At 38.1% G+C, this 281,249-nt stretch overlaps 27 protein-coding genes, 2 long non-coding RNA genes and 1 other non-coding gene across 46 annotated transcripts; 12 read left to right on the forward strand and 18 right to left on the reverse strand.

Annotated features, from left to right (window-relative positions):
* Positions 1-221: 221 nt before the first annotated feature.
* On the forward strand, positions 222-22,544 carry LOC103713229 (protein TOM THREE HOMOLOG 1-like). Of its 4 annotated transcripts, XR_605044.4 has the most exons (14): positions 233-763; positions 2,254-2,304; positions 3,833-3,866; positions 6,072-6,158; positions 6,274-6,325; positions 11,206-11,383; positions 11,588-11,683; positions 14,113-14,173; positions 17,212-17,276; positions 17,960-18,034; positions 18,127-18,208; positions 21,220-21,386; positions 21,465-21,601; positions 22,053-22,544. XR_605044.4 is itself a non-coding variant. In XM_008800084.4 (13 exons), exons 1-13 carry the CDS (start codon positions 638-640, stop codon positions 22,074-22,076), a joined length of 1,098 nt encoding a protein of 365 aa, XP_008798306.1. In that variant the 5' UTR covers positions 240-637; the 3' UTR covers positions 22,077-22,544. The 4 variants fall into 4 exon arrangements, 1 of the variants encoding a protein (XP_008798306.1); XR_605043.4 differs by having other exon boundaries at positions 229-763; positions 21,220-21,601; XM_008800084.4 differs by lacking the exon at positions 21,465-21,601 and having other exon boundaries at positions 240-763.
* A 2,893-nt stretch (positions 22,545-25,437) lies between these two features.
* Positions 25,438-28,179, reverse strand: LOC108511516. The gene is made up of 2 exons (XR_001879802.3): positions 27,899-28,179; positions 25,438-26,772 (listed from the first exon to the last, which is right to left on the reverse strand). It is a non-coding gene; the product is annotated as an uncharacterized LOC108511516 (long non-coding RNA).
* Positions 28,180-28,277: 98 nt separating this feature from the next.
* On the forward strand, positions 28,278-35,356 carry LOC103713228 (uncharacterized protein ycf23-like). Its single transcript, XM_008800083.4, has 9 exons — positions 28,278-28,560; positions 29,602-29,667; positions 31,608-31,682; positions 32,553-32,615; positions 32,704-32,763; positions 32,851-32,940; positions 33,035-33,142; positions 33,971-34,093; positions 34,907-35,356. The coding sequence occupies exons 1-9, from the start codon at positions 28,330-28,332 to the stop codon at positions 35,033-35,035; spliced, it is 945 nt and encodes a 314-aa protein (XP_008798305.2). The 5' UTR covers positions 28,278-28,329; the 3' UTR covers positions 35,036-35,356.
* A 4,811-nt stretch (positions 35,357-40,167) lies between these two features.
* Positions 40,168-46,269, reverse strand: LOC103713227 (high mobility group B protein 14). Its single transcript, XM_008800082.4, has 5 exons — positions 45,916-46,269; positions 44,883-44,940; positions 44,748-44,792; positions 40,475-40,555; positions 40,168-40,362 (listed from the first exon to the last, which is right to left on the reverse strand). Exons 1-5 carry the CDS (start codon positions 46,068-46,070, stop codon positions 40,318-40,320), a joined length of 384 nt encoding a protein of 127 aa, XP_008798304.1. The 5' UTR covers positions 46,071-46,269; the 3' UTR covers positions 40,168-40,317.
* Positions 46,270-48,726: 2,457 nt separating this feature from the next.
* On the forward strand, positions 48,727-48,799 carry TRNAR-ACG. The gene has a single exon. It is a non-coding gene; the product is annotated as a tRNA-Arg (tRNA).
* Positions 48,800-50,511: 1,712 nt separating this feature from the next.
* On the reverse strand, positions 50,512-54,815 carry LOC120103965 (GDSL esterase/lipase At4g10955-like). The gene is made up of 2 exons (XM_039131597.1): positions 54,519-54,815; positions 50,512-51,724 (listed from the first exon to the last, which is right to left on the reverse strand). Exons 1-2 carry the CDS (start codon positions 54,755-54,757, stop codon positions 50,734-50,736), a joined length of 1,230 nt encoding a protein of 409 aa, XP_038987525.1. The 5' UTR covers positions 54,758-54,815; the 3' UTR covers positions 50,512-50,733.
* A 2,063-nt stretch (positions 54,816-56,878) lies between these two features.
* Positions 56,879-61,791, reverse strand: LOC103713225 (GDSL esterase/lipase At4g10955-like). The gene is made up of 2 exons (XM_026807009.2): positions 61,268-61,791; positions 56,879-58,154 (listed from the first exon to the last, which is right to left on the reverse strand). The coding sequence occupies exons 1-2, from the start codon at positions 61,498-61,500 to the stop codon at positions 57,161-57,163; spliced, it is 1,227 nt and encodes a 408-aa protein (XP_026662810.2). The 5' UTR covers positions 61,501-61,791; the 3' UTR covers positions 56,879-57,160.
* Positions 61,792-63,263: 1,472 nt separating this feature from the next.
* Positions 63,264-67,256, reverse strand: LOC113463110 (uncharacterized protein At4g18257-like). Its single transcript, XM_026807008.2, has 3 exons — positions 66,803-67,256; positions 64,409-64,726; positions 63,264-63,608 (listed from the first exon to the last, which is right to left on the reverse strand). Exons 1-3 carry the CDS (start codon positions 67,075-67,077, stop codon positions 63,404-63,406), a joined length of 798 nt encoding a protein of 265 aa, XP_026662809.1. The 5' UTR covers positions 67,078-67,256; the 3' UTR covers positions 63,264-63,403.
* Positions 67,257-68,346: 1,090 nt separating this feature from the next.
* Positions 68,347-70,087, forward strand: LOC103713226. Its single transcript, XM_008800081.3, has 3 exons — positions 68,347-68,575; positions 69,577-69,645; positions 69,755-70,087. Exons 1-3 carry the CDS (start codon positions 68,395-68,397, stop codon positions 70,045-70,047), a joined length of 543 nt encoding a protein of 180 aa, XP_008798303.1. The 5' UTR covers positions 68,347-68,394; the 3' UTR covers positions 70,048-70,087.
* A 2-nt stretch (positions 70,088-70,089) lies between these two features.
* On the reverse strand, positions 70,090-72,405 carry LOC113463111 (pentatricopeptide repeat-containing protein At2g13600-like). The gene has a single exon (XM_026807015.2). It carries the CDS (start codon positions 72,403-72,405, stop codon positions 70,090-70,092), a length of 2,316 nt encoding a protein of 771 aa, XP_026662816.2.
* A 1,357-nt stretch (positions 72,406-73,762) lies between these two features.
* Positions 73,763-76,209, reverse strand: LOC113463109 (cytochrome b561 domain-containing protein At2g30890-like). The gene is made up of 4 exons (XM_039131598.1): positions 75,509-76,209; positions 75,025-75,186; positions 74,567-74,715; positions 73,763-74,446 (listed from the first exon to the last, which is right to left on the reverse strand). The coding sequence occupies exons 1-4, from the start codon at positions 75,647-75,649 to the stop codon at positions 74,155-74,157; spliced, it is 744 nt and encodes a 247-aa protein (XP_038987526.1). The 5' UTR covers positions 75,650-76,209; the 3' UTR covers positions 73,763-74,154.
* A 4,695-nt stretch (positions 76,210-80,904) lies between these two features.
* On the reverse strand, positions 80,905-86,374 carry LOC103713224 (thioredoxin-like protein CITRX, chloroplastic). Its single transcript, XM_008800076.3, has 4 exons — positions 86,072-86,374; positions 85,851-85,973; positions 81,591-81,671; positions 80,905-81,472 (listed from the first exon to the last, which is right to left on the reverse strand). Exons 1-4 carry the CDS (start codon positions 86,288-86,290, stop codon positions 81,356-81,358), a joined length of 540 nt encoding a protein of 179 aa, XP_008798298.2. The 5' UTR covers positions 86,291-86,374; the 3' UTR covers positions 80,905-81,355.
* A 2,982-nt stretch (positions 86,375-89,356) lies between these two features.
* LOC103713223 (3-hydroxyisobutyryl-CoA hydrolase-like protein 5) lies at positions 89,357-95,049 on the reverse strand. Its single transcript, XM_008800075.4, is given in 16 exon segments — positions 89,357-89,644; positions 89,764-89,870; positions 90,050-90,091; positions 90,218-90,319; positions 90,726-90,824; positions 92,650-92,710; positions 92,798-92,834; positions 92,837-92,918; positions 93,189-93,274; positions 93,584-93,668; positions 93,853-93,936; positions 94,034-94,107; positions 94,254-94,314; positions 94,420-94,488; positions 94,576-94,659; positions 94,792-95,049. Coding segments are annotated over 16 exon segments (1,152 nt in total). The 5' UTR covers positions 94,816-95,049; the 3' UTR covers positions 89,357-89,589.
* Positions 95,050-100,050: 5,001 nt separating this feature from the next.
* Positions 100,051-102,294, reverse strand: LOC103713222 (60S ribosomal protein L18a). The gene is made up of 4 exons (XM_008800074.4): positions 102,148-102,294; positions 101,883-101,998; positions 101,718-101,781; positions 100,051-100,559 (listed from the first exon to the last, which is right to left on the reverse strand). The coding sequence occupies exons 1-4, from the start codon at positions 102,160-102,162 to the stop codon at positions 100,218-100,220; spliced, it is 537 nt and encodes a 178-aa protein (XP_008798296.1). The 5' UTR covers positions 102,163-102,294; the 3' UTR covers positions 100,051-100,217.
* A 1,734-nt stretch (positions 102,295-104,028) lies between these two features.
* On the reverse strand, positions 104,029-112,199 carry LOC103713221 (60S ribosomal protein L18a-like protein). Of its 2 annotated transcripts, none has more exons than XM_039131600.1 (4): positions 111,714-112,199; positions 108,702-108,780; positions 108,375-108,489; positions 104,029-104,411 (listed from the first exon to the last, which is right to left on the reverse strand). In XM_039131600.1, exons 1-4 carry the CDS (start codon positions 111,949-111,951, stop codon positions 104,406-104,408), a joined length of 438 nt encoding a protein of 145 aa, XP_038987528.1. In that variant the 5' UTR covers positions 111,952-112,199; the 3' UTR covers positions 104,029-104,405. The 2 variants fall into 2 exon arrangements, with proteins under 2 accessions (XP_038987528.1, XP_038987527.1); XM_039131599.1 differs by having other exon boundaries at positions 104,029-104,391; positions 111,714-112,191.
* Positions 112,200-118,902: 6,703 nt separating this feature from the next.
* Positions 118,903-120,770, forward strand: LOC103713254 (scopoletin glucosyltransferase-like). The gene has a single exon (XM_039131601.1). The coding sequence runs from the start codon at positions 119,109-119,111 to the stop codon at positions 120,579-120,581; it is 1,473 nt and encodes a 490-aa protein (XP_038987529.1). The 5' UTR covers positions 118,903-119,108; the 3' UTR covers positions 120,582-120,770.
* Positions 120,771-121,664: 894 nt separating this feature from the next.
* LOC103713253 (scopoletin glucosyltransferase-like) lies at positions 121,665-128,525 on the forward strand. The gene is made up of 2 exons (XM_039132099.1): positions 121,665-123,081; positions 127,966-128,525. The coding sequence occupies exons 1-2, from the start codon at positions 121,773-121,775 to the stop codon at positions 128,154-128,156; spliced, it is 1,500 nt and encodes a 499-aa protein (XP_038988027.1). The 5' UTR covers positions 121,665-121,772; the 3' UTR covers positions 128,157-128,525.
* A 3,548-nt stretch (positions 128,526-132,073) lies between these two features.
* Positions 132,074-140,703, reverse strand: LOC103713219 (glucosidase 2 subunit beta). Of its 4 annotated transcripts, none has more exons than XR_005513889.1 (6): positions 140,548-140,698; positions 140,306-140,425; positions 138,390-138,485; positions 138,030-138,212; positions 132,868-137,945; positions 132,074-132,751 (listed from the first exon to the last, which is right to left on the reverse strand). XR_005513889.1 is itself a non-coding variant. In XM_039131602.1 (5 exons), exons 1-5 carry the CDS (start codon positions 140,642-140,644, stop codon positions 135,230-135,232), a joined length of 501 nt encoding a protein of 166 aa, XP_038987530.1. In that variant the 5' UTR covers positions 140,645-140,703; the 3' UTR covers positions 132,831-135,229. The 4 variants fall into 4 exon arrangements, 1 of the variants encoding a protein (XP_038987530.1); XR_005513888.1 differs by having other exon boundaries at positions 132,074-132,758; XR_005513890.1 differs by lacking the exon at positions 132,074-132,751 and having other exon boundaries at positions 132,831-133,396; positions 133,474-137,945.
* LOC103713220 (ethylene-response factor C3) lies at positions 133,040-134,243 on the forward strand. The gene has a single exon (XM_008800071.4). The coding sequence runs from the start codon at positions 133,086-133,088 to the stop codon at positions 133,902-133,904; it is 819 nt and encodes a 272-aa protein (XP_008798293.2). The 5' UTR covers positions 133,040-133,085; the 3' UTR covers positions 133,905-134,243.
* A 2,389-nt stretch (positions 140,704-143,092) lies between the features above and the next one.
* On the reverse strand, positions 143,093-144,607 carry LOC103713218 (pathogenesis-related genes transcriptional activator PTI5-like). The gene has a single exon (XM_008800067.4). The coding sequence runs from the start codon at positions 144,136-144,138 to the stop codon at positions 143,518-143,520; it is 621 nt and encodes a 206-aa protein (XP_008798289.4). The 5' UTR covers positions 144,139-144,607; the 3' UTR covers positions 143,093-143,517.
* A 4,930-nt stretch (positions 144,608-149,537) lies between these two features.
* LOC103713217 (50S ribosomal subunit assembly factor BipA) lies at positions 149,538-173,729 on the forward strand. Of its 2 annotated transcripts, XM_008800066.4 has the most exons (19): positions 149,539-149,941; positions 150,202-150,276; positions 150,382-150,532; positions 154,804-154,872; positions 154,983-155,155; positions 155,822-155,959; positions 156,080-156,205; positions 156,916-157,014; positions 158,650-158,773; positions 158,986-159,049; positions 162,877-162,931; positions 163,013-163,137; positions 165,066-165,139; positions 166,555-166,604; positions 169,886-169,972; positions 170,066-170,116; positions 170,212-170,295; positions 173,199-173,249; positions 173,331-173,726. In XM_008800066.4, exons 1-19 carry the CDS (start codon positions 149,600-149,602, stop codon positions 173,412-173,414), a joined length of 2,022 nt encoding a protein of 673 aa, XP_008798288.2. In that variant the 5' UTR covers positions 149,539-149,599; the 3' UTR covers positions 173,415-173,726. The 2 variants fall into 2 exon arrangements, with proteins under 2 accessions (XP_026662806.2, XP_008798288.2); XM_026807005.2 differs by having other exon boundaries at positions 149,538-149,941; positions 173,199-173,729.
* A 7,347-nt stretch (positions 173,730-181,076) lies between these two features.
* Positions 181,077-184,393, forward strand: LOC103713252 (WUSCHEL-related homeobox 9-like). Of its 2 annotated transcripts, none has more exons than XM_039132173.1 (4): positions 181,077-181,629; positions 182,211-183,002; positions 183,807-184,012; positions 184,180-184,393. In XM_039132173.1, exons 1-4 carry the CDS (start codon positions 181,497-181,499, stop codon positions 184,183-184,185), a joined length of 1,137 nt encoding a protein of 378 aa, XP_038988101.1. In that variant the 5' UTR covers positions 181,077-181,496; the 3' UTR covers positions 184,186-184,393. The 2 variants fall into 2 exon arrangements, with proteins under 2 accessions (XP_038988101.1, XP_038988102.1); XM_039132174.1 differs by having other exon boundaries at positions 182,217-183,002.
* A 5,422-nt stretch (positions 184,394-189,815) lies between these two features.
* LOC103713216 (ras-related protein RABA1f) lies at positions 189,816-193,944 on the forward strand. Its single transcript, XM_008800065.4, has 2 exons — positions 189,816-190,235; positions 193,246-193,944. The coding sequence occupies exons 1-2, from the start codon at positions 190,018-190,020 to the stop codon at positions 193,676-193,678; spliced, it is 651 nt and encodes a 216-aa protein (XP_008798287.2). The 5' UTR covers positions 189,816-190,017; the 3' UTR covers positions 193,679-193,944.
* Positions 193,945-195,690: 1,746 nt separating this feature from the next.
* Positions 195,691-203,167, reverse strand: LOC103713214 (probable E3 ubiquitin-protein ligase ZFP1). Of its 3 annotated transcripts, XM_017844317.3 has the most exons (7): positions 202,978-203,167; positions 199,967-200,614; positions 199,679-199,801; positions 198,844-199,199; positions 197,669-197,767; positions 197,238-197,402; positions 195,691-196,032 (listed from the first exon to the last, which is right to left on the reverse strand). In XM_017844317.3, the coding sequence occupies exons 2-7, from the start codon at positions 200,541-200,543 to the stop codon at positions 195,886-195,888; spliced, it is 1,467 nt and encodes a 488-aa protein (XP_017699806.2). In that variant the 5' UTR covers positions 200,544-200,614; positions 202,978-203,167; the 3' UTR covers positions 195,691-195,885. The 3 variants fall into 3 exon arrangements, with proteins under 3 accessions (XP_017699806.2, XP_008798284.2, XP_038987531.1); XM_008800062.4 differs by having other exon boundaries at positions 199,679-200,614; XM_039131603.1 differs by having other exon boundaries at positions 199,679-200,614; positions 203,061-203,164.
* Positions 203,168-206,508: 3,341 nt separating this feature from the next.
* LOC103713213 (28 kDa heat- and acid-stable phosphoprotein) lies at positions 206,509-221,867 on the reverse strand. Its single transcript, XM_008800061.4, has 8 exons — positions 221,565-221,867; positions 217,384-217,421; positions 214,847-214,915; positions 214,619-214,702; positions 212,785-212,819; positions 209,882-209,967; positions 207,708-207,773; positions 206,509-206,797 (listed from the first exon to the last, which is right to left on the reverse strand). The coding sequence occupies exons 1-8, from the start codon at positions 221,629-221,631 to the stop codon at positions 206,763-206,765; spliced, it is 480 nt and encodes a 159-aa protein (XP_008798283.1). The 5' UTR covers positions 221,632-221,867; the 3' UTR covers positions 206,509-206,762.
* A 2,553-nt stretch (positions 221,868-224,420) lies between these two features.
* On the reverse strand, positions 224,421-228,313 carry LOC103713212 (transcription factor VOZ1). 4 transcript variants are annotated; one of them, XM_008800060.4, is made up of 5 exons: positions 227,652-228,312; positions 227,369-227,557; positions 225,664-226,189; positions 224,962-225,498; positions 224,421-224,709 (listed from the first exon to the last, which is right to left on the reverse strand). In XM_008800060.4, exons 1-5 carry the CDS (start codon positions 227,874-227,876, stop codon positions 224,675-224,677), a joined length of 1,512 nt encoding a protein of 503 aa, XP_008798282.2. In that variant the 5' UTR covers positions 227,877-228,312; the 3' UTR covers positions 224,421-224,674. The 4 variants fall into 4 exon arrangements, with proteins under 4 accessions (XP_008798282.2, XP_008798281.2, XP_008798280.2 ...); XM_008800059.4 differs by having other exon boundaries at positions 224,421-224,718; XM_008800058.4 differs by lacking the exon at positions 224,421-224,709 and having other exon boundaries at positions 224,730-225,498; positions 225,664-226,171; positions 227,652-228,313.
* Positions 228,314-230,329: 2,016 nt separating this feature from the next.
* On the forward strand, positions 230,330-244,478 carry LOC103713211 (reticulon-4-interacting protein 1, mitochondrial-like). Of its 3 annotated transcripts, XM_026807004.2 has the most exons (8): positions 230,330-230,793; positions 232,505-232,732; positions 234,912-234,985; positions 237,321-237,480; positions 239,837-239,956; positions 240,064-240,172; positions 240,313-240,356; positions 243,908-244,478. In XM_026807004.2, exons 1-8 carry the CDS (start codon positions 230,578-230,580, stop codon positions 243,926-243,928), a joined length of 972 nt encoding a protein of 323 aa, XP_026662805.2. In that variant the 5' UTR covers positions 230,330-230,577; the 3' UTR covers positions 243,929-244,478. The 3 variants fall into 3 exon arrangements, with proteins under 3 accessions (XP_026662805.2, XP_008798278.2, XP_008798276.2); XM_008800056.4 differs by lacking the exon at positions 240,313-240,356 and having other exon boundaries at positions 230,386-230,793; positions 232,625-232,732; XM_008800054.4 differs by lacking the exon at positions 240,313-240,356 and having other exon boundaries at positions 230,389-230,793.
* A 5,680-nt stretch (positions 244,479-250,158) lies between these two features.
* LOC103713210 (zinc finger protein NUTCRACKER-like) lies at positions 250,159-253,237 on the reverse strand. The gene is made up of 3 exons (XM_008800053.3): positions 252,559-253,237; positions 252,059-252,455; positions 250,159-251,501 (listed from the first exon to the last, which is right to left on the reverse strand). Exons 1-3 carry the CDS (start codon positions 252,656-252,658, stop codon positions 250,625-250,627), a joined length of 1,374 nt encoding a protein of 457 aa, XP_008798275.2. The 5' UTR covers positions 252,659-253,237; the 3' UTR covers positions 250,159-250,624.
* Positions 253,238-260,024: 6,787 nt separating this feature from the next.
* Positions 260,025-272,130, forward strand: LOC103713209. Its single transcript, XR_005513891.1, has 3 exons — positions 260,025-260,655; positions 265,504-265,628; positions 269,176-272,130. It is a non-coding gene; the product is annotated as an uncharacterized LOC103713209 (long non-coding RNA).
* A 1,101-nt stretch (positions 272,131-273,231) lies between these two features.
* On the reverse strand, positions 273,232-274,034 carry LOC103713208 (monothiol glutaredoxin-S9-like). Its single transcript, XM_008800049.4, has one exon. It carries the CDS (start codon positions 273,984-273,986, stop codon positions 273,507-273,509), a length of 480 nt encoding a protein of 159 aa, XP_008798271.1. The 5' UTR covers positions 273,987-274,034; the 3' UTR covers positions 273,232-273,506.
* Between the last annotated feature and the right edge of the window lie 7,215 nt (positions 274,035-281,249).

Raw genomic sequence — 281,249 nt, forward strand, 5'->3', positions numbered from 1 at the left:
TTATTTTCTAATTTTATTAGATGTATTTGTACTCATAATGTATGAAACACCTGTTATATATATAAAAAAAAGGAAGCACAATTCACTCTCCTTAAATGGTATGGATAACAAATACATTGCTTTATTGTGCACAGCTCTCTCCCTCCCCCCCCCCCCCCCCCCCCCCTCCTCTCTCTCTCTCTCTCTCTCTCTCTCTCTCTAATTAGTATTGATAATAAAAAATTGCAAACTTTCAATTGAATGGTTTATAGTATTATAAAAACTTGGTTGCTATATGATTATCGCGTTGTTTGGGTCAAAACCGCAGATCCGCCAACCGCCAAGGCCGCATCCGACATCTCCCCCCACCCCTCCACTCGTTGACTCAGGCTTCCTCCTCCTCCTCCCCCCCCTCCTCCTCCGCAATCCTCCTCATCCTTCTCTCCGCTACTCTCAAAACTATAATCCAAACACACCGCCATCCGAAGAAACCCTAATAGGAGCGCCACGGCTCGGCGACTCAACGGGCTTCGAAAGTTTCGATTTTTAGGTCGAAATCGATACCTTCTGGTTGTCGGAGTACAAGATTACTTCTAGAAAAGGGCGTTCTTGGTGATCCTTTTATGCCCCTTTTCTTCTCCCTGGGTTGGAAGAGGAGATGCTGCGGGGCGGGGGAGCCAAGGGCGGGCTGGGTGGTGGGAGATGCCTGCCGCTGGCAATCGTGGCGGTCGACGCTGTTCTTGCTATCGTTGATGGGGCCATCGCAATCGTGGCCTTCTTGCAGGTTGACCCCTTTCTGGTTGATTCTTGCTTCTTTTAATTGTTTTCTTGATTTGTTTGCGATGCAGAGCAAGAACTCGTTAAATTTATCCTCCTTGTTTTCCGCCATGGTGTTTTCTTGTTCTTTCTAATCTGGGAAATTGTGGGGAACGGCAGTAATCATGAATTGAATGTTATTAAAGTGATTATCTTGTTAAGTTTCCAAAGTGCAGAGCAATTAAATTAGTAATCGCCAACCAAAATAATGGTTCTTCTGCTCTATTGAATTGCCGAACTCCTAAGTTGCAGTCTGCCGACCACTTATAACCGAAAGAAAAATAAGAAAAGGAGAAAAGAACGTAAAGAAATTTAAATACGAGGAAGAGGTATTGGAGATTTTTTTTTTCACAAGCACATTCAATAAGAAAGATTCATATTACCAGAAACTAACCTTTTTCAGCTTGTACCAATGCCAATATTTTCCACCTGAGCTGTTATTTGACAGCAACTTCCCTGTTTGTTTCTTATTGGTTTTCACAATAGTGTCTACTATAGAATTTAATAACCATATGGATAAGATCATTAATGGCTGCCTACTTTTGGTACAATCTTGGCTTATCTATTGTCTCTTCCATTTCAGTTAGTGTTCCACAGGGAGTGTGTTTAACTAGCAAAGCACTTGGATCGAGGATAGATTTTGTGAGAGCACTGTGTGTCTACTCCTTGCAATACCCACCTATGCCAAAACATTCATGGATTCTAAAGGATTTTTTTCAGTCCTTTCTATTTTCCTTCCATAACTAGTATAGCAGTTTAAACAGGCATTTGGATTCCCTTAATGCTTTAGTTCAGTAATTTGCACTTTGGCTGATTTTTTTGTAGGATTCCTCTGTAAGTTTGCACTTTCACAATGTCTATAGAAAGTTAGGATTCATAAACACAATCCTTTCTCTACTCCACAATGGCTATAGTAATCTTTTGTGGTATGCTTATTGTAAGAAAAGATAGGGAAGTCTTGCTAGGGGTTCTATATGGGGAGAGGTACTTTTTCTATCACTTTGTATATCCCAGAAGTAGATCTTCATAGGCTACAAAATTAAAGGTGTTTGTGATTTTTCAGGTTGTGGTTTTGACAAGAACCATTGATTGTGATGTTTGTAGAGCTGAAGTAAGATAAAATCAGCGGTGCTGGTTTGTATGTCAATTGGATGCTTATACAGTGCTTTGAGTTTATCATTAGTTATATGTTCTATATGAGCCCAGTATATATGTCTAATGAACAGCCTTTTGTGCTTAAATGAATCTCAGTGCATTAAAGATCATTTGCTGAAACCTGATGCAGTTGTTTAAGTGATGTGAAATATGGAATAGATATGTCTAATGCATCTTTTCTTACTTCTATTACATTCTAATGTAAGTACTCAATGTAAAAAGTGGAATTTTTGGTGTCCTATTACAATTATATGTTTGCTCATTATGAATTAGTTATACTAATGTATTTATTGTTTATGCTAGTTATTAAGAATCCACTTACGCAATCAACAACTTGGCTGGACTCGCCAAAAGGTAAGTGAAACATTGTCTTGAGGCACATATCATCCAACTCTGTCGTTTAAGTTTTATGTTACTTAATGTTTAGATGGAGCAATCATCATACTTTGCTATATTAGTAGAATCTGATATATAGAAATAGGTTAACTTATTTTGATTCAATCATTTTTCACTGCCTTTCTAAATGATCATTTCTACTTGTAGTTGGTTGAACCAAAGATGTGTTTTTCCTTGTGACTTGGCAGGATATACTCATGTTAGAGCTATATGAATTGCCGTTTTCACCAAAAAAATAAAAAAAGATGTGTTTTAAGTTTCCATTGTTGTTAAGTGGCCGATCAAATTTAAAGCAGTGTGGTGGGGACACAGACCACCGTTTCCAGCATGTATATAGGCGTCGCCGGCGTGCATAGCACTTCGGCCACCCTAGTTTTATTTTCTTGTGTATTTTCATTTATTTATTATGTATTTTCGTCTTTTATTAGTTGCTGGCTTGTATGACTGTATTTGGCTAGTGTAGTGACCCATGATGTTGTTGGATCATGGGTAGTTACATGATCATTTGTGGGGATCATGGGTAGTTGCATAGGGGGCTATATATGGCACCCCCATATCTACTGTTTGAGTTAGAGTATTTTGGAATGAAAACTTTGTCTTGACATCAGGTGGACTCCTGAACTTCCCTCCCTTCTCCTTTCTATTCATATTTTCTACTCTAAATCATCTGTACCGCATCACAGTGACTTTGGCAGTTTATAGTACTCAAACACTTCTGACTTTAGTATCTGCTTATATGTTTGAGCAGATCCTAAATTGCTTGTCTCAGTAATTCATTTTCTCCTTATAATTTGAGTAAAATTCTGTAGATTGTGCTTGTAGAAATCACAAGAGAGAATATCTGGCTATATAATCAGTGCTTAATGTTCTTCTGGTGTAATGTTTGTGGTTTTGAACTCTGAAGAACAGTAAACATAAAAAATGACACATAGATGTTTTAGTCCTTTTTGTATTTCTTTCTTTGTCATGTTATTTAATCAGTTTGTGTAGGTTCACGATCGAGAAGTACTTATTGAATCCATGATAAGTTGATGCTTGATTTTGGTCTTGTTGTTATAGTAAGATCCGAAATTGCAGTGAAACATGCCATCTTGATACCTTGTGACAATGAAAGATTTGGCCAATCAAATTTATATGGTTTCCTGGATATGCAAGCCATGTTCCAGCCAACTACTTGATTTTAAAAAAAGCATGTAGAAAGATGGTGTTATTTAAAAAAAATATGTACTTAAAAACATGTACATTGTCTGATATATTATAAGTCTTATTTACTATAGCCAAGAACATGTATACTTTTGAGTTTTCTTCCTTTTTTAATAAAAAGGAAAATCTTTGACACATCGATCTACTTTCCATATGATGGCAGTATAGATTTTTGTACATTCACCATTGTATGTTGAATGTGCTGTTGTTTCTTTTATGCATTCCGCTGCATTGATAAATTCTGTCTTTTAATCTTTAACGGAAACTGCTTGCTGTGTTGCAGATTTTCCATCTCATGATTGGGTCATACAACTTAGGTGAGACAAGTATTAAGATGTATAGAATGCTATTTTCCTGATGTTCAGGAATCTTGTGCTTTATATATTATTTACATGCTAACTATGATATCATTCTTTCAACAGCACTAGCTTCATATAAGATTGTTCAAAAGTTCTTAACACGGTCACATATTTTACTTTTAATAGTAAACTCATCCCTAGTATATTCCACCAATCTCGCAACAGCTTAATGTATTTTTTGTCGCTTCGTTTCTGTAGTCTCATGTGAAGTTGCAATTTTTAAAATATCTGATGACTTTTGTGATGTCAACTTAATTTGTTTTTGTCTAATTTTTGTAAAATTGTTTCCATTCTATTCTTAGTCCATCTAATAGATGATTCCAGATATTCTTTCTGCATGAAGCTATACAAGACAGTATCACGAGTTGCTGCAACCTTGAAGATGCTCATGTCATAGCTTTCTGAAAAATCAGTCTCTTTATAAAGCTATATATAGACTGCCTATATTTTTTCATAGCTGCATTCTAGAATCTGGTGAAATATGATTTATTGCATCTTGACAATTATCAGCTGAATTTATGGCCCACCTAGAGTGTGTGGGAGTGTAGATGCTAACAATTTGAAAACAAATAATTTGCAACAGTATAAGGATTTGACTGTAATTTATAAGGTTTATTGGAATTGCTTGTGACATAAATAAATATGTTAGTTCTCTTAATATTATAAATAATAAAGCTTAATAATATTTTTGATATTTTTCTCCATGGAAGTTGCTACTGCTCTTGTAATTTTAATTTTTATATTGATGCAGTGTTTGATTAACAATCTCATAATAGGCACTACTACGATAGTGATAGCTGAAAGATGCGAATCTCATTAGTATATGTAGTACATTTTTTTCTTTTTACAATTAACATGAACATTTTGCTTTTTTTTCCTCGCTCCAGTTAACATATGCATTTTACTATTACACTTAATCAAATATGGATCACTGGACATCTATGGTGAGTTATGTTTTATTAAATAATATATGCCAAATAGTTCCAGTGCAAAGTTTAAATCATATAACAATTGAGTTCTAAAATTGTAACTAGGTATTAGGTTTTTAATATTGATGGCTGATGAAACTATGGTTCAATTGAGAGAGTTTAAATTGGCTTCATTATGACTCTTAGGCCCACTAAAAGGTGCATGTCAGTCAGCATGTGCATTTGGATGTGCTACAAATTGCAAATACCTTAAAATGAAAGCTTTAGGATTATATTAACTAAAGTCACAAGTTGGTTGAGCAAGTTTGTTGTTTGTTAATAGTTGGGTTACTCATTTTGATATTATTGCAGCAGAAGCAATACAGGCTAATAATTCTTAATGAATGTACACTAATGGATTTTTCTTTTTCAAAAAAAGCTCCATCAACCTATGTAAACAACATGGTTCCTAGTTAACTATGTTAAAATTATTTTAGCATCTCTATTTCGAAACATGTATATTCGTTGGGAGTGTAAGAACGCATTTAAAGCTGTTCTATCACACCACCAGGAAATGACAATATGTTTCATTGCTGGGGAAAGGCAGCAAGGAAGAATGAACAGGGGAAGATCTTAGTATAAATTTCCTAAAGAAGAAGAAACAACTTATTGATTTATAATTTTGATGGAATATGTTACTTTGAACTTAGTTTCTTTGTTACTTACCATGAGAACTTCAGAGAAAAACTAACGTTCCATCAACAACAACCAAACCAAAACTGTAGAAACTAAGGAGCTGGCTTCTGTTGTCTTGAAAATAAATATTGATCTGACCATCATGTTCACTCTCTATAGATACAATACCCATAAACCTTGTGCGGGACAGTATGCTGCTAGATAAAGAGTATGTACAATGCTATTGCATTTACCAGCATGCGGACTGCTCATCTGGCATATCTCTTTTTGGATTTTTTTCAGTTGTCCTTGTAACTTTTAATGACCTCAATATGCTTTTAATTTGGTAGTAAACACAACATTACTTTATTTTCTTTAGAAGGGAAGATTATTTTATAAAATACATCTTTGCTATTTTGCCTTTGTTTGCTTTATACTAGAATTTTTTGAAAGTCTATTTGATAGTACCAGCTGATAGCTTCCAGGCTATTCGGAATTCATTGGTCTAGTTATACATTGTCAGTGATACCCACCTTTATTACACCATATGTTCTAATAGCATCTGCTAATTCTGTAACAGGTTACTTGACATATTTCATCTTTACTCCTTTTGCTACTTGTGGGGATTGGCCGTGCTGGTCACGCGGTTGTGGGTTTTTCTTGATGGGTATGCCATCTCAGTGCTTTAGTGATTTCTTTCTGGGCTTGCTCCACAAACTCCCGTAAACTTATGCATTCAAGAACACATCAACAATCTAATTAGTAATATTATTACTTTGCAGCTTGTCCTGAAATTTTGTTTCTAGCTGCATTCCTTCTGCTCTTGTCATTTTGGTAAGTTCTCACCGTGTTTCTTTATGTAGTAATTTTTACTAGATGTTATTATATATTTTTTAGTTGCATGCATGGATTGAAGTACAGTACTATCCAGTAAGGTAGTGGTAGCATTGTGTCCCTTGATACCTACTGTACAGGTACGGTACAATATCTGAATTTTGTTACCAGCACCAACAGTTGTACCATGTGTTGGTACGGTACCAAACTACCAATACCACACCAATTAAGGTACCAGTGTACGTGCTGGTATTGAGACTGTAGACTTGGTTGTAAATCCATGTCTTTCACTTTTCTGATCCATTTTCTTGAACCTTCTGTCAATAACATTAGCTTCCATCATACTGTATTTGTACATTACATTCTATTTTGCTTGTAAAAATGTAATCTAACTGAATATAACCCAATCTTGCAGCCTAGGAGAATGATAGGGACTTCTTTCCTCAGGCAGCTTATGTATCTATGCATCTAAACTATCAAACATAAACAATGAGGACTACAAAGCTATTCAATATGTAGTTCATATTCTTTGTAGGAATATTAGTGTGTTGTGACGAGCTGTGCATATGCTCCCCTTCATCCACAATTTCCCCTATGGTATTTTAAGGAAACAGGAAAGAAGAGAATGGAAAATAAAGATGATGGGGAACAAAAGAAAGAAAATAATATCAGGAAATATACAACTTCGAGAGGGATGAGGAGGGCACCACATTTATTCACATTAGGAAGAGGGGGTTGCATCGAGGCAACTTCCGGAAAAGAAAAAGTGAGTGAAACTAGAAAGTAGTTGGTTCTTATCTCCCCATTAATGCCTGTTATAAGATAGGATGCTAACATAGACATAGGAGTAACTTGAAAATCTGCTATCTCTAAGTCAGAGTTGAAAGCAATGCAAAGAATGGAAAAAATGATAAGAAGGAAAAGAATGGAAAGAGATAAAAATTATCTGTACTATCTCTTTTTTTTGATATATTTTCCCATTTCCTATTTATACATTCTATTTTATCTCCCATTAATCCATTTCCTTTTTTTACCATTATCCAAAATATCAGCACTTTGAATTACCTCCAAATATCTAAACCATCTTCCTTCGCCAGCAAAAGTCCATTTTCACCTTGATCTTGATATCTTTTCACGTTATAAAAGCCATCCTCATTGTCATGCAACCATCTCAATTATTCTTGGAATCCACTTGGAATATTCATGGAGCCACCTCCACAATTAGTAAAAAACTTGTTTGCCTTTCATATTAATATAGAAAACTTACTCCTTGCATTTTTTAAAAAAATATCCACCATTCATGCTCGTTTGTCAAAGGTGTATCTCCATCACGCCTAGGAATGATGCACAGGCGAAGCCCACCCGAAGTGCCTCGCTTGTAGTGAGGTGAAGCCCCTTTAAAGAGGCACACAAAAAGCCTCAAAGGCATTCATCTCATTGAGGCTTTAAGGTGCAAAAAAGGCATGCCTTCTCAAATAAAGCTTAATCTCCTGATTAGATCTGCAAGAATAATCTCAGCCATTAATCAAAGCTCTACAATTAAAAAACCAAGAGAAATTAATGAAGTGGTTGGTTTGGTAAGGGACAAGGGAGTAAAGAGGAACTCCAAAAGGTTTAAAAGAGCTCTAAAGTTTGGTATGCCAGGCTTCCCCTCTTACCTGTGCGACAGCATCAAAGCCATCTAGCCATCTACCAGTTCTTCTTCTTCACATGGCATCTGCGCCCCTAAAAAAGAAAAAGATCACCCCTACTTCATTAGCATTTCCAATAAATTTTTATTCTTTTTTATTTGTGTGTTGTGCTGATAAGATAAATTTTAGCTTCTCTGGAAAAACAGGGGGCGCTGCTGTTGTGTGAACTTTTTCTTCTTTCTCTTGTTCCTATTCTTTGGACGGGGCGTCCCTGCTTCTGTGTGAAACAGGGGACCTTGCTTCTGTGTGAAATAGGTGACTGAAGTCCCATTTTTTGACTGTTGTTCTTCGTTTTCTCCTCCTCTTCCTCCTCCTCCTTGTCCTCCTCCTCTGCTGTTGGTGCTGGTGTTGGTCCTGCTCTTCCTCTTCCTTTTCCACCTCCTCCTCCTCTTTTTCAGCTGCTGCTGCAGCTGCAGCACTGAACATGCCATGTCCTTCGTATTTGTATAAATCTGAATCCCAGTACTTTTTTTTTGTATTGTGTTCATAAAATGATACTTCATTGTTAAATATATTTAGAATCATGTATGCATTATTATTTATATGCATATCTATAATTTTGCCCATGCATCTAGGCTCTAAGAGATGTTGGCGCCTTACTTCACCTGGAACCTTTGACAGCTTTGCATTCATGAATTCCATGGTGCTATTCAAGAAATCTTATTTCACAATTTATGAGTCTCATTGTTTCATTATTTATAGGCTAATTGTTATCATTGATAGAACTTGTTTCCATTATATATGAATCTCACACCCATAACTTTAGTTATAATAACATCCTTTAATCTACAAAGGAATATTTATTTCCATTAGTTATCTTGCCAATCCTTTCTTTGAATTGCCTGCCATCAATTTCTTTGTCTTTCCATAGGAAATAGTGATCACTTGCTTTCTATTTCAGTTTTCATATCAATTTACTTTGATGGAGAGAGGGCATGCGAAAACAAAGGAGAATACAATTGAATTGTAAAAGTAGAAAAGAAGGAAAGATAGCAAAGAATTATCAGGAAGTTTTGTTAGTTGCCTTTGGATACCATCCAACTTTCGAAGCAAAAATTTAAGAATTAGTCGGTTCTCTTGAAAACTAATGATCAAGATCTAAGAGAAGCTAATTCTTTGAGTCACATAGACTCGTAGAATTTCAAATATGAAGGCCTATTGTGACTGGGTTCCTTTAGATCCTGCCCAATCCTTAGAACATTTTCTGGTCTTTTCTTTCGCTTTCGAACGAATCCATGAAGTAGGACATAGATTTATCCGGCAGCTGCTTGGAGTAAGAAAGAACAGGGTCACCCCACTTATTTCTAATGATACCGCCAATGCCAGAGCAACTTCTGGATGTAAAGCCGTCAGTGTAAAGTTTAAGCCATTGAGGAGGGAGCTTTTCCCATAATTGTATACAAGGGCATGACTGGTTGTATTCCTTTAGGCCCACCGAAACTTTTAGAATCTAGAGACGAAAACCCCAAAATGCTTGAATTCTCTAAAACCCAACCAATCTCTCCTAAAAACAAACATGTAAATTCCTGTTAAGAACCTAAATATTAGACGCTAAGCATAAAAACTTGGTTCACGGAACTGGTGCATATTGCCCCATATCAGGTGTATCATACCATATGCCCGTACTAGTACTAAACCGAGATTCGGCATGGGAGATGTGCCGAGAATCAGTATGCCATATCGATGCCCATACCATATGTATTGATGCTGCACCAGCATGGTCCCTGTACAGGCCCGATACCGAGATTGGGAAACTTGGATAAGAATCTTGCATTGGATAGATTCGTTGTAGACCCCACATGTAGGAGAAATTATTGTAGACCTAATAGTGTGATTGTAGCTTTCTCTTCAACATGACCTTAAAAAATACAGACTAATGTACAAGGTTTTCTTGCTAGTTTGCCCTAGATATTACAGAGAATCCCTAGTAATCTTAAGAATGAGTTCATGGAACCCTCTTGATCATCTCTGTTAAGTTTCTGTTAATGCAACCATCTCTAGAACCTTTATTGGCATTGGTGAAGTCACAAAATCGTCATCTCTTGAAAATTGGCTAGTCTGCTTTTTTCCGTCCTCTTTTGAATTTATGCAGTAAAACTCCTTTTAACAACTAACTAATATGAATGGAAAACCCTAATTCGCATGTCCCTCTATTGAGTTCTGCAATTGGGTTGTCGCAGTCAAAAACTTTTAGCTAACCTGAAATTTTTAGCTAACCTTGTGTTAGTTTTCTCAGATTCATACATGCTTTATACAAGCTGGAAAACAAACTCTAGCAGGTGAGAAATGAAATAAATAGGACTCTTTTTACATATCAAAGATTTGAGGCCCCATTCCATTTGACATCATCTAAGCAGTCATATAATTGATTACTGGAAATGATATATTACATAGAGATTTGATTATTGATGTCACCCTCCCAAAGTTTTACTTTGGCCTTGCCTGGATTCTTCATTTATCTATATATCCTTTGTTGCTGAAAGATAAATGGAAAAACTTGTCTCACATATTCAAGATTTGAGTCCATGTTTCAATTTTTATCTTTCATCATTGCAAGCTAACTCCTCATCCCCTCTTTCTTCTTTTTCATTTGTCATTTCATTTTCTGCTAAATCTGTTACCTTTTGATAAATAATTGAATAATAAGAGGAATATAACTCTTGGAATCTCATGCCCTTTGACGAGAGATTAAATAGCAATAGAAATATGATATGATCAGGTAAATTTAACTAGATAATCCTAGTAACTAGAAAAACGATAAGTCACTGTCCTTTCATGGTATCAAAACTATAGCAGTTGTTAAGAAGGTAGACCTCACCCATTATGCCAACATGGAAGTGATTGCCTAGCCTTTTAACAAATGTTAAATTTTATTGACATTCGATGCAGTCCATATTAATTTGAATATTAACTATTATCAAATCATATCACATTGCCAGCTTTCACATTGTCTGCATCAGAAATCATCTGCAATAACGTGGGCACTGGTGTTGCCTGACTGAGAAGCAGTTAAACTTCTTGATTTCTTTACAAATTGTGAACTGGTAGAATTCAAGATTGCACTGTTATATTTATATTACGAACCAAACATTAATTTTATGTGCACCATAAGCAGAATGCTGCCCAAGTCTCTGCAAACATATAAAGAAAGCACTCTGCTATATGTTTATCAGAGAAATGCTTTTACAGGGTCGATCTGTGCCACCAGGCAAATGATGAAGACGAAGAAGATGATGAAAGTAGCTATAATGAAGCTTTGTTGGAAAAGTCAAAGACGAAGATAAGTTCATTACACACAGATGGTCGGAGGAGATGTTGTTCTTTCGGGACTATGCATGTTGGAAGCCGACAGAAATTTGTGATCTTGGTAATCATAAAATAATCACAGTTACCATATTTCTTGGGGTTCTGTTGCTTAATTTTACATATCTTCACTGTATCAAATCTATGTTGGGTGTTATTTTTGAAGAATCTTTTGTGAACAACTTATATGAGAATAAACATACTGATGCTTCTCTAGCTTAGTGTCATAATGTACAAGTGCAAATTAATTTCCACTTTTGTTTTGTAGGTGATTGCACTGACATTTGTTTTTATGATTGCATTTGCTCTCCTCATTTGGGTTGGTAGAGCCAACAATCCTATTGATTCTTCACTCGTGGCTAGGGTATGGACTTGGCTTTTTACCAGTTCTTGTACTAGATATATTTTTTGGTTGTTGTGTACTTTGTACTTGCCCTCATTTTGACACAACTTTGCTTTTTCCATATTAACTAAATTGCACAAGTAGCATGTTTTGTGTTTCTCCTGATTAAGCATGTTTGTCGCAACAAATGATTTGAACTAAAAAGTGCATCTAGCACCTTACCTCTAAGCAGAATGTTGTACATTGATTTTCCTAAACATCCATCTGAAGAAAGCTTTCTTTAATAAGGCTAATGGTCATGCTTATTTTATTCATTTACTTTCTATGGAACATCTTCTAATGAAATCATGGTGCATACCTTGTTGATGCTTCCATCTTGTTGAATGCAATCTCTTTTACCAATTTTGAACTTGGTGGAATCAGTGCTTAAATGTGAGTTGGCTGGTAAAACAGCCCTTTTTTAGAACAAGGAAAAAGGTATCTGCACCATGTTGAGTGAAAGTGGATGAAGAAGTTACTTCATTGGAAGAATTCATTGTTGCCACTTATACAGTGTAAATATTTCACAAATAAGAGTCTGATAGTGTATGCATTGTGGAGAAGAAATCATAGTTCTTTTTCCCCACTTTTTGATAGGCTGTTAAATGCAACTGCTAGGATAGGGTAATTATATTGGGGTGTGAAGTTGTGATGGATAAATCGTAAGTGAAAGCAGTGAACTGTGGGCTGCTAATAAATTGGCACGACTATATACTGCTATTGGTGCCTCTGCACCATAACATTTTGATTCCTAAAAGTTATTAATTTTTTGAAGTCTTATGTTGTTTATTCTCTCATATGCACCATAAAGTTATTAATCTCAATACATATCTGCTCCATATATGGTTCGTAACTCCAGTCATTCAAAGAACAGCTAATTTTTGAGTCATTTATCATTGATACAAGTAACTGTGATCTAGAATTTGATTTCCAAGTTATATTGGAGGGTGTAGAATTGTATATGCTGATTTTTTTCTCTCAAAATAGGCAACTTGGGCATCTAGGAATCAAATTCTTTCAACTTCAAATTAATAGTGGGACTTCATGCTAAACAATATGTAATATGATCCTGCCAACTACGGCTGCTCAGTTAGCAAAAACAACCAACAAATCAAGCTTCGACTTTATAATTAATAATATGTCAGCATGCACAACAGACAATTGTTTTTTTTTACTGTAGTTGAATTATATACCAACACTTCACTGATTTTTGGCTCGATTGTAAAAATAGAATCTGCCTGGCAATGATTTTTTAATCTCTCACCAAAAGAATATCAATAGAAGAATAAATATTATAAATCTCTCTATGAGATGAATCAATTTGCCTTACAAAGGCTTCTTGTCTCCTTATTTAAAGTGTTCATCCTAGCTAGCTTAGTATAGGAAAGCTTGGCCTTGGTGTTTAAATAATAAATTTTATAAGCAAGTCAGAAGTGACAATTATAATATTTTTGACCCTCATTGTGCTCCATGATGAAAGAGACTATGACCATTGGAAACTAAATGTTTTTTGGCTAGCATTTTGTCAATTCAGAGATTAAGTAAAACAGGATTCTAAATTAATCCTATTCAAAATAGAACAATCATAAAATAGAACAATAATAAAGCATGAGATAACTATTCCCAAGTATATTGGAGTTAAGGTGCGCCTAATAATCTCGCTAGATTTTGATTAAAAGTATCTTACCACTTACCACCAAACGCATCTTACACCAGTTATTAGCATATAGAATCTTGTTCATGCTTATCTTGTAATGCATTGTTAAATGAATTCCTGCAATCCAAAATGTATTATATATGGACGACTAGTGGGATAAGAATCTAATGAAGATTAATGTTGTCTGGATATAGTGATTTGTTTCCTTTGTATGCCTTGCTGGGGAAAGTTCTTCCATCCTTACTGTTTTTTGTGGTCATGCCATAGATTTTTCTCTGGAGTTTGGACTTGTTACAATTCTTGGCTGTATATGCTTGTGCTACTAAAATTTTGCTCACAAGAAGTGTCCAGCTAAAAGGCAAGAAATCTAGACAACTTGTTAATTAGTGAGAAAGAACAGACACATTTGTAGACGTGTGATAGACACATTTGTAGACATTTGTGTATTTCATGTTAGTAAGGGAGACAGGGAGACATGTATTAGTTGGGCAATGTTATGCCACCAAACTTTCATTTCAAATATATTTTAGATATAATATATTCACGAACAGAAAGCTGTAGATCAACTTACTGCTTGAAATGTCTTTCCCAAGCTTCAGATTTTGAGTGGTCTGCTTTCAAGTGTAGCACTGACTATGAATAGTATGCCCTAGATAGTTGTTTCTTCTGGAACTCTTTTATTATTTCCTTACACTCTCAGCTAGGAAAGAAACATATCGTCATTCCTGATTAATTTAACATTATTGTATTGCAGGTCTATTTTTTCATCTCTTCTGTGGCCATCCTTCTACTAGGTTGTGCTTTGGCGTGCTATGGTGAGCGGCTTTGTAGTCAAAACAGTTACCTATATGATTTTTCTTTTTGGTTAGAGGTGGCACCTGTATATTTGACCAGTATTCGCTAATGACTACTTCAAAAGAATCATATTACATGCAATTTATGTTATTTTTTTGGTAATATTTCATTTAGATATTAGTTTCTAAACAATTAGATGAACAGGTCTTGTGAAAATTGCTTCTTCACTCGAGCATTATAGTATTAAGTTAGAACCACTCAAGATAGGAAGGTGTCTTGGAATGAATGCCTATATGCAAGTGATTACAATGATCACTCTAAAAGCAAGAAACTCACATAAAGCACATATGGATATCCCGTAGTTTGCTTGGGTGTGTTGATCCTTAAGAAAGAAAGGATACACGTGTGGACAACTTGCTAACATATATGCTTATGGTATGTACATAAAGTACATTGCTATACTTTCTCTAACATGTTTCGTTAAATACTGAAAAAAAGTACAGAGCATGGACATGAAAATGCGAACCAACTACAAGTTGTATATTTGGGGGATGGGGGGAGAAATATAACCAGTACTAAATGACTATGTTTATTTTAAAAAAAGACAAATTTCTTGCTGATTAAAGAAATTGTCAAAGTTTTAAGTGACATCACTAAATGAAGTCATAACAACATTTTTATGTATTGCAAGTTAGAATATACCAAAAAGCTTTTTTTTTTCCCGATTGGGTGTTTCACCATCTTCATTCAGCATCAGCGACTAAAAAAAGCAAATTTTTAGGTTGAAAGAACTTAAAAATGAAGATCAAGGGCCGAGTTGACCGAAGATTTATGACCATACAAAGTTACAATTACATCATAAAAAAAATATTATAACTAATGCAGAATTCTGTGAGACCCTTCATACAAAATTATGCAAAAACAATTTAACCCTTAATATCTCAATTTTAGCTGAATATATTAACACGGGTACATAGGTAGTTCATGGTTTTTGAACCGTAATGAGGATACACCAAAGAAACGAAAAAGAATACACCTCACCAATGGAGACACAACAACATGTAGCATCATTAATTTGTCATTTGTGAATGTTTCTTGAGTTAACTTTAGTCATTCATTAATAAATGTAAAATATGTGAATAATTCATGAATAGCTTAATATTTTTGTTAATAAATTTTGTGAGAATAATTTGGGACCTTTTAATAATTTGGAACATTTTGTTACTTTGGTAAAGCAGAATATTTCTGATTTAGGTAGACAATGAATGATCCAGATTATAAGTTATGATGGACATTCCATGAAGCGTAGATTTGAAGCCAATGCATAATCTCAAACTTCCTCTCTTTGGGAAAAGAGCATCTTTCAAATGGATGACATTTTACCTGTAGGCCAGCTATGAAATTAACTTTTTATTTTCTGAAACTTATAGCTAATAGGTACTGTGGTTATAATCCAATGGCCCATCATATTATTGAAAAAATTGAATAAGGTTGTATTATATTGACTCCTCACATCTAATCCTCTGAGATGTGACTGAAGATAACTGTAGCTATGAAATTAACTTTTTATTTTCTGAAACTTATAGCTAATAGGTACTGTGGTTATAATCCAATGGCCCATCATATTATTGAAAAAATTGAATAAGGTTGTATTATATTGACTCCTCACATCTAATCCTCTGAGATGTGACTGAAGATAACTGTACCACTGCCTAAAGTTCTCTTTGGTAAGATGAGAGTAACTTCTTGTTGGACTTGAAAAAAACTACTCTACCCACCTGAGCAACAAAAATTCATAAGCTTTTCTTTTTTTTCCTAGTACAATCCAGTGTTCTATTGCGAATTAGATTTCAGTTGGATAAGTTTATTTGATTAGGTTAAATTGAGAATCCTTTTCTTATAAAAAAGGGCACGTATGGATACATAAGTCCAACATCTGGAACCATGTCAAAGTATTGTATACTCTTTGCCGGAAACCTAACAAAGGTGCTTTAAAGCCTATGGCTCTCTTTTGGTGCTGAGAAAGTTAAAGGGAAATAATGAAAATGAGAAAATGATAATTAACCATGCTATGTTTGGCACATATATAGCCACCATTTTCTTTTTTCTTCACTTTTCTAGAAACGAAGTTTAATTTAATTGTTGTGTTGCTTTCACCTAACAGGAATGTACTTGATATCTAAATATCGGCCATCATAATTTCTTTTTTTTTTTTTTTGCTACAACAGATGATTTTTTTTAATTTCTTTACTAACCAATCTATTGGCATGAAGCGTTATGACATAGCTTCACATGTCATATTAGCATACGCCAAATGAATATCTTTTATTTCTTAATAAGATACTTGTCACTCATGTTGCTAACAAATTCATGCATTCCTGTAATAACTTGGGGTACTAAATCAGAATGTAACATCGTCGACAAGGGTGGAGAAGCACACTTGTTTGGCAGATTTCCATTATTCAATAAATTTTTGCTGGTCAAGCAAGTGGACAAAATCTGTGGACTGGCTATGACCACCAGTTCATTGTTTTCAGATGGCATATGGTGCAAGCATCCACCATATTTCAGTTTTTATCTTGATTACACATGCATTATCTGTTGACTTCAGAAGAACAAACTTATCTACATTAGATCCAATGAAGAGTAATTGCTGTCTTGACTACAAACTGATAGTGAAGACATTACCTGCCAAGGATGATACCCTAACAACCCACTATCACTATTAGACCCAGCTGATTTTCTACGTCAAAAGTTAATCCGTGAAGTTATTGTTTCACACTTTAGCTTCTGTCTTGGTTCATGATTTGATCAAGTTTTTATTTGTTTTTCACTAACTATTTCATAGGTGAATGATTGAACATCCAATCTCCAGGAGTCAATATAATGATAGATAATAATCTATGCATTTGCTGATTATAAGACATGGTTTTCACCTTATGATGCTTTTCTCTTTTTATGATAATTCTCTAAACACAGGTGGTTGATATCATTTTTTAGTGATTTAAGCTTCTAACACCTCATTATGTGTCTTTTTTTGTTTCTTGGTCATGTTAAGGACTACTGCTATTCTCCAAAATGAGCAAAATACGATCCGAGATGGCCTCAACTGAAATGTGGAAGGTGCTTATTCTCAAGTTTAACTTTATTTTCTTTCACATTGAGTCTATTTCTATGCTGTTTAATGAATTGTCAAATCGCTCTGAAGACACTAGGCTGCATGTAAAATCAGTGCATTGGTAACTATATAAGCATCTTTAGTCAATACTGATTAGTAAGAATATCTTATTAACTTTCTTATATTGGCTGTCTTGCATGTGAGACAGGCTTGGAATTCGATTCTGACATGTCATGGAAAGTAGAATTTGTCAAGGATTAAAAAAAGTAGGGTCACAAGGGTTCCGTTACAAAGAAATTTAATTACAGTTTAAAATATCATCATCTAAACTGTTAATAATTATTACTACCCAAAAAATAAGTATTAATTTTTTAAAGAAAAGAGGTAACCTTGTAGGTTATTTTTTAACTAATAATATTGTTTCTCTCTTTGCATTTTTAATAGCCATACTGTCTTCACTGTGCATGTCAGTAATAGATTATGTCTAGCAAATTTTACGTTATGAATTCCTTACACTTGAATCCTGACATGTTTCAAGCAGTCAATGTGTGTTACTTTTTTTTTTAAATGGGCTCAAAAATAACTCATACAGTTGGCTTTGCAAATGCGTTGCATGTTTCATGCACGAGTTCTTATGTCATTGACTTGTAGCATTTAATTTTCTTGCATATTTTGGTATTATGTGCAGGTTGCAAGTCTGGCAGCTATCACTCTCATATGTTTCACATCATCTGCTGTACTAGCCCTTGTTACTAATATTCCGGTATGTTCTTATGGTTTTGTACGTTTTTCTAGATCCTAGACAACACCAGAGGTCAACAATTGCTGAATTTTGAGCCTCTGTATTGCTTTCAGTTGCAGCTGCTTTCTTATTGGCACTCAGCACGTATGGACAGCATAAGCAGTTCAATTCTAATATTTCTTTATTACTTTATAGGTAACACTTTCTCTTGCATTTTTTTTGTATAAGCATAATTTAAACAATTATTGTTAGTTATCGAACACATGCATCATACAAACATGCATACTTAATGCTGATATGAAAATGCTTAATAATAAATTCTATTATTTGACATTATGAGTGTCACAAGGTGCCAAATTGTAATTTTTTCTGAGATACCTCAAGTACATCATAACGTAAATATTTTTCTCATTAAAAGGACAAAGTATCAAAATATTAAGCACAATCGAGATAATTTTGAGATATATATAAGCCATTTTACATGTCATGGATTCTTGCTCCCGTATTAGAACTCAGATTTAGGTTCAGCTTTAGCTTTCTGGGAGGTTAGCATCTGTAACCTAGTCCAAACGGTCATGGCAATTGGATTTGTATAACCTTTCAAATTCTTAATCATGAGAGGTTTAAATCCCATATTTGTCATGGTATCACACAACTATTAGTTGGTGAGCCAGGATCAGTTTTGGACATATGGATAATTAAAAAAGTTGAAATCAACAAATTAAGAAGAAATAGCAATAAATTGAGGATAAAATAAAGTTTTTATTTAAGGTGTTGTAATATTGTATGTAGCAAATACCAACTTTAGCAATTCTACCAGTAGGTACGATTGAACTGGCTTGTGTTGCTCAAAGCATCCTGTACCAGCTTAGACTGGCCAAAACTATTTTTAAAAATGCCAGCCTGGTTGGTTAGTTGTCCTTGTCAACTCTTGAAAGAATTGTTAGCATGTGCCTTTGTTGATACCTGTACAAATTAGCATCTGTTGGTATTGCTGATGTTTTTGGGTGTTATAGCATGCACCATGTCGATTTAGGTTATCATGCAACTTTGGCAGGTTATTTTGGGTCAGTAGACAACTAGATCCAACTAACAAACACTTTCCAGACATGAGACCATTCGAACCAACTCGACAATTAACCAAACTACCAATCCTGAACCTGACCTACATAAGAAAAAATTCAACCTGTACACGAATTAGGCCATGGTGGGTTGGGCTGCATCTCAGCAGAATTTTGTTATCAGGTTGCCATTGTGATTTGTGTTCATCTAGGTTTGCATTTGTTTGAAGATATGTTATACATACAGGTACATATGCGTATGCAGTCCCCTGAGCATATTGTATGGAAATATGGAATATTTTGTCTTTGAACAACATATGAAATGAAAATATGGAATATTTTGTGTAGCTCCTATATGTGGTTCGATGGCATATGGAATGAAAGTATAGTTTGCTTAGCACTTTGAAAACACATATGTAGCAGGATTAACATAGTATGACTGCATATGTAGCATAATTATCACTGTGACTGCATATATAGGCCTTTTAACATTGTGCAACTATATGTTTGTCCAATCTTATGCAAGCCTATGCGGACAAGACAAGTTCAAGCTAATGGTTGACAAGTTCAAGCTAATGGTTGGGTTCGCTTTGGGTTTCACATAGGCCAGATACATGTATATTAATAATATCAATATATTAATTATGCTATCACTAATACTACCTCAAATAATTGCTCAAAATATTAATAGATGTTATTCTTGTTAATTTGCTATTATGCATAAAAACTATTGCTACTATTATTTGATGTATTTTATTTTTTAAATATTTAAAATACTAGCTGCATATATACCCGCATATGCAGTTGCATAATACATATGCACTTTGCAGTTCCTTGACCACCCACATACCACAACTGTCTTTTAAAAAATTGATAGCCTAGTTTCAGCTTCGGTGCAAAAGTGTCTGGTTGGATTGGGCCAGGCTACATATACAACCTTAACCATTCTTGGTTTGACCCAATACTAGGTTGAAAATTGTTGGTGATCCAACCAAAACGAGGGAACCCATGAAATACTCCACTTGCACGACCCAACCCTGCCCCATCTCATCTTGGCCCCACCAGCCTACCTGATATGACCCTTTTTTTGATCTGACACCATGGTCAATTACCTATAACAAAGGCAAGGGCACGAAATTCTCATTCCCTTTTAATTGGTTCTTCATCAAACATGGGTATAAACTCACTAAGCAAGGAAGATGAATGTTGCACCAGGATCAAACTACTTGAAAGATGGAGGAGAGATAGATATGGGACGGGGTGAAAGGATGTCATGGTGGATATGGTGGTAGAAGGGCGGGCGTAAGTTGTGGGGGTGAGTCTCAAAGTTGTAGAAGAAAGAGAGAGGAGGGCGTCAGAAGGAAGAGAGGGAAGTCCAGGGGATGGTTCTCATGATGATAGAAGAAAGAGAAGGGAGCACGTGAGGTGGGATTCATGGTGGAAGAGAAAAAGAGTGAGATGTGGCATGGGATCATGGGTCCAGAGGATTCTATCTTTCTTGTTTTGTTAAAATTTAAATGCACATGGAAATCCCATCATATTTGCAATTTTTTCAAGGATAATTATTACAGAAGAATCCAACTTCTTGTAAAGACTGAGTTAAAAGGACATGGTTTGGTTGGTAAAGTCATTTTACCTTTGGATCATGAAACTACTCTGGTATTCATGCTTCTGTGGTGGAGCCCTTGTTATTCCATTGTATTTATATGGCTGTCTTTTTGGCTTCATCAGTTCATTGTCAAGTATATCGAGCTTGCAACTTCACTAAATGTATCATTATGCCTGAAACATTTTAATTTGAGGCATGAAGCATGCTGTAGTGAGATCGATTTCGCTTTTTTTTTTTTTCCGAGTTGTGGAATAGCTTCATCAAAACACTACTTTTCTACCATCTATGATTGTTATATTACTTTAAAGCCAAAACATTGTATAGTTTTTGTACTTCATCTCGTAATTGCAATTAAACTTGCTGAAAATCTGTCTACTTTTCAGTTTATGGAATGTGCTCATGTTACATGTGGACTGTATTCCTTAAAAAATGGCCTTGTTACTTTCTTGAAGTATAGTTTTCAAAAGATGTACGAAGATCTTAACTTTTGTTTTTACAACAATGCTGCCAAACCTCACCTTTTAACTTTCTTGCAGGTTCATCAGTGCCATCAGGTTTTGTATTGTGGGTCATGAGAGAACTGCCTCCTCAGCCAGCAGCTGATAGACCAGAAGAATCAAGAGTAGTAACATTTATGAGGGAAAGTCCAATAGATACCCATAATCTTCAGTGGAGGACTGCTGTCACATCATCACAGAATAAGGTACGCCCACAATCTCCTGGGCAAATTTCCTCTTTTCGCCTATTCAGTGGATTGGCTACCTATTTACATCAGATGCAGAGTTCTTGGTGAATCTTGGGCAATATGAAAATTCAATGGCTGATATTCTGCCTTGAGGACCATCAAGTTGATTTCCCTTAACATATAGCTTCTTATTGAATTCAACAAATGCAGCCCCGAGGTCTGAGAGGAATCAGGTTGATCATTTCATAGATTATTTGATGACGAGACATTGGTGCCTTAAATACTTTCTTTTCAAAAAGCAAATATATTGAAGTGATTAATATTTTCATGTATTTTAAGTAATCTAATTGCATCTGAACAGACATGATATAACTTTCTCTGTGAATGCATTTTCTTTATGCAGTGCTTTTTTAGTTTTAAGACTGATCAAGATGATGATTTATTCACATTTTTCAGTTGCTGCTCTAAATATTCCCCAAAATGACTCTCATGCTGCCTTTTCCTTAACTTCCCTGCCATTGTATTTCAGTTGTACATCTTTATATATCAAAGTTATCCTTACTAGATGTGAAAAATGTATATTTAGTAACAATTCAGTCGAGTCAATAATTGTTAAGTTTTGATGATCTATATAATTTGATTCCTAGTGTCACCAGACTTTTGACTGTAATATGGCAACTGCAGGCTCTCAAAGCAAGCCCCATATAGCAACCTTGTGATCTCGTAATTCTTAAGCTGATTTACATGCAAACAGAGCATTTCAATTGAAGCTGCCACTATCCGAACCAACAGAGCAAGGGTGCTGATTTAGGCATCACACCATTGCTCACTGCTTCTATGGGGATTGATCACAAGGATACGGTAACAGGAGGGCAGATGGAAGCATTCTACTCCTTACAAGTCGGAATGCAAATAACTGTAATATGTTGGCAGGCCCTGGAGGCAGGTTCTTGGTCATCAATTAACCAAGAACTTTTTTGGCGGATGTTATGTTTAACATAAGTTAATAATGTATTTGATCAATGGCTCTTATCGCCAATTTTTTGATGTGATCTGATGTGCTAATTTCAGTATCTTACTCTGTTGACAATGTCTCGAGTTCACCGACTTACAGACTGCTTGATTTGAGCCTGTGATGTAATACAGACCTAGTCCGAAGCTATCTAACTTTAAAAATATTTGTTTCAGCTTGTTAAGAATTATAATATCCTTAAACATCTATCTAGAGATGATGGTGGGATATTATTAAGAGGATATTTGTAGAATCCGAGTCCTATTTTGATGAAAAAGTTTGTTATAGGGAATTGAACCTTTTTCTGCTTAGGAATACAAAATGTTGTGGAAAAGGACTCGAAGGCAAGATGATCGATCCCCACCTGCCACGAGCCACATGCTTCCATTAAGGGAGCCTGGGAACTAATAGCAACGCTTGAACCTGCCTATTTTCAGAGTGGCTTCTCCTAATCCTGTTTTGCTCGTGGCTTTGGAACAACTGGGATAGAGTTACAACTGCCTGCACTTTTGTGAGACATTTTTTTTTATATCATAGGATTAGCATAAACTTGCACTATGGAATGTGTATATGCTGCCATGATGCAACTATATTTTCAAAGTTCACAAATACATCAAGAGATAATCCATTTTTTTTATCAAACATTAATGCCATTATCAAGAATATAACACTGTTCTGTTCCTCCTTCCAAGAGTCATGCAGGTGTTAGAGAAGCCTCAAAATTGTTGTTTATTGTAAATAACTTTTTGTAAGATCTTGACCATAGATGAAACTTCTAGTAAAAGATTGTTAATCTATCAAATATGAGGATGATGGCTAATTAAAGATATAGAATTAGACCCAAAATATAGCAGCATTTCTCTCAAACACATGGTTTATTTCTAAGAGTACATTACAAAAGTTTAGTTAAAATTACGGGTAAAATTTCAATAGTATGAAAAACCAACAATTGCTCTATTGAAGTTTATTTTTATCCTATACTTTACTTCATAACTTAACAAAATGTTAGTCAATTCTTTTACTTTAAATTAGACCCAAATGTCATATCAAATTTTTTAAAAAAATAACTAAAATAACCTTATGTGATATAACAACCATCCAAGAATATAAGAAAATGTATATATCTCTCTTCTCATTTAGAAAAAAATTTAACTTTTTACCTGAGGTAAATGGATCACTAACGCCGCTAATTTAAATGCGTATAAGTGTAGGTTTTATAAATTATTGGGTGTAAGTATAATAAACGTAAATCTCAGAGAGATTTTTGTAACATATTCTATTTCTAATACGTACAAACAAAGCCCTAAAAAAATAAGTTTTACATTGATTTAGCAGAAAGCTAAACCATTATGCTCCAAAAAAAAAAAAACAATAAAATTGTAACATTAATCACAGAATTTAGAAAATCAGTAAAATGTCTACCGAGTGTACATTACTTATTAATAATCTGGTCATGCAAAAACAAGAATGCTAATGAATGGTGACAATGTGAATTAAGTCTTAGAAATGATTCAGCAACTCAAATGATATGGTGACTTTCTCGTTGCTCCTTCTGAACTAAGAGAAAGCTCTACCTTCGTTGAGTGATACTTTGGAGCGAGATTTTTGAATTATGTTAGTACTATTCCGATAGATTAGTTGGGCCAGTAACACAGTGGACATTAGAGCTACGGCGTCACCCTATATTACGCAATTCATTGACATGGTGTGGTTGGTTTACTAATGGCTTAACATGTTCGACATCATTTGTACCAAAAAGAAAAAGAAAAAGAAAAAGGGAAACGACCGTTCATCATCATACTGCCGGCCATTTACGATACTCTCAGGAAATCCAAGATCTATATAGATCTGCGCTGTCTTCCCTCAAACACGAACATCACGATAACACGAGTATAGGCCATAATTTGACCGTGCTGGTTGTTGTCTAAAGATGAGAGAGCTGGGAGTCTGCCCTCTAAGACTCCACTCAAGGGAGAGGTTCCTAATTGGCTCACCCAATGGGACCTACTTCATTTTCAGGTGGGACTTGGAGCATGTAGCCAGATTTGCTAGATGTGTCACAATGTGAGTCACTCATTACCAACTTTTGATGGTATGAGGCATTTAGCTTAACCAATCCTTGTGACAATAGTGAAAGAGCTGCCTAGCCCACTTCCACCACCCCATTGGGATAATGGCAAAGATGGCCATTTTTTTACACTGAATTCCATGCAACCATCATGAGGTTACCCCAAGCCTCTCGCCTTCAACAAAATACCAACCCCGGTTCTTATATCAACCAAACAAGCAGTGAGCTAACTCTCCTTCACACCCCTGAAAGGCTACTAATTACCACATGGAGACCGGCCCATCTCCATGGCGCTCAGCATGCTTCTCAGGCTGCATGGCCTCTCCATCGTGGTTCCCGGTGCGTAGAAATTCCCCTCGCTTCCGCCTCCTCGGCCACGAGGCCACCGATAGGAGCCGGAGATGGCGAGAGCTCCTCAAGAGATTGTTGAAGGAAGGGAAGAGCATATGCTGCTCCAAACCTCTCGCATTTGGTTATGATGCAGTCAGCTACTCTAAAAACTTCGATGATGGTTGCTGGAATGAGAGATCCGGTTAGTGTTTCAAGGATGCGAGCTTCTTAGAGCTTGTTGTAGATGTTTCTGATTTTATTCGAAGGTTTGTATGGTCTTTGGATGATGTTGGTGTTACTCTTTTATATTAGATGGTGGTGTTGGTGTTTAAAATGTTGCAAATTAATATTGCTTGTCATGCATAGTTTTGAACAACAAATAATGTGTGAATTAAACCATTTTTAAACAAAGAAAAATGGTAGGACTGATTAAAATAAAAAATCTAGAGAATTTTGGGCGTTTATATAGCAACTCAATGACATAAACAACTAAAGCAACCCAAAGAGTATCAACCTGAGAAGCCAATGCACTGAAACCTATTATATGCTCTTTACATTTTAAATTGCAAGTTCATGAACCCTTAACAAGTTTGAGTAATTAACACAGAATAGTATTTTCAATATCCATTATCTAAGACGGCAGTACAGAGAAAAACCAGTTAAAAGAACATTGCAGTTTAAAGTATAGAATTCTATTACCATCAATCACTAAAAGTTGTGATTCACAAGAATCTGTCAGTTTTTCTGATTTATCAGTGCAAGATCTGAAAATGACAAGCATTATAACATTATAACAAAGGAGTTTAACATCAGAAAAAGAGTTCAAGGATCACACCGAAGCTCTTCCAGATAACCGGTGGCTCAAGGTCCATCAAGAGGATCCTTTTTACAACGCTGTCATGCTTTTTGCTGCCTTTAAGAAGCTTATGAACTGATATTGAGTCATTATAAAGCACGGGCTAAATTCCTTGATCTTGGAACCTCAAATTATCAAGCTTTGTTTTTGAACAATGTCAAAATCAAATTGAAAAGAGATGGTGAATAATTACTTTCCTAACCCATTATGTATCATTGCAAGGCCTTGAAATAGTGAGGCTAGCAGAGACGGTCAAGAGCATGAATCAGCTTCCTTCTTTGCCCAACTGCATGGGCTCCCATGTCTTTGAGCTTGCTCATTCTGAGATCAACCAACTGATACACACCTAGCTTTTCCCTCTCAAAATTTTTTTGTGAATCAATCAAGACCCTGAGACACCAGCCAATTCCTCAGTCAACCAAAGCCTTTGGCTCCCTCTCAAGGTTCGATGCTCGCATTCGCTGATTCACAACATTTAATGCACCAACGGGCAGCCTTGGGGCACCTCCAATTGTTCCTGAGGGTCTAATTGTTCTTGTTCTGTTGGGGACTGCAGCATGTCCATCACTGGGAAAATGAATTAAAGATACCTGTTGCAATAATGAGTTTCCAGAAACATCAGCAGAACCATTAACCAGGCTTCGATTTTCAAGCAGAGCAACAAGGTTGTTAACAGTTTTTTGAGGTTTTATTCCGACACCAGCATTCTGAATTCTCTTCTCAGAAGGTGTTCCAGCAGCTTTATTGTACTCACCATCAGCTGGAACCTCGGTCTCAATAGGGGTCGGGTCACAGCTGATTTCTTGGGTCTATCTTTGGACCGCTTCCAACAGTTTTTCTTTTGAATATTTAAGCTTCTCCTAATGTTGCTCCTTGACTTGGTTTGGGTATGATTACTTTCTGGCATTTCAGTTTGAGGCTGTTCGGGTGATAGAGGAGGAACTAGAATGGTGATTCTTTGTTTATTAACAACCACCCAATCATCATATTCTTCCACTGGATCATGGTCAATCATGGAATAAGATAAGTCAATTGAGGCAGCTTCCATCATTCTTTTCAGCTGACATGGCTAGAAGTCTGTGCTCTGCCTTTTCTTTATAAAACTGGACATCATCAAACCGCTAGGCAAGTTGAAGTCCTGAAAATTTGAAGTCACAAGTTCACCAAAAAAGTCTATTGAAGTTACCAGGAAGTAAAGTGTGCATTATGGAATGGCAGACAGTTGCATGAGATTTTACTTTTTTATTATTTGCGGGTATTTTAAACACAATATATTAAAACTACAAGTAACAAACTACGGTTGAATTGGGATTGTATGAGCATATTTCAGTTTATAATGTCCAACCAATTGAGAATCATCTCATTGAGTAATTCAAAAAAAAAAAAAAAATCATCGAATGAAGTTCCAAACGAAAAATTTGCATAAACAATATCAAGAACCTTAGTTGCTAAAATCAGGAGTGGATGTGGGTGCAGTGCTGGTCTGGGAAAGCAGGTACTTAGACAACACTTAAAAGTGAGGAATCGCTCAAGAAGAGGTTGTCGGTTTGAGTTTCCACAGATTTTCCAGAGCTGGTAAGTCACCCAAGGTATAAATTCCCAATTACTAGGCGAGAAGAAAACCAATAACATCACTGTTAACTAATGATTTGTTAAAAGATGAAGCATAACTTTATAACATATGATAAACTATGGAAGCAAAATAATAGATTATGAACAGTCAAGAAGAAGAAACTGAACAATAAGACACTACAGCTCTAAAATTGGAGTTTTTTTTGCAAAACACCACAAACCCATTGCTGTCAAACTCACCAATACTAATGTATAAGATGGATTCCTCCTTTATAGCTCGTAAAATAGGAGAGAACTGACAAAATAATGACACACCAAAAACCTAAACCAGATAATGGAACAACAAGAATTCTTCTAGGTCAAATGATCACAAAAAGTCCAGGAATTGTTCCTCAGAAAGTAATGAAGACAGCATGATTCTTCTTCTTAGTAGTTAGTCATGAAAAATTCAACGCATCATGTGCACAACAAACTATTAGATCATAAGGGAAACTTGGTGCACACTAAGCACTCCTCTTTATTCTTGCATCACAGAGGGGTTTGATCAGCAAATTAAGAGCTAAACTTTATAACAGAAGATTTAGGGCTCATAAAAAGAATGAGGATTCTAAAACTCAAAACTTATGAGAGATTAGAAAGAGAACGGTTAAGTATCAGGATCTATCTAAGAAGGGGTTACCAATTTGGCTTACCGGCTATTCAGATTCGCCTCCAAGAAAGAGGCCGGAGACGCCGCGGGGGGGTTTCCGACGAAGGACGCAACTCGCGAGATCGATAAACGGCGCTCCCCGGCGGTGGCAGCAAGCTACGGGTCCCGTCCGGCGGGCACAATACCGTAATTAACTCTACGGCGAGGGGTGGCGGCCCGGCCGAGAGACCGAGGGAGAGGTGGGGTTGAAGGTGGTGAGGGGTTTCGTATTTATTTGGGGGAAGGAAGCCGTTGAGCTCAATATTTTAAACGGCCGGAAGGTACTCGCGAATAAAACAAAAATATCGCGCTAATAACCCGAATAATTCGTAGATTCTCGAATAGTTGGGCGTTATATGGCGGAGCCACTCCTTTATGAAGGCCTCGATCTTATCCCCTCTTCCCTCCTTTCCACGGGAGGAGAGCGCGAGCGATATGGCGCATGGAGCAGTGACCGGAGCTCTTCCAATTCCGTACTGTTCTACTGCTCATCGAGGCGCTTCTCCTTTCCTTCGAAGCAATCCCGGCTCAGCTTTTCGTCTCTGGACGGCGGTTGGTGACCGGCGATTGGCAAGAAAATGGCCGGCTTCGTTCACGACGAGAGCATCGGTTTCAACCACAAAGGCGGCCGTGCTCGGAGATTTTCGTGATAAAAGAGCTCTAAAGGTCTCTTCTGTGATCTTTTCTTGCTTTAATCTGAATGCCGTTGCATTTCTTTTCATGATTCCACTTCCAGATGCTTCTAGTGCGATCGTTTCTTTTCTCTCTCTTGCAATTCCTTCTTGATTTAGCTTCGTATTTGTATGGATGAATTCAGAATGCGACCTTTTCTATGTGTTGATTAAATTAACTTGGGCCTCCTTTGAAAAACAAATAACTTAAGCAAAGAAGAAAAAAGAAGAGGCATCTGCTTTCAAATTGCTGTGCGATGATCAATACCAGCAAGATTTGATGTTTAAATATGTGCCTTAAGGCTTGGAGTCTTGTGTGTTGAGATACTAAAAATAAAGAGCAATTCTATATATTCTATGAGAATTGAAAACATGAGAATGTAATGGTAGATGTACAGTAACATGTGAAATGATAAAACTGGATATAACAAAAATAAAGATTAAAGTGATAGACAAGCGATTTATATTGCACTACCATTTAATAAATACCTTTGGGTACTCTTTGCCTATTGCTTCCTTTTGAGAAAACAAGAAAAAGTGCTGTCGTTTGCAGTGGAGAATTATTCGAGGCCCTTATAAAGAGAGAATCACTTTTTAAATGAAGAAACTGATTGATGAAGCCAAAAAAAAAGTTGGTGGGAAGTTATTAAAGAAGTTCTTATGAAGCTTGCATGAAGTAAAAGTTCTTCTTTGCTAGTAGCGGACAGCGAAGAAGATGTTTATTGTTATGATTGTATAATTTTACATATTTTTAATGATGGAACCTTGGATCAAATTTAACTGCATTAAATGCACAGGTACATCTTAATATTAGCCGTGAGATTTTCTGGTATAATCATGTCCAACCATTAAATTTGTTACATGAAAAGTTACTTAAACTGGTTGTTTCTTCCTTATGAACTACACAGCTCTCTTTAGGTATAAGAAGTCTTCTGCCTACTATATCTGCCAATACTCTTGCAGTGGATCTATGATTAGCTCATGATATGCTCCATAATTTTCTCCTTTCCACTTAGAATGTTGCTTTCTTTTACAGATCATCTCAGGACTTCAAAATTTTGACAAGGACAGTGTTGCATCTGTTGTTATCGCTGCAGAGAAGGTCCGTATATCCTCATCATCCTGGTTTGTGCTATTTCCTGTACTAGTCAGCATTTCAGTTATACTACTTTAAAAGTAATAATATCTTGTGTATTTTGTGAAAAGATAGCTTATGCATGTCAGGTTTATGTTGCTTGATTTTTATTATTTATAAGATCCATTGATGAATTCAAAACCACTTAGTCTGATGGTTTCTACTTTGGCAAACTTAGCAAAGTCCAATACTTTATACAAATACAACCTCATTGCCAGACTAGCTGGGACAAGGCTCGTGGACTTTGTTTTTCCAATAATCTGAACATACCTTCATTGTCTTTGGTTTATTTCTTAGTTGATGTAAGAAACTTTTCTTGGATATGTCTGCTTTTTGGATGATCTTTCCTTGCCATGCTATGTTTTTGACTGTTATAGTTTGTGTTTCTAGTCATTTGAAGATGGACAATAATTACTACTTATTGGTCAAAGGTTGCAAATCTTAATTTCTTATCATTTGTCGGTGATGGTAAAGTGGGATTTAGTCATGTCAATGAAGTTATGTTTCCACTGGATGTACTAAAACAAGTTTAAAAGAAAAGGAGTTAGACTCCGTAGTCTGCATATCAATGAAACAGTTTTAGTCAAATCTCGAATTAATTGTTTTTAAACTAAAGACAACCATTTATAAATATTTGATTTTTCTAAAATATATTTATATGCATCTTTGCAGAATTTAAAGAAATTTTCAATTCCCAAAACAAATGTTAATACTCTCCTTCATCTAAGAAGTTCGAATTGGCTAATTTTCTCGTCTGGTCAAAGTCCCTGATTACACCTAAATAAGCGCTTATCTAATCATAATGTTGGCCATTTCAAACACATTTTAACAGATTATTTTCTCACAGAAACTTTGTTGATGGTGGTGACACTATTTTTGACAAGCTAAGGATATTAAACTCATGATGGAGACTGCTTTTTTAGACAGAGATAGACCTGAAACAAGGATTAATTCAAGTGAAGTTGACCCTGTCCCAGATACCACACTATAAACAAGAAGCAGCTTTTCATATTATGTCTAAATTGTTACAATAAAATAACATAATATAACTTCTTCATAGGAGGAATTCTATTAGTAAGAGAAATTGGGATCTAAATATGGACAGATATAGGAACTATAGAAAAGAGTTTATAATCAGCAATAGTGAGCCTTAAATCTAGATTAAAGGGATAAATAAGAGTAAGGTGAAATGGAGAAAATTTTACTTGGAAACTCTAGTGGATAAGGTGAATGATGCATTTTAGTTTGAAGAAGACCCTTACTATGGTGAATGTCATGGGCTGTACTATGGCTGACCTTTATAGAAGATTAACTAGTATTTATGCTTTCCATAATATCTCATTGAAGTTTATGAATACTGTCAAACTATTCATTTATAATGCATATAACCTTTTGGCAAGATGACGTAATCCTGCACAATTATTGGTTTCAACTTGCAAAGGCCATGTTGACGGTTTGAAACCAGCGTTGCCCTTCAGCCATCATGACATAGCCCTGCACGTTTACTGTTTCATCTCACAATGGCATTCCTTTTTGAAAAATACTATGGAGCGGTAAATAACCTGGGATAAACATTTTATGCATTGCTCATAAATGACAATTTACTGGCGGCTCATAGAATTCAGTATAAATATTCCTTTTACGGGGAAAGTAACAAGTGTCTTTGTTTTTTTTTTTTTGTTTTTTTTTTGTTTTTGTTTTTTTTTGTTGACTAACTTAGCATAGCTTGCAGTTAGAAAAATTGAGAAAAAATCAGTTATTTATGTTCATTGAAAGATTAAGTTCCTTTCCCCTCTTTACTTTACTTTTATCATTCCACCTGATCTATCCACATGGGTCTTTTATTCTCCATATTTTTCCTTTAGATTTCTCATGCTTGTTTATTTTATATTACACATGGACAACAGGGTGGTGCCACTCATGTTGATATAGCTTGTGATCCGGAGTTAGTAAAGCTGGCTTTGAACTTAACCTCTCTTCCGGTAAATACCCGACTTCATAAAACAAATCCTGCAGCTTATTTGGATGTGACTGTTATAGGTCTATTTTATATCATTTGAATTATAGGACAATTTTCTAAGATTTGAAAGTTCACTATCAAATAATAGAAAATATTTGTTAATATGAACGTTTGAGATGCAACTCTTCTGGATATCCATGTTTATAATGATACTGCTACACAAATGATTTTAGAGATATGCATACATATATCCATATTCATATCATTGTAGCTTGTTTTTGGTAAGTTAATGTATCATACATCCATATCGATGTTTCCATGTTGCATCCATTACCATATTGGTAGCACTAGCTCATTTTTCGTAAGTTAATGTATCATATATCTATATCAATGTTGCCACGTTGCAACCATTACCATATGGACAACACTTTATGTTGATGACATACATATCATGCATGACTATTTATCTCAGTGTTGTAATATCTTGTATACAATTTCAATTGATATCCTCATATTTTTCCAGCTACTAGCTGTGTTCTTGCAGCAACCACTGCCTCCCCAACCATATAGAAGGAAAGAATTTACTCAATGCAATCTTAAGTAGACAAGAATGTCCCCATTTTTAACTCTTGTTTAATCATCATGACAGCATATAAGATATAAATGTCAATGATGCTATAATTTATTCATTTTCAGAAGGTAGCCAGAGAAGAATTGGCATTCAGCATGTAGCATACCATAACTTTGTTAACATCAAATTTATATTGATTTTCTCTGAAGATTGGGTGTTTGCCTGATTGTAAATAAAATATTGCATACAATGATTCTGGCTCTTATAAATTGCCATTAGTTGTTCCAGTTCTTCTTGTTAAGATAGTTGCATATTTGGCAGATTTGTGTCTCTTCAGTAGATCCCGTGGCATTCCCCGCTGCAGTGGAAGCAGGTGCTCAAATGGTTAGACTCACGAACCTAATAACCTGAAAGTCGACTTGTCCATGTGTCACAATGAATATAGTTGAGAACAAGCTTTTGGCATATACAGGTGGAAATTGGAAATTATGATTGCTTCTATGAGATGGGTATCCAATTTTCTTCAGACCAGGTGCCTGGTATCAGCATGGGAACCATTATTCTCCATTGTACATCAATAATTAATTTTTTCTCACTAGCTTCTCTAGTGAATTTTCAGATACTAAAGCTAACTCGGGAAACAAAGAAGATTCTTCCATCTATCACACTTTCTGTAACTGTGCCTCACACCCTAAGTCTCCCTGATCAGGTAAATTATAATTGAGTGGCTACATAAGAAACCATAGATTCTTTTAGAGTTATCAGTACAGTTTGTCTCACAATTTTTTCAAGTTGCATAATAGGTGAAGCTGGCAGAGTTACTAGAACAGGAGGGTGCTGATATCATCCAAACTGAAGGGGGGAAATGCTCCAATCCCTCAAAACCTGGCATTCTTGGCTTGATTGAGAAGGTATAGCATTGCATTTTGCAAATAAGAAGCAGTTCTTTTGGTTGGAAGAACTACTTTTTGTGTAAAAGCAAAGGTTAGAAATTTAGAATAACTACTTGATGTTTTAGTTTTAATATATCATTTTGGACTTCTAACATAGTTAGATCGCAAAAAAGTTTATCATTGAATTGTCTCTTCTCAAATTTTAATAATCTAATTTTCAATATTTAAGTTCAATATATGTGTTAATGTTCAATTTACAGACATGATTATTTGTACTTAACTACTTACCTCTTGCAGTGAGATGCTCTTCCCCTTGACAAGTTTTTATTTAGCTGATTTTTTTGCAATGAGAATTTGTTGTTGCACCTGCTTGTCTTTTTCTTTTTCATCAAACTAGTTTAGTACTTAATAAATAGCAATGATTACAAATAACCTAGAAGCAAATAGTGTCTGTCTTTTGGTCCACAAATCCTTTTCCCTTGCTTGCTGCTTCAAATTTCCCTTTTCATTCTATATGGAAGTAATAGTTTCCTCTTTCAATCTGATAATTTCCTTTGTGATCAATTTGCAATCATCTTGTACCATTTTGTCACATATGGTTTTCCTTTTAAATCTGGATACATTTTTATTAGTGCAGTGATAAACCATTTTCTTGAATTACGATACTGAGTTGCAATCAGCTGTGATAATAAACAAATGCACCTTCCATACAATACATACTTAAGAAGTATGACTCTGGCTGCCTCAAGGCAGTATATCAATATTATATAGCAGCTGACGATGTATCTGAAAAAGTTAATAGCGCTAGTTGAAATATGGATACTCATTTTGTGTTGATTTATATAGGCAGCACCAACACTAGCAGCTGCATATTCTATCTCACGAGCAGTCAAAATTCCAGTTATGTGTTCATCTGGACTAAGCGCAGTTACAGCACCAATGGCCATAACAGCCGGAGCAGCTGGCGTGGTATGTGCTTTATTTCTTCCTTTTGAAGATAGCCCCTTGAACTTACTACTGTTACATCTCTGTTCTCCATTAGAACCAACAAGAGGGGGATAGTCAATGCTCCTTTCAATTGGCTGGATAAGTTGGCCCTCGACGAGTTTCACATGTTTTGAGGGTTCAGTTGATGGACATACACATATATAAGTCGAACTATTATGAGGGCATGGTATTAATTTACACTGGGCATGACCCCCTTAAAATGCCCTATTACGAAAAGAACACCAGGTGAACCAATTTGTTGTCCCATTTTCGTCGCATCATATTTATCGTAGAACACACAGACCAAAATGCAAGTTTGGATACTTTCCATCGTTAGGAGAATATCATCTGTTATTGGAAATGCATTCATTAAGGACTATTTGATGCACAGGTAACAACTCCCCAAAACATCTAGGTTTGTTCCAAAAAATTCTCCATTATGTACATGATAAGCATCGTGGATCATTGACTTAGATGCTTTACTATGTATTTTGGCAGCAGGATGTGATTACAATGATTATATCCTGATAGGAGTTTTAGCTTGATCCTTGCAAAAGCGTAGGGACTCATTTGAGTTTTGAGTTCGCTTGGTTCATGAAACTCAGCCCGACAGCTACTGCCTTGCTTTCTGAATTCTTACATTATAATGGCATCTTCTATATCTGATGCACCAGAAGACCAAAAATGTGTAGAACCTCAAACAGCACTAGAATGCACAAAATTCATGGATCAAGTTGAATGCTCATTCCTGTTAAACGCTGATGGTTATGATTGATGGCTCTTTTCTGGATGCAGGGCGTTGGTTCAGCTGTGAATAAACTCAATGATGTGATCGCAATGATTGCAGAGGTCAAAAGCATAGCTGACTCATTAGGTCTATCAACCAGATGTGTGTCTGAAGAATTTAGAATTCTCCAGCCTTAGCTCCATTTCTGCATTTTGAAACATGTACATCTATAAATTTATATCCATAAATTGTAAGCAGGCCGCAAATCTGGTGATTTGCATTCAGCTGCTATATCAGTTGCTTCACAGTTCGCTCATGGTTACCTTTGCAACACCAAGGCACCTTCACTGCAAATTGAAAAGGGAAAAAAAATCCTTGATACAAGGTAATATGTATCAACTTTGATTAGCCTAAGTTGATGGTACTTTGTTTTTAGCCTTCGCTACAGGGCAGTTCCAAGGCCATTCTTTTTGTTGGAGACTAAACAAAGTAGCAGATTATTCTTGTCTTTTTGAGAAGGAAACGGGCAAGGTCCATCAAAATTCATTCAAAGTCATGAATTGTGCTGTATAATGCTGCTTTTTGCTTGTCCAGCATGATCATAAATTTCTGATGAAATACAGCATGACACCAAAACTAAACTTGGAACTCTCCCAAGCAGCATGCACGCACATGATAATTTCCCCAGAAAACTACTGTATCAAAATGGCAACGCCCAGGATTTGTCTTACAAATGTAGGGTCTATCACAAAACACCATGGAAGAGGGGGCTCCCCTGGAAGGATAAAATTTTCAATGGTTGTTTTTTTTTTTTTTTTTTTTTTTTTTTTTTTTTTTTTTTCGCTTGAAACGGGTTGTTCAGACAGCGCGTGTCCGAATACACCCAAGAACATCAAAATACAAAATCTCGCGTAGTGCCAATGGCAACTCCCGCTCTCCTGCCCACAAGGCATATCCCGAATGGTGTGCTGCATATGCAGCAACCCAGTCGGCCGCTCCGTTGGCCTCCCTGAATACATGCTTGGCCTCAAAGGCCACAACGTCCCTCATCATCATCCTAATATCCCGGATCAGAGGATGGTCAATGCTCTCCCGCCGAATCCACCCAATAACAGTGGATGAGTCGCCCTCCAAGATGATCGAGCTAGCCCGCAGTACCCGCCGCGCATGGCAGAGGCCGGCCCAGGCAGCTCGCAACTCCGCCGCTGGCACTGATGTGTCGAAAAGCCGGCAGCCGCCCGCTGCCACTACCCGAGAGTGAGGGTCTCGTATGACGAAGCCGGCACCGCCTCGTGTACCACTGTCCAGTACTGAGCCATCAAAATTGACCTTGAGGAAACTCGGGGGTGGGGGCTCCCAGGTGAAGAACACCGTCCGAAGAGCTGCCTGAGCAGAGAAAGAACCCCAGGTGTCCCGAGCTATCAAGGTCGTATCTGAAGGGCTGGCAGGTCTGAACTCCATCGCCAATGCTCGAGCGGACTCCGCAACAAACCTCGGCGACATCCGACGCTCGCCAAAGGTGCGAGCGTTCCTTGCCAACCAGATCTGGTGGGCGGTGCAAATCGCTCGGATGGCCTCCTGACATGTCCGCGGACTAGTCAGCCACTGACGTATCATCTGCAAAAACAGTCTCCTCTCCCGCCAAACCTCCTCTGGGATACCCGTCCACTGCCATGTCTGCCGCGCCCACAAGCATCCAAATAGTACATGATCAACTGACTCATCCGCACCGCAGGCCCCACACTCCGCAGGGATCCCCAGACCACGTCGGCTCAGCACAGCTCTCGTCGGAAGGCGGTCCCACATCACCTTCCATAGGAAAAGTGCTGCTCTCGGGTGGAGCCTAGACCTCCAAATCCAGGCACCGTCCCATCCACTCTCATGCTCGCGCTGAATCACCCGGGCCAGATCACCCAGCCTCACGCTGGCCCTGCACGAAGTGCTCCAAACCCTGACATCTGGGCCCTCGCATCCTGGTACTGGCATGGCAAGTATCCTCTCAGCTAGATGTGCCCCGAACAACTGGTAGAGTCTGTCCACGTCCCACTCTGCCCTCCCTGGTGCTAGGAGGTCGCACACCCGGAGCCCTACTGCTGCCTCGAAATCCACCGTCGTCGGCCAATATCTCAAGGGAATGGTATCTACCCACGGGTCATCAGTCACAACAATGGTCCGGCCATCGCCCATCAGCCACCTGGTATGAGCTAACACGGTCGGCAGGTACCGCCCAATCTCCCGCCACATGAAAGAGATGCGGCGACCGCGCCGTGCCGCCTCGAGGCTCCCTCGGCCATATCTGGCTGCCATCACCCGACTCCAAAGCCCATGTGGCTCCAACAAGAAACGAGCTGCGTGCCGTGCAATGAGTGTCTCACGCCGCTCCAGAAGGGACTGAACTCCCAGACCACCCTCACTGGTGGGCCGACATACCCGCTCCCAGGCCACCAAATGTACCCCACGACCCCCACCATGGGACCCCCAGAGGAAGCTCCGGAGAAGACGTTCAATCTTCAACAGAGTCGTCTTAGGGACCACAGTGTTGGCCATGAGATATACCGGCATGGACCCAAGCACCGATCTGACAAGGGTCAGCCTCCCCATCATGGATAGTGAAGATGCCCTCCATCCCTCCAGCCTGCTCTCGACCCGCTGCACCAACCCCGAGCACTCCGCCACTCGTAGCCTCCGGCCCGTGATGGGAACTCCCAGGTAAACCAGAGTCCCCTCCTGCTCGGGCATCTGCAAGATACTCCTGATCTCCTGTCGGACTCTGCTCTCTGTGCTGGGGCTGAACTGGATAGCCGACTTCGTGAAGTTGATTCTCTGTCCGGATGCCGCACAGTAAGCTGCCAACACTCTGCGAAGTACACGTGCCTCCGAAACCCGCGCTCTGGACAAAAGAAGACAATCGTCAGCAAAAAGTAGGTGAGAGACAGGTCCCGCCCCCGGTGTTGGAACATAGGACTCCAGCTCCCGGCTTGCACACGCCCTCTGGAGGGCACGGGACAATATATCAGAGCAAATGATAAATAAATAAGGGGATAAGGGACATCCCTGTCGCAGCCCCATGGTGGACTCAAAAAATACCGAAGGTGTGCCGTTGACTAAAATAGAGAACTTAGGCCCCTGGACACACCCTAGGATCCATCCAATCCATCGCCTGTGGAAGCCATAAGCCTCCAGTACCCTCCGGAGAAAACTCCATCTGATCCTGTCATAAGCCCTCTCCATATCCAGCTTGACAGCCATCAAACTGCCCCGCTTCGATGCCCGCTGGAGATCCCACATCATCTCCTGAGCCAGCATGACATTGTGGGAAATGTTCCTTCCCGCAATGAAAGCCCCCTGCTCTTGGCTGATAATGCTTGGCAGTAGGGGCTTCATCCTGCCCACCATGATTCTCGCCACAACCTTGTACAAGGTTGTGCATAGACTGATGGGTCTAAAGTGACCCGGCTCCACTGCCTCTTGGCGTTTCGGGATGAGCGTAATGAAAGTGGCCTTCCAATCCTCAGGCATGGCTGCCTGGGTGAAGAAACACTGGACAGCCTCGATCACAGCTTCCCGAATGATACCCCAATATCTGCGGAAGAAAATAGGGGGGAACCCATCTGGTCCTGGAGCTTTGTCCGCTGCTAGCGCCCAGACTGCCTCCTGCACCTCCTCCGCCGACACCGGCCGAACCAGGGTCATATTCTCATCATCAGTAATACCTACATCAGCCCGCGGAAGGTGGTCATCAGCACCAGGGCCTTCATCCTCAGTCCATCTGGCGCGGAAAAAGTCGAGTAGAACCTGTCCAACGGCAGGCTCACCCTCCACTCGGCGGCCAGACCCATCACGCAGTGAGTGGATCATACTCCGCTGACGCCGAATAACCGTCGTCCGATGAAAAAACCTAGTGTTGCGATCACCCTCGTTAACCCATTGGACCCGAGATTTCTGTCGCCAGAAAATCTCATGCTGTCGTAGCAGTGAGTGGTGCGTCGCAAGAAGCCCCCGAAGATGAGACATGTCATCCTCCGGGAGTGCACCCCGTAGGTCTTCTCTCTCCTGTAGTGTCGTAATCTCCTCCTCCACCCCCTCCAATCTCCGAAAAATATCACCCACTACCTCGCGATTCCAACGGCGGAGCCGCCGTTTGGTCAACTCGAGTTTGCGTGAGACTCGCCGCATCGCGTCCCCCCGCACCGGAACACGCCACGCCTCTCGAACAATGTCCCAGGACTGGGGGTACGACAGCCAAATCTTCTCAAAACGAAAAGGACTATGGTGACCCGATACCGACGAGGTCGAGATCAACAAGGGGCAATGGTCCGATGCAATCCGGGGTAAGTGGCTAACTCGGCAAGTAGGGAAGCGAAGGATCCAGTCTGGGGAAGCAAAGGCTCTATCTAGCCGCTCCCACACCCTAGCACCGCCAGGCTGATTATTGCACCAGGTGAACCGTGGCCCCGAGAAGCCTAAGTCCACCAAGCCATTTAGCTGCACAAAGTCGCGACCTCTCACCTGGTGCCAAAAACAAATAAAATCCTACGCGGACCTCTCACCCAGACAAAAGCATGCCGCCTTATCTTTTCCTTGCATTCGTTCCACGGTCTCAGTGCACCAGTGGAAAGGAAAAACCGCATCCTTGGGTTCTCTCACAGAGTAATTTTCAATGGAATCATCGCTGTACGTGCAACAAAGTTGAATCACAGCTCAAGTGCAACAATATTGCCTTCAATAGCTTTCTTTTGCGATAACTAGTCTTAGGCTATGACCATCAATTATGAGTACTTACAGTACATTTGAGAAATATACTTTCAATAGAAAAAGAAAAGAGAAGAAAATAACATGAAGAGTTTTCTTTAAGAACAAGGATGCATTCAAAAGGGAAGTGAAACATGGCCTCGCATGCAAATGCTCAACCTGGCTCTGCATATGCTTTATATATAATAAAAGATAACATGCAACAGATAAAGAATTTCCGTGGTCTCACCAGGGCTAATCGATTGAAAAAGCACTAAGAGAAAACCTATACTAAGATCATAGAATTTAAAGTTACTGATAATGTAAAAATGCGGTTGTGGGATGCAACAGCTTAGAGATACTGCTTGAGAGTTTGTAAAACAGTAGCTATAACTGCAATATCTATCCTAGCTTTCTGAGGTCCAGAGAATAAATATTAGCATTTGATCATTATATAAGCTCATCCTGTATATATGTTCTTGAAAATTTTCGAGATCTATGTCAAGCACTTCATTGATGATGGCACTTCAAATTTCTTGAAAAAAAAAAGAAAAAGAAAAAAGAGCGTTCATAGACAGAGAGGAAAGCAAGAGCAAGAGGAACAGAAAGGTGCCCATTAGAACTATGCAACATGGAAAAGATGAATTTGGCATCCCATTTAATAAAATGGATTCATCAGTATCATGTACAAGAGATTGGTTTCTGCATTGGTCCCTCAATTTCTCATCAACTATATTCCCCATCCCAGTCACTCATACTCATCATCAGGCTCCTCAGATAACTCACCACTTTCCTGCAAGAAAATAGTGACGATAATATGCAATTGTACAGGAACAAAAAAAGGAACACAAGACCATAAAGAGAAGGCAAGTGTAACAAAAAGTCTCCACTAACAAATCATTTACCTTTTTCTTCATGTATTCTGCCATGGCCTTCTCAAACTCAGCTCGTTTTTCAGTAGCTTTATCATAATATTGCACCTTTTCCTATCAAACAAGTTGACAGCAAATGATTGGCAAAAGTGTATCATAGTAGCATCCGCTATAATTTAATTTCCCAAATCCAAAAACTAGCACAACCGGGTATCACTTAAAACTTCTAAGAGGAAAAAAGTGACCTTATAACCGTCATATGTTATGCTTTTTCTTTCATTTTGTTCACCAAATGTTTTCTATAGAACAAAAACAAAACAGGCTCTTTACATAATCTATTCCTGGTGCACATAGATATTTTTCTTATAACCTGCTTATTGCTTTTGTGGAGCCTTCTTGATAGATCTCTTTACATGTTCCTTGTGCACATAGAGATTTTCCTTATATCCTGCTTGCTGTTTTTGTGGAGCCTTCTTGATAAAAGTTACAGTTGCACCCCATATTTGCAATGGATGAGGCTTCGCGTTGTTTAACAAGTTACAGTGGAGCCTTTTTTAACAAGAAAAGCAATCAGTTTTTTTTTTGATGTATAGGATCTACTCCTGTAAGGTTATAGATTGTAGATGTAGAAGGACAAGACAATACCTTTAAATAAATTGTGATGAATATTTGGTGGGATTAAGGGATAATTAACATCAGGAAAACCTAGTTAACTGAATAATCCCCATTAATGAGGATTGAAGCTATTTTCCACATGATTCTATGTTACTGAGTTCTGCATGCTTTCTTCCCACCATTTCTTATTATTTATTTCCAATGCCATCTTAATTTTATTCAGTTAACCTAGATATATACCAAGTCTACCCTTCTTTGTCCAACCGTTCAGATCTTTTCCTACATATTTTTATGCCACCAAACGTGTCAAAAGTATCCCACTGTCACCACCAACCAGCAACTATCAGTAGCTGTACCATTTCCTTCCACCATCATGTCTACACTTGTGTTCCTATATGGGGCAAGACGATGGTGGCATAGAGAAGCAGTAGACTTCTTGTATTTGATTAGCAAACATCTCTCATATATTTAAGACACTCGAGGAGAGACTGAAGGATCTCATATTTATGGGAATGGTTACAGTGATAAAAAATAAGTAATAGGTGCATTTGTGAAGATGCCAGAAAGAGACACTTTTCCCTCTGCCCAACAAAAATTGATGACAATCAAGTACAAAGGGAAAGTTCATATGAGAAGCTCCTAAATTCAAGAACACCTACCCCATCAGAGAAATTTTGGTGGATAAAACATTTACCTAGAGATCTAAGTCAAAAGGATGAACATAAGTATAGATAAGCATAGACATAAAATTTTAAATATATTATTAGTTTACATATGTCTCCCTATGTTGCCAGTCTACTCTGGTATACATTTATAATCCTGTTCAAATCACAAATATCAACTTTTTCCTTGACCATTCTACCACAAAATGCATTTCTAACTGAGATCCTTCCAATGATCTTATCTTCCTTTCCTTCCTACCGCCATATAATATGCTGTGATGCTGCACCTTCCTTGGTGTAACAAGTGATGTCATTATTCCATCCATGTAACAACCTCACATCCGCACTCTCCATAGTCCAAACTAAAATAATCCTGAAAGGAAATATGATGCAGTTTCAAATCCTTTCACCAAGATCCATAAGATCTATATATCTCTTATGGTTCATGCTAATAACTTATCTATGAAGTACAGATATATGCTACACTCAGAATGGTTATTACCATGTCAGTTCAAATGCCTACAAATAAATAATACCAACAAAAGTGAGATTTCCGCTTTGAATTTTCTTTATTTAATTTATTCGAATTATAGGTTATAAAAGTCAAAGTCTTCTTCCTCATGGTAGTTTTATTCGGATGGCACTTTCATCATCCACAAACAAGTGCCCTTATTCCATATAAATAGCTCTACTTAAAAACTCCTCCAAAACATCTTTCTAGAGAAGATTGACTATTTGTGGTCTATTACGATAACCAAACAAGACCTACTCCACTTATAAATCTTTCTTTGTGCTTTATTATTGTCAAGTAATAATCCACAATAATCAAGAGCTTGCAAATATTTCTTCACAGCTTCTTTTAAGGTTTCTTAGGCTCCCCTCAACTCCCTTTTGACTCATCCATTCAAATAAAATGCTCATAGTGGATCCTCTCTCGGTGTGATTTTGTCATCTTCAACTCCACACTTCCCAACCTGACCATCTAATTATCATCTGTACCAAACTCATGTGTTTGCGCATTCTTCAAGTAACTTCCAGATCCAAACAGCATCCTGAGCCTTATCATGCCTGCCTCTTGTCTTCCTTGGAATGCAGATGTTGGAAGACATCGGCAATGGAGTTCAATCCATCTACGTATTCAAATATTCTGGAGTCTTTGTGCTTCTAAAAATGATATGAAATAACAAAACTAATCACTTCGAAGGATCTTTTGGTCTTCTCTAATCAATTTTCCTAGGTGATGGAATATCCAATCATCGATGATTGTATTCATTCATCCAAGACGTTGCACTTAATATTTTCAATTCCCCTTTTCAGTTCTCCTTCGCAATTTTGTCCCAACCTTGTTACTTCCAAAAGTAGTTTATTGTGCTCTGACCACCTTTAACCACTTAAGACATATTCCCTCTCCCTGGGCCAGCCAATAATGTACTCTTATCTCTCAAAGGCACTCCACATATTTCTCTTATTTACCATAGCCCAATGCATGTTATGCGTCCAATCTTTAGTCTCTTAGAATTATTCTTATTCTTGCATAAAACATCAATCTTAGGCTAGTTTGCTATAGTTTTCATAAACAGACAGCATTTTTGGGGCAAGAAGGTCCACTTGAATAACCTTAAGTACTCTGAGTGAAGGATGTAGGTGCTGATTCACACCATATAGTAACTACAGTATGTACAACTGTAGTAGGTTGTCAGCATAACATAGGGCACAAACTTATCTATTGCTGTAGTGGTCTATATTACTCCGTCAATGTCTACTGAAAGAATAGACATCTGCATAAACCAATATGTAGTGGTACAGGCCCGTATCCTCCCTGACTTTCCTGAACATTTTTTTCTTTCTATTTTGGAAGGTCTGAAATCCTTCTCATAGAACTGCAGTTAAATTAGCTTCCCATGATACTATCTCTAAATAAGCTTTCCATGGTAACAGCAGTATGTCTAGAGCATCTACAATGTCCTGTAATGTGTAAATATACTACGTGCCTCACTTTCTTCAGTCATTAATGTAAGCATAATTATGTTTGTGTATATAATAAACAGTGATCAGAAGAGATATCTTATGATTCAAAAAAATTCAATGGATGCTCAGTGCATTCTATAGATTATGTAGAAGAGTTAAATTTACCCTATGTTACAAGGAAAAATGAATAAAATAGCATACCACAGCATGCTAGTTGTGAATCTTCCATAGATTCTGCATCATTCAATGTCAGTGCATGCAAGTGTCACCATGGTATCACATGAGATAAGCGTACCATGCTCCAACCGACACAGTCATGACATGCAATTTTTTTCTTTCTTGCTCTAGATGAATATTGCACCTTTATACGACATAGCTATAAGCTTTGTTAATTCTTACAACACCTCGACTCTGAAAAGATTTTAAAAATGGTGATACCATTCCTATGGAACAAAAAATTATTCATGTCAAGATATTCTTGATAAGAAAGACCAGGAAAAAAAAATTTACTGCAGTTAATGGGTCATGGACCACTCATAATCTCAAACTTTTCTTGATCAACCATTTTGAAGTGATAAGATGAGCCATATTCAAACATTTGATAGATGTGATTTTCAAAAGTTTGTATATGATGCAACCATTTTGGAATGACAAAATGTAGCCCACCGTAGTAGACTCTTTTAGCCAAAAAAAAGAGAAAAATCCTTGACAAATATATTTGTGCAACCATCTCAACCCATGACACCTACGTCACAGTAGAGCAGCCTTACCATTATGCCAAGACTCAACTTCTAGAAGGCACATGGCATAAAACTTTTTTGTTGTATTTTTAACCTTGTCACTTATAGATGTCCCACTCCAACATTGACATGTTGTCTCCCTCTTCTCTCAAGATTTATGTTAGCTCCATCACTTTCGCAATTATAAATAATCTTGGTATATGAGAAGGAAAAGGTTATGCTTCTCTTTTTAGGCTCACTATAAGTAATTGACAAGTCAAATAAATAACAAAGTTAAAGCTTATGCATAATTGAAAGGGTAAAGGAATAATAGATTCAAACCTCAAATGACATTGTTTTCCACTTCTCCCCGCATGCCTTTCCTATCTGAAATACAAGCAACACTTACATCATGCAACCGAAAACGAATTAAGAAAACGCAGTTTGAACATCAAGTAGAGGGTACCCGTAGCATACATCACGCATTGATTTGACACCTGGATTTTCTTGTTGGAAAGTCTTCCGAAAATCTTCCCTTCAAAACAAAAACAAAGTTTCAGTACACAATTTTTTTAAAGAAAAAAAAGTAATCTTTCCATTAGTATAAACTACTGTAAAGAAAATAACATATGAAGGAAACCTAAACTAACTGAGAATGGTACATAAATGAAAACTGGAAGAAAGAAACGGAGAAAAGAAAAGAAATCATGTAAAAATGGATAGTATGAATGAACTATATAATTTGAGTCAATAATAACAATTATTCATGAATTATATGCATATTCTGATAGAATTGTTTGTGAAAGGGTAAATTTCCTTTTGTTAGTCAAAGAGTGTCATAGTGTAACTATGGTCCAGTATTAGGTGCAAGATTTTTCCTCTTTGGCTTATAACCTAAAGAAATGCTACCATGACTCCACCTATATCACATACATGGAACCAAAACCCACTCTTCATTGGAGCTCTTCCAAATCCAGAGCCTACAATTTCCCCTGGCTCTCATCATTTTGCGGGAACCACAGCTAATCCATCTCAGTTTAAAATTTATGCCTGCTTCCAGTTGATTCAATTCTACATATATACATTTTCACTGGTGGAAAATTCGGCCCATGACCCAGTTTGTTCAACTCCCCATCGCTATTTTACAGAAGATTACAGTACGAGGTCATTGACAAATCTTTGCAGTAATAATAATCATTCATCGACTGCATCTGGAATTGGCATACATCCTTTCGATATTTTAAGTTATGCGATAAATACATCACATCCTCATGGTAATCAGCACCATGGTCCAAAAAAAAAAAACAGATTCAGCAAACATTTCTCAACCTAGCCAGAAATAAAGACTTCAAACGACATCAAGATCATTAATAGCTCACCGGAAAACTTCAAATCAAACTAAAAACCGAAAAGGATGGAGATAAAAGAAGCGATGAACCGAGTTAGTTAGGGTAGAAGGGGTACAAAAAAAAAAAAAAAAACCGAGCGGAGAGAGAGGGCGAGGGCGTACAGGTAGTAGAAGAAAGCCGTGGGGGGCTTCTTGGGCTTGCGGGCGTCGTCCTTGACCGGTCTCTTCTTTGCCTTGGGCTTCGTCGGCTTCATGGCGGGCGCTTTGGGCTTCGCCGGCTTCTTGGTGGGTTTGGCTTGCTTCGCTCTCGTCTTCATCTACTCGGGGCGACGGAGAAAAGAAGACGGCGAATGGAGGCTGGGGGAAGAAAAAGGCGACGATTGAGGCGAAGAGGATTTGCTCTGCTTCTGGCTTCAGCGCTTCCGCTTGTCGGCCTCTAATGAAACCGGTGATTGTAGGAAAGGCGCCTCGCCCCGGCCATCTTATTGGTACGGCCTCTTGGCTGGCTCCTCGGTCCGAGGTCGCCTTCTCAAACTTGGACCGGAACTGGTCGAACTTGGGAGAGGAAGACAGGCTCGACCCAAAGAAGTCGCTCGGCTCCAATGCCTCCTTTGCATTAATAGGGGTGTAAAATGGTCAAACTCGACTGAAATCCAGCATGATGGAACCATGCCGTAAAGCTAATCTGGTTCGGATTTGGGTTCTTTTTGTGCGAATTGGTTTGGTTTGGATTCATGATTAGATGCTGATTGCTCACTGTTATGGTATCATTTTTAAAGCTTTCTTCCCATCTTTGTTCAAAATTAGATTAATACTTTAGTATCATTTTATGACTTCTGTTGGTCTCCACCGAGCAAAAACCAATGGCTACTGCCTTTCGCATCAGTACTTACATTAAATTTCGTATTTTCTGAATAAGTCCAAATAACAGAATCCATAAAAATCAATAGGTAGGATTATTTGAACCAAGTGGAATGAGTTCATGGAACCTAATATTAAGCCTCAAAACGAATGATCTTTTATCGTGAGGGTTAAGTCATCAAATTGTGTGGTTTCACTGAATAACCCTATTTGCAAAAGATAACTATTGTCCTTGAATTTGAAGACATTAATTTTTTTTCATTGCATGATATATTTGCATTACAAGGATATAGGTTTGGATATTTTGCCTTATGGCCATATTTGAACTTGGTACAATGAGTTTACTATACCCAACTTTAAAATTCAAAATCAGTTATACATTGTCTGGAGGGATTAGTTAATAATTAGCACCCTATTCGTAGAATATAATGATCACCCTTTAATTTGAATACCACCACACATACATGCGCATGCACAGATGTCAAAAGATATGCATTAACTTATCAAACGATGTGCATGCCACTCCTCCTATGGTATTATGATATTATGATTAAAAAAAAGTTTTCAACATTTATTGGCCATGAAATAGTCATAAATTTGTATTGTATTATCTTCATGTCCCTTCTTCAACAATCACATCTATCCAATTCAATTCTCCATCTCCACGAGAGAATAAAAAAGAAAAATACATGAATTTTAGATAAATTTACATTCATCAATATATTTAGATTATGAAATTATCGCCGCTTCTCCTCCATCCATGCATGTTGCATGCTTGCACTAGTTACCATTAATTATCACTAACAAGTATAGACTACATAATCACGGTGAAATTATTTCAATTGGTGTTTGATGGAAAATATTAAAATGACAAATATCTCTTTTTTGTCAAAAAAATGACAGGCATCTCTTTTTTTCTAAAAAAAAATAAAAAGAAGCAAACATCTCTGACAAGCCATCATAGGAAAATAGCAACAAGGCCTAATAGATGAGTGCTAATTCAACAACAATTAAGGCAAATAATCTAAAAATTCAACATCAGCACCCTCGAAAAAGTCTATCTATAAGAATGAAGGACTATGGCTCTTCGCCCTAATCAAAATTAAGTATAATTATAAATAGATCCTAGCATAAACTTCTCAAGGTTGTTAGCCAAAAAAGTGCATATTACATGCATAATATCTAGGAGTGAAGAGCCACATGCCTTGGTTGTGAAAATTGCTGGAGGTAAAAATTTTAGGATGCTAACTTTGATTTCCAAGGGCAACTAACAGAGGCATTTGGATTGATAGCTTAGGAAACAATAGATAACATCCAATATGAATAGTAGTGCTGGACATTATTATGTACATGCAATCGCTCCCAATTAGAACATGACATGCATGCCAATCCCACCAAGGCACCACTTATTTAGATCTGTTCTTCGATTTATTTTGCTTTTGATAAGATTTCAATAATATCAATATCCGTAAAAATGAGTCTCCTCTGTTATTTTTGGCCAACATAAATTACAGCAAGTATTTGTTATTTCAGCCTTTTATTATGTTTCTCCGGAAACAAACTGATAATTTTCAGGACTGGTGGAATGAAATATAGTGAGCAATTCTACTTTTGGCGGAAAAGGAGCACGGTCCATATTTTGAAGAGGGAGAAGGAATACAGAGGATCCTCCTAGCCCTCACAACAAAGGTAGCACCATTCAAAGAGAATAGCGGCAAGCAAGAGGATGACCGAATCAGCCATTCTCCATACTCTCCAAGTTGTCACTAAGCGAGGCAGCCGCCACCACATCTCCTCCAAAGAGGTGGAGGCACCTCTTTTCCTCCCGTTCTCGGCTATTTGTCATAAAAGTTAATCATATTTAGCACAATCAATAGTGAAATTTGGCAAGGCTGACTAAGTTTGGCATAATCAATCAATCAATAAATTTTAACACCTTGCCTATTCTCCTAGTTATGACTTTATCGGCATCAATGTTTGGCTCGACATGCTCTACCTCGTCAAGGAGAAATCGTCGCACGCAGCATAGGCAATAATTTCCCCAGCCTTGGTAACAAAATCCTGGTTCATTTTGAAACAGATATAAAATCGTTTGATCAATCTGCACCCAACGACTCCGTGGCCCAATGGATAAGGCGCTGGTCTACGGAACCAGAGATTCTGGGTTCGATCCCCAGCGGAGTCGCTTCCTGGCCGCGCTTAATTTTTTAAATACAGCTATGATGCTGTTTGATGCAATTTGCTAAGCTACAGTCATCAGACGGGCTTTCTCTATCACTTTATCTTGGTGTCTGGAACTTGAAAGCAAAAGAATGTTTTAAGCTCCATTCCAGTTATCAGATTTTATGCCACAATTTCAAGGGGTTTAGTACGAACCCGTGAGGCCAACATTATTATGATTCGAAATCAGAGCTTGCACTTATGTATAATCACTGCTGGCTTCTATTTGGAACAGTACTTTGGCTTGACAATTCTAAATTTCTGGTTGGTTAGGTTGAGCAAGTACTTTCAATTTGATCCTGAAACAATCAGAAAACCATTGCAAACTAGAAAACTAGTAATCATCAACCCAAAAGTCCAGTAAAATTCAGATACTAGGAATGAGATCTCTACAACATGAGTTGAATCAGAATGAGATTTCGGTGAGGCATAGAACATGGTAGAGCAGACATAGTGGCCGATGCTAAACATGTCCTACAAAGTACAAACTACGACTACAAGACTCATAAAATGTAAAGAAAACAAAATGAAGTGGTTCAAGGACTATACAGAACATAGAATTCAAGATTTTCAGAGATTAGATTGCATGTCAAATTAGTCATGCCGAACTCTTACTGTCTGCACATTGAGAGATCTCTGCATATTATAAATTGTATTTACTACCTAAAATAGAAATCCAACATTTGAACATTTATGACAAAAATTCTACTCAGGTATCTCACTCTGCATTCTTTCTCCAGGATTACAAAAAGCTAACTGTCCAAATAATTACATCCTTATAGTGCTAAAAGTTATTTGCAGTGGTTAAAAACCAATCCAAGTTTACTTCTTTTCTTTTACGCATTTTTGTCATTCTTAATCAAGACTTTTTTTTCTCAACTACAGCATCCCACTATGCAATTTAGTGCTTGGATTACAGGCCCAATGGCTTGTTATATTCTTATTGATTGTCTGCTCATATTTTTGGACAGAAAGCAAATTTGATATGGTGGAACATTATTAGTATTTTCTAGCTCCTTGTCCATTTTATTGTCTTTTCATAATTTATCGAAATTTCCAAATGAACCTTGCACCATAGCTCCTTGATCACAGTTCAAAATGTCTAAACTTACAATCCTTACAATGCTAAAAGTAATGTTACTGATTCAAAAATAATTTAGATGCCATCCCTGCACTCAGTAGTCTAACTACTGCTCTATGGTGAGAATATCTTATTCATTGTAACCTCAGATGTATTTGTTTCACAGACCATTCAACCATTTCAAGTTTTATGAACTTCAATATAAATTATTGTAACCCATTAACAATGTCAATTTCAATACATAGGATGCAATCTTATGTTGCGTATTCAGATGTGCCAGCATTCCCCCATGAATGTTCCTCTTCTGGCAATTTCACAATTTCCGTGATTATTCCAACATAACATCATTTTCAAACAACATTTCTTCTATCAAACACAAGTTTGAGGCAATATAATTTATAGATGCTTAAGAGTAGAGTGCCAAAAGTAAAATGGTATCTAACAATGGTGAAAAAAAGTAAATTTTTGGGCAACCTTACCGGTAACTTAACAAGCGAAACCTCCTCTTGGAATCCAAAAAAAGAGGCTTTCCCTCCCTTTTTCTTTAAAAAGAAAATTGTTATGTTATTCATTGCTTTCTTGAAAGCTAATAAAAGTCATGGAGGAAAAATCCTTCCCATTAACTTGCACCAGACCGAGTACATTGATTTCTAGCATCTAATTAAAAGAGTAGATAACAAGTGAATGCTGATGTTTATGAAAGATAAAAGGGTATAAACTGCAAGTTACTTGAACCATACTCAAGAAGAGCATAACATACTGCGAGAACTGGATGAGTGAGGAGAAGAAAATTATAGATATCCTGGCAGTAGCTCCAACTATGACTTCCCAGGAGGTAGGGTTGGTGGTGTTGTATAAGACCTTAGCTGCCTGTTTATGAGCTTGCTGTGTTCGAGGGCTAGTTGGAGTTCCATATCATCAGCCCACCATTGCTCCAACCCATGAGCTTCAAGAAATTTCTTTGGTCCCTTGGACATCACATAAAGCTTTGCTGCTATATCTCCATTCCCACCATTTGTATATGTCTTGTTTGAACCCCCACTGGTAGCAACAGCAGTGCCAGCAGAATCAATGTAATAACAACAAATGTAATCACTATTATTTATATATAAATTCGGTACCCATTTCTTTATCTCTGCATGTAATTTATTTTCTTCATTTCCAGAAGCCGCCTCCTCGCTCTCGGGCAAAACTTCATGTTTCGAAGGCAACCTTGCCTTAATTTTCTTCCAGAGAAAGCCAGCCTTCTCACTGATAATTCTCACACTTGTGGCCAGTGAAACAGAAGGTGGGTTAAACAAATGGCACTCCACAAACACCCCTTGATTGGCCAGTGCTTTGCCTACTTGGAGAGCAAAACCAGCCCCCAAGGAATGGCCACCGATGCAAACATTGTTGCTGCCAAACCTGTCAGCGACCGTTTTCAGTGCTTCCAAAGCCCCATGAAACCTAACTGAACCTTTCAAGCTTTCCCAGGCCAAGAAGCGAAGATCATCCTCTAGATCTCTTCTAATGGTTGGGCTCTTCAGTAGTGTTCCCCTGAGCACAAGGACAGCCTTTGGTGCCCCACTTGGTCGCAGAAATATGAAATCAGATAAAGCAGCAGAGCGGTCCCACTCTAGAACAGCGCCATAAACAGAACCATCCCTCTCATCCACTAAGGCCTTTGTCAGCTTGTATTTGAAGGGCTTCCACCATTTTGGAGCAAGACCATTCTCTTCGGTTCTTCTTTCTTGTCTGTCTAGTTCTAGCAAGTAGACTGCATGTATAAAACATGCTATCACAGTCCTCCTGTAATTTGGATCCCTCCTGAAACCCCAACAGAGAGTCGTGTTTTACATGTCGCAAACAGTTTAGTCTAAAACAGCAAAACCAGAACCAACAGAAGTGTAAACTGAGTAGTAACCTCTTATATCCTCAACCAAATCGACAGCCTAGATATTCTCAATAAATCTCAAATGGACAAAAGAGACAATAGAAATTGATGAGCACAAGTCTGCAAATGTAATTTAGAATATCGAACATCATTTCAAATTATTTAATCACTAAACATTTGATTTATACTTAGACTTAAGAATATGAACATTTTATTGTACCTGTTTATTGATTTCATCAAATGAACAAGAAGTTTGTGCATGTACTGCAAACAAAGATGATGGTCATTTGCAAGTACAAGGTACTTCATCTCATTGACTTTCGTCTCTACATTCATTCATTATATAAAATCCATCCAATTTCTCCTGCTAGTGGTTGAAATTATTACATTGGGAGAAAAGATAAACAATAAAGAAATAACATAGGATACTTATGTGATCCTTCTCAGATATTTAATGTTTCTACTACGACATGTACCTAAAGGAAATTGGAACTTCTAGTTTTCATTCCTCTTGCTTAAAAGGAGTATACAAGAATACTATAGCAACTGTGTTGCCTGCCTTAGTTTAATGCAACTAAAAGAAAGAAAGGGCAGGGTGAGGTTATCATGAGCATGACAGATGTAGGGTTAGCCAGGATTGTTAATATGGTGGTAAACTGGATCTAAGAGGTTTGTAAATTTTGATTATCAAAAGTATATATCCATTAGTTATTTGTTAAGTAGTATCAGTTCCAAAAATCAAAACAAGGATGGTATTTTAAAAAACGAAACAAGACCATCTAATCAAAACAGGTTTAACAACTTGTGATTATTTCAATTGTGTAGATGAGAAGTGGATAGGTTTTCAAGTTGCACTAGTTCAAACAACTCAAATTAAATGGGTAGAAGTGAATCAACAGAGTAAATATATTCTGAGTTAGATTGCTCATAAAAAGCAACATTTCAGAAGTCAGAGTTGTAAGACAGGATGATTTGGTACTCAGTGAGGTGGGGCATGAGCATCGAGGCTAAGACAAACTCCATAAACTTTCCTTCGTATAGTAGAAAAGCTTAAAAATCAAGAAATACCATGCGAAAACTTATGGATTTTGATATTATTGTTCAATCTGCACTCATTTATGTTACAAACTTTAATAAGAAGACTCCATGTATGAAGACCTTGAAGGAAATATATCAAAAAGTCACCTGCCAAGTTATAATTACGGTAAGTGCATAGCTTAAAATGTGTGATGCCTACTACACCCAAGTTTGAGAGATTTTAATCTAGACAAAACTAATGCTACAATAAACACAAGATCATCCCTTTTATTCCATTGTCAATGGAAATAATCAAATATTAATGTATTCTCATCATATAACAGACAAAAAAAAAAAACCAGAGTGAGAGAGGTTTTGCCTTGCATGAGCCGCTCTAGCAAAACACAAGCCTTTGTTTATACAGTCAAACATCTAAGCTTCAAGGCATTTCTGGAAGGCCTCACATAACAGGGAGTGAGACAATGCTTAAGAAATATTTTCAAATGATAACAAAATGTATTAGCTGCTATCAGAATTTGTTACACCGGAGTTGTGAGTATTGTCCTCTCATCACACCAGTCATTGTGCTTGTTAAAAGTTGATATCTGATGATACAAAACCTAAAGAACAACCCCTAACTCTAAAGAAATTTGGCTTGTTTGGCTCAATGAAACATCTAACCGAACTACTTTGGTTTGGAACAGCCACTTCTCTGGATAAGTCCATGTGGGCGCATCCTTCTCTTATTTGGGTCGTGCTTGAAAATCAATTTAAGTCATATATATACCAGAATGAATAATTCAAAATTTTAGTCCTAATCACCAGAGCTAGAATTGACTATAATCAAGTTGATGTCAACCATAACAATGTTAAATTCTTCCAGATGCTTTGACTAAATTTCACTAACAGGAGTGTATTCATCTGAAACCTAATAGCACAGAGATTTATAAGTTTGCATATGTAGTATGCATACATCTGATGAACATTCGAGATCATAATCTCCTTATGCATTGATATCTGAAACAACTTTACCAAAAAGAAAATATTTACCTTACTTTGCCATTTAGTTTCATCAAAAATGAGAAATAGTCTGCATGAATGTGCCAAAAAGAAAATCTAATAACTTATTTAGTAACTAGTAAGGATAAGATTTTTATCCTATCCTATAGCTCTCTTTCCTCAACTATGGTCACCCCTTTTTGTTTCCTGGAAATATAATGCTTGCCCAATAACGTAGGTAAAATTTCAATTTCTGCAGCTAGTGACTTGGATTCCAGAGAATACACAGAAACAGATGCACATAGGGCATTAATCTAAGATGTTTATCAAAAGATTCAAAACTTTCTAACAAACCCTGTAAAGACCTAGACCTTGGTAATTCTCTGCTCATCTTTTCTCAGTAAGAACCCACAAGAAGATTTCCAAGAAATAGATACTGTACGCCCTTAGTCCCGAAAATATCAAACATAACAAAATAAACAGACCGTCATTATAAAAAAAAAAGTTTCTAACTCCATCAACCATAAAGTTTCAGAGAATAAAACCCCGAAAACTACATAGAAAACTCCTCATCACGGAAGTCTTGATAGGGTTTTCGCCAAAACCCTGTCAGCCACTAGAACATTCATTGAATCAAAGAGAGAAACAAGACAAAAGACAAAAAGGTTTGATACATGTCGAAAGAGAGAGAGAGAGAGAAGAAAAACGAACCAGCTGGAGCGGATGACATCTCTCCAGTTGGGAGAGGAGATATTGCGAGGGCCCGACACATGGAAATCGTGCGGATGGCCCGCCACCACCTCCAAAACCTTTCTCTTCTTCCCTTCTCCTTCTCCTCCTCCATTTTCTTCCAGAGAACCCTTCGGCATCAAACCGAACCCTCCTGTCTTCCCTTCTCCTCCTCCTCCTCCTCCTCCTTCGCCTGCTCTTCTCTCTACCGCTCCTTGCATGACTTTCTAGAAAAATAGGGGATAAAAAGCAGAGCAAAGAGCAGAGAATAAAGCGTTAGAGAGAGAGGGAGAACAACGAATGGAATATAAAAAGAGGAGAATCAGAGAAAAGGCCCCTTTTTTTCACTTTGGCGTACAGCAAGTTGGGTTATGCCAATGCCGCGGTCTCACACAGAATGTGATTATTTCCTGTGAAAAGCGACTCGCATTCTTTGAATGCTGTGGCGGATAGCGCTCCCAACGGTCAAATTTGGAAGGGGAGCGTCCGGATTACGCGGGGAGTGAATTGGGTTGAGGCAACATGGCATGAAAAAATAAATTTCATACCAAATATTATATTTGATATTAAAAAATAAAAATAATAATAAAATAATTAATTAATTTTATATTTATGGTACTAAAAAAGAATATAAAATAAATATCATTATACGAATAATTTTTTTCTCATGCTAGATTACCGAGTGGAAGGTAGTTTGAAATTGTCTACGAGAAATACACCCACTTATATTATATTAATATTATATATTTATTAGATCTATTAATTGTAATATATATTAATATACATTTATTATAAATTAATATAAGTTATATTCATATTATATAATTAATATATATTAATATATTATATATATTTATTAATATAGTACAGTTATGTAGTTATATTAATTTATTTATATTGATTATTACAATTAATATAAATTTATATTTATTATTTATATTAATAATTAATATATTAACAAATTTATTGGTCATTAATTTGTTAATCAAAATTCGAAATCAATAAATATTTAATTATATATTATTTCTTATTTATTATTAATATGTATATTAACTATTTACAATAATTAATATAATCAATTAGTTTATTATAGTAAGAAATATATTTTCTAAAACATGTAAAATTAATTTAAAAATATTTACTAAATCATATAAATATATTTCAATATTCAAAAATGATCCAGACTAACAGCCTTCGTCTAAGCGAGCCATAAAAAATCTATAAATATCATTCGTTGAATTGTTTATTCAAGGTTATTATTAAAAATTTGGCAATATTCTCATATAATGTTACCTCCAACTAAACATAGTAATTTTTTTTCAGTTCTATTTTATAAAGTAATTTTTCCACCAACTAAATATGGTCATTTTTTTTTACTTTATAATTATATGTCTAGATAAATAATTTTCAGAAATAATCAGATTGCCCGATAATTTGACATAAAAACGAATTCTCAAATCATTACACCAAGCAACTATTTGGCTTTACCATATAGCAACTCCCTAATGTGAGCTCTTAATTTAGGGATGGCGAGCATCCAGTGGATCGCATGGATCAGGAGGTTTTGATGTGATTCGTGGAAGCTGTTGGATGTGTTTTATGATCTCATCTTATTTGCAAGTTTTCAGGAACGTGGCAGCCAAGTCAATCTCATCTTGTTTGCAAGTTTTCAAGAATGTGGCAGCCAAGTGAAGGTAAGTTCTCTGAAGTCAGAACATTGAGATTAGTTCATCTCCAGCTCTCATCTTATTTGCAAAACATGGCAGCCAAGTGAAGCTAAGTTATCTGAAGTAACAACGCTGAGATTAGTTCATCCCCAGTTCTAGTTTCAAACCTCGATGTGGCCACACAGATCAGGAGGTTTTCATATGATTCGTGGAAGCCGTTCGATGTGTTTTCTGATCACATCTTATTTGCAGGTTTTCAAGAACGTAGCAGCAAGTACAGCTAAGTTCACTGAAAACAGAACATTGAGATCGGTTCAGCCCTTGCACTAGTTTCAAGCCCCACTGCTGTTCTGGCGCATCTACAAGCGTCAATACATAGGATGCTATCTTATGTTTCCCTATTCAGATGTGCCAGCATTCCCCCATGAATGTTCCTCTTCTGGCAATTTCACAATTTTGTTGGTTATTCAAACATAACATCATTTTCTAACAACATTTCTTCTATCAAAGACAAGTTTGAGGCAATATAATTTATAGATGCTTAAGAGTAGAGTGCCAAAAGTAAAATGGTATCTAACAATGGTGAAAAAAAGAGTAAATTTTTGGGCAAGCTTACCAGTAACTTAACAAGCGAAACCACCTCTTGGAATCCAAAAAAAGAGGCTTTCACTCCCATTTTTCTTCAAAAGAAAATTGTTATTTTATTCATTGCTTTCTTGAAAGCTAATAAAAGTCAGATGGAGGAAAAATCCTTCCCATTAACTTGCACCAGACCGAGTACATTGATTTCTAGCATCTAATTAAAAGAGTAGATAACAAGTGAATGCTTATGCTTATGAAAGATAAAAGGGTATAAACTGCAAGTTACTTGAACCATACTCAAGAAGAGCATGACATACTGCGAGAACTGGATAAGTGAGGAGAAGAAAATTCTAGAGATCCTGGCAGTAGCTCCAACTATGATTTCCCAGGAGGTAGGGTTGGTGGTGTTGTATATAAAGACCTTAGCTGCCTATTTATGAGCTTGCTGTTTTGGAGGGCTAGTTGGAGTTCCATATCATCAGCCCACCATTGCTCCAACCCATGAGCTTCAAGAAATTTCTTTGGCCCCTTGGACATCACAAAAAGCTTTGCTGCTATATCTCCATTCCCACCATTTGTATATGTCTTGTTTGAACCCCCACTGGTAGCAACAGCAGTGCCAGCAGAATCAATGTAATAACAACAAATGTAATCACTATTATTTACATATAAATTCGGTACCCATTTCTTTATCTCTGCCTGTAATTTATTTTCTTCATTTCCAGAAGCCTCCTCCTCGCTCTCGCGCAAAACTTCATGTTTCGAAGGCAACCTTGCCTTAATTTTCTTCCAGAGAAAGCCAGCCTTCTCGCTGATAATTCTCACACTCATGGCCATTGAAACAGAGGGTGGATTAAACACATGGCACTCCACAAACACCCCTTGCTTGGCCAGTGCTTTGCCTACTTGGAGAGCAAAACCAGCCCCCAAGGAATGGCCACCGATGCACACATTGTTGCTGCCAAACCTGTCAGCGACCGTTTTCAGTGCTTCCAAAGCCCCATGAAACCTAACTGAACCTTTCAAGCTTTCCCAGGCCAAGAAGCGAAGATCATCCTCTATATCTCTTCTAATGGTTGGGCTCTTCAGTAGTGTTCCCCTGAGTGCAAGGACAGCCTTTGGTGCCCCATTTGGTCGCAGCAATATCAAATCAGATAAAGCAGCAGAGCGCTCCCGCTCTAGAACAGCGCCATAAACAGAGCCATCCCTCCCATCCACTAAGGTCTTTGTCAGCTTGTATTTGAAGGGCTTCCACCATTGTGGAGCAAGACCATTCTCTTTGGTTCTTCTTTCTTGTCTGTCTAGTTCTAGCAAGTAGACTGCCTGTATAAAACATGCCATCACAGTCCTCCTGTAATTTGGATCCCTCCTGAAACCCCAACAGAGAGTCGTGTTTTACATGTCGCAAACAGTTTACACTAAAACAGCAAAACCAGAACCAACTGAAGTGTAAATTGAGTAACCTCTTATATCCTCAACCAAATCGACAGCCTAGATATTCTCAAAATATCTCAAATGGACAAAGGAAGAATAGAAATTGATGAGCACAAGTCTGCAAATGTAGGTTAGAATATCGAACATCATTTCAAATTATTTAATCACTAAACATTTGATTTATACTTAGACTTAAAAATATGAACATTTTATTGTACCTGTTTATTGATTTCATCAAATGAACAGGAAGTTTGTGCATGTACTGTAAACAAAGATGATGGTCATTTGCAAGTATAAGGTACTTTATCTCATTGACTTTCGTCTCTACATTCATTCATTATTATAAAATCCATCCAATTTTTCCTGCTAGTGGTTGAAATTATTACGCTGGGAGAAAAAATAAACAATAAAGAAATAACATAGCATACTTATGTGATCCTTCTCAGATATTTAATGTTTCTACTATGACATGTACCTGAAGAAAATTAGAACTTCTACTTTTCATTCCTCTTGCTTAAAAGGACTATACAAGAATACTGTAGCAAATGTGTTGCCTGCCTTAGTTTAATGTAACTAAAAGAAAGAAAGGGCAGGGTGAGATCATCATGAGCATGACAGATGTATTCCCACTTGGAAGCAATATTTTCACCATTTAGGGTTAGCCAGGATTGTTAATATGGTGGTAAACTGGATCTAAGATGTTTTAATTTTGATTATCAAAAGTATATATTCATTAGTTATTTGTTAAGTAGTATCAGTTCAAAAAATCAAAACAAGGATGGTATTTTAAAAAATGAAACAAGACCATCAAATCAAAACAGGTTTAACAACTTGTGATTATTTCAATTGTGTGGATGAGAAGTGGCCAGGTTTTCAAGTTGCACTAGTTCAAACCACTCAAATTAAATGGGTAGAAGTGAATCAACAGAGTAAATATATTCCGAGTTAGATTGCTCATAAAAAGCAACATTTCAGAAGATGGAGTTGTAAGACAGGATGATTTGGTACTCAGTGAGGTGGGGCATGAGCCTCAAAGCTAAGACAAACTCCATAAACTTTCCTTTGTATAGGAGAAAAACTTAAAATTCAAGAAATATCATGAGAAAACTTAAGGATTTTGATATTATTGTTCAATCCGCACTCATTTATGTAACAAACTTTAATAAGAAGACTCCATGTATGAATACATTGAAGGAAATATATAAAAAGTCTGCTGCCAAGTTCCAACTACTGTAAGTGCATAGCTTAAAATGTGTGATGCCTACTACACCCAAGTTTGAGAGATTTTAATTAGGCAAAAGTCATGCTACAATAAACACAAGATCATCCCTTTTATTCCATTGTTAATGGAAATAATCAAATATTAATGTATTCTCATCATATAATAGACAAAAAAAAAAAAAAAATAGAGTGAGAGGTTTTGCCCAAGTTTCGCCGTACCGGTACCGGACTCCGTACCGGTGCCACACTATCATAGTGTTGGTACGGTACGGTACGGTACGTGGTACGCCTGACATACCGACACTTGGCACATCATCGGTACCGATACTCGGTACGCCACCGGTACCGGTATCAGTATCGGACTGGTACGGTATGTCCAGTACCGTCTGGTATGGTACGCCCAATACCGTCTGGTATGATACGGTACAACATACCATTATTTTCCCTTGCATGAGCCACTCTAGCAAAACACATGCCTTTGTTTATACAGTCAAACATCTAAGCTTCAAGGCATTTCTGGAAAGCATCGCATAACAGGGAGTGAGACAATTCTTAACAAATATTTTCAAATGATAACAAAATGTATTAGCTGCTATCAGAATTTGTTACACCGGAGTTGTGAGTATTGTCCTCTCATCGCACCAGTCATTGTGCTTGTTAAAAGTTGATATCTAATGATACAAAACTTAAAGAACAACCCCTAACTCTAAAGAAATTTGGCTTGTTTGGCTAAATTAAACATCTAGCTGAACTACTTTGGTCTGGAACAGCCACTTCTCTGGATAAGTTCATATGGGTGCATCCATTTCTTATTTGGGTCGCACTTGAAAATCAATTTAAGTCATATATATATATATATATATATATATATATATATACACACACACACACACACACACACCAGAATGAATAATTCAAAATTTTAGTCCTAATCACCAGAGTTAGAATTGATTATAATCAAGTTGATTTCAACCATAACAATGTTAAATTCTTCCAGATGCTTTGACTAAATTTCACTAACATGAGTGTATTCATCTGAAACCTAATAGCACAGAGATTTATAAGTTTGCATATGTAGTATGCATACATCTGATGAACATTCGGGATTATAATCTCCTTATACATTGATATCTGAAACAACTTTACCAAAAAGAAAATATTTACCTTACTTTGCCATTTAGTTTCATCAAAAATGAACAATAGTCTGCATGAATGTGCCAAAAAGAAAATCTAATAACTTAATTAGTAACTAGTAAGGATAAGATTTTTATCCTATCTTATAGCTCTGTTTCCTCAACTATGGTCACCCCTTTTTGTTTCCTGGAAATATAATGCTCGCCCAATAACGTAGGTAAAATTTCAAATTCTGCAGCTAGTGACTTGGATTCCAGAGAATACACAGAAACAGATGCACATAGGGCATTAATCTAAGATGTTTATCAAAAGATTCAAAACTTTCTAACAAACTCTGTAAAGACCTAGACCTTGGTAATTCTCTGCTCATCTTTTCTCAGTAAGAACCCACAAGAAGATTTCCAAGAAATAGATACTGTACGCCCTTAGTCCCGAAAATATCAAACATAACAAAATAAACAGACCGTCATTATAAAAAAAAAAGTTTCTAACTCCATCAACCATAAAAAAGTTTCGGAGAATAAAACCCCTAAAACTACATAGAAAACTCCTCATCACGGAAGTCTTGATAGGGTTTTCGCCAAAACCCTGTCAGCCACTAGAACATTCATGGAATCAAAGAGAGAAGCAAGACAAAAGACAAAAAGGTTTGATACATGTCGAGAGAGAGAGAGAGAGAGAAGAAAAACGAACCAGCTGGAGCGCATGAGATCTCTCCAGTTGGGAGAGGAGATATTGCGAGGGCCCGACACATGGAAATCGTACGGATGGCCCGCCACCACCTCCAAAACCTCACTCTTCTTCCCTTCTCCTTCTCCTCCTCCATTTTCTTCCAGAGAACCCTTCGGCATCAAACCGAACCCTCCTGTCTTCCCTCCTCCTCCTCCTCCTCCTTCGCCTGCTCTTCCCTCTACCACTCCTTGCATGAATTTCTAGAAAAATAGGGGATAAAAAGCAGAGCAAATAGCAGAGAATAAAGCATTAGGGAGAGTGGGAGAACAACGGATGGAATATAAAAAGAGGAGAATCAGAGAAAAGGCTCGTTTTTTTCCTCTGGTATACAACTCGTTGGGTTACGCCAATGCCGCCGGTCTCACCCGGGATGTGATTTATTTCCAGTGAAAAGCGACTCGCGTGCATTGAATGCTGTGGCGGATAGCGCTCCCAACGGTCAAATTTGGAAGGGGAGCGTCCGGAATACGCGGGGAGTGAACTGGGTTGAGGTAACGTGGCATGAAAAAATAAATTTCATACCAAATATTATATTTGATCTACAAAGTAAAAATAAAAAAATAATTAATTATTTTTATATTTATTTTACTAAAAGAGAAGATAAAATTAAGTGAAGGTAGGTTCTCTGAAGTCAGAACATTGAGATTAGTTCATCTCCAGCTCTCATGTTATTTGCAAGTTTTCAAGAACATGGCAGCCAAGTGAAGCCAAGTTCTCTGAAGTAAGAACATTGAGATTAGTTCATCCCCAGTTCTAGTTTCAAGCCTCGATGTGTTTTCTGATCACATCTTATTTGCAAGTTTTCAAGAACATGGCAGCAAGTAAAATTAAGTTCGCTGAAGACACAACATTGAGATCGGTTCCGCCCTTGCACTAGTTTCAAGCCTAAGCCCACTGCTGTTCTGGCGCATCTACAAGAAACACGCCTCTTAAAGCCTTTTTTAGGCTACTCTATCAGCAAGGTGGTGTAAGGCAAAGCAAGATCAAGCATAGGCTTGTGCGGATTCAGAATGTGAAGCAGAGCATTAGACTTGTATGTGTGTGTCTTCCATATTTTTATTTTGCAATATTATTTATGAATTCTGGGAAGAGATTCATTGCAACCAACCTAATTAGAGATTGCTGAATCATTTAACATTAACCTAGTGAATATAGTCTCCATATTCACTCTGATTATATTTATATTCATGCAGGTACATACACACGTACGTGTGTGTGTGTGTGTGTGTGTGTGTGTGTGTGTGTGTGTGTGTGTGTGTGTGTGTGTGTGTGTGTGTGTGTGTATCTTATGTGCTTTTATTTTTTAATATTATTTATAAATTCTGGGAAGAGATTCATTTCAACCAACTTAATTGGAAATTGCTGAATCATTTAACATTAACCTAGTGAACATAGTCTCAGCATACATTTGATTATGTTTATACGGACTAAAATCCAATCGATTAGATTTGATGTTGAATTCCATCAATTTTGATTGGATGATAAAGGTTTGACATCGATGATCCAAGCAGTTGAATATAACCTGCTGCCTTTAAACTATTTATAGACCAAAAATCACTAACCCTAAACAATATATCAAATAATCAAAAAAGATATTTTTAATAACATGAAATAACATATATTTTTTAATCACTCAAAGCATTGATTAAAGATTTTCAGATTATATGATTTTTTTTATGTATAAACATTAACAATATTTTTATGTATAAGCAGTTTAACAATAGTAGATCGCCTGGATCATCGGTATCCAAACTCTCTCTCTCTCTCTCTCTCTCTCTCTCTCTCTCTCTCTCTCTACATACATGCATACATATATACAGCCTTAAAGCATGTCTCAGGACTCCAATGCCAAACATTAGACATACCAACATGTAAATCCATTTGAATGAATTATCATTTGGGATGTGCTCGTCTCAGGACTAGAAGGAAAATATCATCCTAATGGTCATAGTTGGTGTGGATAATATGTTGGTATGTTGAATGATAGATTATTGCTAATAATTGTTGCACATAGATCATGTCGCTCAAATGAACTCAAAATTTTCATAGAGCGTCCCTTCTACATGGACACTTTGGAGAAAATGACACACGTAACAATTATTTTAGTGCAACACCCTCTGGATCTACAACCGGTGAGCAGTTGTCAGCTGAACTGGTTTGTTTTGCAGAAGTCAATTTCTCTAGCTGTTTTCTGAGATAAGCCTGCCTAAGTTTCTCCCTGCGAGCAACCTCTTGTTCCTGCCTGCGCAACTTGAGTGTCGTTGCCTTTTGCCTTGCCTGATTGACCTCCTCATGAACTTCCCTGATGACAGATATTTACATCAATTGAAAATCAGAGGAGTTGATCTATACAAGCATTTCATTCATGCAAAAACATATGGGAGGAATGACTTGTCCATCTGAAAAATGTAAACCCATACATGGATGTTCTACTCCTACCAGAAATAGAAAGACATCAGATAACCAATCAAACTGGATCATAGAAGACTAGATATTTTAGCACTCCATGGTGATTAAACTAAAGCAACTACATAAGTGAATCAACTCAGCGCGACAGAAAATGGTCCACACCATGTGCACTTTCTTTCTATATACCTTCTGAAAATGAGAAGTTCAAGAGTAAGAAAATGTCTGATGTTGTAGCTTAACTTCAGCTTGGCAATTTCTGAATAAGTTGGAGCCTTCAAATTTGAACTATTCGAAAAAATAATATTTAACAAGAAGCACAACATATTTTCAGGGACTGGTAGCAAAATTCTGGTGTGGAGCATGAATTTTTTTTTTTTGGGTTTTTTTTTTTTTGGGGGGGGGGGGGGGGAATTATATCATTTTACACATTTAAGTTTCTAAAAAAACTCCATATCACTGGCAGCATCATTTATAGTAATATAGAGGCCCTGATCTGATATTGTTCACCACTTCAGCTGCACAAAATCATCACACTGCTATGCATTTTTCACATACTATAATTTTATTCAGATTCACAGAAATGAGGGACCAGGAATCTTAAAAAACAACTCAATGTATACATACTATGTAAAAGGACATGTACCACTATAGGATCTTTACAAAGCTACAAGGACTATATTTAGCAAATCATACCTTACGAAACGTTTATGCTCGTCATTGTCTACCGTGGCACTTGTACGACCAGGACCAATCGGTTTTGCATTTAAAGGTGCGACATCAGCATCATCATCTTCATTTTCTGGTGGTACAAAATGATTACCGTCATGGCCTTCTGGCTGCTCTGGTTCATCTTGCTCAAGACTCTTGCTGAAGAAATCCACACAGTATTTCTCTTTGTCTTCTTCATCTGGAAGTTGACCTCGAGCTAGTTTCTCATATAGCTCGGCTTTCCTCTCTAAAGCTGCATAACTAGCTGAGCCATCATTTACAGCTTTCATCTCCAGCTTGTCTCTGGATTATTAGAATAACCAAAAGTATAAATGATACGCATTTTTTTTTAAACAAAAACAGTAAGCAATATCCTCCTTGGGATGCAAGCTAGAAAATAAAGGTAAATAAATGCAACAGAATACATACAACTGAATTGTGAGAAAGTATTCTATGTTATTAGCTGAGCAATATTCATTAGCACACAGGAAAAGAACACAGTTATAACTAAACGGTTGAGCTTTAGAAACCATACACAGAAAAATATCTCAGAACAATGCTTCTTGTCTTCTAAAGAAATTCGGGATCATGATTATATACTAACAAGATATCAGCCACTAAGCCCAAAGAATTTTCAAAGCCACAAATGGACGTTAAGAATTTGTTTTACCATTCTCTACCTTCGTCAATCATTTATTTTATCAAAAACTAGCCATCTGTCATTCTATTACTATAACTATGATATCCAAACCTTGACCACTGTTCGCAATCAGCCTTATGAATTGTTACTCAACAGTCATCCCTACTCATCAATAGTTTGAATTTCAATCATATATAATAACCGGTTTACATAAACTTACAATTTATTAAGTTGGTAAGTTGAATCAATTTATTGTAATATTCAACCATCCCATAAGAAAAGACAAGAACTACTTGTCCTAAGTAATTTAAGTCCGGATTTAATAATCAGCTTCAAACATTTATTCCCTAATCAAAGTCATATGATAAAGATTGATCAAACTAGAGATCACACAAATCTATCAAATTTTGATGAGAATCCCAGCTCATATATTATGGAATAGGTGGCACAATGTTAGGTCAGTTCTATGATTAGATTAATGTAATTTAGTTAATTTCATTAGACTTAAAAATTAATTTTAACTCAAAATCATAGCTAAGGATCCAATTTTTCATATGGTCAGGATTAAAGTTATTTGTATTCTCCCCCTTTTCTACGCCTTGAGTTTTAGTGAAGGGATAGGACAGCTTATTAGATCAGATAAAGGAAAATTACAATATAAGTCATCTGTAAGCTGAATTGTGGCAAGATAGGAATGCTAAATTGCCAGACGATTTAGCCCTGATTAAATTTTTGTGTGGGTGCATATGCGTGTGCATGCGCATGTATGTATGTATGTATGTATGTATGTGTGTATGTATGTATTTATGTGTGTGTATCTGTATACTAGACAGTCATGACAGATTCTGTTTAATCTTTGGTTGGGTAACAAATAGATCCAAGGATCAATGATACTTACTGCAGAAAGATGATGACATTACTCAAAGTGATACAGTCAAATGCACCCTTTTTGGGATCAAAGAAGAGAAACCTAACTCTCTCTACCATGCCTAAGAACTTGCCTTTCTACTGAGGGATGCCTATGTTTGGAATTTTCAATCCTCCTATAGTGTTTCTGAAAACATGAAGCAATGTGCCTCTCTGCCTGTGTATTTTTGCATGTCTGTGTTGGGTTTTTTTTTTTCCAAAAAGTTACTCTCTTTTTTGTTTTTGTTTTTGTTTTTGTGGTTGCTCAGAGGTATAAAATATAAAAGTATATTGCAAGCAAGACTAACTAGGAAACATGTGCAGGAGCAGACCGAGATTCAGAAGCTGGTGCAGGAACCGCAAGTTAAAATTTAATAGCTAAGGTATGAATAGGTGATCAACATTCAAAAAATTATTGCGTGAATGATAGTGCATACTACTCATGTTAGCCGCCATTGCTAACATGTTCTCTAGATTATCAAAAAGGAATACTACGGCGAAATGCACACCACATAGTCATCAGCCATACCAACTTAACAACTATCTTTTCTCATGCCACAAAACTAATGAGAATTCTTCGGAGCATGAACCTGTGAAGTTGACTATTATAATGACCACGAGACATTCATGATATTTGCGAGATAACATAAGCAATTAGGTTTTGCAGGTCTCATGGCTACAAAGACATCATTTTCAGATGGTGGTGTTTCGCAAGAATCATCAAAATACCATTTTGCAAGCAAAATCAAATCTTGCCCTAGGTTATAGTCCCAAATTAGGGACAACAGTCGCTAATAAAACAAATTTCGAAGAGAAAAAGATCGTGGTCGTACTTTTTAGCGCGGGAATCGACGCCGGAGTTCTTCTGGGAGAAGAGGTCGGAAGCAAGGGCCTTCTTCTTGGCGCGGAGGAACTCGGAAGAGGAATCAGGGGCGGACTCCTTGGCCTTGCGGGCCTGCTCCTGGGTGCGGTAGAGCTGCGCCTTGAGCTCCACGATGGAGGATGCGCCGACGCCCTCGATGGCCTTGCGCTTCTTTGGCATCACCGACGACTCCGTCAGCCATCCCAGCGATTCCACTCTCTTCCTCCTCTCCTCCTCCCCCGCCATCTCGCGCCCCCCCTTCCCTATGTTCCTCTCTTTCTCCCTCAAATTGGAACCGAATCGAGAAAGGATAACTACAGAGAGAAACCAAAGGGCAAAAACCAGGCTTTGATCGCGACGACGAAGCTCTCGGAGCGGACGCGCAGGGGGGAAGAAGAGAGAAGGGATCAAGTTCGGGTATTCGGGAACCGGTTATCACGTGCCAATGAAGCGGCGTGATGAGTCGGGGACTTTGATCTGGACCTCACCCGGTAAGGCGGTAACCAAGCTATAGGCTCCATGTCTTTGTTCCGCACCAACTAATAAATTATTATCCTATAGATTTATAAACCTAGACCGGTCCTACGGTCCAGTTCAAATTTTTGGAACACCAAATCCGGGATATCTAAGCTCCAATATCCATCACATATAAGCCCCTCAAATTTGTGATTTGTATGCAATTTGTATGGCCTCTTCAAATCACAAATATGTACATGAATGTCTTTTCACTAATCTATATGAGTAGTTTTCCATAAGTATGATGAAAATGTTATGCTTGTATGCGATAGCAAACTTGATTCATTCCAACCATAATTTATGCTAATATGATTGTTATTTCTAGTGCATTTCAAATTTGAATTAAAATTTTGAACATTGACAGAAGATTTGTTTCATGCGCTCATTAGATATACCAACATAATTGTGACTAGGCTGAACCAAGTTTGCTATCCCATGGTAAGGTAATGGAGATAACATATAAATGAATTATAACGCCACATATTATATAAATGAGTTGCAACGCCACATATTGTGGTTTTCCACATTAATTATTCCATATGGGGTATTATAAATGATAAACAAGATCACTTGCCAAGTTTATTGTATGTAGTTTCTGTTGCATCAAATCATGTTTTTTGTGGCTAAAGCTATTGTGACAGTATGATGGCAACGACCTGAGCAATTTTTCACATTACATCTCCCGAAAAGAGGATTGAATGTAATGCACAAGGGATCATTCGATGGTCTTATGCAGCATAAGTTATTGGATTTGCATTAAGACCCATGTAAAGCACGAGTTTTGACGTGATGCTTACATGCATCGCATGCGACTACACGAATCCTGATGAGAAACCAAGTCCGTGCCGCATTGGACCATTCGAATGTCTGATAAGCGTCCCAGAACATATTCCAGAAGCTTTAAACTGAGCTCTCACAAATACAAACATGTGGTGCTCCGTTTCTTCTGTTTCTGTGGTTGATACCCAAACATGATATAATGGCATGGAATTGCTCTCAAAAAAAATATAACCTCATGAACTTGTCCAACCTTTCTTAGAGAAATCCATGGCCTGGAATTTTGCCCCTTCCTCCTCTCTCCCAACGGCTCCTCCTAGGATTCAGGGTTCAGAGAGGTTTCCAATAAAGAAGCTCACTGTCTTCGTGAAGCCCACAAGCTCAGAGAAGAGTGTATCTCCCTGCAAAGTAGCACAATCAGAAGGTGTTACAGAAGAACACGGTCTATCAGGTACAGTCCCTTCCCTTTGGTTTCATTGTGAACAAAGAAATCACGTAGATATCTAGTCTAACACATAGAAGAATGCTTGCATGGCCCTTAGAAGTCTGAATCATGAGGCAATTGCATCTTCATCGCGTAGAAGCATCTAGTTTACAGCATAGCTGAACTTTTAGTTCAAAGAACAAGCTGAGATGGATCAGTAGCTTTCAAGTGAAGAGATTTAGCAAGCGCCAATAGAATATAAAAAGGTCCTCTAGGCCTTAGGAAACTTGCTCAGGCTGGATTCATGAATTAGCCATAACCAAACCACTAGCAACTGTCCAGTTTTGCTTTCTTCCTTCGCAGTTTATTGCAATCACTAGTTACATCCTATGTTGATTTTAAAAAAAAAAAACGAAAATCGAATGTTGTACCACTTTTTTCTTTCTCCCTTGCAGAGGCTTCTCTTCCCTCCGCTGCACGTCCTAATCATCATGTCGGTTCTTTATCACTTAATTGTTATGAAATCATTAACTTTCTTATTCCTGTTCTCAGTTTTTATGTCAAAGTTTAGGCATTTCTTTATTTTTAAAAAAATATTTAATCATGTACAACACTGATGGTAGAAAATAAAAGGAAAGCTAATTAAATAACAGAATGATTACTCACTTTCAAATGTTATGATAATGATATGATATGCCAGTAAATACTGATGGATCAATAGCCCTTCGACTTCAATTATTAGAATCCATCATCGACTTTGATGAATACATCATTACAATGATCACGACTTCTAAACTCAGAAGTCCAAGCAATTGGTCAACAAGGTTGTTGTCATGTTTGAGAGCTGGAATTGGAGATTGGCCAGGCTATATTGTTTAATGGCTCTTCAGTTTATCTAGCAATGCAAAATACAGATCATGTCTTTCCATCTGAGAAAAAGTAGTTCACTGCATTTCCTCTTTCATATTTTTGGAGCCTTATCTTGTCAATAAATTAATTACTCATGCCTGTGTGCTCGATTCTAATAGGGTCTTCTGCCCGCACTCAGTTGGATCTCTTGGAACAACTGACTTCTTCTTCCACCTTCCCTGGCAGCGGTATGTACATGTTATCTAGAGATTGCTTGGCAGATCTTTTCTCAACATCATATACATTCACAAAACCAACACTTTGTTCCAATATAACTGATGCGGACTTCCCTAACAGGATATGAGAGTGATGGTGACGCTCACAAGCCCACAATTCGTGAACAACTTTCTGAACTGGTAGGGGACAGAGAAGGTGATTTCAGCCTTCCATTAGGTAAAAAGCTGAAAGCAAGTCGGAATTCCTTAACCATTTCACAGAGAAGAAACATCAAGCGACAGACCTATCTGAATGAAGTTGCTCGCAGAAATGATTCCATTTTCTTTGCAACAATTGGAGCATTCGTGATTCTCCCACCAGTAGCCATATTATCTATTGCTATATTGACTGGTTATGTCCAGCTTTTTCCATGAAGTAAAAGTGCATGTTTTTGCTATCATTTTCTGTTGATCATACTATACCAAAACCAAGAGGTCAGAATCTAGTACATAACTTTCTTCAATCATGCTACTGTAAAGGCCATAGAGTGTTGCATAGATGGAATCCTTTTGCTGGTGGCAGGAGTCACCAGATAAAAACATGTGCTTTTGGTTCCTTATCTCAATCCAGCTGCATCCAGGTTCCTTTAGAAGCCTTTTTTCCTTCATTACTGCTCTCAAATTTGCCACATCTTCCCACAATCTGGCTGCTGCAAAAGTCTCAGCTAGTGCAATATAAGCAGAAGAATTATTTGGTTCCAAATGAAAGAATTGATCTGCTGCTCTTCTACCAATCACAGTATCTCCATATATTTTGCAAGCTCCAAGCAATGCTCCCCAAACAGCCGCATCCGGTTCTATTGGCATGTTTACGATAATAGATTCAGCATCTTTAAGATGGCCAGCTCGGCCAAGAAGATCTACCATACAAGCATAGTGCTCCTTGGTAGGACTGATACTATGTTCTTTCTCCATAGCATAAAAGAATTGCTGACCTTTCACAACCTCTCCCAAATAACTGCAAGCTGTGAGTAAGCTTATAAATGTGACATGATTTGGCTGAACTCCTGAATTTTGCATTTTCTCATAGAAATCTAGGACTTCACTTCCTCGTCCATTCTGTGAATATCCTGTTAACAAGGCATTCCAAGATATCATGTCAGGGTTGGTCATGGTGTGAAAGATCATTTCTGCTTCATTAAGAGCTCCACATTTCCCATATACAGTAATTAATGCATTCCCCACTCCTAAATCTGTTATTAACCCTCTTTTGATAGCTCTGCAATGGATTGCTCTGGCCTGTTCCAGAGCACCAATGGCGGCACAGGCACTTAGAGCACAATTATAAGAGAACTGGTCAGGTTTCAACTCTGATTGCTCCATCTCATAAAAGAATGATAGTGCATCCAGGTTGGTCATCCCAGTTACAGTGTTGGTTTCGATGTGTTTGCTATTCTGAAGGTAGCCAAACATCATGGTGTTCCAAGATATCAGGTTCTTCTGTGGCATCTGATCAAAAACATTTCGAGCTTCAGCTACATCATTATTAGAAGTATAAGCAGCCACAATTGCTGTGCACGAGATCACATCATACTGAGGCATCGTGTCAAAGACTAAACGGGCATATCCAACATTTCCTTGCTCGCCATACATAGTGATCAAAGAATTTCCTATTGAAATATTTGACTGTAAGCCCACTTTCATCACATATCCATGAAATTTTTTGCCACTTCTCGTAAATTTAGAACTTGAGCACCCACTAAGGAGGATTGTAAGGGTGAAGCAGTTTGGTCTCACATCATCCTTGATCATATCAATAAAAAGACCAAATGCTCTATCTAGCATCCCATTCTGCACATAGCCAGCAATCATAACATTCCAAGAGATCACATTTCTCTCCAACAATCCACTAAAAATCCTCTCAGCCTCCTCAATTTTCCCATTCTGAGCATATCCTGCCACCAAGATGGACCGCGACACTACGTTATGCTCTGAAATCTCATTAAAAACTCTCTGAACATCTAAAAGCTCACCACATTTGACGTACATATCCATTAATGTACATCTGATATCGACATTCTTTATCCATGCCAATTTCACTAGGCAACAATGAACACCCTGACCAGTCTCCAATAAGTGCTGGCTTGCACATGCCTTCAAAACTGCAAGAAATGTCGGCTTATTAGGAGCCTCGCCTTGTTCCCTCATTTTATAGAACAAGTCCAGGGCCATCTCATCATATCCTTCACTCTGATATGCACTGATCATTGAGTTCCAAGAAACCGTGTTTCTGCATGGCATCTTATTGAACGAATCCATGGCCTTCTCCAAACTACCACTCATTGCAAAGCCCGAAACCATGACCGTCCACGTATAAACATCTCTCTCTGGCATGCAGCTAAAAACCATCTCAGCATCACCCACACTTTTGCACTTGAAATAAAGATTGATCAGGGAATTATTCACCGCAACGTCTACGGCCAGATTCTTTTTCACTATGAGATTATGTATTTGTTTTCCTTCATCCAATGCATTGAGGTTGGCAGAGATGGAAAGCATACGTGAGAGCGTGAACTCATCTGGATCAAAACCGGATGTCTGGAACTTCCTGAAAAGTTGCAGACCGTCTGAGTCACAGCCATTAAGGGCGTACCCAGCAATCATGGCATTCAAACAATCAGGGGTCCGTTGGTTTTTGATGCCATCAAAGACCTCCCGTGCTTTGGCAACTTGACCTGCTCTACAGAGTGCAGTAATCACGGCCCTCGCGGTGGACGGGTTTGTGTGGGGCATTTCATCGAGAAGGTCTACGGCGTTGGCCGGAGCAAAGTCTGAATGCTGGAGCAAGCGCCGAGGGAGGTCTTGACGAGGTTGGAGTGGAGTGTGCTGATGCCTTCAAGCAGCAGAGCTTGAACTGATGACTCCGAGGTTACTCCATGCTTCATCACTATTGTAGGTGGGCACGTTATGCCCAAGATTGTTGTCGCGAAAAGAATGTTAGCTTTGTAGTGGTTGACCCTGACAGCTGGAATGTCGGCTGACTCCACACAAGTCAAGAGGTTGACCTACCCAGATCAACAGGACGAACGGATTTCCGAGATTTGAGATCTGGGGTCATTTGATCTAGCTCGACACATGTACTCTACCTGCTTACGCAACCATAGCACAAGGCTTCACCATTTAACCTTATCGTTGCTATATAATTAATTAGAGACTACAATTCGGAATAAAATAAGGATAATGTATTGACAAAAATATTAGACCATAAATAAATTATCATATCTCATTTAAGTTGGCCATCTTGTTTCTTGGATTCCGTACCTTAGGCTTTTATATTTGTTACAGTGATATGCCCGGTTTTGATATTTCAGAAAAATAAATCTCGATCGAATCTATATATATTTGAGTCGGATGAGCCGACCTGGTTGACCTGCATGGATCTAAAATGTTTGTCCTGATTGTTGATGTTTGAGATGCTTTATGAATTTTTCTCATGCAACTCTCTTTCACAAGTGGTGCACAAGCCCCACATCAAGCAAACACTTCCTTTGTGCTCCCCTTTCCTGCAATTTTTAATAATAGTTTCTATACTCTTGCATCTAGATCTCCTACCTGGTGCAGCTATAGATGAATCATAGGCAACTAATGACTTGTAACTTTAAATAACAAGGAGGACATTGATTGAAGGGAAAAGTAAGTAATCGACTTTGGGGATTTCAATATGAAGTTGTTGTGATTGGATTAGGATATTTAAGTAGAGAAAGAAACTACTTTAGGGATTTTCTGCACAAATTAGTTTTATGTTGTATGCCAACTTGGAAGAATAAATAGACATCAATGTGGCCACTGCTCACAATCAATAGTCTTGATTGACTAAGTTGTTTTATGAAACACCTTTTCATCTCTCAAATAAATTTTGATCTCCAGGTAAATTAGCAGTGATCGTTTAACTAGTAATTTTACCTGCAGAGACATTCTATCAAGTTTTGTATGAAAGAGAGAAGAATTAATGAAGGCTTATAAATTTGGAAAGCACGCAGCTATAGCACAAGTTTTGCAAAAGAAACCCTTTAGGATCAGGAAAGAAGGACATGAGATTATAGGCTGGCTTATTGTCCTAGACAATTCATTGCATCACTTGGAATAAAAATATGTTCAAATGCTGTATTATTTCAGAAGATGAAACAAAAAATTATAATTACAGAAAGGAGAAGTCTTGAATTGCAACTAATCCTATTTGATCATTGTACACAGATGCTTAAATTTATATTACACAATGGATCTCAATTCTAAGCAGCAGACTACATCTCAAAAAATTTCTAAGCAGCAAAGCCCCCACTATACCATACTTCTCATACATAACATCCTTTTCTAATTCCAATACTTCCATTCCATTGACAGTTTCCAACACTTTCACCATGTTGCTAAAAGAATGCACTGACAGAAGAACAAAAGAGTTTGAGCCAATGCTAGAGCTAAAATAGTTCATGAGCACATGAAAACAAGCCCTTGGGACCTTGGCTCTCCACTAGGTAATTGATACTAACTCTTTCTGGCTGGTACTTGGACAGTTATATGGTCAGTGGGTCTGATCTGCTCATCACCTAGGATCACTCCCTGCTTCATCATATAATCCCTCCTGTCTTGGAAAAGATAGATGAAAGCAATGATCACAATCTCTGCAGTGAAGAGAACAGTCCACAACCTTACACTTCTGGAGGTCCTCTCATGGTAGGTGTGCAGGCCAATGTAAATGTTTATGATCCCCAAAATAGGAATTCCAATTCCAAGTAGCCAATGCACAAAGTACCATATGCTCCTTAGTTTCACTCCCCTGAGAAAAAATAAAACAAGAAATGAACACTCAATGTTAGCTCTTGATGAAAAGAGCATTAAAAAAGAGCAAGCAATACACACATCTTCTTCTTTTAATGCATAAAAATGTGTTACATGCCTGCGAGGCCTGAGAAAGCCAATCAAAGGTTGAATCCATATCAATGCATGAAGTGCCAACCCTGTCCTCTGATGAGTGTTACTGAAGGAATTCTCAAAGTTCATTATAGCCAGAACTGCCCCAGCAGTAGCAAGCAGGGTAGCTATCATCTGTCAACTCAAAATGAAAGAAAATATGGTAATGTGTGTGGAAGGTTGCATGGCAAAATGTTATGAGGAGACTTAGTGGAGTAAAATCATGCTTGTTTTTTTAAAAATGCCCTTCAAATCACCAATAACAGGTTACCAAGTACAAAACCTAGTACTTCTGATGTTGCTGGTTGCTCAAAAAGTACGAGGGTGGAAGCAAAATATGTAAATGGCCAGAAAGAGACAAGAGACCACCATCCAATAGATAAATTAAATACAGTTCTGTGCACTGCAAATGCTGTGGATGATGTAACATGTGATAGAGCTTACCTGCACAATGACATGGGAGTAGAAGAGAACCTTGAGCTTTTTGCCACATTCAACTCTGTTTGATATCCTAATTATGATTATCCCAATAGGCATCAAGAAACCAATGGAAGCCCAGAGAAGGAATGCGTGGAGTGTGATTTGAAATGAGAGTTCAGGAGTCAGCTGCAGATAGCATCACAAAGAAGTCAAAACAGAGGGCTTTTCAAATTATGTATCTACAGTGTACACCAACACATAACTCAGTTAACATGACAAAGAGAAAAGGTTAGGCTACATTACCCAATTCCCACCTCAACCAACAAGAGAAAGATAAGAGGGAAAGGAACAATTCTAATTCAAGTTTAATAGTTATCACTTTCAGGCAATTTGTAATCAGACCTAAATTAGAAAATTCAGCAAATGACCATGGAGATGTAATCCTTTTAAAAGTTCCTTGCGCTGCTAAATTTCAAACAATTACAAAGTCTGAAGCAGAATGAACTACCTTCAGTTGGTTTTGTTGTCTGGTCTTGTGGCTTTGACTTGGTTTATGGGGGTCTCGGGATGAATTCACCAATGGTGTGAGAAGAATAAGAATCAGAAGGCTTGCTAATCCCAAGAAAACTCCTCTTTCCAAAGCGAGCATTCTTTCAAGCTGGAGAAGCTTTCTTTCCACACAAAAAGAGAACCAAAAAATATCGAAAAGAAAAAGAGAACTAAAACTCAAAACTCAAGTGCAGTTACTGCCTGTACTACTCCTCAGCCTTGTTGGAGTCTAAGCAACCTAAATTCTATACAATGACCAAGCAAAACAATAACCTCTTCCAATACTACAGATCGCTCGGAATATATTTATTAGAGCTATTCCTCGAGCTTAACCCAGTGCAGCAAGCAAAGCCTTTCCTATATTTTCTTCCTCTGGTCTCAGTAGCAAACCAATGTGCATTTGAAGATCAATAAAAAGCAGACAGATGATACGTACCCCCTGAAAAAAAAAAAGAAGAAATCCCTCCCTTCCAAAGTATGCTCGGATCACAGTAGTAACCTTTCAAGCATATAAACAATGCCGAAACAGACACTTGAATTCCTTCACCACCTCTCCACAAGCAACTATATTATGTGAAGAATCCCAAGCTAGCTTGAAGGCCAATAAAGGAATCCCAAAAGCAACCAACCTGCCGAGGGAAACCTCTAAATAGACTAGAGGCCTTGGATGGTTTGGCTGTGAATAGATTTTAAATATATTAAGAATCTCTACGTGGGGACTGGAATGCGAGGCTTTAGCTCCAGCTTTCTCAACTTTTTGGTATGATGGTGAGGTTTGTGGAGTAGCAGGGAGCACAAAGAAAAGGTGGCCATACTTTCAAACAGTAATACATTTGTAAACAAGTGGAACGTGGTCGGTGGGGTGCAGGGAGATGGAATTGTGCTCTGTTATCCTCCGGTATTTCCCCACCAGGGCCACAATAAGAAGCAGTGCTCCTTTTAGACAATCTTTTTAAATAGTTACCGTACAAGAGACCAAGGTCTTGGTGATGTCATGATTTCATCTAGGCTTTGCAATAACTGGTTGGGTTGGATAACAAGAATGCATCTAAGGAACTCCTGAGATCAAGCCATTAGAGGAGAATCCATGTGCCATACTCCCCCACAGTCCTTTGTGGGGAGCGCCTAAGAAGTAATCGCCGCTTTTCAAAGATTGCTATCAAAGTCGGCGTATCTACGACAATTGACCACGCTGAGAGGTTGGTGGGGACTTTTAGTTGTGACTTAGGTCAAAATTATAAACCAGGTTAGATGGAGTATAAGTCCTTGTTCAGCATGGTGCCAATTCGAGAACCCATGTTGATAGAAACCTGGGCCCCAACTAAGGATAATGATCTATCCCAATATTAGATTTTAATTGGCTGCTAATTTTGATAATGAGTTTTACGTAGATGCTTTCGATGCATGAACATGGATGGAAAAGTCTAAATGCACATTTGCGTTACCATATAGAAATCCAGAGTTATGGTCATAGACTCTATCATGCATGTAGTGTTCAATTTTCTTTGGAGATTAATGCACCTAGATTCACTTATTTGCAGGTCTTAAGAGCATGTTATATTTTGCTTGGTTCATGATTTTAGTGAATCAAAAGCAGAAAATTATTTAGCCTTCGACCGTTGTGAATTTGTGATCGCTTTTTATCTGCTAGAAATGAATCCAATAAAGTATGCTTATGAGATACAAAATAAGTCTAATTGTATGATACGGTGGGTTAGCTAAATCAATCGAATCCACTAAATGGGACCGGCCGAATTTGATCGGAGACACAAATGTTCGTTAGAATTCTATATCATTGATACTTTACAACCTTCTCCTTTTCCTTGTAGCTTTTAAAATCATTGTATCGGCCACAATTGTTACTTTGTTTATAAAAGACTAATTATAACTTAGGAAGAAGTTAACAATGGCCATCTGGTACAGCTAAACTCTCTTACATGATAATATAATTTAACATGACAAAGGATGGCAGGATAAAAAAAAGGGAGTTTTGTTAGTCAGTGCAGGATTTGCCCATAGGGCCTCACTAACATACTCATTAGACTTTGGACCACCCACATAATCTAGAAGCCTAATGATGCCAAAGTGACAAAGCAAGCTACAAATCCACCTCATCACTCTAAGACAAAGGCCCCACTAAACCTTTATCCATGTTGTGGTTGACACTTCACATCAAAAAACAAGAGATTTCACATGCTTTACTTTGACCGTATGACCATGACCCTCAAAGGAACAAAACCATGGGCTGATGTAATTGGTTTTCTTCTCCTATCAATAGGTTAAGATGGTGAGAATAACGAATTTGATTATGAAATCGAGACCTTTTGCCCATTATCCATTATGGGCTCATGACAGATGGGAGAGTTCATTTAAAGCATAATCATGGATGAGGTTTCTTTCTTAACCTAACTGGGGGCAAGATTAAAGGATCGCATGTGGGTCTCCCAAAATGAATTATTGGGGCAAAGGGAATTCTATTAATTGTGGTCTTGCAACATCCATGTTCTTATGGTCCTGAACTTTGCTCTTCGTTGGGAAAAACATGGGGGTCGTATCTTGTTTTTTTTATTTTATTAATGAAAGTTTTGCCACCTAGCTGAGGCATCCCTTTGTGGGGAGAATGTTTTGTCAACTTGGTTGTCCCTTTTCAATAATGGGGATTTCAGGAACAAAATCTTTTAGGAGGCATTGACATTTAACATATATTTATGAATACATATACTCAATTGGGATGCAAGTTGTTAGAATAAAGGGATTGCTAAGATAAGACCTATCATTGATATTGTACTTTACATCTTACAAAGAATATAACCAAAGATAATTTTTAACTGCTACTTAATGCTACACCAAATTTCAGCAAAATTAGATTGTATTACTATGTAAAAAAGTTTTTCTCATCTCTCTTTAAAAAAAAAAGGGCATTTCAGGTATATGTTGTATCAATTTTGTAAGTAGCCTTTGATGGAGCATCTTTAACGTTATTTTTCATCCTTCGGTGACTCTTTTCAAGAAACACTATTACTAAACGCTTGAACAATTTAAAGCCATGCTACAAAATTCTTTCTAGTAAGAGACATGAGAAAAGATGATAAGGATAAGAGTAAATTATAAAAAAATTTCTGAAATTTACATTTGTTACATTTGCATCCAATAATTTGTAAAATATATACTTACATCTAGTTAAATTAACGGCATTAATGAAACCTTTTACCCCATATGAAAAATCAAAACCATCTTTAAATAGAAAAGAGGATACATATCTTATATCATTTAAAATTATTTTAATCATTTTTTATTTTTTTTGATATGACATTTGGGTTCCATTTAAAGTAATGAGTTAGCTAACATTTATTAAGTAATGGATCCAAATAAATTTCAGAAGGATAAGCATAAATTTTTCTAACTATTGTATGTAAGTATAATTTACTTCTAATCTCAGAAGAATTTTTGTAATATACCCTAGAATCAAAAGGTTGTGGAGTGGATCAAAATAGAATGAATATTGCAGTTTGCATGTAAAAAACATCACTCAAAATTTTAGATAAATAATTTATTTGAGATGCAACCCCAACTAAAATTTGATATTAAGGAGAATGACAAAAAAAAATCCATTTTTAATACTTGAAATTTCCTTAGTGTTCCCTTGAAGCGCAGTTTCTCTTTTTTCTAGTCAATGTTATAAAAAACCTTTTTAATTTTGACTTTGCTCATTCGAGCTTGTCTTTTAACTATTAATTGGACCACATCCGCTGAAACCCAAGCAATTATACGCTGGTGCCCAGCAACAAAGGAACAAAAATGCTTCTTTTTGCAAGTCTAAAGATGCTGCTGGCCATGAGAGAGGTTCTGCCCACAACGTTTTGTTTGGTAGCCCTTCTTTTTAGGTGGCAATGGAGCTACCGTATTACTTTGGTGGTTTGAGTGCTTATTAGAAGGTCCAGAGAAAAATAAATGATTCACTAGGAGATTTTCTCAGCCCATCCAACCCAAATTTTTTTAAAAAAATCCAAAATAAGGTTATAGGTTCTTTTTCTTTCATTTATTTAACAATGAAACTGATTAAATCCCTCTATTTATACTGCTCTTACAAAATCCAAGCTGAATTTTTCTTCTAGTTGAAAGAAAAAATAATCATAAAAACAACTAAAATACTTCAGAACTATGTAATGATTTTTATATCAACTTTATCTCCAATCGCTGTCATCCGATTTGAGGATTAAAAAACTTTACTTTCACTAGCCTATTTAAAGATCCAAACATCATTATATGGCCCCAACTGCTGCGTGCATAGAACCCTTTAGGGATGGACACAGCATTGTAGATGATGAAAAGTTCTCTACATTGCTTTTTTTAAAAAAATGCTTCTCAATCAAACACGGTGGGAGAAAGTTCTACCCTCCGTAAGTTTTGATGCGCAATTCAGCTTCTTTTGTAGCAGATTTTGCTCCCAAACTCTATCTAAACCTACCCGACACGACAAGAATAATCCACAGCAGATCTGATGATCGAAACTAAAACCACGTTTTACAGGCCCAAAGATGGCCCGAGAAATCACAAGCACACCAAAAAGTAGTTTGCCATGGGCTACCATACCCCTTTGGTCACCGACAGGTCTTTTAGTAGCGGCCAAAGTCATGGAGATCAAAGAAGCTGCCTTAATGCGTCTAAAGATGCACCACAACTTGGTGTTCCTTCCTTATTTCAGATGCTCACGGGCCATTCTTTGTCCGTAGGGGAGAGAGAGAAAAAAAAATTTCAATAAAGAAAAAGAGTTTCTCTATTGGGTAGAGGAAGGGGGGAATGTAGCTTTAGAGGATTCCTCCACGAGGGTTGCTGCAACCACTTTGATAGCATCATCTTTCTCACGGGAGCATGAGAAAGATGATGCTATCAAAGTGGTTGCAGCAACCCTCGTGGAGGAATCCTCTAAAGCTACATTCCCCCCTTCCTCTACCCAATAGAGAAAAAGAAAGCTACAACTCCTCTCTTCTTTGCTGCATTTCTTGTATTAGATAACTGGTATCTTATTCAGAATTTGAACTATATATAATTGAATCCAACAAATGACTCCTATATTATCTCTAACAAGCCATGGGATTTTATGGAAGCCAAATTATTTATATTATTTAGCCTTGCTTATAGCTAATCAATAATTTGCAAGAACAGATGCTGTAGACAAACATAAGAATGATTGGATTTAACAGAAGTTGACTCTAAAATCTAAAGGACTATCATGGTGAAGCCCGAATCAGCATTATATGTATGACAATACGTCAGCTGTTTCATATCTTCAAGAAAAAGCCAACAGAAAGAGACAGCTAAATACAACAGAACATGCAGAATACTCTAGTCAAAGGAGAAAACCTGCATCTTGCATCCATGCCCATTACAATGGCTTTATCAATTGAGCCATTAGAGAATGGCTTCGCAGTACTGCTAAGCTGCAATGGGTTCTGCCACATATTTTATTTACCATTTCACTTTGCTATAATTAAAAGAAAGAAAAAAAATCTTAAAAGAACATGCTTACTGATCTATTGTATTGTTCTACATTCTACGTGTATTGGGACTGTTCCGTCATCATCATCAATCCTAGCTATGAACCAGCTTACCTTCAAATCACAAAAGTAGAGTTTTGGAGTTGCACCAACTATGTCACTAGAATTGCATGCGAATGACCTTTAACAGAAACAGGGAGCGGATGACTGTGGTACAATTTGATGCTGATAAGTGATGTTCTAGCAGAATACGAGCAAAACTGCAATGCTGAAAACAGCTACAACACCAAACCTTCAAGATATTATTCTCACATTTCATTATCAATGATGTTTTTAATCATTTCAGATGGGACAAGCCCCTCAGTTCGAATAGCATCCTTGTTTGGATCTGGGCTGATAAAATACAATGTTGGTAGTCCACGAACCTGTGATGGTTTATATTTTCAAAAACAAAGGGCAGAAAATAGTGAGACGATGTTAAGATTCAACAGTCTCTGGAATGTAAAATCTCAGCTATTATTTTCACAGTTCATTGTTGAATACCTGCATATCTCGTGAAAATTCATATTCATCATCAGTGTCCACCTTGACAAACAGTGCATTGCTCTCATACTCCACAGCAAGCTGCAAAGTAGTTGCTGTCGATATCAGCCCATAAGAATTTTATTACTATTGCATTACCTATAAAATTGTGTTCCTCGGATTAGAAGCAAAATTGCCAAAACCATGCTTAATATAGCGAAATGAGTTAGATCCATGCCCCTTTTAATATTCAATAAAATGGTTTACAAATTGTTATGTTAGACTTAATAATTTTCCAACAGAAGTGCTAAATGCAAACACATAATGATGATGGCATGGTGACTTTTTGGTAATGAAGTGTCAAGGAGTGTCATGGAATGTTCCAAGTGTCCAACACATTAAAAGACCCAAAATTTGCTTTGTCCAGTAAATTGATAGAAATGCAGCACCAACAGAAAGCTTTTTCTCCAAAAAAGTTCCAGCAGCCAGCTAGTCAAGATACTATTAGACTTTGTGCGCATAATGCAGAGAACTGGATATCATGAAAAAAAAATATTAAAACCATCAGAGAAATGGCTGGCATGGTTTACAGCAGATGTTAATAGAACACCTATCAGCATGCAGTCAGAACTGAATGACAGCTCCAGAAAGCTTGGTGAGGAGGAAAACATGATACCAAATGAAAACAACAGATCCAAAATTGATATTCCTACAGATGCAGAATGCTAAAATGTCATAGATAGGGAACTCTCTAAAGTTTCACAAATGCAGTGTATTTGCTAAAAAGAACTCCACAAATACTGGCATATGCTTGCACGTTCATGAGCAAGCTAACACATTTGCAAACCTGTTCACCTGAAGAACATAGATAATTGGTATAATATTTACTCATTCGAAAGAGTTGCAGGAAAAATGGTTCATCAAAAGTGGCATTATGCATCTCTGCTTTTTGAGTAAGCATTACGCATCTCATTATGGGCATAATCAGCATGCAGCAGTTGTTTTTATATTTTACTATTGAACCTTTCCTAAATCATAGAGAAATTGTTCCTAGGAACTGCAAAGCTTGCATTAGTAGCAGTGGGGGCCAAATGCATGTGAAAATAGGAAAGAGGTGTTTGAGAGAAAGGTAGAAAGCAGATATACTGCATAATTGTCTTAGCAAAGCAATATGGTGGTTAAATTTTAACGAACACAGTAGCTGACTGAAACAAGACAAGACAATACAAGACAATACGAGTTATAAATTGAGTAAAATTAATGCTGGTGGATTAAAGATGTGGATAAGATGCGTGAGCAGGAGCAAGAGTGAGATAACACTCACAGCAAATGCAAAATCTTCAATAAGATACTAATTTAGGGGTGTCCATGTGTGGGATCGGGTCTAGGCCCAAAACAAGCCAAGATTATAAGCCTCAAGCCCAAAGCCTGGCCTGAAGGTACCAGGCCTCAGCCCAATCTGACTCGGTATATTTTTGGGCTGGACGGCACTCAAAACAGGCCCATATTCATTTTTTCTGCCAAAACCCCAGCCTGAGCCAGGCTAAAATTAACCAGACTTCCTAAAAATTGGTTGAATTGGGCTTTTGGCTTATAAAATGTTTAGCCTGATCTCTGTTTTTTCAAGGTCAGATCTTCAGGCCACTCAGACTGGCCCGACCATTAACAGCCTATCCTAATTATATGTTTGTGGATGGATGATCGATATATTTTTCACTGTGAATTTTTCCCTGTAAAGGATTCAGCTTGGTTTACCCCGTCAACTAAAATCCTTGTCAATCAACAACAACTAAAACTTTTAGCGCCCATATGTTTCAACCACTAATGATCGACCAGTAGCAGGATTACAAAGAAATAAAGGACCATGAAAGTTCTTGCTTTCTACTTGCTACAGCCATGGAGAGGAGATGGGACAGCAATTGGACAACTCCTCTCAGCTGTAAGATTCGTGTTGCTCACGCTCTCCACTTTGAGTGAAAGAACAAGAAGCAGCATATATTAAATGGAACAACATATTGTTGCAAGACTACAGTTTGCCTCTTCTCTTACAGCAGAATCAACATTGAATCATCCTCCACGGAGTAAAGGTGGCTCACCATGAGACAATCATTCCGTAATTTTTATACCACCCTGCAAGTGTTTTGGAAATCCATGTAGATTCCTTAAGAAAAGAGTTCGCCATCTATGAATTTCTTTTTCCCCAATGTAAAGGATTCCCTCTGCACATAGAAGTAGTTGATTAGATTCCTTTTATTTTTTTGGTGAGCGAAGGACCATCTTCTAATATTGCTTCGAGTGAAAGTTCTGCAGTCGCTAGAGTTTGTTTTAAACAAGTTATGGTGTCTAGTGTCTTCCTATACGAAGCTTCATGGGAATCAGTCCTTTGATTTTTTTGTCAGTTAAAAGGGTTAGTGTCTTCCATATTTCTGTTCTCAGTTCTTGGTGCCAAGGACTTCAATTACTATTCATGGGAACCACTATTTTGCAACCATCTATTCACACTACAGATGTTCAGCCACATATTTTCAAAACAGAAGGAATTTTATCTCTCTGACTTTTAAGTAACATGCAGGAGTCATGATACATGAGTAGAAATACGTTAAGAGATTGTGGAGGACAGTGAGTGGGAAAAAATTTTCCAAACTCAGAGACAAGCTTTGGCTTACTGGCCAACAAGAAGAACTGGAACATGGTTGTGCATATATCCTCAATGAATCCTCAAAGTGACAAATGGTAGAGAGCTTCAGAGCATGCATCAGCACCTTTCAAAAAGTAAGATGAATTGATTTAAAAGAGAGCATGCAGTTCCCAATTTTCTATCCGGAGGTTCTACATGTGTTGCTTGATATAATACAGACATTGCATTTGTTTCTCTTTCATGAATCCTTTTCATGACTTAATATATATCTTGGTCAGTGAATGATTTTTCTTTGGTGTTCCAAAAAACAGATAACTTAAGGCACTTAACATAGAGGGAAGAAGTTCATCAGGTAATATTTCCAAAAGAGTTCCAAATGGATCCACCGATTCACCAATCAATGGAAGTTCTAAATTGCTTAGCCCACATAAGATACAAGAGTGTCTATAATTACTATAAGTAGTACTTTTTGGAGTAGTTAATATGTTCTAATGACAAAAGTCAAAATTTTGTAATGGCAATTGGAATGACATTTTCTCCTAGTTTTGTATTATTATGTATACAACTTATCCAATGGTAAATTTTAGAAATTGATCTATAACCATTCAAACATATTAGATTTTTGAAATATTATTAATTTATTAATGACCTAGCAATATTATGAACCAATATCTTTAACTCAAATCAAATTTTCTTCAAAATTATTTTTCTATTAAGAAGCTAAAAGAATAAATTAAAATGTCATGGCTGGTTTTATGTTATGAGACCGGAGTTGCATCTGACTGACTGTTAGATTTGATAAGTAAGTGTTCATTTCATCCTAAGTAACTTGCAGAATTTCAGAATGACTTCAAATTAATTATACTAGACTTACCTAATGGTTTCTTGTCTTTGGATTCCTGTTCCTCTACATTGTTTTATGAATAAATGTCCTTACTCGAACAATACCTACGATGTGCATCAAACAATGTACCGAGCAAAAGTCTCTTGGAAGTGTTGCACCCCTGCACCATTTCCAAACTGCAACTGCTTACAAGCTCTTTCAATTTGACCAAGATATTATCTGAAGTCAGACGCTGAGATATCATGCTTCTTCACAATGCAAAGAAAGCCCCTCTTATTCAGAAAAAATCTGCTTGCAATTAGGATAGAAGCATCCAAATTCCCCAGCTATAAACACATTCAAGGACACTTATTCAGATAATGCATCCCTTAACCACAACCAAGGAGACAGAGTAGCTTCCAATGATTCCAATCTTTCATTTGAAATATAGCATTCATCATGAAGTTTGACAAAAATCTCAAACTTGCCTCCAAAGCAACTGCTCTAATCCATCAATTCATACCAAACTTCACATCCTTTCATTGTTCGCATTCGAAAAAACTTTTTCTAATAATCTATCAAATGAAACTTTCTTTCATCTGGATGGTATTCTTACCATCCTTCATCTCATAAAACTGGAAAAGGAAAAAGGCAGTCTGATTTAACTCTGTGCCTATAGAGGGTCAATCCTTTGGCAAAGACATACAAAGAAAAGCGAAAGCACTGGTAAATTAAATAATCTATGCTCCAGAGCACAACATCTTAAAAGAACTGAAAACGGAGGAAGAAGAAGGGGAGATTAAGGGGAGAATAGATGTACCATTTCGAGCTCCTGGGCCATTATAATGCAGGGCCCGCACCATGCAGCATAGAAATCCACGATGAGCGGGACGTTCCTCTCGCTATTCACCAAATCCTGCACCTCCTTCGCCGACACCTTCTTCTACTCCCCCCACCCCCAAAACCCAAAGAAAAAGCAGTAAGAAAAAGAAGTAAGAATGGTAAACGGAGATCAGAAAGGAGATGGGTATAGAGAGATACCACAAGATAATCTTCTCTGATGTACTTGGCCGAGGGGGATTTGGAAACCAACCTTCTAATGCTGCTGCTGCTCTTCCGGCTAAGGGAACTCCAAGAAGAGAGAGGTTTGGCGGTGGAGAGGCCGAAGAATGGGCTTCGAGGTGTCGAGAGAAAGGAGCTCGGAAGGCCCCGAAGGGACGAGAAGGCGAAGGAGGTCGAGCTCTGGAGAACCGCGGCCATCCCTTCGTTAGAAGAACGCAGCGGAGTGGAACCGAAGCAAATGGATTTATGTGCGTCTCTGAATCTTATCTTCCTGACTTCCGGAATTACTTCGCAGGAGTGGTAGCCGAAAAATAAATGGGTCGGGTCGAGTGGGCTACAGTTGCAAATAAATGGGTCGGGTCGGAGCCCACTCGACCCGACCCGACTCGTGGAGGCCCGGTGGAGATCGGAGATTGGATCGTCAAACCAAGGTTGGGCCAACCTGGATGTAGAAATCATTGATAAACTTGTGCACCACCTCTTAGCTGGTCAATGAGGGTATAAATAGAAATGCAATGATTATTTCACTATTGTTAACCATGGAACCCAAACCAACTTGAAGGAAGGTAATCTCAAAGCAAATATCATCGCATGTATTGTTAAGTATGTTTTGAGGAACGGCAGATTGGATAGCTCTCTATGTTGCTCGTCATGGTGGCTCAGTACCCACTTATTTTCGGGAGATTATTTTAGCCCCGATGCGAGTGGTTGTATTTAGTCTAAGATTTAACAAAAAAAGAAGAAGGTATTATCTTTCATCCATAGAAGATTATGTTGAGAAAATTAACTGAGTATGTAAAATAAATAAATAAGTGAGTATGTAAAGATTATAGTGGCTCAACTTGACCTCTTACTTGAGGCCATCACTCCCTTATCTACCACTAATGTTGCGCTGGAAGGAACTACTTTAGTATTGTGAGATGGCTTAACCTATCTTGCTTCTTGTGCATTGTACCCGTCTCATCTTGCCATTTTGATTTTGTATATAGGTAAATGGAATAAGTTTTACAACAAAACAATTACAAGGACTTATTATTAAATCACTTCTTTTAAGAACTTATTATTATGGAGCATTACAAATGAAATTGCAAATAAAGCATTTTTGAATGAAGCAAAAGATTCTTTGAAGATCTGCGGATATGTAAATTAAACCACTTCCTCTCTTACCTCAATTTTCACTTGCATTATTGTTTATATAATTACATCATTCATTTATTAATTCTCTAGTTTTTTATCTAATTAGTAGACTATAAACCTTTTGCGGAAGCATGTATTGATGCTGATGAGAAAGCAGCAGCTCTCAAATACAGTCAAAACTTATAGAGCCGTAGGAAAGTTCTGGTATTGACTTTTACAATGAATTTTTGTGTTTCTTATTACCATGCCTCTGTTAACTTGCTTTGTAGATCTTAATTCAGTACTCGAGCATCCAGTGCCGTCACAAATTTAAACAAGATATGTTTTGCCACCATTCCAAGTTTTAGTTAATGGCTTTAATTTAGTCTTATTTCAATTTATTTGTTTTCCTTTAAACCAGGCCTGTGCACCAATTGGCATGGCCAAGGAAAGCTGCAGATGGTGCTTCACAGGCTATGGACAGTGAACTGTTTGGTTGGCTGAAACTAACTTGAGCACAAAATGCTGCTGCTGCATCGATATTGACACTTAGCAGGGCTGGTTATCATTTCAAGCATGGCAGTGCATGAAATAGTAGTCAATCTCTATTTTATGTATCATCCCTCCTTTTCTCTGTTTTTGGATCATATTTGGCCCTTCGTTTTTTCACCAATGGCGGTAGTATTCTGCTGGCTTTTGAAGGAATTGCAACTGTAAATCATGTTTATAATGGCTGAAAATTTATATTTATAACATGCGTAACCTGAGCAATTGGCATCGGAGAAGGAGATATATAAGAAAGGTTTTTTGTTTTAAAATTTATATCCATCCTGCAGGCTCCAGCAGTTGAGAAAAGTTGGTCACTGACATTGGCCATGTCCCTTTTTTACTGCACCACTTGGTCTCCCAGCTACACATAATCTACCATTTGTCTCATGAGAGGAACTTCCTTGACCTGTTTTCTTGAATTGAAGACTGCTACTCGAATTTTGTTCCCTTTCATTTGGTTAGCACTGGTACTCCTACTTGCCTTGAAGAATTTTAACCATGCAGGAAGTGCAGTTTATTGTTGTCATTGTATTAATGTCATCGTAGCTCAAAGGTAGGTGTCTTATTCTACCAAAAAACAGCTGGTGACTTACTAAAGAGGTGAAGTCTCAGGTTGGGACACCAGAAGTGCTGATTGGCAGTGAGGTTAGCTCTGGCAGGAGATAATGAAATGTATCAAGAATTGATGCAAGATATCTTTGCAGAGATGATGGTATGACCCATAAAGTGTGTCGTATCACAATCACTGATCAGGAGCAGATACAAGCCGATCACGATCGTCTTGTGTTCTGTGGACTTGAGCACAAATAAAGAATTTAGGATGGTTTTGCCAACTTGAGTGTGTGAGCTGGATGAATCAAATGAAGCATGAGGGAGTGAAACTGGTGGATGATTTCCATTGCAAATCAGTTCTACCATGACTGGAATCCTGTACTAAATTGGTAGATTATACCCTGGAAGAAATTTCAATGTAAGCTTTTGGTCTGCTATCTATGTTGCTGATATGAGACCATCCACCTACTTGCAAGATCACACATGGCCTGATGGGAAGTCGTTGGTGGGTAACCCTCATGGTGAATACAGTGATTGCATAGTGTTTTTTTTTACTGAAATGTAGCCTTGGCAAACCTTAAACATGATTATAGTACGCTTCTCTCTTCCCTTAATTGTGACCGAGTGTTTGCATTCATTGTCAGATATCGACTTTTAACCTCTTATCATATCATACCTGCAGAATTTAAAAAGTACAGATCAATAGACAATTAGTCATGATCTTCCCAAACTATCACCAGACAAGAATTTTTCCAAATTATAAGATTCAGAACTTCTTACCAAGAAACATTCATGTTGCTGAAGAATTATCAGAACTTATTTGAGCAACACTCACAGATCAGTGATTTGTAATGTTACTCCCTGTCATTATGGTGCTTGTTAACCAATTCAGAAGTATACAAATAATGCAACATCCTGTATTTTTTGTCCTTGTTTTATGAAATCCGAACTTGAGGACCTTCGCAGTTTTCCTGATCTCAAAACTCAGCCTAGGCGAATAATTTAACAATGCCAAACTTCTGACCATGCAACAAGAACACATTGTCCTCCATCATAACCAGGCGTTACTGTGTAACTGCATAAGCATGGCACCGGCAGCCTTTCTGGAGGCCGGCATATCACCTTGATTAAATATTATATGTAATAATACAACATTAGTTCGAGATAAACAAAACTCAAGAACCAGCTCATATGCTGCAACACACTTTTATTTAGTTGAGTACATCACTCGTGGTAATCAAAGAAAACCAAGCCAACAACAGGAAGCTGGTTATTCTGGTTCAATTCTTTCCTTTCAGGATTGGATAGACTGAGTTTTCATACTTGCCATCCCATCTGTAAATTGATAGATCAGAAATTAACAGGTTAAGTAAAAGGAACTTGAAGTACCAGCTCAGGAAAAAGGAAGGAACTAGAAGTATGTGTGAAGTAGAGGTTGTCACAATGAGTATGACCTGCATGATTCCTCAGCTGGAATGTTGAGTTCCAATTCAGCACTAAATGGTTCAAAAATGAGGTCAACTTTCTCATTGGTCACTTCTTCAAGGGTTGATGGATTCCACTGCATAATTGCAAAAGAAAAAAAGATTGAGCATGGCATGTGTATTAGTGCATTCATGCATATGCGCACGCATGGAGAAACAGAGACATGTAAGTGCAGACAGACCACAAACATGCGTGCACACGTGCACAGATAGACAGACACACATACAGAGAGAGAGAGAGGGGGGGGGGGGGTACCTTGGGAGCATTGTCTTTATCAATGCTAAGAGCTCGGATGCCCTTGGCAAGAAAAAAATACATCAGTTTTAGCGAAAATGTGTAAAACATTCAGCGGATGGAAAAAGAATCTAAGTGCTGCTGTATAAGCTAAAGGAGTTGCAGGAAAACTACAGTGCTCCCCGATACCTCATATATATCACCAGAGATCACTGATCTTAGCAAATTCATGGTAAGTCTGAACTCTTTCTTCAGACACTCAGGCAGTGTTTGCTTCCTTCCTTCTCGAATCTGCACATAAAAGAAAAGGAGTAAAAACAAAATGGAATGATAGACACCCTTGTTCTCCCTCAAGATATATGTTTATAGAATGAAAAACCCAATTATGCCAAAATAAAATAGATGATCTTCTGTGACAAACTTTTTGTATATTCATTTATAACAAAGAAGCTCATGAAAATGACTGACTGTTAACATATTACATACATATAACAACTTCCAAGCTTTAGTTGCATCTTTACTCTATATAAATATGCATGAGCTCACATACATGCATTTACCAACTACCTAGGATGCATACATGATTTAATATATGTAGATTTACTTTCTCCTATTCAAACTGTATACAAAACATCCTTTCAATATCAGTAGCTAGGGGTTTATATGTCGCAACAAAGAAGGTATCGAAACTTGTTACCGATCTTAATGTTATCTTCAACCCTGTGGGAGATGATCTTTTTAGCCCTTTGAGCACTGCAGCTATCCATTCATTTCCTTCTATGGCTGCTTCAGATCCCTACAAAAAAAGCAAAATATGATTTATAAGGAACATATAAGTCATGATGTCACATGTCATGTGTTGATGCAATTTAGTCCGTGACATATGGATCAGTAATGATATCATTCTTCTATAATTTCCTTAACAATATGTTTCTGTCGGCATTTTGGTTTTACACCTGCGCCTTAAAGAACAACATATCCTATATCAAGCATTGCCTTACGTGCTCATTTAGACTCCTAAGTTGCCTGAGCTCAAACTGTGAAATAAGGTAGTTGTTTGTGACATGTTCCTCTCTTGCATGAAGGTGCACTGGCTAGGAATTTGGCACATAAGATTAATTGCCTATCATGCAAAACAGGTTGTTTTGATGGATCATATGTTGATCCATAAAGCCAATCCAAAAACCTGGTGTTGTTATGCCGTAGCAGGTTTCATTTCGGTAGGTTATATTGGTCTTCACATAAAAAATATCATCTGTAAATAACCATAAAAGGTGATAACTAAAGAAGGAAGAGCCAGGCTCGCCAGAAGATCAATTTAAGGTGGCAGAGAACAGAACAATATGAATATAAAGCAAGCCATGTTTGCAACTTTTAAAGGTCTCCAACTGTTGAGGATGTAAAAAAAATTCCTCGAATACATGTTGAAGCCAGAGTGGAAAAGATATATTAATTCTTTGTTTATATAGTGGATGGATATGCCAAGGGCAGGGTGCTTCACCACCTAGGCAAGAAACTTACTTAGAACTTGAGATAGAAACCATGAAATCAACATGAGTATTATTTAACAGTTGTTGCTAATACATGCAGTTCAAGGGAGATTGCTTTCAAGAAACTTTGTTGCTAATATTGACTTTATGATCTGCAGTTTAACCATGCTGTAAATTCTGAGATGTCCTCTTGATCTAACCCCCTATCTCTCTCAAATTTACAATTTTTCTGACAAAAATATGTAGTGAAAGTCACTTCAAAATTTAGTTACTTCCTCAATTTGTCGAAGTAAATGATCTGCCATCCCTTTCTATGCACATAATGACATATGAGTTAGGACTTGTCTTTGGCTAAACGCCACAACTACCTTGTTACTCATGGCTGTCCAACATAGGAATCTGGATTCCACTACGTGTAACTGTAACAAAACTATATTATATGAAGGTTTGTCCATACAATGGTTGGAGCCCCAGTTCCTTTCAACTCCAACTTATTTATTATCTTCATAGCTAAGTAGTCTTCCACACTAAAATTGTCATTTTTGCCAAAAAATTCTGTAAAAACTATGGCCTTTGCATACAAAAACACCCAATGTTTCCTGGAAAGCTCTCTTAAGGAGATGTGGTCTCGCAAAAAGTGGCATTCTCCAGCCACCATTATTTTTCTTTCTTAGATTAACTTTTACTTGAAAGTAGCGTGGGCTAAGAGAATTCAATGAGCAGTCTTGCTTACAAGGTCATGAAAGGTATAAGAGTCTCCTGACTGTGATGCATATGGAATTTTTGCTTAATAGGAGGGTGCAAAGGAGGAAAAGAGAGAGACAAAGGAGGGAGGGAGGGAGGGAGGAGAGAGAGGGCTCAAAAGCCCTCATCTCATCTACAAAGGGTCACCCCTATTTCGAAACAAAATAGTGGCACGATACGGGTCTGTATCGTGCCAAACTGGTCATCAGCCAACACAACCTTCGGTACCAGCTCAACGAACCTTGCTGCAGATCAATTATAACAGAAGAATCAAGAGACAAGAACGCTATGGACGATCTAAACCTTGCTCAAGATGTATTGTCGTGATAGGTAATGCAAAATTGGGTTTAAAAAGCTGATAATGGACAAGCATCTATAAAAACTTACAAATGATTTAATGATCTCCTCCACAGAGTCCCCACAGAAGCACTTATTGATTGTTGAAAGCCTACAAAAGTGAACATTAGCATTCATATGTTAGTTCATTTTTCAAGAATATATACATTCTACTTTAGAAATAAGTAAGCCTTGTTACTTGTTTAAAACACTTTCTTCATCAGGCTGGACAGCAGCGAGAATTCTTCAATTACTAATCTGACTTTATTCTCATCACCTGAATCTAAGCTCAGTAAACGTTTTTCAAGCTCTTGCAGTTTCTGCCAAGTACATGCAAATGTCATGTTATAAAAGAGCCTGAATTATTGTCTATCACTGAAAAATTGTGACTGATGTCGAACACAATAACCCTGAATGGAGGAAACAAATGGCACTAATTGCAGGTACAACAAGGGCATGGATTTGGCATATATATTCACCCAAGCATATTCACATTATCACCTTGTATGAACCAATTGAATTATTGAACTATTTGGCTTTATCTAAATGAGGTCAGAAAGAAGCAAATGAACATCAAAAGTTGTTCTTACCTCAGATGGGACAAAATGGGTTGCAAGACCAGCAGCAACCATTTCCTTTCCACTTAGCCTTGCACCAGTTAAAGCCAAGTATTCCCCTGTAAATTTACCCAAGAAAGTGCACGGAACCAAATGCATTATAACAGATGTATATGGTGGTGTTCATCATTATTGGTGCACGCAGAGGAAAGCGGTAATAATTATCAGTAAATACATATGTATCTTTTGCTGCTGGCGCTTTTGGTTCAATACCATTTCAGAGTCGAGATCACAATATGAAACTTCTTGCAAAGTGATAGGTGCTCTTATAATTGCACTCTCCACTCCCATCAAAAATAACAGAGAGAGGGGGTGGGGAGCAGCAAAAACATTTTGTGCCACTTATATTCATTTAGTTACAAGCTTACCCAAATATCCAGGAAGCCGTGAAAGAATGTAGGAGAAGCTGCAGTCAGTATGAAGTCCAATACTTGCTTCGGGCACAGCAAAGACCTACATATCAGAAGATTTTAACACGGAAGTTTACAACACTTTGAAATTTATCTGTAACATACTTTGGCTTTAAAAGATGAAGGGAAGTGCCAGAAATAAGCAAGCACAAATTCAGGTTACAAATTCAAGAATGTCTATACTTTTTACACCAACCAATATGCAGTTTGGGTAAGTCAGTACGCACGGTTTTCTCTGTGACAACAGAAAATTTCAAAGGGACGACCATAGCTCCACCTCCACCCATGACAATTCCATGAACAAGGGCTACCTGGAAAAACCACAGAGAGTAAATCACCATACAAATTTGGCAAACGTTTAGCAAAAGCAATTCAAACTTCGAAATAGTGACAGACTAAAGAAGCTACCATGGTTTTCTTATATGTGTGTATGTGATAGCAAAGCCAGTACATTCTATACACAACTTCAAGACAGGAATCATCTGCCAAAAGAATAACACTACTCATGAGTAACTCCTCAACAACAAAACCATGAAACATGGAACCAGATAAAGTATAAATTGTGTTCAAAGAAAGCAAAAAACGACTAAAATTCTGAGGAGTGTTCTTTATTTTGTTGCATGCGAACCTGATCTCCCTTCATAGAACATCTTTAGATCCCCACCAGCACAAAAAGCTCGCCCGGCACCCTAAAGAAGATTCATATACATATCAACATCGGATCAAGATCAAACTAAACAAAATCAATCCAATAAAAGAAAAGATCAAAAGAAAATCCTGTTAGTGACAGCAACCTTGAATATAACCAACTTTGCATCATCATCCTTTTCCCATTTTTCTAGAAACTGAGCCAGTAGATAAACCTGCAATCATTTGCATTTATGAATCCAGAGTAAATATAAATGTAATCGTTTCTGGGGCTGGAATACAAACGGTGCATATAGGCCTACCACTTCCGACGAGATGACATTCAATTGGCGAGGCCGGTTCAAGGTGATCAACCTCGCATGGTTTCTCTCTTCTCCAAGAACAACCTGTCGGACAACAGCCTAAACCCATTCAGCAGCCGGAACTCGAACATGTTCTAATTCTAGTAAGGGGAATCTATTATATCTCGATGCTCGGAGAATCTCCATATCGACCTTTTTCTAGAGAGAATCGAGTACCTCGTTCAAAGGCTCTTGAGCCATTTGAAGCGCTAAAATGAACTGGAAGCGCCAAACAGATTAGAGAGGAATCAGGAGCGATGCGGAAGAAACCTGCAGAAACCCAACTAGTAAAGTTGCCTGCCTTCTACTGCTGGTGAGAGAGGAGAAATGGAAGGAGGAAGGGAGGGTGGGGTGGGTATTAGATGGAAGGGAGCGAGGCAGGTGGGTCTTGGTGGTAGGTACCGGTTTGACTATTAGCATCTTGGGGCAGGTTGAACATAAGATACTGGGAGAGACGACTTGTAGATCTCCATCGGACAACCATTCGGCTCCCCAGGATCGCGGCTGCCTACTTTTTTTTTTTCCTTTTTTTTTTCTTTTTTCTTTTTTCTTTTTCTTTTTTTTTTTTTTTGCCGGGGGACGAATATTTCATACTTCACGGATACGAATACACCCAATAAAATCGGAAAACAAAAGGCCCCAAAGTGCTCTGGGCATCTCTCTCTCTCTCCAGACCATACGGTACCTCCTGAGTCGTCCGCAACATATGCCGCCACCCAGTCGGCCATCCCATTGGCCTCGCAATATACATATATGGTCTGAAATGTGACACACTCCTTCGCCATCTATTGCGGAGCAGGGGGTGAACACCCCCATAGCTGCTCAAGCCATTTCAAACCCAGCTGATCACAGTGGCTAAATCTCCCTCCAGTAGGACTGAACTCGCTTGAAGCACTCGCTGCGCGTAATACAGACCCATCCAAGCCGCCCGCAGCTCCGCTCCAGGAACCGAGATGTCAAAAATCTGCCAGCCACCGCTGCCACCACACTAGAGCTCGGCCCCTTGATGGCGAATCCAGCCCCTCCTCTTCTACCTCCATCCAAAACTGAGCCATCAAAATTGACCTTGAGAAAGTTCGGGAGTGGAGGCTCCTAAATAAAGAATACCCTATGTGAAGCAGCCGAAGTAGTACGGAGGGCTCAGATGTCCCGAGCTATCAAAAATCTATGAGCTAGGTCTGCATGTATGATCTCTGCTGCCTGAGCTCGAGCTCGCTCCATCACGAACCGTAGTGATGAACTGTTATCACCGAAAACTCGAACATTTCTGGCCAGCCATATCTGATAAGTTGTACAAAACACCTGAATAGTTATGCTGCGCATCTGAGAAATACAAGCCCATCGCTCAAAGGTGGCAACTTCTTAGTGGCCGCGCATATATCTACTGTAAAGCAAATGGTACCAGAGGCTTGAAGGTCTCATTGATTGTGGAGGAGTTTTTAGCGGTTCGGGCGGCATCTTGTTTTTTTGACTGCATTAAATGTATTCATACTAGAATTCGACTTATGGAGGTATGTACGTCATATAGAAGACATGTTTTGTTTATATAAATACTTATATTTGCATTGCTGATGACATTAATCTCTCCATCCACGAGTGCTGTGAAGTTTACCGGCATAGAATCCCCGTGGATTTAGCGTGGATCCCAGACAAAGATTTGGTTAATAATGAATTATGATTAAAATAACCATGTACTATCATTAAAATTAATATTTTTTCATCTTTTCATGAAAATTCTAGCCCGCTACAATGTTCTGGTTTTACCCTGAATGCCGGTTGTCTACCTCAAAGTATATGTTTCCACGGAGGAGAAGAAAAACAAAAACAAATTAAAAAATTAAGGATGCGGATTAAGTAGTTGTAAAATCTAAATTTTATAAAATAATTTAACAAATATGATACGAGGAGGGTGAATTTTAGGCGTTTGAAGTAACCCAACGATAACCAATGAGACCTGGCCAGGGTCCGTGGTTAGCACCGCTCTTGTCGCATCGAGGACAAGCTTCAGGATCAAAGTCATCAAGGAGCAACTCCATCATACTTTTTAAATGTCAAAAAAAAAAAAAAAAAAGGAGCGAAGAGGTCTACCGGCTAAGGATAACGCATGGAACCGTTTCTTTCTGTAGGAATAATTTTTTCTTTCTAAAATATTTTTTCTGACAACTAATAATTAGATATATGATGTCAATTTTTACATATTTAATTGATCATAAGAAAAAAAACACGTTTTAAAATGACTTAAATTTAATTAAACATTCATTTTTTAAAACAAATTATATAAAATATCTGTTATATTCTTAATAAAAAAATTATTTTTAAAAAAATTCAAAAAAAAAATCTCACTTTTAGCCAGTGTAATTAGATTTTTCAGCGCATACAGGTATTTTAGATGACTTATATACATCTTATTAGGCCCACAATAAACAACAGAGCGCACAGAATTATTATGCTTTTCTACAACTTGGCAACAGGATTACATTTGCAGGCGTACAATCTCCCTTGAAGGCAAGTAATGTCATCGTAATTGCAACAGGGTCTGATCATGACGCACGAACCACTTGGTAAACAGCCTGACCAGCCAATAAGCAAACTTCACTGATCGTAAAGCTCCTCAATTAGCCCTCGTCGACTGAAGACTGAGGAGCATCTAAAAAGCTCGAGCCAGTCCCAATCCGATATTAGTATGATATTGATGGTCACCTAACACAAGCTGTCGAGTGAGATCATTGGCAATTGGGCGGATGTTGACTATGTAAAACAAATTAATCTCGTCTCACAAGCCAAAGCAAATGGTCAATCTAGAATCAACGTAATTGCTGGCGGAGTTTTAGATACATTACAAAAATATCATGATTAAATAATGATAGAAGAAAGAATACCATTAGAGTGATTAAATGTATCTTGCTGCAGAGTCGGTAATAAAATCATTATATATTCTAAAACAATGATTACTGTAGCAATTAATTGACAACTACCTCATCACCTACTCAGCATTTAGACTTTAGAGGCAAAAAGACAGTATGATTCTAAAATAAATCTTGTTTCCACTTTGAATCATTATTATTTGCAAATAAAACATTGGTAATTCATAAGTAATATTTCAATTGAAAAAAGAGAAATAAATCAGCTTTCTAAGGTCAGCTGCGGGACATAAGGTTGCAGGAACAAATGCAGATACCCAAGTCTCAGTGAAACCCTCATTAGCTTGTTTTCTCCCTCCAGGGCTGCTATAGGCACAGACGGCAAAAAGCCATCCATAGAGACTTAAAAGCCCTTCAAACATGGGAGTTGAGGACTCACATCAAATATGTGCAGAAGTGGAGAGAAGTGTGGTTTGAGCAGAAAGGAGGCAGGTATCGCCTATATAATTCTGTTCAGCTCTTCGTGGGATTACAGGTCTGTAGAGTTGGCTTCCAGCTCATTTAATTTCATACTACTTGCATTTCGTATGTACTGCAGCATACAGGAATATCACAAATTTGTTTACATTACAACGTAGATATAGTCACTACAAAAACATTGTACTTAACACTAGAAGCAACATTGTACTTAACAAATTCTGCAATCAAACTTCATTGAAATCCAACAATCAGCAGCTAATTTATACCATATGTTAACAAATTAAGTCTGCGCTCCAGCTGAAAGAAGGCACATACGGCCAAGTTAAATTTAGGGGGTGCAATCAAGCCGCCGAGTCAAATAACTAGAGGATCGAGCTCGACTCAATTCAAAATGCTTAGGCTCGAAACTCAGCCTAAGATTGATCGAGCCTTAATATCCAAACTCGAACTCGACTTAGTTATAAAAAAAAAAAAGAAAGCAATATCCGAGATCGACTAGACTCGAATATCAACCGAATCATACTCGAGCTCCAGTTCAAGCTCGAATTCGAGCTTTGGTTATAATTAAAAAAATATAGTCAAAACAAAATATAACATAATATTACATTTTAAAATATTAAATTAAATATAAATAAAATATAATATTATTTAAAATATATATACTCGAATAGGCTTGTGGGCTTTCGAGCCAAGCTCAACTCAAAAAATTGTTCGAGCTACTAGAGCTCGGTAATAGTCGAGTCAAGCTTAAACTCGAGTCGAGCGTGAGCAGCTTGCGAGCTCCTCAGCTCACTTGCACCCCTATCTAAATTGCAATAGTTGAGACACTATGGTATCACATAGTTATCATACAACAATGCATCCACATACTACAAACTAGAACAACCAAACAATGCAGATAACAACAGCAAACAAGCACACCAAAAACAATGGCGATACGAGCAAAAAGAAAAAAGGGAAAACATCAAAGAAAACTAGCAACCTCACCAACATTGTTGCTCTATATGCATCAAAGGGGGAAAAAGTGGGTAAATCTAAAACTCCACATTGGCAAATCTAGCAAATAAACATGATAGAGTATATACATAGAGGCATTGTATGCTGTACCGGCCCGAACCATACCCAATACAGGCGGCGTACCGAGTGTTGGTACGCCAAAAAAACTCAGTATCATACCATACCGACATTGTGCTAGTGTGGCACCATTACAGGGTCCAGTACCGAACGACGAACCTTGCATAGAGGCAATTGAAAGCAAATCCAAACATATGATAATTGCTGATATGAGTTGTTGAGATACTGGGGCATCTGATGGAGGCCAATGTTTGAAATGTCAAGCAATTTCATATTCACAAGCCGTACCAACTTATGTGCCTCTAATCTAACAAGACAAGCAATGTGTGAGGTTGCTAATAATAGAATGTTGGCAAGTGGTGTTTGTCATCAACCAAACTAGAAGGCAAATGGAACTAAAACACCAGATCACCAAGAGATATAGGCAACAGGGAAAAAAAGGAAACCAAATTGTAAATTGGTAACCTCGGCAAAGTTGCCCTGCTATGTAATGTCCTAAACTTTGCCTAATAATGAGAAGGTATGCACATCAAAAGAATTTGGAATGCTGTCGTATAAATATTCTGCATGTCACTCTGCCATTATTGAGTGGCAGATAAGAGGAATGCAGCAAACATAATTAAATAGGTAGCTCACGTTGGCTAAAATCTTCAAAAAAACCACATAATTGCAGGCGAACACATTTAACACACCAAGAGGCATTTTCTAGTTTTCAGGACATATACCTAAGTACATATGTAGCCATAATGCGACACATACAAAAGCAAGGCTAGTTTACTAAGGTAAAGAAACATTGAAAACCATAAAATCCTTTCATAAAAGCTAAATATAGCTTATTAATCAAATGCATTCAAGTAAGCAAAACCAGTTCAAAAGCATTCAGTACAAGATGGAAAGCATGTGAATGCACTGTGATAACAAGCAGTAGCTAAGATATGAGGTAGTCCAGAAGAACTGCTAAACTAGCCAAACCTTGCACCTCAGCTGTTATTTCCAAGATATCCAATCACAAAACTTTAGAAAACCAAAATATAACTCATTAAATGAAGTAAACCAAAATTTCCAACCACAAATATGATAAATCCAAAAATATTTCACTAAATAAGTTTTCAAACAAAAGAAAACACTGCATAAACTTTAGACTCACTTGAATTTCTGCCTTCATGTTAGAACATCAAGCAAGATAAATTACATGAACAAGTTTGGCCTTGATGCCTTGTATGTGGTTTTCAGCTTCCTGCTTGGTGGTCTAACCTTCTTAAACACCAGGGGAAACTTGATCTTGGAATCATGAAATTGCTTGGTATTCTCTCTCTTGCAAAGCTTAGCAGGGATTGTGGCTGTTTTGATAATTTGTATACAGTGAGACCTTACCCGATGACGAGAGGCCATCTCATTGTACATTTGTTCAACAGCACCATTTAGAGTAGTATCACGAAACTCCTTGTACATGTTGTGGTAGCCTGTTCTGCTCTGATAACGCAGCCAAATTCCATAGTTCTTGATCTTGGTTGGTTTTCGCTCAAAAATCTAAAAACCCCATATTAGTTGGAATAAATTATAAGAAGGAAAATGAACCCACCATGAAAAATCAAGCACCAAAACTCATAAGCAGATCAAACCATTAATATACTAGAACTAGTATGCAAGCCAAGTGATTGATGTATTGAGGAAAGCAGGCTATACAAATAAAACCGAATATTAGTTATAAAGCACAAAATTGCACTAGCAGTCATAAGTGACTTGGCAAACTATTTGTTTCAGTAGTTCTTTGCCTTTTTAAAAGAAAGAATCAGGCAAGAGCCCAATTATTTTCCACTATCATCCCCTTAAATCTAAGTAATGGTGCCTCCAGCCAATTGATCCCTTAATTGTTTTCAGTTTTTTCCTAAGCCAAGCAGCAATCCACTGAGTATGAAATAACGTGCACGTTATGCATCAAGCATGATTGTTTATATTCATAATTTAGAACATGACAGATATATAAAGCATGTTGTCAAACGCTTGGGACAATTAAGTACCAACAATTTGCAATTACATGTTGTCAACATGGAAATAAGCCTCACTATTCATCATGAAAATATGCATGAAAAATCATCGAAAGACCTTTCTGTCAATCAACATGAAAATACTCTTTTTTAATAAAAGTCAGCCTTAGATCATTCGCTCTCAGAAGCATAAGGAAACGAAACACTTCAGACGCTGCACTTTAGAAGCTTAGAATATCCATTTCAACAACTGTGTCATGTCATTCCAAGCATCCAGCAGTTGACGAGAACAGAAGAATCAGGAAAAAGGATCCTTGTGATTTCATACAAATAAATGTTTTTCCCTTAATCCCCTCATCTTGCCAGTATAATCAAGAAGAATACGCTCATGGAAGCAACTCATGCCGAGTTCAATCAGCCAACAAAATTCATAACTCAGACCAGCAAATCTCAGGTACATAAGAAGGAGAGAACATATTGGTGATAGAATTCAATACTCTCAGACTACTAAAGGAACAATACTAGGAGAAATCCCATTTGAAATGGATGGTGTGAGTTTGTCAAATGCTCCATCAGTTTCCAACTGAAACTAAAACACCATCAATCTTAACAAAAAAAAAAAGTCTAATAAGAAAAGGAAGTTCACAGATCAAAGTTTCAAGAATCGAAGCTAAAACAGAAGAGGGGAAAGAACGACAACCTCGTTGATCGCCAGTACTTGCCCGTTGCTCTTCTTGACTTTCTTAAGCTTCCTCAAGAAATACCTATTGTGCAAAATGGTAAACCAAAAATTGGAAAAAGTTTTTTAAATACCTAAAAAAGACTCAGATTTAGAGTTCTGTGGATCGGGTTCTCGAACGCCTACCAGAACTTGGATTTGGCGCGGACCTCGTTGGTCGCCCACAGCTTCATCCGATAGATCTTCGGATGCTCATTGGTCGGAGATGGGAGCGCTCTCCCGACCACCTGATACTGATGGAACTGCGATCAACGAGCAAAGAACCAACAAAACGCTAGAAATCATCAGTTCCAAAGACTCGAGAACGCGAAGAATCGAAAAGGGAATCAAAGACCGCATCAAAGTACCAAAATCTATGGGATTGGACGGAAGAGGGAACGCAGGAACTCACCCTAAACGCCACCATCCTAAATGTCGCCTTCGCTTCCTCCTCCCCTTCCTGGTGAAGCGCTGGCGGCTGAACCCCGGATCGAGTAAGCGGTTTATTTATAGTGCATTTTTGGGGATGGTCGGATGGCTAGTGTTGGAGATCGGCTACCCTAATGGGGTAGGAAATTGGCCCAGAGGAGATGTTGGGCTTTCCTTTAACGGGCCCATTTCGTGCTGCACGCCCCACAAATTGGGTGCAATTTGTTTGGCCTGCGCTCGTCTAAGGAGTGACACCTTAACCCAATCTTGTCTTCCGCTAGTTATTAGGCGGCTTGTAATTGTGCATTTGTCTTGGGCTTTCCTACAAAGCTTGATAGGGAAGCCGAAGCTCCATACTGAATTGTGGTTGGAAGAACAGCTCAACCATGCCGTATGGTTAGCCCCCTGAAGTATGTGAAAAAGCTCAGAAATGAATAGTAGCAACACTCGCACTTCCCCTTCCTGCACGACATTTGGAGGATTTCGAGGGAGTTTATATCCCTGTGAACAGGGTTACAGATTGAGATGTCTCTTATATGGTAGAGCATTCTGGAGAAACATTGTGAATTGATTTGTCGGTGACTCTGGTTGCTTTTTACAATATTTTATTTTCTGATTTTGTTGGATATATTCATCGCGGATACATATGATCCATCCGTCTAATCAGGAAAAAAAAAACAGCAACACTCTTTGTCTTGACATCGTAGAGATAAAAGTAACTCAAAATATCCCTACATTCATCTATAATGTTGGAGTACCTGAACATCCACTATCAACGTTTTAAAATATAGTGCACATGGTATAGACGCACACATTCTTTACATACAATGACCCAAAAAAATAACTCAGTGCTATATAGACGCATTCATAACAGGATCACCATTGCTTATCCATCATTGCACAATCGTATATATTAACTTCTTCAGCATTCCTAATATAGAGTACTTTATTGAGATATTTTTCAGAAAGAGAAAATAATGGAGAGAGAGAGAGAGAGAGCGTAATGTGTGCGGTTCGGCCATATAATTGGGAAAAAGATCGCGAAAAAAAGAAAGCATCGACCTAACCACATGTTGTGCATTTGATCTAGCGAGCTTTTTAGACAAATACAGTCATCCATCCGTGCCCTATGAAATTAATGGAAAATCCTACTATCACAACTGCAAACATAGTCGTTGGTGCTCTTCTGTTGCGCTATTTGATCCAATTAACAAATATGTCAAATGTTAACTGGATTTTCATAAGGCAGAACAAAGCCAAAAATATGTCAAAGCAAAACCCATGTATCAAATGTTAATTGGATCATTGCCGTTTACCAAATGCTCCTTCTTACTGAATCCAGAACATGCAGTACAGATTTGAGGAGCATAACTTTTTTAAACCTATGAAGCCACTGCTAGTATTGCACAAGATGAGGTTAAAGGAAGATAAGAGTGATAAATAACAAGATACTGCAATAATGTTTATATTAATGAATTATTTTCTCCAATTTGCCAAACATGATGAGAAACAAGCTACATCAATCCATGGAACTCCACCTACCAATGAAGCAAGCAATCAATACCAAGCAGTAACTCCAGATGCTTCCAGCTAATTCATCTACACACAATTAGTGCTGATAAATTAATTAATCATTCCACCCATCACTGTAGAGGCTTCAGCTAAGATTCTATTACTGAAATAGGACACGGTAAGAGCAATCCTACATGCTTTCATGTGGGCGGAAAGGAGCCTTTGCTTCAAATTATAGTCACTGCTTTGGTGTAAATCGAAAGCTTCTAGAAAACACCTTCAACGGTGTATGGATGCCATAGGAACTGATGGAAAGAAAATAAAATTTCACGAGGGAACTTGTCAGCCCAGATATAAAATCTTCTGATATTTCATTTCTTTCATGTCCAAGAGATGATAAAAATAGCGAGGGCAAAGTTATAAGGACCTTCCCAAGATTACATTTAAACTGAATATGGGGAGTGGGTAAAATATGAAAGAAACAATTGCAGAACACAGGAATTTTAATCACTCTTTAGTCGCATGCAATCATACTAACAAATACAAAATCCGCACCAGCTTACATATTGAATAAATAACTTCTGATTGTTTACAGAGTTTAATATATTTGATGAACATGCATACTATAGGTGTCCAACCGCAGCTTGTAGATGAATCACCATATATCTGCTCCTTTTGTTGCCCCTAGAAGAATAGCAATTGCAGCAAGAATGGCCTGTTCAAGACAAGTCAAAGCTTAATTTAATAATATATATATATATATATATATATATTCATTCCATTCTCATAAGAAAATAGAGTTTTGAATCATAAATACATTGAGAAGACAATGGAAAATCAGTCCGGGGAAAACCCGAAGCTGCTATCTTTCAGGATTGACCATTTTGGAATAGAGATATATTAATATTAAGTATCTTAAACACCAGCAATTGTTGCCCATTAACTCAAGAATGCCTCTATAGGGTGCCAAGTTTTATGTCAGTGGCTCAGCACAAACTCTTTGCAGATCCTACCTAAACAAGTGCTATACCCACTTTTTATATCTTACCCTTCTCTGTTTGATCTTCCCATAATAAGGCTCTAAACCCACAACATAAACCTAAATTTTCTCATGACAACTACCTAGTTTACATATAATGCAACTAATGAAATACCAAAAGGTCATAAGTTCTACCAGTTTAGACCTGGTTCACATCATAAACTAGAATCAGACTTGAGAAAGTGCAAGGGTTGAATTAGAACAGATGACAGGCTGAATGATGTTCCAGAAGTTGCATGTCATTTTATTGAATCAAGGAAGAGATACCACCAAAGCACTTCAATATGACAAATTGCTCCTGGACTAGCCAAGCCCTCCAAACTTGGAATCACGGTTGCCGTTGAAGGAAGAAGGGCAGGTTGAAAGCTTTCACCAGGTCCCCCAATCCATTCACCATAATAGCCAGCCGAAGGGAGCGATGGACACTGCTGAAATCGATAAGATTGAGCCGCCCGGTATGCGAAACAGGGCCAAGCAAGGGGGACAACGAGTAGGAGAGTCGTGGTTGGTTCCTCTTTGCTATTGACTGCTCCATCACAACACCTTGGCATTTGGGTAGGGGAGGGGTGGTAAAGGGTGGGTGTGACAAGATTGCACCTTATTGGCCAAATGGAAGGGAAAAGACAGACCCTCATTGCAGTCGTACCAGACCCACCTGTCAGGGAAACATAAGCTTCAACACCCTTGTTGAATTAGACATTGTCATGGTCCGCATGGAGGCCTTTGCTATCATCCATCTTCTCCAGTAGTCCTACTAATTAATCTTTTATAACAAAATATAAAAGATTAATTTCGTAGACAGTGAAGCCTCTAGCTTATTCACTCTAAAACATCAAAACAGAGAAGCAAAACAAGAAGCCTATGTGCACATTGTTGTAACATTGGGCAGCCAGTCATTAAACCAACCCCTCCACCCCCAAAAGATGAGCATATATGGTCTGTCATCTTCAAGAACAATATTATTGTAGAGAGTAAAATTCGACCTGATTAGTATGACTATCAGATGCAAACAGCTATGGACGGCAATACACCAACTTTTAGGAACTGTCACTATTATCTCCTTGTGAAGCTCCAGCACCAATAATTTCACAAGGAAACTCCTAAATAATAATCTTTTAACCAACCAAGAAAATTGAGGATTGGAAGTAGCTAACCTCTGATAGAGGCCCCCACAAGCTTAATTCCTAAAACCTCAATTCTAATCAATTATGTTACATCATAACAGGTTAAGAACTTAAGGTTTCTGTGTGACAAGATAGTCTTCTAACCACTGTGTGCGTGAAACATTGCCTGCCTACAATGTTAGCTTTTCTTTTTTCCTTATTTTTCTTAAAGGGGGCTTACAATGTTCAGGCTTGAGCTAGGAAGAGAACAAGTACCATAATTTTTATTTTCTAGAAAACCTAACTCATCGGTGCATTCCAGGTAAAGCTGATCATGGGCTAGGCTTGGGCACAGAAAATATCAAATTTTACATAGGCCCGGCCTGAAGCCTGACTAAAAATGAATAGAGTTTACGCCCGAGGCCTAGCCCATGATCAGCTCTAACTCCAGGTAGGCCTGTAAATGGATCAAAAAGCTAGGCTCTATCATCCAAATCTAGTAATCCAACAAATAAGCCAAATGTCAATCTGAAGAATCAACTTTCCAATCTATAAATTCAGTATAACTCAATGGAATCTGAGAGATTTGGGTCACAAATAGGGGTACGAGTCAATCACTGGTTACCCGTAACCTGTGGGAGGTGGCGGAACTATGACTAGGGTAAGGAAGAGAATAAGAGAGGATTAAGAAGACAGAAACATGCACGTACACATGTGACCAGTGAGTGAGCAGTGGATAGGTACCACATAGGGCTGTTACCTCCCCTTGCAGTCATGGTGGAGATGGGGGAGATCAATAATGTATTCATTATTAGATCTTGATCAATAGTTTATATAATGTAATAACAAATTCAATTTGGATTATTATGAAATTGAATTGATCTTACTGCTGAGTAATTATATACAGGTCATAAACAGACCAAAATGGCAAAATTGAGTACCTAATCCAACTAATTGAGTCTGATTTCGATCACAGCTGCCTGTATGAGGATGGAATCTGACGACAACATAGTTCCAAGACATAACAGGCATTGAAACAATTCTCTAAATATCGCAGGCACAAACAGAATTCCTCAAAGCTCATCCCGGAAGTACTTCTATCACTATAAGGCAAATACAAGTACTGCACAAAACCTGACTTGATTTTCATAAAAATCGCTTATTTAGTAAGCAATGCCGGTTAAACTGTATGATTTTACTCACAACTGCACATGAGATACATGTTATATTTCGAATCTAGCCCTAATAGTCATGTGTTCTATGGCCACTTGTATCACTAGAACAATATACAAAACATCCGGGTGCATTTTATGAAGAATCATGCAGATTTTGTCAATTTCAAGATCTAAAGAAACGGTTGCGAAAATTAAGAGATTTGAACTAAAACAAATATTCTACAAAGTGACGATTTTTTATCTCACTGTTGTAACAAATGCTCCATTAAAAGCTAACTTGGAGGATGACAGAACAATTTCAGAGTAAGAGAACTTGAAAAATGGTTGGAGAAACAAAATGGATAATTGTAAATTACTCTTTACCTTGGTCATTTTCGAATCCAGTTTACATGCACATATAAAAAGGCATTCCACAAAAATTGCAGCTAAGAAAATGCCATGTGATTCATATCAAAGACCATGAAACATATAATTCCCTAGTACATATACCCTAGTTTATGGGGTTGCTTCATATCGTCTTTTTAATGTATTTTCATGTAGAAGGAGCAGGTTTGATTTTGAATTAAATTTTCAAGAAGAAATAATTAGATGTAAATATCCATTTAAGGCAGGTAGATACTCTCCCTCAGACCTCCAACAACATAGTTTTTGTTTAATCGATTTTATCTGAAAGATTGTTAAGAAGATTAGCTGTCTGGTTAAAACCTACTGACAAGTAAATCAAAAGTATAACTTATGGCTATTGATGATTTTTTACTTTCCTGAATTCCTGTGGTCCAAATCAGGTTATTATACTACTAAGGAACTTGTTAGTCAAGCATATAGTCATATTCTGTTAAGAAATTGTGGAAAATAATAGCAGTTGTCTTTTTTCTCTTACCATATGACTCAATTGTCTATGTAAGTTCTTAAGTGTTAGGATTCACACCTGAGCATGATCAAAGAAAAATTTCCTAGATCAACTTCTTATCTTCTTCCTAAACTCAATTAGACTTCAAAAGATACATGGAACTATGATGTAATATCAGTAACAGTAGTTTATATCAGCATCACATGGATTGGTAATAAAGCATATCCATGTGTTTGAGCATGGTAGAAATTCTTATGCAACTTAAAATAAAAACCAAATTCCATTTTGCAAGCTGTTCTGTAAGTATCAATGGAGGACCATGGCTATAAAGATAAAGGCATCAAAATGAAAATGAAGCCAACAGCAACTAAAATCTAAGTCAGCGAGTATAGGTAATAGATATAAAAGCAAAATGCTGTGATTGCCATATTTTACTCAGATCAAGCAAAGCATATGAACATATAATGGAAGTAATCAGAAGAAATAAGATATAAGCTTTACATAGGAAACTAGATTAGATCTGTTACTTACAGCAATAGTGCAAGCAATGAACCCTGGTTTCTCTCTGTAATCTATTCTGACACAAAGTAGAATGAAAGCTCCAACATACCAGGGAATAGCAGCAAGAAAGAAGCCAATGATAAACCTTTCAAGGTTAAAATAAAAACATCATAATTAGCCACCCACTTATATTAGCAAACTTCTTGAATCAATGCTTTTCACTTTCAGAAGTAGTTCAAGAAAAAGAAGGTTAAGCAGTTGACCAGCAAGTTCATCCAGCAAATGATACAATTCTACAGATTTAGTCTTCAAAAGCATCAGTTATAGTTTAAAAAGAATGAAACTACGATTACTTACAAAAACCAGCCAATACCAATGCCACAGCAGGGAAGGCGTGGCATTCTTAAAGGTCTTCCTTCAGCAACTGTAGCATAACCTATAGCAATCAGAAAAATCAAACAAAATAGTTAAACGCAAGCAGTCAAATATCTATAATTTTCTTCACATGATATATAGTTATTTATTCGAGAAATATGCCCAAAGTCTTATCAACTAAGACCATGGAATAGTTAGATATGTTCATCCCAAGCAGCAACCAGGCGAAGCTCGCTTTCATAAATCATATGTGGAAAGGTGTCCTGTTTTTTACAGATTCAGAAATACAAGACAAGTTCCCCATATATAGATATGCACTCAAGCATGAAGATATATATACGCATGCATATACAACTTAGAACATTAAAGTTTAGTGAAGGACAATGCTTGGAAATTAACAAATTATGCATAGCAAACTCTGAATTACAGAATAAGTGAAAATAGTATAACTAACTTGTCAATAAATATGGAACCGATACGTCCTTGTTTGTAGAAACCTCGTGAAGTTGATTTTCTCCCTATGTCAGCAATGTCAAAGAATTGATTTATTTCACAGGATAATACTTCACCATTTATGTGGATGAAGAGATGAAGTTAGTCCCCGTGCCTTAGTGTTAGAACTCTCTACTAAGGCTTTCTTGGTGGCTGAGTGAAGTGACTTGAAGTCTAGCTAAGATGTCCTTGGATTCGCATTTTTTGCAACGGCTGCATTTACATTGTTAAATTTTGTGGATTCACTTGAAAAGATCATATCACTGTTTCAAATTCTTAGTAGGAATTGATACAATAATGATTAATAGAGGAAATTCATGCTTGCTTTTGGATGCCCAACCTTCACAAGCATCGCTGCCATCTCCGGCTGGAAAAAGGGGGAAAAAAAGATATTGATCTGATCCACGAACAGTTTGTATTTGATGCTACTCTCAAGACTTGGAGGCTTTCACAGTCAAAAACCAACAGCAGCTAGTAAATCAGCGAGATAATGAACTGTCTGGCAATGTATAGAAAACCTAGCTATATTCTAGGTGGACAAAGCACTGGTTTTCCAAAGAAGTTCATCTAGTTCATCAGCTTGTTGTCAGATGCCTTATGAGCTATATTACTCAGAAGGAAACAAAAACAGAAAAATTTTGAAATCTAATGCACATTCCGACTTCCGAGTATGTTTGATTGGGGGGAGTTGGACTCTAAAATGGGAATAGAAATGAGCAACTCCCATTCCAGCCGTTTGGCTGGGGTAGGTCCCATTTCCATTCCAATTTCAAGGGAAAATGGGAATACCCCAATCTCGCAAAATCCAATCCCTACTCTTTTCTGGTATTCAAATCTCATTCCAATTCTCATTCCGATTCCGGTTATGGACCAAACGCATTGGGGGATATGGCCATTCTAATTTCTATTCCGATCCCGATTAAGATTCTGGTCATGAACCTAACACGCCCTAACTGTATTATGAACTAACTTAATCATATCAAAATCGCATCTCTAACTTCTTCCTATTGAATTCTTCAGTGCTGAATTAGAGAATAGTGAAAATAGTACAACTAACTTGATTGTTGAAACCTCGTGAGGTTGATTTTCTCCCCATGTCAGTAATGTCAATGAATTGATTTTTTTTCACAGGATAACCTCACCATTTATGTGGATGAAGAGATGAAGTTGGTCTCCGTACCTTAAATTATCCAAGTGTCAGAACTCTCTACTAAGGCTTTCTTGGTGGCTGTGTGAAGTGACTTGAGGTCTAGCTAAGTTGTCCTTGGATTCGCATTTTTTGCAACAGCTGCAATTACATTGTTAATTTTTTTGGATTCACTTGAAAAGATCATATCACTGTTTCAGATTCTTAATGGGAATTGATACAATAATGATTAAAAGAGGAAAATCATGTTTGCTTTTGGATGACCAGCCTTCACAAGCATCGCTGCCATACTTCAGCTGGAAAAAGTTGGGGGGTGGGGTTGGGGGGGGGGGGGGGGGGGGGGGGGGGGGGGGGGGGCGGGATATTGATCTGATCCATGACCAGTTTGAATTTGATGCAACTGTCAAGATTGGAGGTTCACAGGCAAAAACGAACAGCAGCTTGGAAATCGGTGAGATAATGAACTGTCTGGCAATGTACAGAAGACCTAGCTATATTCTAGGTGGACAAAGCACTGGTTTTCCATAGGAGTTCATCCAGTTCATCATCTTGTTGTCAAATGCCTTATTACCTATATTACTCAGAAGGAAACCAAAAAAAAAACAGAAAATTTTTAAAAGTCTAATGAAAATGGGAACGAACAGCTTCCATTCCAGCCGTTTGGCTGGGGGAAGTCCTATTGCCATTCCAATTCCAAGGAAGAATGGGAGTGCCCCAATCCCGCAAAATCCATTCCATACTCTCCTCTAGTATCCAAAATTTGATTCCAATTCTGATTCTGATACCGGTCACAAACCAAACACATTGGGAAATATGGCCATTCCAATTTCCATTTCGATTCCAATTCCGGTTGTGAACCAAATGCACCCTAACTGTATTATGAACTAGCCTAATCATATCAAAGTCACGTCTTTAACTTCTTCCGGCTAAATTCTTCAGTGCTGAATTCCCAAAACGAAATGTAAGTGTTGCCAATAACCCAGAAGGGCATGGCATCACATTTCAATGCCAAAGCTTAAATTTGATCAAATTTAGAAGCAGAAAATCATCCAAATTCCTGAACCAACTCAACCCCAACTAATCCAACCCAACTGTGTTGTGAACCCCGACGAATCAAGAAACCTGGCTTATCATCCGATCCTCAATTGTCCATCAAATTATATCAAAAGACCCTCATTTCAGAAGTAAAATATTCGACCCCGTCACAATCTCACTAGTTCCCTATCGTAAAGGTAACCCCAAACTATAGCAATTATCGCTTTGAAGGCTATTCTTCTTAAAAAAAACAAGAGATTCAGACCAATTGAAACAGAAATTTATCTAAAATTTCGTATGTCATCTGTGGTTAGACATACCTGGAACGGATTGGTAACCATGAGAATAGTAGGGAGCGCCTGCAGAATAAGGAGGGGGAGGATAAGATGTCGGGGGAACGACCCCAGGCGGAGGCGCCGGCTGAGGGAACCCGATCGCCGGCTGAGGATAGCCCGGGGCGCCGCCCTGAAACGCCCCGTACTGCTGGTGATGCTGGTGGTGACCGCCGTCGTAATGATCGCCGATGATTCCCCGGCTCTTCCCGTCGTCTTCGCTCATTTTCTCTTCTTCTCTCTAGGGTTTTTTTGGGGACGGTTTTTTTCTTCTCCCCGTCGTCCGCGGCGTTCGATCCAAAGATCTTATTACCAACTTTCTGTTCCCCCTTTGGTATGAAACTCGCCGCGGGTTTTGAGTACCGGTACGCTTCCCTGGTCTTGTCCCCCAATTGTTAGAAACGGAGATACTAATGCCCACGTTACCACTGCTGGCCAGCCAAGAATGCCCGGATCCTTGAGAGTAGTAGTGTGCACCCGATTCTACCAGCTCAAAAGGCTCTTCTTCACATGGAGGAGATAATCCGCGGTGCTTCATCGGCATCCTTGGAGTTGACCGGGAAAATCTGGGTTTTCCCTACTGCTCATATAATGCCTACGATCATCTAGTCTCATGGAACCTCCATCTTCGGCTTCCTCGAGGTGAACTTCGATGGTAGCGTTGGCGATGATAGCTGCATTGGAGATGTGGATTTTGTTATCAGAGACCACGACACCCATCTGATTGCGGCAGGGGACCAACGAATCTTCCACACTTCTGTAGTCAACGTGGAGCTCATGACAGCATGGGAGGGAATCATCTATACGAGACAATCTAGGTGCTGACCGGATCGTGCTCAAAGAGGACTCGGCCATGGTGATTACGTAGATCCGAGACATGGAGCCCGACATCAGGTCGAGATTGCTGATCCGTAACGTTCGCCGACTCATGGGCGTGGATAATCCGTCATGGGCCAGACATGTCTATATGGAGACGAACAATGCGGTTGCTTCATTCGCTGCCCATCACTCAGGAGTCTTTGTTTGGGAGGTCAGGTGTCTGTGCCTCAGCCTCTGAGCTATCTCTTATTTTCTGACTCTATTGCCCACACCCAACTGCGGTGGGTGTGAATTGTCGTTGTATAAAAATTAAAAAAAAAAAAATCACGGGAGCACGGAACTTTTATTTTTGGTTCGAGTTCCCGATTTGCTCTTCTACAAACCCTATTTTGTGGCGAGTTGTGAACTTGTTCGGGGAACTGAGTTGGGAAGCACGTTAATTTCTAGGTATTGTCGTCCGTCGAATCAAGGAACGTGGGGATATTGCCGTTGGATTACGACGTTTACGGACTATAAATGTAGACTCTGAGTTTTGACTCGGAGAACATCGGGCTTCAGAATGCATCGGGACCCACTCTGGCGGTAGGCTGCAAATTTGGGGATGCATTTGTGTATTTCTAAGTCGGGTTACCTGTGATCTTGTCCTGCGATTCGTGCAATATATGCGATATTCCGACAACGCTGTTGTCGTTGCCAGCATTGGGCAAGAGGAAGGAAAGTTGGAACTTATAATAAAAATTATATCTAATTTAGTTAGATTCTTCTTCTAAGAAAGAGAATGCATTCAAATATATATCATTAGTTATTTAAACAATAGAATATTTTTAGTAACGTGCGATATTACAACCATCCATATATACTTTTTCAGCGTTCGTGATCGGTGTGCAATGTAATTTTACAATAATTATAAATTTTTAATACATTTTCTATATGTGTGACATGGTTATTTTCAAGACAACTTATTGAGCTTTTATCGCTATTGAAGATAAATCTGCAACCTATTACCATTGTCTATGTTCATGTCCATAATGCAACAATCTGGATAAACCTTTCTAAGCATTTTGGTTGTTTTTGTGATAAATATTCTCTATACAAACCATCACAGTATTGCATTATATATGTGTGTGTGTGTTTGGATCAGAATATTATGACCATAGGTGCCGGCAATTACTTTATTCAACATATGTACCCAAAAATATATGTACAATATTATTCAACACGATGATTGTTCTTTTGAAAAAAATGAAAATTAAGATATTTTCGGTTGATAAAGAAATAATATTCTAACATAAAAACATCATCCAAAAAAGTTAAATAGCATGTGTAACTCCTCCCTATAGCTTCTATGGAGTGTAACGGTGAGCTTGGTAATACAAGAGTTACATGCTAAAAGTTACTCTCTTCTATTGTTCAAGATTTTAGTTCTGCACTAACAATGCTCTACTTGTTTGTCTGAAGAAGAATGAAGCTTCAGAAACATCTCTTTTTTCATCTCATCTAATAGACATGCAATAAACATCCACCTGTCACTATGCATCCCATTCAAATAGTTGGATTGGATATCAAACCAAATCTCTCCCTCTCAAGTCTCAACTTTGTCCCTAAGGCATCATTGCAACCACGTAAAACAAGATATCATGGTTCTAATAATGACCCCACTTGACAACGCTGCATGGCTTCTTCGTGGAGCCTTGTGTAAGTAGGTGAGAGATTTATAATCCCTTTTTTTATTTTTCTTTTTCTTTTGGTTGGCAACTTGTTCCATAAAAGCCGCCACCAGATGGTTTCCAAACCCATTTGAAGTCTACATTCATCGTAGGGGAACGAAAACAAGATACCTAAGGATGCATATCTTTTTTTGGTACGTCAACGGCTCACATACAAGAGATCTGAGTGGTGTCCAAAGAGTCAGAAAGTAAAAAAGACTGCAAGAGAGATGGAAGAAAAATTTGGTCCACCCAAGCAAACTCGCATGAGTAATGAGCTGCATAGAAGGTCACCCAATTTGCTGCACTATTGGCCTCTTATGAGTAGCTCTGTGGATAGCGTATTCACCTAACAAGCGGCAAATATCATGCAGAAGTCGCATTTCCCCACCAGCACTTCTGGACTTCTAGATCTCCTCAATCACCGTGGCAAAGTCTCCCTCCAGAATAATACGATCTGCTCCCAGCACCGTCTCACATAGAACACACCCTCCCATGCATATCCTTGATCGAAACTTGATTAAGCTGATCGGGCCAAGCACCGTTAAGTATTGGAATAGTGCAAATGAGGTGCATCATTTCAACCGGAAAAAATGAGGCAAGAAATCCATATTCCAAGAAGCAAGGGTCTGAATCTTCATTTCTTCATGATGAATATTCATGCTCGGGTAAGTTGGCCAAGCACTCAAAAGCAACGTAGAAATCTATGGATCAAAGAAAAAATTAACAGCCGAACCATCTCCGAGGGACCATTGAAAATAATACTGAACCTTAGGCCCGCAGAGACATTTTTTAGGCCATGTACTGGAATATCTAGGAGGCTTCTTATAATTAGACCGAGTTCCAGAGAATCTAGATTTAGCACTAACAACTTTGGCCCATAAAGATTTGGGATGAAGTATAATTTGAGTAGCAAGTTTACGTTCAGTGTTGAGATTAAGAACACTACGCATTTATAATGGTCCGAAGGATTGTCGTAATCAATCGTTGTTAACCTTCAGTGTTGGAATCACTAAACAAGCATCATCATTTGATCAAGTTCACAAAAACAGCAAGTTTTAGTTTGGAACTAATACATGATTTATTGAATGAAATCGAAAAATCATGCAGATCTTCAAATCCCATTCCCTTCTCCTCTGTCTCTCTCTCTCTCCCTCTCTCTCTCTCTCTTTATTTTATACTTTTGGTGAAATTTTCCCTGTGTCTCTGAAGCAATGGGGTAACCATATATATTATTTTCTTTCTAGATGGACTGAAGGTTTGAGTCCGGATTCTCTGAACTTTTTGTAGTCAATCAACCCATTGATGCAATTAACAATGTTAAATTAAGAAATGCTACTCATGCACCACCTAAGTGCACATCTATATCCATGCACATAATTTCTTAAACTCGAGCAGAACGTGTTAGGTGGGGTTTTTTTAAGCAAAGATTATGTCTCACTAGCGACTCGAGTAGAACTAGTCATGCTTGGAAATCATAAAGATTATGTCGTAGATTTGTTTTTTTCTAGTAACTTCACTAGCTTCTTTAATATTTATATATAATTGAAGAAATTTTACCTATTTGCACAATCTTTTTTCATTCATGTGTCCCTGCAATTCGCTTTGCGAGAAATACCGAGATTAATTAGTTCACATTGCAGATACATCAAAGAATCTTTTAGAGAGGATTCTTGACTAACCCATCTTCATAATTTTTTTTTAAAAAAAAAATCTCTATCAAAAATTTAATAATAAAATAAAATAGGTAGTTCTGCAATGGAAGAAATAGAGCAATAGCATTGACCCATCTTGTCTCTTCTTCTTTTGTGTTTGTTTTTTGGGTGCAGTCCCCATCTTCGTGTTTGGTTGGTAGGGAAAACACTTCACCATTTATAGGCAGATAAACTAAGATATTTGTACATGATGTAAACCCAGGATTATTTATGTCGCTAGGGCCAAGCATGGGACATGACTATACAAGCAACGTCGATATGCACCGTGACACATATTAACTATAAAGAATAAGTGCAAGAACTAGCTGACGAGTTAAGAGCGTGAGACCATGTGAAAGCTTTCGAATAATCCAAACAAGCTCATGGCTGCTGTTTTTTTGGCAGCGTATCCGGGATAGATTTTCCCCGGACAGCTTCCATGTTACTTTTGTCCACAACATCCTCGACTTAGTACAGTTGCATATCACCCGCTTTGATCACCGCCCAGTTCACCGAACTCATGCTGCAATCAAACTTGATGGTCTACGAGTGCTAAGTGGTGTTACTTGGGGCCTCCACTTGCAATCGATCAATGATTAAATTCCAGATAGCACCCATAAACTTAGCGATGGCCGAGACCATTAAACCAAAAAATCTATGGTGAAAAGTATGGGCATGTATTTAGTTCCACATCGATTATTCGCCGAGAAGATCTTGGATACTTAAACAGAAATAAATAAACCAAATAATATTTTGCGGCTAACTATTTTAGGTGCGATCTGGAGTTGTTATAAATAATATCAGAACGAACTCGGTCCATAGCCCATGTGGACTAATAGACACTATAACACGAGTTAATAGAGGCTGACCACGGGCCTATCTTGGTGCATATGATTAGGATTGAATGAATTTGAATTCTTAGTCTGACGAGAACATCAGAACTTAAACGGAGAAGGTATGTGAGGATCCGTGCGAGCATGTGTTTAATTCTACATAGGTTATTCGCCGAGAAGATCTTGAGTACTTATAGTAAAAAAATGCTTTGCCTCCTATTGCACTTTTCCCTTGGTCCAAAATAGAAGACTGATTAAGGGACATTTGATGACTAATCTCCAACTATTTCAAAGGACCAGGCAGCTGGGTAGTTAGTCTAATGGGGAGTGTTACCGATGCTCATCTTTATCAGTCAAGGTTTCTAACTTTCTTTTTGTATTGATTGAAGCTCCTTTCATTCCAATTATATCATTGTTTGGGAAACATCATTGGACCCGCTGTTGACCATTCTAACTATATTACAGGTATATCTGATGAGATTTCAGAGTAAGATTCATCACATCCAAAACCCGATCACTAAGCAAAATTTTGAAAAGTAATAACTCTCTAGTTCGAGAGAAATTAAATAAAACAGTAGAAATTGATGTAGATGTTAAAATTTAATTATAAAAATAAATTTTATTTTGATAACGAATTCTTATCATTTTAGAAATTTCTACCACTTCTAAGTAGAAGAGGAGTCTATCCACTAATTTATATAAAGGTTTCATACCACATATTTATAGATACTGTTATGAAGAAAGCAAAAGAATTTCTTTCTTTTTTTACTAAATTTTTTTTTAACTAAAAAGAGAATTTGATCCAAATTTGGAGACGCAAACTTTACTGGTATAAATAAATAATATGTATAACAATTCACAAAAATTAATGTAAGCAAAAAAAAAAAAAAAAAGGCTAGACATGACTTTCAACATATTTTTATTAATTATTATTTTTTGAAAAAACTAGATTAAGCATATTAAAAAATTAAAAAAATATATTAAATAAGCTTAAAATATGTATCAAAAATTTGCCAAATGTATATCATTTGGACATATATGGCATACGAATGAACAGAATATTTTTGAAATTGCGTATCAATTTGCTTAAGATGTGTATAGATTATTGGATGACTAATGTGCTTAGTGTGCAATATTTTGCAATGTATTGATAAACATATTCTATGATTACAAGAAGATGTATAGACCAAAATATATATATATATAATACTGTCATATGGATGGATTTTGTTAATCGAGGGAGCTTCATCGAAAAAAAGATTACTCCATACGAGGGGTTTTTTTTCCGAGTTCCCAAATCCGGTACAGGTTCCCACAACCGAGGTCCACTCTTGTGGGCCCCGGCGGCACCTCTTGGTCTCGCGTGTCCTTTAATAAATTGTCCTTTTGCAATCGCCAACAACCACGCCGCCCCTACTTCTCGACCAACTTCTCGGAGGGCGGATATTTTATATCAAACGGCCCCTCTCTATGCACGAGTTCGCCGAGGCATTTCCTCCCTGAACCACCACCACGCCGAATCCCCGTCCTTACCGCACACGTTATGCGGCTCGCGAATCACTCTTCGTACCTGCTCGATTACTGCCACCGATTCCAACTCGAGAAAATGCCAAAGAAACTCGGAAATTTCACCCAAAACTTTTTCTTAATAAATTGAATTTCCTCGGGATAAAAGAAAGTAATCTTCTAAATTTATGTTAAATTTTATTTTAACTTATAGGAATCCTTCAAGTAAGATGATATGGAATTACTTAATGTTAATATAAAAGAAATAATATTAAATAATTGAGATATATCCTTTTGTGTGTGGAAACTCTAATTTATTTTTTCTATTAGACAAAGTTGGGTTATGATCGCATACTTTTGATTCAAATATATATATATATATACTATCGTTGTCTCACTAATTTTTAGAGGCAGAAAGATTATTACCGCAACATCCCTTCTTTTTACCCTCCCATCCATATTCAGCTTTACGTTTTTTTCTTCTTCCTTTTCTTTTTACATCGGCAACTCATATATACTGAGTGTAAGTATTACTTAAAAAGTTAAAAAGTAAAATAAACTGATCCGCCGAAATGAAATGTAGAAGATTACCCAATGTGCTGCACTTTTGGAGCAGTCACATTCTTCGATCAACGCCACAGGTACCTTGTATCCTCGGGATCACTGTGGCGGAATCCCATCAATGATATGCGGTCTGCCCCCGTCTATATGTAACCCCTCTTCACTCTCAAGTCTCAACGGATCTCAAATCCCACTGTGTTTCCCTTTCCCCGCTTCTTCCGACTCACGAATTCGAAGCTAAGAGCATCGCAATCGCCGCCGCCCATGGGCTCCTCCGCCACCCCCGCCGGCCCCCTCCACATGCTCTTCTTCCCCCTGATGAGCCCCGGCCACATGATCCCCATGGTCGACATGGCCCGCCTCTTCGCCACCCGCGGCGTCCGCTCCACCGTCGTCACCACCCCGGTCAACGCCGCCAACCTCCGCCGCACCGTCGACTCCTCCGCCGCCCGCGGCCTCCTCCTCTCCCTCCACGTCATTCCCTTCCCGGACCCCGCGGCCACCGGCCTCGCCCCCGGGCAGGAGAACCTCTCCGCCGTCCCCACCGCCCACTTCAACACCTTCGTCATGGCACTCTTCCACTTCCAGGCCCCCCTCGCCGCCGTCCTCCGCGACCTCCGCCCCGATGCCCTTGTATCCGACTCCCTCTTCACCTGGACAGCCGACCTCGCCCTCGAGCTCGGCATCCCCCGCCTCATTTTCCACGGCGCCGGCGCCTTCCCCCTCTTCGTCCTCACCAACCTCGTCAACTACCTCCCCCTCGACCCCTCCACCGACTCCTTCATCATGAACGGCCTACCTCATCCTATCCGCCTCTATAGAAATGGCCTCCCGGAGCTCGTCGACAACTTCTTCATGCTCAAGCTCCTCGGCGAGGCCGAGGCCAAGAGCTACGGCGTCGTCGTCAACACCTTTTACGATATGGAACCGAGCTACGTCGACTACTACAAGAACAAGAACAAGAACCATCACGGCATCAAGGCCTGGTGCGTGGGCCCGGTCTCTCTCTGCTGCCGTGCCGCCGAGGAGAAGGCGGAACGCGGGGAGCCCCCGGCAGACCGGAACCGTGTGCTAAGATGGCTCGACTCCAAAACGGCCGGATCGGTGGTGTACGTGTGCTTCGGGAGCCTGTGCCATTTCAGCGGGCCCCAGCTGAAGGAGATCGCGCTGGGGCTGGAGGCGTCAGGGAAGGCATTCGTCTGGGTGGTCCGGCAAGAGGCGGCGGGGGACGCGGCGGCGGAGACGGAGTGGATGCCGGAGGGGTTCGAGAAGCGGGTGGAGGGGAGGGGACTGGTGGTGAGGGGGTGGGCACCTCAGGTGGAGGTGCTGGGCCACGCGGCGGTGGGGTGGTTCGTGACACATTGCGGCTGGAACTCGCTCCAGGAATCGGCGTGCGCGGGGGTGCCGATGATTACTTGGCCGCTGTTCCACGAGCAGTTTATAAATGAGGCGCTGGTGGTGGACGTGATGGGGGTCGGGGTGAGGATGTGGGAGGGCTTCCGGCGGAACCGGCTGGAGGAGGAGAAGGTACTGGTGAGGGCGGAGGAGGTGGCGGCGGTGGTCGGGAGGGTGGTTGGCGGCGGCGGGGAGGACGTGGAGGCGGTGGCGAGGAAGGCGAGGGAGTACGGTGAGGCGGCAGGGAAGGCGGTGGAGGACGGGGGTGCGACCTACGAGGACGTCACCGCTCTGATCCAGGAACTCGAGGGGAAGCGGAAGGAGGGGCGGAAGGAGGAGTGAGTACTCCGGCAACCGCCGACGGGCGGTGCTGATAGTGCTGGTGTCGCTCTGCCGCTAGAAGACGGCATCTATTATGTAGTTGGATTCGGATCCGTGATCCCAACCCAGCGTTCGCAGGACTTGCGCTGTAACATTAGGGTTCTCTGTTTTGGTGGAATAAAGAAATCGGTTCTGATTTCTCTGTGCTTAGATACCGAATTTTTTCTTCTTACGATACCAAATAATTAACCACGGAGAAATACATTTGATCCTTCGGGGTGGACCAAAACGGTTGCATGTCTTGCACTACGTAGAGCTATATATCTAGTTATATAGTTGCTAGTGTCATGCTCTATACATAAAGTAAATCATATAATCTTAAAATTATAATATTTTTTTTAATTTTTAAAAAAAATGATTTAATTATGATCTAAAACAAATTATTCTAATAATTAATTATTCCGTAACGACGTAAGTCAAAACATATTAGCTAATTATTACTATTCGAATTAAATAAAATATTTAACTAAACTAGTCTAACCAGCCTAAACTAGAATTCCAATAATTGCAAACATCTTCAGTCGATTTGGGGCACTCCTTCAAGTTTTGAGCAATCTTAATTTAGAATCTAAATCAATAGAAAAAATGCTATGCGGGTCCAATAAGCAATATAACATAACAAAGCCTGATCTAAATATGCCAAATAAATAATAAGTAAATAAAAAAATACTGGCCAAAAATAAATTAAATTTTAAATAATTTAAATATTTTTTAAATTTATTATTATTATTTTCATAAATTAATACTAAACCCAACATCAATAATATGTGTAAATTAAATTTAATAAACTAATTATTATTTTTCTAAAAAATCTGAAAACATACTTTGAAGCATTGGTTATCCATCTCTTCTCATTTCAAAATCTCTGTTTAATTCAAAGATTTATCTATTTTAATATTATTAAAATATAATTAATTTTTATTATTATTTTAGAAATTAAATAAAAAATAAAATTAAAATATTAGATTTGAAAGAGACAACCCCACGTGACCCACGATCTCACAGCACGAAATTCCATACAGTCAATTTCGTCGTTAACCATTTGCAGCACGAGCTCTACCAACCGGAAAAAGATTCCAACTACAAGGGTTGGACCAGGCTCGCAATCTCCACTAGCTTTCCACTCTAGTCCGGATCCGTCACCCTCGATCCATGGATTCCGTCGCCGGCGAAGCGGAGTCCGCGCGCCCACTCCGCGTCTTCTTTATCCCCTTCTTCGCGACGGGACACATGATCCCCTTGGTCGACATCGCCCGACTTTTCGCCGCCCGAGGCGTCGACTCCACCGTCCTCCTCACCCCGGCCAACGCCGCCCTCGTCCAGCCCACCGTCGACCGCGCCGCCGCCGCAGGCCTCCCCCTCCGCACCCTCCTCTACACCTTCCCATCCGCTGCCGCCGGCCTCCCCCCCGGCGTCGAGAACATCAGCGCCCTCCCCCCCTCCGAATGCCATAAAATCGACGCCGCTTCTCTTCTCACCCGCCCCGACCACGACCGCCTCCTCCGCCTCCACCGCCCCGATGCCATCGTCGCCGACACCCACTTCCCCTGGACCACCGCCATCGCGCGCGACCTCGGCGTCCCCCGCCTCTCCTTCCAAGCCCTCGGCCTCTTCCCCGTCTGCGTCATGGGCGCCCTCTTCCGCCACCTCCCCCACCTCGCTGTCTCCAGCGATGACGACCCCTTTCTTGTCCCGGACCTTCCCCACCCCATCCATATGGTCCGGCGCGAGCTCCCCGACTTCCTCCGCGGCGACAGCCCCATCACCGCCGCCATGGACGACCTCAGTGAGGGCGAGTCCGGAAGCCTCGGCGTCGTCGTCAACAGTTTCGCCGAGATCGAGTCGGCCTACGCCGAGCTCTACTTCAAAATCGACCGCATGCGGTCCTGGTTCGTCGGGCCCGTCGCGCTAGCCTCAGCCGACTCCGGCGACCTCGCCGCCCGCGGGGGGAACGACCCAGCCGTCGCCGCCAACCGCGAGCGCTGCCTCTCCTGGCTCGGCACCATGAAACCAAACTCGGTGGTGTACGTTTGCTTCGGGAGCTGGAGCCACTTCTCCTGCGAGCAACTGAAGGAGATGGCATCGGGGTTGGAGTTGGCCGGGCACCCGTTTGTTTGGGTGGTGAGGGAGGCCGCCGGCGAGGCGTGGATGCCGGAGGGGTTCGAGAGGCGGGTGGAGGGGAGGGGTCTGGTGATTAGGGGGTGGGCCCCTCAGGTGGCGGTTCTGGGGCACGGGGCGGTGGGGGGGTTCATGACGCACTGCGGGTGGAACTCGGTGCTGGAGGGGGTGAGCGCGGGGCTGCCCATGGCGACATGGCCGCTATCGACGGAGCAGTTCATGAACGAGAAGCTGGTGGTGGAGGTGTTGAGGACGGGTGTGAGGGCGGCGGAGGGGGCGCGGCGGGGCACGGCGGCGGAGGAGAACGGGGTGGTGGGGGCGGCGGAGATTGTAGAAAAACAGAGTTGAACAGAAGCTTTAAGGTGAATATTCTTTGAGGAATTAAAGCTAACACTTGCTGGGCATAAACAGATTTACAAGTGAAACAAACTAAAGGAATGTAAACTCAAGCCAATTGAAAGAGAAAATTCATCTGTTCATATTCTTCAAGAGAAAGAAAACGACCTTACAAAATGGGCTAAAAACAACAACTAAATTAAGCTAGAAATTAGCAACCACTTAGCAACTACTTAGAAACCACCTAGCAACTACTTAGAAACCACTTAGCCACTAAAAAACAATATAACATGTAATCCTGATAACTAGGAAGCTTAAAGACACGTAGCCAACTAATACCCAAAGAATAGGACAACAGATAACTAAAAAATTATTCAACAAACCCTCCTTTAAACTAAACTTTATATCAAAGTTCAGTTTAATAACTTCTCCAACATACAAACACCGAGCAACTTCCTTTGTTTCTGAAATGTTGACAACTTGAGAGGTTTGGTAAAAATATCAGCAATCTGGTCTTCACTTCTGCAGTAGACAAGATCAATGACCCCTTCTTTCACAAGGTCCCTCAAGAAATAATTCCTCACATCTATATGCTTGCATCTTCCATGAAAAACTGGATTCTTGGACATCTTAATTGTTGAGCTGTTGTCACAGAAAATAATAAGTGGTCCCTCTTGCTTGAAATGACATTCTTCAAGAATTCTTTGCAACCATATTGCTTGGCAAGCACATGAAGTTGCTGCTACAAATTCAGCTTCAGTTGTTGATAAAGTCACAATCGATTGCTTTCTTGATGACCATGAAACAGCTGCTGTTCCCATCATAAAAACATAACCAGATGTGCTCTTTCTGTCATCAAGATCCCTTGCAAAATCACTATCTGTGAAGCCAAACATCTCTGACTTTTCTCCATTCTTATAAAATAAACCATACTCAGCTGTACCTTTCAAGTACCTGAGAATTCTTTTTGCTGCCAGAAGATGCATTTCCTTTGGACTCTCCATGTATCTACTGATAAGGCTCACAGCATGCATGATATCTGGCCTTGTAGCAGTTAAATACATCAAGCTTCCCACTATTTGCTTGTACAAAGTGCTGTTGACTTTCTTCCCTTCAGGATTTCTAACAAGCTTCATTCCTGCATCAATTGGTGTGCTGACAGGATTGCAATTCTTCATTCTAAACCTGTCCAAAATGTCTTGAACATACTTTTTCTGTGAAATAAAAATGCCTGTAGCAGATTGATTCACCTCTATTCCAAGATAATAATGCATCAATCCAAGATCTGACATCTCAAATTCAGCCATCATAGACTTTTTAAACTTATCAAACATAACCATATCATTTCCAGTGTAGATTAAATCATCTACATACAAACAGACAATAAGCATCTTCCCACCTTCTGATTTTATGAAAAGTGTATGTTCATAAGGACATTTTTCAAAACCTTCCTTCAGAAAATAAGATTCAATACGACTATACCAAGCTCGTGGGGCTTGTTTTAGTCCATACAATGCCCTTTTTAATTTATACACTTTATGCTCATTTCCAGCCTTAACATAACCAGGGGGTTGATGAATAAATACCTCCTCATCCAAGTCTCCATGCAAGAAGGCTGATTTAACGTCCAGTTGATAGAGTGGCCATGAATTCTGTGCTGCCAAAGCAATTACCAAGCGAATCGTATCATGCCTTGCAACCGGTGCATAAACTTCTTTATAATCGATACCAAATTCTTGCTTGTAACCTTTGGCAACTAGACGAGCTTTGTATTTGTCAATCTCACCATTCTCCTTCAACTTTGTCTTGTAGACCCATTTTACTCCAATAGCCTTCTTCCCTTTTGGAAGTTCAGTTAACTCCCAAGTATTGTTTCTTTCAATAGCTGCAATTTCTTCATCCATTGCCTTCTGCCATTTGGATTCTTTGGTAGCCTCTTCAAAAACTGTAGGATCACAGTCGGAAAATAGAGCAAAATATGTCAGTTCTTCCTCATCAGATTGTTCAATTCCAGGTACTTCATAATCAATCATCCATGCTGGTCTTCTTCTGACACGTTGAGACTGCTGTCCTTCATTTAATTCAGCTTCTGGAGCTTGTGGAGTTGCTGGAGCTACTGGAATGATGCTCTGACTCCCTAGTGTTTGCTGCTCATTCTCCCTAGGTTGCTGCTGTTTTTCCTCTTCAATTTCCCCATCAAAAACAACTTGTATCTTCTGTTCAGCTTTGCCTTCATCCCATTCCCAGAATTTTCCTTCATCAAAAATCACATCCCGACTGATGATGATTTTCTTGGTGTTTGGATTGAACAGCTTGTATGCTTTGGAATGATTGCTAACACCAAGAAAGATAGACTTTTCTCCCTTATCATCTAACTTCTTTCTCTTCTCATCTGGAATGTGAGCATAAGCAATACAACCAAAAATCTTAAAATAATCCACACCTGGTTTTCTTCCGCTCCATGCTTCCTCAGGTGTCATATTTTGAACAGCAAAAGTTGGACTTCTGTTCAGAATATGAATGCTCCAGTTGACTGCTTCAGGCCAAAAATTCTTGGGAATGTTGCTTTTCTTCAAAAGGCTCCGCACCATATTTAAGATAGTGCGATTCTTCCTCTCACAAACACCATTCTGTTGGGGCGTATAGGCTGCTGTCAATTGCCTCTTGATTCCATGTGTCTCACAGAAATTTGCAAATTCTTGTGAGTTATATTCTCCTCCACAATCAGTACGCAGCACCTGTATTTGACTCCCTGCTTCCTTCTCAACAATTACTTTAAAGCTTTTAAAAGCCATTAAAGCTTCAGACTTTTGTTGTAAGAAGTACACCCATGTTTTTCTACTAAAATCATCAATGAAAGTAATGAAATAGCGTTTACCTCCATTGGAAACTGGATTAATTGGTCCACAAATATCAGAGTGTACAATCTCCAATAGCCTCCTTGCTCTGGTTGAACTCCCCTTTGGAAATGGATCACGGTGTTGCTTGCTAATAACACATTCTTCACAAACAATTGAGGGACTTTCAAAATTAGGCAGACCAGTCACCATGTTCTTTTGTTGAAGTTGCTTGAGACCACCAAAGTTTAGATGACCATAGCGAGAATGCCACAGCCAAGCCACATCATTTGTCTTTGCTGAGAAACATGACTGACTAGCACAATTTAGATGCAGAGGAAACATTCTGTTAGCTGTCATTTTAACTTGAGCAATTAAGCCCAATTTGGAATCTTGAATCCGGCACACTCCATCTTTGATGATAATCTCATAACCCTTCTCTTGCAATTGACCAATGCTTAGCAGATTGGTCTTCAATTCTGGAACATAAAGGACATTAGAAATTTTTTGAGAGGCATTACCCTTCATTTGAATGATCACCTGTCCTTTTCCCATGACCGAGACTTTAGAATTGTCTCCGAACTTCACATTATCTCTGAAAGAATCATCCAAGGTGGAGAAAGCTGCCTTGTCTCCACACATATGATTGCTGCAACCAGTGTCTAAATACCACAGGTTCTTATTTGACCCTTCTCCAGCATGACATACCATCAGCAAGGATATTTCCTCCTCAGTTTCTGCAAAATTTGATTTTTCTCCTTCATTGTTAGGCAAATTAGCTCGACATTCAGATTGATAATGCCCATACTTGTGGCACCGAAAGCACTCAACTTTGGACTTGTCTGCTGACTTTGGTCTATAGGAAATCTGAAATCTGCCACGCCCCCTTCCTCTTCCTTCAAAAAATTGAGTTTGCTGATTTCTTCCTCTACCTCTGCCTCTTCCTCTGTTTGATCTATTTGAAAATGAAGAAGAGGTGCCGATTGTGGCCTTTAAAGCTTGCTCATTCTGCTCTTGTCGATTCAGCTTCCTTTCATGTACCAGCAAGGAACTTTCAAGTTCTTCAAGTGACATTTCATCAAGATCATTTGCCTCCTCAATAGCACAGACAACAAAATTATATTTTGGTGTCATTGAACGCAGTATCTTCTCAACAACAGTAACATCTTGTGTCTTATCACCATGGGTCCTCAATTTGTTGACAATTGCCATTGTCCTAGAGAAATAGTCAGTAACAGTCTCACCCTCTTTCATTCGAAGTATTTCAAACTCCGAACGAAGTGCTTGAAGCTGCTGCCTCTTTGTTTTTGTGGTTCCCTGGTACTTTTTCTTCATTGAATCCCAAATTTGCTTGGAGGTATCTTTGCAAAGAATAGTCTCCAAGATTGTCCGATCAATTGCCTGAAAAAGATAATTTTTTGCTTTGAGATCCTTCAATTTTAAAGCCTCCAACTCTGCCTTCTGAGCTTCTGACATCCTAGCAGTTGGTTCTGCTACTCCAGACTCAACCACATCCCAATACTCTTTGGACCTCAAGAAATTCTCCATCAGCATGCTCCAATGATCATAGTGACCATCAAAGCGAGGAATTGCTGGCTGCACAAAGGTTTCAGACGCCATTAGCTGCTGCGTTTGGTCCCCTCAATGAACCTGCTCTGATACCAAATGTAGAAAAACAGAGTTGAACAGAAGCTTTAAGGTGAATATTCTTTGAGGAATTAAAGCTAACACTTGCTGGGCATAAACAGATTTACAAGTGAAACAAACTAAAGGAATGTAAACTCAAGCCAATTGAAAGAGAAAATTCATCTGTTCATATTCTTCAAGAGAAAGAAAACGACCTTACAAAATGGGCTAAAAACAACAACTAAATTAAGCTAGAAATTAGCAACCACTTAGCAACTACTTAGAAACCACCTAGCAACTACTTAGAAACCACTTAGCCACTAAAAAACAATATAACATGTAATCCTGATAACTAGGAAGCTTAAAGACACGTAGCCAACTAATACCCAAAGAATAGGACAACAGATAACTAAAAAATTATTCAACAGAGATAGGGGCGGCGGTGGGGAGGATAATGGGGGGAGGGGTGGAGGCGGAAGGGACGCGCCGGAGGGCGAGGGAGTACGGGGAGATGGCGCGTGCGGCGGTGAAGGAAGGGGGGTCGTCGTGCAACGGTCTCGCTGATTTGATCGAGGAGATTCGTGCATGGCCCAAGAAGGCCGCCGGAAAGGCCGCGTGATTCGAATCCGAAGGTGATTGATAATAATAATAATAATATTGCATCGGATGGATGGATGGATGCTACCCAATTTGATATTCTTGGCTCCATCGTTGATGACAATTAGCATTTTATCTCTCTCCGCCCGACGCATTGTGGTCTCATTGTATTGCCGAAATTGAATTGATTAATGAATCGAGCTGTTCACGGTAACCCTAGTTCGGCTCGTCAAAAGACTTCTTTTTTTTATTTGGCTTGCTTGGTTGAGAAGGGAGCGAATCAACTCTATAGATGAGCCAAGTCCAAACTTCTTAGGCTTGCACGACAAAGATCTAAGAAAGTTTGTCAAGATTGAATCTTGTTAATGAAGGTTATTTAGAACTCACTCCACTCAAATATCAAGTACTGTTTTTGGCCAAACCGAGCTCTAGCGGCTCAAAACTTAGCTAGGTTCATTTGTGACAGTAATATGCCGTCTAATTATGTTTATTTGCATTTAGAGTGCATACGCTGCAATCAAGCATGCCGCAATTGAGCATCATTGTTGACTTGATCTGTTCTTGCTAGTAGCCTATGGCTACCGAAGCATCTGACCGTTGGTTGTAATTTAGTAACGAGCTAGGTTTAAACAGAGTTGTGGCTACAATATGTCTATCTAACTACAAAATTTTGAGTATGGTTGAATTGATTCTGATTTTCACAAAAATGCCAAGAATCATTGAGAATAAAATGAAAAGAAATGGTAAAATATGTATTTTCAACTCTCCCTTTTAGCATTTTCGCATTTCCTCCTTGAAGATTTATTATTTGGGTAGCCTCATTTTGGTTTCACCTGTGATGTTGTATTGTTGTTTTCATGTTGGGAAAAGAAAAGGTTTCCATGGCATCATTGACTTGGTTACAGGCGTTATGATTTAACTATGTGATAGTGTTTTAAAACGTCCAACCTTCAAGAAAAAGTTTCTAATATTTCCATGCCATAACTAACTTGGTTGCGGGTTATGATTTAACTATGTGATGAGGCATCCAAATTGACGATCCTTGCAGTTATCGTGTTTTAGAATGTCCATCTCAGCTGCTCACAAATGAATTTTAATATGTTATCGAGGTCGATTACCTACCCACCACTAAATGAATAATTTACAAATTCAAACATAACTTTTCTTTTTGGAACTTGAAAGGGATCTACAACCAAATAGATTTTGTTATGCATGTATTATAGTGTAGAATATAATGATGGGCATCTACTTAGATTATTAGAAGTATATCCTGTGAGGATTCGTACGGGCGTGTACTTAGTTCCATATCGGTTACTCGCCGGATAGATTTTAGAAACTTCTACAAGATCAAAAAACCCAAATAATACCTTCTAGCTAGTCATTTTGGGTGAGATTCTGAGTTGTTACAAATGGTCTTGGAGCGGATCCGACTTATGACCTATGTGAACTAGGGGACATGGCCTTATTGTGATGTTTGTCATTGAATTTAAATAGATTTGGATCTTTAGCCCGACGAGAATATCAGGACTTAAACAGGGGGCATATGTGATAACCCGTGCGGCGTATGTTTAGTCCTATATCGGTTATTCGTCGAGTAGATCTTAGGTACTTATATAGGATCAAAGAGCCAAAATAATACTTGTCGGCTAGCATAAGATCTTGAATTGTTACATATCCATACTTAGATGGCTATATAAATTGTTGTTGGCTTATGATTTATTGCCGTCGCTATGCTTATGAGTTGCGATACATTAGGTTAGGTTGTATTGGTACCCGAGAACTAGCCTTTGCATACTCAATACAAAGCCCTACTCGGCTGAATTGGTTTAATATTAGCTCGCAAGCTGTTATCCTTGGCCAGCCAACTTATTCCCCATAGGATTGTTGTCACCTACACATAAGACCATCTTGTATCTCACATTTAGTTTACGTCCTCATGCAATCAGACTCCTTCCTTTAAATTCTACGGTTTTGAGACCATTTATTTGCTTCTTTTGGCCTCAAAGACGGAGTTAATTTGTTGGTTCGGATGGATAAAGTTCCGATCATACGTTATGCTGCACTGGCGCTGGTGTTTCTTTGGATCTTTGGCATCTTTGGGTTGGAGCCATCCAATTGTCTCCTTTGTAGCTGTTTTGCATCTTTGTAAGGTAAGGCTAGTTTTCTCTGCTTTGCTCCTGATTTCGAGTCTTGTTAAGTTTAATTCTAATTTGTTATGTTGGGAGAACGATCAGGTTTGGCTTCCAATCTAGAAGAAGATTTGACCATATCGGACCCCTAATTTGAGGTCGTCCTAATTTGGAGTTTCTTCAGATTTGTGAGGTCCTGACTCCTGATTGATAATTCTAGAATGCAATGCATCGAATACAAATATATGGAGATTGGTGTCGTATTTGAATTTTTTAGTGGACGAGTCCATGTGAGGCTGAAACACGGCATCGGAGAAATTACACAACTTTGAGACGTGGTTCCCTCTCAAGTTTGGGGGCAAAACGGACGTGGTTGCTCCGTTGGACGTCCCAACCCCTCCTTTTGTACTACGCGAGTTTAGAGACCAAAAGACTTCAAGAATTATTCTTTACTAAAATATTTTTTCTTAAAAGTTGATACTCCAATATATGATATCTTAAAAAAAAAAAATTCTCATATTTGGTTAATTATAAAAAAAGTAGTACATTCTAAAGTTGATTATGTTCGCATGCGCATCTATTTTTTTGAAAAAGTTATGTAAAATATCTGTTATACCCAAAAAAATTTACCCCATTCTATCTCATAGCTTATAGGTATTTTTGAAAGAAAAAAAATTAGCACTTAGCTGGTGAAATTGAACTTTCTCATATCCCACATAGTTTTTTTCATAAAATACGTGAGGTTCTTATTTTAATATGAAAGCTATCTTTTTATTTTTTAAAAAAAAATCGATGATGAGGGTGTCAGGCTAACGTGAGCTACCGCAGTACCAAAAAAAATTGATAAAATATGAAGCATTTCTCTTTTTTTTTTTTTTCTGGAAACCAAAAGAGTCATAAGATGGGCTTGTTGACCACGGACCAGGCTCTGTATATTTGGACCCTAGGACAAGGCCTTTGGTTCGGTTTTTTGAGGCCTTCTCCGTGGGGATGGAAACGATGGGGTCCACTATGATTTGTTGTACGTGGTTTTACCTCTATTGTTTTTGTTAGCTTCACGCTTCGTGACCGAGGGCATAGACGTTGAGAGGTTGCTTGGGCATTGTGACTTGCCAACTAAGGCTACTTATAGTAGGGCTCCAACCACACTAGGCTTAGGCTAGCCAGAAGATCTGGACCCCAACCAAATTTTCTTTCAAATCATGATTTTAGATCCAGACTTGACCTATTGGCTAACCAGATTGGTTCAAGCTGGTGCAAACCAGGTCAAGCATGAACTAGACCTATTTAGGTCCATTATAGATTGAGTCTAGGTTTAGATCTAATAAAAGATAAAAGAATTAAAACCTTCTCATTTTATGTTTAAAAAAAATATTTTTGGACGAAAAAGAAAAAAAAAATACTTCATGAAAATGAAAATGTTTTTTTTAAAAAAAAAAACTAGTAAGAAGATAAGGCAAACGGACGGAGGATGATAAGTGAAGATATCTAAATTAGAATGTAACACAGATTGCTACCATTTATGTTGCTAACCAGGATACGATTCAATTTTTAGTTTTAACTTTCAACCTACAAAATGGAAACTTTAATCAACAACAATTGAACCAGTGACTTTAATACACTAAAATGGCCGATATAAGGGGAGAGCAAAATGCAATTTAGTTTAACAATAATTATGCAAAACCGATGGTGCTAACTTAGTACAAGGCTTCCTTCCTCATCTCACAACCTTGTACTTCCTCGACCTTGGACTTCCTCTTGCCAAGAAAACAAGCAAAGTTTTGAAAATTAACAAGTTAATATCCAAATCTAAACGCCGAACCACCAAACATTCCCTCTGGCTCTTGAAAGATCTGAGGACAAAAATTTCAAGGGTTGTACATTGTTAAAGGCATCCTCATACATTGAATCGGAATGCGTATCTATTGCTACCAGCATTATTATATCCATTGCCAAAGCGCCAAGTATTCCTTCTCAATGGTCATGGCTGAATAATGTGAAGAAGCGCTTGTGTGTTCCTTCGTCTGGAATTAATAAAGATGATCGGATTAGGCAAGACCACAAATTCTAGGTTTCTCCAATTCCTTGGTTTTGCCTACTCCAGAGATAATATTATCAAATATGATACACTTCAAAACCAAGCATAGTAGGATAGGACACTCGTCACAACGAAAGCCAAGAACGTAGAAGAGAGATCCTGAGAGAATAGCAGCATTGAGATGCTTCAAAAACAAGGATTCAGCATACACCCATAGGAGAAGGTAACCCAAATGGAACTGTTCATGAACCCCCGGACTCTCATTTTATCTATTTCCAAAAGGCAGCTTGTTGATGCAGGAAGAAGAGAATCATATATCAAAAAGATGAGAAGGTACCTTTGTAGCTTTCAAACTTTAGCCATCAGGATTAGTTTCGATGTGAGTCCATCACACACTGAAAGAAAACCTAACAGCCTTCCCACGTCAAGAAAGATACCAGATACTTCATACTGATTTCTAGCATGGAGGACTAACATGTAACAACAGAAAAAAAAAGAGAGGATGCTACAACAATAGAAGTCAACCATATAATTTTATAAACATCGCCTATTGGCATAATGATTACCTGATGTGGAGTCCCCGCGTACACAGATTAAAAGGGTTCCTTAGTTTGGAACCCAAGTTTCTTACAGGTTCTCTTGTTCATTGGCTGAACCAAAGCTTTGGGCTGTTCAACTGCTGGCAACTCTATATAACATCACAGCAATCCAAACTCCCAACCTCCCTTCTCCAATTGGCTGTGTTTTATTCCAAAACATGCTCTTCTAGATCTCCACCAACACCATGAGTATTGAATTGAAGAGGTGTGAAGCAAATGATAAGCTCCTGGAAAATGTGTGGGCTAGTTTCTTCGCTGGTAATGCCCCAGAGAGCTGCAGTTCTAATGATGAACCCAACAAGAAGCCTGAAGACTCCCGAGACTGGAACGAAATGCCTCGTCTGGAAGGAGGGGAAGGAAATCTGGCAGTCCTACAGAGGCTTCCCAGCCTTGGCAGATGGATATCTATGGGAGCTGAAATCTGGGATGAACTGCTCAATGGAATTATAGCTTCAGATAGCTGTGAAACTGCTACTCTTGATTCAGGATACCAAGCCTGCTCATCTTCAACATCAAAGACATTAGCTGCAGAAAGTGTTACTCCCAGGCATTTTAGAGGGGTGAGAAGGCGACCATGGGGAAAGTTTGCAGCAGAGATAAGGGACACCTCACGGAAAGGGATGAGGGTTTGGCTCGGAACTTTCAATACTGCAGAAGAAGCTGCCCTTGCATATGACAGAGCTGCTCTGCGAATGAGAGGACCGCAAGCTCACCTCAATTTCCCCATGGAGGCAGTTGCCAAGGCTTCAGAAGATGCTCACCTTGAACAGGACTTGGCATGCATCATGAGTGGCCCTGCTTGCCCAGTGTACGGCTGCACTGAGACAAATTATAGCCCAAGAAAGAGAACAAGGGAATGGGGCATTTATGACGAGGTTCCAGCTGAACCACCAGCATGGAAGAGAAATAGCAGCAACAAAGGGATGGTCAGCAATCAGGTGGATGTTGTGGAGTTACAAGACCTTGGCAACGAATATTTAGAAACTTTATTGTCTTCTTTGTGATACATAGCAAGAGTCACAAATATTGTAGGTAGGATAATGAATGAGAATTCATAAACAGCTGTGTCATGTACATGAACTTGTGAAGCAAGGCTCAACCTTTGTCTGGACTGTCCAAAAGTGAGCATAGGTTTTCAAGATATTTTACTTTAAAGGATGTATATAAAAATCTGCAGGATTTGAAGGGAACGAGCATGTGTTATTGCTCTTTTTGTGCTTAAGCATATAGCAGTTAATATCCTTATGATATGCATAGAGAATTGTAGTTCTCAGAACTCCACCAAACATAGAGAACCAGTATCTTTGATAACCTGCCACTCTATAGTTAAAAAAAAAAAAAAACAGGCTTATGCTATAATGATAGTTGTACATGGGTGTGTGATAGCAGGAATGTGATCAATCATGTCTGGTCAGTTACTCTGGTCCTTTTTAGGTCTTTCACCTTAAAACACAAATTTAGTATCACTGCTATATGTAATGAACAGGAAGGAAGAGAGCAAATTGGAAGAGAGAGTGGGAGAGAGAGGATCAGATAACAGGGTTTATGTTTAACAATGCAAAGATTTGATAACAGGGTTTCCACATAATGCTTCAGGATGCCGGATCAGTTTAATTACGATGCTTGATTACTAATAACACTCGATATATTTCATATATGCAAGCTGCTGATAAACAGATAACAGGAAAGAAACTAGAAGCATTTAAACAATAGCAAACTATACACATGATTATATAAGGGACTATAATTGGTGTATACATCAAACAATCCTTTGCATTGCCATTTCACCACCTTCAATTTGTGCTTATTACTAATTATTTGGCAAGCAATTTTAAAGTCAAGGAGTTTCAACAGACTAATCCAAAGAAATTAAACAGGATCGACCTTTGTTACGTATGAGGAATAGAAAGACCATTTGTTGCAGAAAAGGACTTCCTCATAAAGAAAATCGATAGCAAATAGAACTCCCTTCTATGCAAACAATAGGCAGGAATTTATAATGCTCATGCCGGATCAACATTGTGCTAATATCATTTTTCCTATAGTGCACAATTTAAGAAAGATTCTTCAAGAAATTTAAAACCAAAAAGTAAAGAGATGCAATTGCAATACCACAGTCTTGCTTTCTGATAAATAATTAGAAATACCTCTGCAGATGTGAATAAATAACACAGACTTTTCCCCCTAGAAAATTGATGCAAGCCTGACACAATAGCTGAGATGACTTAGGTTTCTTCAAGACCTAGCATATTCTGTTCACATTATGTCCACATCAAAGTCGATGTTCACATAAACTTCGAATGACGCTGCCAGCTTGCCCTCAATTTCATCATGCTTCATTAATAAACCATATCCATAATCAAAAAGTTGAAACAAATTTGCCAGAAATAAAACAAGTTACCTTCTACATTGCCTGGATACTCATGTCCAGCTCCAAAAATCAATATCGGATATGTATCCGAGTTGGATATGCCTCTTGAAAGCCTATAACTTTTCTGGCAGCCACTTGTAAAGATGGAAGAAGATTGAACTCTTCCAACAAAGGTTTTAAACACCGGTGCCAAATATGTCGGTACGAAACCGCCAGCATGCACTGGAATAGACTGGCACATACCAGTACAACCATTACATACCAACATAGTTGTTTCGGCATCTCATCACCCGTACTGGTGCTCGTTTCACACTAGAATATTAAGGTACTAATCCATTCCTACAATTTTTAAAACCATGCTTCCAACATGAGTTTGATCCCTCTTTAATGTTAGAAGTGAGTATTTATTCTTGTTAGAGATTGGTCAAGGATCTAACTATTCAAACAAGTTTGCAAAATATTACTTTTCTTAGATTCTTGAGTTATCAAATGTTTAGATGAGAAACATATATATTGAAAGATCTCAACAAACAATACCTTTTTAATACTTCTTCAATGTTTAAATAAAGAATGTTCAGAGGTATTAACATAAAAAACTGGTTAAAATTATACTTTCTCTTACATATCCTCGTCTCTTCCTTTTTTTCTTCTTTTCAAGTTAAAATTATATCATAAATAATAATGATATCCTGAACTTTGAATGCTTTTGATTTGCAAATGTTCAATCGGTAGCATCATATCTGCTCATGACAAGTTGCACCAGATCGCCGGATCACATAAGGCTCTCAACCAATTAAAAGAAACCACTTTTGGCTAGTACACTGGTTAACAGTCCAATGATGCAACCAAAATGAGCTTTTTATGCTTGTGATATCTTTTACTTTTCTTCTTGTAAATTTTAACTGGTGGGAGATGCTTGTAACGTAATCCACAGAGAATAAGGAAAACACTTTTGGCTAGCACACTGGTTTAACAGTCCAATAATACAATCAAAATGTGTTCTTTATCCTCCAATCCACACATAACAACGACAAGGAGAAGAAGAACAGTATTCCTGGAAGTGCAAAATGCCCACAAATTACACAAGCCTATTCTTATTGATTCAAAGTTTTCAACTATTCTATTTTAGGACAAATACTACATGGTTTCAGAATGCAAAGTTAGGACAATTTGATTTACAAATAAATGTATGAAGCTCCAGGTCAAAATCAAGTTGCCCCGGCTCAGACAACAGAGCCACTCACTCAACTAAGTTCAATTCAGTCAAGAAAATGAGTCAAGGATTACAGCTCTTCAATGTTGATACAAAAATTCATTTTAGAATAAGGAGATGAAAATCTAATTACAGTAAAAGTCACTGATCTGAAATGAATGACTAATGTGGATTGTTTCAAGGCACACCTACTCAAATTTCTGCAAATCAAGTTGGACAAATAAACTCCTGGTTTCTTTTCCTTGGGGTGGGGTTGGTGTAGGTCTGTGTTATTGGGAGGGCATGGGGATATGGGAAGGTTCTCACTGATAAAGAAAAAGAAGAAAAAAAAAAGGACTTTTACTTAAACATAGAACAATCATGAGAAGAGTCTGTCTTAAATGTCTGTTATTCTATAAAAAAGCATATATGGCTCTATGGTCTTTCCACCCCATGCCCACCAAGGCATCATCCAGCATTAATAATATATGATGTGCACGAAAGTGTAACTTCTACTGAATTCTGGCAAGCTTTAAGTCTTAGGGCATATGAGAGTGATCTATAGATATGTGGAAACAGGATAAGTTTCACATTTTGGCATCCATGGGCTCGATCATCCTAAATTTGAAGGGATCAAACCTGTTTTAACAAGCCATTTTTGGATCCGAGGAAATTGTCTCAACATAGGCTTGAGAGATAATAGAGATCTTAGGTAAAACCCAGTTTGAACTTGCCTAAGTGAAAAATTGATATCCCTAATTAGCTGCTTTGTAACAATTGGATGATAATCAATTACGGATGACGAATAAGAAATACAAGTGCCTATGCTCATACAAGTGCCTATGCTCAGCAGGATATTTCTGTATTAAGATGATGCAGTCGAATGTTCAAGAATGTTTCCGATATTGTGTTTTGCTTTTTCATGCATCATAACCATCTGAAGAACAGTTAAAAGATGAAATGCATGTTTGTTGTCTTCAACGCTCCTGAAATCTTTGTTCTTACAACCTGTCTTATATAAATTATGATATGATACTTCCTATTACAATCTGATGCTTTTATATCCCAAAATTGGAGATGCCTTTCAACTTGACATCATATTCTATTTCATCTACTACTTTGTAACACCATTTCACAACTGGGTACTACTAAAAGGGCCAAACTCCACATTACATTAAGAGCTAACAATGTGTTGCCACCATGTCCAAGAACAGTTTCAGAAGTGATATGTGATTCATAAGAGAGTCCAATATTTTACAGACACCTTAATAGAATTTACAAATATTTTTCTGTATATGTGAGATATAAAAAAAGAAGAACACCATAAATAGCTTAAAACACAGCAGAGACAATTGAATTTGTAGGCCTACTAATTCCTCCTCAAATAGCGTCTCCTTCGAGATCTAGTGCGCCAATAGAACAGGCAAAAGGCCATTATACACATTGCAGAAACCATTTGTATCATTATAAGTATTTTCAATCCTGTGAATAAATAACCACGACCAATTAAATATTATAGCCATTTTTTACCACATTAAATTCCATCATTAATGCTTACAGTTTTACCTTTCTTTTGGACCAAGTCCTCCAAATCAACTCTATATTTTCTTTCTTGTCTGCTACCATTGTTGATTTTCATTGCTTCTGCATCATGGTTGACAATTCTATTTTCAGAAACATTCTGATCTTTGAGGCATGTGTTTGGACAGTTCAGACCAGTGTCATATTCATCACTTCCATCACAGCAATCTAGAAATAAACGAATTATCTGATATTGATCAGAAAATGGAAAATCAAAAGCAAAATGCCAACAAAATGGAAAGCAGTCACATATTATGTTAACAAGCAATGAATATAAGAAGGCAGCATCATAGCTCTCCTATAGGAATAATGTTTACACAAAAGACCTTCACACACATTACTTACCACAGATGTGATCATTAACCCGTGATGAAAACAAGAAATGAGATGAATCTCCTACGTTCCTACAATAGAATTTGCTTTGAGGGCAAGCAGGAGTTCCTGCAGCACATAACAAGATAGAGCAAATGCATTCAGTCAGTGGATGCAACAGAAAGTCAAGAGAGGTTATGGCCACTTTCTAGCAATAACAAAAAAAAAAAAGACTTTAGTTTCGAAGGTGATGCAACTAATAGACAGATTTTTTAACTCATTTAGATCCTTTATTTTTATCAGCATTTTTTATTAAAAAATGTTCAATACAGAATTTCTCTTTCTTCATGGATTTGGCATTATTAATACCTGATCCGAAAGATATAAAACACAAGCAGGTTTACTTCCACAAACTATGTACTTTGGTAGCACCAGCACTACTAATCAAAAAAAGCCCTTTGTTTGGTAACAATAAAATTAGATTTTCCCAAGAAAGGTGGTACCCATTTGTCCTAGATTGCATGTGTTTTCCTTTTTCACAAGGTTGCACTCATGCAAAAGAAGTCACTGATTGTATCAGTAGAGTTCATAATGAAACACAAAATTCAGTGTTGTTTGCCTTTGAATAGATGACTTACTGAAATGACCATGACAAAGGAGACGTATCCCCCTCAAGAAACCACTTAAGCAATTTAGCACCCAAGTGATCTTCATAAGAGGTAAATTGCCGCATGTATATGCCCCCTTCCTCGAGAGGAACTTTGCTGGGTGAATCAGGATTTGGATTCGTGACAAAGCTATGTAACATTAGTCCTAGTAGCAGCATTACCTTTCGACTATTCTAGATGACTGTTCAATGGCTCATTGGACTATAAGATCTGGGCTACCTTTTAGTGAGCCTTGACATCATAACTTTTTGATAACTTTCTAATGGCTTAAATATGCGAGGGGATATGAAATTACAAATAAGTGCCGTGCATGAGGTAATATCCAAAAAAGTATGTGGCCATAACTTAACATAAAGGCCAAAACACTGTTGCAATAAAAATCGACAATAAATAAATAATTCAAAAACTTAACATCACCAAGCTTGCAACAATTGCGGCCCACTTCATATCCCCTAGAAAGGGTTGTAAGTAGACAACCCATTCACTATTGATGAATCAACTTGGCAGGAGGGTTCTCCATTCCAAGTTGCATATCAATCCAAAAGAGTTGTCTCTCTGATGAAAGCAAACATAAGCGACCTTCTTTAATCAAATAAATTCTCTTAATTGCACTAAACAACCGACACCATCCGGTGTTATAACTACATGCCAAATGGTCAACCATATCAGCAAGGTCAACGTAAAATCTCCCTTAACCCCATATATCTTTAGAAAGCCAAGTAACAAGCAACCAACTTTTTTCACTAGATCAATTAGGGAAGACTTCTAGTAGAATCAAGAATCTTTTACATGAGCACTCACCAAAGCTAATTGAGTTTGCAAGTAACCCTACCTACTTGATATCAACAAACCAAGCTTCTTCGCGACGTAAGGTAGTGATATAATGAAGACACGAGCAAATGGAACATTCAAGGATGACAGAATCTCAAGGTCCATACCAGGCGCATGCACAATAGTGAGATGGAACTGACAAGTAGTACTTTCAAGTTTGAAACACCAAAAAGCTATGATAAATATGGAAATACAAGAATTTCTAAATGAAAACACCAAAGATGGGCATCAATAATTGCGCCTTTTATTTCAACCTAAATTGGCCCATATAATTCTTGCATGCATTAAGCATTTCACTCATGAATCACAAAAAATAACTTGTTATCTCCAATTCCTAATTACCTCGAACAGGAAAAAAAAGAAAAGAAAAAAAGATCGGTTCAAGGCTTCTCGACACCACATGAAATGAAAACTTAGGATTAGGGGTTTTGGGGGGGTTTTAGCTCTCACCGGGTTCGTCGGTTCCGTCGGGACAATCGCAGTAGCCGTCGTTGAGACGATCCTTCGAGAAGGTTCTCGACCCATCCTTGCACGCGATCACCGCCCCCGCGACCGCGAAATACAACTCGTCTACAATTTCCCAATTGTTTATATAGAAATCGGTCAAACGAATTGAAAAATGGGGGGAAAAAAAAAGTGCGTCGGATCAGAAACGGACGGTCGGATAGTTCGAAACAGGGAGACGGGTTTACCTTGAGGGGAGACGCCGAGAAGAGGAGAGGAGGCGACGAGGGAGGAGACGAGGAGGAGGCAGGCGGGAACGAGGGAGAGGAGGCTTCTCGTTCCCATTTTGCGGACCGCCGGACCGAACCGTTGACGGCTGGTCTTTTTGTTCCAGCTGTTGTTCGTCGCACTAGATGTGCAACGCTTCACTTGCAACGAGGTTTCTATTGGAGGCAGTAAGGGGAGGCCCCGCTTTCAAGTGGTCCATGTTGCATCAATGGACTCCTCTTATTAAAATATGAAATAAAGCATTGCATCCTTCTATATTTTTTTAAAAATAAAAGAAAAAAAATCTATAGTAAAATTATTTAGATTCTAATAACTGAGGATGCGCCATCCAAAATTCGACTGCAAAATTTATGGTTGGTAGGCATGGAGGAGGTATAGCCACTAGTTCAAGTCAAGTTGATACAATCTAGAGACTCTTCAGGCAAAATGTGTCTCGATTAGAAATTAATTTTTTTAATGATATCCTCATCCAAAGTATAAATCCATTTTGAAGAAGCTCTTACTTTTATTCCTTCCCATTAGCAGAACAAACCCACCTACCTTAGGATTCTCTTAGAGCTCGTTTGGTTCGCGGGAAGTATTTTTCCTCATAGGAATATGATTCCTGGGAAACAAATTTCTAGAAAGAGGATGCTTAAGAAAGTACTTTTGGCATATTTGGTTGATTATGGGAAAGTGACAAATTTACAAAGTGCTTATGTTTGGTTGGTGATCCACTTTTCTAGGAAAGTTATGTATAATTCCTATTATGCCCTTAATAAAAATTAGGTTTTTAATGCCTCTTTAATGCTTTTTTAATACTGAAGGGACTTTTTGAAAAAAATAAAAATAGAGTGATTCCCACCTCATGGGAAAGACTTTTCCATGGAAAATGTGGGAATCATATTCCCATGGGAATACAACTTTCCCTTCTCTCTCCTTTGAAAACTCCAACCAAATAAGAGGCATCTCATTACTTTTACATTGACCACACTTTCCCCCTTCTTTTTCCGCGACCCAAACGAGCCCTTAGTGCTCCAAAATAGAAAGATAAGATCTAGTTATTCGCAAAATTTAATTTTAGACATAAAATATGAATAATCCTCTGCCAAATAACTCTTGAGATAAGAAGCCCATTCCTATAGTTGGGTTATCCATCAAATGTGGAAGAGAGCAAGGCCAATTCCTTCTAACGAAATTGTTATTGTTTGCTAAAAGTTTGTTTTCCAAAAAGCCATAATATTCTAAATTTTTCCTTTAAAAGATACTGCTTAACCCTTTCATAGGACCTTTACTTCACCAAGATTAAACATGTATCGCCATAAGAGTTCGAGAAGAGTAGTGATGTAACGAAAAACTATTACATACGACCAATTTTCTTTAAGAGAAAGAGAGGAAGACCTACTTACAATATAACCGACCAAACCCAAATACCAAGGGATCCTCCATCTAGCACTTGAACCCAAAACCTCTTGATTGTTAAGCAAATGGATGCAAATTGTTGCAAGAAATTCTTAGAAAAAAAAAATTAGCAGTTAGCACAAAACTAGTTATGACTGGGGTAAAGTTAACTTGCCTCGGTGGTTAAACCACTTGCAGGCAATGTTTCAAGTGGTTTAACATTGTTTGGGCATGACTGCTTGTGATAGATTTAGCATTGCCCGTATGATAAGATTTGGTTCTTCTATACTTGCGATGTCATTGTGATCTTTGCATTAGAATGCAATCCCGAGCATCAACAGATGATACGGGCAGGCCATATATTATATGGTTAATAGTAGGTTCCGGTCCTCTTCTTCCTTTTTTTTTTTTTTTTTTTTAAGCGGATGGGTCATATCGGACGAGTACTGATGCATCCAATAAAGTCGAAAAACAAAATACCTCGAAGTGCCAAAGGCAACTCCTCATCACCGGCCCACTAAGTGCTATCGGAGTGGCTGGCTATATAAGCAGCAATCCAAACCACAATTCCATTAGTTTCACGGAACACATGCTTTGCCTGAAAGGCCCCGCCATCCCTCACCATAGCTCAGATGTTTCACAGCAAAGGGTGGACGCAACCGTTGCCCCTAAGCCCTCCGAATCCAACTGATGACAGTGGTCAAATCCTCCTTCAGGACAATGAAACTAACCCGCAAGACACACTGAGCGTGACAAAGGCCCGCCCAAGTGGCTCGTAGCTTCGCACCCGAAACTGATACGTCAAAGAGTTGACTGCCCCTTGCTGCCACAATCCTGGTAGACGGGTTCCGAATAACAAAACCTGCACCACCATATGTATCTCCATCCAAGACAGACCCGTCAAAATTAACCTTGAGAAAATTCGTAGGAGCTTTCAGGTAAAAACACTGTGCGGAATACTGCCGAAGCAGAAAGGAAACCCAAATGTTCCAAACTATTAAAGTCCCTTCAACAGGTGTGAGACGGGTTCTAGTCCTCTTTGTTGTGTGGTAGTTTGTCCTCTCTTTTTTTTCTAGTTTCTATCCGTTTGATCTATATTCCATCTTATGCTAGTGGTTAGTTCACATTGTTAATCAACCTCTTTATTATAAGCTAAGTACAACTTGCACTGAGTACATAAAATGATGTATCTAAAGACTCTCAAATTACTAAAAATACCATATGTATCAATTAAAAAAAAAAAACTACTATCAATCACCGTTCAATTTACTAGACTGACGTGGCAATTGGAAGTGGTGCAGTACATAGCGAGACCATGGTACAGGTTGGGACATGCCAAACACTCACTCAATCACCAGTTACTATTTTGGACCGACGAACGATGATCTATAGGTGATCTTTAGCATTTTCCATTATGAAAGCCTAACATTTTCTATTACATAGCTTGATAAGAACTTCTCTCCATCCTAGCCTGGCAAAGTTCTCTCCAGACTCCAATCTTTATCCTGATATCACAAATTCCCCCCCAATCACTAGGCCTCATCGGGACATCAAACGGTATTGAATTGCCGACCGGGAGCACTCCTTGCATCCTCGCCCACTTCAGAAGCCCGAAGCAATCTCTCCAAGTAGTCCGGCCCCAAATCCTGAAGCTCGACCGCCGCACCCCTTCCCGCCGCCGCCACACCGCCGCCGCCGCCGCCGCCGCTCATCGCGACCGCGGGCGGGAAATTCAGCATCGCTCTGGCTCCCCGCATCCGGAAAGCGGCGCGGTCATACGCCATGGCCGCCTCTTCCGCCGTCTCGAATGTCCCGAGCCACAGGCGTGCGCCGTGCCGCGCAGAGTCGCGAATCTCCGCCGCAAATTTCCCCCACGGCCGCCGCCTCACTCCCCGGTAGTGCTTCTTCCCTACGCGCCCGGTTGGCTCGACGCACTTCCGGATGGATCCCGCATCGCCTGCCGCCGCTGCAGGGGACTTCGGCGCGGCGACGGCGGTGCCCATCGCCGACGCCTCTCGAAGAACCTCGAAGATGACCATGTCTTGGGAGTCATTCTCATTCAGCGGAAGGTGGCCTTGGGAGGCTTCATCCTTGCTCACCATAGAAGAACAAGAGGACGAAGAGGAGGGGGACAGTGGTGCGTCGAAGGCTTGTTCTATACAAGGGACCATGGTGCCTTCCTCTTCTAATAAGAGGATGCTGCGGACCGATATTTAGAATTCCGATAGCACGAGGCTTTGGCTAGACCATGGGAGGGAGAGGCGAGAGGTATTTGAATTGCTCGTGAGGTTGAAAGCGGACGGAAAAAAGGCATCTTGGGCCCATTTGATTAATTTTAGCCGGGGAGAAGGAAAGAGGGAGGAACTGGGGGAGGTGGCTTTATTTGACTACTGAAGACATCAGCTCAAAGTGATTGCTTTGCAATACTGTGAAAAGGCCCTCCTACTTGTCTTCTAAGCCTAGAGGAAGAAGAGAAACGTGTTGGAATTGACTATCTAATCCAGGATAAGATCGGAGAGTGGTAACACTGGTTAGTTAATTATTGATCCATGTTGAATGTCCTTGTCATGCCTCCGTAGGTCATTATATGTGTTTGCTATTTCTTCCTCGACGATTTAATGCTGCATTGACTTCATGAGCTTGTTTGGTTTGGTCTTAATTTTGGTTTCACATCCTTGCAAATATTCCTTGATGGCAAGAATGTTCTGTGCCTAATTTGACAATACAAAAGGCTTTGATTCATTACATGTCATGATGATAGAAACTCTGATCGTCGAGTGACTCCTACTTTTTCTATGAGTTCGTTTTTCTTTGTTAAGTTTTTTCTCTCTTCCATGGAAACTCTTTACTTGAATGTTGAAATATATTTGTTAAGTTCGTACGTATAAATATAAATATTTTACATTAAATTTCTGTAACTTAAGCACTTGAGTGGAGAAGTTGAAGAGAGGCAAGAGTGAAAATGGTTGTGATTCAAGCCCTTAAGCACGGTCCTTATGAAAATTTGAATCTCATGCTATTTTTACTACTTGTCTAAGTGTATTTAATGAATCTAACAGTGCCAAACCATCGGGTTGAGACTCAATTGATAAAGTTGTTATTGAAATTATTACTATTATTATGAAAATAATAATTTTTTATTTTGGCATGGCATCGCATGTGTAGTTTATCCGCTTGGAATCTTTCTTTGCCCGCCACTCCAGCAATATATCTACTTTTCTTTTGTTTCTTTTTTAAACTTGCACTAATGAAGTAATACATTTCATTACACACCATATACATATTATTAACTCTGGATAATTGAGACAAGAGTCGATACACTTATAAATTTATTTATTACCAATATTCAATTTATAAGATGTAGTTTGCCCTTCAATCTCCTAGATCAACATTTGAAATTTCCACCATGTCTAGACTATATTCTAGAAAAATGGAACACCGGCAAAAGTCTTAGATCAAAAAGTTAAACATCTAATTCACCGACTTTTCGGTTGCATCATCAACTTAGTGATCTGTACATGATACAGTAGAGTAACAGTGAAGAGAGCAATCACAAAATAATTAAACATCTATTTTGATTGCTTCATATGATAGAAAGTAGTGATGAAGACAGCAATCACAAAGGTATGCCACTTGCATAAATTTTTATGCAAAATCTTAGTGTTATAATAACACTTCTCCATCCATCCATTTCCTAGCGCGGCTAATAGTAAATGGAAATACTTTTCTATCCGACTGTCCAAAAACTTCTAGAGACAAGCCAAAATTTGGTGCACGGGTATTCTGGAGATTTAATAGACACACCGATGGCAAGAATTTGTCCGCTTTTTCCCTGGCCGGTGAGGCCGGGAGAGCTGAGGTCAGCGATGAGATCCGAATTCTCGGAACCGCGCCGTTGATTGGCGGGAGCGTTCGACGGTTCCAGAAGGCGTGGGGCCCGGGGTCGCGGATTGGGCCCGCGGCCTCTTTTGACTCGTCCAATTTGCCGGGCCACGGATTCCACCTGTTGCTCTCTCCAGAAGACGCCATCAACGTGCACGAGCCGAAGAACGATTGCTCTTCTTTCGCGACGTCTCCCGTCGGATGGCGCTCCGCACATATCGCAAAGCATCCGAATCTTTTCATTGTGAAGATCTTGAAGCAACCATTGCGCGAGCCAACGGTGGATTCGCAGAAAGAAAAATGAATCCTTCCTTCGCACGAAAGATACAACCTGGTCTCAAACTTGATAGGGGTGCCATCATCACAGGTAGATGTGGCCGTGTGAAAAGATTCGAGGAGGAAGTCAAACTCACGTGTGTGAGGCAAAGGAATGGGAGAAATCGACTCACCAATCACCATTTCGATGTGGAAAGTGGAAACATCTAACTCTAATAAATAAATAAAAACCTTTTTTTTTTGGTTGGCAAATAAGAAGAATAGGGCTGCAATGTCTCTGACGTAAGTGTAAGTTTAGGTTGCCACGTATTGCAACCTCGTAAGTGGGTGGTGGAGGCCATGCAGCTGCTAGAACTTTTGACGTTTTGTAAATAAGTGAGAAATTCATTAAGGAGTATCACATACGGGGAAATATTTGAGGCATTTTTTTTTCCCTTTTGATTCTTTGGTAGATCTTTTGAGCTATGGGCTCGTTTGGTTCGCGAGAAGCATATTTCCTATTAGAAATATGATTCCTAGAAAACAGATTTCTAGAGAAAAGAATTCCTGAGAACGTACTTTTGGCATGTTTGGTTGACAATGGAAAAGTGACAGATTTTCATAATTCTTATGTTTGGTTGACCATCCACTTTTTTAGAAAAGTTATGTGTGATTCATATTATACTCTTAATAAAAATTAGGTCTTTAATGCTTCTTTAATGTTGAAAGAGCTTTTTTTTTGGAGAAAAAAATAAAAATAGAGTGATTTCCGGCTCACGGAAAAATAATTTTCTCATATTTTTCATGAAAAAGACTTTTCCATAAAACGTAATAATTATATTCCCATGAAAATACAACTTTTCGGTTTTTCTTCTTCAAAAACTTTAATCAAATAAGAGATATCTCATTACTTTTCTGTTGATCATACTTTTCTTTTTTTCTTTTTTCACAAATCAAACGAGCCTTATGTACCCTCTCTTTGGTCATCGAGCTAATCCTCTTTATTTTCATGAGTCTTCTGGTCATGATAGGTGACATGAGCATTTTGGGTGATGGCATTGAAGAGGACATTTCCACGCAAGATTGATGTAAAATCTATGAACCTGACATAAATGACACCTGGCTCAAATAGAGATCAAATTAGACTAAACTATTGATTTTTAAGATGGCTACTTTGACCTGTGTTAGAGGGAAATGATAGCAAATAATGGAAAATATGACAGCGTTTGTTCCTTCTCTTGTTCGGATGGCGATGTACTATTCAATCTAAGATGAAGAGAAGGACTTCAAACATATAATTTTATTTGATGAATAAAAAAATGATAAATCATCGCACTTACTCCTAATATGTGAAAATTTTCGTAATAGTACAATGCCCAGACAAATCATTACTTAATAGTGATAATGTTGATGCCTCGCACTATACACAGTAGCAAGGGTTTATGTTGTGAGACCAAAGGTTTCAACTGCTGTTTATAATTTTGGACTTTTTTTCTATTATTTCTTCTTTCATTATTTACACTACCAATAATGCAAGGCTAAGTTTTATATGCAGACTTAAGACCGTTCAAATCCAAATTGTGCCTACGGCTAAACTATAAGCAGCTTATAAATTTAGGTGGCGTTTGGTGATCCAAATAGGATCACTAATAAATTTCGAAATAATTTTATCTCAATGATTTAAGATTATCATGTTTGGTATACTATATTTCAGTAATTAAAAAATTATGAGTATCCATGACTAATCTATATGGTATTCCATAATTTTTTTTCTTTTTTTCATTTTTTAGGACCAATGAACTCCCACTGTTTGGTGGCATCTATGCCACATCTCACATTTGTCATCGTTGTCCACTTGCCTTCCAAATAAAATCCGATCCTTGCCATGCTGAGGAGGTCGATTTCTGTTCATCGTGACATTAAGTTCTTGATGCGAGGAGCCATGCCATGCCCAGACTCACTTGTCACATTATTCTCTCCTCGCATGAATAACTTGCTTCTTTTTAAACATTCTTTTGTTTTAATTCTAGTACGAAACACAGATTCCGGAATCTCTCCATGAAGCCCTACGTTGTATGTCATGTATATCCCACACTATTCATTTTGCACCTGCCTTAAGATCTATGCTAACCTCCATCCAATTGTTTCTTGTAAATTGGACATGTATTTATGAAATAAAGGAACAATACATTCAGATCGAAGAATCACAGCCGTCTATACTAGTCTCACATTGCATGAAAAATTGGGTTCTCTAGAATAGCAAAACTCCCACCGTCCTTTTTTTTTTCTTTTTTTTTTCGGTATAATGGCTACTCACCCTACTATAGTGCAGGAGCAACCAATAGAGTTAAGGCCTATAATCTGGCTCAGGGGCGACGGGGCCCCCTGATATGGCCACAAGACCCCTCCAGAGTGCTGCGCCGCGTAGGAGGCAACTCAGTCTGTAGCCATGTTCGCCTCCTAATACACGTGCCCAACCTGGAACGCGCTACAGTCTCTCAACATCAACCGGATGTCAGAAAGCAGAGGACTCCCATCCCCCTCCATCCCTCCTTCCGTATCCAATCAATTACTGTGGCCGAATCTCCCTTTAGGATTATGTGCCTAGCTCCTAGCCTTTGTCTCGCGTAGGAGATACCCTCCCAAGCTGCCCTGAGTTCTGCCCTTGTAGTTGAAAGCCTATCGATCCACCTCCCGCCTGCAACAATTAGCTGTGAGTCATGACCTTCGATCACAAAGCTCACCCCGCCCTTGCCGCCAGCTCCTAAACCACCGCCATCGAAGTTCACCTTTAGATAACCGGAAGGTGGGAACTCCCAAGAAATAAGGAGGAAACTAGTTGCTAAAGCTGCCGCCGAAGCTGTCGAGTGGGGGTCCCAGATATCCCTAACTATCGCAAATGAACTCGCTGTAGTAGCCCTGATGATCTCAACCGCCTAAATACATGCCCTCTCCACAATGCTCCACAGGGACTCCCGCTTGCCATCGAAGATCCACATGTTCCTGTCCAACCATATATGCTATACCACATAGGCCACTCGAATCTCCCATGCTACCATCTTCGGCCTCCGTACTGCCTCCCTCAACTGGTATAACAATCCATCTACAGATAGGGTGGCTTGTCGCTGAAATAAACCCGCATAGCTCCAAATCTGAACTGCTCGCTCGCATCCAAGAAACACATGACTAATAGACTCCTCCACTTCTGAGCACCAGGCGCAACACGGAGTGATCCCCATGTCCCGCCCAGCTAACACTTCCATCGACAGCTGCAGCCGGTCTAGGACTAGCCCATTTTTTGTGGCCCAGTCCCAGTCCACAAGCTTCCATTGCCTTCTCGAGCCCGGGTTGGACTGGGTTGGGCGTCGGGCAGCTGGCCCGCCCCAGCCCACCGACAGCCCTAGCTGCCCTAGAGTCCAAAACCCTCGCGCCCTCTACCATAAGGGTAAGGCGGACCACTCGGCGAGATTTCTCCGCCGCCGCAAGACGGAAATAATGGCGGGCCTCCTCCTCCGCGGTCTCCGGTCGGCGAGCCGCAAGAACCTTCCCTTCCCCTCCACCCTTCTCTCGCCCCTCCCCTTCCCTTCCTCCCGTCCTCCACCGCCGCCCCTCCGCCTCTTCTCCACCGCCGCTGCCCGCGCCTCGGCCGCCGACGCCACCGGGAGCTCGCTCGACCCAAGCAGGCTCCGGAACGTGGCCGTGATAGCACACGTCGACCATGGGAAGACCACCCTAATGGACCGGCTCCTCCGCCAGTGCGGCGCCGACATCCCCCACGAGCGGGCCCTAGACTCCATCAGCCTCGAGCGCGAGCGGGGCATCACCATCGCTTCCAAGGCAAGACCCCAAGCACTAGTTCTTGAGAAACAGCGATTTTTTCTTTTTTCCTTTGGATTTCCTAGAACTCGAGGAAGCTGGATTTCTTGGCCAAGAATCTTGTTTTTGAGTTCAATGGATGATGCCCTTCGAATTTGATAATTTTAAATAAATTTAGTTCTGCAGTCAATTCATCAAACAGCTTGTTTCTGTGTGTCGATCATTGGATTTATGTAATCCACTTTTGAATATAATTCTTTATCTTTATGTTTGTCTTTTAGGTTACATCGATTTCTTGGAAGGATAATGAGCTTAACATGGTTGATACCCCTGGCCATGCTGATTTTGGGGGTGAAGTAAGTGATCTTGATGAATCCCGCTGAATTGCTTATCAATATGAACATGATGTGTTTCTTGATTTTAGCAAGTTGTTGCTGTTGATATATGATATTGATGCATAGGTCGAGCGAGTTGTGGGAATGGTTGAGGGAGCTGTCTTAGTTGTTGATGCTGGGGAAGGTCCCCTCGCGCAAACAAAGTTCGTTCTTGCAAAAGCTTTGAAGTATGGGCTGCGTCCAATTCTCCTTCTGAATAAAGTTGACAGACCTGCAGGTATGGTTCACTTGGATTTCATATTGGATATGATATCATTATGATATATGAAAAAGTAATTGGGTGAAAAGTAATGCCTCAGCCACCAGTTATTGGACTGTGGGCTGTGGCTTCACTAGAAGTCACTGTGGCCTTATGAAGGTGTATGCTAGAAGAGTCTAAGCAGTGGACTTAAAGGGTATGTCTGTGAAGTTTTGTAGGCATCATATTTATGCAATTTTAAGATAATGGATGAAGGGGTATGTAATTGCCAATGTTGAAGGTTTCACATTCGAGACATGAGATTGCTATAGGTTTTAGGTAAATTGTCTTCAAGAAGATAAAGCTCCTGCTTGGGATCCATTTTACACAAAATTTGGACAGTTATGAAAGCTAAGGAAAAGAGGGGAATGAAAGTTTGTTTGGATGTGGCAGAGTACTTCGCACAGAGAGAAGGAAGAAAGTAGCAAGCTGTTGTTATTTATTTCTTCAGAAAGGCTCCTTTTCCTATATAATTGAAGGAAACAATCTGCTGCCTATGACCCTACCTATACTTTTAAAGCCAACATTTTAATTATCTTTTATTTTTTTAATTTAAACTACATTTTCCTTTTCTCATCTCATTATATCACATTGCATGGTAATGGAAATCTACCAACAGGCCAGCTGCTACTGTCCCTAAAATTCCCTGATTAGATTGGGTCTTACTTTTAAGCCCACAATAACCGATTAATGTATATACAAAATAATAAGCATCACCAACATTTGGCCATGCATAGAGTCCAAAAGACGCTAAATTAAAGCTTCTCTACCCACTTTTATAACTATTTCATCATTGGGACGAGTTTTTGATGGTAAGAGATACTTTTTGGGACTGTTAAACAGGGCGCTTTTTCGGACTGTTAAACAACAACACACGCAAATGCATGTTACTATTTCGTCTTAATATGAACTGCAATTTGATGTTCGTCAGTCTGACCTTGGAGGCATAAATATATTAACATCTTACACTTCCTTTTGATTCGTTTGCGTTGTTTACATGTTCCATTATGTGATGTGAGCCTTCATGCATGGTTGGACTTACATCATATGCAAAATTCTGTGACATGGAATTCAATATTTTCAGTTTGCATGAATCTCTTTTTAAGAGAGCATTATTCAACTAGCTGTGATTGGCATATATAGTACGAGTACCAACCAAATATAGTTTGACATGAGGAATCCCAACTTAGAATATTGTGACGTTGCAATGAAGCACATTAGGTGGTTGATTCCGCCTACCATGCCTAAGCAATCTTGATGCATCATTTCAGTGGCTATCATGTTCTCATCACATGGATGGGCCCTGGAGTGAACCCAGATTGTAGTCAATCATACGCCATGGACAATATTTAATGCTCCTAAATGAAGCATTAATTTGATAGGGACCATGGCAAGGTCCGCAATCTCGGTGCTAGGTATCGTATCGGTATCTTATTGGTACGATACTGGTACGATACGGTACATTTTTGAGTTGAAATAGCTTTCTAATTATTTTTCTCAATTTTCATCTCGACATACCTCGGTATAGGCGGTACGGGGCTTTTATTGACTTGAAGGTGTGTTTCGTACCGGTTTTCTTCCGGTCCGGTACGGTATGTTCCGTACCAGACAATATGGCAGACCTTAGATCATGGTATGCCGAATTGGGCCGAACTGCCCGGTTCATCCTGTACCAAACCAAACCTGCGCGAAATTGGCATGGTTTAGTTGGTATTTTTGAAAAAGGCATGAATCTGATTCGGAGCGAAACCGGTGCTTTCGGTGCAAATTGTCCGGTTCGCACCAGTTTGAACCATTTCGGGAGCCCTCTTTCAGTAATAGAGAAGCCCAAGGCATCGGTTTCAATGTCATTTTGTTTGAACCGGTTCATATTTGTGTGGGTCAAAGGTGCATATTTGTGTGGGTCAAAGGTGCATATTTGTGTGGGTCAAAGGTGCTTCTGTACGGGTGTAAGCGGTTGAGAGAGAGAGAGAGAGAGAGAGAGAGAGAGAGGGAGTATGTGTCAAGTTTGTAAATTTTACATGTAATGAAGTAATTAAGCTTTGTTCTTGAGTTGACTGTAAATGAAAAATTGTATATTAATCTTAACTATCCAGCTATCCACATATGTTGGGGAATTTTCCTTGGTATTTAGGTATTTAGTCTGTCTGCCCCCTATGCATGTATGGAGGACCAATGCACATCCATTTCTCTGTAATCAGAGTCAGATTTTATTTGCCACTCTTATGTCACCTATTAATTGGAGGTGAGAGGATGTGGGTTTAGGATGTGGATCCAAAAATGGGTTAGATGCTTGTTAAATTGGTGTAGAATCCACTAAGGCTGCATTTGCTTGAAGAATCAACTTTGTTATATGATAAAATTTGGAGCTATGCTGCGAAACATGTTAAAATTTTTTTGAATAGCATTATTTTGGTCAATATGGGTTAAACCCTTGTAACCAGAACAACTTTTTTTTTTCTTCTATGCACACATGCACGTGCTTCTGCATGCATATGTGCAATCAACTAGGTTTTTTATAACCCAAGAACAATAACATTTTGGACGGGTACTGAGCAACAGGGATAGCTATCCCACCTTTCTCTATCTTGCAAGTCCGCATGCACACATAGGCTAAAGTTACAAAGGATTATTATGGGGTTGTACAAGCGACCTTTTTGTAAGATTTTTGTCCCTAATGAGAAACAACTCGGGACAATCAAGAGCCCACATGTATAATAGGAGATCTAATACTTGTCTCTCCCTAAGTTTTGTATATTTTATAAACTCGTCTCTTTAACCTTTTTGGAAGAAAGAATCCATAAATCCCAAACTTGGAGGTGGAAAAATCAGATGTACAAACTTTATGAAGCCTAGCTCGCACAAAATTTGATCTCTTGTGATGTTGAATACTTGGATTTGAAGCTCGGGAACTTTGCTATTGCGTGAAAGAGGAATTTACAAATCTTTGTGGAGTCTTGATTAGGGTTAAGAATGGGCTTGGGCTAGTTCAAGACCTATCGAGCTGGGCTGGCTTCCTATCGTGCATTGGGTAAGCCTGAGCTTGTTTTGATTGGGCTCGGGCCTAAAAAGGCCTGAATAAATTTCAGGTCAGGCTTGGGTTGATCCTTGGCCCAACCCGAGCCTAGCCTAAAGCTCGAACCCAACTTTTGGCTTCAAGTCCAAGCCTGAAACTTGATCCGATCTTGGCCCGAATTCATTATTAGAATCTTTTGCTAGTAGTCTTTTAGGTTGGGCTCAAGCATTTTTTGGCCAATCGGGCCAAGAATTTTAGGTCAATTGGGCCATTTGGGCTGGACCCGACCTTTCGACCCAAATGGGCTTAGGCTTCTAGCTAAGCCACGCTCGGGCCATGATTTGGAAAGAAATTTCAGGTCTAAGCTTGGCCCCAAGCCCCCATAAAAGTTTTTGGGTTCAGGCTCGGGTAAGTCCTATCTTGATTATAGCCCTAGTTTTGATATGCATTTGAAACTTGGTGGGGTGTTACCTGGGAACTTTTTTTCCAGGATTTTTGCTTGTGAGATTAAAAAGTTTGTACATGATTGAGATGCACATCAAACTTGGTAAGTTATCTGGGAACCTTTATAAAAGGTTGAACTAATTTCAATTAAATTTTAGTATATTGAAGGCTTGATGGTAGGAAATCTGCTGGTACTTAAAAGTTCAAACACTCATGAACCGGCAAGCATGCCAACATCTCTTTCTTTCAACTTTCCATCTAAAAGAGCTGCCCATTATGTTTGCCAATCTTGCCACTGGATCACAACCCCAAACCCTTGCTCCCAACACAAACAAATAAAAAAACAAAAAGTGCATATCTCCATGTAAACATTTAAGATCTTCTTTTTTTTTTTTCGGCTAATGCGGGTAGATCATACCTGACGAGTACGGATGCACCCAATAAAATCAGAAACATTTAAGATCTTCTCAATTGTCTCTAAAGGCTAGATAATTAACGATTATCTTTTATATTTGTTAGCTGGATGCTTCCTATGAGACCTTCACATGAATTCTCTCTCCCTTTCCTTCCCCCCTCTCTCTCTCTTTTTGCACGTGTCTCCCCTCGTATGTGTACACAAATGCATACTCTGGTGTTTAGCCTTTAGTTAAGACCTTTAGTTAAATGGTGGTATAAGAATAAATTTCTTTGTTCTTTAAAAGTTGATGCGAGGATATAATTCCTTTTATTTATTTATTTATTTTTGTTTTGACAATTGTTCATCACTTTATTGTGCTTAACCATTTTGCAGTATCTGAGGAGACATGCGATGAAGTTGAGAGTTTGGTATTTGATCTGTTTGCAAACCTTGGTGCCACAGGTGCACTTAAATTTTCAAAGATATTAACTTTTCTCACATGACCTGAATATATCATTAACTTACATATAAGTTCAAATCCTGATGACATCCATTTAATTTTGGCTTCACAGAGGAACAGCTTGATTTTCCAGTTCTTTATGCATCTGCCAAAGAAGGATGGGCTTCCTTAACTTTTACTAAAAATCCTGCCGATGATGCAAGGAACATGTCACCGTTGCTTGATACCATTATAAGACATGTCCCTCCGCCATCAGCAAGCCTTGAGGCTCCTTTCCAAATGCTGGTTAGTCTGAGTGTGATGTTGCGATCATAGTTTACATCTGCCATACTCTTCATTTTCATTTCTTTATTTATTCATATCAAATTGGTTTTCATAGGACGAGATTGTTTCGCCTATCATAACATGTACTTTTGCTGTTTCTTTCACTCTTCTGCTGTGCCTGTCCATAACTTATTTGTCTAATTTTTTTGTTGGAGGGATTTGAAAGACGATATTGAGCTGCAACCATTTATTTTTGATTTATTGACTTGCAATGGATATTAAAGTTGTAATTGAAATGATTGGCAGTTAGTCAAGGTTGTCAATCATGGGAAGTTTCTTTGATTATCATCAGCTGTATTTCAGCTTATCTACTAATGTGATGTTCTCTTAGATTTGGTTTAAACTTTTTTTTTTTGTGTGGTAGTAATGAAAAGTTCCAGAAACAATTTTGTACCATGGACATGATTGATTTTGCAGTGCAGGCGTCTCCCTTATATTTTCTATCTTTATGACCAAACAGTACTTTGACCTCAATAGTAAGATATTGCAGCTATGGAAAAATCATTTATGTATCTTAAGTAGTGTGCAGTTTTGAAGATCCTAGCCCTTTTTATTCTGAAGGCTCACCTTTGTTTTCATTTCCTTTTTAATTCAAACCTTGAAAGACATGATTATAGTCTCTTGCAGGTTTCCATGATGGAGCGTGATTTTTATCTTGGAAGAATATTGACAGGACGAATATCATCAGGAGCTCTTCATATTGGAGACAAAATTCATGGTCTTCGTCATACAGATAATGGACTCGAGAAAATTGAGGAAGGAAAGGTTTGATGTCATTCTGTATATTTAGGGCATTTTAGAGGGCTTTGCATTCATGTCTGAAATGCTTTTTAATGTTTTAACAAGTCAAAGCCACTTATGCTTGTGAGTTAACCAATAATGTAGGTCACAAAGCTTATGAAAAAGAAGGGCACTAGCGTGGTCATGATCGACAGTGCAGGGGCTGGAGATATAATTTCAATGGCTGGATTAATGAATCCATCAATTGGTCACACTGTAGCAAATGTAGAGGTAGACATATGTCACTTACCCTTCCTACAGATTTAATTTATGCATTTTTTAACTGTTTATTTCATTAGAAAGTCTTGCCAAAAGATAATGTTGACTTGTTCCATTTGTTCTGTGGTCGAAGTTGTTCCTTTGTTGTAACTATTACTTTATTTACCTGAAATACGTAAAAGCTATAATGTGGGGAGAGGATTTTCCCTAGACATGCTAGAATTTAGTAGTCTTGCGAAATTGCTATTGCCGGCAAGGGTTTCTGTTTGCTAATTTTCTTTTTGGTGGGATTCTATGGATAGCACTAATGGACTGTGTGGCATGTCATTGATCTTGAAAGCATATTCGGTAGCCTAGGCAGCTATGCTCTTGAAACCTTCTTGATACATGACAGTTGCCTATGATTAAGAGACAGATTCAGTAGCCTCAGAAATCCACTTCACAGACATGATATTCTCTATTTATTGCCATAGCCATATCTGTAAAGCCTTTCTCCAAATATCTGAGCTCAGCAGTATAAATTATAAGAATATTACATGCACATGGGCACATAGTTGTGGGTGGTTGGGTTGCTGTGGATGCATTGAAATGGGTCAGCATATCTTATTAGTATGTATTTTCAATATTACTTTGTTGATTATTTCCTTTACCTACAACATGATTCAATTTAAGAAATATAGGGTACATGGCTACTTTGTGCTGACTGATGACTGCAAACACAGGTCATGACTGCATTGCCGACTGTCGAGTTAGATCCTCCAACAATTTCTATGACTTTTGGTGTCAATGATTCTCCACTGGCTGGCCGTGATGGGATCCATGTAAGTGGCAATATCAATCAATTAATCTTTAATTAGTTTTTCTTGATTTATGTATTATGGGCAATTCAATCTCCTGATACAATTGTTTTAACTTCTTGTGTGCTGTGTCGGTCTTAGTCCCAGACAACATCATATGTATGAAAGCATAGTTCTCTGCATGAGCTTACATTTGTTACACTGCTAAATTGGAATCAGCACGGTCCTTGTTATAACACATGCTTGATTGTTGCGACTCTTTATGATGCACCATATAGGGACTTACAAATAGAAGTTGTCATCATTTGTTTATTGTGCTGCGTGGCTTTCTTTTGAATTTAAGATGCAGTTCTCAAAGGATAATGTGTAATAAATGAATATTGTATATTGATGCCTGTTTTGAGTACTGACTTAATTACTAAATGGTCACTGAATGAAGTCAACTAAAAAAAATCATCATCTGTTAATTGTAATGAATTTTGCATCATCACAACTCCAAGGTACATAATTCGATCTAACTTGGGGTAGGAATTGATTTATTGAATCTGGGTATTCCTGTCATTTTGTTTGCAGTTTGCAGTCTTGGAATCTGAGGTATTTAGACAGTTCCTATCATGAACTTTTACATATAAAATGCTTTTCTTTATCACTGTATTTATTAGATATTGGACCAGGAGGACAACTGATTGAGGTTTTGAGGTTGGACTAGTTGTATCATGAATTATTGAATCATCTTTGCACACCAGAACTGGACACTTATTGGGCCAGGCCTGAACCTAGTGTTGAGGGCCAACATGCTGGCCTGAGCCTGGCCAGACCGGAAAATTCCAAGTGGCAGACCAGGCCAGCTTAGCCTGGCCATACCTAGTGCATGAGTCAAACCAATGTTGTCTGGTTGCGACAAAAGAGGGAGAGGGAAGCGGGGAAGGAGTCATGTAGAGGATGGACTTATTGGGTGCTGGGTGCTGCTGGTGGTAAGGAAGAGGGGAAGAGGAAGAGGAAGATGGGTCCATATTGATTGAGAGTTGTCCTTTGCATGACTAGGGTATGCTTGCATACTTGTGTGTTCGTGTGTGTGCGTGCATGCGTGCGCACGCATGTGTATGTGTGTGTGAGAGAGAAAGAGAGAGAGATCCGAGAAACGGGAGTGGAGGTGATGGGATAGGTTTTGGCATGGAGGGTTTTTAGATAAAAATGGGGAGAGGTGGATAGGGTTATAGTATCATTAGTATGTATGGTTATATTATTATAATGTATCATTAATATAAAATAATCTTTGGTGTTATAAAAACTTTAAATATGAAGATTCTGGTTACATAGTGGTTCATTTGATAATAGCATTTGTTGATTTCCATGTTTGAGATATTTGACTTTATTGATTACTCATTCTGTGTCTTAACTGATTCTGTTTTGATGTGTTCAGACTTCAGATACCCTTCATAACCTTTGCCTTAGACACCATCTTCAACTTTTCTGCTTATATTTGTATAAAATTTATTTTTAGTCAATGGAATATAAAGTGTATTACTGTGTCCACTTCTAATATGGTTAGTTTTCTTCTTATATTGCTTATGTAGGTCTTGATTATCCTTAATATTCATTCTTCAATCTTTATCTCTTGTCCTTATGTCTCATCCTCATGAATGTTACAATTTACAGTTGACTGGAGGAAAAATTGGTGATCGTCTGACGGCAGAGGCAGAAACAAATCTTGCTATCAATGTTCGTCCTGGAGCATTATCAGATTCATATGAAGTTCAAGGGAGGGGCGAGCTTCAGTTGGGTCTGTATCTTCGATATTTTTGTTTCAATCCTTTTTCTTATAAAATGTTTAAATCTGACATTTAACTTTTTTTAATTTCCTTTTTGCTAATCATTTCTTACATATAGTTTTTCTTATCAATTTCTTATAAAAAATTTTGCTTTAATTTAGATTTAGTTTAATCTATCCTTATGGCAACATGGTCCTTGTGCGATGTCTTTGTGAAACTTTAGGTATTTTGATTGAAAACATGAGGCGTGAAGGTTTTGAACTCTCCATTTCACCCCCAAGAGTCATGTAAGTTTTTGGTATTGCAATGCAACAGTATCTTCTCTTCATTGTTCCTCTTCCTTTTATTTCATCCCTTAGTTTTAGTGCCGTATACATTTCTTTATTGTTGGTTCTTTTTGTTTTGTTAATAGAACTTTTGGAGCTAATGTCAGAGTGATTCTTATTAGCATGTAAAGCCAAATGTATGCAGTTTGGTGTAGGAAAAATATACTCGATGCTGGTTAGGTTTAGAGAGAGAGAGAGTAATTAGCCATACCTGATGTCCTAGTCTGGAAGAATATAAGATTAGGTCAACTAGTCAGCCCATGTTGACATCCCTAGAGATAACCGATAAATAAGATTGCAGAAGGATGAATTTAATTGTCACACCTCTAGGATTCATTGCTTTGACAGGAGTCATTACCTTTGAGGGTGAAGTGATGCCCAATGTGTGACATAACGTGATTGAGTTTGAGGGCAGAGGTTTCAATGGGAGGGGCAAGTATGGAGACAAGCATGGGGTGAAAAGCTAATTTGATGTAGTTATGAAGCCACATGAATAATGAGGCAGTAGAGGGATGGATGCAGTAATAAATGGTTGAACACACAATCGATGCCTACTAGCGAACAAAAGTTATGGTTGTGTTGTGTGTCATCGCATCCACCAACCAAATGAGTTAGGGCCAATAAAGTTGGGTCTAAATTTTAAAATAGCTAAAAATGACAACATGGAAGGAATAAAATGTTGAGTAATGATAGCAATGCAAACTCTGGAAGTGATGCAAAAGCTGAAACCAAGACCAGCCATATATACTGCCCATAAGCATGTGTGAGGCTGACTGGTAATGAGGTGCAAGATGTCCTACAAAAGCAACCAATCTGGAGTTACACAGGACAGTATGCAGTAAAATGAAAGGCCACTCACATCACATAATAGGTTGAGTCTTTAATGCAAACCATGATGAAACTTAAAAAGGCGACACTTGGATACCATGTATCTGTAGAGAATAGGAAGAAAGCCCAACTTAAATAAGATCACCAAGCATAGTTCGTCGTATCGGCCTGAATCAGGGCAGTACGGGATGTACCGTACCAATTCGGTATTAGTACCCAGTACAGGTGGCGTACCGATACTCGGTACATAAAAAAGATTCCGTATCGTATCGTACCGATATAGTGCTAGTGTGGCACCAGTACGGACAAGTTTTGCTGAACCGGGCCAAACCGCCTGATTCAAGCAGTACTGAACAAACCCGGTGCGAAATCAGGTCGGTTCGTCATTCATATTCGGTTTCGGCCTCCACCGGCCAGAACTGATATTGGATGACCGATTCCGGCCGGAACCGATTCTTTACTGCCCGAAATCAGCCAGAACCGTCCGGTTCGCACCGAGTCAAGCCGGTTTCGAACCGGGTTGGGTATGGGCCACCTACCACTGCCCTATCAGTTCGGTCTAGTACCGAATTAGTACCAAATCGTATTGGGCGCCGACCGGTACAGATTTTGGTACTGATTAGACGGACTTTGGGTACGGAGTTCGGTACCGAGACTGCGAACCTTGTTATCAAGTATGAAGACATGATCCTTGAGAAAAGCTAATATTGTTGATTTAAGGACAACTCAAACCATGCAACCTAAAAGCGTAATTGAAGATTATAGTGAGATAATGCCTTTAATGTTTGAAGAGTATTCCTGGATGGGAATATGTAAAAAATATAATGATATCTAACATGTGAATAGATAATATAGCATGGTCAAGATGGTGTGAATCAAAGACTGATACTAAAGGCTTGAGACGTGATTGGAGGACTAGCTGGCCAAGCCATTCAATTGAAGAAAGTGATTGAATTGGGAAACAAGATAAATCTGTGTTCTAGATGCGATCGACATACAAAATTGCAAGGACAATACATTTACTGTGTCTAATTAAAGAAGCCAAAGGATAGACTGGCCGAGAGGGTGCTTGTATGGCCGAGTCTTGTCACTATGAAGAAGATTTTGCCATCCCTAGATCTTAAGAGGTACTTTATAAAATAGAGGCTAAACAAAAATGAATAAAGAGAAAAAAGCTTCCCCCTGGCAGAAAAAAAGCCGAATTAGGATCTTGGAAGCTTTCAGATCTGTTAAAAAGAGCAAAGTTTGAAGTTGCACATCCTAGGACGAAAGGAGGTAGGCAATGGCCAAAGAGCTAAACCAAGAAACTTTAGAAACTCAAAGCGCCGAAAATCCATATTTGGAAGCACAAAACACCATAAGAATGCAACTTATCTGCTTCATATTTAATGAAAGTGCAAGCTTGTAGATGTTAATAATTTGGAAATGGGGAAACGGGTTATACTGGTAGAAGAGAGTCAAATCAGATTGGTTGAGATAGAATATTGTGTGATAACTCAACCTAGGAAGAAAAAGGTGTTTTAGTCCCCAGTAAAAGCATGGATTGAGATGTTGTGTATACCAGCCCTGTACTTGTTGGTACATTCTATACCGGCCATGAGCCGGTACATAGGTGCGGCTGTGCACCCACTATTAGCAAACTGGGCCAGAATTTTGCTGTATTGAGGTGTATCGAACCCCTACCATCAGTACACTTCTTTTATTTGTTTATTTTATTTTTGCCCTTTTTCAATGAGGTGTATTGAGGCATACATTCCCATATTGAGGATCATACTATCTGGTTGACCATCAATATAATATAATCCTCAATATTGGAATCCTTGAGGAGAAGAAAAGGTGGTTTGATGACCTTTGGAAGGAACCAGGGTCTCAAGGCTGGCTAGGGACGTGATGGGATATGACTCCATGCACTCTTCATGTTGCAATAGAGAGGATGTTATTAAGCTATTTCAACGAAACATTCTAGATAATTCATTGCACACCATTTAAGCAAACCGGAACCTAAATGCTATTATTTCCATCCAATGAATTTTTGCTGACCAGCTGCTGAATAGTCACCTGAATTCAGAAGAGATCTCTTGTGTGAGTCTGGCAAGGGTATGACAGTTACGAGGTCATGATGACTCAAATCCAGTACTGAAGCCGGAAAGTCCTCCCGAAAAACGAAGGTCGAAATCCCCTCTGCATTGGATGAGCAGATGTTCTTAGGTCTACAGATTTGTCTTTGCAAATTTTCTTAGGTTGTGCTTCTGGGCTAGCATGCATTGAGAAAGTATACACTTTGTACTAGGTCTATCCATCTATCTGCCATTGAAAACCGTATATGAGCCCCCGAAAGGTTGCTTTTGCACAACTTATGTGCATACTTTTATAATTATAATCCATATAAATATTCATAAAATCATGATATAATGCACTGGTATGGACGTATGGTTGTTTTATATGTTCCATATAATGGATATACAAATCTGGATGTTCTATTTCTAACATTTGGAATAACTTAAGATGTATATATGTAATTTCAAAGGAACCATCTGAATTCTCGTCACTTAAATATATTAAATAATATAAATTGTCAACATTGCTAATTATTTTAGCATCAAATATTAAGACCCCATGTTGTCTCTAATCTGAAATGATATGATATTGTTGCCCTGACTTGGAGTATATAGTATCTGGAATAATTGTGATGTCTGAGAGATGTAACATCTGTTTAAATGTTGAAAACATTGTGCATGCATCTATGCATGATGGCCTGCACACACATCAGTCACCATTGTTATCCCTCTACATGCCAATATCTTTTTGTTGCATGAAAAATTGGTATTGTCCAACATGTTGATGTTCTATGCAAGTTCAAGCTGCTTTACTTAGGACACTTTGTAATTTTCTTGGCTATTGATTATTATTTTACTGATTTTCTTGGACAAAGTAATGATATCTTCCTTTCATGGAGTCAGGTATAAAACTGAGAATGGTGAAAAGCTAGAGCCTATAGAAGAAGTAACAGTTGAGGTACAGAAAAGTTTGAATTAATTCTGTAATCCCTTTTTTCCTCAATGGATTGGTAGCTCATCGATGGGTTGAAAATCGCAGGTGAATGACGAGCATGTGGGCCTTGTCATGGAAGCCCTTTCACATAGGCGGGGTGAGGTGATTGACATGGGTCCTGTTCCAGGGAGCAATGGAAGGACTAGACTATCTTTGACTTGTCCATCTAGGTTTGTGACTTCAACATCTCACTAACTTTTTCAATCTAAAAGCATTTTTGACAATCTAGAAGGGGGAAAGCAAATATTGTTCTGCGGTTTTGGATCAAGTCTTGTTTAATCATAATTTGACTTTCTGGTGCATTTTCTCTCCCTTGATTCTGATGAGAATTTTCTGTTGTTTTATGATTCTTTTCATTTGCTCTGTTGCCTATTAATCTCTGGGGAACATGTTATCTAAGGTTGCATGTTTCCTTGTGTATACCAATATGCAATATAATTTCTTGTATGCCTATTTCGAGACATAGGAATTAATCAATTGTACTTTTAGGATTTATTAGTCAACAAAATAGTTCTCTTTATGTGCCTATTGGCCCTCCTAGATTTCATTGCATGTTCTGCTCTTGCCTAAAGCTGTACACTTCAGGAATTGGTGCTGTTTAAGAAATTGATGTATAAGTTGAGAGTTAGTTGTTACATGCTCTCAAACTTTGGTGGATCTTAACTTGATTCATATAGGAAAACCCAAACTTGATGGGATAAGGCTTGTCTACTTTGTTTGTTCTGCGCATCTGCCCTGTTATGCTTCCAGACTTGAGCACATCTACCCTTTCACATCATATGCAACCAGTGTAATGATTTTTTCCAGCAAACAAGATCTACGATTCTACATATTTGAATTTTAAGAAATGCAGTGAAATGATTTTTATTTAAGAAAATCTTGTTGCTGATTCAAGAGGAGAAAGAAAGGACCAATCAATGACCATTATGGCAGTCACAGATGCCTGAAGACAGCGTCTTGTTCGTGCATGTTCAATCTTCGCACATGCTCGATTTGTGGCTTGTTTTGGGTTTTGTTCCTAATTGTGGCTTCTTCCTTTACATATCTCTATTGCTGTGTATATTCGTCGATTTAGCTGTTTCTGCGATATTGGTTGCATTAGGATATCACTTTTAATGTACAGTATATAGAGTTAAAACTATGGATTAAAGTGCCAATAAGCATGTTGATAAGGAAAGGTGTATGCTGTGCTAGCACTGGCACAGTACCAGCTAAAGACCAGTGCTGGCATGTTGCTGTGCCAGTGCATGCCAAGCATGGTACTTATTGTGCCATGCCAAGCTGGCAGGACACTAGCACCTGATACGTCGCTAACTTGTTTCTAATTTGAAACATTATCAAATGATACTGTCACAAAGAAAGAAAGCAAAATTGAAAGTTGAGCTCAAGCTGGCACATGTTGTGTGTATCTTAAGTTGTAACTCGATGACATAAAAATATGAACTCTATAGCTATGAAACTTAGCTGCATTCTCTACCATAATTTAAGATTGACTTTGGATTCAAAATCAGTCAACATGTCATTTCTTATTTATGTATAGGTGGGCGCTTCAACTAGAAAAGAATTGTAGTTATCTAAAGTATAGGTAATTTTGAGAAATATGTGTATATGCTATAACATACTCTATTTCCTTCAAGGATCATAGAGTAAATCACCACAAACATGTAACGTCTCATGCATGGTATGTGGTACCGGTCCGTACTGTTGCATAGTAGCCGTACCATACGATACTAATATGCAGTATTTTTGGGGGCAGTTTTGGGGGTGGGGGGGTGGGGGGCGTTGTACTGAGTATCATTAGTCATTACTGTTGAATTGACCCCCATATCGGGCATATTGACACCATACCATGATGGTACCGGTGCAGGATCTGGTATTGACATTACGAACCTTGCTTTCATGCATTGTTTAACATGATTGTAATATCACTGTAATTGGTTATTCTATATAAACTTTTACTATTCTTGTAGCTTTGAAGCACTTGCTAATATTAAAACTGAAGAAATTAACATGGTGAAGCCTTTTTTCAAGTCTTTTTTATGGATGATGACATCAACAGTGAAACATTTTATTTATTTTTATTTTCTTATGTGATCAGGGGCCTAGTCGGCTACAAAACTGTGTTTAGCAGTGACACCCGTGGCACTGGATTCATGCACCGTGCTTTTTCATGTATGTATGCGTTTTTAAGCAGATATGATATTTTTGACTAAACCTACGCATTTGTCTTATCACTTGTAACATTTTAAGTGTCCTGATTGCTTACATGAATCTTGTCATCCTATATACAATATGAATGTCCATTATAGGTCATCATTTATGCAAGAGAGAAAATGATATATGTAAAATGAAGACTTGTTGTATTAGAAGGAGCTTACATTATTCCCACAACCTTAACATGGTTAGGCTCAGAAGCTCTCAGCAGTAGAGCAAAAACATGTTACTGTAATTACTCCACCAGCTTCGAATATATCTACAGAGATACCCATGAAGTCAATGGAATTTAGAGTGAGAGTTGCAAATCCAAATAGCATTGATACAGTAGAGACATAGCACGCTACTCTAGGGGTGGCATTGGGTTTGGTTGGGTTGGGTTCTGGTCAAAAAACTCTCAACCCATATCCGACCCATTTATAATTAGGTTGGAAAATGTAAAACTCATACTGAACCAATTTATTTTATATAAACCCATATCCACCCACCAACCCATTTAAATTTTGACTCGCCAATCTTATAGTAAAACATGATATTTAAAGATTGCAGACAACAATGTCAAATTTAACTTTAAATATATCATCCTACTTGCAATAACTGAAATATTTAAATATACATACATATGTACGTGAAAATGCATTATATATATATATATATATATATATATATGACAGTCATAAATTAAATTAGTTAATGATAAAACTAGTTCAAATGCAGTCTTAAATCCTAAAATATTGTGGCCCATCCTGCGTATCACTTATAATTTTTTATGAGAAAACAAATCATATGACAAAATTCAGAGAACTATCAATTATATTAGGTTTGGGATTTGGGTGGTTCCCGACTGAATCAACACGGGTAACACACCAGGTTGGGGTCTAAACCCAAACCCACCCATTTATAGTCGCATTGATTTCGGGTTGACCCGGAACTAACCCAAGTAAGAAAAGGTTCCACCTGAACCCATTTTTTTTGGGTAGGTTCGTGCAGGTTGGCTGGTGCTGTCGGATTTTGCCATCCCTACCCTACTCTTTGCCAACCTTCAAATACAAATAATTAAACATATATAACTTTGCTCAAAATACTCAGCCTGATCAAGTATAATGATGTCTATGGTCATACAGATTTTAATCTTTATGGATAGAGTCCTAAGATCATTAGTTTTATCACATACTTTTAAGGAGAACATCTGATATTGTGCATCAATCAAATTTCTGTTTGCTTATATAGTGATTGTGCTAGTATGCCCAGCTGACAGGACAGGAGTATCTAATTTGTTTTACTGACATGTGGATAAACCATTCATTAATGAGCATAACCTTTATATCTTTTGAGTAATTTTGGTTAAAATAAACATTCTATATCTTTTGCAGCATATTCTAAATATCGGGGTCTACTCGGGAATGTTAGAAAAGGGGTATTGGTAAGTCTCTTTTCCATTTCCCTTCGAAGATCTGTTTCAGATAAATCTGACTGGTGTTAAAATAAATTAGACTATATGATTTTATGCATCAAAGTTATTATTCACTATTTTGAAGGAATATAATCATGTGGAACAAGCAAAAAAGTTCTTTTTTTTGGAAATGTCCACACAATTTGGAAAGAAGAAATTTGTGTTTAATCTGAAATTGTTAGCATGCAAATGCGTATCAACAAAATTCCCTTTGTCACAGGGAGTTAACTTGTAGCTTGTGATAGAATATGCATTATGGCATGTACATCTTGGTATTGTTGGATATTGGTCCGTTATTATGACGAGTCTTTACTTGGATTATATTTAATTTCCGTGTAGACTATCTAAGTGTACCATCTTTAATATGTTATCCTACTAATAGAGTTTAGTATTTGTTTATCCTCACATATCTGCTTTATGATCTAGTGAAATTTTAGTCCAACATGTTGAGTTTCATGATAACAAAATATGGAATTGTCATGTTGGACCATTCTTGTCAACTTCTTGTGCGAACCCTGCTTATACCTTGTAGATAATATTATTATATTGAGTCACTGTTAACCATATTCTGTATCTGTATATTTGATGGGCCTGGTAGCCAGGACATCGGTGAAAATAAGTACCTGTAGTCTTCGAGATGGGGGAAATTTACCATATCTTCACTGGATTATGGGGCTGTTGTCTCGATTTTCCTGGGGAAGCCCTAATCTATTCTTATATATTCCATAATTTCCATTCTTGAAATTTTGACCATGCCTTATTTGAGTCTGTGAATAATGATTGGAATTGGTTTTCTAGTTGTGCTTCATAAGTTGGCTTTGAATACCATGACAATACCTCCCTAGGTTTGACAATACCTCTCTAGGTTTGATTTCCTCTTTCATTCTCTACTAGTCTTATGGAATTCTATATTGATTTGTTAGAGCACCATTAAATGTACCAGCCACGATTTACGGTCCGACGTGGTTTTGTTCAAATTAATCTATTATTGAGCAATTTCAGTTATGTACTTGCAAGAGCCTGCTTGAAGGAATTTCAAACCTAGGGATGGCCTGTTTATTGCAGGCCTACATAAGGACTCTGAAGCCAAACATGCCCCTCTGAATAACAGCAGTTTCTGCCAGACTGCCTGAGGACACTTGTCACTCCAACTGAAAGTGTGCCATCAACCTGAAACATATGCACTCATGTAGCAACCAACTGGTTTTGGAAATCTTTCATATGTATGCGAGTTATATAAATTGATTAAGGTCTTAAGCAGGTATCAAGTTCATGCTTTGAACGGCCCTGATCATTAGTTTATGACATAGTTCTCAGAACCTTTCAAGTGTTCTTTTATGAAGCTTAATTGATTTGGACTGTTTATATTATTTGGATATCTGAATGTTCTCCTAAAATATAATTTTTATCAACATTCTATATATTCAAAAATCCAAAAAGATTTTTTAACCTGGTTACTGGTCAAAATACTTGTAACCTAGAGAGAAAATTCTGCTAGTTATTTTTTTGAAGGAAGTCTTTTTATAAATATTTGGTACTCTTGTAATTTATCACATTTTAGGCATAACTTTGACAAATCATTCTGAATATTATAGAATTCGCCTATTCCATGTGATATCTCCAAGTTTTCTATACCATTTCTTTCTTCTTTGATTGTTTGATCTCTGATGATTGAAATTCACCTAAGTTTTCAATAAAATATGATCTTTTCGCTTTGGTAAAGTAATCCACTACTTAAAATTTTGTTACTTTTGCACATAACCAACCACAGAATAATAGACACACTGACACACATTTATATGGAACTTGCTATGTTCGACCTTTTAGCTTCAATACAATTATGTAGTATAACAAATTGTATTAAATTTATAAAATGAGGTTTGGCATGCAAGAATACATGAATTTTGATGTCATTCCACAAGTCACTGGTTTCCGAGGAGTAGTGTGCTCTATTTCTATTACTAGAACAAAGGACAAAGCATGTTGCTTTGCAGAATACATATAATTATGCTTATGATAATATTCTTCGAATTCTTATCCAGTGAAAAAATCATGTTTCTACACCTTATGGACCTAAAAAACTCAGAAAATGCTTCATGAACTGATTTGTCCTACATATGAAATGTTGTACTGCCCCGAACCACCTGCTTCAAGGTGTACCAAGCCGTACCAAGGGTGGACTGGCACAATTCGGTTCGAGAAATCCGGCGAAATGAGGAAGAGGGAGGAGAGAGAGGAGGAAGGGGGAGGGGGGGAGGCCGAGAGAGGGAGAGAGGGTTTTCGAGCATCCTCTCCTTTGACTGCACAAAAATGGGGGGCAGAGCCCCTGTTTCGAAACAAAATAAGGGTTCAACCCCTTGTTTTCTTGCTGCCGAGGAGAGGGGGCTCGAAAACCCCCTCTTTCTCTCGGCCTCTTTCTCTCTCCCCCCTCCCCCTCCTCTCTCTCCCTTCGTATCCCTCCCTCTCTCTCCCTTCTCTCTCTCTCTCCCTGCCTCCCTCCCTCCCTCTCCCTGCCTCCCTCCCTCCCTCTCTTTTCAATGAAACAAAGGCTTCGCCCCTATTTCTATGCAGCTGGTCGAGAGGGGGAAACCCTCCTCCCTCCCTCTCCCGCCCCGACCCTCCCCCTCTCTCTCTCCCTCTCTCGGCCGCTCTCCTCTCTCTCCCTCTCCCGCCCCCTCCCTCCCCCTCTCCCTCTCCCTCCCTCTCTCTTCTTCTGTTCTCTCCCTCCCCCCCACCAACTTTGGTTGTGTCGGTACGGTCTCGAAATGGAAAGACACGGTACTGTTCCATACTGCCGAGCAATCGGTACGAATTTCAATACCGGCACAACATACCTTGGTCCTACCATTCTTTTGTATTGGAGCTTACAAGACACAAATATGCCAGTCTCAAGTGGTTCTTTGTTCTATAGTGCACCCACCTCCAGTATTCTTCAATCTATGATGATAAACTTATGTGAGGACAGATGAATAAAACTGATAGGTGGATTCAAGAACATGCTAGCTAAACAAGCCATCAAACCGTGCTCCCAATTGCATTTGCTTATTTATTTATTTATTTTTTATCTTGTCTATTTGATTGGTTACATGTTAAAACTAACTAGAAAGAAATGCTGCTTTGGTTGCAATTCAACAACTTATGGCTTTACTTCTTCACGGATGGTGATATCCAGTCTTTATAAAATTAGACTTGCAATTGATGGCCCCATTACATCTTGACTCACTATTCATCTTAATTTGCTTCATGAACAGGTATCAGTGGGTAATGGAATCATTACTGCTCATGCACTTATGAGTTTAGAAGCCCGTGGAACTCTCTTTGTCTCTCCTGGCATGGAGGTACATAATCTAGCTATACTTAATTTGTTCAAGATTATCAGATACACTTTTGGATGTGCTTCTTATTTGTTGTTTCTTTTTGTGCGCGCGAAGACATATGAAGGCATGATAGTAGGCGAACACTCCCGTGATACTGATCTTGATGTAAGAAGTTTGTACTCTTGGAATTTGGATGTTCCGTTTCCAACTTTGCTTTTTCTATCAGCACTGAGTTTTGCAACAATTAACCATGTTGACAGATAAATCCTGTAAGAACAAAAGAATTGACGAATATTCGTGCTCCAGGAAAAGATGAAAATGTCAAGCTGACTCCACCTCGTATGGTAATTTTCCTATCAAATTATACATTTTTTTCTAGGAATGTACTGCATATGATTTTTTTGGATCAGGATGTCAAAAAAGGTTTAGCATCTCCAACCAAACTTTGCTTTTAATTAATTCACACAAAATATAAATTGGCTACAGAACATGCATGCATAGAGAAGTTGAAGCTACTTCTTAGGTCTAGGAGCCATTCACTGTAGCAGGACTTATTCTGTCCTGAAATTATTGGGTTAGTTGGATATTTTTGGGAGCCAAAACTTGTTAATTTAATAGTTTGAATTTCTTTCAATGTAATTTTATTATATTTTTCATTTTGATGGATCACATTTTGAGGAATAGGTGAAATAATGACTCAAGAAAGAAAAAATATGATTGTACTGGCTACAAGAAAAGTTCTCATGATAGTCAATATGGGTCCTCACCACCCATCATTGCTTTTATTATGTACCTATATACGCATATATTAAAAGATATCAAATATTTAAAATTCATAATCAAATTTTAAAAACATATTTATAAGGGTAGTTGTAATATAACTCATTTATTTGCTCGAAAGACAAGCTTTATTTCTGCAGTTGAGATCCAATTGACCCAAATTCTTAATTCATGAGTAAGATCTGGCTGTTGAAAGAGAAGTTGGAAAAACTTGTTCGTTCAAGGATGAGCCAGCACCATTGGAAAGCGCATTGAGCAATAATCATTCCAACTGGAGTCACAGACGAGAAAAGTTATAAGTAAAAACACTAATATTGTGTAGTGTATAGAACTGTATTTAAGTGATGCCAATAGGGTTAACATGCAAGAGTCTTCTTCGTTTTCAATTGTCAAAGAATACGCATCTTCATTGGTTAGACTTCTACTTGGCTCCTATTACTTGTTAAAGATCCAAACAACTTTGTCATAGAGTAATTTAATATGGGCAGCAACCATAACCAGATCCTGTTCACCTGACTCGGACTTGACCTGCCAACTCAAAACCCATTGGATTCATGGGTCAGGTATGGTTCCAGCAACCTTCACCCACTGGTGGGTCGTGTTGGCTTGGAGTCAAACATTATGATCTCGCAGGTCAGAATGCAGTCACATTATGATATTATTTTTATATTTTATATCTTTATTTTCTTATAAAAAGGGGAAAAGTTACCCTATCCTCTGGAAACCTGACTCCTGTCCTTTGTCTTCTGCCTTCTCCAATCTCTTCTCCTCCTCCTCCTCTTCCTCTTCCTCCGTTCCATGTCCTACTTTCCCACCATCTTTCTATCCTCTTTCCCTCACTTGCAGCCAGTGCCATTTCCCACCATTGACCCTTGTCCCACCCCATCCTAGGGTTCCCTTCTTCAGTTTCTTATAAAAAGGAGAAATTCCAACTTCTTGGACTGAATAAATGGTTTCGTTCTTCATGTTTCCATCACCCTTATATGCTTCCCCATTTATATGCTCCATCGGAGACATATTGGATATCCATATGGTTACATTTTACAGGTCTAAAAGTCGAGATCTTTTAGTTTGGTAATCCAGTGATATAGGTTCAAATTTTGGAGGAGATTCTGCTGTCTCCTTATTTGCAGCATCCCTAGGTGCCTTCCTTACAAACTTCTCCATGAGTAGCCTTCATTTGAAGACCTAGCATCCATTTTGAGCTACAGCAAAGATTTATTCTTGAAAAATAACACATCAAAATTGAGTGCTCTTTATAATAAAGCCTAGAGCAGTCCCCTGCACCCAATTTGTGACAACTCCTGCAGAACAAGCAACACTTGGTGCTGCCATCTTGGTATTTAGATATTTTTCCTTGAACCGAACCAATGGAACTGCTTTACATGGTCAACTGTAGAGAGCTTATATGCTGTGTTTCTTATGTTTTTCTGTTGATTCAATCACATATTTGGATAGTCTGTTTAAACCATATAGTGCTATCCAAGATCATTATTTGACAAACTATGGTACTAACAATGGTGCTTTATTCTAGTCCACTGACATCTCGTGTCATGTTTTAACCAGGACTTGCTAGGGAGAAGCCCATTTGTTTGGTTGTGGTTGTGCCGACATAGGTATTTGGGGCGCCTATGTTGTTAGTTATGAGATTGCACCTGAGCCAACTTATAGGTCAGGCTAGTTGACTTGAGTCATGATGTTTTGGCTGCACCTGATGAATGGAGTTGATTCGAGGTGTGCTTGAGTAAGGCCCATGTGTTTGGGGCATCAAACATCGAGAAACTTGATCTTAGGTTCCTTAGGTTGGGCCTCAGAGGCAAACATGGACCTAAGCATGATGATTATTCTGTGTAGGTAATACAGATTGTAGAGAAGAATTTCAGTTACTTTCCATTAGTTTTGCATGATAGGTCGTCAGGTGTCATGAACAGTAGGAGATCCAGACTTGGCATATCTTGACGGCTGCGAGAACCTGTGGTTCTCTGAAAATAAGAAGGCATATCAGAACTTTTGAATGGTATATGGTTTATTGACCCCCAAAGTGGCTTATATACTAAGCACGACACGGCACCACTTCACAGTAAGAACTTAATGGGGTCTGTGCTCCACTGTTTTCTCAACATGCGGCTATTATATTTTTAGGAGAATCTTGATGTGCTACTTGCTCTTAAAACTCTTTTTTTATGGTTTATTAGTTATTGAAAGAACTTGGCTATGCAAATTAGCTATCATTCCACTAAGTTAATAGATTGGACTAATTCGCATATATGCCCTACAAGTTTGAGAATTGAAAAGGGAGTTGTTATATTAGTCTCTAGTCTTTGTATATGATGTGTAACTGAGGCATCATGTAGGTGTGAATCATCGATGCCCCATTTTCACATTGTTTTAGTCAAGTCAGTCTTTTAATATTTTTTGGTAAATGCACAAGATGAGTCCCTCACTATGGACAACAATAAATTTGCAGATATCTCTAGAAGAGGCAATTGGATATGTTGCTTCCGATGAGCTTATTGAGGCAAGTCTCCAGTTTCATTTCCAAACTTATTGTGATCTGTCATTTGTATTGACCACTGATAAATGCATGTGCCCCGTGCAGGTAACACCGAAGGCTGTGAGGTTGAGGAAAAGATATCTTGATGCCAATAAACGGAAGATGATGAGAAATAAGCCAAAAGACTGAAGACGTGGCCACCAAGATAATTTGGTATACTTTTTATGTAAGGTTTTCTCATAGCCAGCCAAAAGATTAAAGCCACGGCCACCAAGATAATTTCGTAAATTTTTTATGTAAGGTTTTCTCATAGCTACATGTTATTTATTCATTACGACATTCGTTAGAAAGAAATTTTGAAAATAATATCAAAATATGAGCTGACCATGTATTGTGCGGCAAAATAGATTGAATCAAGATTTCATGTTGCTATTTATTGAAACATGAAAGAGAACGCAGTATAAAAAAATTGCCTTTGCTACTGCTGCCAGCATTCTTGAAGTATTGAGTAAATTGTTCTATAATACTATTTTGTTTTCTGGAAGAAATAATTTGCTAGGCTCTCCACTGGCTATATGAAGTCTTCCCTGTTGTTTCAAGGTCTACATTTTCTACAAACTTGTTACAGGGGGTCGCACTCCCCCCCTCTTTTTAGTAAGACTGGAAGTGCTATAACTGAAACCAAGTGATGCATTGTTTTGTGACCAAATACGAGACCTGAGCCGGTAATGTAGATTAAGTTCGGGCTTTATCCCGGTCTTGGGAGCTGACAAGGCTTGACCTGGTCTGTCTTACCCCTGTGGCTGTTGGCGGGCCAGACTCGACTAAGAACTCGGTTATGCCTTGTCCATGTGGATCCTAACTCCCAAAGGGATCTAGTTGCGGCACGACCTATGACTATGAGAGAAGATTTTGCATGACGGGAGTGATTTCGTAATGATAGCCTTTTCAGGTGGGTAATCACAATCCTCTAGAATAATTTCCCAACTACGTTTGCAGTCGTCCCCTGCCTAATATTCTATTCCGTCCTGATCAAGAGATAAGAGGGGCAAGTTCCAAGGAAGGGATTATATAAAATTATTATACCTTACGCGTCAAAAATCTAAGTATAATCGTGGATTGCCCCTCTTGAATGCATACACGCGAAAAGAGAGGATGGCATATCTGAAGGCAAAGATAAAAAAACAGCACTACATCTCCATGCCTTTGTATTGTAGTTCCAGTTTTGCCCATGGATGGGATTGGCCCATGGAGCATCCAGATCAAGCATTCTTCACCAAGGACACTCCCCCAATAGCTGTATATATTCTAATTGACTTCTATGGTTTTCACACGCTCTCTTCACATAAGCAAGAAATGAGAAGATCTATCAACAGCTTCCTCAGGGACAACGTGTTAGGGTTGAGGATGTAGAGAAGATAAAATGACAGTGGAATTTGATGCTAAATGTATGTCTTTCATTTTGGGGATTGGGTATTTCTCGGATGTGGATATACCCATGGCCACCTTCTTATTCATGAGACCCGCAGACTGATTCAGAAGATGGGTGCATTTCAGGCAGCACATATATTTTGAAAGGCGAACAGGACAGCAGATTGGGTCGCCTCCTTCCACAAATGACATACTCTCTTTTTTGTACTCTTTATTTTTTTTTTTTTGATTTGACAGGATGTACGCACGTTAAAGTTATATGAATTGCCGTTTTCATTTAAAAAAAGAAAAAAAAAAGAAAAAAAGAAGAAGTGGGTGGAGCAGGGCACTAGGTTGGAGCGACGTTGTGTTCGTATTCATGCACCGTACATGGTACATGTCCTAGAAATTGCACTGTATATGGTAGCAGGTCATTTAAAACTTCTACTCTCAAGCAATGGAGAATGTCCCACCTTTTGTCAGTTATATTCTGCATCCATTATTACTAAAAAATTATAAATATATCGGTATCCTCTTCATTCTATATAACAGCAAGACCATGATCACCTTAGTGAAGTAATTTATTTGATTTCTATAGATTTAACTTATCAAGATACGATCTATTGAAGTTTAAAATCATAGTCAGGCCAGCTCCAAACTTGTTTTCAACTCTTTTAGTTGGCGCCTGATTCCCAACAAGGTCCATTCAGTAAAAAAGACTAGCATATCATAGCCAGAAGTTTGATTAGCATTTTGGAAGATATATCTCCCGCACTTGGATTACATAAATTGATTTGATTACACCCCAACACTCACTTAGAAACGTACATTAGTTGGAGCTTGATCAAATAATCATGTCGGTCACTTATGGTTGATGCGGAACCTTTCATCTTGACCAAGAAAAAGATAGCATTCAGGGAGAGAAGAAGGACAACAATTTTCATCATTATTTATAAATAACAACAATTTAGCAACGGTGTGGGCTGTTTGGTGTGATGACACTAAAATGAATCTATGACAATAGTGCTCAATATGTAAAATGCAGCTAGATGGGAGTAAATAGCTTTTAAAGGGTAAATATGCAATGAGGCATATTTAAAGAGTTATACATGTAAAAAGTTCAATAAATATTTAGGTACTTGATTGAAAATATTACCCCAAGTTTGATAAGCTTTCCCAAAATTCAGTGCCCAAAGCACAATTTTCATTTTTGCACCTATTCAGGGTGTCTTGCTCACTCGGAAAGCACTTTAAAGAGCATCAATGCACTCATCAGGGATCTCCTCTGATTGAAACAGAGGATACTAAGTGAGGAACGAAGGCACAACAAAAATTCTCCAAGAGGGACAAAACTGGCCATAAAAACTTGACAAGAACATCTAGGCTGGATGTTAGCTTTCATGGCGTCACATTTATTATTAAACAATGTCATATTTGGTTCTTTTCATTATATCAAGTTATGAGGCCACTTATTTTTTATTTTTCCTAAACTGGTTTGTGACATATCTTAGTGCACCAAACAAGCCCACGTCTCCCTAGTTCAATCAAACAATATATCAACTTGATAGCCGAGCTTTCCAATTAACTACCTGTGTTTCTATTAATTGAAGACCAATTGGGTTCCCATGTGTCTTTTTAAGCATGTTGGTGCATTTAGGCCATGCACGGGAGCAAGTGGCTAAATGTTGTTCCTGTGAGCTTGATTGCATTTGCATCCTATGTTCCTGAACTATATATGCTGGTCATGCACGCTTCAAGGTATTTACATATGTTTATTTCATGCTCGGGTTGTTCTTTTCCTCGTGTTTTAAGTATTGGGTGAGGTCGGCCTAATCTGGCTCAAATTCGTTGGATAAGAAAAGCCAGCCTGAATTTGCTTAGATCAGGTCTATCAAATCAAAATTGAGATAGGTCCGATATAGTCTAAATGAGCTGATTTTAGTAGAGGTAGGTTTATTTAATAGATTTTTCGTCCTTGCAATCATGCTATTACCTTGCATTCATGCTATTACCTTCCTTAGTCTAGATCCAAACTTTGTATCTTCTCTAGTCGAAGTCCAAATGCTAAGTTGAGGTAAGTTTGACACATAAAACTTTGGTGCTCTACTCATTTTGAAATGGACTCGACATGTGGTGTGTGATTGTATTTCACAAACAGTTATGATTGAATCTGGAACATGTTTTCATGAGTCATGGTGTTCTCATCGCGTCACATGTAACGCAAATGGTAATTTAATTTAAAGTGATCAAGAATCAATCAATAAGACACCAAATAGTGGTCTTGCATCATAATGATAAAACTTGGAGCCATACACTGAATTTCCCCTATCTACTGGTATAAAAATGAATCTGAGGGTTTTAATTATTTCTGGAGATTGTTGAATAAACCCTAAGTACTTTTTCCTACCACATGTCTCATATGCATGCTTGTTAGAAGTCTATAGTCATCTTGTTCCTCAAATGTTCCCACTGAATTGGCACTTTAGACTACCATTAAAAATACACCATGAAGTCTTAAAATGTCTGAGATTATCTCAGCAATCTTCCCCTTGATGGGCCCATTGTGTTTTCTGTTGTGGACCCTTTAATAATGAACTTTGTTTATGTATAAGCAAGGGCCCCTATTGCTCCTCATATTTCAGTAGACACATGGCATCCATCCAAGTCATCATCACATTATATGTTACAAATACTTCATAGGGGAAATCGAGGTCCACCTCTTATATTGGTTTGTATCTAGTGTTTAATGTTTGTGGACCAAAAATTTTATATCCTTGAATTTGATGGTCATTTTATGTTCAATCTCTTACTCATGTATAGGTCTAAATGTGTATATAAAGACTATGTAGAGAACAAAATGTTAAATGGTAGTTAAATAAAAGTCAAAATATTAAGTTCATACTTTTGCAGCTCTACAACCAATATACTGTGTATCCCTAGTTCAATTCTTAGCTCGTCAACCCCCTCACCGAGGTGTACCATTTCATGTAGAGTTCAGATCATGAAACTTTATATAGAGATCCAGTTATCAACTGTTCTGTAATACATGAATGATGGATGATCATAACCGAACAAAGAGACAAGCACATCCATCTCTTTGACGTGTTCAATGACCAATTTACCATCTTGCAATACATGAATGATGGATGATCTTATCCGAGCTTCTCCTATTCCAACATGAAACTTTTCAATGGATTCAAGGAGACACTTCCCATCACCCATGCATTATCTCCTTTCCAACGTTGTGGGCGACGGAAACCGATCCCCCAATAAATAATGTTGCCATTTACACGGCAAGAAAAGATTCCCGTCTCAGTTGCTTTAAATAGGGATGAGGTCGGGCAGAGAGCAACTGCAAACGTTCACAACCCCAGCGTACCCGCCCCTGCGGCCTTTGTTATTATTATTACCACCCGAGACCCAACGCGAAAAGCGAAGAAGAAGAAGAAGAAGAGAAGGCGAGAAGCCAGCCTTCGTTGTTCTCCATCTCTCTCCTCCTTTTTTTTCTTTTTCTTTTTTATTGGCTGGAGAGACCGTCTCGATGGGATCCCCATACACAAAGAAGGCCGTACGCCAACCCGTCACCTTCGCCTCTGGCCGCGATGGGATTGCGTCCCGCACTTTCTGCTCACCGTACGTCACCTCCATAAACCCTTTCTTTTATTCATTCATTCATTCATTTCTTTCCCTTCTTCTCTCTCCCTTCCCACCCATCTATGCTGTCTCTTCTGCTAATCCACCCTTCTTTTATGATTTGCTACCAAAAATATCAGGAAGGAAACGTCTTGGATGATGGCATCCCAAGTTTTCGTGTCAGAGTCTACCACACGGAGCCATACAAACCTATGTGATACACTGTACAAGGAGAATCATAATTATATACCCTCCTCATCTTATTGATAAGCACTGTGGCCAGTAAATCTACAAGTTAGAATAGTGACTACATCAGCTTCCTACTTGTCCAAGACACTGGGCAATTTGGTTTAAGTGGGTGCGGTAGCCTTTTAGTTTGCTTCTCACCAAAAAAAAAAAAAAAAAAAGAGCAAAAAGCATTGACTGTAGTACGAACCTATATGAATGATGATCCCTGGCCTCCATCCAGAGCCTTTGCTAAGGTAAATTACATGTGTGAATTTTTCAACTAAGACATAATTGACGGATGCTTATTATTTTATGTTTTTGATGAATATAGTGGCAAATGTGAGATCTCAGTTTCTACTGGTATTAAGCACAGACTAATATGATATAAATGGATGATAATATATCCCAAGATGATACCTTAACAATATCAATATATTGATTAGGATTTTTGAAACTTTCTTTGATAATTCTAAACAAATAATTCAATCATCAAATACTAAAACAAATTTATTAAAATATTATTAACATAAATTTTACAACATTTGCTAACATATTGATGTCCTATGTGGATAATATCATCTAAGGTATGAGAAAATTCGGAAATCGAAGAATGTATGTATCCCAATGATTTCTACATTTTTCCAACTCATTGCTTTGGGAAGATATATTAAGATCTCCATACATATTGGTATCAACCACAAATGAAAATGGGGAAGATATCAAGCTTTTAGAAAGGAATCCTCGAATATGCATCATTTTCCAAGATTAAACTTGGAAGTTTCTTTTTTGAGGAGAGGGGTGCAACCAGTTGGACCAAGTCCTATTGGTGGTTATAATTCCAGATAGAGTTACCACTATTATGCTACTGGTGTTTGAAAAATATAATATATATGGAGGAAAGTATTTGTTACTTGAAACATAGGCTAGGGGTCTCGAAATTATATAATTTTTTCTATGTACATATTTTATATGTATTAGATCATATTCAACAAATTGGATTATCGATACAGAACCATTATCATTCAATTAAAAAAAAGCATAACTCCATAAAAAATACATCAAGTGTATTGACCTACTATATGGAGATCCAAATCTGAAAACTTTTTAAACTATATATGGATATGAATCTAGAAAACATTGTATAATATACATATGATTGGGTACAAAAATTTCTATCCAAATTAAGTAGGACATGCTCAAATAGTTTGTGTTCAGTCCTAACTACTATGCCGAGTGAATAAGCTAAGTGATGTCACTAGACTTGGATGGAGGTGTATACCGTTTTGCTTTGAGTATGGACTCAGAAATGTGGACTGCCATAAACCAATTCACATGACTTGTGGTTAGATAATTGGTACAAATTAATTAGATCCGCTTTATGATGGCCATGCAACAGCATCCATGTTACCATCAGAGATTCAGAGTAGGCCAATTTGACCTATACAATTTTTTAATGATAATAATAATATAATATGAATAATAATAACTTGTTTTTATAGCTATTGTTTTCGTTGTTGCTGCTGTTGTTATTTATAATTTGTGAAAAAAATATAGACTTCTCTGAGAAAAGAGGAAATGTGAGTGAAAGAAGAAAAATCGACCCCTCGAGTCAACCCAAGCGCACCTCACCATGCCCGAAATGACCAAAACCTGCAATTACTACACCCCCACACAATTTTCCAATCAAAGCCCCATTCGTTGCCTCCTTGACTTTCAAAACCCTCCACCCCCCACTTCTCCCCCATTTATTTCTGCAACAGCCTTTTCCATTAGAATAATCCCACACTTAAAAGCTTCTCCCAACCTCATTGACATTTAATACGCTATTGCAAGCTACCGAGCCAAGCGAACCCCCAGCAAAAGAGAACCCTTAGGTAGAAAAAGCCAAACAGGAGGAAGGTAGCGGAGATACTCAACCAAAGACTCTCATTCCATGACTTCTTGGCCAGACCTCTCTCCCATCTCTGGCTAACATTTTTCTCCTTATCCAAAGCCACCGAAGATCTTAAGTTATGATCCAGAAGGTTGCAAGGTTTCATGGAAGTCTTTTGTTAAGAGATGGGTGTTATTTCCTTTAATTGTATAACTTGATAGGTAAGTCTACTATCCCATATTAGGGTTGTCATTTGTTCGCCATTTTTGCATGAACTTTTTGGTTATTTTTCTAAGCTGAAAGAAGGGTAGCACGTTTTTACTTATTCTCTTGTTGCTTGTAATATTGTAAGTGTATTCATTTTCTTCTTCACTTTTATTATGAATGCCAATCCCTAGGTTTGCTTTACTCACTCCTTTAAAATGCTCTCTCTCGCCCTCTCTCTCTCTCACTCTCTCTCTCAACTACCACCTCCATCCCTCTGCAGCATACTGAAAAGCTCGCTTTCTTTCCTTCCTCTGATGGTAGTACTAAGAAAGCCCCAGCAGATGAGCTTTTCCTTGTCCCTTTGCTTGGCATACGAGGGAATTGCAGTGTACTTTTGAGTAGTGGGCATCAGCATTTGGGCTTTAATGCAGTGAAAAGGGAGGTATGGGAGCGTACCACCCTCTTGCTTCTCCTCCTCTCCCTTCACCTCTCATACCTTTCATTTCCTGGTGTTATTTATGTTCTTGGGCTTTGCTTCTAGGAGTTTCTTGCTGCAGTTTAATGGGTTTTTTTTTTTTTTTGTTTCCTTTGGGAGGAGGGAGGCAACTGTTCCTTCTTTTTTTATATCTGTGCATAAAAAAATTATTCGTTATTAATTGTGATAAATTTTATACAGGGGTAGGTGGAGGCTTTTATAAGAAGAGGGGGCTTTCTGTCTACCTCCAAGGGAGGTTACAGAACCGGAGAGCAAAAGAGTTCGATAGATATATTGATGGATATATAGGTCCCCCACCAAGAGTTCTCTCTGTCTCCTATCTACTATTTCTACGGACTGCCTGGTTCGGATCAGCCTCAGTGCACTTCCCTCCCACCGTTCCTCCCATCAACAACATCATCGTAATCCAATTTACGATATCATCATGGCCTCTTCCAACAGACACTGGCCTAGCTTGTTCAAGTCCAAGCCTTGCAACACGCACCACCAATGGCAGCACGACATCAACCCATCATCCCTCTTATCAGGTGGCTGCCAGAAGACTCCTTGCACATCAGGTATGAAATTTCATTTCTTTTTCTATCCTTCAACGGTTGTTATGGTTTGCTAATAATGTCAGTCTTTTATCTTTTGTCTGGGAAAGCTGGAAGGCATCGTGACATCTCTTATACTTTGAAAACATGAAAGCATTTGATATCAATAAATGATGGTTGTCGTTGAGGATACTCACCTTTCTTTCGTATCACATACATCTGGAGCTTTAATATTAATTTGTTATCCACTTAATTCTACTCTTTCCAGCTTCTTATATTCTGTCGTCTTGGATTCTTCCCTATTAGCTGCGTATTGGATGAGTAATTTTAAAACTTTATATTTCACATGTTTGTTTTGTATTAAGAAGTCATGCTCTTATCATCCAAAAAGATTTCTCAGTGCAAGTTACTGCCGACAGTACACAGAAGCAGTCACCCACGCGCACACACAGAGATGTCTAATCACAACGCAATTATCATGACTTCTTTATCTGAAATAATTTTCCTTTCCATATAGTCATTATTCTATATTTTTTAGTTCGGCATGCAGTTTGAAGTGCACAACTAGGGTTAGGGATTTTCACTCACTAACAAAAAAAAAAAAGGAATAGCAATCCCAGGTTGTGAAGAGCGTAGCCCGGAGCCAAAGCCAAGGTGGAACCCGAAGCCGGAGCAGATTCGCATCTTGGAGGCCATCTTCAACTCAGGCATGGTGAACCCGCCACGCGACGAGATTCGAAAGATCCGAGTACAGCTTCAAGAGTACGGTCAGGTCGGCGATGCCAACGTCTTCTACTGGTTCCAGAACCGCAAGTCCAGAAGCAAGCACAAGCAGCGCCACCTCCAGTCTTCCCGCCTTCATCCCCGGTCGGCCACCACCGCAACCGCCGCTCCCTCTCCACCCACCACCGCAGCACCGGCCCCCACTGCCACCTCCTCATCCTCCGACCGGTCTTCAGGGTCTGACAAGATCGTCCCATCAGTAACCTCGATAGGTGGATCCTCAGGCGTGACTGACATGCCGGTGAGCACGCCGGTGGTGGTGAACCAGCCATGTTTTCATGTTCCGGTGGAGCTTGGTGGCGACCCTTTTTTCGTTCAGGTTCCACAAACCTACTGCTTCGGGCCGCAAGAGCTAGCTGGGATTTTGGGTGCACCTGAGCAAGGAGCTGGCCTATGCTCGGCTCTGTGGAGTGAGCTTATGGGGCAGGTGGGATGCAAGCTTGATGAAGATGAGGCTAAGACTAAGGCGCAATTGCACCATAGCTTTAGTGTTGGAGCTGCTACCGGTGCTACTGTTACTTGCGTTGGTGCTCCAGTGGCTGTTACTGGTGCTGCAACCATAGTTGGTGCCGCTGATTCTGCTAGTCCTGCTAGTCCTTTCAGTGAGGTACAAGGTATGCGACATTAAGAGCTCCTGATGCGTTTATCTTTTGTTTCATCGAATATATATGATGTGTTCTCCTCTCTCTTGTCTATCTGTATCCATCATCCATCTTTCTTGCCTTCTATCTATTCAGGGTCATGTCTTTATGATCCTAGTGTGGTTGGCTTCCAAGTTCCAAACTTTTGTTTAATGTCTATACACATGAAAATAGAAAGCAGGGCGTAGGTATATATATATATATATATATGTCCCCATAATATACATACTCCCAAAACTGGGAGTTGATCAGGTACCACGGCCCTCACGGCCTGACACGTCCTATTCTCAATGGGCCCCTCTCGTTCCACCACCCTGCAGATGTCCAACCGTGGTCAGACCCCATAAAATGCTTGGGAAGAAAACCTCATTGAGGTTAAAGATCACTTGAGAACCGGAGAGGTCATGAAATATTTAACAAAATGGATTACTCGGGACATAAATAGAGTGAGACTACGGAAAGAAAGGAAAATGCTTGGGGGAGTAGAATTGAGGGGATTGACCCAGGGGAAACCTCGCACAGGCACTGTGATGTGTGGTCACGTCATGCGTACGCTGTTGACAAGATGGAGAGGAGGGTAGTCTTGTTTCTCTACTCCACCCTTCTCTGCACGTTAAGGCGCTGTTACCTAGATTGGACGTGGGCACGGCTTTAAACAAGGGGCAAAAATTTCTTTGAGGCACGTAATTCTTAGTACTTACTGTAACAAGTGACATAGTTGGTGAACCAAGTTTCAACTACTGTTTCTAATGGAGTGCTTAATTGGTTTGACCACAGGGTTGGGAGGGGCCGGAGGTGGTGGTGCGACGAGGGTGACGGTCTTCATAAACGAGGTGGCGTTCGAGGTGGCGGCGGGCCCATTCAACGTGAGGGAAGCGTTTGGGGAGGCGGCCCTCCTCCTCCACTCCTCCGGCCACCTAGTCCTCACCGACGAGCAGGGCGTCACCCTCCAGCCCCTTCAGCATGGCGCTTCCTATTACGTGGTCTCTCTCTCTCTCTCTCTCTCTCTCTCTCTCTCTCTCTCTCTCTCTCTCTCTCTCTCTCTCTCTCTCTCTATATATATATATATATATATATATATATATATATTCATGGGGCTATTGTTATTATCGTCGTCGTCGTCATCGTCATGATCGGTATTATTGTGCAGGTTTAGAAGAATCACAAGGAGCTGGGAAGAGATTTGCCAAGTTGGTGATTGCGCTTATTAGTCTAAAGTTCTCTCTCTCTTTTTTTTTTTAATTTTAATTTCGCTGTAGTATTCTCTCCTAATATGTTGTAGTTCTATAGTTTTCCATGGACAAAATGGCCATAATGGCCTTCTTCACTAACGTTATATTTATATATATGCGGGTAATGTGATGTGCTTGGTGGACACCAATAGGGGACACACACACACACACACACACACACACACAAAATAGCATGATTTTGACTACTGTTTGAGAAGCGTTAGTGTTATTGGAGCATTAACCTTGGACAGAAAATTAGCTTGTGTTTGCCTAGCTCATCATCTCGGTTCAGATATCCATGTATATTGGTGGCCATAAGGTAAATTGTTGAATTGACACGCCATTTCACTTATAGTCCAAGTTCATGGTGAGAATTTTATGCCCAACCCTATATTTTGATGGCCATTTTATGTTCAATTAGCTGGCACATCCATGTGTACAAAAGCATATATAACTGGGCACGGGTAACAGTTCTCATTATGTACAAGGACTTAAAAGTAAAATTCTAAACTTGTATTGGACTTAAACGTAAGATGGCAGCCAAATAAAGGAGGGAGTGCTAAAGTTTCCCTATGAAATGCATGCAGTCTCTAAATTCTGGCTGATGTTGATTGAACCGTATCCTGGAATTTTATTTGATACAGTAGATATTTTAATGGTTTTATTAAGTGCATATCTTTTAATCATTAAATCCAAAAATCAATACATAAAAGGACAGTTAATTAATCTTTTTTTTTTTACCAAACTAGCTAGATGATATTTGGATGTTTCATTGTATATCACCTGAGAGGCTGAGATACTGCAATATATTAGTGCGTCTGAAAATCCTTTTTAAGGATTTCATCTCACCCAATAAACTGTCATCTCAATGATCTCTATATTGGTCCCTCAACAAGATTGTCATGGGTGATCGAGAGCCAACGAGGAATCTCAAACCTCATCTATATATGTGGAGGTTGATCACAGAATCATTATTCCAAATAAGTGACCGACGCTATCCCAGTTATTTCAAGAACAAAGCCCGTTACATGAACTCTTAAAAACTAAGTTCGCTAACCGTATCTATATTGCACCGTCTTCATATCTTACGTTGTTCTGCATGTGGCATGCACCTGATATTTATCTAGGTTTCACGTTGCCGGAATCTTAAGGGAGCTCTCTTTCGAGATATTCCAGGTTACATGAGAAATTTTTGCTGATCCCTGGGTTTTCACTTTGTAGCTCTCAAGTCAAAATAAAATATAAACAAATTGCTTAGGACGCCTAGGTATTTTAGCTTTCCTGGAACCTTTTACATAACCCACAAAAACCTTTATAAGGCCTGTATGCAACAGAGTCGCCAGCTCTTGTACGAAATATATACCTACTATGAGTACTAACCGTATATAATTATTCTCCTTTTAGATTACCCTGAAACTTCTTCAATACTTGCTTAGGAAAATGCGACGAATTGCAGCTACGTTACCTGCTCAGCTAGCCATCCGGCCAACATGCATTGTACTGATGTGGCTCCCCATGAATAGCCAACCTCCATGAATTTCACCAATCCTCTCCTGCCACATCAGACCGGTGATTAATTCAATGGGTATACTTGTGGCTCTCCACAGCATTGCTCGTTTTGTTATATATTTATTTGAGAGATATTTTCTCATGTTTCAGAAGAGCCGGTGGGAAAGGGCCTAAACTAATGGGTATACTTGTGGCTCTCCGCAGCATTGCTCGTTTTGTTATATATTTATTTGAGAGATATTTTCTCATGTTTCAGAAGAGCCGGTGGGAAAGGGCCTAAACTGTTGCTATGCTATCAACTTGTCATTCATATATATATATATATATATATATATTTTGTGTGTGTGTGTGTGTGTTTTGAATTCAATTCAGTGGTACGTACATTACTAGACCTCCATAGTCTATGTACTATATACTCTTCGTACACAGAAGAAAGAGAAGAACACGAACAAAACATACAGTAGTACGTGTCAACTACAGTTCCATGACAGAAGGAACTCAGCCCTTAGCAGACCAAACGAAGGTTGACTGACAAACCCCCGCCAAAAGGTACGGAGGTTTGTCGCCAAAAGATGTAGGGTATAATAAAGGACTATAATATCACGTCTTAGGCCTGAACAAAGTCCTAGACCCACTTCCCCCTGGCGCCTTAAACGCTGACCTAGCTCTCTGGTCCCTACTTCCTGCCAAAGCTGGTCAATGGCTCCATTGTTCCTCATGGGACGTACGATTTTGCATGTGTCCTTGCAACTCACTTTTTTTTAAAAAATTTTTTTTATCCGCATTCAATATCTTGTCCCATAAATTTGTAACTCAAAGGTGCGTATTGCGCTTGTGCCTTGGCAGGCTCCAAATTCTTGGTATCTTATTTATTATGGCCAATGTTATGAACCTTTTGCAAGGGGAAAACAAATTAATACAAGTATGTACATGAGCTGGGTTATATATTTTATATTAACTCTTTGAACAATGAGTTAATGCTCAAAATTGATAATGTACTATCTAAATTCAAGGTCCAAATCATTGGACATAATCTACATTATAAAAAAAAAGCGAAGAAACTAAAAATGTAAATGCTATGGTGGTAATCTATTAAAACAGATGGTTTTAATGGTATAATATTATATTTTATTATAATTTAATCATCAAAATTTAGTGAATTATGCAATCTTAATTCATAATTCATAAAGTAGGTTCTCACTTCTTGTGTTTTATCATGTGTTTTAATATACTAGTGCAGTTGACACTGTTTATTTTTATACCATTTTAATATATAAGTTAGAGTCTATCAAAATAAATAGATTTTGGTTTTTAGATTTTTTTTTTAGTGTAGATTATATTTAATGGTGAATCTTCAATTTAAACGGCCTATCATTGATTTTAAAATTATTGATTTCATTTTAAAGAATATAAGGTATGCGGTCCAACTATATATATATTTAAATAAATGTATATGTGTGTGTGCATACATGTACTTGCATTCATGCATACGTATATGCCATCCTTGTTGCTTTATGGTATTTATTTATAAACCTTTTTTTTTGTGTTTCATACATATTTTTATTAAGTGGTCATCTTAACATAGTAGCACTTCATAGAACAAGACATAAAACATGTTATGTTATAATTTCAGCATGGTAGGTTTTATCTGATGCAAACATATTATCTACCCTCATGCATTAAATTGCTAGATTTATCTAACGTCGATTAGTAAGGGGGGCTTACATGCACAATTCAACAATTTAAGGAGGCCAATGTGTTGATAAATATCCTTCAAGGTTTTATATCTGACTACATTAGCTTTCAAGAGAGTAAATGCAACATATATATGAGGGAGAAAAAAGATCAAGTGTGTTCTTTTTCTAATATTTTTTAAAACTTCATCATAATAGCGCATTACAAATATGATTTTCTACTCGCATATCCTTGTTCTAGGTTCACCTTTATTAAAATCATCGAAAGCTTCTCAACAACCCTACCACCACAGGAAAAAAAAAGAAGAAAAAAAAAAGTGGAGCAACATAGCTTGCAATATGTCATGCTTGAGATTTAACTATGGCCAACTAAAATTCATAAATAACTACATTAACAAGAATTGTAGAATCACCTCTCGCATCCTTGTTTTTGCACTCATTATTATATCGATGAGCAATGCTAGAAAAATGGACATCCTCTCAACTCAAACAATCCTTCCAACGCAACCCATCTGAGCTTTCTGTATATGGGAAATGACTGCAGGTTTTACCTGATTTTTTTATATATATATATAAATTTCAAGTATTAACTCCTAGTTGCTCCAAAAGTTGAACTTATGACCATCATGCTATCTTTTATTCACAAATTATTTGCTTTATAATTCCTTCTATTTTTATATATCCTTTCATAACCAAATAATATTGTGTTCAAGAAATTTGTTCCAGTGATAAGCCTGCTCAGCAGGCTGTGGTGCTGCTGCCTTCATTGTTATCACAAAATGGTGCATGGGCTGGCTAGTTGCATCCAATCATTTCCCCATTATGTTAGCCCACTGCTTTTGAGTTGGGCCACCCCTGTTTTACAAGCAGTGGGCCAAGGCCCAAGAAATATATGCTGGGCCCAAGTAGGCTTTTTAGCCCCTTAACTATAGGAAAAACTAAGCCCATGTCTGCATAAGAAGGAGTCAGCTGGCCCATGTCATAACTTACCAGAAGAAGCAGTCATGCCCATTTTTTGTGACATGGGTCAGCTTATGGCATGGATTAAAAATTACAGTTGTTGAATCTGGTTATGTCAATGATTAATCTTATTCTATTTAACTGATTATGATGGTTAATTGATATATTATATCATACTGGATAGAAAAGAGTTGAAATACAAATATAAATTCAGCTATATCAAGTCACCTATGATGGGCAACAAATTTGAAAGGAAACTTGAATTCAATTCAACAAATTCTCTGGACATGGAACACATTCTACATGTTATAATGTAGCAATATTATATCCATTATTAATGGCATTATACTTCTGTACTTGTATATAAATTTGCACCAAAAGATGCACACATCAAAGATATAGAAAATAGAAAATTTCCACTCCAAATTTTATCATGGTGCCAGAGTGCTTGGAAAATATCTGTGATTTTCTACTTTTCACTTCCATTTCCTCTTGTAACTGTGTTCTACTACACATCCTTCGCTCCTTTATTCCATGCTGGAAAATATTGCTCTGTTCGTTAATTCCATTTTCGTGCTTGGTTGCATGTGTGTTTTCCCTACCACTTTTTCTAATTACAATAAAAAAATAAGAAACAAAAAAATATATTTTGGTGGTAAAATATTCGATTTTTATGATTAGCCCTTGCATATCTATTTGGCTCTATTAAATTTTTTCTTGATTTCTCCTGAATAAGAGTATCAACACTATTTTATTTTTTTTGTTTTTTGAGAAATAGTTCGATAGCATAAAATATCACACAATTGTCATCCTATAGGGTACCAATTAAAAGAGCCTATTAGAAGCAATGCCCAAGTTAATTTTCTTGTTAATGAATATAGTTAAAATGTTTTCTGAGAAAATTCTCTTGAAGATTAGTATATACTTACAAAGAGATGATCACTTCTTCATGAAAGGCCTAATCCAATCCAAAGATTAACTAAACCACTTCAGATATAGATATCTAAACCAATGTAGACATACATCAATCTCATCCAGAATATAAAATTAGGATCCATAGCCCCTTGTATTCTGACCCAATCCAATCATCGTCCCTGTAGATCGAGTCTAATCTCATACCTAATCTCAATTAGCCTTTCTAAATACACAGGTAAACCTACTGATGGATTGTTAAGAAAACGATTACCTTTCTAATTCTAAGTTCTACAGGGGGCACTACGCAAGGAGTACGTGTTAACGTGTACCGATGAATCCGACGGACCCGATCGCTCATTAATCAGACACCAGTGCGCTGCGAGCGAAGAACAACCATTGGATGCAGGGTTCACCGCGGGCCATTGTAACGGTATCCGTTTCGACATTCATAGCGCCCATCGATGGCAAGCTAACGTCGCTATTCTTTTCCATCTCCTTTCTTTCCCTCAAATCTTCGAATCTTTTCTCTCTTCCTCTCTCTCTCTCTATGCCAGGAATCGTCACGACGGTGATGATCCGGTCCTTCTTCTTTTGAGAGAAGCGAAGGGTGGCGGAGGGAGCTCGGATCTGCTCGCCGGGGAAGGATTGGAAGGCGGCGGCGGCGTTGGTGGTGGAGGAATGGCGTACAGGGCGGACGACGACTATGATTACCTCTTCAAGGTGGTGCTGATCGGGGACTCGGGGGTGGGGAAATCGAACCTGCTGTCGAGGTTTACGAGGAATGAGTTCAGCCTCGAGTCCAAGTCCACCATCGGCGTCGAGTTCGCTACCCGGAGCATCCACGTCGAAGACAAGGTCGTCAAGGCCCAGATTTGGGACACCGCCGGCCAAGAAAGGTCCTATTTTTACCTCTCTCGATATCCTCCTTGCTTTCTTCCGCTCAATCTAGGTTGGGTCTCGTCGGATCCGATGTTAGCTTCTTCGTTCATTCGTATTATGTGTTCATTTGATTGGGTTATTAAATTTTATGGCATCGGATCGGGCGCGGATATGGCTTTGTTTGCCAGATCCATTAATTTCTTAATTTTTTGTCGGAATTTTAAGGTGCTGTGGATCAATTCTTGTTTGAATTTTTCTGTTTTTCTTGATTTGGATGGTGCTCCGTGTCCGGTTTGTATCTGTTGGCATTCTCTTGAATCCGTTGCTTCTTGCAGTATAACGGAATAGGGAATTGGTTTTGGAATTCTTTCTGCTCAATTTCTTTCCTTTGAGAGCTAGGAAAAAATTGCAATCAGATCTGATATGTCTGATATGTTCTCTTGCTTTGAGAATTACGATGTGTTTACGTTCTATAACTAATCTTCGGAGCACTTGATAGTGAATTAGTGATATGATTGTATCAAACTTAGATCAACTAAAAGACAAAAAGTGGCTGTGCTCATGCTAGGGTAGTGTGAGCAGCCGATTCACCAAAAAAAAAAAGGGACAAAAAGTGATATGGAAGAGTGGAAAAGGGAAAGGGTATTAATTACTTTGGGGATGACCAGCCTCCTCCATCATTTCTGGAGAAATTTATTCCAGTCCTAATTCTTTCTTTTGTCATTGAACTCAATAACACCCTCAGCTGAGGAACGCTTAGAAAAATAAGCAATCTGCCAGTCTCAACCCAGTATCTAATAGATACATACATAGTTCTATAGAATCTAAATGTTACTCCAGTGATTCTAAAACTAGTACATAGTTTGCTTGGAAAATGACCTTGTCCAACAGGCTGGATATTCAATCTAGTAACCAAGAATCTACCATTGTGCTCAAAGTGATGCATGGTGATCATTTAGAAGGATTTCTTAGTCATGATTTTAAAACAAAGCAGTCTTCCCTCAAATAAGAAAAATAAAATGATTTAGATACAAAAATCAATTCAAATTCTAATTGTTTGCTTGTAATCCCTATTGTTACTTCACATCAACTTGTATGCAATTTTCAAGTAAATGCATTGAAATTGGCTGACTTTGACTTAGTGTTAACAAGATTTAATATTGTGTAGACCTTACAGTATGCTTATGATGAAGCTTGGTCTCATTTTGACTCTGATAGTGGGAGAACATTCTTTTTTCCAATCGTCATACTTGCCAAATCTCTTACTTATGTTGCATCGTATGAAGTAATTTAATTTGATCATTTATTGCTTGTTTTCTTTTCCATCTTCATCTAGGTTTCTAAAATATATTAAGATGCATGTATCGTTAGTTGTAATGCATAAAGAAAGAAATGATACATGCATCCAACATCTAATTGTCGAGATAAGATAACTTCTATAAAAAAAAATAAACATAAAAAATCTCAGTGTACCTGAGAAAAAAATGAGAAAAAATATACTAGAAAACTTTATTCACGTTAAACTATCATATTTTACTATGTCAATTTTGTTTCTGATTGTTGAAAGCTTAAAATCACGTTAGATGCTTCTACTTTTTATACTAATCAATTAAATCCTTACATGTTTCTCCCTCTCTCCTTCATTGACTGGTGAGCCATTAAACCTTGATGTCTGAGACTCTGATGAACAATGATACATTAGACATACTCCAAGAAGGGATGACATTTTTAACCTATGACAGATTCTAAAGAGAAGATATATAACATCTGTGACTTGAAAATTTAAGTTAACATAATCAGATGATTAAAATGTATCTTTAAGTTCAACCATTAGATTCAGCAAAGAAAATGATAGAGGATCTAGGAGATATTCCTTAAAACCGTTTCATTTGGTGTGGTTATGTTATTTACTTGTTGATGCCATAGAATTATTAGTTTGATTTGGTGCATAATGATTAGTTTTTATTAATTACAGACAATTGTTTCTGAATGCAAATTGGAGGTGTAATTGCAATGCAAACTAGGCTTAAGGGTTTGGAACGACAATATTGAAAAATACGGAAATTAGTCATGTTATGCGTTAGACATTAGGCACATGTTTTGGCCAATCTGTTTTGTCACTTTTCACATCTGAATTGATTTGTATTCGTGAAATTCTACAGTGAGGTTTTATATGGATAAGACCTAAATTTTTCTTATATCATCTTATATTTTGGCTTCTAGTTCTGTTATTTTCCAAAACATATTGTACTGGATAGATCCTTAAGCAGTTTAGCAAAATTGATTGAACATGCTCTTCATAAGAAAAGAGTTTGGGCCAGTTTATGGAAAGAAGTCACCTGGAAGTGATAACAAGGAAGGTTATCTGGAAAAACAATTTAATATTTCCATCCAAGACCATAAGAGCTGGTTAAAAAGCAAAACCTGAACATCTATTTTTTGATATGGTAGACCTAGACATGGAAAATGCCCTTGAAGAAGCTTCTTTATGAGGTCCACCCAATCAAGAGGAGAATTACCCTAGCAGTTTTCATGATTGTCTAACATAGAGAAGTTGAATTTTTCAGTGAAATAGTTTGAAGCTATGGATCAATTTACATCGTCATTTGAGGAAAAAATGGGGATTGCTAGAAAGAAGAAGTGCTTAGATTACCTACCAAGTAGGTGTTTCAGAATGAACGGCATGCATGCATAACATGTAAACTTATGGTTAGCCTCATGTAGGAACAGCAATTGATCTCCAGATGATCTGATGAAATTGAAATTTTCTTTGGATTGTGTCAAATATGTCCTACACAAATTAATGCTACTTAAGAGAGTGATTGGACTGTGAAGTGCGGAGCCATGTTGCTCTTTATGTAGGCAAATTACTGTTGTTATTGAAATCTTCTGCCATTTACCTTCATTATCAGCCAATCCTCACACTTGTGTAATATATTGCCTTATAGTATTATTAATAAATATTCACATTGTCTGCCTATATGCAGCTTATTAACAAATTCTTTTCATTTATTCTTGTTGCAATAGATACCGAGCTATCACAAGTGCATATTATCGAGGAGCTGTTGGTGCACTCCTTGTCTATGATGTTACTCGTCATGTCACATTTGAGAATGTGGAAAGATGGTTAAAGGAACTTAGGGATCACACAGATTCCAATATTGTAATAATGCTTGTCGGGAACAAAGCTGATTTGCGCCACCTTAGAGCTGTTTCAACTGAAGAAGCAAAGGCTTTTGCTGAGAGGGAGAACACCTTCTTCATGGAGACATCTGCTCTGGAAGCAATGAATGTGGAGAATTCCTTCACTGAAGTGCTCACTCAGATCTATCGCGTGGTCAGCAGGAAGGCACTTGATGTTGGAGATGATCCAGCAGCATTGCCTAAGGGCCAGACCATTAATGTGGGAACCAAGGACGATGTATCTGCTGTGAAAAAAGTTGGTTGCTGCTCAGTTTAGGTCTGGGTAACAAGTTAATTGATCTTGTGATCTAGGGAAACTCTGGAGAATTTCACTTAAAAAATGCTTCTCCTCACACAGAAATTTTGCTGGTGATTACATGGTTTGAATGTGTTTAAACTTTGCCTGAGATGGCTAGAGATTAGGATTTAATTTTTGTAGTTTGTCATTTTGTTGCATTCAGACTTTTGTTTCTCATTTGATGTATTGCTATTGCTTTTGATTAATACAAGCTACTGTTGCATTCAATCGTTGGATTCTTGGAATACCCTGTACCCATTACAAATTTCTTCTATGGCTAAATGATTGGTCGGACACTCAGGCTTTTTATCCCCCATTAAACAATTACACATTTCAGATGAATTGAGTTTGGCTTGCGTCTTGCTATTTTTTCTCTTTGAATTGTGAAGTTGTATAAGCCTGAGAAACTTAAAGTTTGATTCGCCTCCAGCATTAAATTTTCCAGATAAAGCTGATTATGTTATACGGATTTTGGAATTTTTTGTTATATATTTTATATTTCTGCTGCTTTTCTGAGTGATCGGGTAAACCCTGGTTTACTTAGGGGACAATAGATTCATTGATTGAATGCGGTGGGCAGTTTATGGTTAAGATTCAGTTGGAAATGATTAATAAGATTATTTTGAAGGGTGCCTGAAAAGTATTAATCGATCAAACTCTGCAGCTGGAAAATGTCAAAAGAAGTGTGGTTTGTTTGTGGAAGATGTTGAAGCGGGAGAAGGCAAGCTTGACTCTCTAAGGAGACAGCTTTTTCCAAATTTTTGTGAAATCTTGAAATATTATCAGAGTTTATCCTTCCCAATTCTGTTCAGCTTTTGCCCTCTGCTTGGTATAAAATACTCTTGTTTGTTAATTTAGACTTGTAACAATGAAGTTAAGGTTCAAGAAGAGAGTCATATGTTGGAGATATGATGTTCTAGTAACTCACTAAACTGCCCTTCACAGGAGAGTAGATGAAGCAGCGAAATGCTATGAGATGTGAGTGTCGATGCCTGAAACAGAAGTCTCGCATCCTCCTCTTACGTGTTGACGTTGGCACTCCACATCCATGGGAAGAATTCGAGGGCCTGGCTCTCTCTCTCTCTCTCTCTCTCTCTCTCTCTCTCTCAATCATAGTTTCTCCCGACGGCCAGGCCCTCTCCCCCATCCTTTTCCTCTTCCAATCTCAGTTTCTCCCCCTCTCTGCTATCGCTTCTCCCCTCCTACTTCCAATCTTTATTTCTCACCCTTTGTCCAACTCTCTTCTTCCCGCTCCCTTGTACCTCTTCCACTATTATTCCTCACCTTTCTTCCTCTCTCCCCCTCACTCTCTCTCTTCGTCCCACTTCTTCTCACTATTTCTCAACATTCTTCGTTCTATGTATATTAATTTGCCAAGTTATTAGTTCTTATCACCATTTCTCACCTTTCTACGCATATTAATTCTTGGTTCTATGCAACTGTTACCACCATTATTTGCCAAGTTTCTTGCTGAAGCAGACCAAGATCTGATATGGAATGGATATAACCATATAAGGAGTTAAGCATTTGGATTTTTCCTTGTCAAGAAAGATGAAAATTTTTATTTTATTTTATTCCATTAAAACCCTGCTTGTAAAATCAAATTTCTTTTGACAATCTAAATCATAAGCGGAAGTCACAGAGTATGACAATATTCTCATAATTTACTGGCAAAAAAAAAAAAAAATTCAAACTGAACCAAGTCAGCCAAACAACAAATAGCAAACCAAACCATGGTTAAAACTTTTTCCTGGTATTCTCCGACAGCATTAAACTATTTCTACGGTTCCTCAATTCTCTGGTAATTTTTGCCAACACATCCAAAACAGGCCCTAATGCTTCCTCTCACTAGATGATCAGCTGTTGGAAGACCATACATCTGTCTCTCACAGCCCACCGTTAAGCTATGAAGGAACTGAAAGCAGTCTCACTGGCAATGGTCTGGATGCAAATTGTAAAACTTCGTAGTCATGCATTAAACACCAGACACAGGAAATAAACATTCTGCAATTGGACAAAATAATTTCATTTTGTTTCTATAGAATTACAAGGATCAAAGTTTTCCCTCTCAACTAAGAGGGCCATCAAAAGGTGTGAGGGCAGAATTTTCCACCATCCCTATATACAAAAATCAACATAAATGAGTTTCTTAAGCATATAGATCGATGATACTGCTCCAAAACTCCTCATCCATCTATTTTATCTGCGGTCAAAGCTGATGCTTTGCAAATTGGGCACAAGTTCTTTACCAACAACCATTGCTTTATGCACTCTGCGTGGTAGTTATGACCACAATCCAATATTCCTACACTCTCTTTTTCCTCGTATCCCACCTGCAAACCCAGAAAACTGTCACTTATCAATGAAGAAGAAGAAGCAAGAAAAAGAAGAACAAGAAGAAACTCGATTCACTGAGATGGAAAAACGCTGAAGTGTGCAAATCTGTTCAAGGTCCTAGAAATGGCTAATTTTGAGTAATACAGAACAGCACTGTATCATTGGGCTGTTATGAACTCAAGAGTTGTCATAAGGATACTTGCAGTTTAATTTGGTGCAGTAGTATATTTCAACATCTAAAGCTGGTTTATTAGCACCCAAACTGCTACAATTATGTATACCAAGGATTTGGGAGTAGTGTTCAATAAGCTCTAACAATTTTCATATTAGAGATGGATGCATTTCCCTATCATGCCACTAGTTAAGTCAGGTCTCTCATCCTGCCAACTGGCCTTGCAAGTTTCTTGTCAAGTCTTATATTGCCCATAGATTCCTTGGCAGTAGATAGATCAACTTCCTACAGGAAGTTCTCCCAGTTTAGGGCCTGTTTGGAAAATTCAGCAGGATTGGGGCTGGATTTCTTATGTGAATCGGGCCTATAGGCTTTCCCAGCAAATATTTCTCTAAAAGTCCATCCTAATCTTAGTCCAAATTCCATCTATGGGCCTATTGGACTACAGGAAGAAAAAAAAGACTATAAAGGTCAAAAAGATCTATGGAGGTCTTTTTTTTTTTGCCTCCCACAGGATTTGGGCAAAATGGGTTATGTGTTTATATGGGTTGGTCTAATCCACATAGAATTCCCACTCAATAAATCCAATAGGCAATCCAGCCGAATCAACCTGGATTTCCCAACCAGGCTCTTAGGGCATCTTTGGAAACTTCCTACTGGATCTGGCAAGATTGGTTGGGAAATGGGATTTTGGAGAAGAAAGAGATGGCGCCCAAGAGAGCCGGACGGGTCCTTGTGCCTGATTCCTGCGGGATAGAAAAAAAAAACACCTCGCAGGGTATTTTTTACACCTTGTGAGGTATTTTTTGATCCCACTGGGATTGTGCCCCACGACCCCCATGATAACCCTCTCACTGGTATCTTTCTTCTCCAGGCTCCTCTTCCTTGACTGACCCCGTTGAATCCCATGGGATTTCTCCCAAGCAGGCCCTTAATTGATTCATAAGGCTGATCTCATATGCATAGGATAGTGCTTGTTGGTTATGTCCACCACTTGTAACTATACTACAGTGTACCAAGAAAAAGGACCTGGCATATGACACAAGCATCGTTCTCTGGAGCAAATCTGAGTGATTGGTTTGGTAGTGAGGACATCTGTGGAACATGCATGGCTGTCTTCAGATTCTTTAAGATGAGTTCATCTGTTAAGCCGGTGTTGACATCTCCAATCTGCTCCTCCAAGGCTAGCAGTTCCTGTAGTGGTTACAGAGAATTAGATATTACTAAAACTACTAGCGATAAATCTAAGTTTGCAGTCATTCTGCAATGCCACTGGCTATAGCTTCATGTTTGAATGAAAGCAAGGTATAGTACCTCCTCAAATGCATTATCAACCTTCTAAAAGTAAAAGATTGCAGATGTAAGCAGAACAACTCTCTCAAAGTGTGTGATTTCAGACTAAATTTATTACGGGTGCAAGAAGCAAGCCAGAAGCCCCATAAACCACATGATTCATTTACCTCATAAGACATGCCATCTATGTCCAATTGCATATCTCGATGATCATCAATGATATTCCTTGCTCCAAAAAATCCTGAAAGTTCCTCAAAAGCTGGACCCTACATGAACCAGAAAAGCATACAAATAAGTTTTCACCATTCTTTGAGGGTAGAAAATTAAAGGTGGAGCTTAATTATGTTCCATGAAGTATAGCAATAATTCTAGAGGTTAGTCATCCAGTGATGAGCCTGGTTCCAAGGTTCATCGCATGTCAGCTAAGTCAATATGAACCATAGCTTGCAAAAATCTGGGTTTTCTAGAGATCACGAACTCGCGAGGCCATCTATGCAATAATCAACAAGTTTTGGGATACATATGCTTGCTTGTTGCATCAACTCATTTCATCGTGGGTGTGTTTTCTTTAGCACATAAGTCCCTGATATCAGTTATTCCCCTGCACCTCAAGACTCCCCCCCACCCCCCCAAAATAAATAAATAAATAAATGACATGATTTTCTATACTCAGTCTATTGATTCTTAAAGGACTTGTTTCAGAGTTGGACAAACACATAGACATTGTAGAATCCCTGTCAAAGCACCCTTTGTTCAGTAGCGGCAAGCATGCACCTCCACATTCCCTTATTATGCAGCATACCAACAGTGAACCTTGCTTCTGTTTGCTTTCTGATAGATACCACAAATGAATACTAAGTGGCTGTTCAGAAGTAGCCTCTACATCCTCATATTGACTTCCTGAGATCTCAGCAGGCAGAATTCAACAGGGCAAAATAATTGTGCATCACTTCTTTACATCCTATCCCAACAGGAACCAGATACAATAATAGCTAACTTTTTGAACTTATGCAAAATAGGAGTAATTACTTAAGTTTCATACTTCTATACCACTGGGCATGCCAAACAACTGGGAAAAAAAGACAGGAGATGATCAAACCATTACAAACTTGGGAACCAGAATGCAGAAAAAATAATAAAATGAGCAGGAATACTGTTTTCCTATAAACTAGATAGTTCAGTGACTGCTGGATCTCTTCCACATTTCCAAATTTCGTTATTGTAATACAAAGAAAGTGTTTCAAAATATTGGAGCTAATAACTAAATGCAACTTTGTGCATTTTATGCCATGTTACCCAAACGCCGAGTATGAGGAAGCAGAAAATGAAAGGGAAGACTCACCTCTGATGCTAGGATCCTTTCATTTTCATGGCTAACTACTGGAGTTGCCTGGGCTAGCTGCCCAGAAGGCCTATAGATTGGTTCAGCATTTGATGGAAAGAATGGGAATCTGGAACCTGAATGGAGACTGTTATTAGAAGGATTTGGATTATTGGGTTGCAAATGGCTAAGTGGATGGTGGTAAGGACGAGCCAGTATTCTTGTATGACTATGACTCTGAACTTGCATGTTTTGTGCAGGTTGTGGATGTTGTTGAAAATAAGGTAAAGATGCAGGATGCAAACTGGATGAGATTTCCTGGTATCCCTGCATGCTCATATTTGCCATCTCCACAGCCTCTGAACTGACAGATCTACCTATCAAAAGCAAGGAAAATCTTGGTTAGGAAAGAGTTACATATACGAGAAGGCTTCAGATTAAATTATAGTTATATAAATTTGTTAAGAAATCTTCTTCTTCTTTTCACTTCTATATTATCTGGCTCATCATTTTGGGTCATCAGTTAAGTGAAATACAAGAAACTTATTCAAAACTTATTCAATACCAGTTAGCTTGTCAGTTCAATGAGCGAAAAACAGAAAGCCCACGTCCACCCCACCCATCCACACAATCTCTTAAAGAAGTCTATGGAATAAAAGCGTACATGAAATGCAAGCCGCCCCCCCATAGCAAAATTATTGAATAAATTTGAATAAGGTTCTGAATGTAACACAAAATTATGCAGGCAAAACAGCAGATCTTGCCAATTATATATTAAATGTTGAAGCCTTCATGAAGAACTAGTTGAGCAATACTCATTGATTATGATGCAGTTTCCTGAAAATAAAGTGATTACCATGTAAACCAGGCATCGTGTAACTGTAGTTCCAACTGGAACATCCTCCATCAGAAATGTTATTGCCAACATGTGCCACCCATGCATTACTGGCAGGATGAAAGGACTGGCCCATATGATTCCCTGGAAGTAAATAATTAAGACGATGTACAAATGCATATTCAGACGGAAGGCTGATGGAACTAGATCCGTTCCTCACACTTCTAAAAGATCCTTCTAGGCTTGGTAAAGTTCTGCTAACTTGATAATTGGGTGGATTGAAAGTTGTGGAATCCAACAAATTAATACCAGATCTATATGGCTCCTTCCAATGTGTCTCTCCAGAATTTTGGGAGAGATATGTTGAAGATAAACTTGAGCTTGCAGACCCATTAGCATGGTAAAAGTTTCCTGGAATTGCTTCTGTATTTTTCCTTTTGCAGGATCCTCTCACACTCTGAGAAAAATGATTACTTCTACTGTGCTCATCCACACTAATCCCACTAGCCTGATGATTGATGAAAGGTGGCAGGTGATTGGCAGAAGCAGTGTTCCGAGGGACAGTGGAAAATGAAGGTAAAATACAAGGATGATAAAAGCTTGTATGAGCAGCAACACCTACATCAAGATTTGGACCTGGATGACGACTTTGAGTATTATTATACTGGTTTACATAATAGATGCTTCTGTTAGGATGGTCTATAAATTGATGGCAGTCAAGACCTGCCACATTTCCTGAAGCAGAGAGAGAAGGATGTATATTCTGGCTTGGGTAGTCAAGAATGTTGCCTTGAAGAATGCAGCGATCAGGATGAAGATCACTATAGCCTGGTTCTGATTCCAGATCCACCATTTGATGTGTGCACATTGTGTTTCTCTGTCCCATATGTGCAATATAACTTTTGTGCCTCCAAAATTTAATGATCAGTATTGGTCTTCATCACTGGAGATCAGTCTCTGCTTACAAAAACAAATTTAAATGGAACAAGAATTAATGAAATTTATTAAAATACTTGAGAGATAGTTATCAATTTGGAACCATAATATACTTGGGTATAACAGGTATGTTTTCAGTGACTCGCATATAATATAGAGACAATAGGATACATATTTTAAGGGACAAACACACGATATGAACACATATTAAGGTTTTCCGTGAGACAACCATTGCATATGCAGTTATATATGAAAAAACAGTATAGCAAAGAACCGTCAAACAAATAAAACAGTGGAGAAGTGACAGACTACCCTCAAATGTCTCATTCACCATAACACTAAATGACATAAGATCAAGGACCAATGTTTTTTCCTAGTATTTAGTGGCTAGCGGCTGAAATAAACTCTCTGGAATATCTTCACAAATGGATGCAGCCACACAGATGGTGAGCCATGCATCTTTTGAGCTTTCAGATTCTAATATTTTCGACCTCTATTATTTTCTCCCCTCATCAGAGGTTGCATAACCCCTTTCTGTTTCATTCTCAACAAATGGCTTCTACTTTTAAGGTAGACTTTCATCCAATACACTTATCCAGTCAATCAATCTTTGAATACTCAAAAACTGAAGTGCATTGTCTTTAAGGCACAGTAATACTACCAGAATGGATGTCTAGTAATGGATAAAACTGTTCTATGTGTAAAACAAAGCATATGGTACTATTTACATGCCTTTTCTTATCCAGATACAGTTTTTCTGTTATAAAAACATTTGTCATATTGGTGAGCTAAAAACTAATGTTAGCAAAAATCTAGCTACATAGATGGAATCCTAGTTACGTTGATGTGATTATTGCCTCTATGTGATGGATTCACCTTAAGTGCTCGATCAAAATGCAACCAAACCAACCGGACCTCTAAATAACAACTTCGCATATTTTGCAGCTTAATTCGTAAAGATGTCATGCATTCAATTAGTACATTACTCCAAATCCAAGTGCACGGATTCTTACTGAACTTCCTGTGTGATACACCAAACTCAAGAGGCAAGATTTCTCAGCATCCACCTACAAATACCATAGAGAATTGAACTTATCTTTCATCTTTTTTTTTTGCCCACATCTAGAGCTTATAAGTTATCTCTGTTAACAGAACCTACTGATTCAATTATTTTCAGGCTCCTACAAGTTAAGCAACAAGAATTTCAATTTCTGACAACCCAAGTTCGAAGGGTTAAAATGGCACCACAATAATCATATCCAGCCTTCCTCACATTCAACTACACAAGGTTGCATAACATGTGAATGGATGTGCAAGATGACATTCTTAAGAACATAAATTCATGGATTAAGGACTGGAGAATACGCATATGCAGTTGGAGACATAAAACCTAGCAGTAATCAGTAGATATTCTGTAAAAGTTTGCGAATAAATATGTGGTGGGGATTGTCACATGGTCGGTACTGAATGGATGTTTAGTGTAGTGTAATAAATTTCAAATTCGTAACCACTGTGCTAAACCAGACAGCTGACAATCAGATCAAAACTGTCGAACATAGTAGCAAACAATGGAAAAGGTTATTTTTATATAACCAGCCTTACAAACTTTTATTGTAAAACAAGATGAAATTTGTAAATGACATGTTTCGAGTCTCTGGTATAAATGAATTATTAACAAACAAATGATAAAAGAGTATGAAGAAAGGAATAAAATTATGGAGGCTTTCCCATTATCGCTTGTGATGATCAAAAATAAAATTTGGAGAGTAGAACCTGGTTGGACAATAATATGTTCCACGGTTCCTTAATGTCCTCTACTCCAAATCAATACAACCATTAGACTGTTGAGTTGCCCAAGGGAAAACGTTGTCATCGAACACAGGGAGCTTTTCCAAACCTCATGCCTTCTAAGCCTCCCCTATATACTTTCTTTTTTTTAAGTCACAAAGAAAGCATGCTCCTTTCATTCCATCACTTCCTCTCCTAACTCCACTACTTCTAATCCTTCTCTAACGTTCCACCAACTAATTCCACCCGATTCATTGCAAGAAAGGAATTTGAGCCACAAACTTCACAATTATTAGCAGTAATTGAAATAAAAATTGTCTAACAATCATAAATTTACGCACAATTTCTCGCGAAAAATTGATACAAAAATAGAAATTCAAGAAACAGCAAGCGTCCGTCCGATCATCCGACAATAGAAGAGCCCCAGGCGCAACCCAAAATCACCTTCTTTGATCTCAAAACCAGCGCTTTCTTTAAAAAACTCGAAAAATTCGAATTCTTTTACTAATCCCACTAAATGCATACGGAAAGATTCCCTTTTCTCCAAAGAAAGCAAAGAAATTCGAGAAAAAAAGTAAAGAAAAACAGATCATTACCTGGAAAACGAAAAGGAGGGTTGAATTCCCCCAAAGCGCTGCTGAAAAATTAGAGGAGCGAAAGAAAGATTCCGAATCGAAACCTCTTACAGAGACCCACGATCGCCTCGAAATTGGTCCAGAGATAGAGGCAAAGAGGAACGGATAAAATAGAGAGGGAGAGCGAAAGTGTTAAAAAAAAAATGCAGGTATACCGTAAATGGCATGAATACCATAAAATAATTACCATTTGTATGTATATATATATTGCATATTTATTTGTACGTCGTTAAAAATAAATGATTTAAAATTAAAATAATTGAAATACTCTTATGGATATTCATGCAATTGCTCATATTTAGAAGGGTATGTACTAAAAAAAACTCATAACTTGGTTGAAATTTGTCATATTTTTTATGATTCAGTTGGATCGATAAGTCAAAAAAAAATCGAGTCATATTGTCAATTTTTTTTTTAAGATTTTGACTCAGTCAAATTAGAATATGAGATGGTTATTTTGGTAACGCTATTCTTTATTTAATTTTAATATAATTATTATTATTGAATCTACGATATCTATGTATTCTTCATTATTTTAAAAATTTAAAGCATACCGAATTTAAATTAATTATAGATAATTGATTTATAAAATAACTTTTAGTGATTTATATTTATTGAGTTATTGTTTATTTTTTAGGTGAGAATTTTATAAAAGCAACATGATTTATTCTATAAAAGTTGGTATTAACATAATTTAATCTTTTTTATTATTTTTTATTAATAAATTATCTTTACTGGATTGATTATTTTTATTATTTTTTTTAAGCATATACCCTCCTAAATATGCGAAATTGCATGAATATATTTGCAAAGTTGCTATTTGTATATATATCTATATAAAGTTTTCTTTTTACATGTCTAACATAAAAATATTTCAGTCATTTTAATTTTGAATTATTTATTTTTCACGGCATTAAATGATATGAGTATATATATAAAAAAGAAAGTAAATATATAATATATATACAAAATAAGTATTATATGATGATATACATGCAAATAGCAATTTTACAATGTATTTATATAATTTTATATATTTTGAAAGGTTTACATGTAAAAAATAGGAAAGTAACTATTTTTTTAAGAGAGAGAAAATTTTATTCATAAATAAATCATTTTTAAAGAAAATTTCTATAGCTTAATTACTGAAAAATTTCTAGTGTTTTTAAAATTTTAAAAAATTATTTTAATTTTTGTAACCGGATATAAGTACTTTATAAAATATTGCAATGCGGGCCTACTCTCAACCGCCATTCAATTTTACTATTAAAAGAACCTTGTTGAAATGATGTGAAAAATTCTAAGAATAATATGAAAAATAATAATAATAAGAAAAAAAAATACCTCAGAGTACCGGGGAGGTGAAAAAGGAACGGGGAGGAGGGAAGGGGTTTTGGATAGAAGAAAGATGGTAGAATTTATTATTATTATTATTATTATTTTTGATTTAATTTAATTTATTTCATATTATTTTTACCTTATTGTTGCTATTTTTCATATTATTTTTAAAATTTTCTGTATTTTTGAGAAAATATTTTAAGAATAAAACTGGACGTCCAGTTGATGGCAAGCTAATATTGCAACACTCAATAAAATACACAAACCGGTTGTAAAGCTTGTAACGATATTTGTAAATTAAAAAAAATGCTAAAGTATAGTGTTTTTTTATAATTTTATTCGGATAACTCTAAACGAGCCAAAGTGGCGACGGCCGTAGGGGCCACGTCGGACGGGAGGTACGTGAGTGACAGCAGGAGCATTTCTAAGTCGACTTCATGGATGGGGCCCACAAGGTGGAAGAATGCTAAGTGTTTGCTTTTATTTTAACAATGCAAAGGTGCCAAAAGGGTGTGAGTAATGGGATAAATCCAATGTCCACGAATCGATACTGTTTCAAACGAAATAAGAAATCATCCTGTTTTCCAGCTGCACAGCCCGGACGAGCATCCTCCTGCAGCTTGCAGGCCTCCGTCCTGACTATTTTTTCCTGATGCACAATGTAGCCCTAAATATTGTTGGCCGGCCTCTATCTCTTTCTTTATTTTTTCCTCTCTCTCTTTCTCTCTTTCTTGCTCGTTATTTTTTTCTCGCTTTCCTTCTCCTTCTTCGACACAAATTTCATTTTCGTTGTCGGAACAATGCCGGTCAACTGCCAGAACGGTTCGGAATGACGAGAACCATCCGGTTTAGGACGATTCCGCCGATCCTAAATGGATACTTATTTCCTGATGTACAATGTAGCCCTACTAGCAAACCGATTCTTACATGTACAAAATTAGATAGCGAATTATACTCTTTAGCTAATAACCATACGGACTTGCTCAAGACATTCCAGCGTACCACAATCATCCATGAGAATTTGCATATCCAAGGAACATATTATGAACATTCCCTAATAACAAATATCTCTAGGTATGGATTCAGATTAGATGATGGAGATGCTCAAACAAAAAGACGGTAAGGAAAAAAGATGCCTCAAAGAGGCATGTGGCGAAGAGAGGCATTGCCCATACCCTGAACTCGGTTCTCATCTTGGCATCCTCAATTGCTTGCTTGCACCATTAGTATCTAACTTGATTTTAGTCAAGTGGATTAGGTTTATGTAATTCAACGAAATAGTTTTATGAAGATTGGCATACATGCAAGAAAACATATATCCGTAATCTCACAGCCATTCATATCATATTTAACTTGGGCTCAGAAAAAGAAGTAGAATGTTCCCAGGAATGCAAATCACCGTCTCATCTGTGTCTTATTGGTGAGTATCTGGGATACTTGCAGGCATGCGGCGGCCTGTGAGGCAAGAAGGAACCATGGAAAAGAAATTTGGGGCTCAGAACGGGGGTCCCAATTAGAGAAGTGGTGAAAAGGTGGAACAGAAATAAATGGAGGTAATGTTTGTTATTTAATGATGATGATATCTCCTTATGCCGGTCGCATCCTTTACCTGATGATGCTTTCACCATTGAGGCAGGAGCAACCCACCGTAGAGTATGTGACAAAATGTGACCCGTCTCAATGATGTCATTGTACAAATAAAAAGATCAACCTGGTGTCCAGGTACTGGGTACTTGTGTTACCACTGTTATGTGGTCAGAAAATAAAGCAAGGATAATGTTTAGTTTAGTAAGACATATTTATTTCAGCTAAATTTTTTTATGTGATGCATATCCATTTCAAGGAAAAGCTATTATAAACTATTTCCCGATATAAGATCACCATTGATGTTCGAACGAACATAACACTTCAGAGGCATTTCAGAGCTACGTGCAACCAATTTTTTTTTCCCAGTTTACAAGCTAATTACATGAACAACCTGTGAGATGGGCCTTGAAATTTAAGACCCTGAATAAAAATTGACCAGTGGATCACACAGATCAACTGGTAAACAACCTGGTTTAGCTGCAGCTTTCATAAGTCTAATAAGAAGAGAACACAGATAAATTCTGACAGAACATGTGAAGCATCACCAAGAGCACCATAGGGACAGCACCTTCCAAATTTAGCTTACTGGTCATTTATATTTTGATATCATTTTCAACAAATACCCAAATTACTGACTTTGGTTTCCCTCGGCTCTCGATAAATAATAAAGAGACGCCCAAGTGGAAAAAGCATAGTTATTGAAAGTCAAATGAAGCATACTGACGTATCAAATTTTTTGCACTTGACCAACAAAGATGGTTCAGATGACTTTACAAGCAATTTTTTGTGGTGAGAAGTATCATTCCTTGACGAAGGTGCAATCACTTGCGAGCTTCGACCTTCTTCTGTTCCTTGGCTGGCAGCATAAGAGATCAATCAGTCTCAATATGATGCACTTGGGCATGTGCAAGCATACATTTGTGTGTCAAGCAAGACAAAAATGTCAACAAAGATTCTTGCCTACAAGATGCACTTCATGGATTACACTATTTGAAGCGAATACAGGGCAACCGCCAAAGTTAAAATTACAATGGTGCATAATTGGGAAAACTAAAGTCTTGAATGAAAATAGGAGACAATGACGAACAGTATACTTGGTCCGGCCATGAGCAGTATTTTAAAACTCTAGGTATCAGATGAGTGAACAAGGGGTCTGCCTAGCACCGAGGTGCTAGTTGTGCACTGAGGCAGGTCCTTTAGGTCAAGGTAGCCCAAAAATGATAACTTAAAATATAACAATAACAATAATTAAAAAGAGAAACCTAAAAGGATAGTTAAAATCTAATAAAGGAAGATAACTTATCAAATAAGATATCGAAAGTAAATGAGAAGTATCAACTTGGTGACCTAGCACTAATTATTTATAAATCAATCTCATCCATCATACTTTTAAGCTGGGTTACTAGAAAGACTGTTTAGATAGCAAAGGCAGCCATCTTTTAAAACCATGCCCATGAGAGAACTACAATTTGCAAGTCAGTCTCTGCAAAAGAGTACAAGACTTGAAATATAGTACTGCTTGAGGAAGGATCTAAAAAATGTTGCAGTTCATTGAGGATAGATCTTGAATAAGTTTTGTAAAGCCAGTTACAAGTAGATGGGAAGAAGCTTATTGCTAATGATCATGATTATAATTTCAGTAATGATTTTAAAAAGATCATGTAACAATTTAGATATTCAAGGTGAGATTGCACTTATCGAAGCAAAAAACCACATTCCTGAAATGCATTACAATGAGACAACTGATGGTATAGACAGCATCATACCAGCCTTTTCCTCTTCTCGCTTCTTTGCAGCTTCAGCTCTTTGTTGTCGTATTAAGGTTAGACGTTCTGCATAAGATTAAAGCTAATAAGAGCCTTTATGACATATTGCAGCATAGATGGTTAATGTCAAGTGGTAAGTAAATATTCTAGTTACCAAAAGGAGGAACAAGTGTTGCCTGCATAGCAATATATGACTTTAAACTACAAGATAGCTCCTACCAAGGATGTTCTGGAGGACATGCACACTTCACACCACAGTCATGTATGCAGATACATAAACATATGCTGCACAAGAGCATACATGCATGGTGTGCCTTTAATGCTCATTTTTACCATAACTAGCATAATAATTTACCATGCCAAAATGAAGGCCATGACATCTATAATATGATTTCATCCAACTGATCATAATCTAACAAATCCATGAGACTTCAAAACCAAGATGCATTGAAGGCTCTTCATAAGTGGTCACAAATTGTTGAAACCTAAGATAGCATAGCAAATTGTATGACTTGATTCATTAGTTAAAAATAACCAAACCGTCTGCAGTACTCCGAAATCACTTTTCATCAGAAGTAGAATACAAAAAAGTGATGACAGAAACAGCCATAATATGCATACCAAGATGAAGCAGTTATCAAAACAAATTTCAAGAAGAAGTACATGCAGTAAATCCACAACAATATTGATTTTATTCAATAAGCAGAGATCTGCCAGAATTTTTGTCGGTAGATTACCAACCTAAACCCACAATTATGCTTCCTCATAAACTGCAATTGGACTATACTCCGGTTCCTCCCAATCATCAACAATTAGGTTCATTCTTTATAGCTAGAACACTCAAGAATACTAGAGATATAAGCCAAGAAAACCATCTTCAATTTCTCTATCGATCCTTCTTTTCTTTCCTTTTACTGTTTATTTGCTGTAAAGTGGCCAAATACAACATCTGGGGGAATATAGCTTTCAGCTCCCTACAATCTCTCCCCATGAGCTTCCAAGAGAAGCCAACCTCGTATTCATCTGAATAACAATTCAATAATCTACATTTGCCCACCAACCTTCTCAAATTCCCTCTCATATAGAGTACGCAAAAAACCTGAAATCTAACCAGTTTTACACGAAACTCGTACATCCATCCGTGCCACCAATTTTCATAGCCTTTTAAAGCCTCCACCATGATACTGCATCAAAAGCTCCATCAGGACAATCTGTTGGCATCCACATGTCTCACACCTAGAGTAGCCTGCTGCCCAACCTCCACATTTTATTTGCCAAGAAGGCCATGCACTCCAGGACCCTCAAACACTCTTGAGGTATTTGGTTTCTATAGTAGAATTCCCCTTTGAAGCACTTCCTTTCTAACAATCAAAAAACTCATTCAAAAATAAAATCACCTTCCTCAAAATCTTCATATTCTTAGCCTATTGTCATATCATTATCCACCTTAACCAATCACCAACAAAACCTTCTCATGCTTGAGGTCTTCCTCAGGTGTTAGAATAAGGACAAATCTAGCCCCAGTGCCCAAACCAATCCATACTTCAGGTAGGTGGGTGGATATGCTCCCATTGTGGGTCAAGCCTAAGATGGAAAAAACATCAACTGGATTTCAAGTCAGGTTGGCATTCGGTTGATGACTCAAGCAACCCAATCCAAACCCAACACAAATATTTGTAATAGGTTACCACCCTGACGTAACCTAAACTTAACACATTCTAGAATAAGGCTCCCAAACTAGACCCAGCTTACATTAAATTTCTATTACATTACAACCTAAACCTACTACAACCAAAGGATACAAGGATGTCACGGTCACTCACTACATCTTACTTGACTTGCTGACCGTGTCTCAGGTTTCTAGTTGTCATCACAGTCTGCTTGTAAAATTACAAATAATTACTTGATATTTTAATTGAAGTAGCATGAATAACAAATAGCACAGATCTTTGTGAAAAACACATAATGAAACAGAAGACTACTAGTGGTGATTTCTGCAGTTTATGGCTAGGTAACATGATGTAGAAACACAATATCTGTATTTGCCTGAACAAGTTATGTACAGTCAAAGAACAAGTAGATTGGTACGCCATCAGCATGACAAATGGTGCCCTTCAACATAACCACCAGGCAAAGAGGAAAATAAAATTATGCCAAGCTTTTATAAATTTTACCTAGATCCTTTCTAGCTTGTTCTGTTTTTCCTTGCTCCTGCAGCCTCATGTACCGCTCATGAGCTTTTTGTTTCTCTATCTCCTCCCTATAAGCAAAAAAAAAAGGTCATAAGTATAAATTGCTACAGGAAAAGAAAATAAAAAAGCATGCCTGTCATACAGTGTTTTCTTTTTGGTTTGTTTTCGAAACATAGGACACGTGGAAGCCCACACCTAATCAGGCGAGGGCAGGATCAATAAGTTAAACATCACAAAACTTGGATAAATCAACCATGCGTGGTGCTCAAGAAAGCTCATGCCAAATTTTCAAAAAGATCTTTAAGAAATTACCATTCATTTGATGCCTAGTTTTCAAAGACTATATTCACTGCTAAAATCACGTTGGAAACCACAAAGAAAAGTCATTGATACCAATATACTAAATTGATAAAACCTAAGCAGGATTTAAAGCTAAAATGAATTTACAGCATTTTGACAGACAATAACTGTTCTCCAGACAAAAGGATGGGGGGACAAATGAACACATTTCTAATATCCAGGGAATGCTAATGTAGAATGGCAGTTATACATAACCTTTTGAATTAAGCTGAATCTATTTTCCCCTTCTTATTCTATGGATTCCATTAGCTTAGTTTGAGTCCATCTCAGCGGTGCAGCTCTATCAAATCTTTATTCGAGTAAAGCTCCACTAACCAACATCTTATTGTTTGATCTACAATATTTAATTCTACCCGGCTCTTTGTTTCAAAAAAAAATTGTCTTGGTTTAGTCCTTACAATTTTCTACATTATTTGAACTATATTACTATTGTAACTTATACCATATTTCTGATCATACATATTTGTAAGATGAATCAGGATATGGTATATTGCCATAGAGAAAGGGTTAACGTTCATGAAGTGGAAGGTTGGAGACACATCAAACATTTCCAAGCAAGAATAAGAGCTTGTTTTCTTATGATTAAAGACAAACATGCTCCATAGTAACTCAGCCCATCATTAGTACTAATTCGATATTAATCAAAGTTCCAAACCTGATAATGATTATCATAATACATGGTACTAGATTACCTGGTCACTTCAATTTTTTGGTGGCTTCTTTCTAGTTTCTGGTTTTCACAAGACTCCAACACTTTCAACTCCATTTCTTTTTATGTTATTCTTTTTCGTCACAAGTCAGGGGCTGCAATTTTTGGTTTTGGTATTATGCAACGGAGCTTTCAACAGATCTTAAGGTATCAAGCGACAGGCGATTACATTGTAATTCACTACAATGGCCCCTGCAAGTCTTTGTATAGTACAGATTATCAATTTGTCTTAATCATTTGTTTAATTTGTCAACTTTAATTTTTTATAAAGCTTATCATATATGAGAAAACAATCCAAAAATTATAGGGTCTCAAAAACAAAAACCAAAAACAGAGAATTATGATCCAGTTCTTTGCACTCTCATTGTTTATTTTGTACCTTTATGCTATGGAGCTATTATTATAGAGAGTCACTCCAATTTTCTACTTATCAGAGGTAAATTTCTCGCCAAAGGTGTTTCAGGCCAATTTGCTATCTTAAATAAGGAAACTATGTGACAGCTCATTCTTAATTTTCTCAAGAGCGTGCCACCTATTATGCAAACTCCATTTATTTTTCTTCTGCTTTTGTTGATTGAAGTACTAAGAATTCTCCAAGTTCGAAGTTCATTCTTCTATTTTTATGATATTTCACAGATGAATGCAGGAAATTGAGAAATCTATACATGATTAGCATACATTTAACGCTCCACATATGATCAGGATATACTTACACCATAAATTGAAAGAGAATAAATAATCTCAGGCATTGTTTGTAATTCCTATGACATAACATTATCATTGGAGGAGACTGCTACTTCAAAATACTTGTTACAGTTCTATTACTAATGATCCATTAATTAGTTGTTGATTAGTCTAATTCACCTTGATCACTTATACTGAACTTTTGAACTTCTTATCATGGATTTCAGTGACAATTGGCACATATGCATCACTAATTGGCACAGTATTGCAGCAGTGATGCATCTGTGCCAGTGCCTTTCCAACACATTACACTAGCATGAAACCAGCTCAGTGCAAGCGCCCAACATGTTATCATGCCAACACTTGCCAGAATTTGTTGGTTGCTAAGAAAGTAAGAGAACGGAGGGGGATCTTCAAAGATTGAGGAGAAAATAAAGGGCCAAAAACTTCTCTAAGGGGCTTAAAATGTTTTCCCCTTTTGGGGCAGCAGTTTTCGGAGAAATAGTAAAGAGCAAGTAGAATATGATAACCCAGCTTTACTTAATCAGTTACTCTAAAGCTTTCTCTACAAGTTACTCTACTAAAAAAAAAACTATACAAATTTTTTTAATTTGCTTTCATCTTTATAAAAATTTTGACTACCATAGAGGGTCTTTATGACGATAAACATAGATGGGCTAGTTTACAGGTGCACAACAGCAATTGTTCGTTAGGTAATGAGAAGCAAGGTTTTATGTAATTCAAAAAATAAGCTTAGGCCACTTTTAACCTTAGGCATTCAAGTCCTATTCACTCTGTAATTCAAAACATTTACATGAATGATAAGTTAATATTTGAATTGCATGTCCTGACTAGAACAAAAGAGACTCCAACTAATATCAGCAATCTTCTACAGTACCTATTGGTAATCGCTAGCTATGACTAAAAGTATGAAAACATATCATACTGAGTATTACTACATTGCATTGAAACTTAAATCACATCAAACATAACTAAATAAAGCAAAATGAAAGAAACAAAACTCAGAAAAAAAGTAATGCTATATCCACCAATTATATAGACAGATATAACTATCAGATTTCATGAAAATAATAGTCCTCAAGAGGATACACGAGTAGCTTCTTCAACACACCTTTCACGCCTTGAGAGTTCAGTTGTCTTCTCCAACTGCATGTCAGTTTAAAAATATGCATGTCAGATTTACATAGAATTGATAAACTAGTGCCAAAATTGTTGTAAGTACATCTTTACATATAGGCAAAAACAAAAAGCAAGTGTCATTTAAATAGAACCATAGGCATTATGTCGAGAATATTATTTTCGACTATAAATTGATTTTATTAAAAAATTATGCCCATGTATAGGATGGAGACTGGGAGTTGCAATTTCTGACACAAACATGCCAACCTGCCTGAAATAAACTAGTTTGGGTAAGGTTTATTTTTTCTGGAATAAAAAATTGGGTTTGGGTAACAGACAAACCCCATTATAAATGGGTCGTATTCGAGTTTGTCCCTGAGACTCCTCAGGTCACCATGGGTTGGAAAGACCCTCAAAACCCAATCCTAGGCTTCTAGGATAGAAGTGATACCGAACTAGGCCATGGGCTAGTCAAAGCATGGTACGGATGATTAGAAAGGTCATGCAATTAATGGTCAAGGGAAAAAAAATACTAACAACATTTACAGGATTCATCATGTTATCTTTTCCACTTTATTCTCAACTCTTTGTCACTTCATCTAGATGCCCAGAAAATATCCCCTCTTCTTGCCCCTTCTGCATTCTCATTTTTTAAGGTATTTAAATGAGAAATGAAGCCCTAATTGGGTTGGCATCTCAACCATAGGTCCATATAAAATAAATGAGTTGACGCTTTTTAACCCAACACAAATCCAACTAAACCCCGCCCATTGCCACCCCATCACTTAAAAAAATCAGATATTTGTGACCTTTGGAAATGACATGGCTAGAAGACATCTTCCACTACTATAGTATTAATGTGTACTCCGGGAGCTGCTTGCCTGCTTCTCCATTCTCCAAGTTCCACTCCATAATGAGAGCTAGTCTTGCGAGTTCGACGCTCCCTAGCTTTCTGCTTTTCCATCCCCCCCCCCTCTCTCTCTCTCTCTCACAAACACACACACACACAAACACAAACACATACCATCCGCTTCTGTTAGCGATTTCTCTCTCCCGTCCAACCCTTCTTTCGCCTCATTCCACCAAAAAGGCATGTGCATAACATGTGATATTAATTATAAAATTGGAGGCATTGTGCCTCCAACACCCTCATTTACAAGATTCTGAAAATTAGGTACGGTCTCTAGATTGACATGAAGACCCACCCCGTACAATGAATTACATCACACAATAACCATGATATCAAAATCCTCCAAATGCAATCCCCCCCACCCCCCCACCCTTTTGGTAGTGTCCACTGAGTACTCTAATACTCCATTGTACTTTATCAAGCATGCACAGAGCAAAAGAATCAGATATTTCTCTATTTCAGGTGTTACAAAGTGAAGAAAGCAAGTCAACAATCTAATGCAGCTTAATCATTCTAAGTTTCCTCCTCATTTCATTGATAAATAGAAAATCCGAAAAGACAGCATGAATTCATAAGGTTGGAAAGAAAAGAAGCATAAGACCACTCACAGAGGGGAATATCACAGATGCATATTTCTAGGATATATAGAATACATGTCATATTAATCAGTCAATTTGAACCAAAACGTCTTTAAAAGATGGGATTTGCATTATCTTGTACTTCAATCACTGCTTGTTGTGAAAAATATACAACTATACTCTGATGCATATTTTAACTGAACCTTGAGAACTTCAGCATATCCAGAACATGGGGAAAGAATTAGTCAATGATAAAAAAAAAAGTTTGAAAAATTTCATATGCCAGAAAGAAGCATTGCATAAGAAATTAAAATCTGAGAAGAAACTGTCCTACTTACATCAGCTTCTCTAGCTTTCGTAGTCTTTGGTTTTACCAAGTTTGGATTCTCAATCTGAATAATGCCCTCGATGCCTTTCCTTCTCTGTCATCATTAAAAAGCAGTTGAAAACAAGTATTATAATTCAAATAGGATAAATACATAAAATTAAATCATATAATAGATATTTAATATAGCAGACAATGCATGGCAGCAGCAATAAACATGATGATCACGAGAGGTCACTACCTCGGTCTCTTCTCCAGAATCATCTTCAGCTTCCTCTTCAGTTTCCTCTTCTTTGTCTTCAGCCTCCTCCTGAATGAGAATATTAAACAAATGATTTGCACTCGATGTACAGGATCCAACAACCAGAGAATAGGAAATGCTATACCATTTATAACCACTAAAAATTTACAAGAAATTTTGTGAAAAGCAACATAGGTGTGCAAGTAATTTGTTGAACTACTTCAACAAGTCTACGCGTGAGGTATCCTACAGTCAAGTGAATATAGAATTAAGAAAATCATATTTAACAAGAGATCATCAAGCATATGGTTGCTTATCTACAAGCTCACTTTCCAAATGAGTCATCCTACACTTTCTTCAATTGGATGACAGATCCTTCATCATATGCTGTTAAAACTCTCATAAGATCTCACAACTAATTACTGAAAACATCTCTCCTAGCAATTTCATCAGTCAAATTATTTCACAGCTCTTTCCTGCAATCAGACCTTCGCTATATAGCTTGGAAAGCCTTCAATTGTTAAAAGCATCCAAGTTTGGACTAATGAATGCCGAAGGTTCAGCATGGTTCAGGACGTATCGAACCAGACCAGTCGATTACTGGCACGGATCAGCCAATCGGTTCAGGTTATAAGATACGGCCCGTTCCAAGCTCCCATTCGAAGCCCTAATGTTCGAAGCAGCTCCTATTCGAAGCTCCTATGCATCCTCTCCGTCGCTCAGTCCCCTCCATCCCTATCGAGTGCCGATTCCATCTCCTTCACCCATGTAAGTGAGTCTCTCTCTTTTGCCCTCTCTCTCTTCTCCCCTCTCTCTCGATCCCTGTCGCCAAATCTGAAGGGGTGATGACTTGAAGCTCCTCGGCCACTCTCTCTCACTCCCTCTCCTTCTCTCTCTCCTCTCTCTCATCCTCCCTCTCCTCCCGCCCTCCCTCTCCCTGTTTTGGTATGCTCCGGCACGGTATGGTACAAAACCATACCATATTAAACTAGTTGCCGGCCAGTACGACCCTAGTACTAGTTCGACAAGCCTTGTTTCAAACCAAGTCAAATTTTGCTGTATAATCAACCAAGGTCTATTGCATAATCATTGACAAAGAATTATGCAGACCATCAATATTGGCATTGCAAGCAAAATTGACTTTGGAAGATGGGAGTATGACATGTGAAAAGAATTGATAAGAACTGCTACACCATCAGCTACTTTTGCCTGGAACAGGAACTTATTTGGGACCACATCCCCTACATGGCCAATTGAGTGTTGGGATTTTATTGTGAGGTGAGAAGAAGAGAGAGTGGACTTTTCATGGAATATATCAGAAGGCAATGTTCCTTTTGATTTCTGTTGTCATTGACACCTTTTTCCCTTGGCTCATAGGAGGGGTTGACACAAAATTGCTGGCATTGGAGTGATCAACCTTTTCAGCATAGTCAAAAACTTGGCATTGGGGAATATTATTCATCAGGGATTAAAGATTCACAATTTCAAAAAATCAAAAAGAAGAATTTCTTAAAAGTTTTAAAATAGTCCAGATAATAATAAATCTGGACCAAAAATAAAAACAAAGAACACAAGATTGTTGACATATTTATACATTTAGTGACAGATACAGGAGAGGCAAGAATAACGAGCAATAGCAAAAGTACAATCACTGCCAATAACAAATAGCATCATAATTTCTAATCCACTATATTTCTTGGATTAATCATGAATGATGAAAAGTCACAAAATTTGATAATAATTGAATATTTCATGATTAATTGGATAATCCTGCAATAGTTTGGAGAATCATTTATCCAACAATGGCAAGGACAATTCAAGAAACTTTCAGAGAATATCATTACTATGTTCTAAAGACTTTAGGGCAGCAAAAATTCAAGCAATTTAGGGCACTGTTTAGCCATATCCAACTTTGACATTTGTATGCAGATTTGTAGCTCAAAAGATCTTCACATATCAAGGTCTTTCCTGGTCAATTATTTTAAGGAAAAGTTTCATATCTAATGTATCTCAGAAAGGGGACAGAGCAGTGTGATTGTGAAATGAAGTCAGTTCCCAGTTACTTGTTTCATGTTTGATGATTGGTTTCTTTCTCTATAATTTGCAAGTAACAAAGAGGCCTTTGAACTGTTTGTCTTCTTCCAGGATAATTAGGAAACATTTTCACTAGTACACACTGGCCGACATATAACTTTCTAATCAAGAATAATAAAGCGGGAAATTAGATGCAATCATCAAAAATAGAAGAGAGAAAATTGGTCCAAATATACAATTAAAATGATGGTGGTGGTGGTGGTAGTGGTGGTAGTGATGAACTTCTTTGATAGGTTTTAACATAGGTATGCAGTTGTAGTAAACACCTGCCCAGCCACCAAAAAAAAAAAAAAAAAAAAAGCTAAAAGGGGGGCTCCAGAGCTAAGCACCAGTGTTGCTGATGTCAAAAGAAAACAGCCACTAAAACAATTATTATATGCCTTCTCATAGAAGTGTTCACAAGATATGTGATTCTAGCTTTTATTAGGGGAAAAAGTGCTAACCGCTTTAAAGGTGCGAGGACGAGCTGAGGTACCAGCAACTGCAATAGATATGAAAAGCATAACAAATTAGAAGAGTGTACATTTTTTTGCTACAATCACAACATAGAAAGCAATATTTTAGAGTTTGAACATAAAGAATTGTAACTTCAACTCCATCTACATGATATGTTGAATACTTTCAAGGATTTATATGATATTATTTTAGTTTTCATAGACCATCCAAAAATTATTGACCTCATATACACAAGTATAGTGACCATCTCTTAAACAGCAATGATTTTTTTTGTCTTGTATTTTATGGCCAAGGGACAAAAGCTACTAGATTTAACACAAAAGTCAGTATAAAACAAATGCACCAGCAATATCCCATGAACCATAACCATAACCAATACAGTGGAATGAAAATTGTTGCTCATCACTTAAAAGCCAGAAAGACAGTAAAGTAATTTGACATCATGACAATCTCCTGTTATATTCTATTAAGAAGAAGATTCTTGTCCATAAGCACATCATTAGAAAAAAATAAGAAAAATGACAATATCAGCACCAAACAAGAGGGAGGAAGGGAGGGACGGGGTAAGAAAGAGAGAGAGAGAGAGAGAGGCACTATGACAAGAAGCAAAAAAAAAGGATTTATATACTAAAGCAATTATAACTAGCAAATCAATGTAATTAAAGACAAAAAAATACAATAAATATATGATCATTCTACATTGATGTCATATAGTATCAAGTGGAGAGAATTGAAACATGAAAATAAGCAAGTTATGATGAAATTTTCTAAAAGAAAATTTCAAGTCCAAAATATCATGCAAAAGATGTTGCTGGACATTAAAGAATGGCAATTTCAGAGACAAGCCATGTCTCAAGATCAGTATCTCCACAAACCAAAGAAATACATAGCCATCGCCAAGGTTTTTAAGTTGTAAACAATACTACCATGAGTCAATCACAGCTTGAGTAAAATCGAAAGCTATCTGAGTCATCAAGAGGCTAACTGCTCCTGACTGTCAGATGGCTCATGTAGCGCCTACTTATGAAACACTCATTTTTTATATTGAAAGCAATCTTACACAAGTCATCATAAGTCAATCTTTCAATAATAGCACCATATAGAGAAAAGATACTTTGACAGGCCACTTACACTAACTAGGGTTTCTGCAAATTTATTTCCCTTTCTTAATTTTTATGCAATTTTTAGTATCTGTTACAGCTTTAACTTTATTAAGTCTTTAAAGAGTTGAAATTACATCTTTTAACACCTTGTTAGAAGCATGAGATCAAAAAACGAACAGTTTTAATTACAGTAAGAGTCACGATATGATGGAGATTAGGCTGAGGAGGATCCATATTTGCCCTAGTTTTATGGCATGCTAATTAGAATGTTTCAAAGTAGAAAGTTAAATGAGTTGAGTCAGATGTTTATGTAGAAGTTTTTTTTGGCAGCAATTAACACAGCCCTAGAATCAATACAACCAGTAGAGTCTGAAAACAAGAGATCATAGAAGTGCGTAGGGATGGATACATAGGAGTCCTAGATCACAGAGCCCACATGGTTAGCAACATACAAGTCTACCCAGTTTGCAGCACCATCAGCCTCTCCAAAGATATGACTAGCCTCAAAGGATGCCAGAGATGAACTCATTCTCCAAATATCTAAAAAGAGAGGATAAACACCCTCAATCTGGGTCACACGCCATGATATCCAACAGATTACAATCTTGGAGTCCCCCTCTGGTACAATATTGTTGGCCCTCAAAAGGCCAGTTGCCTAGCCCAGTCCCGCTTGTGCCCCTCTCAATTCGACTAACAGCACAGTAATATCATATATATGAGTACCACCTTTGAAGATGAACAACTCTATTGGGAAATTCTTTATTTTTATTCTATTTATGCCAATGTCTTCCCATCTCAATGTTTCTTTATAACTACAAATTCATGATGCTCAGAATATGCTTATCTCCACAAATCTCTTGTGTACCACTAGTTAATGCCACCATGACTCCACTTAAATCATCTTTACGAAAACAAAATCTAAGCATATTAAGTTTTGCATCAAAATATCTAAACAATGATCACAATACTTGATGAGTGAAATACAAACACAGGGAGCGAGGCCAGGAAGTGAAGGGAAAAGGCAATGTGGCAACTAAAATTATGAGGACCATCAAAATAGCAATGACAACTCAAGATAGGCAATCTTGGGAAGTTTAATAAGGAGGAAGTCTATTTTCACAAGGACAAAAAAGAGAGAGAAAGTAAAAGAAACCACAGAATTGTAGTAGCAAAATAGATCTCAATGGCATGCTTGCTATGATGATGCTCATAAAATTTGAGAACCACCATCTTATTTCTTAGTTGGACCATTAATTATTTGTGGTTGGATCACAAACAGCACCTCCTATGCCAATCTACACCAAAGAACAAAGTCCTAAGCTAGATAATCAAGGAGCCAATTAAATCATTCCCAGTCATAAATAGAATATAGTTCCGTCCATATAAGATGGTAATAACAACATAGTATGAAAGATAAACCATTGAAACTAATTGATTGCTAGGATTCTAATCATTCCTAAACAAGAGGAGTCCAGGTCATTGTTTCCAAAAGAAAAAAAATTATTGTAATCCACAACTAGATGGTTTTCTTAGCAAGAGGTCCATGTTTTAGCTTGAAATATGATTATTAATTCACTGTTTATTTTCTTACCGAGGATGCCACACATGTTTTGGAATCTCCAAAAACTCATCCATATTCCTGATTCCCAAGTGCTTTATTGTTCTAAAGTATTTCGAGATATCCAGTTTCTAGCACCAGCACCCAGAACCACTATCGCAGCCACATCTGCTCCAAGTAATTAAACTCAAAATTAACCTAATGAGTTCTTCTGTTAAATTATTGGCAATCATGATGTAATTACAGAACAAGAATCTTGATATATGGAGCAGAGTGATCATGCTGTAATTACAGATTGCAAGAATCTGTCTTGATATGTGGAAATGAGTGATCATGATGCAATTATAGAATCACGAGAATCTTTCTCGACACATGGAGAAAAGGAACTCTAAAACTCTTTCTTACAAGGCCTATTTAGAAAGTATTTTTCTTCATTTTTAAGATTAGTTTGCAAGAGTCTTTTATTAGTTCATATTATAATTGAAGAGACTATGGAGTCCCTAAAAACGGGTTTTCAGTTCACTTTTGGTTATATAATACTGCTTCCTAGAACACTAAATTTTATTTGTTTAAAAAGAAATACAGTTACAATTCATTGTCTTTCTCCTTGTGGAGAATATTTCACTTCCTCACTCCCTTGAGTCCTTCTCTCCCTTCTAAGAGAAATTCAAAAATTCTTTTTGAAGATGTGAGTGCATGTCTTCACTCCCTTCTATGTAAACCACCTCTTATTTCTATGTTAAGACTGTACTAAGGTCACAAAGGCATCTAGGCCCTCAAGTGCCGTTGCTCTTGATTATGGATTCCAAACTTCCTTCACATTTCACCTTACTGATTAATATTTCAAAACCTAAAGAGCACCAAGTCTCCCACATTGACCAAACCCACCTGTATTCCTTGGTTAAAAAAATTACTGCCTAAATCTACAATCATGTCTTTTACGCTCCAATGTCTATTAAATTCAGCAAAATATAGCAACTGCCAAGATCAGGATCTCAAAACGTGGCATGATATGAATCAGTGTCAGTCGAAATACTGCTCTGTCAAAAATAATTTTTTACAACGCAAAATCAAGCCCTTGCCTTAACGACCACATCACAATTCACAAAGCTATCTATACTCCAACAGCGAGCTCCTTTGCTCATAGTCCCAAGAACCTCCTAAAATACCCTTTCATGCACCGCTCCCACCTACCCCAAAATTTCAGCTGAGTCCAAGAGATATGCACCCCCGATCTCCATCAAGAATTACCAAAAATAGTGCATCGCGCTGGTATATCCAGCTATGTATACTAAACTGCAGCGCAAGTAGTAAATTGAAGTCTGCAATCAGATCAAACTACGACTATTTAGAATAAATTCAAACACTATCTAGCGAGAAAGATTGCGAGCTGATGTATAGATCCAACAAAAGAACAAATCTACAAAACCCTAAGGGAATAATATAAAGAACAAATCTACAAAGAAACCGGTTCACGTGCGGCGATCGAAAGCAAAAGAAGACTTACTCATCTCTTCAGGGGTGGAGAAGTTCCTGCGTCCCGTAGGCTTGCCCTTAAACTTCCCCCTGCCCATGATCAAGACGCACGATTGAAGACGAGAAGGACGATGAAGGCTTCGCCAATCGATCTCTGGAGGCGATGGAAAGCGAACAGCTCTCTCTCCCTCTCTCTCTCTCTCGTCGCCTCGGCCTCCCAAACCCTACACCCCTCCACCCGTCTCTTTTTTATCTTCCCTCCTGCGGATTTTACCAAAATCTAATCTAACTGCGATTTCTTCACCTGGTTGGAATATTTATTACCTCGAAAATGGAGACATATAAATAGGGCAAGGCTCGTTGGTTATGGTTATTACTGAGGTAAAAGGGCAATTTATAAACAAGAAGAGATCAGGCAGCCTGAGGCCAATGATTTGGGCCAAGTCCAGATCTTTTAAGTCTCAAGTTTGTTTAAATGGAATGGCAGCCTGACCCAGGCCCAACTAAAAGCCCAAACTGAAAAGAGGTCATGTTTTAATTATAGTGCAACACATATTCCCTTGTCCCCCATTGCTCATGCTGCTTATACCATGGTAATGGTCTAGGATGGTCACCATGAGCTGAGATTAGCCTTATATTAATGGGAAAATTTCACAAATATTATCGAGTCTAGTATCTGAAGAAAGCTTAGTTGCTAATATATGTGTTTGAATTCATATTGTAGTTGACACATGCACAAATTTCACAAACATCCTAGAACTTCCTGTCTTCTTCCCATCATATTGCTTTAGTTCATTCAGCATTGCTACCTCCGATGTCTCCGCCGTCATCATCACTTCTCCCCTCAACCATTTCCTTCTGAGTCCCGAGATTTCGATGACGTAAAATTATCTAAGTGATGCTATATCATACTATTTTTCATCTTCATCATTAATATTATTGTTATTGTTTTGGATAAGTCAAATGTGCTGCTATTGTCTGCTGATGATGAGTTGTTTGGCTGTGTTCATTTGCTTTCTCGAAATAATGATTTGCTGCTGGTTGGAATCACTTCAACTCTGTCAGAATACCAATTTTTTAATTTGTACTATGAATTAGAATCAAACTTTGGTGGAAATTTAATACTACATGGCAGCAGTTTCATGTATGATGAAAGTAACCTTCGTGTAGTTATTGGATCATCATATGCACCAAATAGTTGCAACTTTACTGCTGTGTTAACTCATGGGGTAAGATAGCATGCAAGATTGAGGTCATTTCATGGCACTACCAATTTGTCTTTATCATAAACTCCTGAAATTAGGATAAAGGAATCAGGAAGATGACCTTTCCATGGTGCTCAAGTTTCAGCTTCAATAAGCTATGCCATGCGCATTCTTGAACCAAGAAATACGAAATGTTCTCTCTTATTGGCCAAGCACTTTGCCCCTGTGGTTTCGTTCATGTTGAGGATGCCCGAGCTGCAATGTTTATATACAACAAACACAGAAGAGAATGGGAAAAGAGTGAAAAGAAGAAGTTCAGGTTAAAAAGAAGCTCAAGAACAGGTGCAAGAACAAATCTAATGCATCCTCAAAACCCGATCTTTCCATTATAGCGATGGAAAATTGGCTTCTGGTAGTAGTAGGTCTAGGAGAGCCGACACGTATGTTCAAAGTACCCACATTTCACTTCTCTCTTTTGATATTGCAATGGTAAGTGTTCTTTCGAGGGTTTTGCAGTGATATAATCCTGAACTCTCGTTCTTCAGAAGAAGAATGAGATGGACGTTGTGGCTCCTGCTGCATGGTTGCTGGAAGTTGGCATGTAAATTTATCTGCTTTCCTGGAAAGTTTCCAGTTGGAGGTTCTTTTCGCTGTGCACAGTTCAGTGTGAGCATGCTTTGCAATATGTTTATGTTCTATCTTGATTTTGTACTCTTTAAAGAACAGCAGTTTTGTGTCTTTTTTTTTATATGATCAGCAACATGAGACCTTAATGCTTACAGTTTGTTGCATATTTTAAATGTTTCATCTGGTTACGGTGGCTGATGCTGTATGCTAGAAATGAATCTCTCCTAGGCTGTTTCTTACTTGTGACCAGTACATTCTGGAGTTAATTTTGCACCAGTTTATCAAGCATAGGGGTGGTAGGGCTGAGTTGGACCACACACACAAAAAACAAAAAAAAAACAAAAAAACAAAAACAAACAAACAAACCTCAATCCAGACCAAGACCATCTATAACTAGGTCTTAAAAATGCACTGTACCCAATTGAAATGAACCTGTCCAAGGTAAAACTCAAAATAAAGAAAAGAGAAGCCTAAGCAGGATTCTAAGGGCTGCCAAACCTAATCCAATTATAATCAGGTTGGTCCTGGGTAAAAATTATAATTAAAGGTGCATGGATTATGTTCATTTTTTGGGGCCGTATTGGTGGGTAAGAATATTTTGTCATGCATCAATTATGTTCGTTTGTCGACTCCTACTCTAAATATGCAACGCACAAAATTAGAATATTTGAATGCTGGCTATAATGTGCATGTTTCATGCGAACTCAAAAGATTTCAGCACATGTTAAAACTTAAAACTACCAAAATAACAGAGAATTATCCATTAGCAGCATGATCTGAAAATATTTTTCCATACAATCCTGACAAGAAAATCTTCCATATGATGCAGATATTATGTGAATTTGCAAAATTAAAATGTGGAAACCAAGGGCATAAATATTCTAACCTTCAGCATACGATGCAACCAAATTCTACACCTCAACTAATGAAATACAGATATATCAAAGTTGCTCATCTAACATAGACTTCTGATAGCGAAAAACTGTGTATGGAACAGTAGCCAAGAATGCAACAAACCACCAAAAAGTGCTAGCAGATGAAAATAGCAAGAAAAATTGTGTTGAAGAGCCGCAGCTTGCGTTGCCTAGAATTCAAATAGCTGAAGTACTAGAGAACATGACTCCCCAAAACCTTTACAAAGGGACAAACTACATACAAGGCATATAATGCTTTATGTAACTTTGCCTGCACAGTTCTGGAGCAGTGTATGCAATTATCCTTCATCGAGTTAAAGATGCATCCAGGGGACATTATAGTTAAGCCACTTTTACAACAATTACAGTTCATAATCACTGTCATATTCAAGCATTCAGGAGCACAGATGCCCTGCTGCAAAATTGTTGCCTGCACATGCTGAAACCATGTAATAAAGTTAAATATGATTGGCATAATGATATAACAGACCAAAAACTGAGGAGGGAATATTGGTCAAAAAAGTTACAGCCAACATGTTTCTTTTGGAGAAAATTAAATCAGTTCAGAAACCGTCATCACAGGACAGCTCCAGACTGCCTAATGTTTTTATCCTTGCTTATGTCCCACAAAAGTCCTTTAAGTTTTCAACAGAATAAACAAATTGGAAATTAGGTCCATAACCTGAGTTCTCATTAGAAGAAGCCATCTTATCCGAAGCATGATAAACATTTATCTCATTCTCCTTCTGATTAGCTGTGTTTGGAGTTGAATATATGTTTTCAGCAATGTCCTTCTGATTAGCTTTTGTCCTACTCTTGCCATTCTTTTTGTTATCGACAGAGTTCTCTGCATTCAGCCTTCCCATCTGCTGCTGCAGATCAAGCAGCGAATTACTAGTCAATTTTGCTCTGGCACTTTTCTTTGCATCTACAAGCTTGAATTCTAGCCTATATAAAGCGAGGTCATCACAATTACTGATCTCGTACTCAAATAGATGCCACTCAAAGTGGGTCAGAGGTTGTGGATCCATGTAGTAAGACCTTTTTAACCCACCAAACTCCTTCATAACTTGCTTCCTGGATTCATGCCAACCACGGCCACAGTAATCTGGCAATGACCTCTGTTTTCGGTTCCCACTCTCAAAAGCCCTTCTAGGCTTGTCAAAGAAGAGCCATTCTCTAAGTGACTCGCCCTCAAGAACAGACAGATCAAAAAGCTCTGCAACATCATGCAAAATCCCAGCAATCAGACAGCCAATTTTATTTTTGAAAAAAATCCTAATCATTAAAACATGGCATCATAGTAGCTGCCTTTAATGATATGGAATATAAAAGCAAAATGAAGAACATTCTTTACACATGTAGAACTGTAATAAAGACATACCTGGAGCATTCCATGGAGACTTTGCAGTTGCAGCGCCTTCACATACTGGGATACCAACATTTTTTCCTTGTATCTTCGCACAAAGAGCAGCAAAAAGTGGACCGTCTTTTAGATCGATACCACCAGGACGTAGCACAGGTGTCATGCCAGGAGGACCTTCATTCAGTGCCAATGTAGCATGGAAGCTGCTGCAATAGTCTTGACACCACTCTGATACCTGAGCAGGCCGAGGACAGTCCCAGAGTGCACATTTTGGCCCTAAAAATGCAGATGGTGGAGGGCATATTGTTGGTAGAAAGTCTGAAATATGGGGTAACACGTCCCCACCATTTTGCTCACTAGCACTGATATCAAGATACAGATTATGGTGCAGCTCTGGATGCAAACTGAACTGTTGGTAATCCAAATGAGTAGTCCCATCCAAGCAATTTATGATGGCATGGTCTGATTCAGCAGGAAGGTTGCTTTGGTATTCCCCGCCATAAAGAAATCCATGTTCTGTTAGTTCCTGATTCACATAATTAACCTGCAAGTAAAACTAATTTGAGAACTTACTCTTGTAATTACGATAAAAATTTGTGAGTGAACCAAAAAGCAAACTACTAGAAGGTTGAAACTTGAACCGCCACATAATAGTGAAGGATTAAAAAAAGGACAGAAAATTTTCGCAGGTTCCACATTAGATAATCAGAACGGTGCTGGAAAATGAGAATGTCACAAATTGCTTGCCAATATGTGCCACAGACTTATAAAGCAAAAGATTAGCAGGTGGACATAGCATGAATATCTCTTGTAGGACTTAACATGATAAACACATGCAAGTAAAGCTAAACGGAGCATCTTAAAAATATCAGCAAACTCCACGCTAAATAATATCTCTGCAAACCTATAGCTAGCAACACTAACATGTTACTTTTCCTTCATATAGGCACACAAGATGCAGAAATTGCATAGTACAACCTGAAAAGTTTCTCCCTTTTTTCTAAGAAATGACTTGCACAGGTTATGGGAGTTGTATATAAAAGAGTTTTTTCTAAGAAATGACTTTCTTTACACAGCCTTGAAATAGAGTTTGTTAGTGTCTTAACAGGCAGTTGCAATTGACAGCCAACCAGGGATGACGTAGTGCTTCAGCAGTAGGTGGGAACCAACACACATTATATTGAAAAAATGAAGAAAAAAAATAAAATCTACAATGAAAAATAACAAAAAAACGAATAGATAAACCTGAAAGAAAAAAGTAAATTAAGTACTTTCACGTGCACATAAGGACCTGTTTTAATGTGAACTGGAAAATAACAGTTTTTCTCCATGATTTGTACAAGAACATTAACCAAAGATCCAAAAAACCATTCTTAATGACTAATGTTGGTCCTACGGCAACTCAAACAAATGATAATTGATAAATAGAAAAGAGGAACAAAAAACTAATCAAGAGACAGTAAACTTGTAAGTTGGGGGGAGATGAGGGCACTCACATGCAAGAGAATGTTATTAGGTTGTATGTGATGAACAAAAGGAAGAAGCAAAAAATAAAAAGGAGAATTCAGGAGAAAAATGATATTATATACAGTTGCATGTGCACCCATCCTCAACCGACAGATACAAGAACGATATTGCAAAGATCTTAGGAACAAAACCAGATTCCACAGTTTAACGCAAAGGGGAATTATCCAACACGATGTAGCTTTGGGAAAAGGCTCACCTGTTGAAAGACAGCAGTTCCTTCACCTTGAATTTTCTCAACAATAGGCTCAGGAACATCTAAAGGCTCGGCCTTTGCGTTCCCAGGGGCCGGCTCAGACAGCTTGCTCGTAGCATCATCCTCCTCCTCGCTAAGCTGCAACAGCCGGAGGGTTTCCGAGGGAAGTTCTGAAGAGACATGAGTATTCCCCTGACCAGAACCAACCAATCCACCGCCATATAAGAAAATAACGAGAAAGGAAAGATACAGGAAGGAATAAAAAAGGAGGGATGAGGAGGATTACGAGCAAGGAGGAGGCAGGGGAGGGCCCGTTGAGCTCGGACTTCCACTCGCGGAGCATCTGGTGGACCTGCTCCTCGAGGACGGCAACATCGGCGGTGCGGCTCTCCTTGCGGGCAGACTGGAGGTCACTGAACATCCCCTGGAGGTCGTCCACCCGGTTCTTGGCCTTGTCCTTGAAGAGCTGGTGGGACTCCGACCGACACCCGGTCTTCGAACCCTTCCCCATGGCCCCACCACCTCACAAATCCCTCGCCGAATCCGCCCTAATTCCTCTCAGAAACCCCGCCGATAGATCGCGGAAGAGCGATCTGGAGAAGGGGCAAGACAAGGAGAACACGATTGGGGGAAATCGAGAGAAAAGATAGAAGAATCGAAGAGCGGGAGAGAGAGAAGGGAAGAGATGGAGATCGAACGGGATCGATAGGAACACTGGAACAGGGAGCTTCTCCGGGCCTTTGGGGCAATCGGCCGAAGAGATGGACTCTTTTATTGCTTTCTTTCAACTGCCCTTCTTTCTTCTCTCTCGCACTCAGTACACTTGTATCATTTCTTCGGCGGGTTCAGGGTTGTCGCAGAGGACTAGCGTCGCCAGTCCACCGTTTCCACATGGATGGAACCCCAAACAGTAACGACGCGGCAAAAGGTACAAGGGGAGTGGGGTGAATTGCCCGGTGCCACGGCTCTCACCGCACCTTTTAACTCAGTTTTTGGATTCTATGGAACAATAAGAAATTGATATAGAATGAGTGGTGTCGAGTTCTTTTCCCAAGAAATGCTGTTTCTTTTTATGATATTGGAAAAATAATATTGAGTCATTAGCTCACTTGGAATATTTTCTTTGCCATAGCTGCAATTAGCTCATTGTTATGACTTCTTTTACCTTCTAATAATACAACATCATCATTGATTTTATATATACCATCCTTCTTGTAAGTGAATTTCTTTACTAATACTAATTTCTTGATTATTTTAAAATTCTTCTACTATTTTCTTTAAGTAGAAACACGGCTTTTTGCAGACTGAGTAGCAAGGCCAGTCATTCCGGAGACATCTTGCGAGTTGGAGAAGAGAGCTGTTTAGGCCCTGTTTGGGGGAGCTGTTGGCAGTAGAGCTGTTGGAAGCAGAGCTGTTTGAAGTAGAGCTGTTATAAAAAGCTGTTTGCTGTTTAGTAACTACATTCGTAAAGTGCTGTGGTACTTCGTTTTGTGTTCGGTAAATAAACTGAGAAAGTACTTTTATATGACAAAATTACCATAAAGGACATTGCATAGTATTATACAACAAAACATAATAAAACATAACATAAATTAATACATAAATATACGATATAGTATAATATTATTGTAATATAAAATAATATTATGTTAATATAGCATAATAGTAATATAATTATTAGAGTAAATTAATATTTGGTAATATAACATAATATTAAATTATTTAACATAACATTTTAATGTATTATGATATAATGTAATATATATTATATTTATAGTATAATACAATAATAGAAGTATAAAATATTATAATTATTATTATAAATTAATTTTCTATAATATGACATAATATTAAATTATTTAAAATAACATATTAATGTATTATAATGTAATGTAATATAATATAATATTTATAGTATAATACAATAATAAAGGTATAAAATATTATAATTATTAGTATAAATTAATTGTCCATAATATAACATAATATTAAATTATTTAACATAACATATTAATGTATTATGATATAATATGATATGATATTATATTTATAGTATAATTAAAAATAAAGGTATAAAATATTATAATTATTAGTATAAATTAATTTTTCATAATATAACATAATATTAAATTATTTAACATAACATATTAATGTATTATGATATAATATAATATGATATTATATTTATAGTATAATACAAAAATAAAGGTATAAAATATTATAATTATTAGTATAAATTAATTTTCCATAATAATTTCTCATAATTTTTTATAAAATAATTTTCCGTGGTCCAGGAGCTCTTTTTTGTGGTCCGCGCTCGAGGAGGACCTCAGCGTGGGCCGCAAGGTTGATGATAAAAAAAAAATAATAGATTGATTTTGAAAGGTATGGAAAAGGAATAAAATTTTTTTCTTCTAAAATGTGGTTCAAGAGATGCATACAAAAATTGAAAAGAAAAATACATTTTCTTACGGAAGGGAGTCTGACGGCTTGGGTTCTTGGCTCCAGCAGATTTTTAGGTTTATACAGGGATAAACTATGTAATTATGTTATTTTAATATGGACATTTTTGTCAAAAATACAGTTTTCGAAAAAGCTGAAACAGCTTTCTCCTAAAAGCTCCAAATTGGAGCTTCCTCCCAAAAGCTGTTTTCAGCTTCCCGCAAAAGCTGAAACAGTTTTTTGAAAAATTTACCAAACACAGTTTTTCATCTAAAAGTACTTTTGGAGGGCCAGAAAAGCTCCCCGAAACATGACCTTAGAATAGTTCAAGATTTATTTTATTTTTTTTCCGGTCTTATTGGATATATCAGCATTATAATTCATCCGCTTTTAAAATAAAAAATAAAAAAACCACGACTTCTGGAAAAGTGCCCGCTGCTGTAGCAATCGAAGGTTCAAATTTGGCTGGCTATCAAAGAGAATCTTCGGCACGAAAGATGTTTGATGTAATGGTGCATCCTCTGGTCGTTCTGATCTGATCACGCGATCTGAACGGCGCAGATTGCTGCACCCTTGATAGAAAAATAGTTCGCGAGGCTCGGGCGCGTGGACGGGAATCGAACGCATCGCCGATTTCGCGACCACTCTCCAAGCCTCCCTGGTCTTTCCTTTCCCACATGCGTCCTTCCTCCCTCCATCCCTCTGCCAGGGTTCCGGGCGTCTGACCTCTGAGGGCTTAGGCGTCGCCGAGCTTCGGGAGATCGTCGGCGATGTGGAGGCTCGCGGGACGGTGGCGGAGACCGGGGCTGGGGTTCGATTTTAGGGCCGCGTCCACGGCGGCGATGACCTGCCGGGCCGTTGTCCTGTCGCGGTTCGGCGGGCCGGAGGTCCTCGAGGTGCGCCCGTCCGTCGAAGTCCCCGATCTGAGGCCGCGGGAGGTGCTCGTCCGCGCCCGCGCCGTCTCCATCAATCCCTTGGACTTGAGAGTGAGCCCTCGTTTGCATTTACTCCTGAGTATTATTTTCTATCTTCCCCGAAATCATTGCTCATCTTTTAGCTGTCTGATCATTAGAACATTTAGCATTCCTTTGCTTCACTTTAGACTATGTTTTGGATAAAATTTGGTGTGTTGCATTGCACCTAAGCTTGAAATATGTTTTGCTTTTGCGCAAGAAGGTAGTGAAGAAGGTTTTATTGGCTCAGCGATGGAGATAGTAGAGTTGTAAGCGTCCAGATGCTATAGGAAGTCTAAAGGGGATGTAGTAAAGATCAACGTGTCCATTGGCGGCGAGGATTTTAGATGGCAGTTTTTGGAAATGTATTTGAAGTTCCCTTTATATATAAAAAAAGAAAGAAACATATTTGAGGTTGGGCTGAAACTTGAGAGGGTTTTGGGAAGTGAACTGTCTGGAAATGGAAAGAACTAGTAGAAACAACTCAAGGTTGATCGATATGGGTGGGGATTTTAGTAAAGTGATTGTTTCCTTGGAAATTTAATGCCAACACCAGCAATGTAGCTGGTTGGTGGTGATCAGCATAAGTGGACTAACTTGAGCAAGGAAGGTGTTACGTCCAGTAGAAAAATGATTTGGATCTAGCATGGGCCAATAGAATGTTACTATTGTCAATATTACCATATAGCTCGATCACAACAAGGGTATGATGTCACCATATCAAGTAGCTTGAGCATCATTGTCACAGCATGAATAGATGAAATGGCAAGGGCCTGAGCTAAATTATTGTGCTTTTCAACAAAAGATGAACCTTGTGGTGAATTGGATAGCGTACTAAGAGAATGCAAAGGATATTTAATATTGGCTAGTGCTGTGAACTCGGGTCAATTTATGGGACGGGACCAAGGCTTGTTTGATAGATCCCAATAGGCGAGAGCTTGTATATTTGAATGATAAGAGTGAAGGGTGATTTAATGTTCATGGAGAACATGACCTATGATGTGATAAGATATACTTTTCTATAGATCCTACTTAATAAAGTGGTAATATAATAAGATTGTTAAAGTGTACAAAAACACTGTTGCACATGAATTGACAGCTGCTGGTCTGAAGAACAGAAAAGGCTTACAATGGTCTCTTGGAAATGGTTTTTATTTTCAAAAAAAAAACACTCTTTATAATGGGGACAATTTCCAAGATTTCACACAAAAATGGGATGAGAAATGTCAGAGGATAACTGACCATAATATGGAAGACATGATGAGTTTTCATAAACAAATGGAAGGGTGACTACCAAATTATATCCAACCACTGCAGCAACCAGGTTCTGAAGCAAATAATGGGATATAGAGATAATTGATTACTCTAGACAAAATAAAATGACCTATTACATGAAACTTAAAAGCCATAACCATGACCGTCAAGTTGTTTCTTAATTTTTGGGGACAGCTTTATGGAACCTCATTTGCCAAGCAGTCTTATTTTGGATTTCATAGTTTGGTATGCTTTTCTGTGACTGACCTAACATCAACCCTCCACCTATTCACTAGGCTTGGAATCTTAAAAACATAAAACTTATATTTTATATTAAATGCTACGAACTACTCTTAAATGTTTACTTATGACCTAGATCGTCATCACCATTCAATAGATAATACCGATCCCTTTGTGACTATATTTTGTGGCATATGTAAGAGAAAGCATGATCATATTGATGCAATTCATTGACATTTGTAATCTTCAGATGCGATCTGGTTATGGACGATCCATTTTTGAACCACTTCTGCCACTAATTCTGGGTCGTGATATTAGTGGTGAAGTTGCAGCATTTGGTTCTTCAGTTTCTTCCCTTATTGTTGGGCAGGAAGTTTTTGGTGCACTGCATCCAACAGCCGTGAGAGGCACATATGCTGATTATGCCATTCTCTCGGAAGATGAACTAACACTCAAACCACCTTCATTGACACATGTGGTAAGTAAACCTTGATGATGATTGTTATTTCTCCCCTCCCTCTCTTAAACGTTCTTGCCTTGTTCTGTTCATATTGAATGGGTAGTCCAGCCATCATAGATGCTTTAAAAACTTTGACATTTTTCCTATCATTCGAAGGCATAAGCTAGTGCAGGTAGTACCTTATTTTCTGTTATATTTGTGATAATAATGAATGTCCTTTTATTGTGCATGCAGTAATCTAGCAATATCTTTTGCAGATTCCTTTCGTACAGGGATGCTACCATGTTTGTTCAATGTATAGGATATATGGGGGCAATTACTTTTGCAGTTGTCTTCATCATCCTTGTACATTCTGTAGTAAATTATAGATATGTTGTATTTTAAATGATGTGCTAAATAATCACCCTCAAATTGTTGTTTTTTTTATAAGATCTTAACCATGTCATAACTTCTGGATCCTGTTTAGTCACTTTTCCTCCTGCTCTGGCTTGATATAGGCTGATGCTCCTGCTAGGATGTTTTTATAAATTTAAGAACCCATTCTTTCTTATAGAATCCATATGTAACTGCACTGTAGGAATAAATTGTTGACTCAAATTTGACTTCAAGAAAAATCAAATTAGTAATGTTTTATGAATAGCATAATTATTTATTGTTAAATCTCAAACCTAAAGGACTCCTAATCAAGGCTTCCAATCTCAAGGTGTGGCTGGACCACTCCCTGGTCAGTATGATCCTGGTACATATTGAACCTCCTGCTGTACCTGTGTGCCTACACTGCATACCAGCTGGGATGGCTTGGGTCAGCTAATGCACCCTTGGAATAAACTGTTTTGACCTTCATATTTTTTGGCTTGTTTAATCTTTTATGTTCTTAATGTTGGATTTTTACAAAAATTTGGTAAATTTATTGATTTAAATGCTGGAATTGTTGTATTCTATGTGTTTTGATACTTTTTCCCCCTATTTGACTTGTATTTTGTTATACAATACATGATTTCAGATAACTTATCATAAAAAATTCATTAAACAACCATATTTGTGCATCAACAGTCCAAATATTATAAATTTCATATCTAAGTTATTTTGGCTGGTGTCTTAGTATTCTTCCCAAAATGCCTAACTTCTTTGTTTTTGATCCTGGATTCATGCCTTATATTCTAGGGCACGATCCAACGTTCATACACCAAAAAATGAACCTATAACATGATCCATAAACAATTTAAAACCCCTTGATTTTTGGGGTCAGAATTTTGCAAAAATAAAATATTGACCAGGTGAAGCATTAACTAGCTAGAAACAATGTTCAAACCTCTCATCATCTTTTTTCTGACAATGTCTTCAAGTGGGGAAGCCTTGCTCTGCCTCTCACTCCCTCTTCTAACTTGAAAATGGTGGAGAAAAAAAAAGAAAACTCTTTTTAAAGTGTCCTGCTCAGTATTGATCAGTAGTGCACAGGTCACACTTGGTTTGGGTTCATGGTTGAGGACCTGTTCTCCAAAACTGCAGCGTACTGAGGCCCCCTCCCCATCCCCCGCAACCCCCACCCCCACCCCCCAACAAACGATACTGATTCCCAGCTGGTACAGTACATAGTGGCCATTATGTGGGTGGTACGCCCCTAAGTTCTTGCTCCTAATACAACTAAAATTAGATAGTGTCATAGTGTGCCCGCCAAAATAACTCAAATTCCTGTTTGCTGCAGCAGACTCATACTTGAAATATCATGTGTGATTTTTGCATGTCTGTGAAAACATGCATCAAACTCAATTCAGATTAAGTTGTCCTGGTGCATCATTTAATATGTGGTTTGTGAATAAATAATGTCTCCTTGTTACATTCTATTAGTCAGCCATATCTAATGGACCTAGAACTGCCATGATTGGCCACAAATGGGTTTAAGATTGGCATGATTGGAGAAATAACTGCTTGAATCAACATTTTTGTAAACGTGTTGAATCTTTTATTTAAGTACTATCTGAATGTCCCTAGAAAATTTTATTGTTTATTAACTAGGTTCTTTCAAAATTTAATGTTGGTTTTAGGATAATGTTGATGCTCTTCACACTTCTAGCTATTGATATTCTGTTATACTTTTTTTAATTAACAATTTATCATTAGTCAGTCAGTTTTCTTGGTTTCAGACATTCTTCAACTAAAATATGCCTCCATGGAAACTTGTTTTCTGGTTTTGCAGGAGGCAAGTGCCATTCCTTTTGCTGCTTTGACCGCATGGCGTGCTTTAAAAAGCACCGCTAGAATCACTAAAGGGTATGCTCGATGACATGATCTGATTATGGCCTTATAAAGTTATGGAATTTGTGGGGACACTCTCAACAGTTACTGGGATGTTCCTACTGTATTCTTAATTTCAGATAGAAAATACATTTTTTTTGGCACATCTGCTGTAGATATTACTCTCATCAGCATGTTCATGATATTGGTTGACTTTACGAAACTACTTCACAGGTATGCATTAACGTTCCCATCATTGAGTGAGCAAAGTGAGAAGCAGCACATTGCCCTAAACTCAAGAATGGGTTTTACACTTTTACTCATTGGAAATGACTTATATAACTTGAATGTCGAGGATGATCGGGTTCGTTCTTGACTTTGATGGACTCTAGCTGCTCTAGCTGTATATGAGAAGTTTTACATGAGATGGGATTTTACAGATGGGACTCTAGTTGTACAGATGGGATTTTACATGAGAAGTTTTTTATTATTAGTTTTACTATGAAATGTCATGTTTCTCATTGCTTTCTGTTTGGGATAACTCAGAAGATTTTTAGCTCATCAGATTAGTAGGCTCTTGAAAAACCTTATGAATCAGTATTGTGAGACCGCATGTATAATTGATCTATCACCAGAAAATCACAGGTGAAATTTGAGAGCATAACTGCAATTGCTGTCCAAACCAAATTGAGGATGACAAACAGATCCTGCCCCAAGTAAAAAAAATGCCTATAAAACCAGATTGGATTTGAGGTAGTCAGTTAGATATGCATCTTACTGAAGTTACCTGCTTGAACAAGGCGAGAAAAACTACTTAGATGCAACGTTGATTTTGAACAGACTTTTGCAGTCAAGAGGCCATGATTGCCTTTTCAGTTGCAGGCCTCTTGAGAAGCTAGGCTCAAATCACCACCATAAGAAGATTTTTTGTTTTGGAGCAATTAAGTGAAAAATGTCCAGCCAATTCCATGTTTACCATTGTTTTATTCTCCTGTTAAATATAATTGTCTGCTTGTTATCTGAACTAAATTTAGAAAAAATCTCTCTGGGTCATTATAATTTTTTGAGACTAACCTGATCAACATTCGGTGAAAGAAAACATTGCATATTTTTTACAATACATTGCAAGAAATGAACACAGAAATTTGATTAGACCTTCAATTCCATTACCATCGCTGGCTTTCTGTGCTTTCGCTTGTATCTAGGTCTGCTTGCTTGACCTCCTTGATAATTGGGGCATGCGCTTTATCACAAGGTTATCCCCCACCAATGAATGATAAGCACCTATTTTAGGAAAAGTTCATGGCAGGTTTGCAATTGGCTATGGAGAGTCAATGGCTGTGCCCCAGGGATGAGGTCAAGCAGCGGAAATCCTGTATGACATGTCCAACAAGTCGCACTATACACCCCTCCTCTTCGGGATTAGGCCCACGATTAGGCAGGAAATTGGCTGCTTTTGAATAGGGCTGCTTCCCCTAACAACACAACTACAATTGGCGTTCTGAAAAATCCATGAATCGGCAAAGGTCGTTTTTGAGAATGGAACAAAAATCATTTCAATTCATTCCTGCGTCACCTTAGCTTGCTCGTTTGTACCTGAGGACTCAGAAAGTGGCATGTCTGCTTGAAGAAGAGTGACTTTAGGAGCCAGAAGGAACTGTAAACACATTTGTGTTGTAGTGGAGTTTCTTTGATAGCTTTTCCTTATTTCCATTCTCTCTCATTTTAGAGCATGGATGCATGTTGCAAGCAGAAAACTGATGATGCATAAAGAAAGTAACTCATGAATATATCTAATTTGAACTTGCTCCTTGTAGTTTCTTTTCAATTAGCTGCTGGTTGAATCACAAATATGATGGTTAGTGTGTGCTTTTTTTTCGGGCGAATATGATTCAATTGAATATTCTTGAAAGATGAAAGACGTAGTCTCAAAAGATGGGTTTTGCTCAACAAGTTAGGTCCTCAGCCCTGGATTTTATCGATCAATCAATCGTTCAAACTCTCCCAAGTCCTCTATTTTGCAAAGGGGAGATCGCCCGTCAAAGGTCAGCGCTAGATCTGGATCAAGCTGTTATCAAAGTTGATATCTTCCCGATGAAGGTGAGTATAATTAAGGGCAGTCTGAATTGAGGAAGGGGTCATCTAGAAGGCAAAAAAAGAGCGCTACCCTATCACTGGAGCTGTCGCGGGAATGATTAGCTATCTAACTATTATCTCTATTTTAACATCTCAAATTTCTAAATTTTCTGAAGACCTTCGGGTGCTTTACTGGGTAGCATGCATAAAATGGTTCGTCATATACAAGTAGCTGATAGCTTTTCTTTATGATCTTATATGCATTAATTCATTATGTTTTTTATTTGATTCACAGACAGCGATTGTTAGTGCTTGGTGGAGGAGGAGCAGTTGGATTAGCCGCAATTCAGCTTTCAGTAGCTGCAGGGTGTAGTGTGTCAACTACATGTGGAAGTAAGAGTATTGACCGAGTTTTGGAAGCTGGTGCTGAGCAAGCTGTTGATTATACTGTCGAGGTAGCAAAACCCTTAGTTGTTCTCAGCATTGCTGCTCCTCTAGTTAGCTAGCAAATGAGATGGACGTCTAATATACTCAAGCAATTCCTTCTTGGAATTCAAAAAATTATGTGGTTGTGTATATCTACATGGGAATGGGTTTACCTTGCCATTGGTAGTGAGACTACCCATGCATGGATGGTGATTGCAGGGCCCACACATGATGCGCGCCCCTAGTGTTCATGCAGGGATGAGGTGCGACACACCAGAGTGCACATCATGTGTGTGGGCCTTGGGATCTCCATTTAGATAGTGGCGGTCGCCACTGGTGGCAAGGCAAAACCACTTCACTCCATGGGCCACTGGGTATGGATGAAAATAGAATAGACAATATCTATCCAGACTCCACGTCTATTTATGTATCCAAATATATTCAGATTTGAGTACCAATTTCAGTATCTGACTAATATTTATATCTGTATCTATATCTGTTAAAGAAAAGCAAATATGAATACGAATATAAGATTATCAATTTGTTTCCGAATATCTGGTTTTGTTTGCAATTGTTTTTAATCTTATACAACTCTCATGAACTTTGAAGGAAAATAAGTTACAATATTAACATGTCTTAACTTAATTATCTTTCATAGAATAATATCTTAGATTTAGTGGTTTATAAAGTTAAAGTATATGATTTATTTTTACTGTCAATGTCCAATTTGTAATCGTATCTGTTTAAAACAAATGTGGATATGAATCTTAGCATTTGATTTATATACTTGCATTGCATAGATACGTTTTCCCATGTATCTTCCCTAAATGGTTATATGTGACTGACCAACTGCCGAGAAAACATCTGGATCATATTGATATGATACCATCATTTGCAACTAATTGAAGCAGGAAAGGATGGACCATGGAAATAGTAGTTCAATTGAATGATTTGAGAACCACTTAATTTGTAACTCATTGTTCATTTAATTCTAAGGTTTGAGTTGATAAAATGGTCTATAGTTATAATGAGCATCCACTTATCCCACTCATGCACATCTTATTCAGCATAGATTTACAGTCACATGCAGATCTATGGGCTCGCCTGCATTTCTGAACTTTCTATTTTTGGTCCTATGCAACATATGGTAAATTAGATGTTTCGAGTCCCCTTACTGATAAATTTGCAGTTTTCATCTAGTTGGGTGAAAAACAGGAGGTACTGCTTGAGTCTGAAGTGTTGTTTAACTATGCTACTATTTGTTTGCCCATAACTATCCTATTGTTATTTCTAACAACAACAACAATTTTAAAGGAAGTTGACTCCCTAATGGTATGCTGAGTGATTATTGTAACGACCTAAAACTTTTGTTTTACACAAGAATGGGCCAATATATTGATGTATGTGTTTCCATGAAATTGAAGTTAATGGTTGGGATAGAGGTGTGCTTCTAGAGAACAGATGGGGAGAGGGTGGTTATCTTGTTGCTTTATATTGACACATAAAATTTGGCCCATAGTATCTTTCTCATTTCATGTTTCTGAACTACTGGGGAGAACAGATGCCAGCGATAGGAGTTCATGGGTTTAAAACTCTATTTGCAGGTTTACTCAAAATGCTATTTCTTTTAGTTTGTCCAAATTAATATTTTTGGATATACCTCCTGCTACTTATTTTAGGCCTATCACCTTGCATGCCTACTTCAGCAAGGGCATTGATATGCTTGGACAGCTCTTGCTTGACAGAATGAGTCAAACTGAAGTTGTGACTAGCTTTTTCTCTCCAATACTTAGTTGCATGAATATGGGAGGAAGAAAAGGAACTTGTGGTACATGTAAATGTATGCTATCACCACTGAAAATTTCAAATCATGAGGAGCCTCTGGATAAATTTAATGGAAAAAAGGAATAAGTTTTTGTATCATATATGTCATACATATATTTTGTATATGTTTTAGTGATACCAAAATTAAGCAACCCCCCACCACCACCACCCAAAAAAAAGGAAGAAAAAGAAAAAATAACCCTGTATGCCATCTATTAGTTGCCCATGAATTGCTTATCTTTTTAAAGTTTGAGTATGATCCCACAACTGATTGCTTAAGGAAAATTTAATAGATATCTGATTCTTTTATATTTGTGTATTGCAATACCTTGGGTTCCCTCCCTCAAATTTTGCTTACTTAACTATGCCAGATATTTTATTGAGAAGGCCTCTATAAGTTCCTTCAGCTGCCAATCCTAGCATTCTAGAAGCGCTTATAATTTCTTGCTGGAAACTGGGCATATTGAGAATGAATCTCTATCTCTTCTCTGAGTTCAAACATTTACATCAACAAATATTTATTTCTTGGCCAAATACATCATGCTGGACTGCATTTTACAGGATACTGAATTAGCAATCAAAGGACAATTTGATGCTGTTCTGGATACAATTGGAATACCTGTAAATGAAAGAATTGGGATTAATTTTCTGAAGAAAGGTGGACACTATATGACACTGCAGGTAACTGAGCAGGCCTTCTTTCTTAAATTAGTAACCTCGTGAAATATTTTTCATATTTTTACCTTTCTTTTGACCATTGAACACTTGAGCTTATTTTCTTATTATAGGGAGAAGCAGCATCCATAGCCGATAGTTATGGGTTGGCTATTGGTCTTCCCACTGCTACAGCTATTTTACTGAAGAAGCAAATTCAGTACCGCTATTCTCATGGAATAGGTATGAAGGGCTTCTTTCTCTTTCTGAAAGTGGTGATTTCTTGATAAATTGAGAATGAGCCTTGTGAAGGCCAAAGTTCAAGCAAATCTTGTAGCTAGAGCTGCATTAGTATGAGAGTAACTTTGTGATTTCTCCCCTAGAAAAAAGGGGGAAGAAGAAGAACCTTTGTGATGGCCCAGTCTTGGTAAGTGAGACTGCTTGTTACCATTCTAGGCAACATTGGTAATATACCATTCCTTTAGTTAAATCTGTTTCACCAGTTTCTGTGCTCTTATAGAAGATGCTGTTGTTATTTTAGAATTTCAGCTACTGAATTGTATGGGCGCTCTACTTGTTCTACATTTTTGACTTTGCAAAAAGAATTCTTAAATTATTGAAGATTTTGGTAGTGTTTTATACTTTTATCCTTATCTAGCAGCATTTATAAAATGTAAACTCAACACATTCAGGTTAAAGAACCAGAAGTAATTGATTTGTCAGTGAGAGGTTGCTGCCCAAAAGACTGAAAATAGTAACTAGAGTTTCTCCTCAAAAATCTGACCATCCCTTTTGTGGCAGAATCCATGTCTCTGCATGAACTTTCATCAGAATTTAAGCTTGATTTTAAGAGCAATGTGGAACCATGTATGTTGTGCTAAATTTCCATCTAAAACATGATTTCCTTTCAACACTGACCTGATTTTTTTTCTTTAAATTTATATGAATACTGCACTATATTTTTCATAATATTGATCCAACAAATATATATTGAACTGACAAAAGCTGTATACCTCCAAAGCCTTGGAGTAATCCATTACTGCAATCTTTTTTGCTCACTAATAAACAGTTGCATGGATGGTATCATCCCTCGCTATTAGGCAAGAGAGTGGGGGTTCGATTCCAGTTGGAGTTAACCCTCAAGGGGTGGGGTGGGATTAGCCCCTCCTAAACTCTGGGGAAAAAATCTTTTGCTATTGTGATAATCCATTTATACACTTCATAGTGCAGCAAGAACATTTAGCTTGATAGCTATGTGATGCCATGATATCCGTTATCGTTAATTATGGGAATTTGACTTGGTGTTTGACTGATTCAATGTGGCTTGGTCATTTTCTTGGCCTTAGAGCTGGTTGGATGAAGTGGAGAGGTGCATATGGAATATTATGTGATAGGCTCATGCCTTATGACTAAAAGAAAATTTCATAGAATAGTTAGGCTTGCCATATTGTATTGCTCAGAGTGCTGGATAATAAAATGAGAATGTTAGGATGAATGTATGGTAAAACAAGACAAGATAAAATAAAAATGAATATATTAGAGGGGCTATAGGAGTTGCACAAATTAAGAAAAAAGTAATGGAAAATGGATTGAGACAATATGCACATGTACAACTAAGGAGAGGTACTTGGTTCATGTTGAAGGCAGTAAGAAAACGAGGGAAAAATCTAATGTGATATGTATTGAGGTTGTAAAAATTTGGAAAAACTTAGTATAACATCTGTCTCTAAATAAGAATACTTGGAGAGTTGCCCAAGATAAAATAAAACAAAGTATGGTGGAAATGAGAATGTTAAGGTGAATGTGTGGTAAAACTTGACAAAATAAATAAAAATGAATATATTAGAGGAGCTGTAGGAGTTACTTGGATTAAGAACAAAGTAATGGAAAACGAACTGAGGTGGTATGGACATGTACAACTAAGAAGAGATATTTTGGTTTATCTTGAAGGTGGTAAGAAAATGAGGGGAAGATCTAAGGTGATATGTATGGAGGTTGTAAGGATTTGGAGAAACTTAGAATAACATCTGGCCCTAAATAAGTATACTCGGCGAATAAGGATCTATAAGGCCAATCCTAAACAATTAGGAAAAGGCTCGAAGGTTACAGTTAAGGTTATAGTTATGGTTTTGGCATTGTGTTTTGACCAGAGTCTGATCTACATTTATAACATAGGTTTTATAAACATTCTGAATACCATACGATTTTCTAACCTGAAGTTTCTATCCCATTTTAGTTCCACATGTATAGCAATTCCACCACCTTTTGTTGTGGTGTTACGCAGAGTAGAATCAAACACCAAAATATCCCCTATCTTTGTTTCCTCTATGCAGTCTGATTTTCTTTTGCTATCCATCATCTTGTCATAGTTCCACTTACCCAGTGGTTCAGAAGAATCTCTTTTTTTTTTGCTAAAAAAAAGGGGAAGGAGGGAGGAAGGGACAAGCCCACCCCCGTGTAGCAGCCTCCACTGGGCCCCCGCCCCGCTAGAAGAATGTTCGATGCGAGCAAAAATGGCCGTGTGTTGGGCACCCCGACCAGTTTTACTCATACCCTCTCCACCCGTGGGCCCGGCTCAGCTACCCCTCTGGGCTCTGGCTCGAGTCCCACGTGTGAGTACGTCACATGTGACACCACCCCGGCTACTAAAGATCCAAGAAGCGTTCCTATGCCTCATGTCCAAGCAGTGGCTGAAGCCACATTTTAATCAACGCCGCAGCGACTCGAACTTGGGACCATGAGGATAGAAATTACGCCCAGTACCACTAGGCTACCACCTTGGTGGCAAGAATCTCTTGTTCATCCAACAGCATTGCATCTTTAATATATGCCACTTCATAGAGCCCCGAACATCAGGTTATCAGTTCCTCAGAAAAAGTAATGTGCCAAGTGCCAACAGAATCATCTTAGCATGTGCATAGATGTTAGACAACTGCTAGCACTAATCAATGGTTGTGGCTTCTATAATTAATAGGACTTCTAGAAATGAACACAGTTTTTTTTTTGTGGAAAAAAAGGAGGCTAGGTTTTCTTCTTTTTGAGATCAAGAGATTGTTTTGATGTTGCACCTTTTAATCAGTGGCATCCTGGTTCTCATCGTCTCCTAACCTCTTCCTAAAACTTCTTGGTCAGTTGAACCCAATAATAGTGACCAATTATCTATATGCACCTGCTTTGCTTTATCAGTTAATTTGAGGTATAGTCCGTAAGCTGTCAATAACTACTTTACAGAATTTTGATTCTATAATTAAAAGGAATAAGGGATGTGTTGAGCTTGTCTTCATCTTGTTTTCTTGAATGGTGATGTTGTAGCACCAACCACAAACATCAGCTTTATTGCTCTTCATTTAGGGGTGTTTGCTCTATGAGCATTAGTTATACAACTTGCTATGCGTACCCACTGACAATCAAAATAATGCTTTCTTTTGTTGCTAATCTTATTCGTCATACTGATTGTCGGTGGAAATTTCCTACAAAACATCTACTAGCAGGTGATGCATCAAGCTCAGCAAGTGGATATTTTAGTGTCAAGCTTGATCTCGTTCTTGGTTTATTATATGTTTAAGAATGTATCTTATCCATATTTCTTTCCTGAGGGGATTTAGCCACATAATTGCTCACCTAGTTGAGCTTATCTTCTTATTTGTCAGTCATGGTCTATACCTTTGGAGTTTGTTATTTAAAGTAAATACTGTATCGATATGCGAATTTCCACACAGAGATTTTTGCATGATTGCCTGGCATTAGTTAAAGCCCCTGAATTGCTTGTGCTTCATCATGTTTTTATATTTTAGCATTTTCCATCTTTCTGTTAAAGAATGAGGGTCCGCTCTCTCCCTGTATACACTTTATATAATCTTTTCTCTAGTACATGTTTTGATTTCATTAAAAAAAAAATCCTATTTATGCATGATTGTGTGAAAAATGTGATTCAACATCATCATTATTTTTATAATTCCAATCTATTTTTGTTGCTAGAGTATTGGTGGACATACATGAGGGCTGATGCTGAAGGTCTAGATGAGATCCACAGACTATCAGAAGCTGGAAAGCTAAAGATACCAGTGGAGAAAACATTTCCAATCACGCAAGTTAGAGAAGCTCATGAGGTAAAAGATAGAAGGCTTGTTCCTGGTAAGGTGGTTCTGGAATTTGACTGAAATACTGGAACACTTATATTCAGAATAAATCCAGAAAAATGGATCTGTACATGTAAATCATCTCTCAGCTTTTTCAGCCATTTGCATCTCAAACCACAACAGTAATTTTCCTCTGGCTTTCCTCCCTTCAATTCAACCCTAACAGGCGACCTATTGATAAAGAATGTCAATTCATCCGTAGCCTGGCCCACTGATAATTCGGAACTGGTCCTTGTTATCCGCATTACTTTAATTGTACATAAAGAGACATGAAGTGTCTGTTCCTTTTATTTTTATTTATAATCTTTTATTTATTTGTACTTGAGGGTTTGTGTTGGAGTTGCAGTGGTTGAGAAGTGGGGAAATAATTGTGTTTTTGTTACATACTAAAGCAAGAAAGATTTGATCAAGGATCATGAAAAGTGAGGAATGGTGACTGTAAAATAAACAAAAACGAGCAGGTCATGGCAGATGATGGAACTTATATATATATATATAAAGCAAATTCAATCTCATGTTAAGGGTTTTGGGCACCATCATTCTGATGCTTTAGATGAAACAAGTTCGGCCTTTTGGCAGCATATACATGGCCTAGCCTCTGCATGCAGATTTCCAATCATTAATGACTCCAAGTAGGTTCCTGAATTGCAAGAATAATTATTGCCCTAATCTTTCCAGATTTATAATGTGTGAAAGCCAGTGAAATCTTGTTTCCAATTCTCCATATGAATCAACAAATAAAAGTGCACAAGTAGAAAATTGAAACTAGCACCAGATGATGGGGAGGAAAGATAGCTTGTTTGGAACAGCTTGAACAGCTTTCTTCTCATTCGGAAGGTGGATAGCAACATCAGTCGAGTGGTCTTAAAGGCGCCTGTGCAGTGTTGATTAACCTCATTACAGAAACATTATAAGAACAAATATCAGGCCAAGTAAAAACATGCCTATCAGCATAAAAAGAGATATCAAGCTCATCAGGTACAAGCTTTTTTTTTGGTCAAAAATAGGAGGGGGGAGGGGTTCCTCACCCGCATAGCAACCCTCAGTGGGCCCTTCTTCCATCAGAAAATATTCGATGCAGGCCGTAGGTTTCAGCGTAACCTTTCCGACTCGTGGGTTTCTTCTACTAGGTTCATTATCAACATGTGAGTACGTCACTCCAGCGCCAATTTAGTACCGGCCGACCAGGGCAAACTGAACATTTGCATAGCATGCTTGAAGAAGATACATGGTACAAGCTTTCGATCTCAAAATGCTAGTCAGAACTCTCAGGGGCTCGAAATTTGGACGTCTAGTCAACGGACATAAAAGATATACTCTTAGGAAGGTTCAGTGACTCATGTAACTTAGAGATCGTATACAAACTGAACATATGCATTACATGCTTGAAGAAGATACATGCGATCAAATGAGAGGAAATTTAAAAGAGCAAATCATTCAAGTTGAGACTCATTTGATGAATATGAAGAATTTCTTGAAGAGGAACTTCGTCTTCAATGTTTCCTGGCAACATTCCTGTAATAGTTTGTTTTAGAAAATAGGAACTAGAAAGGTAAGAGAACGTTGGTTCTGCAGAGGCACATTGCCTTGAATGCTGAAATAAAATGCAAAGGAAAATCTTGAAAATAAAAGACTCGTCAGATTTTGAGATAATTTGATGATTTCTGCAAATTATTTATCTGAAAAAATAATTGCAGAGAAAAATAAATTTTACTATATTTAGTTGGTAAAAAAATTAGTCTAAAAAATAACATCGGAAAAAGATTATTGTATTTGGTTGGAGGTAATCTTATATAGGATATTGCCTAATTTCCAACAATGTCCTTAAATAAACAATTCAAGTGATAATATTTCTTCTAATTCATTTGTTTGCTATTATGATCCACTTACATGAATACCATCAATATTGGCTTTTCTGAATATTAAAATATAGTTAGATAAGTTATACACAAAGTTGCATAAACATTATTTAATTTATATATTTTAAATTATTTCTATATACATATCAGAAAATATATTTCTTATTATAAATAAATTTTAGTATGTTAGGTTTCATATTATTTTATTTTATGTTGGTTGGGTTTATTAGTGGTATATAAATAAATATATTAATTAATAAATCTCATATTAGATTTAGTGATAATTAATAAATATTTTTAATTATTTATTAATAATTAATATATAATTAATAAATATATTAAAGATATTGTTATTTATAAAGTTATTAATCAATATTAATATTTTATAATATATAAATTTCAATATAATTTATATTAATCATATAATAAAATTAATATAATATTAATATGATATAAGTGAGGGTATTTTCATCAATAATTAATATTTTTAGATTATTTTCATTCAGTAATCCAATGTGAGAAAACAAATGCCATCTTTCTAATGGTATTTGTTTTACCTTCAAAAAAATATACACAACATCTACCATTATTTTACTCTCTCTCATCTATTTTTTGTACTAAATATGATAATATAATATAAATTTTATTTTTCCATTGCAGACTACCTCCAACCAGATAGGTCCTTACTGTATTTCTCATTTGCAAAGATTGCGTTGGCAGCAAATTGCTTTAGTTAGCTAACCACAACAAGCTGCTGGCTTCTCTTTGGGATAAAGACAACTCTGGACATAGTCTCATTCTGGAAACCTATTGGATTTTTTTAAAATATTTGTGTTTAGCCAATTAGTCTCGAGCGTTGATTATATCAGATTCATCTGTAGTAAGCTTTCTTATCCTCTATTTTATTCAGTTTCTTTCTTTTTTTTATTTGACTAACAAGCTTGCTCCCATCATTCACGACAAAAGTCAACCTTTTTTCAGTAAAATTATCTGAATATAACGTGGATTGCAAGCCAAGTTCAATCAATAAAACGAAGTCTATCAAGCAAGTAAAAAAGCATGATAGCTTAATAGGAATCCCATAATCCAACTACGTTAAGACTAAGTGCATCAATATCCATGCACGTAACAAAAGCTGATGCCATGAAACCCTTGTCGCCAATACTTGCATTTCAGCTTAGAGGAGGATACTTGACAACGATAGGCCATAAATAGAATAAACTTCTCGGAATTCCCCTGTAATAATATATAAATATATTTTTTTTTACATGAATACTTTTTTAAATATTAAATTTTGCATAAATATTCCTCCAAAATTAATATTTGCATGCATAACCATATAAAACACTTGTTTTGCTATTGTACTCTTTTTTATTCTTATTTTTTCATATGTACCCATGCCATCTAATGTCGTTAAAAAATTAACGATTTCAAATTAAAATGACTAAAATATTTTTAATGGGTAGATGTGGAAAAAAAAACATTTATAAGGCGATCAAGATGGACGACAAAAAAATAATTTTAAAATTTTATTTTATTTTTAATTAAAATATATATGGTTTTTATTAATGATGTTAGAAGAACCATTATATTAGGAATATTTGTGCAAAAATAATATTTTATAAAGATGTAGAAATAAATATAAATTTTAAAAATGTATGCACGCAAAGTCAAATTTTTTGGACGATATTGATGCAAAAATTTTATAATAAATTTGACAGGCTCCAATCCGGATGGGGAACGGGTGGACTTATGGCCGTAGATTAAGTGAAATCTAAGGCTATCGTCTGCTCGCGGCCTACTACGTGGATCACGGGCTGCGATGGCAGGACGAAAATGCATGGTTGGATTTCGTTTGGCAGGCGTTGGTGCTGATGGAAATAAACGCAAGCCTAAAACCCTCCCTCAAACCTAGGCTGGTCAGGTTCAATTTAAGGAAATTTAGCATGAAGCCCTTTGAGCAAAGTATTCCCAATTTACTCCCTGGTCTATGTAGCACAGGATAAACAACAAAATAATGCTCCCTCATCAATGACGAGTGCATGGGCAAAGGTTAGGATTAGTCCTCAACCCAACCACCGCCCTTCAAGCAAAGTGAACAGATAGTTGGACTCAAGTTGGAGCACACTTAATTCATGCCTCACTTTGAGTCTTTGAGTCGTACAATTATATATAAGGACTCATTTAGTTGGCCAAAAAAAAAATTCTTTACTAAAATATTTTTTTTTTAAAAGTTGATGTCTGTGTATATGATATTTAAGAAAATAGTTTTTGTATATTTGGTTGCTCGTAAAAAAGAAGCACATTCCAAACTAATTTATATTTGGTTGAGCATTTATTTTTTAAAAAGTTGTGTGAAACATCTGTTATATTCTTAATAAAGAAAAAAAATTTATCCTATTTCATCTGAAAACTTAAGTGCACTTTTGAAAAAAAATAACCCTAATTTTCAGCTTGTGAGAATTAGACTTTTCCATATTATATATATATATATATATATATATATATATATATATATATATATATATATATAAAATATGAGAATTTTATTTTCATAAAAAAGCTATTTTTCTATCTCTCTTATTTGAAAATCTCAACTAAATATAAGGTATATCTTTATTCGTAGGTCAAAGCTGAGATCAAATTACTTCTTCCGCCCAAGATGAGACACAAGACCCGATGCGGCAAACGAGGCCCAAGCTGAAGGAGCCCTTAGTAAGCTAAATTACTCTTACTAAATTATTTTACAAAAAAAAAAAATTAATAGAGAGAACGAGTTCCAGATTTTTTTTTTTTTAATACGTGAAGACATGCACTGATTCCCTGAAAAAAAAAAAGAAAAAAAGAAAAAGAAAAAAAAAAACCTTCCATCCTGGTCTTTCATTGGAGCCTGTCTATAGGTTTCAATTTGGAATTAGGAAGAAAAATAATGAATAGTTGGCACGTACTGCGCTGTCTAATTAAAATGCACATTTAGTAAAGGCTAAACACTTTCTTTATGTAATCTGGGATCTTGAATGTTCTTCTCACATTCAAATATAATCTTAAGTGATTCTAAGTTGATTATGATTTAATATTTTGATATATTCATCTCTTCATAATAAGTAATGGTCAGGCATTATTTTTTAAAGCATTGTAAAGCTGAGACGAGGGGCTGTACTTCCCATGGATTATGCCAATGTTTAACTTTACTAATAGGTGAAGGGAGGTAGGTGAGGTGTGGCCGGAGGCCCGGAGCTGCAAAGTTCAAGGCAACATATCTAAAATAATGTTGCTATGATTTTTACAGTAAAAAAAAAAGTGAAGGCATAGAATGCTTCGATCATAGCTTGCATATGTAAGTAGTGGTTGTCAATATTTGCACAATGTTAGCTTGAGTAATACATATGTGCTCATGTAATTTGCCGATCGGCATCGATGTCTATAAACCTAGCAACAAATTTAGCTTGCTAGTTACAATTGTAGGTTCCAATAGTGCTTATGCATCCTAAGACATTGATAACACACACCTATAGAATGCTGCACCAAAAGTATAGGTTTAGTAATATATGATAATAGGAGGAAAGAAAAAGGAAAAAGAAAAAACTACAATAAAGTGAAACATTGATGCCTTGTCCCATGCCTAATGGTCTTGCCATTTGACACCCTCTGATTCCTTGGCCTTGTCTTGGTGGGTCATCCCTATCACATCATCTGCTCCATGCCGAGGATCTCAACAGCCGGGTCAATTGCTTTTCCTTTAGACAGTCAATTACAGAAACATATGCTCCACTACATCAAAAGCTTTTTTTTCCTCTTATTTTTTTTTTGAGTTAAACGGATCTGAAAGCTTTGATGGGATGGCAAAGAGCCCAATATTTTTTCGTATGAACCCGTAGTATGGATATAATTGGCGCTCCATAGATACATAAATATACATATAGAGAGAGACTGAGCTACCCTCAAATGAATTTATACTTAAATCAGATCTAGTCAAGTCTAAACTAAATGACGAAGGTTCTATATAAATAATCCGAATTATTAGATATGATTTATAACCTCTATACTATTTACATATAAAAAATATAAAATACCATGACTTCTAACTTTTACATTAAGTGGTGAAAAAAATTATACATTCTAAATAAAATAAAATACATAGTTTTTTGGGGGGGATGCATCCTCTAGCATAGAGTGTCTGTTTAAGCACCACGGATTCGCAGTCACATTAGCTTGCACCTAGAAAAGCGTGGAACTAAAGGCTATGATTTTATTAGAACCAAAGAACAAGCTTTGTACCACTTTGAAAATACTAGAATTGAACTTGAACAGACACCCAAGATAGCCATGAAACAAAGCAATAATAGAGCTAAAAAGGAGGGCAATCTTTGCCCTCCCCCCACCACCACCCCCTTCCCCTTTTTTTTCTTCTTTTCTCCGAAAACTAAAGTAGCATCCTAAAAGGAGTGCCTTTCAGGGTCCAAAAGAATATGCAAGGATCTCCTGCCAGTGCTGATCAAACTTAGTGGTGAATAAAATTGGGCTCTGCAGGCACGTCTCCTTGCAGCTCTTATCATGCAAGCACTCATACCACCTTTTCTCCCCTGCAAAGTTTGCTCATAATATAATCTCTCCACACCTCCACTTCCACTTCTTTTTCTTTCACTCATCAACTTTCTTTCAACGGATAAGTACGTGAGTCGTAAACCCTAATATGCTCAAATCCATCCATTAGCTGATGATGGGCAGAGTGTTTGGACCCCAACACCCAAGAAATCCCTAGTTTCTCCTCCTCTTGTACCATCTTTTTGAGCCATCTGATGCCTCGCAGAGTGCATATCGCTGTATGGGTTCGACACTGTGATATCACTGGCAATGTTCTCTAGGCTATTTTCCATGTTAGCCGCTATGCTCGGATGGTTTGGATCGAGCAAACCATCATATTTATTGCCACCATCCTGGACTTGAGTGTTGTGGCACTTCATCTCTAAGCTACCAAAGAAGGACGGACCGCAGGAAGTCGCACCAATTTGAGCAGCTTTTTGCAGCAATGCAGTTGCCGACTTGTCCGATGCCGGTATGGACTGCTGATGATGCTGAGTGCTATACAGGGAAGGAATACTCATAAGGTCGGCTTCCTTCAAACTAGTAGGCAGTGAGGTGCTTGTTAGCTCTACAGAGCTTGAAGAGGCCAGCTTGTTACCATATATCCAACTTAATTGGCCGTCGAGTTGCTGAGCATTCGAGCATGAAGCGAAGGGATCACTGTAGAGAGTTGAGATGCTCATTGGCCCGATTTGATGCATAGCGGAGAGACTACCATCAGTGCTCAGGGTCTGATTATTTTGAGGTCTTTGGCCCATCCAGAGTGCAAGTCCAGGCAGAGCATGATCGCCCGCTTGGCGTTCAGCCATTGCAGGCTTACATATAGCAGGGAAATGCTGCACCATGTTAGATCTCATCAAACCCCCAGTGAAATGATAATTGGCATTACTGATCGATGCCAATCTATCGATGTTTGATGCCGCGGAAACTCGTGCGGCCTCTTCAGCTAAGGCATCACAGAAGGCCCTGTGGGTTATGAAGCTGTCCCTCCTGTTTATCATGAGCGAATCGATCACAAACACTTCATGAGAATGTAATAAATAGGAAGGCAAGAGAATGGTGGGGAGAAACAATAGAGGACATGGATTATGCTCGTAACATCGTCAACAAATTTTACTTCATGGATGCAATGATTCTATCCTATCCTTCCCTTGTAAAGCTAGCAGACTGACGAAGAGATAGAAAGAGATGATGATGATGACGGACTTTATGAGAGGTTAGCTAACAAGTTTTTGTTAGCATACACCATCATAAAGCTTTCTTCCAATGCCCCCCTAATTTAAGAGAAACAATTTAATTTTTATTGATCGGTTTAGTCCTTATTATTGGCTCTTATGATGTTAAATGCATCAGGATTCAAGAGTTACAGAAGGAGATCTTGGTGTGTTTATTATAATCAAGTTAGCTAACTAGCTAGTTACAATAGCATACACCATCACATACCTTTCTTGCAGTGGCTTCCCTAGTTTGATGATCATGCCTGTAATTAATCTTGACACCAAGGTCTTAAGTAGAATAAATGGCTATAAGAAGGCTAATTAACATACCTAGAGAAGAGGGTGCCACAGTCACAACGGTACTCCCTCGTGCCACAAACCTTGGAGTGGGCCTTCCAGTCGGACTGCACTGCGTACCGCTTCGAGCACTTCTCGCACTTCCACTTCTTCTCACCGTGCTTTCGGCAGAAGTGCTTCTTTACGCCGGTGAGGTCGCCGAGGGCCCTCGATGGATGGTGGTGGATGCAGGTCTTCTCCGGGCACACGTACACCCTCTTCCTTCGTTCTTTGGTGCTTCTCTGCCTCAGCTTCCATGGAAGGTTATGGCCCCGGCGGTGGAGCTGGAGATTTTGATCTCTTTGGAAGCCTTTGCCACATATCTCGCACACAAACCGGTTTGTGGCCAAGAGGGTCTTTGGAGACAAGGCAATGACTTCTGCTTCAGGATCTGCTGGTTAAAACATGAAGTCACCAATGAGAGCTATAGATAGGAGAGAGGGATAATACTGTGAAGGAAACTATGAGAATAAACAAAAAAGAGTTTTCATTGCCTGGATTTCCTGGTAGGTTTCTCCTCTTCTTTGCGATGGGAGGATTGGGTTCCTGAGTTGGGTCATGTGGTAAGGACTTTGAGGTTGCTTCTCCTGCCATTTTTTTCTCTCTTTCCTCCTTCCTCGACAACAGAACACCTTCTTTTCTTGGTGTAAGGGTATCAAACCACTAGGAAATCTAAGGTGATGTTTTATAGCCAAAGGGAAAGAGAAGTCTGTGCGCTCGCGCATGTGTGTGTCTTTCTCCCTATATGGGGGTGGTCTTGAGGAAGGGCTTCTGGGATGAATAGAATAGTATTATTTGTTAAGGAGTGGCGGTGAAAAGTGAAGGCTAGCTGAAGATTCCAGTTCTATTAGATAGAGGAAGGGTGTGGGGGACGAAGGTGCAAGATGACACATATGATGAGGTGGGAGCAAAAGCTGTGCCTCGGTGCTTTTCCCATTTGGAATGATTATCCCATAATTTGTTTTGTTGGCCTTTTTTGTAATCTTTGTTGATCATAAAAAAAATTAGGAAAACCAACCCAAGCTTCAAAGTTGAGAGAGTTAATTTCTTAGTCTAAGTTGCTAACAAAAGTTCTCTCAAAGATTGCTATGGGAAATGGGGTTAGATTGTCAGGAATATCTTGGGTCTCAAGCCATTCAGGAAAAAAGAAGAAACTTTAAATATAACTTAGGCCTTAGGTGGAATTGGCATTTCACGAGGAGCAATGCTTCCTGTGAGCCTATGATCAACCAATTAGAGTGGAAAATGTTAATTTCCCATTTTCAAAATTGGAGAATTAATGGTATAACAAGTGCCTCACTGCATCTTTTCGTAGCCATTTTCATTTAGAAGCTTGTCTAATCTACCATGCCCAATGGACCCAAGAAGAAAAAAAGAGAGAGAAAAAATACTCATTGTTCAAACTCATAGAAATTATAATCCTCTTCAAAGTGAGCTAATTAAAAAATCAATTCTAAAAGAAATGTCTTCCTCCACAAACGCTAAAAAAATATGCATCGATATTTACTTAATAGAGTGCTGATTAGCTAGATGAGTTCACTGATTGGCATCTCACTAAGGATAAGGATTCCCAAGCTAGTATATCATTTTCATTGAAGGGTTGCTAGTGGTTGATTGTTTGTATACTGCAAACTAGTACTAAAATAAAATTCACATGGGCTGGGCTCAGTTGTGACTAACCCTAAATTATAATATTACTATATAAAAATAGATATATAGCTAAATAAATTTGATGTATATCAATTGACATATACTTCTCCCTCAACCGTTCAATGCCACCTAAGCTTCTTCAGCATTAAAAATAAGCTCCATGCCGGTATCTCTTACCTCATCAAATTTCATGATTATCGATTATTTTGTCTAGTGAATTATTACTGCAAGGATCATTCCTTGCAATATTCATAAAGCACACACTGTCATTGGATAAATTATGCATCTAATAGTGGACTCCAGCAACTATCACCTAATCATGGACCACACGTTTAAATCCTTTACTAACATAGAGGAGCAAGCTAGGTCTACTGTTTGCATAAAAATGCAATGCAAATCCTTGGAAATTTCTCACTAACTCAAAGCCAAACATTGGGAGGCCAAATGCATGGGATTAAGGAACAAATTGCACCATGTCAGATTTTTTTTTTTTTTTTTTTTTTTGAAAAAAGGTTCACTTATCAGTTGATTTGTTTAAGAGGAGAGAGGAGGGAGGGAGTCACAGTTTTTTGATTCCATGCTACAAGGCATGCACGTGGTTCCAACATGGAGACTGTCAAATCTGAGGCTACACGACGATGGATAAGACAACGAGAGAATAATCGTCTACAAATGCCACCTTTATCTCCTTGACCGAGATCTATGAATCCATCGGTCTCACAGTATTCTGGTCTTATTTTTCCAATGGTGGCATTATTTATCTCGGTGGCAAATGAAGACTTATTAAGCCATATATAGCTTGGCCACCCAAGTCTCAATGTAAATAAATCTTGATACGTGGTAATGAGCACGACCAGGCATCAACTGTGCATGGATCGTGAGGATCTAAACACATTGGGTATGAAGCAGGTCTATCATGGGATCAGTCCATATATAGTTTGGAATAAATAGATGCCAATGCATCCATCACATATAATTAGAGCTAATGTAACGACTTACAGCACCAATATATATATGCACCTAAGTTCTATAGAACTTTCCTTGTTAGCTTTATCCATTCATTAGGAAATTGCTCGAAATGCTTAAATGCATTGATTTGTAACCTCTTTTATATAAATATCATCACGTTATGGAAAATCTTATGCCAAACAATTTTTGCTTCAATGCTAGTGGTGAACCCCCAACGTATTTCTCAAAAAAAAGAAAAAATTAATTTTTGTTAATCATTCATTATTTTATGTTTTATTTTTCATTAATTATTCATTATAAAATAGTTATGATTTAGTTTAATATTTAAATTTCTTAATTCAGGTGTATAAACACGTCAAATTTTCTAGAATATTCTTAAAAATTAACACATCATCACTATGGTGAAACTAGAAATATCCAAAAAATTACTTACTCAATATATCCAATGATAAACTACTAAATCAAAACTTTAATGGAGCTTTATGCCACAAAAATAGCAAAGCAAGATTAAGTTTTCAAAAATCTCTGTATTTATTGTGAATCCAAATATATGTTAGATCTGGTTCCATGTATTAGTTCCTGTAGTTGACATCCTTGTACTTCACAGATAATTATGTTTCCTTGTGATTAAAGTAAGCTTTATAGAGGACTGCATTGCTGGAAATACCTATTTTATAAGATTAGGGCACAACTATGAAAATATTAAAAGAAGACATGCAACTTTGGGAAATCTTTTTGAGAAATCTTTTCTTCTTCAGAAATCTTTTCCTTTCCAACTCTGTTTACGTATAACAGCCAAAGCCATGAGTTCGAACTAAATAAACTTTGATTCTCCTAAGAGGGAGAACCATTGGAATATGCTTGGGTGTGAAGAAGGTAAGAAGAAAGAAACATGTCTTGGAGAAGATCAGCTGGAACAAATAGTGAATTTTTGGAGGTGTGGGAAGTCGTCGGCTTCTGAGCTGACTTTTGTACAGTGCTTGTTAATCATAGTCTAATGATGCTTTGTGTATCAACTTTGCATTGGGAGCTCTTTAATGCATGTGTTTCTTTGGACCGTTGCTATTGGACTTTGTTAGCCCTTGGAATATTCTCTCCTCCCCCAAGGCCCCAAGCTCCAATACCCACATCTTTGCCGACACCAGATTCCTTTCCAAACCCCCAGAATTACTGCTCATGATGCCAGGGTCCACTGTTCCCGAATCTTTGTCTCAAGGTTGTGAGAGATTTAAAAGAGTATAAAAGTCTCAAAACATGAGGGGCTTGGGAAAAAGAGAACCTTTGTCACCAAGAGTATGTTTGTTTCTTTTGGCTTGTTTTGGGTTGGGAAGTGGAGCGGATGTTGGCTATTTCAACTGTTAATTTTGTGAAGGAATCCCAGAGAAGAGGTGCCTTGAGTGATTTATTTTTTTAATCTTTTCAGAAGACCAAGGCATGAACGTGTCCCTCTTAAAACATCCACTTTCAAAATGGAACCCTTTATTCCCTTTCTTGGTTCTTTGGTGAGGTTGAGCATATGACTAAGACACCAGAAAAAAAAAATGTTCAGGCAGGTAAAGCAAAAGAGCTGGTGAAATGGTCCTGCATTGGTTTGGTCCACTGGATTTTATTTAGATGGTCACCAACTTAGGCCATTTTGGATTAAGGCTGCTAATCTAAATCTCTGTTGGTGGAGGAAATAGGGAATGATATATAATTACCACTAGCAACACCAATTCCCTCATACCATGTGGCAGAAGGAATTTTTTGTGCGGTTGACACAGGCGATTGGGTTCGTATCTTTCGCACGAAAGAAAGATTTATCTTCCTTCGCATGAATCCACTGGAAGCTTTCTTGAACTCTATCATTCATCTATCTGTATAGATCTCAAAGTGACCAATGGATGATCCAATGGTGAATTCGCGCAAAGGAAGGTGAACCTTTCTTTGCAGCGAAAGACACAACCTCATCCCCTCAGGTGGCTGAGTTTAATTTGGAATGAGGCAACTTTAACCGATTTGCTCCACCTTGTTCAGCCAAGTAGCCATTCGAGCAGCTAGCTTTTTTTCCTTAAAGATAGAATAGCCATTTTTGAAAATTTCTACACAATAAATTCTTCATTTTTTCTCTTTATATCTTGCTTACTCAACCTACAACCAATTCTTTTTTTTTTTTTTTAGAACAAAAACCTAAGACTGGTTTACTTTGTTAAAAAGATAGGATACTTTAACTTTTGATTTCTTCCTGCAATCTCCACATGATCGCACTAACATGGCCATTTAATTCTCAAATCAAACACACCCTAAGATTACTCATATGATAAATTGTGCCCAAATTATCAGTTTTGGATCCAAATATATCTGAAACCAGTAAGCTAACATGGGTCTTCTCAGGCAGACTCTCTCTCAGTGAGATTTTTGGGTTAGTTTCTTGATCTATACTAAAAACTTGAGTAAAAATAATGTCGGTTGATTAAATTATTGGCCTCGGCAACCACTGCTAATAGCTTTCACATCGTGTGCAAGTACAGCTAAATATGTGTGCTCTGATTATTTTATGGCCTTATCTCCACCACTGTGATATGCATGCATGGTTATAATAATATGGTGCAACTTTTTTCCTGCCATAAACGTTCTTTTCTATGAGAAGCCTGTCACACTAATTCAATTTAATACTCAAATAAATACCTGGCATGAGATTTCAGATCCACGGTCCCTTGAGCCAAAGGTAAGCACGGCATCCTATGATACTTGTATTCTTTTTTATAGCATGAACCTGCTAAGTGATAACATAAAGGAATTTAAAACATATGAGAATCGGGATATCATCTCCTTTGTATATCAATTTCTAGGAATGGTTTAGAAGGTTTCAGATCAGTCTTCAATGATAAAGAAACAAAACTTTGGATGCAAATAGTACTCTCTCAATCTCAGGCTGATTTGTTTGAGAAGCTTTCTACATTTCTAAATCCATGGCTAATTAAATGTTTAATTTAAGTTCAAAGCTTGAAAATTTGGCTAGTAAATATCTTGCAATGTTTGCTAGCTAGAGAAGAAGATGAGATGGAATGGAAAAGCAAAGACAGGATTCAAAAGAAAGAAACCTGAAGAAAAGGGAGAAAGAAGGGGGATAAACTAAGAATCTTCTTTAGCTTGGTTCTGGAAGGATGGACCTTATGACAAGTGAAGCAGGACACAGAGCAGTCGCTCTGTATTGAAGATAGAGAGATTAAAGGTCCATACATGCTTCGGTTGTGTGGAAACTTGAAATATTGTATACGTTTGATTGGTGTAATGACCGTTACTCACTGCAGGTCTGCAGCTAAGTGCAGGCAAAGAAGCTGGAGGGGGGAAAACGAATGGAACATTTATGGTACATTTATTGCTTCTATATCTTGTATTTTTTGTAGAATAATGCTGAAATAACTTGCAAGTTCCACTGAAAAATATCATTCAAGTGATGTAGTCATCATCTTTTGCTCTTCTTTGGATAACAATGAGCATGCTGTCGCTAAGAGGATGCTTCACTCACCAACATATGTATATCTGCCAACATTAGGTGAGAAAATTTCATTCTTGTGACTAGCTATCATCACATCAATTTACCAGAAGATAAAAAGTAGGCATCGACGTTTGTAATTCGTTTGTAGTTCTCATCAACCATATACCAACATCAACCTACTATGTAACCTAGATGCAAATCAAGCTTGCACCAGCTAATGCACTATTTCTCGTGACAGAGAAATAGCCATGCTTCGAGGTAAGTAAACATGATAAGTCACAATATCTACATTAGGAACAGGGGCTGCTTTGAGTCAAATTTCCATAATGCCTGAGTTCTGAAATGATAGACCCTCTCTGAGCAAATGATATTATGATAGAAATGATAAGGATCATGTAGCTAGTTAAGCATCCTGGACCAGATCTATAAGGAAATTAAAGGATGGCTGTCATAACAGCTGTTGTTGTCCATTATAACAAAAATAATGGACAATGACAGGAAAAATAAACTGCATTAGTTGATTATGTCATTGTTAGCCGAATTAAAAATTATTCTTTTCTAGCTTGGATGGAGAGTGGATAGAACCTTCTGTTGCTGCTAAGAATCAGTATGACCAAGGCGTTAAATAGATGAGTTTGCTAGAGGGCTTGGCAATCAACTGTTTAGGTCGTATAGCTTGATGATGCGCCTGAGATAGTGCTGAAAAATCGAGGTCGTGCTTAGATCTTCGCCCCAATGTTGTATTCAACCCGAAACAACAATGATGAAGAAGTCCTCGTGCCCAAGAGTGTCTAGTGGAAGACCCTTCGATGCCTAAGTTAAAAAGGCTCTCAGGAAGCAGCGGAGGTTGAGAGTGGCAGAGCGACAGTATGGTGGTATGTAAGAACCTGAGAGCACTTATCTGGAGGGTCCCTCTGAGATCGGATTGTATAGACAAGGGCCAACATTAATCACCGGAGGATTCAAGTTTGTGGATTGGCCATCTTTGGCAAGCCATCACACATTTCGAGGATTGCATGTGGTTGTTTTACAGGCACATTATATCATGTGTTTCTCGCAGGTGTGGTTTGGGAGACTGCTTGTGATCGTGGCCAAGGTATTACCGACTAGAGGAAGATTTTGAAATTCAAATGACTCTTCGCACGCTTCTAGACTGGCCACGTGGCGGGTCTTGGTTGACTGGATAAACATTTTACAGAAAAGTTTGATTGGCTAATCTTTAGATCGGTTGTGGTTGGTTTCAAGGCGTATTAACTTCCAAACTGATCTACCGACTTTCTAATATTCATGACAACCAATATCTCAAACATTTATTGGACTTGCAATTCATTTTCTCTCATTATTAGTCTATACAACAACTTAGCTTAGCTTTTATTAACTCGAGCAAATTCGGTGGAACCACCAACTTAATATTAAAGTCGGCAACTCAGCTATGTTCATAAAATTAGGGACTTCATATCAGATTTTGGCAACTTTGTGCGTGTACTCCAGTCGCCAGTAAATTTCATTCTAATTATGTAAACCCTTGTTAATTGGGTGAGAAAAGAGACATATGCAAAAAAAGTTCAATTGTATTTAAGTAAATATATTCTTTTTTAAAAGTAATTATTATTTAGTCCATATTTTAAGAAAACAAAATTCTTAGTAGTCTCTAAGAATCTAGACCGTTCATTCTTCCTATCATGTGCATCGCGCATGTTAACTACGAGACTTCGCGCTCACCTAACTTAATTTTTTGAGGAAAAATCGAATCTAAAAGGTTTTAGCCACGCTGGCCAGACCCAATCCATGGCCCAGGTTAGCAGGATAGCTGAGATGGCGTGGATATCTTGGCTATCCGGCTAGATATGGCAATTAAGAAACCCGAGAGAATTGTAGCTGAATTACTAAGAAAGAAAGAGCTTCGTCTTTCTTCTACGAAATGTGCGAGTCCCTGGCAGGGAGCCCGCTTCAAACTTTATGAGAAAAGTGATGCGAAATAGCTTCTGTCCAGAGGAAACCAAACCACTTCAAACTTTTAGAAACCCTAATCGATTTCCATATCGTTAAAGAATAATAAAAAAAACAGCGAGTTTTTGGATTCTTTTCTTCACCAGAGTAATGACGGTTGAGTGGGAAGTGCAAAGAAGAAAGAAATCTTTGAGCCAAAAGAGAAGAAAGAAAGAAAAAAAATAAAAAATGGATCCCAAAGCGTCGGCCAAATCGAAGCGAAGTCATTCCCAGCAAGGCCGGAAGAACCACCAGCTGCTGGCCGCCAGGAGCGCCCAGAATAAGAAGCTTTCCGCGGCCGCGGCCGACGCCGGAGCCGGAGGAGAGGCGAATCCCCGGCAAGCCCAAGCCCGCGCCCGCGCCCAGCGGAGGGAGGGGATTAGGCCCAAGAGAAAAGGCGTGGGCTTCTCTTACTTAATCAAGCAAGCTCGATCCCGGCCATCGGAGCATCGCGATCTTGAAACGTCCCAGTCCGCCTTTTCCTCCGATGAGCTTTCCTTCGGTAACCACCTTTCTCACTCTCTATCCATCTGTCTCAATTCTATTGGATATTTTAGGGCATATGAAAGAAAAAAATTTGGTACGGAAGATAAAGTATCATCAATTCGAGGGTTTCACCTCGGCAAGAAACAAATTTTGTAGTTCTTCACGTTCTTGACACTCCGCTCTTGATTTCCAAATTATTGATCCTTGATTACTTTTAAGGGGTTTATGTTAAGAAACGTCTTTCTTGTTCAAATGTTTACAAATTTTGCCGATAACAAGCCTAAATAATTTGAATTGCAAATGAATCTGATATCAAGAATTGAGAAAAGTATCATTCCCTTTATGACCAAGTCGACGTTTTGGTTATCCATTTCGTTCATCCTGTAGTTAAAATAAAAGTGGTCAGACTTCCAAATTGGAAACTTGAAATGAACAGAAGGTTTCCCATGACATTTCTTTGGTTGCGCTGGTTGTAGATTGTTTTGGGTAATTTTGAAAATTAATCTGAATGGTGGAAGAAATAAACAAAATTTCTTTGCACGCTAATTGTTTTTTTTTTCTGGTAAATTATCAATATTGCTACTCTTTATCAGAAAATGTTATCATTGCTACTGTTGTTTTTATTGTATTTTATGATTTTTAAAATATTTAAATACTAAATGCAGCCTGTATAATGCAAATGCACTATGCAATCCCCTGATTGCCCATATACTGCCTCCTCTTTTAAAACTAGGGAAAAAATTCAAGTGGAAATTGTGTGAGTCACGGGTATAGAAGATTAGTTTATAAATTTGGTGGGTTATTTGTGTCATTGTGATTGAATATGTGAATTTGAAGTTATTGGTCAAACAATCTGCTGAAGCCAAGTTTGACTAGACAATGAATACTTTAGTAGGGAGATGTAAATACACTAGCTAAGGTGGAAGAATTCTGAACTAGAAAATGAGTTCAGAGTTCTTGAAAAACTTCGATCTAAACACTGATGATTGGTCAGAATCATAGAATTAAACAACTTTGTTTGGGCGATTGATGTTGAGGAGCCAACATATGATGGTGAAAAATTTGACAAAGATGCCACACGAAAGTACAATTTTCGATAAGCCAACCTCTTCCAATAGGAAAATTCCAAAAGGATGAGCCAATCTTTCACAAAAGCCAAAGTTTATAATCTTGAGTTTGAGAACACAGCCAATAGCATACCTGTGACTTGATAAATAGTGTTTTAAGTGTTACGTAATAAGATAAGTCAGCATGAGGGAATTGTCACAAAAATATATCCCTAGAATAATCAATGGGCTCATCTGATTATCCCAAGTAATATTAATCCCTCTAATCTCCTTGCCTCTTTGTTGGCCCAGCCTTACCAATCACCATGTCTCATTGCATACACTGACATCTTGTCATATTGCTACAGGTTTCTTATTGTAATTAGCTTGGACCCTCCACTCTACCACGTACTATTTTAAATCACTTCTTTTTGGATATTCTTCGATCTCCTTGTTTTTCGATTTATGTGTTTCATGCATAATCAAAGTGTTCTTATTAATGTTTTTTTTTAACTTTCTACAATTGAAATGTTGGATAAAAGCCTTTCGTTGGCATTTATCAGCCTGCTTCAAACCACTGAAGTCCCAATGTTCCGAAAAGTAATCGTCACTATTAATAAAACTACGAATTTCAACTTCAACGTCCTCAACATATTCTTAACTTAGAACCCTGCACCCCCTGAAAAAAAGACAAAAGGTTCCAAAGACAAAAAATAATGATAATAACAATAAAGAGAGAAAATTAAAAGAAAAAGGGAAAACAGGATTACTAAAGGCATGGACTCAACAACTTTTAACTTCTGATGAACAGCAGCATCTTGAGTCCTGCTGCTGAAGAAGAAAGCAGAAGGGTAGCCGACAGAAAATGGTAATCACAAAATGGGTTTAGGGAAGGAGAAAATCCCCTGATTAAAGGGTACTAGGGTAGGATTGTTTTGGGGCTCACATGTGGCAAGGAAATTCTTCAGCTTCAAAGCTAGAAGGCACTTTGTTGCATTATGCTCCAAATTGGTGGCCTCATGGGAGTTTGGACCAAACACTTGGGTTTCTCTTTCCAGTGCAAGCATAAGTTAAGATCTCCAAGAACTGGAGGCAAGAACCTTCCCCATCATCATCTCAGTTAAAAGAAGCTAAACAATACAATTTCTCCCATTTTAGAGAGACTTGCTTCAGTCTTTGCTTCTCCAAAGCCAATTTGGTAGACATGAGGGTAGTTAATACATGCTCAGGCATATTCCTGGCACATTTCCATGAGGATACAAAAGGATTCGCTAATAATACCCCTTGGTAACTTAAATCAGAGTTGTGAATGCAGCCGCAATTAGATTAAATCAACGTGCTTATCACATGGAAATATGGGAATCACCATACTGAAAAAAAAAATTTAAAAAAAAGACAAGAAAAAAGAAAAAGAAGAAAGCTGAACCATATAGGCACTGTTGGGTGCAAGCATTTGGAAATTGTCTCCACAAAGACAATAGTTTGATGATGCAGTATATCCCCATCCCTGCTATTGTTAATTAAATCTGATTCATTAACCATAATGCAAACAAGCTCAGGTTTTGTATGTAAGTAGTCATTCTAAGAACCCATTGCATGTTTACAGCCAATTATTTTGGAATTTTTGGCATAATCTCAATTTGAATGCACACGGTAATCTGTATTTGCAATGATTTTGGTATTGGACTTTGTGCAAACTTGGCACAACTGAATCTGCCAAAAAACCAAACATATATATTTTAAAAAAACTACAAATCCAGACCCGAAACCATATTTTCATTCAAATGAGTATAGCCTGAATCTGTTAATGAATTCATGTCAGCCTCTTTAAACAGACAGCTGTGACATTCTGAAAAGATTATAATCCATAGGCAGTCTGATGTTAGGCATTTTGTTGCATACAACTATATCCCAAGCGGGTCTTCTGCAGCTGTGTTAGCTGATCTGTTTCTTAGCTCCTAATCAAAATTAATACTATAAGCTCTTCTAGTATATGCTTATTTGAAGGTTTTCGGCAATCCTCTAGCGGATGTTGACCTTTATTGTCTCTAGATTTTATGCAGGGTGTAAGCTCTATGCTTTCTGTCAGGGGAAAGGGCCTCTTAGCTAGGTGTGCAGATGACAATTTCATTGTGGATGATGACCCCACATCAAGTTGCGAGGCATTAGTTTATCAGTTTCATGTATTTATAACTAGTTTTTCACAAAATTGTTGTTTATCAGTTGGCCTATGCTTTTATGCCTTGCGTCAATGATCTTCATTTATGCTATTATCTATAAAAAAAATTAGGAAGATTGAGTATAACATTGCCTGTCTGAAAACAATCTTTTAACTTTTGATTTTATGAAGTACTTCCGGTGTGCTCTTAACTGATTCTCCCATAACCATAGTTGACGACCATTTTTCCATATATAGATGATCCTCCTTGCACACTCTTCTTTGCTATTTATTCATATCATGTGGTGATTCCTCCATCAAAGGAGAGTTGAAAGTTCTGCTCTCTTCTCCCTCACAACATCCTGAAATCTCTTTTGTAGCTTTTCTGCTATCAAATACCAATATGAGCTTTTTACATACTGTCGCTTCCAATTTATCATGGCACGTGACTAGAGGATGTCAGTGTTTGTGTCAAGCCAGGATGAAAAAAGTAGGGGGTTCATGTTGCAGAATCACGATTTACCTTTTTCTGTTGCAAGCTGCAGTGAAGTTGAATCTCCCTGGGGAGAGGCAGGGAGGGTCTGGTGCAATGGTAGCAGCCTCCATAAGAAAAATAATCTATTAGGAATGTCTTATGTAAGTAACAGCATCCTCCCCTCCCCCTACAACAAATGCATGGTACCCCCCCCCCCCCCCCCCCCTTCACTTCCTTTCTTTTCAGTCTGAATCCAGAAAGACAAGAAATCATGACCAGTTTCTTGAAATCAAGGTCCATCACATATGTGATCGCTTCTAAACTTGGAACACCCATGCCTAGATCTCATTCACACCATTGTATTAGGGTTATATGAGAGATCCCTTATCACATATCATTACATAAAAGATTGCTTTATTTTGACTAAAGGCATGGTCATGGACTACCTCAAAGTTCAGACTGGTGAATGCAATATGAGTGCAACATGGTGTTTTTACACTTCACCATTGCTTGGGCATAATCTGAATTCTGAATCAAATTATTTGTAAATAGAATGACTGTTACAGAGTCTTGAACAGGTAGTGTTCATTGATGCCGGTACTTGTTTTATTTTAACCAGTTTACTTCTTTTTCTATGTCTGAAATTTCCATACCTAACACGGTCAATATATGAACATATGAGTTCAACCATTCACATTGTATGGTTAACCTTTCTACCCTTTAAGTTAGTTTACAATATTTATATTAATGTTTGGCCTAAAATCTTGCAATATTTTCGAGTTATACTTTATAATCAACAAGTAATATTAATTATTGATAATTTTTTATCTTTAACTTGTGAATATTTTATGGTAAACATTGATTGCATTCAGTATATTAATTTCAACCTCCTAGGAGCGTATTGGCACATAATCTAAATTTGATACTATTTCCAAATTCAAATGAATATGATCCTCAAAGTAACTTTGGATTTGGTATGGTAGTTGATATTGAGTTCAATTTCAATTTGTATGCATTTTTCTTTCCATGAAAAACTTTGAATCATTATACTATTTAATTGATGTTGTTTTTATGATGTATTTGTTGGCCTCCCAAAGGAAAAATCCTGGATCCCCTCCTCTTGCATTGAATTTCTGTTTTGCCATTTTGCTCTGTCTTTTAAATGTATGTTATATTATATGTAAGGTACCTTTTCTCTCCAGGGATTTGCATGCACTTGCTGCACAATTATCAAAACTAAAGCTTTCAGAGAGGCTATTTATTGAACAAGATTTATTACCTGAAGAGCTGATAAGCATAACTATCAATGGGTATGCTTTTTCCTGTCAATTTAGTTCCAAGCCTTAACTTTGTAAATATGTGATCTGCATTATGCCTCTGCTTTTAAGTTCTTTACTTGTAACCAAGCCTCTACCAGGTTGGGATTCCATGTGACTTAATCATTCATGAATTTTCAGGTCTGTGGTTCTTTGTAACCATTCACAGTAAATCAGTAATAATGCCCTTCTTCTGATTTAGATGACTGGTTTTAGAAACTTTTGAAAAGGCAGTCTATCTAGGAGATGTTGGATTCAACCAAACACAAATATTTCTGTTGTCTATAGTGCATTGTCCATATAGAGATAATCGTTCGAATTGGTGCCTTACAAGGCCATGTTTTTATATAAGATATTATATTTTGAGACATTAATTATTCTTTTATTTTATTCATAATATTTTATTGATATCTAATAGCATGTGATTGATTGGCCAATTGAAGGAGACCTAAGACTCTGGTTTCTTATTCCTTAAATTGTCAAAATGAAGGATGACGTTGGGAGACTTCATCTACATGGCTGTTAATGGTAGATGATGACCATAAAATTGTGGTAACCATTTCTCGGTTGTTAGAGTAAAGGCTCCACATTAACACTTGGCTGTGACACGTTACATTGACTGGCTAGTTTGAGAGGACGTCTAACTGAAACTACACTGTCATGATTGACAATGTTCTCATTGTATAATAGCCTTTGTATATCCTATGACCTGACGGGTCCATGTAAACTTGCATGAGTCAAGTCACTTTGATAGCCAACCGATCAGACTAAGATACAAGTTTGTATATAGTCTTATTGGGTGTATATGATTTATGCTGAAATCATGTGAGATGCCGACCATTACCCATATCAGGAGAGTAACTTGTTTGTTCAAAAACTAACCATGCAAAAATAAATCCACTGAGGTTTGTCAAAAGTGTTTTGATAAGAATGTATTTTACATATAAAATAACTATAGAGTATATTTATGGTTTTTGCAAATATTTTGGAAAAATAGTTTCTTCGGTGCCTGGTTAACTCATGCCCCAATAGATGTTAGTCGATTATGGATTGAATAGTTCTATGATTGTTTTCTCGATAACCGACATGAGCTTGGTTGTAGTGAAAGGTTGGAATTGCAAATCGGTGTGCTATTATATGGAGGGATTTTATCTCACTTCCAACTTTAGAGGTACGCCATAGCACTATTTTCTAGGTGACTTACGATCTTAAGTATTCAGGGTCATATATGATGGGATAGGTCTGATTAATCAAGTGTTAGTTAATCAGACACATAATGATCTTTGATCAAAATCTCAAATCTGGCCTGTAGGTGTAGTTCCATGCGCTTTATAGTTGATTCAGCTTATTCTGAAAATTGTGCATGCACCTGGTAAGATCCTTGATTGTATGCATAGATTTAGACTCACTAATTCAGCCTCTAGGGGATTGTAGTAGTTCGATTTCATAATTGGACTACCAGAATTAGCTTTATAAGCCATGAGAGATATTTATTTGGTTCTATACATGATATTGGTCCATTATAATGGAGTATTGGGCTCGGTATATGATGCATACTTGTTAGTTTCGGGGATTTTGTGCTCTAAACAAGTTTAGGCCTTATATTGGACCTTATTGAGTCCACCTCTTAAGAAGTGTGTTGAGGCCTACTTAAGGGACTGATCCTCTTATTTCATGCAAGTGAGAAGAGAGGGGACAACACCTTAGTGAGAGCGCCCCCTTTCTTTCTCATATATGTGAGAAAGAAAAAGGGGGCACCACTTAAGTGGGTCTCTCCCCCTTGTTCTATGTGCCCCTAATTCCCCTCCTAGTTCGACTAGGAGAGGAAGATGAGGTAGGTTCGGCTTTGACTTTTTGTCCCCTCCCTCTTTTATAAATAGGGAGAGGGAGCCAGGCTAAATAATAAAAATAATGAGAAATCTCTCCTCACTCGAATTCTCTCCCAAGTTCATCTTATAGTATGAGGGTTTGGAGAAAACCCTCTCAAGACCATTTTTGCTAAGTGAAGCGGATCTTAGTGAGGCTCAGTGCAAGCATAAAGGTTGGGAGTCGTGCCCGAGTATCAGTCGGGGGTGTGATTATGAGATCCATACCCGCCAATTCCCAGAATTCAACTGCTTGTTTAAGGTTTATTTTCTACCTTTGTATGATCAATTGAGATAAAAAAATTTGCTTGCACCATATCAATTTTGTAGCATGGTAGAATCTTGCCCCATATACCATGCTTTCGTTGATTGCACCCAAATATTGGGCACTTTTGTTGCATTGAGTGCCATTACAAATTTCTCAACACAAAGGTGGTAGTGAGTGTTATTATATATGTGTGAACTATATTTTCCTTGATTTTGAAGTGAACAAGGAATATGGGTTCACTATAAAAGATTTTGTATTTAATTTCTTTAAATGAGGAAAAGCTGTGAATTGTGTCATAAAAGATACCGACCTCGTAAGTTGGAGCTCGAAGATATTTTGGATATGCATGTAAGTATGAATCTAGGCTAGTCCTAAGAGCTTGAGCAGGCTGTAAAAATTATAAAGATTTTGTAAATTGGGAAAGACATGCAGAATGCATTCTCTGAGTAAGTGCCAAGTTATTATCTTGATATAAAGTTGATTAGTCACTTTCTTGTGTTAATATAACAATTAATAGGTATTGTTACTTTAAGCAAATAAGTGAGCTACTTGCCAATGAACCTAAATTAATTCATCAGTTTTCTTTTATATAGAGTAACGTTTCAATCTAATAAACAGTCCATGCTGTATTTTCTTGGATGGTTAAGGACTATGAAAAATATCTCTTATGAAAACACATATATTGCATGGCAACAATTTAGACAAGGCAATTTAGCCATGACTACTTTTGAAAAATGTGTTGGTGATTACAAAAACCTCAATTTTTTCCAGACTGAGCATGCTATTGGTATGTTGTAGCTATACCAGATCAAAATGATGTCATCACCATATATCTAATTGGCTTCTTAAGTAAATATCCGGAGTGATTTGTCAGCTGTTGAGATGTGTAGTATAAAGAGTAGGTTTTGAAATACCGAGTGGCATCATTTTGTTGATGGTAATCATTATTTGGAAGTAGGAAATGGTTGAGTTACCTAAGGTTGTCATGTCATGGGTCAACATAAAGTTCTTTGTTCGAATAAATCCTTTCCATCCACTATTTAGAACATCATCTGAGTCAGTCAGCTGATATATGTCAACTTATCAATGAGTGATGTATGTATACACACTGATGCACTCTTATGGGTGCTGTGTCATACCAGGGAAGCAACATGGTAGGCTTAAATTAATATATAATTTGCCACATGTAAACTTCTTCAAGAATGGTTTTTCACCAATGCTTTGAATGGTTCCAAAATGTATGAACCTCAGCGGCAGGTGATGTGGTTTCAATTGGTGTGCTTTTGGTGTTATTGGAAGATTGTGTCAGTAGTTACTACATACTATGGAATACATATTTTTTGTTGGCTTTCCAGGATAATGATCATTTTAAGTCATGCTTTATGATCCTTCTTGTTTGTTGCTGCAGCGCATTGACAAATCAAAAGTGTACCAGATATCTGAGCAATCAGAAGCATCAATAGTGAGCGAACATAAATAGAGCTGGACTCCAGCAAGATTTCTCCATGATGCAGGGTTGGAAAAAATTGCAAATAGCCAAACTAATCGTTGCAATTGTTGTAATGTTCATGGAATCATGCAAGATGTAGTGGTGGAGGAATGTCAATCCCAAATTTCTACAGAACAGGCTATCAAGCTTGATCCAACTAGTGATTCAATACCTCCAGAGCTGTCTGGAAGCAGAGAAGTTCGGAGATCCATGTCACAACTTGGCATTCATACGGATCCAGACTTGAAACAGAATAAAACCTCCAGGTTTGAAGCTGCAGCAGCGGAAAAAGAGCTTGAGATGCTTCTCAGCCCATTTGGTGAAACTAGTCTTTCTGGCTCCCATACATTTGGAATCATTAACTATGCTTCAACTTCTCGTAGTGCAACATTGAATTCATCAACCCATATTAGTCCACTGTCTGTTGATCAAGATCCCAGTTCCTCAGACGATGCTGGTATGGCTATTGCTGATGCAATTGATGGTTTGCTTGCAGAAGCTGCCCTGCCCCTGAATGACCGGAAATATGCAACTTCAAATGAAGCCCCAGGCGACTCTAATTCCTCAAAGTAGGTAGAGCTGCAAGTCTTGATGATGCAATCGATGATTTACTTGCGGAAACCTTCCTTTGCCTTGAAGAAGAGAAGAACATGACATGCCCAGAAAAGCAGGGAACAACATCATCGATGAATTTTCCTTCCCATTCTCCCTTAGGCTCGAAACCTGTGGATGACTTCGATTCATGGTTTGACACGCTTTAAGTGTCATTTGGAATCTGAAGAACAGGTTGTTATCAAATCCTCCAGCATGCTATGTTATGGTTGTCGGACTCTGCTTCAAAGTGATCTGGACAGAACTGAGCCATCGCAAATATGATGCTCACAAATCACAATCCTTCCAGCGGAGGGATGCCTAGACAGCTGAACTGGTGAACCCTAAGGAAAATGGAATGCAGTAATTATCATATCCTTTTTTCTTTCTTTTTTTTTTTTTGCATAATGCTTCTCTGGTAATTTGGCGGTTCTTGAGTTCTCTCAAATATTGTAGCATGAGGTGTTCTCTGTTGCTAGTGCATCGCTCATGATGGATTTCTGGCTCATCTGGTGTGATACCTGGTGACTCCTTTGGTCTCTCCAATAATTGGGAAATTTTTGCAATATGTTCATGAGAAAAACAAGCTTCAGATATATCAGGCTAAGGGGATCCTGAGTCTCTTTACCTCTCAGGTGCCCAGCTTCTATTCCATGGCAACATCTGAGTCAGTGCCCTTTCCATGATGAAAATGTTGTTGTCCTAATCTAGTTTCTCATCATCATGGCATCATCTCGCATGCATTTCTGAAGCCCTTGATATCTAAAATTATTCTAAATAATTTTTAGGAAATTTTACAAAAATTGAGGGATGACATCCTGATGGATCTCTAATTCTGCAGATTCTGTTAATGATTAATCCCGGTGTTAATTATGCCATCATAATAGAGATTACTTCACAGGTTGTCTTGTTTAATTGCTCGCGTTGTAGATGCTAGTGTAATTTTAATTTTCAATGCCCATTTATCATAATAACTGAATTTCCACAAGCTATCAGCAGCAAACCAGATTTTATGCTGAAGTTAATGACTCCTGCATCCAACTTCTGTTCTGTACTTGGCTACTTGCTGGTTTTCCCTTAGCTAGATTTTCTAGATCGAATTTTCAAGAGTCTTCGTTTATGAGCTGTTGATTGGACTTCCACGCAGGATTAAGAAAACTCTCCTCTCTTCCCATTTTTTACTTCCAATTTTTCTGGTTGGACGGTCCATTTACCTCCCCGTTTCTCCTACTTTCCGTCTCGTGATTTCATGCTGTTGGATTCCAACTTTCACGGGGGTTACCCATAGATCGACGATTTGATTTGGTCGTCTCAGCAGTCCAAGTCAATCACGTTATTTTCTATATAGCTAAGCCTAACCTCTAATTAAATACAACTTAGTTCAATACAACTTAGTAACCAATAACCAGACTCTTGGCAGCTAAAAGCATTGGTTGACTGGCTTCTTTCTTGTTAGCCTCGTGATAACGTGTGCATGTTGTCGCGTTATGATCAAGCTTTTCTTCGGCCACGCTAGTTCCCCGCAAAGATCCTCTGGGGAAAATTTGACCAAGGTGTGAACTGCTCCCCTTTTGTCATGCCTCGTGCTTTCGTCTCTCGCTTGACGCGTTTATTCTTCTAAAACTAATGCCTCCATATGTAGCGTGATAGGTGTGGTTGACCGGAGAGCCCCTTGCCGTATGATACTTGGTTTGTCCTTGCAAGCAAATTGCTGTAACTTTCGGTGCCGAACCTTCTCCTAGAGCCAAACGAGCTTTTGAAATTTTGGTGCTTCGTTTTCGTGGGGATGGATTGACAAATATCTGCATTTGCTGAACAAGCTATTTCTTTTTACTCAAAAACAACAATGCATTTGTTCTTAGAATTAGATAGCAAACAAGTAATTACATCAAGTAATTATAGAAACCATCCCTTCACCTCCTTTAGGAAGGAGCGTACCAAGTGCCAACCACTGAAGTTAAGCCCTGACAATACTAATCTCATGTGTGAGGTTTCTTGATTTGTTCTTGCTTTGGCTTCCCTTTTCCCTCCGGTTTGTTTGCCAGCTCCAGGTGACGAGCAGAAGGCCGACTCTGCTTGCAGCCGGTTCGAGTCCGAGCACTGCCAACTCTTGTGTGGTTGGACGCAATTTGATCCGTCTTGGTTGGACGTGACAGCAAAGTATTCATGCTTGTTTAAAAATTTTGATTCATACAGCACGTAATTGGCTTTCATACGGAAGGCACCTGGCTACGTTTGGACCACCAGAAATCCGGCATTATGGATCGACTTGATAAGCATTGCGTCCGCGTTAAAAAAAACCTATGCCTCCACCTTCCTGCAATGACGACATGAGCGACCTTTCTTATTGAACAAAAGTAGAAGAACCGCTGTCAAAATTAATTATCTTTGTCAAAATATTTAGAAAACAATCTTATCAAAATTTCAATCAACAGCCTCTTCCCACATAAGTCAAGTCCAACCATTCAACTATAACCCAATCTGCAACATGAGTGACCTACAAACCATGGATCTCCTTGGTCCATACGTCTCTTTCAACTTGAACATTGCTTTGGAGTGGAGGATGCTAACTAGTTTAGTTGGTAAGATTTTAGAGGTTGAGTACTGGGGACTGGGTTCGAGACCCGGCCTTACCCATGCTTGGAGGAAAAATTTCCCCAGCGCATAAGGCTTTCATTTTATAGGATTTGAAAAGGGTTAGATATATGTCGAAGAAACTATTTTATATTTCAAACACATAGCATCCGAGCCACAATTGAACAAAAAGCTTAACATTGGACCATGACTAGCTTCTAGCCTCTGTAATTGCTAAAAATAAATTATAATTAATGCATGAATCGATAACTAATCTCTATTAATATTTTGATTTTTCTTTTAGAAACTAGGCAGCAATCCAGTAGTTGCATGCCTTTTTCATTTGGAGGAGGTACCAGATAAGTAACTTTATAATGTTTTCTCAATATTAATTTGGATCTGAATATTTCACCAAGTGGGTCTTCCACTCTTCCCTCTCTTGTAAACAGATATCCCGCTTTTCTGCCCACTATACTTCAACAACATGACTCCATGGTGATGGTAGGTGTCATAACATCTCTAATCTTATTTTGAAAACATGTTGATGTCTACTGCTAGGTTGTATCTACTAGAAAGAAGCCCCATCACCATGTTTCACATGATGATTGATGCTTGACATAATAACACTGTCATGTATATCGCACGAATTCCATGTGTTGTAACAATCGGATCTTGTACTCGCTTTGAGATTTATACAGATGGATGAATGATTGGTGTCTATGACACGTTCCAAGAAACTTGCCACACGTGCGGAGCATTAGTCCCCTCCTCCTCCTTGACGGCTAACATACTTTCATCACTTATTCGACATGCCAGTAGAGATCACCATTTGTTAATCTACATTATTTTACACAAAATTTAGTAATTTACAAAAAAAGAACAAAAAGATCCGCCCCTCTTAAATAAAAATCCTGTTTCTCCCTGATCCACACGCATTGTGGCCTTTCAGACGCTCGACACCCTACCATCCACCCTTCAAACCTTAATTAAAATAAAATTACACTCCAAAACCAAAACGAAAAATTGAAATTAAAGGGAGAAAAAGAGAAGAGAAGAAGAATTACATATAATTAAAGAGAGAAATTTTAGAGCCAGAGTGCTCCGGCTTCCTTTAAAATTGGCACGAGGTCCCCGGAGATGTGGACGGCCATGAGCCGATCCAGCCCACCCACCAACCTACCCCCGATGAACACCGCCGGGAACAGCACCTGCTGTTGAACGCCCCCGGCGGCGGCGGCGATCTCCGCCAGCTCCGCCACCAGCGCCGCCTCGGCGTCCTCCGCCACCTCGAACACCGCCGGGTTGACTCCCAGCCCGAGCAGCAGGCGCTTCACCACGTGGCACATGCAGCATCCCCGCCGCCCCACCACCAGCACCGGGTTCTCGGCCACCAGCCTCACCATCCCCCCGCCGCCTCCTCCGCCACCAGCGTCCGACGACGAGGACGACGTCGACGGCCCGTCGACGGACGGACGGTCGTTGACCGCCATGTGAACGACGCCGTTACTCGCCGCCGTCTGAGCAAACCACGTCCGACCGCCGTTGCACGGGATCGCCTGTTGCATTTTAGAGAGAGAGAGAGAGAGAGCGAGAGCGAGAGAGAGAGCGGGGGAGGGGGGGGGGGGGGGGGATTGGGGCTTGGGAGAGGCAGGGTATATATCTATTAAATTACCGCATGGATGACATCATTCCGCCCCACGCACGACGTCAGCGGTAGTTACCCATCGGCGCCCACTCCCTCTTCAGACCTTGATATGAGGACGTCGCCGTCGAGATGCGATGACGTGGACGCGCGTCAACCTCTCGGGCGCCTGGACCCTTTCTGCCTCGGTGACGTCAGGGATTATGCCGATTGGTTGAGGGCTTCACTGTTTTGGTACGGACAGCAATCGGAGTAAGGGGATGACGTGTCGTGTTCTGGTTTTGTGAGCTCGTGGGACCTACAGATATTTATAGGTTCGATAGGCACTGGTTGCTGTTCGGAGCGTGAACCCACGGATTGAGGAATGGATAGACGAAGGCCAGAACTGATCATGAGCCGGATCTTGATCTAAAATATAATATCTTCGGATCAGATTTATTTCATATTTGATATTTTTTTTTATGTCTAAAATTGATCTGTGATCAGCTTGATCAAAACTTGGACCAACTCCCTCAAAGTAATATCGGCCGATCCTGGATTGCTCCTGATTGGCGAACCAGTGGAGCTCGACTCCAAACTACATTCATTATTATGCTAAATTTGTATAAACTTTGACCAAAGATTACACAACGGGAATTCGCTAAATGAATAGATCCTAAGATCACATATGAACTAAAGGGCTATGCAAGTCAAAGGTTTGGCAGGCCTCTGTGCAGAGGTGTACTAAAAAATGCAATAGCATTCTGGATATAGCTTTTCCCATGAAATTATGTAATTAATTAAAAATAAACTTTTAATCGATAAAAAATGCCTAATGCAAGGCAATTCAACTTATTCCACCCAAAAGGGCAAGGAATAGTCCTCATGATGAACTAAGAATATGTCTTACATGTAAACTCAAATAATTTTTTAATTGTACACTAGGCAAAAGTCTTGCAATTACTTCATAGTTGATACTACCAAATGTCACACCACCTATGGCAAGTGACACAACAGCTTTACCATATATGAGTTTGGCATATAAAAGCTTTGGACTTGACAATAAAAAAAAAATAAAATCATCCTGTTAAGTCAGTTCCTTTAAATGAGTATATCTATAATTTTGATGGTTGGCTCAAAAGATATATTAATGTTGTTCTTCTAATTTCTAGGAATATCATGCAAAAACATAATGAGGCAAGCATCTCTTCTATATCAGTTAAAATTATAAGCCTGTCTTATTTTGAATATATCTAAGCATTAGCATTAGTCATGGTATCAAGGCTCAAGCGACCATTTTTTGCCTCGAAAATCATTTAATACAAAGTGAATAGATGAATTTCCCTCTATACATAGCGTATAAATCACTAATATGAAAACATATGAGCAACATAAAATATGTATTGTAAGCAAAAACTGACCACCATATGAAACTCAAAAGAGCCTTCTCCCTTGAGTCAGGGGAGGCATAAGAGCTCGCTTCATCGAATAACATGTCATTTTCAAAATTGCACTCATCTTGAAACTAAGCCTCTATAACAATGGTATGCAGTTAAAAATGCACAATTTAAAGTTGATATACTTTTACTTATTTTATGTGTGCAATTCTAATCACATGTAACAACTCAGGAGCTCATCCAAAAATGACTAGTCAGAAGATATTATTTGGATTCCTTGATCCTATATAATTACCTAAAATCTACCCAGCGAATCCTCGTCGGGCTAAGAGTTCAAATTCATTCAAATCTAACCACAAACATCACGATCGACTAGTGGTCAGTCTCAATATACCCGTGTTGCAATATCTCCTAGTCCATATAGGTTATGGATCGGATCTGCTTTAATATCATTTGTAATAATCCAGTACCTTACCCAGAATGGCTAGCTAGAAGATATTATTTGAATTTTTTGATCCTATATAAGTATCCAAAATCTACTCAGCGAATAATTAATGTGGGACTAAATACACGTCCATACGGATTCTTACGGTAACAATGCTAACATATGCAGAACAGGCAAAGCAAAAATAATATATTATTGGTCAATCAAATTAAATTCTATACGAAAGAGATCAGGATTAGCAATTAGTACAAAATCGGAGGATGGTAAATATTTTATTATTTTATCTGTCGTACACGTGTATTGCCGGTGCCTGACAGCAAGATGATGGATGAGACGGCGGTTACTGGTTACGGCGTCGACTCGTGGAAAAAGGCTAACAACAGGACAGGAGAGGAAGACCCGGACGGCCGGACGCTAACTCTAAAGTCTAAATTCTGATGTCGGCCGGTCAAACCGCAGCTCGCCCAATTCCATACGCCCGCGTCACGTTACCTCCGCCAACCTTCATGGCCCCACACGTGTGACCAACCATCCACCGCCCGGTTCGTACGTGGCGGGATACATCGAATGGCCGAGCTCCTGCCACGAGTCTCATCGCAGCCGTGTCTCTTAGATTCGCGGAACAACGGACCCCTCGGCTTATCCAACATATCGAGGGTAGGCGGGATAGGATATCAGCGGTGACGTCGGCGTGGCTGCGACTTGCCGACATCAAAGGCCGTCGGCTACTGGTGGGGATGACGACTATGACTAGAATTTTTATGGTGTCGTAACATTGACCGCGGGGGCATGGCATCGCTCTTATCCGACCACGAAGGATAAGAGCATGAGACATCCGTTAGGGAAGACAAACCGGCAAGACTCCAATTGCCAAGCTTATTTCCATCAATATATATATATATATATATATATATATATATATATATATATATATATATATATATATATATATATATATATATATATATATATATATATATATATATATATATATATATATATATATATATATATATATGTGGATATTTTTTTTAAATATCAAACTTTATATTAATATTTTTTTAAAATTGTTATTTTTTTGGTAAAAAAGGGCATGTTTTTTTTGATAAAATTGATATTTGAATGTTTATATATCCTTGTAAAATACTTAATTTACTATTATATTTTTTTTTATTTTTGTATATGTACCTACGTCATCTAACGCCGTTAAAAAATTAACGGTTTTAAATTAAAATGACTAAAATACTTTTAATGAATAGATGTATAAAAAGAAATATTTATAAGGTGATCACGATGGATGGAAGACAAAAAAAATAATTTTAAAATTTTATTTTATTTTTAATTAAAATAAATATGGTTTTTATTAATAGTGTTAAATAATCGTTATATTAAAGATATTTGTGCAAAAATAGTGTTTTATTATGGTATAGAAATAAATATAAATTTTAAGAGGATGTTCATGTAAATTTAAATTTCTATAAAGATATTCATGCAAAAAATCTAAAAAAAAAATGGCAAGCTTATTTTTTTAATACTCAAATTTTTATGATGCTCCGCTTCTCTCTCATATTTGTCATGACTTTTTTATCTAGAAAATTTATTGAGATCATGAATTGGAACGAAGAAGGGTCTCGGGCGGAAGTCACTAGGTATGCAGTCCCTATTAACTATATAACTTTGTTCACAGAAAAGCTTTGGCAATATAAATAATTACACGTACAAAAGTTATAAAAAATGGTATAAAGATCTTCTATTGCTATATTCATAGGAATTCACAGCTTCTCTTTGCTGATGCAATTACATGTAGTTCTGGTGCTACTTCTTTGGATTCATTGCCTACACCAAATATTTGGAGAAGAAATAATTCCAAAATCTGAAACCTCTAGTTGGAGCAGGGGTGCAATTGCTGGGATATAATTCAGATGCCCAATCAAGTTACGACTTACGAAGGAGAAAGTAAAATGGACTGCAGCAATGGCCAGCACATACCCCTTCAAAGCATGTAGGTTTCCCTTTACCACTGCTAATAAATACATCAACCATTAAAGCAACGAGAGAAATCCTCCTAAGAAATTAAATACAAGGGCCAACGACGTCATGCATACTAGTCTTTTAGGATAATAGCTACACCTGGTAAATAAGTTTCTAATAACCAATAATAAACTCCATAAACTAACTTCTCCTGTGAACAAGGATTACGACTATGGTGACAATCCTATTGCCATGCATTAGTTGCGTGCGAGAAGTAATCAATTAAAGGCTGTCTGGTGGGTGACTCATTCACACGTCTAATTTAGAACGTTATTAAGATTGTGGCGTCACTGATTGTGTAATTAGGGGTTGCCTTGCGTGAGCGAGCAACGAAGATCCCAATAGCCCCACCTACCCTGAACAAGTTCGATGACTTCAATATATTCAAGAGAGGAGAAAACTCAGAAAAGAGAGATGGGAGGGACCCAACTCAATTAAGATGCTTCCCAACGAAAGCTTGGGCACAAGGTTTTCTTTGGGCTTCATCTAAGCTCCACCAGGAATAAAGGCCAGAAAACCGTGGGACATCAAAGGGTGGAAAAGATCATGGACGGTGGAATCGACGTTCAAGTCCTCGCTTATTAGAAAGCTGACTTTGTCTTGGGATGTGGTGGGCCGAAAACTTTATATAATATATATAGGGTTCGATCTTTTAGCTGGACGGCAGAAGTTGGGTCACCTCTCAGTATGGATTTGCCGTGATTTGATTTCAAAGTTTTGGTGGGGACGAAGGAGTTTGGTGGTATATATGGTGTCTTAATTCGTCACCCAAGAGTCATCAGCTGAAAAGCTTGCATGTCGGAGATGAACGTATATTGCACTCACGTACGTTATTAATTAATTATTGGCACCGGCGTGTGGAGATGAACGCAAGATGGAAGTCTCTTATCAAGTATTTAATATTATTCCTTCTTAAACAATTGCATATCAGCTGCGTTATAATGCAACCATCTACTGTATTAAAAATGTCATGTTGTGGGCATTAAACGAGACGATGGAAAATATTTTTTTTTACTTCAGAAGAATCTGACGCAAAAGATTATCGACTTAGGTTACTGGAGATGGTTTTTGACGTGACACAGGCGACTTGGTATCTTGTAAAGTTGATTTGTTTAAACTAGGACTATAATGTCTCAGATTTCCATCAAAAAAAGACTATAAGGTCTTAGACATCAGGCTCAGAATGCTCTTTAATAAAGGAAAAAAGAAAGAAGATTAAATACCAGTAGATAAGTAAACACCAAAAGCAAAAACTTGCCCTCATTGTAGCCTTATATTGCGGGTCTCTCTCTCTCTCTCTCTTCTCTTCCTTTTAATTTTCAACAAGGACTTATCATCATTTCTTGGTTCCTACTATACGTTATATAATTTCTGCAAAGAGGACTCTCTCCTATCCTTCAAAACGTTAGCCTCCATGGCATGTTTTTCTAACAAGCTTTAGGTGCACCATCAAAATCTACTTGATTTTGGGCGTGCCAACTTATGAATTCAAAGGGAACTCTTACGTACAAAAACAATATGTTACTCTTTGTTAGAGTGGAGAAATGCTTATGCCACTAGACCTAGTCCATGGAATATTTGTGCTTATTTTTTAGTATGACTGATTTAGAAGTAATAGAAATTAGAATAAGAAGAGTCATGCCTGCTAAAACAATTATGCTATGAATTATTTTACTTTTGTTCCGAATAAATTAGCCAAGCTATTCCGTGGCACAAGCCCAACACTACGAAATTAAGACATACCGATGGGATCTGGTACAAAAGCAAACCCATTTGTGCAACGGTTCGACAATTGGTCCTGATGTGCGCTTTGCCACTCCGGTTTGAGCCAATATACGAACCATACTTAAAGTTTAGCAGGTCATAGTTACGTCCTGCACCAACCTTCACCGTAGTGATAACAAAAGAAATGTGTGGGTGAGCAAGAGTACGTAGTCTCAGATAGACCATTATATTGTTTAGGAGTGGCAAACAAGGGGCAGAAGGAATCAAGGGAGGGGCTCCGTGTCCTCCATGAAAGAGGTTCTGGCTCATATATTTTCTGTCCCAAAGCAATGTACCAAAAAAAAGAAGAAGAATAATTAAGAATGCCAAAGTATAGTGGTACTTTTGTGTCGAGGAATCATTATTCCCACCAAATTGAACCACTTCCTAGCCACCTGTGATCTTTTTCAGTACTTTTAGTAATATAATTGTCTCATTAACTTTGAGGTGTGGCCTAAAAGATAGATTTGCCTTCCTTTGTTTAACCTATATCTTTCCCTTTCATTGCTTGGGAAGAATTTTTATCGGTGAAGTTTAAGTTTTGTGGAAAGCAGTGAGACGAAGTAATGTTGGCCGGTGGTGCAAAGAGCTTCGAGTGCGCCCCCCATATCATATGAAAGCTTAAGAGTTTTCTAGATGAGAATCTCCACTGAAGCAAGGTGCCTTTCTCTCCTAATCAAGCAAGGAAAATAAAGTAATAGGATTAAGACCTTTTTGTGAAAAAAAATTAAATACGAATAATTTATCAGAGAGGAAAAAACGATGCAACAAAGTACTCGTGAGTTCACTTATTGTAGACATCTTCGAAATGAAGTATTTTCTAATTGAAGATGTTATACAACAAAATACGTGGTATTAATTTTGGTGCATAATATTTTTAATCCTGGGTTTCAAGACAACTAGAATATAAAAATTATGCATATATAGTGAAGTACCCTTGCTTTTTACACAATTTGTTGCTAACAATTAATTAACCTTCCCAAGCCCCATGGTGGTGGGAGACTAGTGCGCCGGAATGCCTTGTTGTCTTCAACAACACTTAAAAACAAAAATAATAAAATAAAATAAAATTTATATACATTCTTGAGGTCTATTTAGTTTTCTATTAATTCTTAATCAAAATTCAGAAAGGAAAAACAAGAAATTTAATATAAAATATTCAATTAGGTACTGTAGTTTCTAGAAATTTAATCATAATCCTCCTCTTTGATCAAAAGTCCAAGATGGGCTCTGGGCCGTGCCCATTTCGGGATGCATTGCCGATGGGCCTCCACATGACCAACATCCACAAAATAAACCTATATCCATCAAACCGGACAGGGTTTGGATGGTTACAAGACTTCTTGGCTAAATGAGTATGAGAATGCAAAATGGTCTGAGAACAAATTCCAGAGATTTCGAATTGAGAAGGACCCAACCATCCAGGGTGAATAATGTGAAAAAATTGGCCAATGAGCGTCGGCCATCTGTGTATCTGATCTCAGAAAATATGAACCTTCCAATCCTCAATTTCATCATGGAGAGATCCATTTGGATTGGAATGTTGGAGGACGAAGAGTTGAGGATCATA

The sequence above is a fragment of the Phoenix dactylifera genome, chromosome 11 (assembly GCF_009389715.1).
Source record: "Phoenix dactylifera cultivar Barhee BC4 chromosome 11, palm_55x_up_171113_PBpolish2nd_filt_p, whole genome shotgun sequence".
Lineage (NCBI taxonomy): Eukaryota > Viridiplantae > Streptophyta > Magnoliopsida > Arecales > Arecaceae > Phoenix > Phoenix dactylifera.

Bases quoted from the DNA above. Each gene is read 5' to 3' on its own strand.
- LOC103713229 (XM_008800084.4), top strand. From the start codon at position 638: ATGCTGCGGGGCGGGGGAGCCAAGGGCGGGCTGGGTGGTGGGAGATGC. The intron at 3,867-6,071 runs GTGAGACAAGTA...ATTCTGTAACAG, and splicing joins GATTGGGTCATACAACTTAG to GTTACTTGACATATTTCATC. The intron at 6,159-6,273 runs GTATGCCATCTC...ATTACTTTGCAG, and splicing joins TTGTGGGTTTTTCTTGATGG to CTTGTCCTGAAATTTTGTTT.
- LOC103713228 (XM_008800083.4), top strand. From the start codon at position 28,330: ATGGCGCATGGAGCAGTGACCGGAGCTCTTCCAATTCCGTACTGTTCT. The intron at 32,941-33,034 runs GTAAATTATAAT...GTTGCATAATAG, and splicing joins CCCTAAGTCTCCCTGATCAG to GTGAAGCTGGCAGAGTTACT. The intron at 34,094-34,906 runs GTATGTGCTTTA...TTCTGGATGCAG, and splicing joins CAGCCGGAGCAGCTGGCGTG to GGCGTTGGTTCAGCTGTGAA.
- LOC103713227 (XM_008800082.4), bottom strand. From the start codon at position 46,070: ATGAAGACGAGAGCGAAGCAAGCCAAACCCACCAAGAAGCCGGCGAAG. The intron at 40,556-44,747 runs GTTTGAATCTAT...CTTGTTTGATAG, and splicing joins GGAAAACAATGTCATTTGAG to GAAAAGGTGCAATATTATGA. The intron at 40,363-40,474 runs GTAAATGATTTG...ATTTTCTTGCAG, and splicing joins CAGAATACATGAAGAAAAAG to GAAAGTGGTGAGTTATCTGA.
- LOC120103965 (XM_039131597.1), bottom strand. From the start codon at position 54,757: ATGCAAGGAGCGGTAGAGAGAAGAGCAGGCGAAGGAGGAGGAGGAGGA. The intron at 51,725-54,518 runs GTTCGTTTTTCT...TTGGGGTTTCAG, and splicing joins GATGTCATCCGCTCCAGCTG to GAGGGATCCAAATTACAGGA.
- LOC103713225 (XM_026807009.2), bottom strand. From the start codon at position 61,500: ATGCAAGGAGTGGTAGAGGGAAGAGCAGGCGAAGGAGGAGGAGGAGGA. The intron at 58,155-61,267 runs GTTCGTTTTTCT...TTGGGGTTTCAG, and splicing joins GATCTCATGCGCTCCAGCTG to GAGGGATCCAAATTACAGGA.
- LOC113463110 (XM_026807008.2), bottom strand. From the start codon at position 67,077: ATGGCGGGGGAGGAGGAGAGGAGGAAGAGAGTGGAATCGCTGGGATGG. The intron at 64,727-66,802 runs GTACGACCACGA...CTAATAATCCAG, and splicing joins GTCGATTCCCGCGCTAAAAA to AGACAAGCTGGAGATGAAAG. The intron at 63,609-64,408 runs GTATGATTTGCT...ATCTGTCATCAG, and splicing joins GAGCATAAACGTTTCGTAAG to GGAAGTTCATGAGGAGGTCA.
- LOC103713226 (XM_008800081.3), top strand. From the start codon at position 68,395: ATGGCCTGGAATTTTGCCCCTTCCTCCTCTCTCCCAACGGCTCCTCCT. The intron at 68,576-69,576 runs GTACAGTCCCTT...CGATTCTAATAG, and splicing joins AGAAGAACACGGTCTATCAG to GGTCTTCTGCCCGCACTCAG. The intron at 69,646-69,754 runs GTATGTACATGT...CTTCCCTAACAG, and splicing joins TTCCACCTTCCCTGGCAGCG to GATATGAGAGTGATGGTGAC.
- LOC113463111 (XM_026807015.2), bottom strand. From the start codon at position 72,405: ATGCCCCACACAAACCCGTCCACCGCGAGGGCCGTGATTACTGCACTC.
- LOC113463109 (XM_039131598.1), bottom strand. From the start codon at position 75,649: ATGCTCGCTTTGGAAAGAGGAGTTTTCTTGGGATTAGCAAGCCTTCTG. The intron at 74,716-75,024 runs GTAAGCTCTATC...TTGAGTTGACAG, and splicing joins ACTCCCATGTCATTGTGCAG to ATGATAGCTACCCTGCTTGC. The intron at 74,447-74,566 runs GCATGTAACACA...ATTTTTTCTCAG, and splicing joins GGCTTTCTCAGGCCTCGCAG to GGGAGTGAAACTAAGGAGCA.
- LOC103713224 (XM_008800076.3), bottom strand. From the start codon at position 86,290: ATGGCCGCGGTTCTCCAGAGCTCGACCTCCTTCGCCTTCTCGTCCCTT. The intron at 85,974-86,071 runs GTATCTCTCTAT...TGGGGGGAGTAG, and splicing joins TCAGAGAAGATTATCTTGTG to AAGAAGGTGTCGGCGAAGGA. The intron at 81,473-81,590 runs GTATTCAACAAT...AAACCATCACAG, and splicing joins AATTTTCACGAGATATGCAG to GTTCGTGGACTACCAACATT.
- LOC103713222 (XM_008800074.4), bottom strand. The intron at 101,782-101,882 runs GTAGGCGTTCGA...TTTGCACAATAG, and splicing joins CGCGCCAAATCCAAGTTCTG to GTATTTCTTGAGGAAGCTTA. The intron at 100,560-101,717 runs GTTGTCGTTCTT...TGGGGTTTTTAG, and splicing joins AAGTACTGGCGATCAACGAG to ATTTTTGAGCGAAAACCAAC.
- LOC103713221 (XM_039131599.1), bottom strand. From the start codon at position 111,951: ATGAGCGAAGACGACGGGAAGAGCCGGGGAATCATCGGCGATCATTAC. The intron at 108,490-108,701 runs GTAAGTAATCGT...TAACCTTGAAAG, and splicing joins ATTGGTATTGGCTGGTTTTT to GTTTATCATTGGCTTCTTTC. The intron at 104,392-108,374 runs GTAAGTAACAGA...TGTCTTGAACAG, and splicing joins TCATTGCTTGCACTATTGCT to GCCATTCTTGCTGCAATTGC.
- LOC103713254 (XM_039131601.1), top strand. From the start codon at position 119,109: ATGGGCTCCTCCGCCACCCCCGCCGGCCCCCTCCACATGCTCTTCTTC.
- LOC103713253 (XM_039132099.1), top strand. From the start codon at position 121,773: ATGGATTCCGTCGCCGGCGAAGCGGAGTCCGCGCGCCCACTCCGCGTC. The intron at 123,082-127,965 runs GTTGAACAGAAG...ATTATTCAACAG, and splicing joins GGAGATTGTAGAAAAACAGA to AGATAGGGGCGGCGGTGGGG.
- LOC103713220 (XM_008800071.4), top strand. From the start codon at position 133,086: ATGAGTATTGAATTGAAGAGGTGTGAAGCAAATGATAAGCTCCTGGAA.
- LOC103713219 (XM_039131602.1), bottom strand. From the start codon at position 140,644: ATGGGAACGAGAAGCCTCCTCTCCCTCGTTCCCGCCTGCCTCCTCCTC. The intron at 138,486-140,305 runs GTGAGAGCTAAA...TATGTGCTGCAG, and splicing joins CGACGGAACCGACGAACCCG to GAACTCCTGCTTGCCCTCAA. The intron at 138,213-138,389 runs GTAAGTAATGTG...GTTTATTTCTAG, and splicing joins GGTTAATGATCACATCTGTG to ATTGCTGTGATGGAAGTGAT.
- LOC103713218 (XM_008800067.4), bottom strand. From the start codon at position 144,138: ATGGTCCCTTGTATAGAACAAGCCTTCGACGCACCACTGTCCCCCTCC.
- LOC103713217 (XM_026807005.2), top strand. From the start codon at position 149,600: ATGGCGGGCCTCCTCCTCCGCGGTCTCCGGTCGGCGAGCCGCAAGAAC. The intron at 163,138-165,065 runs GTTTGTGACTTC...TTATGTGATCAG, and splicing joins TCTTTGACTTGTCCATCTAG to GGGCCTAGTCGGCTACAAAA. The intron at 170,296-173,198 runs GTAATTTTCCTA...ATAAATTTGCAG, and splicing joins AGCTGACTCCACCTCGTATG to ATATCTCTAGAAGAGGCAAT.
- LOC103713252 (XM_039132173.1), top strand. From the start codon at position 181,497: ATGGCCTCTTCCAACAGACACTGGCCTAGCTTGTTCAAGTCCAAGCCT. The intron at 181,630-182,210 runs GTATGAAATTTC...AAAAAAAAAAAG, and splicing joins GAAGACTCCTTGCACATCAG to GAATAGCAATCCCAGGTTGT. The intron at 183,003-183,806 runs GTATGCGACATT...GTTTGACCACAG, and splicing joins TCCTTTCAGTGAGGTACAAG to GGTTGGGAGGGGCCGGAGGT.
- LOC103713216 (XM_008800065.4), top strand. From the start codon at position 190,018: ATGGCGTACAGGGCGGACGACGACTATGATTACCTCTTCAAGGTGGTG. The intron at 190,236-193,245 runs GTCCTATTTTTA...TTGTTGCAATAG, and splicing joins GACACCGCCGGCCAAGAAAG to ATACCGAGCTATCACAAGTG.
- LOC103713214 (XM_008800062.4), bottom strand. From the start codon at position 200,543: ATGGGACAGAGAAACACAATGTGCACACATCAAATGGTGGATCTGGAA. The intron at 199,200-199,678 runs GTAATCACTTTA...TGCTTTTGATAG, and splicing joins CACGATGCCTGGTTTACATG to GTAGATCTGTCAGTTCAGAG. The intron at 196,033-197,237 runs GTCCTTTTTCTT...CTGGGTTTGCAG, and splicing joins ATGCTTGTGTCATATGCCAG to GTGGGATACGAGGAAAAAGA.
- LOC103713213 (XM_008800061.4), bottom strand. From the start codon at position 221,631: ATGGGCAGGGGGAAGTTTAAGGGCAAGCCTACGGGACGCAGGAACTTC. The intron at 217,422-221,564 runs GTAAGTCTTCTT...TATCTATTGCAG, and splicing joins CTCCACCCCTGAAGAGATGA to TTGCTGGTACCTCAGCTCGT. The intron at 207,774-209,881 runs GTAAAATTTATA...AATCTTATGCAG, and splicing joins ACAAGCTAGAAAGGATCTAG to AACGTCTAACCTTAATACGA.
- LOC103713212 (XM_008800057.4), bottom strand. From the start codon at position 227,876: ATGGGGAAGGGTTCGAAGACCGGGTGTCGGTCGGAGTCCCACCAGCTC. The intron at 227,558-227,651 runs GTAATCCTCCTC...GGTTCTGGTCAG, and splicing joins CCCCTGCCTCCTCCTTGCTC to GGGAATACTCATGTCTCTTC. The intron at 225,499-225,663 runs GTATGTCTTTAT...ATGATGTTGCAG, and splicing joins GTCTCCATGGAATGCTCCAG to AGCTTTTTGATCTGTCTGTT.
- LOC103713211 (XM_008800054.4), top strand. From the start codon at position 230,578: ATGTGGAGGCTCGCGGGACGGTGGCGGAGACCGGGGCTGGGGTTCGAT. The intron at 232,733-234,911 runs GTAAGTAAACCT...CTGGTTTTGCAG, and splicing joins CACCTTCATTGACACATGTG to GAGGCAAGTGCCATTCCTTT. The intron at 237,481-239,836 runs GTAGCAAAACCC...TGCATTTTACAG, and splicing joins CTGTTGATTATACTGTCGAG to GATACTGAATTAGCAATCAA.
- LOC103713210 (XM_008800053.3), bottom strand. From the start codon at position 252,658: ATGGCAGGAGAAGCAACCTCAAAGTCCTTACCACATGACCCAACTCAG. The intron at 252,456-252,558 runs GCAATGAAAACT...TTTAACCAGCAG, and splicing joins AAACCTACCAGGAAATCCAG to ATCCTGAAGCAGAAGTCATT. The intron at 251,502-252,058 runs GTATGTTAATTA...CATGATAAACAG, and splicing joins TGTGGCACCCTCTTCTCTAG to GAGGGACAGCTTCATAACCC.
- LOC103713208 (XM_008800049.4), bottom strand. From the start codon at position 273,986: ATGCAACAGGCGATCCCGTGCAACGGCGGTCGGACGTGGTTTGCTCAG.